This window comes from Garra rufa, chromosome 1 (genome assembly GCF_049309525.1).
Source record: "Garra rufa chromosome 1, GarRuf1.0, whole genome shotgun sequence".
Taxonomy (NCBI): domain Eukaryota; kingdom Metazoa; phylum Chordata; class Actinopteri; order Cypriniformes; family Cyprinidae; genus Garra; species Garra rufa.
In genome coordinates, this window is record NC_133361.1 from 13,954,968 (window position 1) to 14,182,467 (window position 227,500).

A 227,500-nucleotide genomic window follows, 5' to 3' on the forward strand; every position below is an offset into this window, starting at 1 on the left:
GGAAAATTAACGAATATAAACGAATAATGTCCGAAGAAGATGTCCCCTCCAGGTCACCGTACAAACGAGTCATTCGGGCTTAGAGCGATGTTTGCTGCCGCTCCAGTCCAGTGCGTTACATGACTGCCCCCTACTGATCATGTCTTTCCTATGTCATTGTATTTTCCGTGTTCCCTTTGGAATACACCGGCGTCACGCGAGACCACTTTACTTCCCGCGCGCATTTTAAATGGCCAGATCTGTATCATATCAATCACAAGTGCAGTATGGAGTACCTCAAGGCTCAGTACTAGGGCCATTACTTTTTACACTTTACATGTTACCATTGGGAGATATCATCAGGAAACATGGTGTTAGCTTTCACTGTTATGCTGATGATACACAGCTCTATATTTCTTCACGGCCCGGCGAAACATACCAATTTGAAAAACTAACAGAATGCATAGTTGAAATAAAAAAATGGATGGCAAGAATTTTTTTACTGCTAAATTCTGAAAAAACAGAGGTGTTAATTATTGGACCTAAAACCTCCGCATGTAATAACCTAAAACACAGTCTAATACTCAATGACTGCTCTGTCAATTCGTCGTCATCAGTCAGGAACCTAGGTGTGCTATTCAATAGCAATCTTTCCTTCGAAAGCCACATTTCTAGCATTTGCAAAACCGCATTTTTTCATCAAAAAATATATCGAAATTACGACCTTGATGTCAAATGCAGAAACGTTAATCCATGCATTCATGACCTCAAGGATAGATTATTGTAATGCTTTATTGGGTGGTTGTTCTGCACACTTAATAAACAAACTCCAGCTGGTCCAAAATGCAGCAGCTAGAGTTCTTACTAGAACCAGAAAGTATGACCATATGATCCCGGTTCTGTCAACACTGCACTGGCTCCCTATTAAACATCGTATAGATTTTAAAATCTTGCTAATTACTTATAAAGCCCTGAATGGTTTAGCTCCTCAGTACTTGAGCGAGCTCTTATCATATTATAGTCCCTCACGTCCACTGCGTTCTCAAAATTCCGGCAATTTGATAATACCTAGAATATCAAAATCAACTGCGGCCGGCAGATCTTTTTCACATTTAGCGCCCAAACTCTGGAACAATCTACCTAACACTGTTCGGGAGGCAGACACACTCTGTCAGTTTAAATCTAGATTAAAGACCCATCTCTTTAACCTGGCCTACACTTGATACATTTCATAATCCAAATCTGTTAAAGGATTGTTAGGCTGCATTATTTAGGTCAACTGGAACCAGGGACACTTCCTATAACACCTGATGTACTTGTTGCATCAGAAGAAGAATGGCATCTACGCTAATATTAGTATCTTTCCTTCTTATTCCGAGGTCACCGTAGCCACCTGTATCCAGATCAGACGGTCACTGCAGTCTCCCGGATCTAGTCCGTGCCCATCAGCACCCAGAGATATCCTCTACAGCCCTGAATGTCAGCAGAGACCACATCAACTAGATGAGCCCCAGAGACAGATCATCAGTGAAGACCTCATCACCTAGACGGCCATCGACGCAAGACAGCGAAAACCAGATGAGTCCTCTCCAATCTGATTTTGTGGCAACTTGGAACTCTTGCATCTACATTAATATTAGTCTGTTTCTTATTCCCAGGTCACCAGAGCTACCAGATCCAGTCCGTATCCAGATCAGATGGTCACTGCAGTCCCCCGGATCCAGTCCAAACCAAGAGCAGATGGTGGATCAACACCTACAGCCGAATGTCAGCGGATACCGTGTCAACTAGATGAGCCCCAGAGACAGATCATCAAGAAAGAACTCCTACCCTAAACAGCCACCGGCACAAGGCCATGGGAACCAGATGAGTCCTCCCCAATTTGACTTTGTTGCAATATGGAACTCTTGCATTATTATTGACATTTTACTTTATTATTTTAATACTATAAGGTTGCTTTGACACAAATTGTATTGTAAAAAGCGCTGTATAAATAACCTTGACTTGACTTGACTTGACTTGACAAACATCGTTTTTTAAACATCGTTGATTGGCCATAGTGTTCACATGCTGAACAGATATGACTGTGATTGGCTGACGTGATGATAACGTAAACACTATGGCCAATCAGTGGTGTTTAAAAATCGTCTCAACAGCGCTCAGATGTGAGCGGGAAATGGACTTTTTTTAATATTTCAGTACCGAAAGTACCAAACAACTTTTTTGACAACTCTAGTAATCGCTTTTGTACACGGTTATGATTAAAGCTCCATATGTTTTGTTTTCCAGACGTAGCAAGCTTGCTCAGTAGCTCACGAAATTGGACTTAGGATGTGAAATCCTTGGGTACAAATCCCGTGAAAAACATGACTCACGATGAAAGAGCTGAAAGATGAGAGATCGAAAAGCTAAAACGGCACGCTTGTGATTGCATGTTTACATCACATTCGCTTTTGTTCATACTATCGGGTTTAGGTGTAGTGCAGATGGTACGTTATTTTAAAACGTCCAAGTTATAGCGCCAGTCAGTGGACATTTCAAGTCAGAACTGCAGTCACACGTACAAAACCAATGTCACATAAAACGTACCATATGTACGTTCATCTGTTCTGGGAAAAAAACAACAACACTATTTTAGTGCCACTCAGTGGACATTTTACATCAAGTATGTCACAAAACGTACAAGGCGATATATTCGTGTCTTGCGGAAAAGTTTCCACAGGTATGTTTATGTCATGAGATCAGGTTGCATAAAGCTATACAATAGCTCTCAGAAATGAAGAAAAACTCAAAGGCTGAAAAGCTTTTCATGTGAATCACTCCTCTCTGGTTAAACGTTTATGTGGTTGTGCTTTCTTTAGATTAGCACCTTTCAAGTGTTTTTTTTTTTTGTTTGTTTTTTTACCACAACAGATAAAAACTATCACAGAAGAATGACGCAACAGGGCTGTTATGGGGGTGGACGCAGACAAGAGGAACCCTACGCTCATCATCCTCATAAGAGGAGGAAGAGAAACGGAGGAGGGAGAGTGCGTGGGTTGATGTGTGGGCATGAGCTGGATCCTAATCAGCTTTCCAGGGATCTCTTGCTCTCTATCTATCTATTTCTCTTTCTATACCTCTCAGTCTCCCCCTCAGCTCGCTCTCTCTCTTTATGTCTCTTTCTGTTTCTTTTTTTCCATCTCAGTGGCACCTGCCCATTCATGTGGGCTACACTCCCTATGACTCATTCATAAGCACTGGCTCAGTCTCTTAACAAGTTCCCACTTTCCTCTGCCTACCCGGCAACTGCTAAAATCACCTCACATCATGCTCCCTATGCAGCCATTACCATTCATCATAGTGAATGTAAAAGAGGGTTGGGGATAACATGGCAGGAAGCATTAGCATGCTCTGGCTGGGGAAAACGCACAAATGATTGGTAAGGTTTGAAAGTTGCAGACTTATCTGAATGTCTGTCAGCATTTTATCTGATTGCAAGTGTCCTCAAATGTAAGAGGATACTCTTTATGTGACATCAGAGCGAACGCAGAAAGGAAGAGATAAGACAAAGGTTGCTCCTCCTTTAGTTATCAATCTTTCCTTGTAAAATTACCTACAAGAAATAAAATATATGCAATATATTAATGGGTTTAGACCTAATTTGTAGGAAGAAAAAAATAGCTCTGATAATTTGGTATTGGTGGTACATAATGAAAATATTTGAATTATTATAAGAATTATATTTACTTCTATATATTCATGATTTACATGATTAATTACAATTTGTATCTATATATTCAGAAATAACTATATATTGGGATTTAATAACCATATAAAATCTGTACATATAAATGTAAATTGTTCATATATATAAGTAAATCTGAATATATAGTTATAAGACTGAATATATAGAATAAATCAGAATATATAGCCTAGTTATAAGGCTGAATATATAGAAGTAAATCAGAATATATAGCCTAGTTATAAGGCTGAATATATAGAAGTAAATCAAAATATATAGTTATAAATCTGAATATATAGTTATAAGTATGAACATATAAAGTAAATCAGAATGTATAGTTATAAGGCTGAATATATAGAAGTAAATCTAAATATAGTTATAAATCTGAAGATATAGAAGTAAATCTAAATATAGTTATAAATCTGAATATATAGAAGTAAATCAGAATATATAGTTATAAGGCTGAATATATAGAAGTTAATCAAAATATATAGTTATAAGTCTGAACATATAGAAGTAAATCAGAATATATAGAATAAATCAGAATATATAGTTAAAAGGCTAAATGTATAGAAGTAAATCAAAATATATAGTTATAAATCGGAATATATAGAAGTAAATCAGAATATATAGTTATAAGGCTGAATATATAGAAGTAAATCAAAATATATAGTTAAAAGGCTGAATATATAGAAGTAAATCAAAATATATAGTTAAAAGGCTGAATATATAGAAGTAAATCAAAATATATAGTTATAAATCTAAATATATAGAAGTAAATCAGAATATATAGTTATAAGGCTGAATATATAGAAGTAAATCAAAATATATAGTTAAAAGGCTGAATATATAGAAGTAAATCAAAATATATAGTTATAAATCTAAATATATAGAAGTAAATCAGAATATATAGTTATAAGGCTGAATATATAGAATAAATAAGAATATATAGTTAAAAGTCTGAAAATATAAAGTAAATCAGAATATATAGTTATAAGGCTGAATATATAGAATAAATCAGAATATAAAGTTAAAAGGCTAAATATATAAAATAAATCGGAATATATAGTTATAAGTCTGAACATATAGAAGTAAATCAGAATATATAGTAATAAGTCTAAATATATAAATGTAATACTCAGATTTACTTCTGTATATTCTTGATTTAGATTTCTTGATTACAATTTGTATCTATATATTCAGACTTATAACTATATTGGGACTTATATAACACTTATATAATCAGATTTCTAAATATATATTCTGATTTACTTCTGTATGTTAAGACTTATCATTATATATTCTGTTTTACTTCTATACAGTCACAATTTACATTTATATATTCAGATTTTAGATAATTATTTCCTGTTTGGCCCTTCATAGTCATAGACAATTAGGTCTTTTTAGATTAAAAACATATTTTGATGCATTAGTGCATTATACATTATAATAATATAATTGTTATATGTATATAGGTAGCAAAGCTCTTATAATTTGGTTTTATAAAGATAAATTAATATTATACACACGTACACACACACACACACACACACACACACACACACACACACACACACATGTATATACACAGTGGAGAAACAAATTAGATATGCAATAGATCTCAGCTGTAATTTTTATTTCCTGGGAACTGGATAATGTTTGACACATACTTTCCGATGCCTCTGAAGTCTGATACGTCAAAAAGTCCAGTAACCAGTTTTTAACATTTTCAGCACGGCTTAATTGGAGAGGAGAGCCTGAGTGACCTTCCGATAAAAGTGTGTCTTATCCAGTCTGAGTCACCGGTGTCTCCCACGCATTTTATCTCTCGCTCTCTTACCCTCGCAGAAGGGAATGGGGCGATTGAAATGTTGATGCTGTGCTTTCGCGAAGTACCATTCTGTCTGCTGATGGGATGGGGTGGGGAGCGAGTTACATTTCATCTCCATTAATTTGTGCATTGCTGGTGACTCACTGGCCATCTCTGCTTAATGGATTGCACAGGATATTGTGTTTCACGAAGCAGAGATATTTCAGACACCATTTGTTCCTGCGACTTCGACTCTCGCAGCCGTTCTAGGCACAGTTGACGCTTTCATTTTAGGAATAAATGAACTACGTGCCGATAAGTCTGCGAGGGCCGCCCAGACAGTTTGCTCTTAGCAGACCACTAGGAAATGATAGCGTTAGGTGATGCTTTCCACTGAAACCATATGTGCTGTCACTATGATGATGAGAAGCGCATCATATTCTGTAGCCTCGAGCGGTGCATATGTACACCAAGCACGCTTCACAGCGTACAGTCATCCTAATGAGTGCCAAGCTTCGAAGGGTGAGCAGAGGCTTTTTCTTCTCTTAGCTTTCTTTCTGAAGTACTAAATGAGGTTTAAATTAGCTTAAAATGCAACAAATTACATGTGTGACCATGCAGAAAGTACTCTACTTAAATAAGATTTAAAGAGCTGTGGCTCTTGGGTCAGGTTTATTAGGTAGTGTACTGCGAAAAAGTTGAGAAAATCAACTTCCAGAACAAAAATGTACAGATAATTTACTCACCTCCTTGTCATCCAAGATGTTCATGTCTGTCTTTCTTTCTTCAGTCGTTAAGAAATTATGTTTCTTAAGGAAAACATTTCAGGATTTCTCTCCATATAGTGGACTTCTATGGTGCCCACAAGGTTGAACTTCCAAAATGCAGTTTAAATGCAGCTTCAAAGGGCTCTAAATGATTCCAGCCAAGGAAGAAGAGTCTTATCTAGCGAAACGATCAGTTATTTTCTAAAAGAAATTGACAAGTTATATACTTTTTAACCTCAAATGCTTGTCTTGTCTAGCTCTGTGTGAACTCTTTATATTACGGTTCAAGACAGTTAGGGTATGTTGAAAAACTTGCATCTCATTTTCTCCTCCAACTTCAAAATCGTCCTACATCGCTGCAGAAGTACCGACCCAAAAGTACAAAGTAAACATGCAAAGAGGATCAAACGCCCCTTTACAAAAAAAAAAGTAAACGATAGCGACGATTTTGAAGTTGGAGGAGAAAATGAGATGAGTTTTTCAACATACCCTAACTGTTGAACGGGAATACACAGTTCATGCAGAGCTAGACAAGACGAACATTTGAGGTTAAATAGCATATAAATTGTAATTTTTTTTTTTTTTTAAATAACCAATTGTATCACTAGATGAGACCCTTCTTCCTCAGCTAGGATCATTTAGAGCCCTTTGAAGCTGCATTTAAACTGCATTTTGGAAGTTCAAACTCGTGGGCACCATAGAAGTCCACTATAAAGAGAAATCCTGAAATATTTTCCTCAAAAAACATAATTTCTTTATGACTGAAGAAAGAAAGACATGAACATCTTGGATGACAAGGGGGTGAGTAAATTATCTGTACATTTTTGTTCTGGAAGTGAACATACTCCAAGTGAAATCAAAGGTTTCGAGCAAAATTAGGCTGAATCGACCCAGCAGGCACTGGACATCAATATAACGTCAGGTTGATGTTGAACACAGGACAGACATTGCATTTTGATTGAGAATGAAAATCAGGTTGACTTCGGTATTTGACGTCAATTTGACATTGACTTTATTGACTTTATGCGACAACGATGTAGTCAAAAATGGAAAAGTTTTTCCCTTGATTTTTTAAAAAGTTTCACATATACACCACATTTTCAAAACGATTTGCAACAATTTTGAAATCGCGCTTGCCTTTAAAATTGTCACGTACCGCATGGCGTTACCGTTTTCAAAGATTACCGTATTGGGTGTTTACACAGAAACAATAATGGTGACGTTTTCAAAAACTTGCACTTTGAAAGCGCTGCATTTTCAGTCCCCAAAACGCTGTTGTCATTTAAACGGCATGAAAGGAATAAGTTTCCCGTTTTTGGCTGAAAACATTGTTTTGTAAACGGCCCCTTAATGTTGACTTAACATTGAATTTAACATTTAACTTCTCAACACAAACTAAAAACAACAAAATATCAACGTCAGCTGACGTCAGTATTGGACATCAAATTAACATTGACAGTAAAACTTTAAATTAACATTGAGTTTTTGTCACTCAATGTTTGGTCACCCACTTCTGAAATCGCAATTACACGTTTCTCGTGTTTAAGTGCTTTGTTGCCGAAAGAACAAAAATCTTTGAGTATGGCAGATTCATTCTTGCCTATTTCTTGGGGAAATCTCATCAAAGCCAAAATGTATACCACTATCTAGATTTCCTCTAGCTAGATTGCTTTGAATCCAGAATTTTGTTCAAACAAATGCTATTTTTTGCTTTGTAAAATACATACAAGATGCATTACGTAGTTATTTTTATACCTACACTCTTAAAAATAAAGGTGCTTCAAAAGGTTCTTCACAGTGATGCCATAGAAGAACCATTTTTGGTTCCACAAAGAACCATTCAGTCAAAGGTTCTTTAAAGAACCATTTCTTTCTTACCTTTTTATAACCTGAAGAACCTTATTTGCCACAAAGAACCTTTTGTTACACAGAAAGGTTCTTCAGATGTTAAAGGTTCTTTATGGAACCATTTAAACAAAAAGGTTTTTCTATGGCATCGTGAAGCACCTTTATTTTTGATAAACCTGAGAGGGCTTCATACCCAATTTCTGACTAGAAAACTCATATTTACATTATTTCCAGAAGCAAGTCAATGCCCTTAAAGGATTAGTTCACTCCCTGATAATTTATTTACCCTTCAAGTCATCCAAGATGTATTTCTTTCTTCAGGTGAAAAGAAATTAAGTTTTTGAGGAAAACATTCAGGATTGTTCTCCATATAGTGAACTTCAATGTGGATCAGTGGGTTGAATGATCAGTTTCAATGCAGCTTCCAGGGGCTCCACATGAAGGGTCTTGTCTATTGAAACGATTGGTCATTTTCTAAAAAACCAAAAACAAAATATATTATACTTTTTACCCACAAACACTCGTCTTGCACTAGCTCTGCATCCAAGACTTCACGCAATACGTAGTCACATTGGAAAGGTCACCATGACGTAGGTGGAAGTACCGATCCAGTGTTTACATGCAAACATGCAAAGAAAGTCAAACACTCTTTTAAAAAAAAAAAAGGTAAAACAACAATGTCGGATGATTTTGAAGTTGGAGGAGAAAATGAGATGAAATTAGTAAAGAACTAATCATGCATGACCTATTGAACATGATTACATAATGCATGAATTTTTTTTTCATCATTTCGCTAGACAAGACCCTTATTCCTTGGCTGGGATCGTGTAGAGCCCTTTGAAGCTGCCTTGAAACTGCAATTTGGACCCTTAACCCATTGAAGTCCACACACTTGATGATTTTATGGAAGCCATTCCAGGACTTCAATGGGGAGCAACAGGTTGAAGGTCCAAATTGCAGTTTCAATGCAGCTTCAAAGGGCTCTACACGATCTCAGCTGAGGAATAAGGGTCTGTTCTAGTGAACCGATTGGTAATTTTCTATAAAAATTTAAATTTAGGTACTTTTTAACCACAAATTTTCATCTTACTCTAACTCTGCGATGCACGTCTACGACTTCAGGCATTATGTAATCACATTGGAAAGGTTAGTTCTTCTGGGTTAGGCGTTCCCAAATCGAGGCTTGTCGCAAACAATTTTTGTCCAAAATCTGTCTGCGGTCTTCCATGGTTTTAAAATCGGTTAAGATTTGAAAATTGTCTGTGTCCCAGATCTAAGAAGTACTTACTCACGGACACAGCCAATTTGTCTTTTTTGTGAAAGTAGGCCGTCTTTCCGTTGGTCCTGAAACAACAGTCCTATTAAATAATCAGATTTTAGAGTTGGAGCTTGAGCAACATCAAGAAACTGCATGGTAGGGTTAGCATTAATGATCTGGTTAGGAATATTTTTTGTTTGGCAAATGTCTTCCTTTACCACATTGTGATCAAACATTCTGTCTTTAATGGAGAAATTAATCTCAAAAGCTTATGCCATTGATAGGGTCATCTTCAATTCAGATGAGGAACATTCAGTACAGCACAGGGACGTGAATAAATAGGATGTGTCAGTGGTCTTTGTTTGTGTCGTCACTCAAATGATTGATAGCCGCTATCACAAGCGTCAAGGCCCTTTCCCATTCTCCCTGGTTACCCGGGGTTGCTATTGATTTAGAATCATAATGACTGTACAGCCATCTTTAATTTATTAGCTTGGCTGATATGAATATTTGATGTTCCCAAAGGGATATTTCAGCACCTACGATGGAGAACGGCAGGGTGGAACATAGACAGGTGCTGATAACGGTTTGCCGGAGCGAGCCGACAATCTCCAGATCTCGAGATGAAAAAACGAAAAGGACTCGAGCAAAGTCATAATGCATCATTCTTTATTGACTAGTTGGAAAAACAGAACATGAAAATAAACGTTTAGATTGGTTGGTCCCTCAAGGGTCAGTAGATCTAGAACAAAGAGATCCAGGTAAACAAAAACAAACATTCAGAAAGCTCGCCTCGCTCTCTCTCTCTCTTTTTTTTTTTTTTGACTGAGTAATTAGTCAAGCAGATTTTTACAGATTTTTTTTACTTTTCTAAATGGAAATTGGCACATAAATATATTTTCTCTTTCATCGAAATATAGCCAGCAATAGAAATAATCATTTTTGTCCATGGAAATATGGCAAAAAATCTCAAGTCAGCAAAGCGGAACTTCTAAAATAACAGACTCCTTAAAATACTTTACAATATTTTAGTACCAAGTCTATTTCTTTTCATTCTCAGAGTCACACGAAAAATATCTGTCTTTTGGTGCTTCATTTTCGCATCTGCTAAACAATAATTTGTCATCACATGCAAGTCTATACACAGTAATCCATCAACCAACAGGCTATATGATTGTGCACATACTGTATCACCCAAAGGTCCCGACTAGGTTTATGTCAAATCCAAGACATAGACTATTCTAGTGCCTGCACTGGGACCTCATTGTGCTTATATACAATTCTACTTTCCTTTGTACAGATTTCGATGTCCCTGACATGTTACGGATTACAGTGAATCAAAACCAAGGACCGGATTTGTAATCGCTAACATTGGTGTACATGTATTTGACAATGCGGTTTCTGTTTTTAATAACCTCTGTAAGGTAATTTGGCCTATTCAATTATGTACAAACTGGGAGATAAGAAATAAGTGCTCTACTGAGATCTGGCCATAAAACTTGCTTACTTAAAGAGACAGTTCACCCAAAAATGTAAATTCTAGCATCATTTACTCACCCTCATGTCATTTCAAACTTGTATGACTGCCTTTCATGTGTTAAACACCAAAAAAAAAAAAGAAGTTTTGTCCATACAATGGAAGTCAATGGACCCCATTGACTTTCATTGGATGGACTTTATTGGGTGAACCATCCCACACAGGAAGGCACCGTATTAATCATGTGAGATGGTCCGCACACATTACATTTAGCCAGAAACATTCAGTCGGCTAGTCTGAAGCTGTCTTTTCTCTGGCATTGTTAATCACTCTATGCACATCAGTCATTGTTCACCTAGATAATGAAAGCCTTTTATTTCTGGACAGGGTACTTCAGATGCACCCTAAATAGTACGCATAGCTTTTAGAGTACTACTCAACAGCTCAAAACAATCGCCCTAAAAGGCCACATGACAATGTGAGCCTGTGAATGCTACCCAAGGTTTTCCTTCATTACATCAAAAGCCTCCATTTCGCTCACACTTCACAAGGATAGACTTTCGAACACATTACATTTGAGAATTCGCCAAGGACAACCTTTTGTTTACATGCTTACAGGAAGATCAAACCCATAATGATCAATACAGAACGCAACCCGTACTGTGAGCTGCAACCTGGTCTCATGACGAAAATGTACATGTGGGAACTTCTTCCTACCAATAAGTACATATCACTGCAGTTTTCAACAGAAATGAACACTAGAGGTGGTAAAACAGCAAGCACTTGTAATCGTTTTCGTGAACAGTCATATCCATTTTCTGAATCTCGTAAAAACATGACTCAAAGAGCTGAAAGATGAGATCGAAAAACAAGGTAAAACAGATTGCGATTGTGTTTTTGCATCACAGTCGCTTTTGTTCATACTATAATATTACCGTTACTATCGGTACGTTATTTTAAAACGTCATGGAGCATTAGAGTTATAGAGTTGTGGCAGAAAACTAGCAAAAAATTAAATTTTTTACCTATTAGATTGTGTTTTATTAATGTGTACACTGTAAAAAGTTGTCACCAGTTTCAACTTAAAAACTTAAGTTTAGCAGCTGCCCTAAGATTTTAAGTTAAATCAACTCAAGTTATTTAAACTCACAAGGTATAATAACTCATTTTTATTGTAATAAGTTAAAATGACTTGTAGTTTTAAGCTGATTTAACTTAAAATCTTAAGGCAGCTGCTGAACTTGTTTTAAGTTGAATCTGGTGAAAACTTTTTACAGTGTATACCTAGCGCAATCTTAAATTATGAAACCTTACCATAATGCAAAAACAGTAATTATTGCACAGTACATCTGTATACCATCTACATCTGTCTTACCATAAAACGTACCATATGTACACTAAAAAAAATTTGTAAAATTTGCTGTGGTTGCCAGAATTTTACCGTAAAAAATACGGTAGCAACGTTTTCAGTTAAATTTACATTTAAAAACCGTAATTTCATTAACTGATATAATGTTAATGTACCAACCTATAGAAGTACTGAAATCTGTTTTGTACCTTTGTAGTACACTGATAACCACCAAAAGCAGGTGGTGATGAGAAAGTCACTAGATGAACCAAAGTCCATCACAAGCAGCTTTTAAATATGAACGGCAACACTTCATTTCACGGTTTTATAACTAGTTGCGTATCAGCATGCATATTACTAGAATATTAGCCAGTTATTAGTACTAATTAGGCAAATTTTAATGCCTTATTCTACATGACCTTATTCTACATCCCTAATCCTACCCAATACCTAAACCTAATAACTACCTTACTAACCATTAATAAGCAGCAAATTAGGAATTTACTGAGGGAAAAGTCGTAGTTAATACTGCATAAATTTCCCTATTCTAAAGTGTTACCATATGAACATATATAGACGGTGCCAGATGTTTTACACAAACACTAAACACCATCATGGTTACACACATTTAACTGAAATAATGCAATAAACATTAATATAACAACATTAGATGTAACATACAACCCTAAACAAACAACTATTAAGAAAAAAACTAAGAAAAAATAGTTATTTCAACAACAAAAAAAACAAAACAAAAACATCAAATTTAAAAAATGTAATGCAGGAAATTTTGGGAATGACAATTTACGGTTATTCACTGTAAATTTTTTATCACTTCAGAAAACGGTATACTACTGTAAAATTACATGCAATGTCCAGTACAGGTTTTCACCATATATACACTCTTAAAAACAAAGGTGCTTCACGATGCCATAAATGTTTCCATGAAGAATCTTTAACATCTGAAGAACTTTCTGTTTCACAAAAGGTTCTTTGTGGTAAAAGAAGGTTCTTCAGATTATAAAAAGGTAGAAAGAGATTGTTCTTTAAAAATCCTTTGACTGAATGGTTCTTTGTGGAACCAAAAATGGTTCTTCTATGGCATTACTTTGAAGAACCTTTTAAAGCACCTTTATTTTTAAGAGTGTAGTAGGGGAACTTACCGTTAACTTACCGTTAACCATTAACCATTTGTAGCATTTTTAAGTTTACAGTAATTTTTTACGTACGTTCATCTGTTCCGGGGGAAAAAACGACTCTCTTATAGCGCCACTCAGTGGACATTTCTGTTGGGAACTGCAGTGACATGTACTTATAGATAAGTATTGGTAAGTATTTCGCGTTTTACGAAAAAGTTCCCACCGGCCATGAGACCAGGTTACAAGTGAGCTGACAGACGGGAATACTAGAATCCCATTTTATTTGATAATTCGGATGAACGTGAGTGGTGGCATTTGTACCGAGATTCGACAATTTGCTTATGCTGGGCAGTGGGATTTGCTTTCAATGGCTGTGAATGAGGCAGCATGTGCAGTCGTCAACCTCTAGGGATTCTCGTCTTGGTCATTTTCACTTAAAAATAATGTGAACAAACACATGGAGCTCATTTTGTGAAATACATGCAAGAAAAGGCATGTATATAAATGTCTCAGGCCTGATTTAAACCCTTAGAGGACTGTGTTTTCTTTCCTAATTTCCAACTGTTGCTTACAGTGTTTTCATGTTTGATCTTGGTATTACCTGACAACAATTTGGCACTGTATACTCGAAAATCGTTCGGTCTGTTTCTCATTCTCACAGATATGATCAACATTACAGAACAAATGATATAATTAAAAGATGAAAAGCATAAAATTACAGTATCTCACAAAGAGGCAGTTTTAGCCATTCAGTATTTCAATGATAAAATAACGCTATTAAATGACAAGGACACTTAATAATGAATTGCAAACATGTTGGTTCAAAACAAGCTAAGACGGCTAGTGTTCTAGTGCAACTAATCCCATTTTATTTAACCCTAATTGTAAACACTGTGAAGTCAAGCCCAAAGTGTACTTTACTTTTTATGTATACGCAAGGGTCAGCGTACAGGGCATGTGATGCAAATTTTGTTATCAGATTAGAATGCACGTACTGTACACCGTCGTACCGTGTATTTTTGTACTTTGTACGCGCAGGTCGCATATGTGCATTGACTTGGTTTTGCACTAATCAGTTGTTCCACAAGGTGGCAACACTGGCCCGGGTCATTGTTTTTCAGTAGAAGATAAGTGTCATGTATCTGGTCTGTCTTCTCATCATGAACTCTTGCACACACATTCTGGACTGCAATCCCCATAAGCCACTGCACCAATCACTGCACACAGCTGCTCCTCGTTTCCCACTGAACTGATTGCTGCATACACCTGTTTATCATTTACCCACATGCATTTAAGCCACTCACACACACAGCCACCTGGCGAAGTCTTATTGTTCCATTTGGTCATAATTCTAAGCGTTTATCTCAGTGTTGGTTTATCAGTGTATGACTCTGGACTGTGTACCCCGTTGATGATTCCTGCTTCCTGCCATTGCGACCATTGCATGTCTATCGAACTGTTTCCCGGATTACCTACGTTGTTCCTGTTTTCTGGTGATTATTCTTGCCTGTCGACACTTCTCATTAAAGCCTTGCAAATGGATCCGCACGTCTCTGACTCCTCCTTGTGACAGAAGACTTCGCCAGGTGGCTGTGTGTGTGAGTGGCTTAAATGCATGTGGGTAAATGATAAACAGGTGTATGCAGCAATCAGTTCAGTGGGAAACGAGGAGCAGCTGTGTGCAGTGATTGGTGCAGTGGCTTATGGGGATTGCAGTCCAGAATGTGTGTGCAAGAGTTCATGATGAGAAGACAGACCAGATACATGACAATAAGACTTAACTTCTGGAGAAAAGTACAGCAGACGCTTAGTCTCAGCCTCAGATGTCACACAGACGTTTCAAAGTTGTCATCGGATTGGTTAAATTAAATTAACATTCAAAGCGGCCAACCTTCTGCCATCAATCTAAAGATCTGCCTACGCAAGACTCTTGACAAAGATGGAATTTTCTAGAGCGCATGTGTCGACTGCCTACGTTCATGCATGCTTTCAAATGGAGTATACTTTGAAAGGCTATGCGTTCAACTGTATGCATACAAAAAAATGAAGTATACTTTGGGCAATAAAATGGGATAGACTTATGTTTACTTAGGAACTGGACCAATTCCACGGTGTTTCAGATATGCTGTTTTTTAAATCTAGGATATGTCTACCCATACTAGGAAATTTCTACAGTTTATCCCAATTATGTTTATAGTTCATAGGATTTTTTTAATTTTAAATCTGAAAGCAGGTTGCGAATAATCAACAGTATTGAGTATTTCACAACTTTAGAAAGCAAAGCATACTAACCGAATGGAGGGCTAGCTTGTACATTTATAAACAAGTAAAAGAAAATTAAATTAATTTGGGTCATGAACAGGTATCCGGATAGGCAGCATTGCAATATAACTCATGCAATTACAAATATAATCAATCTTTAATCTAATAGCACCCAATTTCACAGTGGATTACCTAGTGCAGAGAAAATATTGGCTTTTGAAGTCAACACGTAGCTAAATGGAGCGCTTTAATAACAGACTTTGACATTTCATTTGTTTAAGACTTGGTGCGTTGAGCAACATGAGGTATGAGCCTTAATTGCCATTTATTTAACACTGAGCATGGAAGAAACATCTCTACACCACTGGTCTAGGACAGAATGACAATGATTTTAACGCCATTTAAATGACCAAAGCAAACCTGTTCCAGTTTGGAGCCAATGCCGATCAAAACTTTGGACCTGTAGTTGCCGCAAAGTGTTCTTGGACGAGAAGATGAAGGGAGCCACATGCTACACTGGACTGTGATCGGGCGATGTGTAGGTCACAGTCACTGCACTACACTCGGGCGCTTCCCTGGTCCTGCGGAGATCCGAGTACAGCCGCTCTTCGAGGGTTGCCGCTAGCTTGTCGCTCAGCTCTTCTGTGATTGTCTGTGGGCCATAGCTTGTATGTTCATCAGGAGGTTCAGGCGGTGGCAATGTTTGCCTAGAGTTCTCCCGGCCCACCAACTGCTCTCCAGCAATGTCACTCATTGGAGGGGGCTGTGATGCCTCAAGGACTTCCTTTTCGTTGATGGTTCCACTGCTCTCAGTACTGGAAGATATTCTTATCTTGTCGGGATCCACGTCAGTAGCAGTGTCCGGATCTGCAGTCTCGGGAGTACTGGTTGCACCTTCGCTGCTCTCTTCATCAGGTGCACTAATGATTCGCGGGAGCGTGCTGTGGTAGCTAGTCTCTAGAGGATAGTTGACAGTTTCCCCACGTCGGAGCGGAGTGCGGTACCGGTCAAAAGAGGATTGGAAGCGCTGGCCGGGGTCACTATACTGTTTGGAACGCTGCCACTGCTTGCGCAGATGCACGCGGGAACGATGCTTGGAGCGCAGCGGAGACTCCTGCTGATCAAACTGCGGGTCGTGCCGCAAGAACTCGTGAAAAAGTGCTTCGGTTTTCTCATCAATGCTGTAGTCGCGGCGGGAAAGTAAGGGGGGATGAGGTTGAAGGTCGCGTTGAGTGAACATCTGGCCGTAGGGGGACCACTGCATGATGCTCTCATCCTTTTCCACTCCGTCCACACCGCCACTGGCACCCGCAGGTTCCTCTTCAAGTTCTTCGTCGAAGATGTCTGTGTCGAAGCTCTCGCATACGGTACCCTTGCGACCCGAACTAAAGAATTGCCTGCGCTCCACGGCAGAGCCGTCCTTACTGCTACTGCTGCTTCCGAACAGTCGCAACTCATCAGGAGCACGCGAAGGTGCCTCTATTGAGGCATAACCGCTGTCCATTTGGAGCAACTTGCGGTTTCCTGTCTCCCCGTCACTTCCTCTTTCAGAATCGACACTATCCTGTTTGCGACCTTTCTCCGATCCCTCATCTAGAGGCAACTCTGCATCCCCCTCCATCTCATCCCCGATATCCTGCGAGGGGTACCTAGGCAGCCCTCCCATCTCTGTCTTACCCCCTAAAGAGCAAACACTGTCTGCGTCACTACGGACTGAGTCTTTGTCATTGTTGCTGCTCTGGTCAGACGAGACATACCGCTCAAGTGAAGCGCGAAGAGTCCAGATATCACGGTACAAGGTCTGAGGTTCTAAGCTCTCCTGATGGTAGCCCATTCCCAAACTCTCATCCGGGGTCTCAGTGGTGAGGCCGATCACCCCAGGACCCATCGCTCTGCTGCAGCTGGGCTCCACCATCACCTCCACCTCTAACCTGAAGGCAACACATATGAAATGAGTCAAGCTTGTTTTCTTAAATAAAGTCAGTATTTATTAAGAAAATGCCACAATGTAGCACAACATCTGTTTTATGTCAGTGTAGGTCTGTCAAATGAATAGATTATTTTTCTTTTTTTGTTGAAGCTTTGAGCCAGGATTAAAAGGATAGTTCACCCAAAAATGACAATTCTGTCATTAATTACTCACCCTCATGTCGTTCCGAACCCGTAAGACCTTTGTCCATCTTCAGAACACAAATTAAGATCCGAGAGCTTTCTGATCCTCCATAGACAGTAAGGGTCCTTTGATGTTCAAGGTCCAGAAAGGTACCAAGAACACTGACAAAATAGTCTACGTGACATCAATGGTTCAACCATAATTTTATGAAGCTACAAGAATACTTTTTGTGTGCAAAAAAAAAACAACAACATTATTTAACAATTCTTCTCCTCTACATCACCCTAGCGCCATATTGGAGTACCACAATGCATGCATGTAGAACAAACGTTTACGCACAGAGGAAAGTTATGGTTGAACCACTGATGTCTCACAGACTATTTTGTCAATGTTCTTGGTACCTCTCTAGATCTTGAACATGGAAGGACTCTTGCTGTCTATGGAGGATCAAAAAAGTATCTTAATTTGCGTTCGGGAGATGAACGAAGGTCTTACGGTTTGGAACAACATGAGGGCGGGTAATTAATGACATAATTTTCATTCATGTTTTGACATGACATGTTTTAACTTTTATATATTTGTAAATCTTTTTAAAATACCATTTTTTTGAAGATTTTTTATTTTGCCTTTATTACGATAGGACAGTGTAGGGCAGAGAGGAAGCGAAGTGAGAGGAAGCGGAATTGGGAAAGGTTCTCAAGTCAGGATTCGGACACCCGTAGCGCGCTGCCACTATATGTTGGCCCCAGAGTGGATAAATCTGAAAATGACACCCTTGCATTATGATGTGTACAGCAAATCTGTGTTTTTTGTGAAACGATGATGTCATCACCCCACGCCTATACCCTACTCAGTGTTTTGCTAAGAGGTACTAATGCAGACGCCATTGTTGTTAAACACTTTTGCAACGTTCGCAAATAAATCACTGACTTACTGCTTGTTCGCCCTCTTCTTCTTTGACTTTCAATGCTGGTTATATCAATGACTGACTTGTTGCACGCCTGTCTGTTGTTGTGGGGATATTTCCACACCCCGAAACGTGACGCTGAACAAAACAAACTGTGATTGGTTATTTGACATGTTGGTCAAACGGCCTTATGGGCTGTCAGTCTAAAGGTTTGGCTACACAAGACTAGGTTTGTATACACTCTTAAAAAAGTGCGTTTTTGTGGTTTTGCCATAGATCTCTGTGGCAGAATTACAGCGCCACATACTGGTCTGGCATGTATACTACTTCGTTTTAAGTCCGTTTCAGTGGTTTCAGGTGTATGCAGATATTTCCTGAGATGGCGCTGTGTTTACGGAATTTTTGGATTGAGGAAAAAAGGTTTGGATAGGGAAAGCTTTGGCTTTGTGTGGATGAGCCATAAAACTAAGGATAACCAGTCAACTAACTTACTAGTCTAAACTAGTTGAGTAGTTAACCACTGTGAACCATCCCTACTATATTATTTTATTAGAAAATGCCACAATATAGCACAACATCATGTTTTACGTCAGCATAGGTCTTTATTACTGTTTAAAGTTTAGAGTTGGTAAGATTTTTAAGTCTCTTATGCTAACCAAGTCTGTACTTATTTATTATTATCAATGTAGAAAATAGTTACTTTTATAGCTACTTTATATTTTCAATGGAGAAAACGACACATTACTTTCAGGATTCTAAGATGAATGGAAAGTTCAACAAAACAGCTTTTATGTAAAATAGAAATCTTTTGTTTATTTTAAATGTCTTTAATGTCAGGTTTGATTAACTTTAATGTGTCCTTACTGAATAAAAGTGACCCTAGTGTATGTCAAATATATTATGTTTGTTTTCTTTTCCATCAAAGCTTTGAGTCCAGATTCAGAGATGTTAAAACAGATGCCTCCATTAGTGCACAGATGGTTGTGACTCACTCTGTGATGGTTAATTGGAGGAGACCAGTACTGGTTGCTCTGACAGACACAGGAAAGTCAGTCGTAATAGGTAGGCAAATATAAACAAATATACTAATCTTCATAAACATGTGTCTTGTCCTTCTTGGCCCATTTTGCAAAACAAATGCAAACCAATTGCTAAAAATACCAAAAGGTGCACCTGTGATATTTAAACTCAAGGAAGCAACTTCCAAATCAAAAGCAAAGCTTTTTGCACTGTAAGCTGATGATGCCATGGTAAGGCAATGCAATCAGCCCGCTGAGATCGGTCCAGCATGGAATGGGGTCTGCTGTATGAGACGTGGTGAGGCAGATGGTTGCTATAGCGAATGCATGAGCGAGGCAATTAAAGATACCTGCCGAGGGAGGGTGGGGGTGTGGAAGGGGGGGATAGAAGACGTGGACTGGGTCTGGGGGGACAGTAGGTGACATCCTTGGTGCGAGCGATGTACTGGATGAGGTCGATGTGATGGGCGTCATGCTCCTCCTGGTCCATGCTCTCGCTGGCTGCACGCTGCCGCTGGAACTGCCTCCGCTTGGGGGAACCTGTGGGAACGATGTGAATTTTGCGTCATCAATAGTGTCACAAAGAAAATGTAAAATTGACACATTTCAGGTTTTGTTGTCAACGATTAATTAGTCCACCAAAAAAAATCCGCTGTTCTTCAGAAAAATCCTTCAGGTCCCACAAATTCTTTGGTTTTCCATCATTTTTGTGTATTTGAACCCTTTCCCACAATGACTTTATGATTTTGAGATCCATCTTTTCACCCTGAGGACAACTGAGGGACTCATATGCAACTACTACAGAAGGTTGCTCACTAATGCTCCAGAAGGAAAAACCATGCATTAAGAGCTGGAATTTGAAGATCAGGGTAAAAGGATCAGGGTAAAAAAACAAAAGGTTTCACCCCCCGGCTCTTATTGCATTGTTTTTCCATCTGGAGCATCATTGAGTGTTTGAACCTTCTGTAACAGTTGCGTATGAGTCTCTCAGTTGTCTTCAGTGTGAAAAGATGGATCTCAAAATCATACAGTCATTGTTGGAAAGGGTTCAAATACACAAAAAGTGCTGGAAAACCAAAGTATTTTTGGCACCTGAAGGATTTTCTGAAGAACAGTGGGCAGTTTAAATGTTCAGGACAAACAAGAGACTCATGAACAACTATCACTAAACAAAACAAAAAAACAAACAGCTGTGGGTCATTCAGGTAAGAACACAGTTCTTAGGAATCAAGGGGGTGTAAACTTTTGAACGGTGTCATTTTTACACATTCAGCTATTATTTTCTCATGTGGACTATGTGTAAACATATTTTATGCACAGCATATGGAACACTAAAAACATTTACAATTAACTCATCTACCAATTCTCGAATAATGGATTTCAACCTTGCTTTCTAAATGTAGCGCATTAGGTTTAATGCATTCAGAAAACATAATTAACATATTAACAATCTAACATGTATCTTATTTGTTAACCTGGGCATCGAACAGTGGAAATCCATTAGATGGAGAGCATGGCTTTTATCATGACCGTATTGTTTCATGGAATAAAAAACACTAAGCGTTTGGGGCGCTGATTTTCACTGTCTCTCATTAAAAAAAAAAAAGTTTGGAATGGAAGAGCCCTGCGTCAACCGGCCATCTGCTTGAGAGTGAGTCTTGGCACTCAGATACAGCAGCTTCGTCTTGGCTGAGAGAATATTCTATAGTCTGTTACACACACACACACACACACGCACACACACACACACACACACACACACACACACACACACACACACACACACACACACACACACACACACACACACACACACAAAAGCCGAACCATTTCTCTGCTTCGTGCTACATGAAGGCACTAAAACTCTATTAAGGTCTTCAATCATTTTTCCAAGGTAATACACAATGCAGGGGCTAAATGAAAAGCAAAGAAACATTCAATATTGCTTTGCATCCCCTAAGGCTAGGAAACTGATCGCTTCACAGGTTCATAACACTGTCTGTACTTTCCACAGCAGTGTTATCTCACTTCCTTTCATGCTGACAGACCTGAGAGGATAAATCCAGAGACATTTACAGTAATGCTTATATAATCAAGCAGCAGCACTCTTATAAATCTATTCATTCATGTTTATTAATTCATTCAGTCCCATTAGCTACACAATGCACTTTTCTCATATTTAAAACATGAGCTAGAATAATATCATACTTGCGCTGTCAGAGCACTTTTGTCACGTCAATGCGTCAGTATAATACAGAGGTGATTAGTAGAAGAAAATGAGATTGAGCAAAATTCAAACTTTTTAAAGCCTTAAAAAAAAACATGCTTTCCTCAAAATATTAAACAGTAAAAACTGTTATCAGGATTGATAATAAGACATTTGTCTTGATCAAATTAGCATATTAGAATGATTTCTGAAGGAACACGTGACATTGAAGACTGGGGTAATGACGCTGAAAATTCAGTTTTACCATTACAGGAATAAATTATGCTTTAAAATACATTCAAATAAAAACATTTATTTTAAATTATAATAGTATTTCACAACATTACTGTTTTTACTGTATTTTTGATCAAATTAATGCAGCCCTGGTGAGTATAAAAGCCTTCTTTTAAAACCCTAAAAAATACCCTTTTTTTAGCAGTATTTTATATTTAGGTAAAAAATATATTTTCGTCTTATATTATTAATATATTTTAGTCTTATATTTGCCTTCATTTCTTGGAATTGCAATTTTTACTTTTTTTATCTCACAATTGTGAGTTTGTATCTCGCAAGTCTGACTTTATTTCTCACAGTTGTGTTTAGATCACAATTCTGACTTTTATCTTGCAATTCTGACTTTATTTCTCACAATTTCAAGTTAATATCTTGCAATTCCGACTTTATTTATCGTAATTGCGTGTTTGTATCTCACAATTGGGATTTTTATACCTTGTAAGTCTGACTTATATCTTGCAATCCTGACTTTATTTCTCAAAATTGCGAATTTATATCTCACAATTCGGACTTAATTTTTACACGGTTGTGGGAATTAATCTCGCAATTCTGACTTTTTTCTCGCAATATCAAGTTCATATCTTTCAATTTTGACTTTATTTCTCGCAATTGTGAGCTTATATCTCAGAATTCTGACTTTTTTCTTGCAATCTCACAATTGCAATTTTATACCTTGTAATTCTGACTTTATTTCTTGTAATTGCAAATTTATCTTGTAATTCTGACTTTATTCGTCTTTCAATTATTAGTTTAGATCTCGCAATTCTGACTTTATTTCTCGCAATTGCAAGTTTATATCTCCCAATTTTGACTTTATTTTTTGCAATTCTGACTTTATTTCTCACATCTGCAAGTTTATATATCTCATAATTCTGACTTTTTTCTTGCAATTTCAAGTTAATATCTTGCAATTCCGACTTTATTTCTCGCAATTGCGTGTTTTTATCTCACACTTGCAATTTTATACCTTGTAATTCTGACTTATATCTTGCAATCCTGACTTTATTTCTCTAAATTTATATCTCACAATTCGGACTTAATTTTTACACGGTTGCGGGTTTATATCTCACAATTCTGACTTTTTTCTTGCAATATCAAGTTCATATCTTTCAATTTTGACTTTATTTCTCGCAATTGTGAGTTTATATCTCAGAATTCTGACTTTTTTCTTGCAATCTCACAATTGCAATTTTATACCTTGTAAGTCTGACTTTATTTCTTGCAATTGCAAATTTATCTTGTAATTCTGACTTTATTTGTCTTTCAATTACGAGTTTAGATCTCGCAATTTTGACTTTATTTCTCGCAATTGCAAGTTTATATCTCCCAATTTTGAATTTATTTTTTGCAATTGTGACTTTATTTCTCACATCTGCAAGTTTATATATCTCATAATTCTGACTTTTTTCTTGCAATTTCAAGTTAATATCTTGCAATTCCGACTTTATTTCTCACAATTGCGTGTTTTTATCTCACACTTGCAATTTTATACCTTGTAATTCTGACTTTATTTCTTGCAATTGCAAATTTATCTTGCAATTCTGACTTCATTTGTTTTTCAATTACGAGTTTATATCTCGCAATTCTGACTTTATTTCTTGCAATTGTGACTTTATTTCTCGCAGTTGCGTGTTTGTATGTACATTTGTGTTGTACATTTGTGCATTTGTACATTTGTGCTTTTATTTATTGCTGTCTACTGTGAGTCTTGTTTTTCTCCTGGAAAGCACCCTGGGCACCTTTTTGGTTGTTGTAAGGCGCTATATAAATAAATTTGATCGATTGATTGATTGATTGTATCTCACAATTGCAATTTTATACCTTGTAATTCTGACTTTATTTCTTGCAATTGCAAGTTTATATCTCCCAATTTTGACTTTATTTTTCGCAATTGTGACTTTATTTCTCGCATCTGCAAGTTTATCTCAGAATTCTGACTTTTTTCTTACAATTGCAAATTTATCTTGCAATTCTGACTTTATTTCTCGCAATTGCAAGTTTACATCTCCCAATTTTGACTTTATTTTTCACAATTGTGACTTTTTATTTCCTGCAATTCTGACTTCATATCTCGCAACTCCTACTTTATAACTCGCAATTGTGAGTTTATATCTTGCAGTTCTTACTTACTGTTGTGAATTTATATTTCACAGTTCTGAGGAAAAAGTCAGAATTGCAGGTTTGTATCACACAATTCTGAGAAAAAAAGTTGGAATTGTGAGATGTAAACTCGCAATTACTTTTTTTCATTTTTTTATTCAGTGGTAGAAACGGCTTCCATAAAATCTAATTATAAAGCACTCCTTAAAAAAAAAAAAAAACTAAATTATTTTAATCAGTGTAGTCTATAAAAATATGTAGCTGGTTTTATATTCAAAGAAAAATATTAGCTTTAAACAACAGAATATAGCAATATTCCCTTTTCATTAGCACAGCCTGTTTATTCATGATGAAATTAGCACCCTAGATTCACACCGGATGCTTTCTTTAATCTGCTGCCAGCTCTTAGATGTGTCACTGACCTCTCATGTCTAGACTTGAAGCTCTCTGGCTGCTGTCGAACTTCCACTTCTTGATCTTGAAGTAGGGACTCGCACCCTCCAGGCTGGCGTGTCGGCGGAGCTTGGTGAAGAACTGCAGCATGGGTCCCTGCGGGGCCCCTCCAGAGGAGGACAGGGCCGTAGAAGAGGCTGACGCACCCTCTCTACCGTTACCCATGATGCCTGTGCTTCTCCCGAGTCCTCCTCTGACCTCCATCTGTTTGTGTTCATGAGATTACATAAATGCGATTTACAAATGAACAATCAGATGATCCGCTGTTATGTGTTTGTGACTCAAATGAACTTTCAATTATCTGTTCGCGTGGATTGTGTGTTATGATGTGTCAGTGGGTGAGTGTATCAGTGTGTGTGACTCACTAGACACGGGCTGGACGGCTCAGGACCGGCCGCTGTGATGCTTTCACAGAACGTTGTGTCCACAGTGGAATTGAGAGCGTCGCCAGGAAGGGCAGAGCTGGGACTGAGACTCCGGCTGGTCAGGGCGGTCTGGGGCAGTGAACATACTGGTGGCTGTGCACGTGACAAACACAATAGGCGGTTATTATTTTGGCAGTAATGAGACACAAACCTGAATAAACACATCGATGCAGTCATTCCAAACTTGTCTGAATAACTTCATTGGAGCAGCATTCTAACATCACATCCTAATCATATTACAAAATATGACATTAAAAAGTGTAAACATCACTTGTTTTTCTAAATTAACTATGATTGGATATAACTGGTTATGATCAGCTGTGATTGGTTCATGCGATTAATCCCGCCTCTTATGTTCGTGCATGTTCAGTGTTTGCGAATCAGTCTGAATAAACGATATAATGACGTTAATGGAAAGACTAATTTAAAAAATTAAGTAAACAACTCGAGCTTCGATAAAACTACTTTGTTACGTCAAAATAAGATTTAAAATGGCCAGAAAACATGATCTGTGGGAAAATTCTGAAATATTATTATCATTTTAAAAAACTGTTTTTTATTTCAATACATTATAAAATATTATTTATTTCTCTGGTGACAGAGTCAATTTTTCAGCATCATTACTCCAGTCTTCAGTGTCACATGATTTTTCAGAAAACATTCTAATATTCTGATTTGCTGTTCAAGAAACATTCCTTATTATTATCAGTGCTGAAAACCGTTGTCTGCTTAATATTTGTGTAGAAACTGTGATTTAAAAAGGTCAAAAGAAGAGCATTTAAATCTCTATTCTGAGACAAAAAAGTCTGAATTGTGAGTTTGTATCACACAGTTATGAGAAAAAAAGTCAGAATGACAGATGTAAACTTGCAATTGCAAGAAAATTTGCAGTTATATCTCGTAATTCTAAGTTTATTTCTCACAATTCCTCTGAGTTTATATCAGTTCTGAGACAAAAAAGTCCGAATTGCAAGTATATCTCACAATTCTGAGTTTATTTTTATGCAATTGCTAGTTTAACATAATAGTTCTGAGAAAAATGTCAAAATTGCAAATTTATATCTTGCAATTCTGACTGTATAACTCGCTATTGCGAGTTTAAATCTCAATTCTGAGACAAAAAAGTTTGAATTGTGAGTTTGAAACTCACAATTGCGAGAAAAAAATAAGAATTGCAGATGTAAACGTGCAAATTGCAAGAAAATTTGCAATTATATCTCACAATTTTTAGCTTATTTCTCACAATTCTGAGTTTATTTCTCGCAATTGCGAGTTAATATCATAGTTATGAGAAAAATGTCAGAATTGCAAGTTTATATCTCACATTTCTGACTATGTATAGTAACTCGCAATTGCGAGTTTAAATCTTAATTCTAAGCAAAAGTTTGTATGACGCAACTATGAGAAAAAAAGTAAAAACTGCAGATGTAGACTTGCAATTGCAAGACCATTTGCAATTATATCTCAATTCTAAGTTTATTTTTTTCACAATTCTGACTATATAACTCACAATTGCGAGTTTAAATCTTAATTTTAAGACAAAAAAGCCTGAATTATCACGCAATTATGAGAAAAAAAGTCAGAATTTTAAGTTTATATCTCGGAATCCTGACTACAATTCGCAACTGTGAGTTTATATCATAGTTCTGAGAAAAAAGTAAGAATTGCAAGTTTATATCTCGCAGTTCTGACTATATGACTCGCAATTGTGAGTTTAAATCTCAATTCTGAGACAAAAAAGTCTAAATTGCCTGAAAAAAAGTTAAAATTGTGAGTTTAAATCTCAATTCTGAGACAAAAAAGTCTGAATCTTAAAAAAAGTCAAAACTGCAGACGTAAACTCCCAATTGCATTTCACAATTCTGAGTTTATTTCTCATCAATTCTGAGTTTATTTCTTGCAATTGTGAGTTTATATCACAGAAAAGTCATTGCGATTTTAAATCTCAATTCTGAGACAAAAAAGTCTGATTTGTGAGTTTGTATCACGCAATTATGAGAAAAAAGTCAAAACTGCAGATTGTAAACTCACAATTGCAAGAAAAAAGTCAGAAATTCAAGTTTATATCTCGCAATTCAGATTTTATAACTTGCAATTGCGAGTTTAAATTTCAATTCTGAGAAAAAAAGTCAGAATTGCAGATTGTAAACTCCCAATTACAAGAAAAAGTCAGAATCTCGCAATTCTGACTTTATAACGTGCAATTGCAAGTTTACATTTCAGCTCTGAGATTAGAAAAAGTATAAAATTGCAAGTTTGTATCACGCAATTATGAGAAAAAGTCAGAATTGCAGATGTAAACTCACAATAGCGAGAATATTAGTCAGAATGGCAGATGTAAGCTTGCAATTGCAAGAAAAGTCAGAATTGTAAGTTAAGATCTTGCAATTCTGACTTTATAACTTGCAATTACAAGTTTACATCTCGAAATTCTGAGAGAAAAAGTGAGTTTGTATTACGCAATTATGAAAAAAGAGTCAGAATTGCAGATGAAAACTCGCAATTGTGAAAAAACTGTTTGAAAAATTGTGAGATAAAAAGTCGCAATTACCATTTCTATTCAGTGGCGGAAATGGGCTTCCATGGTATATTGTACAGTATATACTAGGATAGTACACTATTCTGAACACAGACGATTTCTTGTCAAGGGTCACATTAATAACAGCTGGTTAGGTCCAAAAAACATGCGACTTATCGCTTGTCACTTAATCATGACATGGCTAAAGTAAAGGAGGAGTAAAAGCGAACATGTTAAAACCTTAATAGCCCCAATATCTAGATAAATCAATTGCTCCACTGCATAAACGTCTCCTTCCACCACATCACTTAACAAACTGACAATCCATCACGACCTCAGCGCTTTAACTGAACTAGAAAAATACAATCTCATGCTGCCCTTGTTATGACTGACATCATATTCTCCTATTAGCAGAGCAATGTGGCTGTCACCTGAAAAATGGAGAGGCTGGATTTAGCGACGGGGCGCGTTGTCATGGCAATACTGTTCTCTGATGACTCACACTCGTGGATGGTGAGTATCTGGAGGGCGGGTGAAGGGAAGTGGAGGTGGGTGAGCCGCGCGTTCTTCAAGTGATGGAAGTCGCCCTCCGTAAGCGTGTACCTGCGGTGAGGTGGACAAATGACACATGCCGGCTGGATTTATCACTTCATTATAGATTTACACCACCAATATATCACAGGAGTGTTTGCTGAAAATTAATTTTAGATAGTTGAAGATGAGTTAACTGTGCTAGCAGACGAATTACATGTTAAAGGTTGATTTTTATATTTTTTATACAAATATAATCATATTAAAATATAATATACAATTTTGTATTTTTTATATTTAAAACCATATTTTGTCTAGGTATCTAATAATTATCGATATTTTAAAAAAATGCTTTTTAAAATAGTTTTAAAGTACATATCAAATTAAATAAGCAATTTATGTAATTATTTTGTTTATTTTGAAAATGTTAATGTGTGTGTGTGTGTGTGTATATATATAAAATATTAATAATAATTGTTTTACTTTGAAGTACATATTTTTAGTATATATATATATATATATATATATATATATATATATATATATATTTATGTATATGTATGTAGTATTTTTAATATAAAATTTTCAAACAATATCAAACTATACATACATACACACATACATATATATATATATATATATATATATATATATATATATATATAATATTAATAATATTAATTCTTTATTACATAAACATAAACTTTTTTAATGTATAAAACTTTCAAATTATAAAAAACTATATATATATATTTATATAATTATATAAAAAATTATATATAATTCTTAAAATATACCTATAATAAAAATTAAAAATTAAAGAATAAGGAAGTACATTGCAAAGTATATATATATATATATATATATATATATATATATATATATACATATTTTATACTTTTTTAATAAAATATAAAAAAATTAAGTCATATACATATATACATATATTCTAAAAATTTTATCATTCTTAAAATAAAAATATAAAAATTTAAAATATAAATATTTAAAATTATATATATATTTTAAATAAATTATAAAAAAATTATATATAATAATGAAAAATATATATATATATATAATTTTTTAAATATAAATAAAATAATAATAAATGTTAATATTTAATTATTTTAAATTATAAATATATATATATACACACACATATATATGTAGAATTTTTATTTTAAAAATTATATATAATTTTTAAAATAGTTTTTTTTTTTTTTTTTATTTCTAAAAAATATATCAGTCTTAAAATAAAATATAAAAATATACAAATTGTATAATAAGAATAATAATAAAGCATATATATATACATATATATATATATATATATATATATATATATATAATTCTTTATTACTTTGATGTACAAGTACATCTCAAACTAAAATTTGTTTAATTTAAAATAAATATAGAAATAAATAAACAAATAAATAAACCCATTTTTTAAATATAAAATATTTAACTGATATCAAACTATAAATATATATATATATATATATATATATATACATTACTAATAATAATTACTTTGAAGTACATGTCAAATTAAATGTGTGTATTTAATTGAAATATTCATATATTTTATATAAAAAATTCATCAGTCATTCTTAACATTTCTTAGAATAAAAAGTAAAAATTAAAGAGTAATTCATTAAATGCTTTTTAAATATTTTTTGATGTAGCACATCTCAAACTAAAAAAAAAAAAAAATATATAATTATTTTTATTAATTATGCATACATTTTTAAGACCTTTCATATAAATATATATATTTTTAATATTTATTCAGTATACTTTTTAATTATTACTAGAAAAAGATGATTAAGATAATCTTTTTTTTTTCACAAATATAAATATTCCCTTATACGCTGCCTTTAATTTGACCCAAAATCTTGATGTTGACAAACAAGTTAATGCTCGTGTTATTCATCAGCAGCTCATGTGTCTGACCAGTCCAGATGTAAATGTAAAGCGCATACATAAATGCGTAATGAAAGCTGCAGTCTGCTGCGGCAGTGAGCTCTGTGAATAGGAGCGCTGTGTGCGTCTAGAGTGGGCGGCATGAGTGAGTTGGCGGCTGACCTTCGACCTTTCTCCTGTGTTTTCTTGCTGTGATCGAAGAGCGCCGCTTCGTTGAAGGAGACCCGGCGGCCGGTTGTGCCCGTGGAGAGGAAACGCTCCGTCTCCATGTCGTGGGAGCTGGCTGCCGACAGGCAATCTGACTCATCGATGCGAATCGTAATCTCTGTGCGGGGAGAGACAGATTAGACCGGAGGACGTGTTTGTTTTTCCACATGATGCCCTCAGTTGATGTATGGGAGACTGTCGATGAAACTTGACCTTGACACTTTACTTGAAGCGATATGTAAATACAGTTATTTGGGAGGCTGACATGTCACATGGAAAATAAGTTTTTTATTGCAGTTCTTACCATGCACTGGCTGGGCCTCCTCAATATAGGTGGTGGTGCTTTTCTCGGTGTCATCGCTAGCCCTGAGGCAAACAATGAACCTTCAATGCAAACACGTAACCAGTCAAATTCAAATTCATGTTCATCTCATTCCTAACATGCAGAACTGGGTCATTCTCAAATATGTGGTGACGAACATGTTCATGGACTTCACTCAAAAAGGAAGGAAATAAAATCAAGAAACCCTATATATAAGGCACCATTCTATAGTCTTAACATCTTATGAAATTATATTAAATGGCGTTATTCTATTGTTTTACATTTTTTTTTACACATAGAAGTGCCTAAAAACCCCTTAGCTGTTATAAATTCACTGTAAACCATGGCTTCTTGGGGCTTATTGCTTTTATAAAACGTTATTTCATATACGTAGTAGAGCAAATAAAGTGTAATGATATTAATAAAAACATTATTCTTCTGCCAAACAATGTAGTTCCTTTCGAAACAGTTGTGGTTGCAACAAAGTGGTTGCCGAGCAACACACAGACGTAAACAAAGGTGTATGTTTGAGTAATTTACAAAAGCTTTGAACGCGGCTCAACCAATCAGAATCAAGGACTGGAACTGTCCATTTTTATTAATGACAGTATATGATACTATATTAAATTATATGAAATGGTTTGACTGTTGTTTTGCACTTTTTTATTATTTTATTTTATAATATAATATAATATAATATAATATTATGTTATATTATTAAATAAAGTTAATTTAAAGTATTTAAATTTAGCATAAAAATCCCATCCATGTTATATTATAGTAGATCATATTACAAAGTTAGTTTGTATTAAATAATATGAAATGGTTTGACTATTGTTTTGCCTTTTTATTTTGCATTAATAAATAGTATAATCAATAATTAACATAAATAATGTTAACTTAAAGTATTTTTTATAATTGAAATGTTCCATTAAAATCTATTATATTTTATTTTATATTATATTATACAAAGTTAGTTTGTATTAAATAATAAAATGGTTTGACTATTTTTTTGTATTATATTATATTATATTACAAAGATAGATAGATTTTTTTAATTATTTTATTTAGCATTAAATTTCCCTTTTATTATTATGTTATATTATATTATATTTATTATATAATATTATTATATCAAAAATATTAATTAAAATCATTTTTTTAATAATCTAATTGTTGCATTAAAATACATTATACTACATTTATTATATAGTATTATATTATATTATATTATATAATAATTTTGCATAAAAATCCAATTCATGTCATAATACAATTTAGTATTATTATATTATATTAATTATATTATATTATATTATATCATTTTACATCATATTATGTTATATTATATTTGTCACGACCACACACAAAGGGAGGAGGTGAGTATCTTTCAAGGTATTTATTAACAAACGTGCACAGTTCAACACACGTGCAAACGGGTGAATAATGTCTCTGTGGTCAAATCTTCAAACATAACACAACAGGTGAGTTCAAGTTCATAAGGATCATAGCGTTAGCAACAGTCACTTCCCTCTGACACGATTAACGTGTTTCACAGGAGAACATCAGAGCAATCCACGGGGAGCACAGGAGAACATCAGAAGAATCCACGAGGAGCACAGGAGAGACAACAGGAGGGGGAGAAGATCCACAGAGAAGCATCCATGCAACTTCGATACCAGCCGGTGAGTGAGTGAATGAGGTAAGTATTTGAAGGGTGTGGTGATTGCTGGTGCAGGTGACGGTGATTAGAATTCTGGTGATGGTTCACGGGTGTGCTGTGGTGGTGATTGGCTGGTTGGTGGAGGATCGTGGTGATTGGGGCTGAGGGAACGTGCAGAGGGTGTGACATCACCCCCTCCTCCACGGGTGACTCCTGGCACCCAAGAACGGCGACGGGGACGACCACGACCTCTGGGAGCTGGGCGTTCGGGATGTTGGCGGTGGAATTCCTCGAGGAGAGTCGGGTCCAGGATGTCGTCACGGGGTATCCACGATCTCTCCTCGGGTCCGAACCCCTCCCAGTCCACTAGGTACTGGAGCTGGCCGTTCCGCCGCCGGGAGTCTAGGATTTCTTGGACTTGGTAGATGTTATCTCCAAGGATCTCTGGCGGGTCGGGAGGAGGAGGTGACTCCGATTCTGTGGAGGAAGGGAACAGGGGTTCAGTGTGGCGTTTGAGTAGGGAAACGTGAAACGAGGGAGCGATTCTGTAATGTGGAGGTAGGTTTAGACGGTAGGTGACAGGGTTGATTTGTGAGTGCACGGTGAAGGGCCCTATGTAGCGGGGACTCAGCTTCCTGCTGGGCAGCCGGAGGCGTATGTCTCGAGTGGACAGCCATACTTGGTCCCCGGGGAGGTAAACTGGGTTGGGTAGCCTACGACGGTTGGCGTGTTCCGTATGCCTCCGTACTGCCCGCTGGAGATGGACGTGCGCTGAGTCCCACACCCTCTCGCTCTCTCGGAACCAGTGATCTACCGCGGGCACCTCGGAGGACTCTCCAGTCCATGGAAACAGAGCTGGTTGATAACCTAGAATACATTGGAATGGGGTTAGACCAGTAGAGGTTTGACGGAGGGAATTTTGCGCATACTCAGCCCACGGTAGATACTGGCTCCAGGTGTTTTGATGTTGGGAACAGTACGTCCGAAGGTAGCGGGAGATTTCCTGTATTTTCCGTTCGGTCTGCCCGTTCGTTTGAGGGTGATATCCGGATGACAGGCTGACTGTGGTACCCAGGAGTTGGAAGAAGGCCCGCCAGACCCTGGAAATGAATTGGGGTCCCCGATCGGACACGATGTCTTCTGGGAGTCCGAAGTTCCGGAATACATTGTGGAACAGTGCTTCTGCGGTTTCTAGTGCTGTGGGGAGACCTTTGAGAGGTATTAATTTGCAAGCTTTTGAGAATCGATCGACTACCACTAAAATTGTGGTGTAACCCTGAGAGGGGGGCAGGTCTGTGGCGAAGTCAATGCCCAAGTGTGTCCAGGGTCGGCGGGGAATAGGTAATGGTTGTAATTTACCTTCAGGTAAGCGGCGTGGGGTTGTGTTAACGGCGCAGACCGAACATCCTTGGACGTACCGTTCCACTTCCCTGCTCATGTTGGGCCACCAATATTTCTGCTGGAGGAGCGAGAGGGTTCGCCTGCTGCCAGGATGTCCTGAGCCGGGGGACGTGTGCGTACTATCCAGCAGAAGGGGTCTGAGACGGCTTGGGACATAGACACGACCCGGGGGAAGCTCCGGTGGTGCAGGTTCCTCGAAGGTGGCGGCTCGTATATCTTCATCCAGCTGCCATAGTATGGGTGCGAGAAAGACAGATGGGGGTAGAATTGGATCAGGATCGTCAGAGGTAGGTTCAGGTGAGTACATACGTGATAGGGCGTCTGCTTTGGTGTTTTTGTGGCCGGGTTGGTAAGTAATGTTGAAATCGAATCGGGCAAAGAATAGTGACCAGCGAGCTTGACGGGCATTTAGTCTCTTGGCGTGCTGAATGTACTGGAGGTTCTTGTGGTCGGTTATTACGGTGAAGGGGAACTGGGCTCCTTCCAACCAGTGCCGCCACTCTTCGAGGGCGAGCTTTATTGCCAGCAGTTCGCGGTCTCCAATTCCATAATTCTGCTCGGCTGGGGTGAGTTTCTTGGAATAGTACGCACACGGATGGAGGGATCGGGGTTCATCAGACCACTGGGACAGCACAGCTCCTACGCCTACGTCCGCCGCATCAACTTCCACCACGAAGGGCCTTGAAGGGTCGGGGTGCTTGAGGATAGGAGCGGTGGTGAACATCAGCTTTAGACGGTCGAAGGCTTGCTGAGCCTCTGGAGTCCACTGTAGTACCCGGCGTCCTCCCTTTAAGAGGGAAGTGAGTGGAGCCGATAGGAGGCTATAGTTTTTTATAAAGCGTCGGTAGAAGTTAGCGAAGCCTAAGAAACGCTGAAGCTCCTTCACCGTCCTGGGCTCCGCCCACTTGGCCACTGCGTCCACCTTACCGGCTTCCATACGAACTCCCTCCGCAGTGATCACGTATCCGAGAAAGGAGATGGAGGGCTGATGGAATTCACATTTTTCTAATTTCAGATAGAGTTGGTACTCACGGAGGCGTTGGAGAACCTGGCGGACGTGGTCTTGATGTTCCTTTAGGTTACGTGAGTAAATGAGGATATCGTCAATGTAGATGATTACGAATCGATGGAGGTAGTCGCGGAAGATTTCGTTCATGAAATTCTGAAATACGGAAGGACTGTTAGCCAGGCCATAGGGCATCACCTGATATTCATAGTGACCGGTCGGGGTGATGAAGGCGGTTTTCCACTCATCTCCTTCTCGGATACGGATCAGGTTGTACGCACTGCGGAGGTCGAGTTTGGTGAAGATGTGGGCTTCCCGTAGTTCCTCCAAGGCAGCTGGCACTAGAGGAAGTGGATAGGCGAATTTCACCGTGGCGTCGTTGAGCACCCGGTAGTCAATGCAGGGTCTGAGCCCGCCATCCTTCTTGGGGACGAAGAAGAAACTGGATGCTGCTGGGGACGTGGAAGGTCTGATGAACCCCTGTTGGAGAGCCTCCTGGATGTAATTCTCCATGGCCTCCTGCTCAGGACGTGAGAGGGGGTAGATCTTCCCGTGGGGTAGTTTGGCGCCTGGCAGCAGGTCGATACTACAATCCCAGGGCCGGTGCGGTGGTAGTTGTGTGGCCCGTTCCTTGCTGAAGACATCGGTGAAAGACTGATAGACGGGGGGAATGGCGGTGGTGGATTGAGTGGCAGGGCTCTCTATGGTGGTGGCGTGCAGAGGGATAGGATGGTATGGAGACTCTGCATCCGACGAGGAAGGATGGTAGCCGTGGTTCCTGCACGTTTTGCCCCACTCCAGGACCTCTCCTGTGCTCCAATCTATGCGGGGTTGGTGCTTAATGAGCCATGGTCTGCCCAGGATGACATCCACGTTGGCTCGCGGGAGTACTAGGAGGGTTAGATGTTCACGGTGGTTGTGTTGGGAGACGAGGGTCACTTTTCTGGTCCGGTGAGATATCTTACCATCGCCCAATGGTGAGTTTTGGATTGTGGTAATTTGGTATGTGACCTCATTTTGAACGGTGGGAATTCGATATTTAGCAATGAAGTGTGATGAAACAAAATTGCCAGCCGCTCCGGAATCCACGAGCACATAGATGGGGAGAGTACGAGAGTTTACTATTAGTTCAGCGGTAATATGGGGTAAGAGAGACATGGCCGGAGTAATAGATACAGTACTCACCATTGGACGAGGCGGGCGGACTGGACAGGCACTGATGAAGTGAGAGGCTTCTCCACAATATAGGCACAGACGATTATTAATTCGTCGTTTCCTCTCCGCAGGATCCAGGCGATAGGAGTCCGTAATCATAGGTTCTTCCGCATCTCGTTGGGGTGACGGTGTTCGAAGTGGAGGGAAGCTGGGTACAGACTTTGTAGAAGGACATGCTGAGAGATGTTGAGAGATGCCTACTGCCTTCTTAATAAAGGTTTCCAGCGGTACGTTGTCATCGTAAATGACCATATGCTTGCGGATCTGGGGTTTAAGCCCCTTACGGTAGGCTGCTAGGAGAGCGATTTGGTTCCAACCACTGGTGGCCGCTAGGTAGCGGAAGCGCAGGGTGTATTCGTGAATATTGGACGCACCTTGATTCAGAGTGATCAGTTCATCGTGTACGGAAAGGGGAGTGAGCACAGCTCCAAACACGTCCTTGAAGTGGGCAACGAAAGCATTATAGGAGATTAAAGCGTCGCTCCGTGAATTCCAGAGTGCGTCTGCCCATTGAAGTGCCTGCCCAGTGAGGAGGGAAATCATAAAAGATATCTTAGAAATTTCGTTAGGAAACTGGTGTGCGTTGGCTTCGATATAGAGGGAACTTTGCAGGAGGAAACCATTGCAGCCACCCGGGTCTCCGGAATAACTCATAGGGCGAGAGAGGGGCGTGTTGGAAATCGTCGTTGGAGCAGCAGGTAGAGATTGACGAAGGACGTTTACCATATCCGAAAATGGGTCAGGGGTGTCTTCGGTGATAGTGGCGCTCGCCTCCATGAGTGACGCGGTGAGTTAATACTTTTTCGGGCTGGTATCCTGTCACGACCACACACAAAGGGAGAAGGTGAGTATCTTTCAAGGTATTTATTAACAAACGTGCACAGTTCAACACACGTGCAAACGGGTGAATAATGTCTCTGTGGTCAAATCTTCAAACATAACACAACAGGTGAGTTCAAGTTCATAAGGATCATAGCGTTAGCAACAGTCACTTCCCTCTGACACGATTAACGTGTTTCACAGGAGAACATCAGAGCAATCCACGGGGAGCACAGGAGAACATCAGAAGAATCCACGAGGAGCACAGGAGAGACAACAGGAGGGGGAGAAGATCCACAGAGAAGCATCCATGCAACTTCGATACCAGCCGGTGAGTGAGTGAATGAGGTAAGTATTTCAAGGGTGTGGTGATTGCTGGTGCAGGTGACGGTGATTAGAATTCTGGTGATGGTTCACGGGTGTGCTGTGGTGGTGATTGGCTGGTTGGTGGAGGATCGTGGTGATTGGGGCTGAGGGAACGTGCAGAGGGTGTGACAAACGAAGGGACTCATATGCAACTATTACAGAAGGTTCAAATGCTCACTGATGCTCTGGAAGGAAACATGATGTCTTAAGAGCTGAGGTCCTTTGAGGTCCTTTAAGAGCTGAGGTCCTTTGAACAGAATAAAGATGTGTATATTTTTTTTTATTTTGCCTAAATATCTTTTTTTTCATTTAGTACTATAGAGGTCCTTCTCAAAAAATTAGCATATTGTGATAAAGTTCATTATTTTCTGTAATGTACTGATAAACATTAGACTTTCATATATTTTAGGTTCATTACACACAACTGAAGTAGTTCAAGCCTTTTATTGTTTAAATATTGATGATTTTGGCATACAGCTCAAAAAATTAGCATATTTCATCCGACCAATAAAAGAAAAGTGTTTTTAATACAAAAAAAGTCAACCTTCAAATAATTATGTTCAGTTATGCACTCAATACTTGGTCGGGAATCCTTTTGCAGAAATGACTGCTTCAATGCGGCGTGGGATGGAGGCAATCAGCCTGTGGCACTGCTGAGGTGTTATGGAGGCCCAGGATGCTTTGATAGCGGCCTTAAGCTCATCCAGAGTGTTGGGTCTTGCATCTCTCAACTTTCTCTTCACAATATCCCACAGATTCTCTATGGGGTTCAGGTCAGGAGAGTTGGCAGGCCAATTGAGCACAGTAATACCATGGTCAGTAAACCATTTACCAGTGGTTTTGGCACTGTGAGCAGGTGCCAGGTCGTGCTGAAAAATGAAATCTTCATCTCTATAAAGCTTTTCAGCAGATGGAAGCATGAAGTGCTCCAAAATCTCCTGATAGCTAGCTGCATTGACTCTGCCCTTGATAAAACACAGTGGACCAACACCAGCAGCTGACATGGCACCCCAGACCATCACTGACTGTGGGTACTTGACACTGGACTTCAGGCATTTTGGCATTTCCCTCTCCCCAGTCTTCCTCCAGACTCTGGCACCTTGATTTCCGAATGACATGCAAAATTTGCTTTCATCCGAAAAAAGTACTTTTGACCACTGAGCAACAGTCCAGTGCTGCTTCTCTGTAGCCCAGGTCAGGCGCTTCTGCCGCCGTTTCTGGTTTAAAAGTGGCTTGACCTGGGGATGTTTCTACTCTAGACTCAGTCCACTGCTTCCGCAGGTCCCCCAAGGTCTGGAATCGGTCCTTCTCCACAATCTTCCTCAGGGTCCGGTCACCTCTTCTCGTTGTGCAGCGTTTTCTGCCACACTTTTTCCTTCCCACAGACTTCCCACTGAGGTGCCTTGATACAGCACTCTGGGAACAGCCTATTCGTTCAGAAATTTCTTTCTGTGTCAATGATGGCCTTCTGGACAGCAGTCAGGTCGGCAGTCTTACCCATGATTGCGGTTTTGAGTAATGAACCAGGCTGTGAGTTTTTAAAAGCCTCAGGAATCTTTTGCAGGTGTTTAGAGTTAATTAGTTGATTCAGATGATTAGGTTAATAGCTTGTTTAGAGAAACTTTTCATGATATGCTAATTTTTTGAGATAGGAATTTTGGGTTTTTATGAGCTGCATGCCAAAATCATCAATATTAAAACAATAAAAGGCTTGAACTACTTCAGTTGTGTCTAATGAATCTAAAATATATGAAAGTCTAATGTTTATCAGTACATTACAGAAAATAATGAACTGTATTACAATATGCTAATTTTTTGAGAAGGACCTGTATACAGTGGGTACGGAAAGTATTCAGACCCCCTTAAATGTTTCACTCTTTGTTATATTGCAGCCATTTACTGAAATCTTTTAAGTTCATTTTTTCCCTCATTAATGTACACACAGCACCCCATATTGACAGAAAAACACAGAATTGTTGACATTTTTGCAGATTTATTAAAAATGAAAAACTGAAATATCACATGGTCCTAAGTATTCAGACCCTTTGCTGTGAAACTCATATTTTTAACTCAGGTGCTGTCTATTTCTTCTGATCATCCTTGAGATGGTTCTACACCTTCATTTGAGTCCAGCTGTGTTTGATTATACTGATTGGACTTGATTAGGAAAACCACACACCTGTCTATATAAAACCTTACAGCTCACAGTGCATGTCAGAGCAAATGAGAATCATGAGGTCAAAGGAACTGCCTGAAGAGCTCAGAGATAGAATTGTGGCAAGGCACAGATCTGGCCAAGGTTACAAAAAATGTGGCTTCACAACAGCTCTGTGACTGTTCTTGAATGGCCCAGCCAGAGCCCTGACTTAAACCCAATTGAGCACCTCTGGAGAGACCTAAAAATGGCTGTCCACCAACGTTTACCATCCAACCTGACAGAACTGGAGAGGATCTGCAAGGAGGAATGGCAGAGGACCCCCAAATGCAGGTGTGAAAAACTTGTTGCATCTTTCCCAAAACGACTCATGGCTGTATTAGATCTAAAGGGTGCTTCTACTAAATACTGAGCAAAGGGTCTGAATACTTAGGACCATGTGATATTTCAGTTTTTCTTTTTTAATAAATCTGCAAAAATGTCAACAATTCTGTATTTTTCTGTCAATATGGGGTGCTGTGTGTACATTAATGAGGGAAAAAAATTAACTTAAATGATTTCAGCAAATGGCTGTAACATAACAAAGAGTGAAACATTTAAGGGGGTCTGAATACTTTCGGTACCCACTGTATATGTATAAACACATAAAAACAAAGACACAATAAGGTGCATAGGCGTAATTCTATGGGGGGACAGGGGGACACGTCCCCCCCAATATTCAAAGAAGGACAAATTGTCCCCCCCAATATACTGTATGATTATGCGGGCAATATCGATGTGATTGCAAATACGTCTTTCTTTCCAGCTCCGAAAATATAAAATCCCGGCCGGTCCATTTCCCAAATCCATTCGACTGGCCTTACACTATACATTAACAAAACCTGATCCATGTCATGTTTTCCCCTATACCTTTAGTAGCTCGTGCACCGCCACAGTCAGTGAGTAAGGAAAAAACAAACAGAAGAAGAGCGCGAAATCTGACAGACATTTGGCACATATCTATGAATGGTGTTTTTGGCTGACATAATCCCTTAGATAACGACCAGGTGAATTTCACTAGAATTTCGAATTGTAGAATTTGTAAATTTCGACTGTAATGTTATACAGCTTGTATGAATGGGTCTATTGACAAGCTAGCCGACAGCTAGCTAACGTTACTGTATACACGCTAGCATGTAGCCTGGCTTTAAAGCAAACTGGGATAGCGGTCAGTGACAGGCTTGTCAAATCTACTGTACCAAACCCAGTTTTTACAGCTAACGTTAGCGTTTTGAGCCACGGTCCTGTTCTCTGAATTGGGTTTATCTAGCAAGTTATTTTAGAGTCCTGCCATTTGTTCTTTCTTACTTCACCATTTTCATCCCTTGGAATTGCGTTGCTGTTATATTTCACAGTAGTGGCCAAAAATGAACAAGAGAAAGACTGCAGCAGCTGACATCCGTAATTTCTTTGGAAAGAAAAAGAAAGTACGTTTCTGGAGATTTTAGGCATTTTTAACAGAGAAGTGAGAAGTAATTAATTTAATGTTCTAAGGTACCAGACAGCATGACATTAATAGCTCTTAACCCTTGTATGGTGTTCGGGTCTGTAGGACCTTTACTCTGTCCTCCTCCTGTCAGGCCTTGCTGTTATGTGTGTGTGTGTGTGTGTGTGTGTGTGTGTGTGTGTGTGTGTGTGTGTGAAGCCATTAGGCTAATCGCAGTAGCCAAAATTCAACATCTCTTCCCGAATGTACATATCCCACAATGTATATTGTCAGCGATGAACAACGAAACGGTTAAGCTGATGAGGAAATGGTTCTGTCTTAATAGCCGCACGACTCGGGACATAATTTTCCAGCCACGTAGAGACGGAGGTCTCGGTGCCCCAAATATTGAATGGCTCTACACCGCGTCCAGAACAGGACACCTTTTAAACATGCTTAACAATGACGATACAACTGTTAGAGAATTATCACGTGAATCACTGTTTTTACATCTACAACGTCGCAAAATACCTGCTGCTTCCATAAACGAGTCCCAGTTTCTTGGATTTAAACTAAAGCAGAACGGAAAGTTGGACATCAAAGCAGCCGGATTTGGAGTGCGCTCCGACTGGCTAGATTTAAACGACCTCTGCAGCCGCATAGGAATACAGCTGTCCTGGCTGGGACCCGATGGAGAAGTAGTGGCTCTTAATGATAGCATAATCACCGATCCACTGGTTTCCACTCTGGCAATCCTCAATAAAGACAGTACTCCTCACCAGTTACAGATTAAACACGCAAGAGCTTCAATTCTTCATCTTAGACAGATCCAAAACGGACAGCACTGGACGGGTCTCAGATTACAAGGAAAACTTGCTTTACTTCAATTTGCCGACCATTCAGTGTCTCACTCTGCTTTGTCTAATAATCCATCAATTTCAGATGACATTTTGATATTCTTGATTAAAGCAAGACTACAATGTCTACCAACAAAGTACAATTTGGCAATATGGTATCCATCAAAGCATGAACCTTATTGTATATTACATCCTACACAGCAGGAAAACGAAACGGTTGCTCATATACTAAACGGCTGCTACAATTATAAAGGACTCTATGTAGCCAGACATGACCGTCTGGTTGATCTGGTTGCAAAGGACTTACAAATGGTAATCGGTGGACATGATAGTAAGATCTACAAGCATAGCACTGTACGAATTAACTGGTTTCATCATAACATATCAAACAGTGAGTACTTTACAAACATTCCAAATACTCCTGACATTGTAATTGTTAATGAGGTTATGAAATCTGTTTGTATTGTTGAGGTGGGCTGCTGTTTTGATCTGTATATGAATACTTGCTATTATTCTAAACTATTGAAATATCAACCCCTGGTAGATCTCATCCTCCAACTTGGATATACCTGTAGATTGATAATTCTGGTATTTGGAAGTTTGGGTCATGTCCATAAGAGTGTGATTAGCGGGATGCAATTAGGGGGGCTACAAAAAAAGAAGGCAAAAAAGCTTGCAAAATTCTGCTCAGTTTCAGCCATTATAGGGAGCATGAAAATATGGAGACGGAGATGTTTCCTTTATCCCTAATGTGCCGAGTATTATAAAAAAAGAAGGACCTGTACAAGTATGTGAGCCATGAATTGTAGATCTGTCACCCTGTCAAAGACTCTTCCCAGAGTATTTGGATCTTGTTTTCTTTGTAATGTCTTTTAGATCCAAATAAAAGTATTCAAATGTGTGTGTGTGTGTGTGTGTGTGTGTGTGTGTGTGTGTGTGTGTGTGTGTGTGTGTGTGTGTGTGTGTGTGTGTGTGTGTGTGTTCTTGTATAGTATATGGTTTATGAGGACACAAATGTGTATAATGACTTGGGTATTACAACGTAAACATGGTTTATGAGGACATCTGTGTCCTCATAAACCAAACGGCTAAAAAACATACTAAATGGTGTTTTTTGAACTTCAAAAAAGGCCAAAAGTTTTCTGTGATTGGTAGGTTTAGGGGTAGGGTTAGTGTAGGGGCATTGATTATACAGTTTGTACATTTGTAAAACCATTACGCCTATGGAGATTCCCTGTATGAACCACATATCTGTGTGTGTGTGTGTGTGTGTGTGCATGCATGTGAGAGAGAGGTTGTGTGTAAGTGTGAGAGAGTGTGAGTGCAAAAGTGAGTTTTGTTTCTACCCCTGCCGTTCCCGCACAAGGTTACAATTCTTAAATGTGATCTAACAAAGCTAGAGAGGAAATATTAACCATAAATGCTGTTTCTATTGCTTGTAATTGGGATGAAGTAGCCTAAATATCTGTTGAGTATTTTAACATAAATTGGTTGATTATGTTGAATTAAAAACCCCAAAATGCAGCGGGTCCACCAGACCCACGAACACTGGCTGAATAACAAAAATATGAACACCACACAAGGGTTAACTCACATTCATTGTGAGTGAATGTAACGTTATAGGGTAAGATGTGGTAACAAGCCGCCCCTTAGAACAATGTTTAATTACTGAAACAAAAAAGCAAAGTTTAGAGGAAATAAAATATGTGGATCATGGCCATTCTTATGAGAATTATGAAGGGAAAAAGATGTTTAGATTTTTAGAAAATGTGATTTTTTTTAAAGTATAGAACAAAATAAGATATTTTGAAAAATGTCTGTAACCAAACTGTTGATGGACCCCATTGACCTACTATGAAAGTCAATGGGGTCCATCAACTGTTTGGTTACAGACATTTTTCAAATTATCTTCTTTTGTGTTCAGCAGAAGAAAGAAATTCTTACAGGTTTTAAAAAACTTGAGGGTGAGTAAATGATGACAGAATTTTCATTTTTGGGTGAACTATCCCTTTAAATTCAGCTTTGTGACTTAATAGCCTGTATGCTGATGCTGTAATCATTACAGGGTGAGTATACGTTGGTTTGACGATCAGATGTAATAAAATTCCTTGTTGTGTTATACAATTACAAACATTTGGACTCTGGCTTTTTTTTTTTTTTTTATGTGTGCATGCGCAAACACAAAAAGTCCCACAGCTGTCCCCCCCCAATGTGTGATTGACAATTTCGCCCTTGATAAGGTGACCACATAGTCATCATCACCACCAAAAGAAACTGTTTGCATTAAAACACATTTTAAATGTGAGGTAAAATGTGTGTTTCCAAAAAAATCCATAAGGTGAGGATAAAAAAAAAACACAATTTTCACCACAACAGTAGTGAATGAATTCATTGACAGATGGCAAACATGTTCTAATCATTAGCAGATATGGAAATAGTGGCATTGCCTCCTGTCATAAATCAAGTTTGAATGGCTCAAGGTAGATTTTAACTTTATTCTAAACAAGACATGGGGTATCGCTGTGAAATGCAAGGAATCCTTAGTTTATTAATAATTTAGCAGCTAGCCTCAAAATGTTTTATTTCTATTAAACCTTTTAATTATCTGAGAAGTTTTATAATAAAAGTCATGGTTTCATACATCGCTTGTGATTTACATACATTTATTTAGAAAAGGCATATTGTTAAAAAAAAGTGCAGAAATCAACCAACTCATACTACAACGAGGTGACATTTGTTTCTGATGACAATTGTTTTCTGATCACATTTTCTTCAATCAGGAGCGTTTGATCGCACACAGTTTGTGTGGGGACGGATTCAATGTGACTCCGACTATTCCTTTGAGATCCAGATCATCTCCAGAGACTCCAGGTGGAGTTGTGAAGCGGTAGGTCTGAAGAAGGGAGGTGAAAAACAGGAAGAGCTCCATCCTGGCCAAACTCTCTCCAACACAAATCCTGCGTCCTGAGAGAAAGAGAGAAAGAGAGAGGGTCTAACAACGCTCGATTGCGGTAGCGGTAGCCAATCAAATCAAAGAAGGCGGGCTTTGCTGAGGACGCGAACGGCGCGAATACTGTCAAGACGCTTAGTTTTAGCGGTAAAAGAGGAATGTAAGTACCTCAACAATTAGTATTTGTTCATATTTGACAACTGTTTCACGAGAGATACGTTAAATGACCGACAGTTTATCCAGTGATGCAAACTACTTGATATTTTTGTTCAGTTATGCTGTTTTGAAGTGATTTGTGTAATTCATAATTGAATGTGAGGAGACGACAACTATTAAGGGAGCCATTTTCACTTCTGCTCAGGTTTTTGCATCGATTTACAATTTGGAGAAGTTGCGAATCAAGTTCAAATGGCTGAAGGTAGGTTTTAACTTTATTCTCAGCACAATTCTTGCTGTATGAATGTTAAATGTACCTATGGAAGGCCGTTACTCATAAGAAAAAAAATCATGCCTGGTTAATCTTAATTATGACATTTCAATACAATCTGATTTATGACTTACAGAAGTTTAAATTATAGGATAGCATTTAAATGCTGACAAACATTCAGTGTCATGACATTAATAAGTAGTAGAAAACTGCATTAAGACATAAAAAAGATAAATTATGAAATAAAGGTTGTTTTTAAAGTTATATTCCAGTCTTCTGAATAAATGTGTGCATATTTTACAAAAAAATATTATTTGCAAACAGTTGAAATGCTTTACTTCATAAATTCTAGCGCTTTATTTTTATTGTTATTTTATAAAAAGAAAAAGATCATCACTATCTAAAACGGCTTTGGTCCCCTGAATGTTCAAGGTATTATTGTGGCCTATAGCTGAAGTTTCACTGTACCTGCAGAAAAGGGCATGAAAGCATCTCTCTTGACAAACTGGCCCTTCTCATCAAGGAAGTGTTCTGGGTAAAAGCTGTTTGGTTTTTCCCATTCGCTTGGATCCTTCAAAACAGACGTCAGCAGAGGAATAACAGTGGTGCCCTAGAAAATGGAGAAATGACCAAAACTTTTAATTTTCAAGATGCACATGGTATCTTCTCTAGGCCTTATATGTACAGTATTTATTCTTCTGACTGACTTTCTTGATGAAGTATCCATTGAAGGTAACATCACAGCTGGTTTCGTGAGGTAGATTCAAAGGCACTATGTTGGCCAGTCTCTGAGTTTCATGGATCACAGCATCTGTATACGGTAATTTCTTTCTGTCTTCCACCACTGGCTGACGTCCACCAATGACTCTGTCAATCTCCTCCTGAACTCGATCTGCACACAAATGCAAAACACGTTTTATCCTTTATACACCATTGTATTCAAAAATGAGGAAAAACTCTTGGCATTGCTGTGTTTTTACCCTGTATATGAGGGTATTTGGCCATAAGCATCAAAGCCCAGCGCACAGTTGTTCCTGTCGTGTCAGTACCAGCGACAAACAGATTTATCACAGACATCATAAGATTTTCATCATGAAAGTATGAGTCCTTCTTGTTTGATTTCTGTTAAATACAATGCACAACATGCATGTTTATTCACTTTTCATAATCATTTATTGACTGAGCTAAAGAAACTCATTAAAAAAGAATGAATGTATTTAGTGAAAATGTGATGAGCAAAGAAAATTAAGTACCTCTTCGCTCTGTTTGCGGATGAGAAAGGAGTCGACAAAGCCTCTGCGGTCGTATGGATTCAGAGTCTCCAGAAGCCCACTGATCAACTTTGTGATCTGTTTTCTGTTTTTCAGAATATTGCGTACAACAATCCTTTTGTTTTGCAGGAATGGGCCCAACCACGGAAATATGTTGTAAAGCTAGAAATGGACAATCAGACACACAATAGAGACTGAATGACGGATGATCACCAGAGATGCACTTTCAAAGGTATCTGTGATACTTTATCAGATCTTTTCCTTCTTTTTTTTTCCACTTTTTACCCCACTAAATTTCGTGAAAATATATCAGCTGTTATGTTTTGATTTAATGTTCCAGTCAGAATGACCCAGTTAACTATTTACTGAATTGTTCATGTCTGAATTGAAATGAGCCGAGTACCAGGATATTATTGGACCTTGAGTGTGGGCTCAACTGATGGCACGAAATGTCAATTATTAGTGAACTAAATCTGCTGTAATATGGAGCTCATATTATGACAATACTTTTTGAATTTGAATTGTACAAATTTTAATTATTGACAAGTGTCATTTAACAAAACTGAATATTTTATGGCATTTAACAAAGTTCTGAATTCGATTTTTTTAAACCTGAATATTGAACATTTGAAATTGAACACAACTGAATTTTCAAATCGCAGATTTCGAAATAGACATGTATTTTCAGTACAGCAGATTTTTGTTCTGATTTCTAAGACTTCAAATATTCAGTTTTTAAAAATACAACTTCAAGTTTTCAAGATGAAAAAAAATTCAGAACATCAAATTCAGTGTTCAAAATTCAAAGCGCAGAAATTCAGATCGTACAGAAAGTAGGTCAGAGATTATGCTCAGGGAAGAGTAGATGATCTACAAAAAGTCGAACGAAGCATTTACTGTGACCGAGAGGGGGCATGTTTGGTTCACTTAGACTAGTTTTGCCGTGGTCACAAGATATTAACTCGTCTCGTGGGTACGTGATAATACGCCGTGGCCACAAGATATTATTTCTTGGGAAGGTCATATTAACTCGTGGGAGCGTGATAATATGTCGTGGCCACAAGATGGCAGTGTATACATAGTTATACGGCATATACCCACTTCTTTATCAGTCGGCTTTGCGTAAAACGAAACTGAAAGCAAAACGCGCACGCGCATTCAAAGGCAATTTTAATACCCGAAGTTTAGAGAGCGACTCCCCAACGCGCGCAAATTAGACTACATAACATATCTAGGCTGTTATTGTATGTGGGCTATAATAGGTTGTGTTAGTTGTCTATAGCTTTGTATCATTCTTGAGATCTCTTGACTTCAGGTTCTGAAAGTTTTGCCGACGAGGAATTTTTACTGGAAGTGCAGATTAAAGGGTGAATATAACATATTTCATTTCGGCTTACTGATAAACTATTACATTTTTATAGTTAAGGAATAAATCATTCACGCAGTTTCATTTGAAACACAATGAACAAAACATACTCATTTACCGTCACAAACTGGGGTAAATACATTAATAAAGTAAAAACTTAATTGGCATAATTGTCAGGCGTTTACAGTATTTGCAAAATATTTTAGCATATTAATACTAGCATAATTATACAGAGAGTTAATTAAAGCACTATACGAACTGATAGGGAAACATGCATATAAAACAATAAATTTATCCCAAAAATATAGCCCTAACCAGTTAATTATTATAAATTTAGGCCTATTGTATTAGCCTACTGTTTAATAATAATAATATACAAATATGAAATGTAAAGAACCGATCCGTTAACGGGCAAGCGGTGCTCCTGACCTGCACCCATGCCACTTACGTCTCTTTGCGTCAGGAGCTACCAGAGATAAAAAATATGTTATGTCCTTTAACCAGATTTTTAACAACAAATAGAACATTTGTCGGTAGTGTTGAAAACGACGATCATGTAATGGAATTCTCCTAGTATGATCAATCAAAAAAAAATACAGAGATGTGCCTGACATGAGTAGGGACTATAAATTATAAATAAAAGGACACATATAATACATTTCTGTTATGTTTTGTTTATTTTTAATGAAATCAAATGTGACCTTGTTGTTTGCAACTATAGCAATGTCTTTCACAAAACAGCACAAATCACTTCAGGCCTTTTCACACGGGACGCGGCAGCCGCGAGTGTCTACTAGTTCATTTTCAATGGGAGCTGCGCGGAGACGAAGCGCAAGTGGTGCTCCTGCACCCAAAATGCTGCGGCTTCCACGAACACGGCGCTTCGCAGCAGGCGCAGCAAAAGATATTTTTTAAAAATCTTTTTGTGAGCGGCAGCGTCCGCACGGAGACCGCGTCGCGAACACCGCCTCAACTGCACGAAACGCTTCCACTACAAGAGAAGGCAGCAGCCGCGCGGCGATTCCTGCATGTCATTATCTCCACAAAATGATCTTGTGACCACGACATATCATACTCCCACGAGTTAATATGACGTTCCCACGAGTTAATATCTTGTGACCACGGCAAAACTAGTCTAAGTGAACCAAACATGCCCCCTCTCGGTCACAGTAAATGCTTCGTTCGACTTTTTGTAGATCATCTACTCTTCCCTGAGCATAACCTCTGACCTATTTTCTGTACAATCTAAAATTTCTGCGCTTTGAATTTTGAACACTGAATTTGATGTTCCGAATTTATTTTCATCTTGAAAACTTAAAGTTGTATTTTTAAAAACTGAATATTTGAAGTCTTTGAACAAAAATCTGCTGTTTGAAAATACATGTCTATTTGAAAATCTGCGATTTGAAAATTCAGTTGTGTTCAATTTCAAATGTTCAATATTCAGGTTTAAAAAAATCGAATTCAGAACTTTGTTAATTCTCATATAACATATGAATCATAATTACCATCATAGAAGTCGATCCAGCAACCCGAACATTTTCATTTGCCCTATCGACCATTTCAGTGAATTCAGGGTCTGTGTATTCAAATCTGCTGCCGTACACGATAGATGAGATGATGTTTGACACAGCGTAGTTCACAGGTTGTGTCGTGTCGAAGGCTTTCCCTGTGAAAAGCAAACAACAAACCGTCTCTCAATGGATCTTATAAACTAAGTGCATGATTGCATGTGTGTGTCTCAGCTTGTACCTTCAAACTTATCGAACTCTCCTTTCAGATACTGAATTTCCTCGATGATTTTCTCTTCACTTCCTCTCTTGCCCATCCCAAAGTCCCGCAGATTGGTGAGAGCGAAGCGTCGCATCTCTTTCCAGTTCTCTCCATTGGAAAAGACAATCCCTGATCAACACAAAACCATCAGACCATAAGTCTGCAGCCTCACCAGCAGAAGATTACACAGTGAGTTAAACATACATTAACCTTAGCCCTTTGGAACATACAGTGAAAGAAAAAAAATATTTGATCCCTTGCTGATTTTGTACGTTTGCCCACTGACAAAGAAATGAATAACCTAATGAATAAATGAATTAACAGTGAGAGAAAGAATAACAACAACAAAAATCCAGAAAAAAACATTCCAAAAAAGTTATAAATTGATTTGCATTTTAATGAGTGAAATAAGTATTTAATCCCCTATCAATCAGCAAGATTTGTGGCTTCCAGGTGTCTTTTATACAGGTCACGAGCTGAGATTGAGAAACTCTCTTAAAGGGAGTGCTCCTAGTTTCAGTTTGTTAGCTGTAAAAAAGACAGATGTTCACAGAAGAAATCAATCAATCAGATTCCAAACTCTCCACCATGGCCAAGACCAAAAAGCTGTCCAAGGATGTCAGGGACAAGATTGTAGACCTACACACGGCTGGAATTGGCTACAAGACCATCACCAAGCAGCTTGTTGAAAAGGTGACAATTTGGTGCGATTATTCGCAAATGGAAGAAACACAAAATAACTGTCAGTCTTCCTCGGGTCAGGGGCTCCATGCAAGATCTCACCTCTTGGAGTTTCAATAATCATAAAAACAGTGAGGATTATCCCAGAACTACACAGGAGGATCTTGTCAATCATCTCAAGGCAGCTGGGACCATAGTCACCAAGAAAACAATTGGTAACACATTACGCTGTGAAGAACTGAACTCAAGAAATTACATATACAGGCCCATCTGAAGTTTGCTAATGAACAACTGAATGATTCAGGGGAGAGCTGGGTGACAGTGTTGTGGTCAGATGAGACCAAAATTGAGGTCTTTTACATCAACTCAACTCGCCGTGTTTGGAGAAGGAGGAATGCTGCCAATGACCCCAAGAACACCATCCCCAACGTCAAACATGGAGGTGGAAACATTACGCTTTGGGGATGTTTTTCTGCTAAGGGGACTGGACAACTGCACTGCATCAAAGGGACGATGGATGGGGCCATGTACCATCAAATCTTGGGTGAGAACCTCCTTCCCCTCATTGAAAATGGAAAACCTAAAACACACGGCCAAGGCAACAAAGGAGTGGCTCAAGAAGAAGCACATTAAGGTCCTGGAGTGGCCTAGCCAGTCTCTAGACCTTACTCCCATTGAAAATCTGTGAAGGGATCTGAAGGTTCGAGTTGCCAAACGTCAGCCTCAACACCTTAATGACTTGGAAAGGATATGCTAAGAGGAGTGGGACAAAAACCCTCCTGAGATGTGTGCAAACCTGGTGGCCAACTACAAGAAAGGTCTGACCTCTGTGATTGCCAGCAAGGGTTTTGCCATCAAGTACTAAGTCATGTTTTGCGAAGGGGTCAAATACTTATTTCACTCATTAAAATGCGAATCAATTTATAACTTTTTTGAAATGCATTTTTCTGGATTTTGTTGTTGTTGTTGTTGTTGTTGTTATCTCTCACTGTTTAAATAAACCTACCATTAAAACATAGACTAATAGACTAATAATTTCTTAGTCAGCGAGCAAACATACAAAATCAGCAAGGGATCAAATATTTTTTCCCCTCACTGTATACAATGTCAGTATGCATTTTTTGGCATAGTCATGAATTTGTTTATTTCAAAAAGTTTTAAAACCTACATATAATCACTTTAGACATAGCATGCATAGCAATAAACCAACAGTCGCATATTTAAATGCATTTTACTTTTTGGCTGGTTCCCACCAAATTCTGTATAGATCCTTACAATGAGCTCATATTTATGACAAATTTAATGATTTAATGAGAATTTCTTTCAGTAATTACACACATTTGACTATATTGCATTGGCCCTGAGAGGCCATGGAGATCTAAAAGCTTGTGCAACATATACAGTTTGTTCATTAATTTGGGACGTAAAAAAGAAGAATCCTACCATGCTTTGTGTTCAGTATCCTGAAACTAGGAGTAATATCTCTGTCACCGAACTCTTCTGCATGGTTCACGAGAGCTTCTTTGACAGTTTTGTATCCAACTAGGACCACTGATTTTTTGGGACCCAAAAACACTTGGAATATGTTCCCGTAGGTTTTAGACAGCTGGAGGACACAGAGAAAGAAACATCAGAAACAAATCTCAAAATGTTAGGTTACTATTACTGTTATAAAGGAACTTAAGTCAATTTCTCACCTCAAACAATGTGTCAAAAGGTCTCGCGAGGTCAAGGGACAGCAGGTTTCCCACCAGCGGCAGTGGTTTGGGTCCCGGTGGCTCTTTCCCTTCGTTCTGAGATTTGGATCCAGAGGAACGCAAATACAAAACCAGAAGCAACAGAAAAGCTCCTAGTATTGCACCTGTGCTGGGAAACTGCAGGAGTGACTCGACAACAGCCATTTTCTCTCTGAGCTTCTCAAATGAACCACCTGCACATTTATAGTTGCTACATAAGGGAGGGACCTAAACCTAAACTTTTTTAAGTCTAAGTGAAGAAAGGGTTGGTGTGGTTAGCATATATGTGACACCTTGTGGTAAATCATCAATCTTCTTCAGCATGTTAAACAGGTCAGGAACATTATTCAAGCAATAAAGACTTTGCTCCAGTATTATTGCATGCTTTTGTTCATGATACTGCTGACAGTAGTCAGCAAATAACAAGCTTGTCTGAACTATGACACAGAGATCTGCGACCTTTATTTAACTTAAACCCGCGTAACCTCTCGCCTACCGCTACCTTGTATTGCGTTCAGACGAGTAACACTCATCAAACAAAAAATGGACAAATTGTTATGAGCTCTTTTATTCGTTTTGTATACATTATAAGAACTAAATCAGACACACACAAATCATCAGTGTGTTTAGATGAGTATTAAGTAGGGATGAGCGAGTACAGCATTATCTGTATCTGTATCTGTATCTGTTAACCATATGAATTATCTGTATCTGTATCTGTACTCGGAGTGGGCGGGGCCTAACCCGGAAGTGGGTGGGATTTAACCTGGAAGTTGGTCATGTTGTCTTGAAATGGGCGGGGCTTTAACCGGTATGTTATTTTAAGCATGCAATTGATATGGGTTGATCAGAAATTGTTATATTTATTGCTGATTAGAAAACTACATGACAGCATCAGCATTGAGCTTCAGATCAGTGGTTTTGATCATGATAACAAACGAACCATATACAGAACAAGTTTTGCAACAATGAATACAACACATGCGGTTGCAATTATGAAGTAAAATGTAATGAACAAGAGTTTTCATTTCAACATAACTTTCTTTTTTTAACCTTGAGCAGTCTGATTTTTTATTTATTTGGGTTCTTTTTTTTCACACCAGGTATGTGTGTGTGTGTGTGTGTGTGTGTAGCTAATTCATGTGCAATATAGTTTTTTTTTATACCACTACTTCGAACCAGCAGAAGGTTTTAAAAAAAAGAACTCGAACGGCAGAGAGAGGGAGAGAGTGTGTGTGTGTGTGTGTGTGTGTAACTAATTAATTTGTAATACCACTACTTCCTTTTTTTATTTATTTATTTATTTATGAAATACAAAAAAGAAAGTGTCAGACACTCAAAAAAAAACTGGTCAGAGTCAACTGACGGTTTAAAAAAGATAAAAAAATTCTCCGACAGGCAGAGACACGAGTCGCTTTTACCAAGCACCACGTCTGAACAAACCCCACGGAACTCTACTGGTTAAGTAAGTACTACAAACAAACCAAAGTAAAAAACAAACCTGAAGCTGAAGAAACCCTAAACGTTAACGGAAAAAAACCCCGCAAACCTGAGTGACTGAGGGAGAGAACGAGAGAGAGAGCGCGCTGTTCTCTTCTCTTCTCAGTGTTCTGTGTGTGTGTGAGCAGAGCGGGACCGTTCACATGTCGCGCCTAAAAACGTGTGGAAAACGCTAGGCGCGCCGCTTTATTCCTTATCAACAAAGCGCTCGGGCGCTTGCGCTCCGGAAGCATCTGCCGTTTCTAAGCAACCATCAGCTGCGCTCTAGCTCCAAGCTTCGGTGCGCTTTCTGCATTCTGAAAAGTTGATTTGTTTCGCTTCCATTATGCGCGCGCAAGCCGCGCGTCTACATTTAAAATAACGAATTTGAGCCTGCAAAAGACGCTACATGTGAACGGCCCCTAAATCTGTATGTGTGTATAGGGGAGGGGCGCTGTGATTAGTCTATCACAGAACGCAGACACAGTAAACTACCCAATGAGAATTTTTATTTAATCCGAGCACAGATATTGACTCGTATTACTCGTATGATACTCGTACTCGGCAAAAGTGCTTTATCCGTGCCGGATACTCGTTTCAGCCGAGTATCCGGCTCAACTCTAGTATTAAGTTTTCTTTTTTCCTAAATTAAGTCACATCTTTAAGATGCTCTGCCTTGCATTTAACCAAACCTCACATTTAATCATATCGTTATGTGAGGATCCTGTTTGTGGACTTCAGTTCGGCCTTCAACACCATCATTCCTTCACTCCTCCACACCAAACTAAACCAACTTTCTGTTCCTAGCCCTATCTGTCAATGGATCACCAGCTTTCTGACAGATAGGCAACAGCTGGTGAGACTGGGGAAATTCACATCGAGCAGCCGCACCACCAACACTGGCGCCCCTCAAGGTTGTGTTCTCTCCCCACTGCTCTTCTCCCTCTACACCAACGACTGCACCTCTAAAGACCCCTCTGTCAAGCTCCTGAAGTTTGCAGACGACACCACGGTTATCGGCCTCATTCGGGACAGTGACGAGTCTGCCTACAGACAGGAGGTAAAAGAGCTGGCTGTCTGGTGCAGTCACAACAACCTGGAGCTGAACAAGCTTAAAACTAGAGATGATAGTGGACTTCAGGAGGAACCCCCCTGCACCTTCCTCACTCACCATCATGAACAGCACTGTGGCTACAGTGGAGACATTCAAGTTCCTGGGATGTTTCATCTCCCAGGACCTGAAGTGGGACACTCACATCAACTCGATTGTAAAAAAAGGCCTTCCTTCGCCAGCTGAAGAAGTTCAACCTACCACAGGAGTTGCTGAGACAGTTCTACTCAGCCATCATCGAGTCTGTTTTGTGCACATCAATAACTGTCTGGTTTGGCTCAGCTACAAAATCAGACATCAGAAGATTGCAGAGAATGGTTTGGTCTGCTGAGAGGATTATTGGTGCTCCCCTGCCCACCCTTCAAGAACTGTACACATCCAGAGTGAGGAAAAGAGCTCAAAAAATCACTCTGGACCCCTCACATCCGAGCCACCCCCTCTTTGAACTCTTACCATCCGGCCGGCGCTACAGAGCCCCAAATATCAGGACTACCAGACGCATGAACAGTTTTTTCCCCCAGGCAATCCACCTTTTGAACAGTTAAATGTTCCTCCCATTGTACAATAAAAATGTGTGGAATAATCTGACATCTACTGCTTCCACCCTAACACATCCATGCATTCCATCCTATCACCTATAGCACAACTTTACATACATATTTATTTGTCAATTTATTTTTTACAAATTATTATTATTATTTTCTATTTTTGGTCTATTTATGCTTACATATGTGTAATTTTTCTTATTCTCTCATTTTTTTTTGTCTGTGCGTTGTTGTCTCTGTGTACTGGAAGCTAATAACACTGAAACAAATTCCTTGTATGCGCAAGCATACTTGGCAATAAAGCTCTTTCTGATTCTGATTCTGAGAAATGTTGTGGTACATGATCGGTGGCCGGTGAAACTGGACAGAAACTGAATCTGTCTTGATTTCTTCGCAGCATATGCAAAAATAAAAATAAAAAAATAAAAAAATCAATTGCTTTAGCCTAGTCATAATGGAAAGCTCTAACATCACATTATGCAATAATATACTAAACACAATGTTTGCATTCAAATTTGTATTTGTTGCACTTCTTTATTGCACTTCTTAAAAATAAAGGTGTTTCACACTGCAAAGAATTATCTTTTTTGTCTAAGTGGTTTCATGAAAAACCTTTAAAGGGGTCATCGGGTGCAAAACTAACTTTCACATGTTGTTTGCACATTAATGTGTGTTGGTAGTTTGTGTACACAACCACCTTACAATGATAAAAAAAAAATTAATCTTTAAAAGTAATATCCCCTTTTTAAAATCAGTTCATTCTTAGCTTCTTGTCGTTGTGACAAAATACATTTACTCAGAAGAACAAGCACTCTAAAATTAGTGTAAAAGATCCCCCAAATCATACTACAATGAGGTAAGATGTTTTGTTTCTGTGTTTTCTGATTTTATTTTCTTCAATCAGGAGCGTTTGATCGCACACAGTTTGTGTGGAGATGGATTCAACGTGATTCCGACTATTCCTTTGAGATCCAGATCATCTCCAGAGACTCCAGGTGGAGTTGTGAAGCGGTAGGTCTGAAGGAGGGAGGTGAAGAACAGGAAGAGCTCCATCCTGGCCAAACTCTCTCCAAGACACATCCTGCGTCCTGAGAAAGAGAGAGAAGAACTGTTATACGGTTGAATAAAATGTTGTCTAGGCAGACAGCAATGCATGCCTGTTAGAAATTTTGTCTGAATTGAGACAGCGCTGATGAGTTACAAATGACCTGCTCTTATCATCCAATCGTGGTTGCATCTCTCTATTAGTGCTGCTGGATCTTAGCGCTGCATTTGACACAATAGACCACAACTTTCCTTTGAATAAACTTGAAACTGATGTTGGCATTAGTGGAAGTGCATTTGCATGGTTCAAATCTTACTTATCTGACCTCCATCAATTTGTGGCAGTGAATAAAGAAGTATCATATTGCTCACAAGTGGAGTATGGAGTATCTCAAGGCTCAGTACTAGGGCCATTACTTTTTACACTGCCACTGCCATTATAAAGCTTGGAAGAGCCAGGACATTTTAAATATAACTGTGACTGTATTTGTCTGAAAGAAGAAAGTCATATACACCTTGATGGTGAGTAAATGGGCTAATTTTCTTTTTTGGGTGAACTAACATTTAAGGCAATGATTGAGGAATATTAAACTACACAACTTTTGCCCAGGAGTTTGCCGCGATCTACAGTCTGGAGTAGTTGGTGTGAGCTGCTGAAAGTCAGAGCCTGGGCCTGTCATAAATCAAGGTTGGCTGATTCTGAAGGTAGGTTTTAACTTTACTCTAAACACAATTTTTGGTGTAGAGATTTTAAATGTATGGAAGGCCATTTCACATGAAATATCTTGTTTTGGTAAATCGTAATTATGACATAAAAGTCATTAAGACATAAAAAAAAAAAAACAGCATTAAGATATTTAAAAAAGTCAATTATTACATAAAAATTGTGTCGTGGGCTATATTCCAGCCTTAAGAGTAAGTGTGTGCATATTTTATTTGAAAATATTGTCTGAAATATTATTTGAAAGTAGGTCAAATGCATTGCTTGCAAGTTTTTCTTTATATAAAAAAGACCATTACTTTCAAAAATTGCTTTGCCAATGTGGACATGGTTTCAGCCTTGAGCTGAAGTTTCACTGTACCTGCAGAAAAGGGCATGAAAGCGTCCCTCTTGACAAACTGTCCCTTCTCATCAAGGAAGTGTTCTGGGTAAAAGCTGTTTGGTTTTTCCCATTCGCTTGGATCCTTCAAAACAGACGTCAGCAGAGGAATAACAGTGGTGCCCTAGAAAATGGAGAAAAGACCAAAACCTTGATTTTCAAGATGCACATCTTCTCTTAGCCTTATGCATATTTATTCTACTGGCTGACCTTCTTGATGAAGTATCCATTGAAGGTAACATCACAGCTGGTTATATGTGGTAGGTTCATGGGTACTATGTTAGCCATTCTCTGAGTTTCATGGATCACAGCATCTGTATACGGTAATTTCTTTCTGTCTTCCACCACTGGCTGACGTCCACCAATGACTCTGTCAATCTCCTCCTGAACTCGATCTGCAAATGCAAAATGTTTGTTTCTTTAGACTCCGTTAAATTCAGCATTAAAAAAACGTGTATTGTTTTATTATAACTTTTATTTTTACTGTTTTACCCTGTATATGAGGGTATTTGGCCATAAGCATCAAACCCCAGCGCAGAGTTGTTCCTGTGGTGTCAGTACCAGCGACAAACAGATCTGTCACCGATACCATAAGATTGTCCTGGTGAAAGTATGAGTCCTTCTTGCCTGATTTCTGTCAAATGCAATCAACAAAATGCATAATTATTCACCATCTTAATGTTTGACTATTTTATCGACAATGTTACATACCTCTTCACTCTGCTTGCGGATGAGAAAGGAGTCGACAAAACCTCTGCGGTCATGTGAATTCAGAGTCTCCAGAAGCCCATCAAACAACTTCGTCATCTGTTGTCTACTTTGCGCAATATTGTTCTCAAGAATCCTTACGTTTTTTATGATTGGGCCCAACCATGGAAATATGTTGTAAAGCTAGAAATGGACAATCAGAGACACAAGAAAGACTGAGAAACACATTCTCCAGAGGTGCACTTTTTCCATTTACTACATTTCACAAAAACATATTGTTCCTTATTTGAAACTGAAGAAATCGAGACCTGCTCTAAGATATTAGGTCATGACTGTCAGTTATTCGTGAACTAAATCTACTGTAAAAGGAGTAGTTTAAGCTCATTAAATGTCATTTGTGTTTCACTGATGGTTTGATATGGACTACAAATGTACCATTATAGAAGTCGATCCAGCAACGTGAACATTTTCGTTGGCCCTGTCCACCATTTCAGTGAATTCAGGGTCTGTGTATTCAAATCTGCTGCCGTACACGATAGATGAGATGATGTTTGACACAGCGTAGTTCACAGGTTGTGTCGTGTCAAAGGCTTTCCCTGTGAAGCGCAAACAACAAAACATCTCTCAATGGATCTTACCAACTATGAGCATGATTGCACATGTGTGTGTCTCAAATTTTACCTTCAAACATATCAAACTCTCCTTTCAGATGCTGAATTTCCTCAATGATTTTCTCTTCACTTCCTCTCTTGCCCATCCCAAGGTCCCGCAGGTTACTGAGAGCGAAGCGTCGCATCTCTTTCCAGTTCTCTCCGTTGGAAAAGATGATCCCTGATTGGCACAAAACCATCTTACTGTAAGTCCCAGCAACATGCTGTTTTTATAAATATGCAACATTTTTGTTTTGCAAAATGTTTAGCATTTACACCTCACACAATCATTTAGGAAGCATCCTACCATGTTTGTCGTTCATTATCCTGAAACTAGGTGCAATATCTCTGTCACCGAACTCTTCTGCATGGTTCACGAGAGCTTCTTTGATGGTTTTGTATCCGACTAAGACCACCGTTTTTTTGGGACCCAAAGACACTTGGAATATGTTCCCATAGGTTTTAGACAGCTGGAGGACACAAACACATTCACAAACAAACCTCAAAATGTTAGACTTCTATCACTATGTGTTTGAGTCAAGGTCTCACCTCAAAAAAGGTGTCAAAGGGTCTTGTGAGGTCGAGGGTCAGCAGGTTCCCAAACAGCGGCAGTGGTTTGGGTCCTGGTGGCTCTTTGCCTTTTTTCTGAGGTTTAGATTCAGAGGAAAGCAAATACAAAACCAGAAGCAACAGAAAAGCTCCCAGTATTGTACCTGTGCTGGGAAACTGCAGGAGTGACTCGACAACAGCCATTTTCTCTCTGAGCTCCTCAAATGATGCACTCGCACATTTATAGCCAGTGTAAGGGAGGGACCTAAAACTATTTTTTTTTTCTTTAAATCAGTGAGAAAAGGGTTGGTGTGGTTAGCATGTATGTGACATGCTATGATGAATCAGCAATTTTCTTCAGCATGTTTAAACATGCCAGGACCAATATTCTACCAATAATGCCATAAAAGCCAAAGTTTAGGTCCAACACAATCTTTGCACAAATATTATTGCATGCCTTCTGGTTTATATATGAACTAAATATTGTGACACTGTCTACAATTTATAGTAATCAGCTAATAATGGGCATGTCTGACTTGTGACACACAGAGAACTGCAAGTTAAAACCTGCGTAACCTCTTACCTACCGCCACCTTGTATTGTGTTCAGATGAGTAACACCAATCTTTAATTCCAACAAAAAAGTAAAAATTGTTATGAGCTTTATTATTTACTTCATACAGTCAATCCCAAAATTATTCATACCCCTGGCAAATTCAGACTTAAAATTACCTTTATTCAAAAAGCAAGTTGTTGTTTTTTTGACCGGAAATAACACAGGCTTCTCCAAAAAGATAATAAGATGATGTACAAGAGGCATCACTGTGAAAAAAAAAAAATATTTCTCAGCTTTTATTTACATTTGAACAAAAAGTGGCAAGTCCACAGTTATTCATACCCTTCTCAATAATCAATAGAAAAGCCTTTATTGGCTATTACAGCAATCAAACGCTTCAAAAATAAAGTGTTATGCTAGTTTTTAGTTCAGTGTGTATTCAGACTATTTAATTTTTAAGTTTGAAATCAGTATGATCAACTTGTTGCCTTTTGCAAAGAAAGATTAGAATCAAAATAGACCAAATCTCATAAATCACACTTGAAATATTGGTAAAATTGTAATTATTATTGATGTACCTCTGAAAATGTTTGATAAAATAGAAAAAATATATTTACAAGGAAGATGTAAGCAAAATCTTATTAGGTCAATGTAACTCTCACTGAGTTTCGTTAGTGACAAATTTGGGGAGAGGACAAATATCCCAAAACTTTCTAAAAAATACAAAAAGAGAATTAACTGCATAATCACTAGAAATATGTACCTTAGATATTATATACAAAAGTCTGACTTTGAAATGGCCCATATATTACATAATTACACACACAAATCCTGTTAGCACAAAGTTCATGAGTGCATCTCTCACCTCTGTCACACTTCAACCACTTCAGACCAGCTTTCACAGACCTGATTAGGCAATGCAATTTCGTCACAGAAACTTTTCATCCTGTCAATCAAATAAGCTCTCAAAAATGATTCACCTTCTAGGTAGAAAATACTTGCGATATCTTCTAAAACTGATGTCAAAACTTGTACAGTATGTGCAATCTAACGCTATACGTTGGTACAAATTCATCTGTCAGATAATAGAAGCGAGTCAAATTAGATGTCAATGTGGAATATGATGCATATTCTTGAAAACAGTTGATTTAAGGGAAGATAAAAAATAAAAAGGTAACTACGACTTTTTATCGCACAATTCTGACGTTTTCTTGCAAAATCTTGCAGTTATTACCTTTTTTCTGAATTCTGAGAACTGATTTAATTCACTTGGGTTTAACTTTTTATAGGCTCGTACCTAGTTTAAAAGATTAATTCTCAGCAGGCTGAGGGAAAGTTACCTCCGTTCAGTTTCACTGTTTATTTACTCTGATATATTGACGGCCATATGAGTAATGATTTTGGCAAGAGTAACGCTTCATTATTATATTAAAGAACAGTTTCAACGTAGATCAGATCAGACCGAATGTAATTAAACATCTTTTTACTGCAGTATATCAAAACATTAGTGTATTATGTTGATAGTTAATGTGATGAACTCCACCTGTTGTTCATTCATTTAAAATCACCTAAACACCAGCTGATTCATGCAGTGAGGTTCAGACATTAGTGACCTAAATATCTTTTGGGTTGACATTTGTCCTCTATTCCCATGGCTGAACCTTCACCTGTCTGAGGATGATTAGCTATTATTGCTAACGGTGTCAGGGGTTGACAGGAACACAGAGGCTGTAGCATTTTGTGTTTCGATTCTTACACACTTGTGCTGACAGGTTCAACAACGCAAACTCACGGTAATTGAATGGCATAAAATAGTGGAATTACTATAGCTGTCTTTTCAACCCATGCCCTCCCAGAAAAAAACAGTATCATTTCAGAAGGTGCTAATACGTACATTTTAGATTCAAATACAGTTGAAGTCAAAAGTTATTTTAGCAAAATAAGAGGGATCATACAAAATGCATGTTTATTTTTTATTTAGTACTGACCTGAATTAGATAGTTCACATAAAAAGACATTTTCATATAGTCCACAAGAGAAAACAATAGTAGAATTTATAAAAATGACCCATGGTTTTTCCTTCTGGAGCATCAGTGAGTGTTTGAATCTTCTGTAATAGTTGAATATGAGTCTGTCAGTTGTCCTCAGTGTGAAAAGATGCATCTCAAAATCATACAGTCATTGTTGGAAAGGGTTCAAACACACAAATACGCTGAAAAACCAAAGAATTTGTGGGACCTTAAGGATTTTTCTGAAGAACAGCAGGCAGTTTAACTGTTCAGGACAAACAAGGGACTCATGAACAACTATCACTAAACAAAAAAACCCAGCTGTGGATCATTCAGGTAACAACACAGTATTAATCAAGTGTATGTAAACTTTTGAACAGGGTGATTTGTGTAAATTCAACTATTATTTCCTCCTAAAAAATAACATGAATTTTGTATGATCCCTCTTATTTTGCCTAAATAATTAACTGTACCATTTAGGGGTAAATGTGACACAAAGATTCTTTAGCTTTTGTACCTATAGGGTACCGACCACAACTTTGTACTTTTTTACTGAGAGCGATATACTCGTAAAACTCTGCAAAATGAACTGTGGCCTCTCTTTTTTCACTGGTCTTATCAACTGATATTGTGCTTAAAAACTATTTCAAATGGACAATTAGCATATGGCATACTACCGTACTGCTTGTCTACCAACTGAATCCATGTGGTTATATCGGAATGCCACTATGTGGTTCTGAAGGAAGTCATCCTTTAATAGAGGGTTTGCAGTTACATCACGATTCGGTCAGTTACCCGAATGCGCGGCCGTATTAGCAATACTCAGATGTACACAACAGCATGGATTGCATGGTTAATACACTGAATACATTGTTCTGCTAATTTATGCTGTCTAAACCAGTTGAAAAAAAATGAGAAGGACTTAGTAAGCAGGAAAGGGTACAATATTTTGATAAACTAAAGTTAATAGGTGTTAAAGATACACACAAGCAGTATTAAGATATTAGCCTAATATTTCATCTGACCGAAAATGATAAGAACAAACATGAATGTTGTCAAAAATTCTTCCCTGGAAATTCTGGTTCCGTTTGGCCAACCACAAATGCCTTTTGCACTCTTTCTCCTTGATTTATAACTTTTGGCAATCTATAATACTCCAAATGTTTTTCCCAGTCTGACCATTTAGTACAGCCCAAAACTTGACAATAATGGACCATTTTCTCTTTATATAATCTGTTTATATAAACAGGCATTATTGCACGTAACTAGATAATATTTAACATATTTTAGCTAACTTTGCTTGATAAAGCTGCTTTAAAACAATATGTGTATTGTGTTTGACTGGCTGCCACCAACATTTTTAAAGGAATCCCAGGTATTAAGACTTGTATGGCTTAATATAACATAAATGGTGTCTCTTACTGAAATACGTTACAGGATACCCACGAAAGACTTACGTTATTTAAAAAAAATCCACATTGGTTTATACATATTATGGACTATGGGGGCCACAACTAATTCAATGATATGAATGGCTGCACTGTTGCTATTTTTACGGCAGTGCAACTCAGAAAATAACATACTGATAAGATGCCACATTGTGCGGCTTTTGGTTGTTGTTTTCAGTCGAAGGGCAACAAGAGAAGCGATGTAAGTCTTCACTGCTTTTCCTAGTGATAAGGAGAAAAGCAAAGCATGGGAAGATGCCTGTGGATGAATAAAACTGCGTCTTTGTACTCTCTCTACTTCAACCCTGATGCCTTTGAGGCTTTTAGCAGACCACAGCTACTGAAAGTGCTTACAAGCGGTATAGCCAAGCATATTACTCAGAAACTAAAATAAGTGCAAGAATCACCCAACTCTTTTGAGTTTTGTTTCTGTTTTCACTTGATATTTTCTTCAGGAGCGTCTGATCGCACACAGCTCGTGTAGCGATGGATTCAATGTCAGTCCGACTATTCCATTGAGATCCAGCTCATCTTCAGACACTCCAGGTGGAGTTGTGAAGCGGTAGGTCTGAAGAAGGGAGGTGAAGAACAGGAAGAGCTCCATCCTGGCCAAACTCTCTCCAACACAAGCCCTACGTCCTGTGTGTGTGAGAGAGATAGAAAGAAAGAGAGAGAGGTTCAAACAACACTAAAAATGTCAAAATGTTTGCAGTAACCAACCAAATCAAAGAAGGCGGGCCAAACAGTAACGACCAACAGTATAACCAGTGATGCAAACTACTGGGTTTTTTGTTCAATTAAGCTGTTTTGAAGTGATAAACACCTAGTTCTGCTATGAAACTCTAGATGACACGGACTGACGGGTTGTTACACTTACCTGATGATATCACAGAGTTATACGACTTGGCAAAACCTGATTGGTTTCTTGTTGCATATGCAGCTTGCAGCTATTGAAATGGCTGGTATCGTTCACTTGGGCATTTCGCAGCATGCTTCCTCTTTCGCAGAGTTCCTCTGAAACCCACCTTCCCCTAGCCTAGAATCTAGACGCGCCCCTAGCGGCAGCAAATTATATTTGCTTCCAAGGTCAGTCTAGTTACTCTCAATTCACTTAAAATTCCGAAAAATCCAAGATGTACCGGGCCAATCACGAGTCGAGGGGCGGGCTTAACATGATGACAACTGACCTGCGACCATAAGTTCCGTCAGACATGAATTCCTGGTTCTGTGAATTATGCGTGGAAAACTGAACAGTATTTATATAATTTTTTACTTTTGATACACAGCCACGTCCATCTGTCCTGAGCAGGAGCTCGTTACATGTGAACGCGCTGTGGTGTAGAATACGCAAACACCGGAAGCGATCTGTGGCGTGTATACGACACTCATTGTTCACACAGTGCACAGAGATTGTGGATATAGCGGCTATTCAAAATGGTAATTACTTGCGTTTATCCTGGTTGTTCAAACCCATTTAAAGCTAAAAGATTACGTTTGCTTGCGCAAACTCATCCTGGACTTTTTCACCGATTTCCCCTTCCGGTGTTTGCGTATACTACATCAGAGCAGGGTGTAATTTGGATTTGTCTGTGCATGTTTTTGTTTACTTTTAAAGGTTTAGTGCCCATCTATGTCTATTATTTGGCTGACAGACTGCACAGTGCACTGATTTTCGTTAAAAATCTCTGTCGCTCTGACTACGTCACCTGACAGACTAAGTCTCTGATTGGTTGTAGCGCTATCCTATTGCGTGGAGAGGAGTTTGAAAGACAACCGTTTATCCCACCCCTCCGGTTGAGCGCTGTCTATGGAGAGTGCCCAGACCCTACATTTATGTGGGTCTGGCTTGCCAAGCTAACCTTCCCCAGCTCCACCTGTACAGATCTGCTGCGGGTTATTTTATGCTATTTATGTCTTAAATACTCACAGCTTTGGCACTAGCAGGTTCTGTACTTGCTTGCAGCAGCAGCAGAAGCAATAATCTAACACATCTGATCGCTAAAGGAGGCTTTTACCGACCGCCCCGGAGCCATATGAGGCACTTTTTTTCATTATGGATCGATTTATTTTGGACTTTTCAGCATGGCTACCTGAGCAGTTTGCGTACTTTTTTGTTAAAGCTACGTTTAAACGAGCCGATCTGAGGCTCGCTGTAGCATCCCAAAAGCGGCCGTCCATAATACATGGCTAAAGTTAGGCGAATCCCCCACCCGCCAACGTATTGAATTTCAGTATGCGGGACTTACGTTGTGACATAATAGCCTCCGGAAAAAAAAGGCTGTAGTCCAATTGAGCTGTTTCGTTGTAGTTCTTGAAAAGGGATTTTTTTTAAAAACATATCTCCCTTTAGAGTGGACTGTGAGATTTGTAACTTTGTAGATGTTTTTTATGCCCAAACATACACACCACACACTGGCTAAAGTTCAAAAAGTGAAAAAGCATAATAGGACCCCTTTAAGGCATATATTACACTACTTTTGCCATTGTTTTTGCACTGATTTGCACAGAAGACATGGTTATGGCCTTGAGCTGAAGTTTTACTGTACCTGCAGAAAAGGGCATGAAAGCGTCCCTCTTGACAAACTGGCCCTTCTCATCAAGGAAGTGTTCTGGGTAAAAGCTGTTTGGTTTTTCCCATTCGCTTGGATCCTTCAAAACAGACGTCAGCAGAGGAATTACAGTGGTGCCCTAGAAAATGGAGAAATGACCAAAAACCTTGATTTTCAAGATGCACATTTTCTCTAGGCCTTATACATATTTATTCTACTGGCAGACCTTCTTGATGAAGTATCCATTGAAGGTAACATCACAGCTGGTTATATGTGGTAGGTTCATGGGTACTATGTTAGCCATTCTCTGAGTTTCATGGATCACAGCATCTGTATACGGTAATTTCTTTCTGTCTTCCACCATTGGCTGACGTCCACCAATGACTCTGTCAATCTCCTCCTGAACTCGATCTGCACACAAACCCAACAAGTTTGTTCCTTTGAACAACACTGAATTCACCACTGAGGAAAAACTCTTGACCATACTGTGTTTTTACCCTGTATATGAGGGTATTTGGCCATAAGCATCAAACCCCAGCGCAGAGTCGTTCCTGTGGTGTCAGTACCAGCGACAAACAGATTTCCCACCGTCACCACAAGATTCTCCTGGTGAAAGTATGAGTCCTTCTTGCCAGATTTCTGTCAAATGCAATTGGCAAAATGAATATTGATTCACCTTGATTATTGAAAATGTTGTGGGTAAAAAAAATGACATACCTCGTCGCTCTGTTTGCGGATGAGAAAGGAGTCGACAAATCCTCTGCGGTCGTCTGGATTCAGAGTCTCCTGAAGCCCATTGATCAACTTGGTCATTTGTAGTCTATTTTGCAGAATATTGTTTTGAACATTCCTTTTGTTTTTCAGAAACAGACCCAACCACGGAAATATGTTGCACAGCTAGAAATGCACATTCAGAGACATGAGAAAGTTATCAAGGTACATTTCACAAAAACATATTGTTTATATGGAACTGAAGAAATCAACACCCGTTGTGAGATGCGAAATGTCCTTGTGAACAAGCTGTTGAATTGGTTTGCAATTCCTGATTTATTTGCAAATTGCATCTGTTGTCAGAGCAATCCAGTTAACAATTTACTTAACTGCTCATGTAGATTTAAAAAAGCCAATGTCAGCAATGTTTCTAGTTCTAGTTAATATACAAGTTATAATTACTCTCACAGAAGTCGATCCACCAGCCCGAACATTTTTATTCGCCCTGTCAACCATTTCAGTGAATTCAGGGTCTGTGTATTCAAATCTGCTGCCGTACACTATAGATGAGATGATGTTTGACACAGCGTAGTTCACAGGTTGTGTCGTGTCGAAAGCTTTCCCTGTGAAAAGCAAACAACAAAACATCTCTCAATGTATCATACCAACTAAGAGCATAATTGCACATGTGTGTGTCTCAGCTTGTACCTTCAAACTTATCAAACTCTCCTTTCAGATACTGAATTTCCTCGATGATTTTCTCTTCACTTCCTCTCTTGCCCATCCCAAAGTCCCGCAGGTTGGTGAGAGCGAAGCGTCGCATCTCTTTCCAGTTCTCTCCATTGGAAAAGATGATGCCTGATCAGCACAAAACCATCTGGCAATGAGTCTCAGCAACACCTGACTAAATAGACTGACTATTTTGTGTCAGTCTGCATTGTATGGGAGATTAATTCGGTATGCATCCTAAAAGATCTAAAAGATTTTGGGACGTAAAAAAGAAGAATCCTACCATGCACATGTGTCGTTATCCTAAAACCAGGTCCAGTATCTCTGTCGCCGAACTCTTCTGCATGGTTCACGAGAGCATCTTTGACGGTTTTGTATCCGACCAAGACCACTGATCTTTTGGAACCCATAAACACTTGGAAAATGTTCCCGTACGTTTTGGAGAGCTGGAGGATGCAAATGTCAAAATGTTAGGATACTATAACTGTTTAAATGTGATTAAGTGATTAAGTTCTCACCTCAAAAAAGCTGTCAAAGGGTCGTGTGATGTCAAGGCTCAGCAGGTTCCCCACCAGCGGCAGTGGTTTGGGTCCTGGTGGCTCTTTCCCTTCTTTCTGAGATCTGGATCCAGAAGAAAGCAAATACCAAACCAGAAGCAACAGAAAAGCTCCCAGTATTGTACCTGTGCTGGGAAACTGCAGCAGCGACTCCACAAAAGCCATTTTCTCTTCCTGAGCTTTTCAACTCATGCGCTCACACATTTATAACTTCTGTGTAAGGGAGGGACCTCATGTGACCCTGAACAAATTAAAAAAAGAACATGAGAATAAAGGGTGGGTGTAGTTTCATCACCCTTTGAGTTAATCCTTAATCTCATTCAGCCTATCAAAACAAGACAGGAACAGGACAAAATATTGTGATGTTGTCAAAAAATGAGAATGCCGAACTGTGACCCACAGAGATACTGTGACGTTTATCAAACTTTAAACCTTTAAATCTTTATTTTAAAAGTGATCCATAAATGTCTACTCTAAGCCTTTTGAAGCTAAACAATACCTTAATATAATTGTGACCCTGGACCACAAACCAGTTTTAAGTAGCACAGTAATATATTTATAGCAATAGCCAAATATACATTGTATGGGTCAAAATGATTGATTTTAATGCCAAAAATCATTAGAATATTAAGATGTTCCATGAAGGTATTTTGGAAATTTCCTACCATAAATATTTCAAAAAATTTTGATTAGTAATATGCATTGCTAAGAACAACATTTGTACAACATTAAAGGCAATTTTCTCAATATTAAGATTTTTTTGCACCCTCAGATTCCAGATTTTCAAATAGCTGTATTTCAACCAAATATTGTCCTATCCTAACAAACCATACATCAACTTCAACCTGCTGTATGTTTGAGTTTTGATATCAAAATTACATTAAGGTCACATAGTCAAATGTGAGTCCATATGAGAGAAATGTTTAAATCGTCTACCAAACGAGCTTTACCACACTATTTAATTGAATGTGTTAACTGATTATCAAACAGGTTTAACTACTAACTAAACTCTTTTTTTAAAAATAACTGATAAAAAACACAAATCCTGTTAACACAAAGTGCATGAGTGCATCTCGGGAGTGACTTTAGACCTGATTAATCAATGCAAGATTTCGTCTGGTGTTATGCACTAAGTGACCTGTTTCAAGTCATATAATAATGCACAGATAGGACAGGCTGTGTGATGCTCATCCCAGACTACATTAAATACATGTTCATTTGCAACAAGAATAAAGGCCCATTCACTCCAAGGATGAAAACTTAATAATATAGTTGAATTATTTAATTATTATAACAATATGTGACCCTGGAGCACAAAACCAGTCTTAAGTCGCTGGGGTATATTTGTAGCAATAGCCAAAAATACATTGCATGGGTCAAAATTATTAATTTTTCTTTTATGCCAAAAATCATTAGGAAATTAAGTAAAGATCATGTTCCATGAAGATTTTTTTTGTAAAATTCCTATCATAAATATATCAAAATGTAGTTTTTGATTAGTAATATGCATTGTTAAGAACTTAATTTGGAGAACAGGTGATTTTCTCAATATTCAGATTTTTTTGCACCCTCAGATTCCAGATTTTCAAATAGTTGTATCTTGGCCAAATATTGTCCTATCCAAACAAACCATACATCAATAGAAATCTTATTTATTGAACTTTCATATGATGTATACATCTCAGTTTTGTAAAATTTAACCTTATGACTGGTTTTGTGGTCCAGGGGCACATATTAACTTTTCCTCAAAGTTGTGTTTATTTCTTGCAATTGGGAGATTTTTTTCTCAGAACATACAGTTAAAGTCAAAAGTTTACACACGTCTTGCAGAATCTGCAAAATGTTGACTATTTTACCACAATAAAGAGGGATCATGCACAATGCATGCTAATTTTATTTAGTACTGACCTGAATAAGATATTTCACATAGAAGACGTTTGCATATAGTACACAAGAGAAAATAAGTTGAATTTATACAAATGACCCCGTTCAAAAGTTTACATACGCTTGATTCTTAATACTGTTACTGTGTTGTTACCTGAATGAGCCACAGCTGTGTTTTTTGTTTAGTGATAGTTGTTCATGAGTCCCTTGTTTGTCTTGAACAGTTAAACTGCCTGCTGTTCTTCAGAAATATCCACAAATTCTTTGGTTTTCCAGCATTTTTGTGTATTTGAACTCTTTCCAACAATGACTGTATGATTTTTAGATCCATCTTTTCACACTGAGGACAACTGAGGGACTCATATGCAACTATTACAGAAGGTTCAAACGCAATGCATTAAGAGCCTGGAGTGAAAACTTTTGAACAGAATGGAGATGTGTGCATTTTTCTTATTTTGTCTAAATATCATATTGTTTTAATTTAGTACTGCTCTTCAGAAGTTAGAGAAGATACCTACACGTTTCCCAGAAGACAAAATAACTTCAATTTACCCTGATTTCTTATTTGTTAATATGTAAGATTAGAAGTACCATACCATACTAACCCAGATTTTAGGTTTATTAAAGCACCAAATAATGACTTCAACGAAATATTGGACTTAACAGACATTAAAAACGAATATCATTTATTTGACTGTAACTGGGATAACATTACATTCGTTTCTTACCACTGAATTAACGATGATCTTTTGTTCAGTAAACGAAAACGTCTTGGTTAACATCACGTTTTCTTCAATTAGACGTGTCAAATCTCCCTGAAATAACAATATTTATTCTCATATATATATATATATATATATATATATATATATATATATTAATTATAAGTAATTATCAATTACAGAGATCAATCAACGAATGTTAGTCAGTCAGTAAAACGAAATGACCGTTAATTTTTAAATTACGCGAGCGCGCAAGCAGATCAGAGGCGCGCAGTAAAGATATAAAGCCAGTGTTGATGATATAATTTTCAGACTATACACCTTGGCTTATTTTTAGTTATACAACTGGAATTATATTATCATTATAATTCGATTTGACCACTTTGATGTCAAACCGTTTATAATATATATATATCCTGAGACCCAAAGAAAAAAAGTGCCTCTTTTTTGTTGTTTTTTTGTGATTTCCTACATCCTTTGGGTTAAAAAAAAATTCTACAATTTAGAGTTTTTACGTTTTGTTTTTATTTTTAATTTTACAGCATGTCCACTGTAGTGGACCACAGGACCATTTTAGTTCGAAACGACAGCCAAACTCACACAACAAAACTGTACAGAATATGGCTGTAAAGGGATATTAATCCAACATTTATGTAACAAAAACAAAACAACTGAAATCAAGCATTTTCCATAACTTGCAATGAGTCTGTTACGGCGCTGTGCAGGAATTTTGGCCCACTCATCTTGGCAGAATTGTTGTAATTCAGCCACATTGGAGGGTTTTCGAGCATGGACCGCCTATTTTAAGGTCATGCTGTGGGCATCTCAATAGGATTCAGGTCAGGACTTTGACTAGGCCACTCCAAAGTCTTCATTTTGTTTTTCTTCAACCATTCAGAAGTGAATTTGCTGGTGTGCATTGTCCTTCTGCAGAACCACAGAGTGCAGCATCTTTCCTGTTCTTCCCTTTCTGTCTCTGTGTCTGTCTCAGTCTGCTCATCTGAGTCTCCTGCAATTTCTTCCTCTTCTTCAACATCTTCTTGTATGTTACATTCAAATTTATCCTCATCTGACAGCTCTAAGTCAGAGTCTCCCTCAACTATCTTATAAAAATCCTCTCTGCTTCAGTTCTGCCTCCTACAACATGCAGTCATTAATTACATTAAGATGGTCCTGATGTCCACTATAGTTGACATTTAAAAAAGGATGATATTTTGAAACATAAACAATTTAACAGCTTTGAAAGCTAAATGTATTGTTACTGACACTTTAATAAACAAATATATATGTGATAATAATAGTAAAAAACATGTAAAAAAGCTAAATTTTACATATCTCTGTCCTTCCCATAAAATGTGCTCATTTGCATGTCGGCCATTTTGGATTCAGTGTAAAAGTGGTTCCTAGCATGCCAGCCAATCAAATGACATATCACTAGAAAGCCCAGGATGTCCTCTGCACAGTACAACAGGACTTGACAGAGTAGCTCAAAAAATTCAAAGAAAATTCATGAAAACACAAGGTCCACTACAGAGGACATAAGTCAATGGGCGGGGTCTCAAGAGGATATACACATACACACACACACACACACACACACACACACACACACACACACACACACACACACACACACACACACACACATTTCAGCATTCGAATAATTAGAATCATCTGCAAAGTTTTAATTCATTTACATGGTTATGACTACTAAAAATAAAAAGTTAGCAAAGAGAAAATATTGTGCAACATTTGAGACACACTGCAGACGTTATCTAATGGTTCCGTCATACCGTTTGTTGCTGCTGTACGGAATGCATTGACATTTATCCTCATCCCATCGCTGAAGATTAACCTGTCTGAGGATGAATAGCTTTTATTGCTAACTGTGTCAGGGGTTAGAAGGAACACTCTCTATGGCTCTGGGTATTCTATAGTCTTTGGTGCTAACAGGTCTAAGAACACAAAAGCTCAAGATGACTAATGGAATTATTATATCTGTACTCATATGCTTAAAAAAGATACACACCTGTCACCAATTGGGTGACATTTTTTGGAAATATGCTAATATGCAATGCTAACACCAGTCTTACACCTTTTTATACTGTTAAGAAGTCAGTGAATACAGAAGAGAAGTTGGATTTAAGTACTAAAATGGAATATAACATGAGAAAATGTCATGGAAATAATTGAGAATTATGTGAATGTCAAAAGTTTACATACCTGTTGCAGAATCTGCAAAAAGTTAATTATTTGACCAAAATAAGATCACATGAATAAGATATTTCTCATAAAAGACATTTACATATAGTCCACAAGAGAAAATAATAGTTGAATTTATAAAAATGACCCCGTTCAAAAGTTTACACCCCCTTAAATCTTAATACTGTGTTGTTACCTGAATGATCCACAGCTGTTTTTTGTTGTTGTTGTTGTTGTTGTTGTTTGTTTACTGATAGTTGTTCATGAGACCCTTGTTTGTCCTGAACAGTTAAACTGCCTGCTGTCCTTCAGAAAAATCCTTCAGGTCCCACAAATTCATTGTTTTTTCAGCACCCTTTCCTTAAGATCGATCTTTTCACTTGAGATTTCATCTTTTCATTCTGTGCAAAAGTTTTTAATTCATTAGGGTTTATCTTTACATTTACATTAAGACATTTAGAAGACGCTTCTATCCAAAGCGACTTACAAAAGAGGACAATGGAAATTGGATGGAAATCCTTCTGAAGCATCAGTGAGCGTTTGAGCCTTCTGTAATAGTCACATACGAGTCCCTCAATTGTCCTCAGTGTGAAAAGATGCATCTCAAAATCATACAGTCATTGTTGGAAATGCTTCAAATACACATAATGCTTAAAAAGCAAAGAATTTGTGAGACCTAAAGCATTTTTTTTCTAAAGAACAGTACTTATTTAATTATTAAAAATACATATTCTTATTGTTCTCGAAAACCTCTGGTCATTATTTTCTCACTCTCTCGTTAAATTTCCTCTCTGTATGGACAACACTGGAGTTCATTGACTTTCAATGAATGAATAAAAACACTGAGACAAAATCTTCGGTTCTGTTACGCACAAGTCATTTAGTATTTTCTAAATTTGTAATAATGATAATAAAAACAATTATTCAAGTACTTCACACTCCTGAAAAGTAAACAAGAGCAGGTTCAGATTTAGTTGGTAATTATTGATGAAATCAGCCATCAGTGTGTGAACGGGACCACAGGATAATAAACACAATCTACACTACCAGTCAAAAGTTTTTGAACAGCAACATTTTTAATGTTTTTTAAAGAAGACTCTTCTGCTCAGCAATCCTGCATTTATTTGATCCAAAGTACAGCAGAAACAGTAAAATTTTGAAATATTTTTACTATTTAAAATAACTGCTTTCCATTTGATTATACATTAAAATGTAATTTATTCCTGAGATCAAACCTGAATATTTAAAGTCACATGATCCTTCAGAAATCATTCTAATAATCTGATTTGCTGCTGAAAAAACATGTAGTATTATTAGTATTATGTTAAAAACAACCGAGTAGAATTTTTTCAGGTTTCTTTGATGAATAGAAAGTTCAGAAGAACAGCAGAAAAGACTTCTTTAAAAAAAAAACTTTTGACTGGTAGTGTATATGAAAAGAAAATGACAACAAGCACAATTCCTTTGCATAAGGCAGATTTAATAAAAAAGGAAAATGGCAATACTTACATTTCTCACACGGTTAATTTAGTGATACAGTACACGAGATTACAATGTAAATTCCCTTTTTGCATTATGGTATACATTTTCACCATTTTTAAATCAACATTGTCATCATTAACATTCCCAAGTTTGCCTTCTCCATTCTCAAAATGCAATATTTCAGTTTCAAACAAGCAGTTCAGACACGACAGCCAGAGCACTGTGCAAAACAGACCGATCAACGACAAAAAAAAAAACGTAGAAAAGCCCTATTATATCTACAGTACGTCAGTGTGTTCGAATGAGCCCGTGTTTTCTTCCTTCGCTACAAAAGTACATTCAGTTCACACGAACGTGGACGGAAACGTCAGTACGGTCTAGAAGGGAAGCCATGCTGCTTTACTCTCAATCACTGCAACGATGTAAAATCATGTTGAAGAAAGACTCAATCGGAAAACCTAGCATAAATGATGTAGAAATGAGCATAGCAGCATGACCTGAGAGTCACTGAGCCTCACCAACATGAAATAGTTCCTAAAACATTCAAGAATGATTTTACACATAATTAATCTTACACTAAACCCTCTTGAATTAATATCCATGGATGTTTCTGAAGGTGCATGAGTTGGTCCACATCAGTAGTGCAAGATAACAAAACAAAACACAAGCTTGTGGGTTTTGCTCTGTGACAGAATCACTCAAGCGGATATTTAGTGTATCCAAAGACACATTCAGTTTGATGCCAATGTACAAAAAACAAAACAAAAAGTGCACTGTACGTCCTCTAGTGGTCATCTGCGAAATTGCACACTTCAAAAAAATCCTCCATAGTCACAATCCGGAGGAGGAATGCCGCACTTGCCGAAAAGTGGAAATGTGACAGGGGGAACAGCATTAAAATATCTGTGGTCTCGATTTTTTAGCAGCGGGAAAAAAATTAAAAGTGACTTATTTGGACAGACATACGAAAACGTAGTATTTGGAATGATTTACTTTTTTTTTTTTTCAAGATAAATTGATATAGCTGACTTTAAATGCCTACCTAGATAAGGGGAATAAATCTATTGTATAAATTCTATAAATGACCTAAAGCTATTCTATAAACGTTTTACATTTATATTCAGTAACATCTCTTGAAATCTGATATTTGACAACATTGCAAATCCCACAAAGCAGATTTAATATCATATTTTGGACGTCGCATATTCTGATATTTCTGGCCTTTTTGCATATTCTTAAGCGTTGAGACCACAGTAGAAAACAGGTGAGCGGAACCAAATGAAAAAAAGACTTTTATAAATAACACAGCACTCATACACAAGTGCACACACTCGCTTACAGATGATGAACAAACGTCCTTTCTAAAGTCAAAAGACTGTTTCCGACGATGTGACGAACCTCCCGTTGAAACTCAAACTGTTTGCAGACGCACACACAGACTATATAAACCCTCTACTGGGGGGGCCGGTCTCTGTGCGACACAGTGTGTGTGTTACGTACGTATGATCATGTCAGAGATGTGTATGTGAAGAGAGAGAGACACCTGAGCAATGTCCAGTGGTCTGACGGAGAGTCAGTCGGCCCAGGCTGTACCTCCTACTCATCAGGTGAAGGTTAGATCGAGGAGCTCCGCCCCTTTAGTGCTTGAGAGCGTGTCATTTCCTGCAGGCCTCGGCGCAGTGTTGGAACTGGGCGAAGCCGAGGAACACCTGCTCCAGAGAGATCTGGCTGACGCAGTAGTCCTCGATGCTGTACTTCTCTTTGGCTGTTTCTAGAACACCAAACACCTGAGACGAAAAGACAGAAATGTGTTAGTGCTGAATGATTGTAATTGTTAGAATGGTCATGGATCAGAGATCTCCATGTAAAACTGATCGTGCAGACCAAACCGTAAGTCGTAGAGACTTGAGACTTGGAGGGATGGTAGTACTCACACCACCTACAACATGACCAAGGCTCGCCTCAATTGGCCTGACGAAGACACTCATAACTCAGATTCGATCATGGGCGAAATTTTCGGGTATTTCACATTTTTTGAAAAAACTACTATTGCAAACTAGTCCTAGTTTTTCGCCCAATCAGAACCAACCAATGCAGAAAGGATCTCTGGAGAGTGAATATCAATAATTATAAAAAAAAAAAAAAAAAGTTGAACTTTCGACTCACCATCGCAAAGGGATCCCAAAACGATTGAAAGGGGCAGGGACTCTTTTAGTAAAATGCCTATAACTCCTGAAAGGCCTGAGATATCATCGCTAAACTCAGACCATTTATATAAGAGCTCAATCTGAGATCACAGGAAAAAAATTGCAGAGCTTGCCCACTTGGTGGCACTATAAGAGGGGGGAAAAACGCAACCATTTGTTCTATCAACATGAAAATCTATGTGCATGGTCTTGGTCCAAAGTGCCACAAGCGTCTACAATGACATTTTCGTATCCCAAAAACAAGTTTGAGCCGATCGGAACGAAACTCGAGAGATATTTGAAAGAAATCAGCCACTGGGGGGTGTTATTTTAGTTTTTTTTAAGGGCGTAAACGATTGTACGTCATGTGGTCTTTCGCACAAATGCACGATATTCGTATCACACGACAGAACTCCTGATACCGGACAACTTTGCCTCTAGAACTACTGCTGTCAATCAAATAATTCGTTAAATGGTTGAGATTATGTAAAAAAAAAAAATAAATAAATACTTCTGCGAACTAGTCTTAACACTGCAGGACAATTATTTTGACTCTCTAGGCCAATAATTATCAAAAAAGGTTGAAATTTACTCTTTTGGCATTTTTGCGTGCTCTTAATAGAATTTCGTCACACGTTATTCATGAACGGTTTGATTAATCAACTTGAATTCCGTAACTTTTAGCCAGAATGGTCTGAAGATGATCTGAGTCAATTCTGAAGAAAATCTGACAAACCATCGAGGACGATTTCTAGAAAGCAGGTTTTTCAAACCATTAAAAATAGCGAAAAAACTAAACCTTACGACTTTTACGTTTTGGTGTTCATTCCACTCAGCATGAGCCAAGGATGCGAGTATGCATGTGTTTTCAGACATACCTGTGCCCAGGTGAGAGTTTTGTCAGTCAGGTGATAGTGGACCATCCCCTGGTGTTCATCCTTTAGTAAACTTCCTGTAAGAGCCATCGGATTAAAGGTTATAAAACCCATCAAACTGTCCAGTGGAAATACAAAGCTGTGCATTTAAATACCTGGGAAGGTGCTTTCAATGAAGTCTTTGAAGAGCTGAAGGTCCATCTCCTCCAACTCCGTTTCCACATGGACCTTCGCCAGCAGCGTGTATCCGCTCCCAAACTTGCTCTTTAGGTGCTGCGGGCTGCCCAGGCATTTAAACTGGCCATTCACCATGACAGCCAGCCGGGTGCACAGCGCCTCACACTCCTCCATACTGGAGAGAGAGAAAGAAATATAGTTTGATCTGATACAACATTTCAGATTTATTTCTGAATTAGTGAGGTGATGTGTGGCTTACCTGTGTGAGGTTATGATGATGGCTTTGCCTGACTCTCTCGTGCGTGTAATTGCATCCCACAGCAGCCGTCTGGCCACGGGGTCCATGCCAGTGGACGGCTCATCCAGAAAGATCACGGGTGGCCCACCAATTAGAGCCATGCCTGCACTCAGCTTCCTCTTATTGCCGCCACTGTGTAGGACCCAATAGACAACTTAATATACACCGTAACAGCATATAACAAACCAGTTAGCTTCTGACATTCACAGTTTTCCTGTTGCATCTGTTTCCTTACACTTCAATAAACTAGTGCATCGTATTCACACATGCATTTATTTAAACATCAATCAATTATATCTAACATTCCAAACATGATATTAAACCATCATCTAACCACCAAACCTAATCATCCTCATATCTAACCATTATCTATATATACTTAAAATCTATCCAGCCATCATTTACAATCATGTATCATATCTACCTATCCATTCATCATATTTTACCATAACATCACATTTAACCATCCATCTACAGTACAACATTTAACCATCAAATCTCTTCATCTAACATCCATCCATCATATCTAACCTCCCATCATTCATATCTAACTATCCACAAATCATATCTAACACCCGCAACTCACACCATCCACAAATCATATCTAACCACTCATGGATCATATCTAACTATCCACAAATCATATCTAACCACTCATGGATCATATCTAACTATCTACAAATCATATCTAGCCATCCGAGAATCATATATAACCACTCATGAATCATATATAGCCACCCATGAATCACATCTAACCATCCATGGATCATATCAACAAATCATATCTAACCACTCAAAAATCATATCTAACCATCCACAAATCATATCTAAACATTCATGAATCATATCGAACCCTCCCTGAATCATATCTAAGCACCCACAAATCATATCTAACTATCCACAAATCATATCTAACTATCCACAAATCATATGTAACCACCCATGAATCATATCTAACTATCCACAAATTATACCAAACAATCCACAAATCATATCTAACCATCCAAGAATCATATATAACCGTCCATGGATCATATCAAACTACTCACAAATAATATCTAAGCCCTCATGAATCATATCAAACTATCCACAAATCATATCTAAGCACTCATGAATCATATCAAACTATCCACAAATCATATCTAAGCACTCATGAATCATATCAAACTATCCACAAATCATATCTAAGCACTCATGAATCATATCAAACTACTCACAAATCATATCTAAGCACTCATGAATCATATCAAACTATCCACAAATCATATCTAAGCACTCATGAATCATATCAAACTATCCACAAATCATATCTAAGCACTCATGAATCATATCAAACTACTCACAAATCATATCTAAGCACTCATGAATCATATCAAACTATCCACAAATCATATCTAAGCACTCATGAATCATATCAAACTACTCACAAATCATATCTAAGCACTCATGAATCATATCAAACTATCCACAAATCATATCTAAGCACTCATGAATCATATCAAACTATCCACAAATCATATCTAAGCACTCATGAATCATATCAAACTACTCACAAATCATATCTAAGCACTCATGAATCATATCAAACTATCCACAAATCATATCTAAGCACTCATGAATCATATCAAACTACTCACAAATCATATCTAAGCACTCATGAATCTATCAAACTATCCACAAATCATATCTAAGCACTCATGAATCATATCAAACTATCCACAAATCATATCTAAGCACTCATGAATCATATCAAACTATCCACAAATCATATCTAAGCACTCATGAATCATATCAAACTATCCACAAATCATATCTAAGCACTCATGAATCATATCAAACTACTCACAAATCATATCTAAGCACTCATGAATCATATCAAACTATCCACAAATCATATCTAACCACCCACGAATCATATCAAACTACTCACAAATCATATCTAAGCACTCATGAATCATATCAAACTACTCACAAATCATATCTAAGCCCTCATGAATCATATCAAACTATCCACAAATCATATCTAAGCACTCATGAATCATATCAAACTATCCACAAATCATATCTAAGCACTCATGAATCATATCAAACTACTCACAAATCATATCTAAGCACTCATGAATCATATCAAACTATCCACAAATCATATCTAACCACCCACGAATCATATCAAACTACTCACAAATCATATCTAAGCACTCATGAATCATATCAAACTACTCACAAATCATATCTAAGCCCTCATGAATCATATCAAACTATCCACAAATCATATCTAAGCCCTCATGAATCATATCAAACTATCCACAAATCATATATCACACCACATATCACACCCATGAATCAAACTCATGAATCATATCAAACTACTCACAAATCATATCTAACCTCCCATGAATCTTATCAAACTACTCACAAATCATATCTAAGCACTCATGAATCATATCAAACTATCCACAAATCATATCTAACCACCCACGAATCATATCAAACTACTCACAAATCATATCTAAGCACTCATGAATCATATCAAACTACTCACAAATCATATCTAACCTCCCATGAATCATATCAAACTATCCACAAATCATATCTAACCACCCACGAATCATATCAAACTACTCACAAATCATATCTAAGCACTCATGAATCATATCAAACTACTCACAAATCATATCTAACCTCCCATGAATCATATCAAACTACTCACAAATCATATCTAAGCACTCATGAATCATATCAAACTACTCACAAATCATATCTAAGCACTCATGAATCATATCAAACTACTCACAAATCATATCTAAGCACTCATGAATCATATCAAACTATCCACAAATCATATCTAACCACCCACGAATCATATCAAACTACTCACAAATCATATCTAAGCACTCATGAATCATATCAAACTACTCACAAATCATATCTAAGCCCTCATGAATCATATCAAACTATCCACAAATCATATCTAAGCCCTCATGAATCATATCAAACTATCCACAAATCATATATCACACCACATATCACACCCATGAATCAAACTCATGAATCATATCAAACTACTCACAAATCATATCTAACCTCCCATGAATCTTATCAAACTACTCACAAATCATATCTAAGCACTCATGAATCATATCAAACTATCCACAAATCATATCTAACCACCCACGAATCATATCAAACTACTCACAAATCATATCTAAGCACTCATGAATCATATCAAACTACTCACAAATCATATCTAACCTCCCATGAATCATATCAAACTATCCACAAATCATATCTAACCACCCACGAATCATATCAAACTACTCACAAATCATATCTAAGCACTCATGAATCATATCAAACTACTCACAAATCATATCTAACCTCCCATGAATCATATCAAACTACTCACAAATCATATCTAAGCACTCATGAATCATATCAAACTACTCACAAATCATATCTAAGCACTCATGAATCATATCAAACTACTCACAAATCATATCTAAGCACTCATGAATCATATCAAACTACTCACAAATCATATCTAAGCACTCATGAATCATATCAAACTACTCACAAATCATATCTAAGCACTCATGAATCATATCAAACTACTCACAAATCATATCTAACCTCCCATGAATCATATCAAACTACTCACAAATCATATCTAAGCACTCATGAATCATATCAAACTACTCACAAATCATATCTAAGCACTCATGAATCATATCAAACTATCCACAAATCATATCTAACCACCCACGAATCATATCAAACTACTCACAAATCATATCTAAGCACTCATGAATCATATCAAACTACTCACAAATCATATCTAACCTCCCATGAATCATATCAAACTATCCACAAATCATATCTAACCACCCACGAATCATATCAAACTACTCACAAATCATATCTAAGCACTCATGAATCATATCAAACTACTCACAAATCATATCTAACCTCCCATGAATCATATCAAACTACTCACAAATCATATCTAAGCACTCATGAATCATATCAAACTACTCACAAATCATATCTAAGCACTCATGAATCATATCAAACTACTCACAAATCATATCTAAGCACTCATGAATCATATCAAACTACTCACAAATCATATCTAAGCACTCATGAATTGTTACGATTTAAATGATAATTCTAGGGTGCAGAATGTAACATTTAGATATTTAGGTGAAATGAAGATGGCAAGAAACCAAACCTAAATCGAAAAATATAATATGATATATCATATCAAACTACTCACAAATCATATCTAACCACCCACAAATCATATCAAACTATCCACAAATCATATCTAACCACCCACAAATCATATCAAACTATCCACAAATCATATCTAAGCCCTCATGAATCATATCAAACTATCCACAAATCATATCTAACCTCCCTTGAATCATATCAAACTACTCACAAATCATATCTAAGCACTCATGAATCATATCAAACTACTCACAAATCATATCTAACCTCCCATGAATCATATCAAACTACTCACAAATCATATCTAAGCACTCATGAATCATATCAAACTACTCACAAATCATATCTAACCTCCCATGAATCATATCAAACTACTCACAAATCATATCTAAGCACTCATGAATCATATCAAACTACTCACAAATCATATCTAAGCACTCATGAATCATACCAAACTACTCACAAATCATATCTAAGCACTCATGAATCATATCAAACTACTCACAAATCATATCTAACCACCCACAAATCATATCAAACTATCCACAAATCATATCTAACCACCCACAAATCATATCAAACTATCCACAAATCATATATCACACCACATATCACACCCATGAATCAAACTCATGAATCATATCAAACTACTCACAAATCATATCTAACCTCCCATGAATCATATCAAACTACTCACAAATCATATCTAACCACCCACAAATCATATCAAACTATCCACAAATCATATCTAAGCCCTCATGAATCATATCAAACTATCCACAAATCATATATCACACCACATATCACACCCATGAATCAAACTCATGAATCATATCAAACTACTCACAAATCATATCTAACCTCCCATGAATCATATCAAACTACTCACAAATCATATCTAAGCACTCATGAATCTTATCAAACTACTCACAAATCATACCTAAGCACTCATGAATCATATCAAACTACTCACAAATCATATCTAAGCACTCATGAATCATATCAAACTACTCAAATCATATCTAAGCACTCATGAATCAGATCAAACTACTCACAAATCATATCTAACCTCCCATGAATCATATCAAACTACTCACAAATCATATCTAACCACCCACAAATCATATCAAACTATCCACAAATCATATCTAACCACCCACAAATCATATCAAACTATCCACAAATCATATATCACACCACATATCACACCCATGAATCAAACTCATGAATCATATCAAACTACTCACAAATCATATCTAACCTCCCATGAATCATATCAAACTACTCACAAATCATATCTAAGCACTCATGAATCATATCAAACTACTCACAAATCATATCTAACCACCCACAAATCATATCAAACTATCCACAAATCATATCTAAGCCCTCATGAATCATATCAAACTATCCACAAATCATATATCACACCACATATCACACCCATGAATCAAACTCATGAATCATATCAAACTACTCACAAATCATATCTAACCTCCCATGAATCATATCAAACTACTCACAAATCATATCTAAGCACTCATGAATCTTATCAAACTACTCACAAATCATACCTAAGCACTCATGAATCATATCAAACTACTCACAAATCATATCTAAGCACTCATGAATCATATCAAACTACTCACAAATCATATCTAAGCACTCATGAATCAGATCAAACTACTCACAAATCATATCTAAGCACTCATGAATTGTTACGATTTAAATGATAATTGTAGGGTGCAGAATGTAACATTTAGATAGTGATATTTAGGTGAAATGAAGGTGGCAAGAAACCAAACCTAAATCGAAAAATATAATATGATATATCATATCAAACTACTCACAAATCATATCTAACCACCCACGAATCATATCAAACTATCCACAAATCATATCTAACCACCCACAAATCATATCAAACTATCCACAAATCATATCTAACCACCCACAAATCATATCAAACTATCCACAAATCATATCTAACCACCCACAAATCATATCAAACTACTCACAAATCATATCTAACCACCCACAAATCATATCAAACTATCCACAAATCATATCTAACCACCCACAAATCATATCAAACTACTCACAAATCATATCTAAGCACTCATGAATCATATCAAACTACTCACAAATCATATCTAAGCACTCATGAATCATATCAAACTACTCACAAATCATATCTAAGCACTCATGAATCATATCAAACTACTCACAAATCATATCTAACCACCCACAAATCATATAAAACTATTCACAAATCATATCTAAGCACCCATGAATCATATCTAACTATACACAAATCATATCTCCCAATCCATGAATCATATCTATCATTCACAAATCATCCTTCCCATTCGTCATTTATATCTAACCATCCATATATCTTATTTATCAATCCATTTATCCCATCTAACATCTATATTTCATATCTAATGCTCATATAACCATAACATATAATAGGCCATCATTTCTAACCACCCATCAATCATATTTAACCATCTACAAATCTTATCTAACATCCATGAATTATATCTAACCATCCGTGAATCATATCTAAAAATTAGTCATATCTAACATCCATATATCATATTTTACCAGCCATTTATCTTATCTAACCACCCACGAACCATATATAACCATCCATGAATCATATCTACACATCCATTAAATATTTTACCATCCATTCATCAAATTACTGAACCACCTACAAATCATGTCTAACCACCCAATAAATATCTCTATCCACCCAACCATTTCTAACTCTTATCTATCCATCAAACCTAATCATCTATCATAAATAACCACTCATTTATCATATCTAACATTTATATATCATATTTAACCATCTTTTTATCATATCTGACCATTATCTATCACATATAACGCTTATCTAACCATAAATCCTAATCTTCTATTATTTCTGAACATTCATCAATCATACCTAACCATCCATATAGTATATTTATCAGTCCATTTGTCGCATATAATCATCTATACCAAGTATCATATCTAACCCTCATATAACCATCAAATCTAACCGGCCATCATTTCAAACCACCCAACCTCTGATCATCCATTCATCCATCCACTTTCTCTCAGGTCTCATTTTCATACCTGTAACTGCGGACAAGTTTGTCAGCGTGAGGTTCGAGCAGCAGCGAACGCAGGACGTTTTCTACACAGGCTGTGACATATTTCTCTGGGATGCCCCTCAGTCTGGCATACATGCTCAGGGTTTCCCGCCCCGTCATGTGATCTAGCACCGCGTCAAACTGGGGACAGTAGCCAATTCTTTGCTGCACCTGAAGTCATATTCAATACTGTGTTAAGCCATTCACTTATTCCAAATATCAGTGAAAAAACACTTTAAATGTGTCTTATATCTAAATGTTCATTTCCAGTGTTAAGGAACCGAATCTTTTATTAAAATGCCCAACCTTTTTCACATCCCGGAGGATGCTGTAGCCATCAATAAAGGCATCTCCTGAAGTTATGCTTTCATCTCCAGTCAGCATTTTGAATGTCGTAGTCTTCCCTGCTCCGTTAAATCCCAGTAAACCAAAGCACTCGCCCTTCCCAACCGCCAAAGACAAACGGTCCACCGCTAACAGCGACGGCCAACCTGTGTATACCTAGTGAAACACAACCACAGAAAAAATAGCAAAATAGCAGAAAGCTATAAAAAGCTATAAAATGACTTTGGGCCAAATTATTTCAAGTGATTTAGAGATTTCAACAGATTTTCTGCATGTTTCATACACTTTGGACAATAGATGGCGCCACTCGACTGGTTTTGTACACTCAGGGCTTTGTGGCAATGATAGAGTGGAACATGCATGTCAATACATTAAAGCATTGCAAAACACACTTTCAGCATGTTCTGAAGATGATCTGATGTAATCTTCTAGAAAACTCAACTTCGAAATGCTTTTTCGAAAATTAGCATACTGTAGATTGGAGCTTAACAATCCAATATGAACAGCGTACCTTGCTGAGCTCCTGTAGGATAAGTGGGCTGCCCACCATTGACTCAACCACCGGCTGGCACTCCAAAACCCTCTTCCTCTCCTCTGCAACGTCTCTGTCCTCGGGTTGAAGAGCTTCTTCTGCCAACAGCAAAATCTGACAAAAACACACACCCACAGCTGATTGTTAGCATGCAAATCAATAAAACGCCAGCACCATATCCTGTCTTTTCTTTCTTCTCCCACCTTTTTGCGTCTTCTACAGAGGTTGAGTAGTATGTGGATGCACCGGAGCTCAATGAAAAAGAGCAGGGCGATGAAGACGACACCCTGTACGGACATGGCCACAAGGAAACGACCCACTCCGGGCTCATCCATGGACAAGTAGTTCACTTGATATGTGATGTCTGCAGATGACCAGCAAAAATGACGATGAGAATGACAACAGTCCACATTAAGAGCACCACATAATGCGTATTGTGAAAGTATGGTGACCCATACTCGAAATTGGCCCTCTGCATTTAACCCATCCAAGTGCACACACACACAGCAGAGAGGAGTGAACAAACACACACACACACACACACACACACACTGTGAACACACACCAGAGTGTTCTTCAGCCATTGCTCCAGCGCCCGGGGAGCAACTGGGGGTTCAGTGCCTTGCTCAAGGGCACTTCAGTTATGGTATTGAAGGTGGAAAGAGCGTGTTCATTCACAATTCCCACCTTCAATTCCTGCCGGTGTGGGAATCGAACCGGCAACCTTTTGGGTTACAAGCCCAACTCTCTCACCATTAGGCCACAGCTGCCCCCAGTCATTGCTCATGATTGCACATCTAGCTGCTCCTCAGTGACGTCAGTCATGATAACAATATCAGCGGTGGGGATTGAGATTTCATTTTTGGCAATATTCAGAAGGTTAACCAACTAGCGGTGCTGGTCTTGTAGCTCCATCGAGACAACAAACACAGCAGATGATTTAATCAGCATAGACATGCACAGGCTAACATATTAGAAAGATGAAAATGTATTATCTAGGGCTTCACATTTTCATAAACCAAGTTAAACTCAGCAGGAAAGGACATTTCTTATTTTAAAGATAAGTCCACATCAAATTCACTGCAACTAAATGACAGGAGAAATATAATATTCACAATTTTTCATATCATAAATCACATTTCAATCATTTTTATATCATTTAATATCCATCCATTATATCTAAGCATCTATTTTTCATAGTCATCAATAATCCATCATATGTGACTATCTATCTATATATCATATAACCACTCATCCATCATTTTAACCATCCATTCTTCATATTTACCCATAATCCTCATATCTATCATTTTTATATCCAATCATTCATCCATCATATCTAGCAATCTGTCATATATAGCCATCCATTCCTTATAATTAACCATCAGCCATCATATCTAACAACTATCTATTATATAAGCATTTGTCCATCATATCTATCCATCCATTTTTCATAGTTAAGCATCATACATCATATCGAGCCATCCATCCATTATAGTTAACCATCTATATTATAATTAAGTAACATCCATTCATCATATATATAACATCTATCCATTATATTTAACCATCTATATCACATTTAACTATCTTTCCATCATATATAACCATCTTTACATTATTTCTAACATCCATCATATCTAATCAACAATCCATCAAATGTACCTACAAGCCATCCATCCATTATAGCTAACCATCTGTACTATATTTAACCATCTATGCATCATTTCTAAATATCCATCCATCGTATCTAAACGTCTATACATTATATAATCATCTATATCATATTTAACATCAATACATCATATCTAACATCCATCCATAATATCTAACCATCCATTCTTCATAGTTAACCATCATTTCTATCCATCCATCATATATAACCACCTATCCAATATATCTAACATCTATATCCTATTTAACTATAAATCATATCTAACCATCCGTTCTTCATAGTTAACCATCATATCTAATCAACAATCCATCAAATGTACCTACAAGCCATCCATTCATTATAGCTAACCATCTGTATCATATATAACCATCCATCTATCATATTTAACGCCGATTTCAGTATATCTAACCATCCATTCTTCATAGTTAACAATTGTACCTAACCATCCATCATATATAACCATCTTTCCATTATATCTAACCATCCATCATATCTAACATCTATCCATTATATCTAATCATCCATCATATTTAGCCATCCATACTTCATAGTTAGCCATCATATCTAACCATCCATCATATATAACCACCTTTCCATTATATCTAAGCATCTATCATATCTATCACTAGGTGAACCGAGACTGACTTCCGGCTTTGCTACTGTTCGGACGCTTTTGCTTACTGCTCCGCGCTTTGCTCCCTGCTTTTGAACTTTTCTCCGATTTTTCAAATATTTAACTTCAGCATATCAGCACAGTGCTCAGACAACACATTTTTGATACAAATATAACGAAAAAAGGAGACTTTTTGCCTCCCACTGCCAGCAGTTTACATTCCGGAGACGGGAAAACACAGCTGCCTACTTTCAACAGACAAGAAAGAAAATGCCTCTTCTGGAATCTACTTGCTGCACAAACTGCCACAGACTTCTACAAAGGATTGTGATTTTAGAAACAAAGTTACTTGCTGGACTTCCAAAACAGGCGGAACACACAGAAGATCATCATCACGGACCCCCTCAGCATACAGCCGGTGAGTCCTGTGAATCTAGTCAATATCGACAGTTTAGAAATGTAGAGGAACAAGCCAAAACTGATCGACACACAAATCGATGGCAAAAACAGGGAGCGAGACCCAAAGGCACTCGAGACATCAGACTATCAAGAGTATCTCGTATTGCTGCGGTATCATCCTCTACCCCAGATATGGCCACGACAAGGCTTGCAAAAACTGTTGTTTTACCACCCCCTATACAGCTAGAAAACAGATTTGATGCATTAATGAATGTGGGTGAGGAATCCCCAAATGTGACTGAACATATATCATGTCAGCCAACTGCTAACATTGCTATAAACAGGCGCGCAAGGTCGAGCAGACAGCGGCACTCAGCTCAGAGCGCACCCGAGCCCAGGACTCTCATAGTGGGTGACTCCATTATCAGAAATATCAGTAGCAGAACTACAACTACATGCTGCTGTCCTCAAGCAACCGTCTCTGATGTGAACAAAGAACTTCGGAACATTCTAATGAAGCACAAGACTGCAAATCGAATCATCATCCATGTGGGAAAGAACGATATTCGGAAAGAGCAGTCAGAGCTCCTAAAGAAGGATTTCGGTGAACTCATTGAAACACTTCAAAGACTTGAAATTCAGTCGTTCATCAGTGGACCACTCCCAGCAAGGGGAACTAACATGTTTTCACGGTTGCTCGGACTGAATACCTGGCTACAAAGAACCTGCAGTCTAAAAGGAGTCAACTTCATTGACAACTTCAATCTTTTTTGGGGCCATAGACAACTGTTCAAACTGGACGGCCTTCACCCAAACAAACTTGGTGCGAGAGTGCTTAAGGACAATATCTATTTTTCACTCCGGCATCCCTCAGTAGAATGTGTGAGTGTACCCAACATGAATGGCACACACACACTTGGACAAAGTGATGACAGGACATCTTATCAGCTTCAGAGTCATCATGTGGCCAACACAACCAACAAGGACACTGACAACGCCACGCAGTCACAACAAGCACTGCTTATGGACACTTTCCTGGCTGAGCCCTGCGCACAGAGCTTATCACAGACAGACTCAACACCGAAGGACGACTTTCTGGTAAACAGTCAGAGAAGCCAGGACAACAACATTTTCCAGCCACCGGAAACTCCAGAGCCAGAGCTCCATTCACCAGACACATTATCCCTCTCTCCAGCATCTCCACTTCTAAGCTTCTCACAGAAAATGGAAGAACTGGTATATGCTGGAACCAGACTCTCCCACTCTTTTGCTGCAAGCCCCCAGTTATCAACTAAAAAACGGCAGGCGCCACAACCACCAAAGCCTGTGGGCCCAGCTCACCCTCCTCCTCCTGTGAGAGCTCTCCGGCCGCTGCCACAACGCCAGGGCTCAAACCCTCCTGCATCTGCTGTGAGTGAACCAAAAACAACTGATAACAGCTCTCAGTGATATGTGACGGGTCCCCGCTACGGTAACAGCAACAATCAGGAATGTTTACAAAACAAGCGGGAACCCAGTGTGCCTGTAGCTTTCCCTATTTCTGTTTTAATATGTGATAGAAAGTCTAAGGCTCTTTCAAATCGTACAGTTCACACATCCAATCTGAGGCTTATTAGGCATCAAACTAAGATTGCTCTAGAGACAAAAAGTGATGCCATCAAGCTAGCATTTTTAAATGTTCGCTCACTAAAAAATAAATCACTTCTGATCAATGATTTTATAACCACAAACAACCTGGATTTTATGTTTTTAAATGAAACATGGTTAGAAGACAGCTCTTATGCAACGGTCCTCAATGAAGTAGCCCCTCCCAGATTTATTTTCATGAATGTCTGCAGAGCTGGCAAAAGGGGAGGTGGCGTAGCTGCCCTATTTAAAGATGTCTATGAATGCAAACAAGTGTCATTTGGTCAGTACTTGTCTTTTGAATATCTAGGGATTCTGCTGAAAGGTGCTCGCATTCTGTTTATCATTATTTACAGGCCCCCAAAATACTCTCCAGCCTTTGTTGAAGAGTTCACAGAACTGCTATCAATGATTTGTTCAGAGTTTGACTGTTTTGCTATTGCAGGGGATTTTAATGTTCACATAGACAAGGCAGAAAGCAAAACTACAAAAGAAATTATAACAGTTTTGAACACGTTTGACCTGATTCAGCATGTGCATGGGCCTACACACAATCGTGGACACACTCTTGATTTACTCATCAGTAAGGGTCTAAACATTTCATCCACTGTTATCAAGGATGTAGCACTATCTGATCACTTCTGTATTTTCTTTGATATATTGATCTCTGCTACCACTGAATCTAGATCTGTCTCTGTCAGGAAGAGATGCATTAACGATAACACTAGTGTGCTATTTATGAAGGCTATATCTTCAATGCCAAGCATTTCTGCAGACTCAGTTGATTTTCTCCTGGACTCCTTTAACTCAAAAGTTAAGAATGTCATTGATGACATCGCACCTGTGAAGGTCAGACAGATGACCGGAAGACAGAAATCACCGTGGAGAAAATCAACAGCAGTACAGATAATAAAAAGACAATGCAGAAAAGCTGAGCGGATGTGGCGGAAGACAAAACTTGAAATTCACTATAGCATCTATAAAGACAGCCTTCATGCTTTCAATGTTGAACTAGGTAAAGCTAGACAAACATTCTTCTCAAACCTTATAAACAGCAACTTAAACAACACTCGCACTCTTTTTGCTACCGTTGAGAGACTAACAAACCCCCCTAGTCAGATCCCTAGTGAACTGCTCTCTGACAGCAAGTGCGATGAGTTTGCTTCCTTCTTTTCTGAGAAGATAAATAATATCAGAAAGACAATTAGCACATCCTCAAGTTATGCAGAGGTCAGACAGATTCGACCGCAATTTCAAAAAGAAGTCATTATGTCGACTTTTGAACAAATCGATAGCAACATTTTGGAAGAAACAGTAAAGCACCTCAAATCGTCAACCTGCCACCTCGACACACTCCCTACATCTTTTTTCAAAAGTGTGCTTAGCTGTCTAGAAGCAGATCTTTTAAAAGTGGTGAACACCTCACTTCTTTCTGGGACTTTTCCAAACTCCCTGAAAACTGCAGCCGTTAAGCCCCTTCTGAAAAAGAAAAATCTTGATAACACCATATTGAGCAACTATAGACCAATTTCAAATCTTCCGTTCATAAGCAAGATTATTGAAAAGGTTGTTTTCAATCAGCTGAATCACTACATAAACTCAAATGGATACCTGGACCATTTCCAATCTGGCTTCAGACAACATCATAGCACAGAGACAGCGCTCATAAAGATAATAAATGATATTCGCCTAAATTCAGATTCTGGCAAAATATCAGTGCTGGTATTACTAGATCTCAGTGCTGCGTTCGACACTGTCGATCATAACATTCTTTTAGATAGACTGGAAAACTGGGTCGGGCTTTCTGGGATGGTTCTCAAATGGTTCAGGTCATACTTAGAAGGGAGAGGCTATTATGTGAGTATAGGAGAACATAAGTCTAAGTGGACGTCCATGACATGCGGAGTCCCACAAGGCTCAATTCTAGCGCCTCTGTTGTTCAGCCTGTATATGCTCCCACTAAGTCAAATAATGAGAAAGAACCAAATTGCATATCACAGCTATGCAGATGATACCCAGATTTACCTAGCCTTATCGCCAAATGACTACAGCCCCATTGACTCTCTCTGCCAATGCATTGATGAAATTAACAGTTGGATGTGCCAAAACTTTTTACAGTTAAACAGGGAGAAAACGGAAGTCATTGCATTTGGAAACAAAGATGAAGTTCATAAGGTAAATGCGTACCTTGACGCTAGGGGTCAAAAAACAAAAAATCAAGTCAAGAATCTGGGTGTGATTCTGGAGTCAGACCTCAGTTTCAGTAGTCATGTTAAAGCAGTAACTAAATCAGCATACTATCATCTTAAAAACATTGCAAGAATTAGATGTTTTGTTTCCCGTCAAGATTTGGAGAAACTTGTTCATGCATTTATCACTAGCAGGGTGGACTATTGTAATGGTCTCCTCACCGGCCTTCCCAAGAAGACCATTAGACAGCTGCAGCTCATACAGAACGCTGCTGCCAGGATTCTGACTAGAACCAAAAAATCAGAGCATATTACACCAGTCCTTAGGTCCTTACACTGGCTTCCAGTTATGTTTAGGATAGATTTTAAAGTACTTTTACTTGTTTATAAAGCACTCAATGGCCTAGGACCTACATACATTGCAGATATGCTCACTGAATATAAACCTAACAGACAACTCAGATCACTAGGATCGAATCAGTTAGTAATATCAAGGGTTCACACAAAACAAGGGGAATCCGCTTTTAGCTATTATGCCGCCCACTGTTGGAATCAGCTTCCAGAAGAGATCAGATGTGCTAATACATTAGCCACATTTAAATGCAGACTCAAAACTCACCTGTTCAGTTGTGCATTTATTGAATGAGCACTGTGCTACGTCCGAACAGTTTGCATTATTTTATGTATAATCATTTTACTGTAATAATTAATTTGAAATCATTTTTTTTTTTTTTTTTTTTTTCTTTTTAATCATCTTAAATGTTCTTAATTTTGTTTTTATTGTTGTGATTATTATTTTAAATTTTTATGCTATTGTGATTTTAATTCCTTTTTATGTACAGCACTTTGAATTACCATTGTGTATGAAATGTGCTATATAAATAAACTTGCCTTGCCTTGCCTTGAAACAAAAAATAATCTGGAAACACTGATAAACTGAAGCATTTAGATGTTTCACTAAGTTACTGAGAGCTTTGTTAGGATACAGTTAATAAGTAAAGCATGGAAAGCCTGTACATACAGAAAATAAAAGTAATTTAAGAAAGAATAGGAGTCAGGCAAACAGAAATAATCAAAGAAATAAAAATATAAATCAAGTAAACAAGTATGTACTGTAAGTTAAAGTAAAAGTGCAATGAAAGTATGCAAAGCAACTACATTTAGACAAAGTACACAAGTTATACAAGACATTTTTAATTGCATGTCATTATTAGAAATGCAAAATACATACAAACATATGATTTATTCATTTATTTTTTTTATTTTTGCACTGTTTTTTCATCTTTTTTTATATTTGTTTGTCATCTTTGTATGAAAATTCTTTTAATAGTAACATTTATTTATAAAGCACATTTAAAATCAGCATTACAGTGACCAAAGTGCTAAATTAGTAAATAAACAAACAAACAAATTAAATAATTAATTTTACAAAGGGAAAATATTGTTGTTTTATTTTTGCACTGTTTATATTTGTATACTTATGTACAAATACATAAATATTTACTATTTATTTTAAATTAAATTATTTAAATATTTTTATTTTTAATGTATATTTAGTGAAATAAATAAATAAAATACATTTTACAAAGGTAGAAAAAGAAAAAAAAAGAAAAAACCTGTTTAATGATATCAGATGTTTTCGCATTTGCAAATATTGTTTGTTAGTTTTTGCTTTTATATTATTATGTTAAAAATAAATAATATTTATTTTAAATAATAAAATATTTATATTTAGCAAAATAGATACATTCAAAATAAATCAAATCAAATGATCAATTAGTTAATTTTACAAAGGGACAATTTAAAAGTTAGAAAAAAACCATCTAATGGTATCAGATATGTTTTTGCATATGCAAATACTGTTTGTTTGATTTATTTTTGCACTGTTTGTATCTTTATACCTTTTTATGTTTAATATAAATAAATATTTATATTTATTTTTATATGAAATAAATAAATACTAAATATTTTTATTAAGTAATAAAATATTTATTTATATTTAGCAAAATAAATAAATTTACATAAATTAATAAATTAATAATTTTTACAAATGGAAAATTTATTTTATTTTTGCACTGTGTTTATTTTTATTTTAAATTATTATTTGTATAATTATTATTTTTATTTTTATATTTTTGTTAGATAAATAAATAAATAAACAATATTTATTTATATTTAGCTAAATAAATACATTTAAATAAATAAATAATATTTATTTAAAAATATATATATTTAGCAAAACAAAATGAATTGAAATAAATAAATACATTTTTTAAAAGGAAAGTTTTAAAAAGAAAAAAACTGATCTAATGGTATCATGTCTTTGCACATGCAAATATTGTTTGTTTGTTTATTTTTGCACCGTTCTATTTATTTATAGAAAAAATATATACATTTAAATAGTATTTTAATTTATATTTCACAACAAAAATATATGTAAATAAATAAATAAATATTTTTTAATAATATTTAAAATAATATTTCTTCTAAATAATTAAATGTTTATTTCTTAGTTAGCAAAATTAATAACTTTAAATAAACAAATAAATAAAAAAATTTCAAAGGAAATTTTACAAAGAAAAAAACTGATCTAATAGTTTCAGATGTTTTTTGCACATGCAAATATAATACTATTTTATTTTTGCCCTGTTTTTATTTGCTTACTTTCTACATAAAATATATATAAAAAATTTGTCTGTTTGTTTTTTTTTTTTTGCATACTGCGTGTTGTTTTGCACTGATTATTTTGATGTTTCCAATGCAAATTCTTTGGCAATACAAATGTTTGCCATACCAAACACTACTTGTCCCAACAATAAAGTGCACTATGAAACTGAAAGAAGTAGAAATGCAGTATAAAAGAGACTGAAGTGTAGGACTAAAGCACTGGTGCAGGAGGAAGAAACGTCAAGTGTTTATTTCAGCCAGACACTAATGACAGACGAGTGTTTGGATGTGCATGTGGAAACAACACACCCTCACTCTTAAACTTATGCAATACTGCGCTGATAAACACATGAAGTGTTCCTCTGTCCCGCTGACACCTGTCACAAACTGAATCCTTCAGTACCATCAACAGGCTGTCCGTACAGTCTAAACTTCCCCTGATCTCACCAGATTTACTGCACCTAAAACCCAAAGCAGCCAGCGCCCAGAGCTTTCATCTGAGCGCTCCAGACGTAAACAAGCCTTGAACAGGATGACAGATCCATCATCGATGCCATCCATTTTTAATAGTTAACCATCATATCTAACTATCCATCACATATAACAATCTTTCATTATATCTAACATCCATCATATCTAACCATCTATCTATTATAGCTAACCATCTATAAATAATTTCTAACCATCCATCCAATGTATCCAACATATATATATATCATAGGCTCATGATTTTCAGTGCAAGTGGTTTTACAGGGCGATTATCAAACACTCACTTTCGAGCTTGCAAAAGGCCTCGGCAAAGAAACTGGAGGTGCAGAAGGTGATGATTTCATAGTTCTGGTAGAACTCGCTGAAGGACATGCCTAAGCAGTAATTCGGGAAGATCAAGAAGATCTTATCCAGGAGGTGAGACAGGACCACCAGCTTCAGATCTGAGGGAAGACAACCACAAAAAAATGAATACACAGTCTAACAAGTATTGACATGCGAGTATGGACGCGAACACGTGCTTCTCACCAGGTATGGTCATGATGGTGACCGCGAGGAAGGTGGCCGTGCCGCTGAGGATGTTAAAGATAGTAAGGCGTGTGTAGGCAGTGGCAGCGGTGGAGAACAGAAAGCTGAGCAGGTACATGAGAGGAATCACTGCCCAACCATACAGAAGCAGCAATAGCAAAACATCGACCAGGTGGTTTTCGGCCACAAATGCTTTCACTGAAAACAATCGGAAGACCACCTAGAAAAAACAAATCACCTTCATATATCCAGGTTTTCCAAATGACAGGTGTTGAGGGGGTTTTAGCTTATTTTAAAGCATCATACAGCACCCTTGCAACTGTGCTTGGGCTTCCAGATTAAGAACCGCAGACAGAACCTAGACAGTACATTTATACTGACCAGCATGAGCAGGCATGGCAACAGGAAGTTGATGAGGTCCCACAGCAGGGCGGAGAACCAGAAGTTGGAGAGGTAGACCCCGCTGACCTGCTGCACATGCTTGGACTTCACGGATCGCTCAGACACCAGGAGCAGGGCAAAGGTGCTGGCTAATGACGCCATGCCGTACATGAGGTTTATGGCAATTGCGAAGCCTGTTTGACTCCTGTAGAGACAAAAATTAGGATGAAAGACCAACTAGGTGTTCCAAGTTAACTCCACCTAGGATTCTGGGTTTGTTTTAATGGATTTCTTCACTTTCTAATTATACACCCATGTCATCCAAGATGTTCATGTCTTTCTTTCTTCAGTCGAAAAGAAATTAAAGTTTTTGAGAAAAACATTCCATGATTTTTCTCCATATAGTGGACTTCAATGGTGGCCAATGGGTTGAAGGCCCAAAATACATTTTCAGTGCAGCTTCAAAGGGCTCTACACGATCCCAGCCAAGAAATAAGGGTCTTATCTAGCGAAATGATTGGTCATTGGTCAAAAAATAAAAATTGATATACATTAAGTAATCACATTAGAAAGATCACGCACAGTTAGTTCTTAGCCCATGTACTTTGGTTAAAAAAAGTAGGGTAGGGCCAAAAACTCTCAAAAATCAAATTTTCTCCAACTTCAAAATCGTCCGACATTGTTTCACCTTTTTTTTTGTAAAGGGCAATTGACTTTTTTTGCATGTTTGCTTTGTAAACACTGGGTTGGTACTTCTTCCTATGTCATGCATGATCTTTCCAACGTGATTATGTAATGAAGTCAAGTCAAGCTAGCGCAAGATAAACATTTGTGGTTAAAAAGTAGGGCTGCCCCCTAATAGTTGACTAACCGTTAGTCAATGAGAAGAGGCTTAGTTGACCAAAATTTTATTAGTTGCTTATTTGCAGGAAAAAAAAAATCCACTGGAAGTGGCAAAGTCACACAGTCCGTGACAGACAGATCATTAATGGCTGGGCTATGTGGTAATATAGTACATCGGACAGGACATCCAAATGCTCATCATTTATTGACATCGGATATGGCTTTTCGTTTGAAATACGCAAATAGTAGCAACTTTACATGGCCGCTCAATCTAACATTAATATCTAATGTGCACTATTGAAGATCGGGTGCAGTCACTTGCTCTTAAAATACTCCGGCATTTTTGGTAATACAGATAAAAGTAATACACTTTTGAATCTGTAAAGACTCTGTGTTTATTTGTGTGCACTCAGAATAACAACAAAACGTTGTGCTTTTGTAAAATAATTAAAGCAAACAGGATGTGCTTTCTGCCGTCTCGGTCTTTTTGAACTTGAGCGCGAAACTTCGAAACTCTGTGTATACTTGCCTTACAGACATGAAAATATATCTATAGAGAAACTTGCATACCGGCGCATCCACTATTGTGGAGATGACGAGTCAGTGTCATAAGAACAATGAAATGAAAGCACTAGTTTATCAATAAGTTATTCAAATGTTAATGCAGTCTCCTTGCTGTTTTTTCCTGACATTATTATATCTGCCGGTACGCTGAGGCAATTAAATGCTCATTATTATGATTTATATGGTTTATTAATAAACGTGCAACTAATAGTCGACTCGTATTTGAATAGCCAGTAGCAAATTCTTCAAATATGAAAATGTACTTAACAGGCTGTGAGCCAGATGCACCAGACTTTCTTTGCAAAGTTGGAATTGCCCCACTATAGTGTTCACAGCCACATTGTAGGCTACTCTCTCATGTTCAGGAAACAGTCCTCTGTAAAATGAGCTGCACAAACTAATATTTGTCCTGTTCTGGAACAGTGTTGTAAATTAACTTAACCACTGATTTCTAGTTGTGTACTCATTTGGAAGGCCAAACAACGTACTTTCACTTTCGAAATGAAACACACAGTGTCTCCACAACATTGCGGTGGCTACAACAATACTGCAGAATAAAAGTTTAGTCTTTTTCCTGGTGTTATGCAAATCTTCCCACACGTGACGTCGACATGTTGGGGTGTGTTTGAATGAGCTGTTTTAGGAAGGCGTGGCAGAGTCTTAACTTTTATAAAGAATATCTCTTTGGGTTTCAACTTTACAGATCTTACATATCCATAAAAAGTTTGTAACACTTCACTAGATAAGACCCTTATTCCTTGGCTGGGATTGTGTAGAGCACTTTGAAGCTGCATTGCATCTGCAATTTGGACCTTCAACCCATTGGCCACCATTGAAGTCCACTATATGGAGAAAAATCCCGGATCTTTTCCCTCAAAATCCTTAATTCCTTTTCAACTGAAGAAAGACATGAAATTTTGGATGACATGGGGGTGAGTAAATTATCAGGAAATTTTTATTCTGGAGTTGAACTAATCCTTTAAATTGATGTAGTGTCTTATCTTAAAATGAAAACATACAGTTCAAGAAATATTAAAAGTAATAACATACTCAGAAAGCTGGCTCTGGGCAGTCTCTGACATGTTACGGGGCATGGGGAAATTTCCAGTCTGGATGGAGGCGTCTGGTCCGGCTAGTAGCTTGAAGAGAGCATTGTCAACCAGCATGAGTGCCGTAGCGGGGGTGTGATAGCCCTGATTGTTGAAGTAGCCAATGACATCAGTTCTCTTCCTGGATCGGCTCCTGAAAGCCACGCCCACCACGCAGTGCTCGTTAAAAGCTCCACCCTCCCTTACTGCATTATAAAGCACGTACTCCGACAAATCTGATTAGAAAAATGACATGTTAGGATGTTGTTGAGACAGCTATTGCTTATTTATTTATTTGTTTGTTTATTACCTGTTATATTAGTGGCAGCTATGGCATTCTGGGAAGGCAGCTGTGCGGCGTAGATCTCAGCCAGGGCTGTAGTCAACGGCCCAGCGTGGGTGTCTACAGCTACAGGTACGCGAGTAGGGCCATACTGTTTTAGCGCTAGGCGTAGCTGGGGTGTAATTTGGCTCCCAGGAAGGGTACGAGCCACTACGAGGGCCAAGATGGTGAAAATGAGCGGCACCAGAAACTGAGCCACCATTACTTTCCAGTTGCGCCAGCTGTAGAGCGCCCTCTTTAGGAACATAGCATAGAACTGCTGCATATAGAGCCTGGCCTGAGGATGAAAATATGCAGAAAATACTTAATTATCTGTCTAAATAAATAAATGTAAAATATTTAGTAGATTTCTTTTTGACATGAAATGTGATGCTGGAGACTGGAGTAATGCTGCTGAAAATTCAGCTTTGCATCACAGGAATAAAATACATTTTAAAATATAAAAATAGTAAACAGTTTTTGATCAAATAAATGCAGCCTTGGTGGGCACAAGACTTTCAAAAAAAAAAATAAATAAACTTATTTGCCCAAACAGTATTGGCAAAACATTATTATAACATGATTTCCCCCCAACTAAATAAAAGAAAAAATAACTATAAAACTACACAAAACAAATACATGAAAACAATTAAACATAAATATATTTCTTTACTTTATGAAAAAAAAGTAAATTAATAGATACAAACCAGCTAATCCCTACTGAGAAATAGCTTAATTTAGGCTAGATCTGCACTTGCAACCCCGTTAGCCATACTGGCATCTTAATTTTTTTATTATAATGTTAAAATTACGAAATAAAAAAAATCTAATTATATATATATATATATATAATTAGATTTTTTTTAGTCATAAATAGTCATAAATATTATCATGTATATTTAGTATATCATTTCTATATTATTTCTCTAGGACCTGCAAATGCCACTGTAAGTCAGTATTTATATATATATATATATATATATATATAAATACTGACTTACAGTGGCATTTGCAGGTCCTAGAGAAATAATATAGAAATGATATACTAAATATACATGATAATATTTATGACTATGTGAATAGTGCTTGTCTAGACAAGTCATAGTCAGGATATGAAGTCAAAAGAGTCTCTATAATATTCTGAATCTTACAATATCAATCAGTAGGGTTTTTCTTCAACTGTTTTAGGTCGACTACTAAGAAAAGTAATAGCACCTAATTTCTAAAATATGTGAGAAGCACTGAAGTCACTGACCCCAGTGTTGAGTTTGATGTTAGAGCCATCCTCTGAGATCATCGTGCCACTGTCGGTGAAGTCCGTCACATCCGTCATGCCGCTGATGCTGCTGGAGTCGTCCATGGTCCAGTCATGTGACCGCCGTTCATGCTGGTACTGCAGAGCCGGAAGCTGAATGGCCTGAATATCCAGACTGGAGTCCACGAGCTTCCCGACCCTGAGAGTACGAGCACAAAGAAACGAACGCTTACATAAAAGATGACACATACATGAGGATCTGCATGAAAAAAGTTACTGGGACACAGCTGGGCGACCATTGTCGCACGTCCTACACAAAAGTGCTTATGTAAAATGTAGAAGGGTTTAAAGAAACGACAGTGAACAAGAGACAGCATTGAACCTGTCAATCTGCGCTCCGTCCTACAGATAATGGCTGTTTAAAGTAGGACACAGCTCTCCAAAACCATTACGAAAAACGTTGTGGAAAGCAAAAAGGAGCGGTGGTTAAAAAGGTTCTTGGGAAATAGCACACTAGGCACTGAGCATGTTTCAGCAGGGTGTGTTTTTAGAGCACAGGTCTGCAATTTAGTCCGGCAAAATCACACTTCTCAGTTCCCCGTAGGGTTGAGAAGTCCTCCAAATCAATTCAGTTGCTTTAGACTTTTCTGAATGAGCATTTAAAATCGGTGGCATGATTTGCAAGCCTGGAGCACAAAACCAGTCTTAAGTAGCACAGGTATATTTGTAGCTTGTAAGTTTCTTGTAATGAATGGACTGCAGCCTAGGGCACAGGTTTTCAAACCTGTCTAAAATAGGTCACCAGGATGATGGATGTAATGTAAGTTACAATGAAAATAAAATGTGCTGTCATAAAAATAAAATACAATCACTGTCTGTATATGAAAGGTATATAATGGAAAATATATCTGACTTAACTAATTAACAGATTTAAAACAGATGTCGCTGCGCAAACAAGTTCACGAAAAGGAAACCGAGAACCGAATTGACCGGATTGCTTTATTTTACAAAAGCACAAACGTTGTGTTTTTACTGTGACTGTGCAGAAATAAAAGTAATTATGTCCTAAGAGTGTGCCCATACATATGTGTTTCAAATTTGGTGAAAATATCTCATTTTGTTTTAGTTACAGACATTTTTATATATGAAAAGAGAAAAAAAATAGAGCATTTTACTACCAAATTCAAAATGGTCAACACCCAAAATGGCTGACATGGGGAAATTGGGCCATTCGACTCAGCATGATGCACCAATTTTTGGCCAAACCATTCAGAAGTTATAAGCAAAAATAGCAATTTTTCATATATCCTGACCACTAGGTGGCGCTGTGCCGAAACACTGCAGGAAGCCTCAGGTCATGCTTGTTATAACACACACCAAATTTGGTCTCAATACGCTAAACCGTTGCGGAGATATAGCCTCACATCCATTTTTGCGTGCTTTTCATAGAATTCGTTATTCGTAATTGCGTTATTCGAGAACGGTTTGACTAATCAACTTGAATTTCATAACTTTTTGCCAGCATGGTCTGAAGATGATCTGTGCCAATTTTGGTGAAAAACAGACAAACCGTCTAGGACAAGTTAGGAAAAAGTAGGTTTTACAAACTATTAAAAATAGAAAACAAAATAAACCTTAGCCAAGGATTCAGAGATTTTGATTCTGTGCCTTACGGTTCGGAAGTTCTTAGCATAAACATGAGTGAAACTTTGGACAACTGGTGGTGCTAGAGAGTTTAAGTTAGAGACTCCAAATTTCCTATGGTGACAGTTCAGACTGTACTCTATCAGAGTGCCAAATTTTTCAACTTTCCCTCAAGCATTTCTATGGGCTGGTATAGAAGAAGTGGTGGAAGAAACGGAAGAGGAAGAAGAATGCCAACAGATACAATAGGTGCCTTCACATCTTCTGTGCTTGGCCCCTAATAATACAGCTAGGAAAAAATAAAGCTCTGTGGAATTAGGTTACACAAATTAGCCACTTGCAGACCTCAAATTCATTCAAATACATAAAATTAAACAGTGTTAACCTGTTTGCACACACTTTAAGAGGAGCTTGATGCTTGTAGAACTTCTAGCAACTTTATTTAATAAAATAGGAGTAAGAAATAGGAGTAAGGAGGAGTTTTTGCTGCACAGATTTGATCAGCAGCAGATTTTATAGTTGGCTATACAGCCAACTAATTTAGAACAAAATATCTTTAGAGATTCTTCATTTTTTGTGGTGGTCCAGTGGTCAAATACCTGAGAAAAACCTCCTCCATGGTGGTAACGGATGCTCCATAGCTGGCAATGCCCAACTCGTCTCGATTCATCTCCAGCTCAGCAAACAGCAGCTCAAACCTGAGGAGAAACACCAGATCTAAACTCAAACCTGAACATGCATGAAAATCAATAACTGCTCAGACGACTTCTGCCAAATCCATTCACATTTGTTCATTTTTATTTCATTTTTCATCAGCTCAACAAAATGTCCCTCAAAATTTGTATGAAGTACCTCTAACTAGAAAAGATATTATTAATAAGCTATAGTCAAACCAAAACCTTCAACATTTCTCACATTTTGAGGAGAACTATTTCTTTTAAGACATGCTTTTAGGATGTTTTTCTCTCACTGGTGGCATTTTAGACAGTCTGTGAGGAGAAATGCATGTGTCTGATGAACAGAGCAGACTGTTGTTGAGACCTTCACTAAAAAAAACAGATCAATGGGTAAATTTAGTCCGTCTGTTGCTACGGCAGCTCACAAGAACCAGATCTAAGATATCTGGATACGTCAAACCATTTTTCATTATATTATTGTCTCTTGTAAGACTTTGTGCAATCAAGGTTATTGATATTCAAATTCCAAAAGTTTTCACCCCTCGGCGCTTATTGCATCGTTTTCTCTTTCTAGAGCATCAGTGAGTGTTTGAACCTTCTGTAATAGTTGCATATGAGTCCCTCATTTGTTCTCAGTGTGAAAAGATGGATCTCAAAATCATACAGTCATCGTTGGAAAGGGAGTTCCTAGACCTAAAGCTCTACTGGGGCACAGGCCCCCCATTACTCGTTAATTCAGTTGTTTCATGTAGTTTAATGTCTTTATTTTGGGATTATCAATGTAAATTATAACTCAAATTTGAGATTTTACTGGGGCACAGCATATTTTTACTGGGGCACGTGCCCCAGTAAAAAGGGTCTAGCAACGCCCCTGGGTTCAACCACATAAAAATGCTGGAAAACCAAAGAATTTGTGGGACCTGAAGGATTTTTCTAAAGAACAGCGGGCAGTTTAACTGTTCAGGACAAACAAGGGATTCATGAACAACTATCAGTAAACAAACTAACAAAAACACATCTGTGGATTATTTAGGTAACAACACAGTATTAAGAATTAATTGTATGTATACTTTTGAACAGGGTCATTTTTTATAAATTCAACTATTATTTTCTCTTGTGGACTACATGAAAACATCTTTCATGTGAAATATCTTATTTAGGTCAGTACTGAATAAAAAATAACATGCATTTTGTATGATCCCTCTTATTTTGGTCAAATAAACATTTGATCTCAACTGTGCATGCAGTGAATAACTGGATGACCAACTACTTTTGCCAAATGTACACTGCATGAAATCATATCCCACAATGCAGTGTACCTGACTTGACTCATTATTTAATCAGACACAAAACTAAACTAAAAATGCAAAATAAGTCTTAGTTTCTGAAATAACAGCATGCTACTTGCTGTATTAAACGTGCAACATAATTTAAGTGATACTGCTTACTACTGTTAGAAATGCACTGTATAGAAGTTTTACTATTTAAAAACAGTGCACAATACACTATATAGCAGATATGTAATGTTAGTATTGTCTTACCGGCTGGTGCTCTCTTTAGGCAGTATGTACGAGAGTTCAGCGCCTGCACTGCTCTCTAGAGTGGCATCAGGCACATACATGTGAACTAGACGGGTGATCTCTGACACGTTACAAAACGCATCTTTAACTATAACCATGTGGTAACCAGCACCTGTGGGGAAAAAAACAAAAACAAGATTAAATCAGAAAAATATTTTTCGGCACTACTAGCTAGAAGCAAAATCCTGGAGCAAAACACTACTTTTAAAGGGGTCATGAACTGAATTTTTTAAAAATGATTTTATAATGTTCTCTCAGGTCCACTTATAATTTTTTACATCCAAAAACATCAGAATTTAGCAGTAATGGGCTATGTTGTGTCCTGCTTTTGACCTTCTCCGCAGAACAACCTGTTTTTATAGGCGAGGTGCTTTCAAGTAAATGGAAGTACAGTTTTGCAAATTAAAATCTGATGTACCCTGAAAACAACATGGGTTATTTAGGTTAAAAGCGTATCAATATTCTGTACCAGTGTTGAGGCGCATTACAAGTAACGCAAGTTAGGTAATAATATTACTTTTTCCAAGTAACTAGTAAAGTAACTCATTGCTTTTTAATTGACAAGAAAATATCCGAGTTACTTTTTCAAACTAACGCCAGTCCCCCCCCCCCCTCCCCCCCTCCATTTATTGATCAAAAGCTGTCCTGTCCCCATGTTGAGAGAAATTGTGAGTAAGATGTTACTTTAGTTCTAGAATAAATGTGAATTAATACACATTGCATTTATTCATCTCACTTACTAAAAAAACAGATACAGTGTTCCTCAAAATAAATTAAAACAGTCAAATTCAACGCAGACCTGCAATAATTAAATATGTTAAATAATACAAATATCCTTTATGTATTTAATCCCATTTTATTAACCAATATCTTTGCTGCCGACCTTCGATGATCTAATTCATCCATACTAATAAGCAAAAATGACTCAAGATAATCTAACATATGTTTTCCTTTTTTTATCGCTGAAGAGTTGACATTTTTTCTTCTGCGGTCTACTGAACAGACGTGAATTTACTTTTCTCTAAGCCTGGGGCTTTTGATGTAAAAAGGCTTTTACATTTGCCAAAAATAAAACTTTATATATTAAAAACAAACAAACAAGCCCTGCCCAGATTTAAAAAGTAACGTAAAAGTAATGTAACGCATTACTTTCCATATAAAGTAACTAAGTAATGCAATTAGTTACTTTTTTAGGGAGTAACTCAATATTGTAATGCATTACTTTTAAAGGTAACTTTCCCCAACACTGTTCTGTACATATCATACTGACTAAAGACAATAGAAATATAATGTAAAATTATCCTGTGTTATGATCTTGCAGCACTCTCACCGTATTTGTTCTTGAGGAAAAGCGGCGAGCCACAACACTGAAGCTCTCCGCTAGCCATGATAGCGATCCGATCTCCCAGCAGGTCGGCCTCGTCCATGAAGTGTGTAGTGAGCAGGATGGTGCGGCCGCGCTTTTCGCCTTGCAGCAGGTCCCAGGTGGCCCGGCGGGCTGAGGGGTCCATTCCGGAGGTGGGCTCGTCCAACATCACCACCTACAGCAAAATAAATGAATGCACATGGGCTGTGTTTGCATGGGAAACCTTTACTTACTGATGGAAAATCCAACACGGAAATGACATAAAATGTAGTTTAAAGGAGTAGTTCACTTTAATCTTCAGACATAAGAAAATTATGTTTTTTGAGGAAAACATTTCAGGATTTCTCTCCATATAATGGACTTCTATGGTGCCCCCAAGTTTAACTTCCAAAATGCAGTTTAAATGCCGCTTTTATAGGGCTCTAAATGATCCCAGCAAGATGAGGCAAGATGAGCATCAGAGGATAAAAAGTATATAAAGTATATTTTTTTTAGAAAATAACAGATCATTTTGCTATATAAGACCCTTCTTTCCTCGGCTGAGATCATTTAGAGCCATTTAAAGCTGCATTTTGGAAGTTCAAACTCGGGGGCACCATAGAAGTCCATTATATGGAGAGAAATCCTGCAAAGTTTGTCAAAAAACATAATTTCCTTATGACTAACAGATCGTTTTGCTAGATAAGACCCTTCTTTCCTCGGCTGAGATCATTTAGAGCCATTTAAAGCTGCATTTTGGAAGTTCAAACTCGGGGGCACCATAGAAGTCCATTATATGGAGAGAAATCCTGCAAAGTTTGTCAAAAAACATAATTTCCTTATGACTAACAGATCGTTTTGCTAGATAAGACCCTTCTTTCCTCGGCTGAGATCATTTAGAGCCATTTAAAGCTGCATTTTGGAAGTTCAAACTCGGGGGCACCATAGAAGTCCATTATATGGAGAGAAATCCTGCAAAGTATTCCTCAAAAAACATAATTTCCTTATGACTAACAGATTGTTTTGCTAGATAAGACCCTTCTTTCCTCGGCTGTGATCATTTAGAGCCATTTAAAGCTGCATTTTAAAAGTTCAAACTCGGGGGCACCATAGAAGTCCATTATATGGAGAGAAATCCTGCAAAGTTTTCGTCAAAAAACATAATTTCCTTATGACTAACAGATCGTTTTGCTAGATAAGACCCTTCTTTCCTCGGCTGTGATCATTTAGAGCCATTTAAAGCTGCATTTTAAAAGTTCAAACTCGGGGGCACCATAGAAGTCCACTATATGGAGAGAAATCCTGAAATGTTTTCATCAAAAAACATAATTTCCTTACAACTGAAGAAAGAAAGACATGAACATCTTGGATGACAAGGGGGTGAGTACATTACCTCTAAACTTTTGTTCTGAAAGTGAACTACTCCTTTAAATAAAGCTTGTCTGACCTTTGAGTCTCCAATCAAGGCAATGCCGATGGAAAGCTTCCTCTTCATGCCTCCAGAGAGAGTTTTGGATCGCGAATGATGCTTATCCTCCAAATTCAGGATCCGAAGGATGCGGTCCACCTCACCAGGGATCTTTTCGCGAGGATAACCCTTCAGCTGAGCAGAAGAAACAAGACAACAAGATCCATCTCAATGCTGAATACAGTGCAAATCCCTTTCAATTTCTCATAATCACTTAAAAACTATTAAAAACAGGCTTATTGTGAGCTACAAGGTTTTTAATCGATGGAATATATTTTTGTTGAAGCAATTAGCACACATTATTTCAACTTATTAACCTAGTAATCATGTTTAGCAGCTGAATTTCAGGTGAAAAATTATATTATCTGAGATTCTGCAGAGAAATCAACCAGTCAGAGAATCTGAAGTAGCAAATCACACCAAAAAAAAAAAAACACACTTTATCCCATTAAGAGCTATAAATGGCATAATCATGCCTGTTTCTTAACGCTCTCAAACTACTTCAAATGTTCGAATATTTATTTGTATATGCATATTTTGCAATAAGCCTAAAATATATATTTTTTCTCTCTCTTGTTATCAATTTTAAGTGTATTGTTTATTATATTTCAATTTTTTATATATATTTTGATTCACCAAAGCATTAAAAACAACTTTTGGTACTTAGAACAAAGTAAACTTTAACTGAAGTAAATATGTAAAAACATATTTAAAAAAAATATTTTTAAAAATACTTATTTTTTGCCAAGGCAACATTATTTAGTTTAACTTGATGTATTAAAATAACTAAAACTGAAATAGAAAGAAAGAAAGAAAGAAAGAAAGAAAGAAAGAAAGAAAGAAAGAAAGAAAGAAAGAAAGAAAGAAAGAAAGAAAGAAAGAAAGAAAGAACAAATAAAAGCTTTTGAATGGTATAGTGAATATTGTTACAAAAACTTTGGATCTTTCGATTCATCAAAGAATTCTGAAAAAAAAAGTACAACTGTAAACAAAAAGTCAACTGTTTTAAATATTGATAATAATAATAATAATAATAAAATGTTTCTCGAGCAGCAAATCAACATCTTAGAATGATTTCTGAAGGATCGTGTGACACTGAAGTCTGGAGTAATGAAGCTGAAAATTTAGCTTTGATTACAGAAATAAATTACATTTAAAAATGTATTTAAATAGAAAACAGTTATTTTAAATAGTAAAAATATTTCACAATTTTATTGTATTTGCTGTACTTTAGATCAAATAAATGCAGGCTTGATGAGCAGAAGAGACTTTTTTAAAAACATTACAAATCTTACTGTTCAAAAACTTTTGACTGGTAGCAAAAGTCACTAATAATGTTGTTGAAAATCCTGTTGAAATCCACTCTATTACAAGAAAAGTTAATTTAAAATAAGACAATGTAGGACATTTGAAGAGAAAAATAGATAACATATATCATGATCACAGAGTTAGGTGTTTTATAGACGTCCTCGATCAGCATCTACCTGTGTGTAGAAGAGCAGATGCTCTCGGACGGTGAGGTTGTCGAAGAGCACATCGTGCTGCGGACACAGTCCCAGGCTGCGGCGGATCAAAGCCATATCCTGACATATGTCGTAACCATTAATATACGCACGACCACTGCTGGGTGGGAAAAGGCCTGGGAATGAAAAGAAAAAGAGAGTTCAAATGGTGTAAAGAAGTGATAAACTCTGACTGACCTCCATTATCACTGTTTACAGTTACAGCTGAATCAATGGTGTAGCTTCTAGCTATAAGAGATAACATCTAGCTTTATTTAGAAAGAAAGAATGTGTGCAATCAGAGAGTCGTATTTAAGTAATACATTTATCTATAGAAGACAATATAGATATGATTCAAATGAATCAAGTGAGTCATTTATTAAACCAGTTCATTCAAATGAACCATTCAAATGAACTGACTCGTTGAAATGACTCACATTTCCTACAGCATTTTGAGAGGGATGGTCACACTTCTTTATACATAAAACTATAGTGGTGTGAAAAAGTGTTTTTTTTATTTTTTTGCATGTTTATCACACTTTAATGTTTCAGATCATCAAACAAATTTAAATGTTAATCAAAGATAACACAAGTAAACACAACATGCAGTTTTTGAATGTTTTTTTATTATGAAGGGGAAACAAAATCCAAACCCACATGCCCCTGTGTGAAAAAGTGTTTGCCCCCTAAACTTAATAACTGGTTGGGCCACTCTTAGCAGCAACAATTGCAATCAAGTGTTTGCAGTAACTTGTCTGTTACAGCGCTGTGCAGGAATTTTGGCCCACTCATCTTGACAGAATTGTTGTATTTCAGACACACTGGAGGGTTTTCGAGCACGAACCACCTTTTTAAGGTCATGCCACAGCATCTCAACAGGATTTAGGTCAGGACTTTAACTAGGCCACTCCAAAGTCTTCATTTTGTTTTTCTTCAGCCATTCAGAGGTGGATTTGCTGGTGTGTTTTGGATCATTGTCCTGCTGCAGAACCCAAGTTCGCTTCAGCTTGAGGTCACGAACAGATGGCCGGACATTGTCCTTCAGGATTTTTTGGTAGACAGCAGAATTCATGTTTCCATTTATCACAGCAAGTCTTCCAGGTCCAGAAGCAGCAAAACAGCCCCAGACCATCACACTACCACCACCATATTTTACTGTTGGTACGATGTTAATTTTCTGAAATGCTGTGTTACTTTTACACCAGATGTAATGGGACACACACCTTCCAAAAAGTTAAACTTTTGTCTCATCAGTCCACAGAGTATTTTCCCAAAAGTCTTGCGGATCATCGAGATGTTTTCTGGCAAAACTGAGATGAGCCTTTATGTTCTTTTTGCTCAGCAGCGGTTTTCGTCTTGGAACTCTGCCATGCAGGCCATTATTGTCCAGTCTCTTTCTTATGGTGGAGTCATGAACACAGATCTTAACTGAGGCAAGATAGGCCTGCAGTTCCTTAGATGCTTTTGTGGGGTCTTTTGTGACCTCTTGGATGAGTCGTCGCTGCGTTCTTGGGGTAATTTTAGTCGGCCAGCCACTCCAGGGAAGGTTCACCACTGTTCCATGCTTTCATGTTTCATTTGTGGATAATGGCTCTCACTGTGGTTCGCTGGAGTCTCAAAGCTTTAGAAATGGCTTCATAACCTTATCCAGGCTGATAGATCTCAATTACTTTCTTTCTCATTTGTCCCTGAATTTCTTTGGATCTCAACATGATGTGTAGCTTTTGAGGATCCTTTTGTCTACTTCAGTTTGTTAGGCAGGCAGGTCCTATTTAAGTGATTTCTTGATTGCAAACAGGTGTGGCAGTAATCAGGCCTGGCTGTGGCTAGAGAAACTCAACTCAGGTGTGATAAACCACAGTTATGTTTTTCACACAGGGCCATGTGGGTTTGGATTTTGTTTTCCCTTCATAAAAACCCCTTCATTTAAAAACTGCATGTTGTGTTTACTTGTGTTATCTTTGATTCATATTTACATTTGTTTGATGATCTGAAACATTAAAAAGTGTGACAAACATGCAAAAAAAAAAAATAATAATAATCTGGAAGGGGGCCAACACTTTTTCACACTACTGTACACTGTCGTGTTTATATAACTCTCACCTGTCAGCATTGATAGCGTGGTGGTCTTGCCCGCTCCGTTGTGACCCAGCAGGACAGTGATCTGCCCTTCGAACATGTTGAGCGTTAAATCCCTCACTGCCTCCTTGGTCTTATTTCCCACTTTGAACACCTGCGACAGAAGGATCCAACAGTTTCTACAGGTGATCCATGTCTCTGTCACACTGGCCTTGCACACACAGAGTCTACCGTCTGTCCCGTATGAATCTAATTTACTTAATTGATCTAATACCTTTGCCAAACGTTTGATCTTGACCCCTGAGACCAGTCCAGCTGGCTCCTCTTCGATGTATTCACCCTTCGACACCTTCTCGGCCTCTTCCTCTTCTTCCTTTTCCTTCAGCAGGGCCACACGAGGGCTGCTGCACCAGTATGAGGGCTGAGAGCAGATGAGGAGGAGAAAAATATTAGAAAAACACAACCATAACATGAAACCACAATGGATAAATGTCCCCTGTTGGTGTTATAAACATTCACATAATGTTCTTTCTCATAAATGTAAATGAGCAAAAAGATCCGTTCACGTTAAAGACAATAATTATAAGATGATGATAACTATATTAGTGGATTCCGGTCCACGGTCAATGTTTTTATCATTCATCAGCTACAAAATAATATTCTGAAAGTGATTCCAATGATTTTGTTCGTCTTTGTCGTTATCGTTATAGTTTTGGTGTGGAGTCCTATATACACTTATAGGGATAGTTCATCCAAAAATGTAAATTCTATCATTAATTACTCACCCTCATGTCGTTCCAAACCTGTAAGACCTTCATCTTCAGAACACAAATTAAGATATTTTTGATGAAATCCTAGAGCTTTCTGATCATGCATAAACACCAACAGTACTACCATGTTCAAGGGCCAGAAAGGTAGCAAGGACATTGATAAAATTGTCCATGTGACACCATTGTTTCAACCATAATGCTATGAAGCTATGAGAATACTTTGTATGACAAATACTAACACAGAAAAGAAGAAATTATTAAATAAAGTTGTCATTTTTGTTTACTTTACACAAAAAGTATTCTTGTAGCTTTATAAAATTACGGTTGAACCACTGATGTCACATGGACTACTTTAACAATGTCCTTACTACCTTTCTGGGCCTTGAACGTGTCAGTTGGGTTGCTGTCTATGCAGGGTCAGAAAGTAAAAAAATAAATAAATGGGCAAAATAATTATGGAACACTACAAAACCAGTCGAAAGTTTTCAAACCGTATGATATTTTTAAGTTGTTTTTTTTTTAAGAAGTCTCTTCTGCTCACCAAGCCTGCATTTATTTGATCCAAAATACAGCAAAATCATTAATATTGTGAAATATTTTACTATTTAAAATCTCTTTTCTACTTGAATATATTTTAAAATTTAATTTATTCCTTTGAGTTAAATGCTGAATTTTTAGCATCATTACTCCAGTCTCATAATCCTTCAGAAATCATTCTAATATTTTGACACGTGACAAATACTGACACGGAAAAGAAGAAATTATTGAATAAAGTCGTTATTCTTGTTTTCTTTGCGCACAAAAAGTATTCTTGTAGCTTAATAAAATTACGGTTAAACCACTGATGTCACGTGGAATATTTTAATGATGTCCTTACTACCTTTCTGGGCCTTCAACATGTCCGTTGCATTGCTGTCTATGCAGGGTCAGAACGTTTTTTAAAAATAAATGGGCAAAATAATTTTGGAACCTACAATACCAGTCAAAAGTTTTTGAACAGTATAATTTATTATGTTTTTTTAAAGAAGTCTCTTCTGCTCACCAAGCCTGCATTTATTTGATCCAAAGTACTGCAAAAACAGTAAAATTGAGCAATTTTTACTATTTAAAATAACTCTTTTCTACTTAAATATATTTTAAAATGTAATTTACTCCTCCAAGTTAAATGCTGAATTTTTTGCATCATTACTCCAGTCTCATAATCCTTCAGACATCATTCTAATATTTTGACACGTGACAAATACTGACACGGAAAAGAAGAAATTATTGAATAAAGTCATTATTTCTGTTTTCTTTGCTCACAAAATGTATTCTTGTAGCTTTATAAAATTACAGTTGACCCACTGTCACATGGACTACTTCATCAATGTCCTTACTACCTTTCTGGGCCTTAAATGTGTCAGTTGCATTGCCGTCTATGCAGAGCTAGAAAGTTTTTGAAAAATAAATGGGCAAAATAATTTAGGAACCTACAATACCAGTCAAAAGTTTGTGAACAGAAATTTTTTTAAATGTTTTTTTAAAGAAATCTCTTCTTTAGACTATTTTATCAATGTCCTTACTACCTTTCTGGGTCTTGAACGTGTCAGTTGTGTTGCCGTCTATGCAGGGTCAGAAAACTATTGGATTTATCAAAAATATCTTAATTGTGTTACAAAGATAAACAAAGGTCTTACAGGTTTGGAACTACATGAGTAATTAATGACAGAATGTTCATTTTTGGGTGAACTATCTCTTTAAATTTAGAATGATTTTTAAAACTTTATCTTTATAGTTAATGTTGTCCTTAGTTCACTTGACCAATTGAGCCAGTTTCATAAATTTATGATTGTGTGGATCGGAAAAATAAACAAAAACTGGATTTTGCCAGTGAAAATTCGCTCAGCAATGCTAAATGTAGGCGCAGTTTTAGCATTTTAAGTCTGTCAGGATTCGCATTGAAATGTCTGGATTTCATAGAAATTTGTTAAAAAACAGTATTTTTTTTCACTAGTTTTACTGAAAACTGCAAATCTGCATTGCTGAAAAACATACTTAAACTTAAGCTGGTTTAAGATGTTCATTTCAGCATGTTGATCAGATAAAATAACACATCTCTTCAACAAGCTGCAAGATCTGATGTAACATTCATAATAAACTGTCAGTTAAAGTTAAACTGTAAACAACAGCAATAGTGATGCTTGCCTAATAAAGCCACTAAAAACATACTAAGTTACTAATTAACTGTAAGAAACTCCTTTAAACCCATAAATCAGTGAAAACATTTACAGATAAGCTCAAAAACCAGGTCATTCATTATGTTACACTATATGAATGAGAGCATTTGTGTATTAAGTCAAAGGTGTGACTGAGAAGACCATTGTTTCTTATCACTTTCACTCTGAAGGGGTCTTTATTGCCGCCCCGTTGATAAGCCTGTTTGCAAACACAAGCACTGACGCAGCGGGTGTCCTCATATACAGTCGTGGCCAAAAGTTTTGAGAATGACACAAATATTAGTTTTCACAAAGTTTGCTGCTAAACTGCTTTTAGATCTTTGTTTCAGTCGTTTCTGTGATGTACTGAAATATAATTACAAGCACTTCATACGTTTCAAAGGCTTTTGTCGACAATTACATGACATTTATGCAAAGAGTCAGTATTTGCAGTGTTGGCCCTTCTTTTTCAGGACCTCTGCAATTCGACTGGGCATGCTCTCAATCAACTTCTGGGCCAAATCCTGACTGATAGCAACCCATTCTTTCATAATCACTTCTTGGAGTTTGTCAGAATTAGTGGGTTTTTGTTTGTCCACCCGCCTCTTGAGGATTGACCACAAGTTTTAAGATCTGGGGAGTTTCCAGGCCATGGACCCAAAATTTCTACGTTTTGGTCCCCGAGCCACTTAGTTATCACTTTTGCCTTATGGCACGGTGCTCCATCGTGCTGGAAAATGCATTGATCTTCACCAAACTGTTGTTGGATTGTTGGAAGAAGTTGCTGTTGGAGGGTGTTTTGGTACCATTCTTTATTCATGGCTGTGTTTTTGGGCAAAATTGTGAGTGAGCCCACTCCCTTGGATGAGAAGCAACCCCACACATGAATGGTCTCAGGATGCTTTACTGTTTGCATGACACAGGACTGATTGGTAACGCTCACCTTTTCTTCTCCGGACAAGCCTTTTTCTAGATGCCCCAAACAATCGGAAAGAGGCTTCATCGGAGAATATGACTTTGCCCCAGTCCTCAGCAGTCCATTCGCCATACTTTTTGCAGAAGATCTATCTGTCCCTGATGTTTTTTTTGGAGAGAAGTGGCTTCTTTGCTGTCCTTCTTGACACCAGGCCATCTTCCAAAAGTCTTGGCCTCACTGTGCGTACAGATGCACTCACACCTGCCTGCTGCCATTCCTGAGCAAGCTCTGCACTGGTGGCACTCCGATCCCGCAGCTGAATCCTCTTTAGGAGACCATCCTGGCGCTTGCTGGACTTTCTTGGATGCCCTGAAGCCTTCTTAACAATGCAGTGGAAAGTTTTTTTTTTTTCGGGATTAAGTTAATTTTCATGGCAAAGAAGGACTATGCAATTCATCTGATCACTCTTCATAACATTCTAGAGTATATGCAAATTGCTATTATAAAAACTTAAGCAGCAACTTTTCCCATTTCCAATATTTATGTAATTCTCAACTTTTGGCCACGACTGTACAATAGCTCTGTGTAAATCACGCCACTGTTCTTCGTTCCTTCCCTTCCTTCTTCACGCCCTACAGAAAATCCTGTATGTCGGAAGATAAGGCTGCGTATGCACTTCCTGGCCGTCTTGATGACATAAGCATGGTTTTCCTGCTGAGACCAAATGCTTCCCGTCTTTAAGGAGGCTGTCGGTCTAGAAAAGACACTCAAGTTCTCACTCTCTTGCACTTGGGTAAACCTACTTTGACCAGTTTCGCAAGAACACATGTGATGCGCACGAGGAAGTTTTAGGATTGAGGAAACAATTGCTCAAAATAAACACTGTCATGGTCAAAAACATTGAGGAGAGCCATACTTTTAAAGGCTTGATTCACAAAACATTGTGTTATTTCCTAAGAATAAAGCTAAGAATATTTTGCACTGCAAAAAACTTTAAAGCAAAACTCATAAAAACAATGTTCTTAAAAATCACCGTAATTAACTTTTAAAGTCGGAATAACCTTCAAATTCTCTTAAAGTCTCAAAAGGAAGATGTTTAACAAACGTGTTGGGTTGTTTCAAATATTTAGCACTAAAACAATGTTAGTGACATACATTATGATTACTAGCCATGTGCATGAGTTGAAAGTGGTTATATAAACAATGATCAGATTTACATTTAAAAAAAATTATTGCATGCTATTTTTGTCTTTATAAATCCTGATTTTCTGACACAGAAAATCGTTTATCTGGTCGTTTATTTGAAACCTATATATTGTCAATTAAATTACTTATATAATTAAATTAATTCATTTTGTGTCTTTGTTGTTTGTTTAAAGGCTGAAAATATTTTTTTTAATATTTCATTAATAGTTAATTAAATTATTTTAATAGTTTATTCAATTGTTTATATAATGAATATTGTAATAAAAATTCAATAAAAGAAAACATTAATTAACGTATACATTGTCATTATTTTATTATTTAAATAATAATTCATTAAATTAATGAATTACATTATTCATTCATTCATTTTGTGCCTTTGTTGTTTGTTTAAAGGCTGAAAACATGCATATTTTATCTGGTTGTTTGTTTGAAAATAAAAGAAAATATTCACACAAGTATATATTGTCATTTGTTATATTTAACTACAAATTTACATAATTATATAATTAATTAAATTAATATGCTAAAAATATGTAAATTTTATCTGGTTGTTTGTTTGAAATAAAAAGAAAATATAAACAAAAGTATATATTCTCTTTATGATAATATTTCATTAATAATTAAATAGATTAATTATATAAATAATTTAATTCATTTTGTGTCTTTGTTGTTCGTTTAAAGGCTGAAAATACAGACATTTTATCTGGTTGTTTGTTTGAAAATAAAAGAAAATATTCACAAATGCATATATTGTCATTATTTTAATATTTAACTAATAATTAATTATATAATTAATTACATAAATTAATTTTGTTTCTTTGTCATATATTTAAAGGCTGAAAATATGTAGTTTTACTTGATTGTTTATTTGAAAATAAAAGAAAACATTTATGAACGTACACAGTGTCATTATTTTAATACTTAATTAATAACTAATTAAATTAATTACATAATTAAATAAATGTATTAATTTTGTGCATGAAGTCTGAAACCATGTATGTTTTTATCTGGTTGCTTGTTTGAAAATGAAAGAAAATTTGCAAAGTATATAATGTCATAATTTTAATATTTAATTAATAATATTTTAATTAATTTATTTTATGTCTTTGTTGTTTGTTTAAAGGCTGAAAATATGCACATTTTATCTGGTTGTTTGTTTGAAAATAAGAAAATATTCACAAACATATATTGTTGTTATTTTAATATCTAATTATTAATTAAATTATTATAGAATTAATTTTATTAATTCATTCTGTGTCTTTGTTGTTTGTTTAAAGGCTGAAAATGTACATTTTATCTGGTTGTTTGCTTGAAAATAAAAAAAATTATTCATATATACTGTCATTGTTTTAATATTTAATTAACAATTTAATTATTCATGTTTTCTCATTATAATAACGAGAATTTGGAGAGAAATATATTAAAGTCTAAATTTTGCTTCAGGTAAAAGAGGCAACAAATACTACAATTCTATAATAATTTCATATTCAAGTAGTATTTATTTTTTAAATTTATGTTATTTTTAAAGAATTAAAATAATTTAATTATTCATTTTTTCTCATTATAATAATGAGAATTTGGAGAGAAATATATTAAAGTCTAAATTTTGCTTCAGGTACAAGAGGCAACAAATACTACAATTATATACAAATAATTTCATATTCAAGTAGTATTTATTTTTAAAATTTATGTTATTTTTAAAGAATTAAAATAATTTAATTATTCATGTTTTCTCATTATATTAATGAGAATTTGGAGAGAAATAAATTAAAGTCTAAATTTTGCTTCAGGTACAAGAGGCAACAAATACTACAATTATTAGCTTAATAAATAATTTAATATTTAAGTAGTATTTATTTTAAAGATTCATTTCATTTTTTTAACATTTAAAACAACATTTAGTTATGCATTTTTCTCATTATACTAATGATAAATAATGAAGAAATATATTAAAGACTCAAATTTGAAAAAATAAATAAATAAATACTACAATTATTTATAAATAAGTAGTATTTATTTTTAAGATTTACTTTATTTTTGTAAAGAATTAAAGAATTAAAATAATTTAATAATTTATGTTTTCTCATTATATTAATGAGAATTTGGGGAGAAATATATTTCAGTCTAAATTTTGCTTCAGGTAAAGGGGCAACAAATACAAATAAAACCAAATAAATGTAAAAATAAATTAAAATAATACAATTCTAATGTCATTTGTTTAAAGATTGAAATTAATAAGAAAATATTCACAAACGTATATACACTGTCATTATTTTAATATTTAATTAATAATTAATTAAATAATTAATTTAATTCATTAATTTCTGTCTGTCGTTTGTTTAAAGTTTCGATAACCAAATTTTTCGTCCATACAATGGAAGTCAATGGAAACCGAAACTTTTGAGTTACAAACATTCTTCAAAATATCTGCATTTGTTTTCAGCAGAGGAAATAAGATTTCCACAAAAGACCGAATTTTTCTTTTCGGATGGACTATCCCTTTAAGAAACAGCCTAACTTCTTCATGAATTCGAACCCATCTTATAGTGGCCAAAAATATGGCTAGAGACGTACCAGGACGAAGAAGTACCACGGACGAGGCACTCCATATTCTCCCGGAAACACAGCCTCCACGTACCAGGCCACCAGACCGTACAGCAGAGAGTCCAGCAGCAACAAACCCAGCACTTGAGCCAGAGAGAAGTCATCGTCCACCGTCACCGGATCGAACATGTTATGCCACTGGATGCCCGTCCCTGAGGACGACACAGGACATGAGCGTCAGTTTTAGTTGTGAGAACAGAACAACAGCAGTGTCTGCTTCAGTCGGACCCCTCACCTTTGCCCTCAAACATGCCGATCAGCTGGGCTCCCATAGCCATGGCCACGTTGGAGATGAGACAGGCGGACACTTTCTGTGCGTGTGACAGCAGGTCATAGCGAGGCCACAGGAAGATGTACGGCAGGTAGCTCAGGAAGTAGATGAAGCCGCCCGCTGCTGCCGCCACGTTCGCTACGGGAGAGAAAGACATTGAATTCTTTCATTTGCTCTTTTTCATCAAGTCATTTTGCACTGCAAAATCAAAATAGAAAAAATTTAAAAATATATAGATATTTTAGATGTTTTGCATCATGTTATTGGTTTTATAAAAATTAAAGTCACTTCTAAAGGATATGAACATGTGTTTTTAAATAATGTTCAGCTATTCCCAATGGTGATTCTCTAAGTAAAATTGTAAATAATATAAATAATATAACTATTGTTATTTATAAATACTTTAATATTTATTTTTATGTTTTATTTTACTTTTTAACATTATATTAATGACAATTTGTTAATGATAATTTGAGATTGTGCCTCTGGAAAAACAGTACTTGTACAAATTAAAAGAATAAAATAAGAAATAAACACTGAGATGTATACATGCTTTTGCATTTTCCATAACTTACTATGGTTATTTTCTAATTAATAATTGTAATAATTTATAATTTATCATCATTTATATGATTTATTAATTTATTTAAATGAAGGCAACAAATATTTGAATTAATATTTAATAAAAAAATCATAATAAAATTGGTAATTGTATAAGTTATATAAAATACACAGTGAAAAAAATTCTTTATATTGATTCTCTAAATAAACATATTGTTATATAATAATTTATGCTGATTTAAATAAAAAAGCAACAATAAATACAACCTTAATTTAAAAATATTTTAATATGTAAATAATATTTATTTATTAATTTATTTTAGGTGAAGGCAACAAAAAATACTATCATTATTTTAGGACACTTTAATATTGAAATAATATTTATATTCATGTTCTGTTTTTATATATAAAAATAAAATAACATTTCATTATTTTGTAATATTATTTTCATATAGAATTCTAATAAAATAAGTAAGAAATGACAAATTATTCTCTATCATGATTCTCTAAATAAAAATCCTGATATGTAATAATTTACGATAATTTAAATACATGTTTCTTAATTATTTTATTTCTTTATTTGTAAAGGCAACAAAACCAGTACTACCGTTATTTAAGGATATTTTAATATTGAAATTATATTGAAGCATATATAACATCTAATTTTTATGTTTCGTGTTTTGTATATAAAAATAAAATAACATTTCATTATTTTATCATATTTTATTTTAAAAAAGTCTAATGAAATAGGTTTTCAGGTTTTCATTTTCAGCACTTGGCTAAATGCTAACAGCTATAAATACACAACAGAACGCTTATCCCGATGGGGTGTTTATAGTGGCTGGTGATTTTAATCATGATAACTTGGAAGACTGTGCTTCCAAGGGGGGAACATTCCTAAAGCTTTTAGAGCATTGCCCCTCCCTCAGGACCTGGATGAATATACAGTCGTGGCCAAAAGTTTGGAGAATGACATAAATATTGGAAATTGGAAAAGTTGCTGCTTAAGTTTTTATAATAGCAATTTGCATATACTCCAGAATGTTACGAAGAGTGATCAGATGAATTGCATAGTCCTTATTTGCCATGAAAATGAAATTAATCCCCAAAAAAACTTTCCTCTGCATTGTTAAGAAGGCTTCAGGACATCCAAGAAAGTCCAGCAAGCGCCAGAATCGTCTCCTAAAGAGGATTCAGCTGCGGGATCGGAGTGCCACCAGTGCAGAGCTTGCTCAGGAATGGCAGCAGGCAGGTGTGAGCGCATCTGGACGCACAGTGAGGCCAAGACTTTTGGAAGATGGCCTGGTGTCAAGAAGGGCAACAAAGAAGCCACTTCTCTCCAAAAAAACATCAGGGACAGATTGATCTTCTGCAAAAAGTATGGTGAATGGACTGCTGAGGACTGGGGCAAAGTCATATTCTCCAATGAAGCCTCTTTCCGATTGTTTGGGGCATCTGGAAAAAGGCTTGTCCGGAGAAGAAAAGGTGAGCGCTACCATCAGTCCTGTGTCATGCCAACAGTAAAGCATCCTGAGACCATTCATGTGTGGGGTTGCTTCTCATCCAAGGGAGTGGGCTCACTCACAATTTTGCCCAAAAGCACAGCCATGAATAAAGAATGGTACCAAAACACCCTCCAACAGCAACTTCTTCCAACAATCCAACAACAGTTTGGTGAAGAACAATGCATTTTCCAGCACGATGGAGCACCGTGCCATGAGGCAAAAGTGATAACTAAGTGGCTCGGGGACCAAAACGTTGACATTTTGGGTCCATGGCCTGGAAACTCCCCAGATCTTAATCCCATTGAGAACTTGTGGTCAATCCTCAAGAGGCGGGTGGACAAACAAAAACCCACTAATTCTGACAAACTCCAAGAAGTGATTATGAAAGAATGGGTTGCTATCAGTCAGGATTTGGCCCAGAAGTTGATTGAGAGCATGCCCAGTCGAATTGCAGAGGTCCTGAAAAAGAAGGGCCAACACTGCAAATACTGACTCTTTGCATAAATGTCATGTAATTGTCGACAAAAGCCTTTGAAACGTATGAAGTGCTTGTAATTATATTTCAGTACATCACAGAAACAACTGAAACAAAGACCTAAAAGCAGTTTAGCAGCAAACTTTGTGAAAACTAATATTTGTGTCATTCTCAAAACTTTTGGCCACGACTGTACATCTACTGTGCTCTTCTATATCAGATGCTGTGTGGAAGTTGTAACTACTGGTAAACGCATCCGTGTCTACCCAAACAGGAAGCCATGGATGACAAAGGAGGTTCAACTTCTTTTGAAAGATCGTAATGTGGCATTCAAGTCTGGTAACAAAGAACTGTACAGTGCTTCTAGATGTAACCTCAAGAAAGGGAAAAAAAAATAGCCAGAGCTGCCTATAAACAGAAGATAGAGGATCACTTTGACGCAAAGAACTCATCACGCATGTGGCAGGGTCTGCATCATATAACAAACTGCGGGGGAAGTAGAGAACATATGACAGCGAGTAGTCTCACACTGACTGAGGAACTGAACTGTTTTTTTGCCCAATTTGAGAGGAAATCAGACAACGCAGTTTCACTACAGCTGGAGCCTGTTGACCACTGCTCATCTTCCAGACTCATCAGGTTAGGCAGGTTTTGAAAACAACAAATGCAAGAAAGGCGGCTGGACCGGATGAAATCACAGGTAGGTCCTCCGGGTCCTCCGGGACTGTGCACATCAGCTTGAAGATGTTTTTACAGACATTTTTAATCTTTCACTGGCACATACTGTTGTTCCAACCTGCCTCAAAACGGCCACTATTATTCCAATACCTAAGCAGTCCAGTATCACTTCTCTAAATGATTACAGGCCAATAGCACTAACTCCGATTATATCTAAATGCTTTGAAAGACTCATCCTGGGATATATTAAATCTGTCCTCCCCCCTACATTTGACCCACATCAATATGCATACAGGCAAAATAGATCCACAGAGAATGCCGTTAATACAGCACTTCATATTGCATTGGAACATCTGGAACAGAAGGATGCTCTTTGTGGACTATAGTTCTGCCTTTAATACTATCATCCCTAGCAGGTTAGTCATAAAGATGCGGGATGTGGGTCTCAGCAACCAAATACTGTATGTTGGTGGACCAGGAACCGGTCACAGAATGTGAGATTAATTTCGCATACCTCCACAAGTCTGACTCTTAGTACTGGAGCACCGCAGGGATGTGTGTTGAGCCCTTTGTTATACTCTCTCTATACACACGATTGTACAGCAGCACACCCCACGAATGCAATTATTAAGTTTGCAGATGACACAACACTTGTGGGGCTCATCTCACAGGGCAATGAAGCTGCCTATAGAGATGATGTGTTCAGGCTGGTTGAGTGGTGCTCTGACAACAGTTTGTCTCTTAACATCAAGAAGACAAAGGAGTTGGTTATAGACTTCAGGCGACATCAAGAAGAACTCCAGGCCTTGGTAATAAAGGGAGAGGAGGTGGAAAGAGTTTCTGGGCATCCATGTCAGCGAGGACCTTAAGTGGACAGTCAACACTAATGCTCTGGTCAAAAAGGCCCAACAGAGACTTTACTTTCTATGAACTCTGAGGAAGGCCCATCTCTCTGCCAGACTGTTGAAATCATTCTACCACTCTACAGTACAAAGTATATTAACATACTGTATTACAGCATGGTATGGGAATTGTTCTGTGACCGATAGAGCTGCACTTCAAAGGGTTATTAAAATCCCCCAAAAGATTATTGGACTTCCACCGCCTCACCTTAAGGACATATAGAGGCTTCGCTGTCATTGCAGAGCCTGTACCATCATCAAGGACAATACCCATCCTTTTCAAAACCTCTTTGCACTGCTCCGATCTGGGAGACGTTATAGGGTTTTAAAAACTCGCACCTCCAGATATAGGAACAGTTTTTTTTCCAACAGTAATACGTGAACTGAATTCCTATCTTTAGGGTTGCCTTCTACAGATTCTTATCATTTTGAAAGGATGGACTGAGCACATTAATGAAATGCACAAGTCACTTTAATATTGGTGTTTTTGAATGTATGTGAATATAGTTACCTTCTTATGAGTGAGATGCAATTTCGTTGTATGTTAACATGCAATGTCAATAAAGGGATATTGATTGATTGATTGATTGATAACATTTAAATATTTATTTTTCTCATTATATTAATGAGAATTTGTGAAGAAATATATTAAAGTAAAAAAAAATAAAAAAAAAAAAAAAGTACAATTATATTGTTATTTATTTATACCATACTGGAATAAAACAATAAAGACGCTTCTCTGGAAGCCAGTTATAAAATAATAAATCATTTTTGGGACACTGTGACCTGGACACTTTTGTCGCATTCAGCCTCTCCAGCATAAGATTCAGTGTGAGATTAAAGACGGATGTGTGAAATGAATCCATGAGTCCATTATGAGGCTCCAGAATCAAACCCCTACTCTCACTCACTCACGGCCTTGAGCTACACTCCCCACGACCCTCAAAAAGACACAAAAGAGCGGATGAGAGAGAGGCGATATGAGAAAAGAGCAGTGGAAAGAGTGGCAGCACCGCTCAACAAATGGAAGGAAATGACACACAGGGCTATTTTTTGTATTTACATCTCAAAAGGACGCAGAGATGCGGAGAACCTCTTCACACTCTACAATATGTCATTTGGGCTTTAAATGGGCCGGACCGAGAGAGCAGGACGTGTTGATTAAAGTCCATTTTCAGCCTTTCTAAACCTGAGAGGACAAGTCTCTATGGGCTTTTGAATAAAGGAGGTCACTGAACCGCACTGACTCCATTTCAGACCTTAAGAAAAACAGCCGATCCTGTTCTGAATCACATATATCAACAAGAAATTGTAAATGGTATAATGAATGAAATTAATAAAATGTACAGGTCATACTTCACACCTTTAAAACAAAACCAAACATTGTATATTGCTTAAAGAAATGCAAAAATTAGTTTTTGCATAGTTTTGCACCTGTAATGCAAAAAAAGAGATGAAATCGTAATGAAATTGTTGATATTTTGTATACATTATGATAGTATTTGTCATACTGGTTTTACTTAAAAATAAAAAGAAGTACTTATAAATAAATAAAATGAAAATAAAGAATAAAACATTATGGTAGTATTCGTCATACTGGTTTTACTTTAAGATAAAATAAATAAAAAAAATACTTATAAATAAATAAAATGAAAATAAAGATTAAATACATTGATTTATTTAATCAACAAAAAAATGATTATTAAAAACAAACAAACAAAAAATCTAATATAATAAATGAATTTTCAAGAATATTAATAATATGATAGTATTTGTTGTACTGGATTCAATTTAAAATAAAATAAATAAAAATACTTATATAAATAAAATGAAAAAAGATTAAAATTCATTTATTTATTTAAAAAAATAAAAATACATTATTAAAAATAAATGAACAAAAATCTAATCTAATAAATTAATTATAAAGACTAAAATTTACAAATTTACAAAATTTACATTTACATTCAAATTTACATTCTACAAAGGAAAGGAAAGGAAAGGAAAGGAAAGGAAAGGAAAGGAAAGGAAAGGAAAGGAAAGGAAAGGAAAGGAAAGGAAAGGAAAGGAAAATTGTGCATCTGTAATGCAAAAAAGTTAATTGTTGATTTTTTTATACATTATGGTAGTATTTGTTGTACTGTTTTTAATTTAAAATAAAATAAATAAAATAATAAATACTTATGAATAAATTAAATAAAAATAAAGAATAAAACACATTTATAAAAAAAAATAAACAAAAACACATTTTTTAAAAATCTAACATAATAAATCAATTATAAAGACTATAATCTACACTGAACTGGTTCTATCAGCATTAACATTGGCCTTGACAAAACAAGCTAACATTTCTCTTTAAAGCAGAGAGTTTTTGCTTAGTTTTGCATCTGTAAATGCAAAAAAATGTTAATTGTTGATTTTTTAATGAATTATGGTAGTATTTGGTTTTAATTTAAAATAAAAGAAATTTAAAATGAAATACTTATAGATAAATAAAATGAAAATAAAGAATAAAATACATTTATTTATGCATAATTATTATAATAGATTTTTGTTTTGCATCTATAATGCAAAAAAAAGTGAATTGTTGATTTTTATTTACATTATGGTAGTGTTTGTTGTACTGGTTATAAAATAAAATAAATACTCATAAATAAATAAGATGAAAATAAATAATAAAATACATTTATTTAAAAAAAAAAAATCTAAGATATTAAATGAATTTAAAAAAATATATTTTAAACTGAACAGGTACATTTACCATTAACAATTGCCTTTAAAGCAAATTTCTCTTTAAAGCAGAGAGTCAGCTCATTTTTTTTTTTTTATTACACTGGACAACATATAATATTATATTTTCTGCTCGAGGCAGCAATACAGACATGCAGTGCCTCATTTCCACCTACACATAATGCTATGTGTCACAATTTAATGCCAGAGCGGCTGGAAATGTTTTCAAAACTGCCCTTTAAAAGGATTCTCGCTCATGTTTTTTTATTAATGCATCAGCATGTTTGGGCCTTTTTAATGCTATTTACTTAACAAATCCTCTAATGCAAAATAGAAAACATTAAACGTGTCGTGCCAGGTTTGAAAATGCAAAAATGCGAACTAGACTGGACAGAGCATGGACCATTCTGGCTTTTAGAAAGCTAACATGGCACAAAAATACCTAAATAAATAAATCAATTCAATCATTTTCTCACTCAGTATTTTTGTCTTGTTTTCCAGTTCAAATATTGACACTTTTTTTTTGTTGAAAAAAGCTATCAACAAATAAAATAAAAAAAATTATATTTTTTTACTCAGTATTTTTTTAATATTTAAATAATTTTCTTAAGATTCTAAGACTAATTTTCTAAAAGAAAATCAATAAATAAAATAAAATAAAAAAAATAATTGTATTACTTGCCATTTTTTTTATTTTCTACAAATATCTACACATAAAATAAAATAGCATAATTTTCTTCAGATTTTCTTCTAATTTTCTGAAAAAAGTATCAATAAATAAAAGAAAATAAATTGTTTAGTATTTTTGTCTTGTTTTCCACTACAAATATCTACACATAAAATAAAATAGTTTCTTACTTAATATTTTTGTCTTGTTTTCCAGGTACAAATATAAACATATTAAATAATAAAATAAATTAAAAATAAAACAATTTTCTTTAGATACTTTTTCGGGGAAAAAAGTATCAATAAATAAAATAATAAAATAAAATAATTTTCTTACTTAGCATTTTTGTTTTGTTTTTCAGTACAAATGTCTACAAATAAATAAATAAATAAATAAACAAACTAAATAAAATAATTTTCTTACTTGGTATTTTTGTCTTGTTTTAATGAAATGAAATGAAATTTAAAATAAAATAATTTTCGTCAGATACTAAGTCTAATTTTCTGAAAAAAGTATTCATAAAATAAAATAAAGAATCAGTAATACTCAGTATTTCTGTCTTGTTTGCTAGTACAAATATCTACACATTCATAAATCAAGATTAATTTATTAATTTAAGATGCAAAATAACGTCAAATACTAAGTCTAATTTTCTGACAAATATTTGTCCTTAGTTTAAGCATTTTTTTTTTCCAGAAAACTTGCTTCTCAAGTAAACTGTTAGATATTTGCATTGGAAAACTAAAAAATATTAAATAAAAAATGATTTTTGCATATTTTTTGCAACATGTGGTTGAGTAAATAATGACTGGGTTACAGCTTTAACTCAAAATCAAATCAGTGCATTTTCCAGAATCAGTCATTTATGAACACAATACTGAAATGAAACACCATTGCTCATTTGATTTCCTATTCTTTGTCCCATCAAGATGAAGAGTACAAGCGTGATGAATCCGCTCCTAAAGCAGGTATGAACATCAACACATCTTATTATTAGCTCACCTGAGGGCCAATCAAACCCAGACACGACTTCTGCCATCACTCGCTAAAAGCATTTCTAGCATCAAAAAGGGTCAATAACTGCAACCTGAACATTTTCCACAGCTGGTTACCAGCTTTAACACACAGTTTGCGGTAATTGGAGGTTTTTGTTTGGCAGAGAAAAGAAAAAAAAGTGCAGGTTATGGACAAAGGAGCACTGATTTCTGAGTTTAAACGCAGCTCATTTGCCAAAAATACAGCAGGTATCTCCGGTTTTGTACCTTTGTTTCTTTTGTCACCTCTGCTTTCTGTCCATTTATCTTGTATTATCTCCATTCTTTTATTGTGAGGCTTTGTTTCTTACTAAAATAAAGCTGCTTGATTGAAGCGCTATGTACAGTTTATACAGTATACATCCTATAAATGCACACTATCAGAATTTTCGAAAAAAAAAAAAAAAAAGTATAAAATAATTCTCTTACTAGTACAAATATTGACACATTTTTCAATTTTAAATTCTGAAAAAAAAAACCTATCAATAAATATATTAAAATAATAAATTTGTATTCCAATACAAATATCTATACATTGTTTTGTTTTTTTAATTCTGAAATAAAATAATTTTCTACACATAAAAAATAAATAAATAAAAATAAAATAAATGATAAATAATTGACTTAGTATTTTCTTTTGTTTTCCAGTACAAATATCTATACACAAATAAAATGTAATGTATACATTTTTATTTTAAATAAAATTAGACTTAGTTTCTGAGGAAAATATTTAATTTAATTTATTACAAAATAAAATTAAATAAATAAATAATAATAAAAAAAAATCTGTAAAAACAGTATCAATAAATAAAATAATTTTCTTTCTTAGTATTTTTGTCTAGTTTTCCAGTACAAATATATACACATAATAAAATAACATAATAAAAAAACTATAAAATCAATTAAAATAATTTTCTTATTTAGTGTTTTGTCTTGTTTTCCAGTACAAATATCTACACATAAATAAAATTTAATTTTATTAATTTTTAATTTAAATTAGACTTAGTATCTGAAGAAAAATATTTTAATTTCAATATTCTTATTTTAATATTTAATTTCATGTATTTAAATTTATTTAATTAAAAAAAGAAAAGAAAATAATTTTCTTACTTAGTATTTTTGTCTAGTTTTTCCGGTACAAATATCTACACATAAAATAACGAAATAAAGTAAAATAAAATATTTTTCTTACTTAGTATTTTTGTCTTGTTTTCTAGTACAAATATATACACAAAATAAAATAAAATGAAATAATTTTCTGAAAAAAGTATCAATAAATAACAAAATAAAATGTATAAAAAGTAGTGCAGGTTATGGACAAAGGAGCACTGATTTCTGAGTTTAAACGCAGCTCATTTGCCAAAATACAGCAGGTATGTCTGGTTTTGTGCCTTTGTTTCTTTTGTCACCTCTGCTTTCTGTCCATTTATCTTGTATTATCTGCATTCTTTTATTATAAGACTTTGTTTCTGAAATAAAGCCGCTTGAATGAAGCGCTATGTACAGTATATACAGTAAACATGCTATAAATGACAATACAGTGTAATGACTATTACGTTCTGGGATGAAAAGATAAATTGACAGATTAGAGATGAAGAGGTCACCTCTGGAGAAGAAGGCGCTGATCATGAAGCTGAAGCTGATGGTGGAGATGGCAAACGCCAGCAGGAAAAAAAACACCAGCGTGGGGTCGCTGTGGGTCAACACCGCTCCGTTAGGACTCACCTGACACAGAAACAACACAAACGTTAACTAATACGTTTCAAATTCTGTATTTCATGATACTGATTTCTGAGAGAATCTATTCATAGTTTATTGCACATTTATTTATTTATGTGAAAACATTTACCTTTTGGCTTCAGAGAATTGTGATACTACTACTACTACTGCTTTCATGATTAATGTTATTAATGATCATTTATTATGTATGAATTAAATAATCCATTATATAACTTAATATTAATTATTTTTACTTTCACTTATTATTATTATTATTATTATTACTATTATGATTATTGTTCACTATAAGTTATTCACTAATTATTTAATTCAGTATAGATTAACTAATATGCCTAATTATTAATTATTACTTTCACTTATTACTGTTATTATTATTATTATTTGTTATTAATAAATTATTATTTAATTATTATGTATTAATTAACTAATTATATAACTTATTTATTATTATTACTTTTACTTATTATTATTAAAATTATTGTTCATTATTTGTTATGAATTGATTATTATTTATGTATTAATTATATGTATTAACTTATCATTAATTTCTATTAACTTCACTTATTATGAGTATTAGTATTATTACTACTACTTCTACTTTTATAATTAATGTTCATTATTTGTTATTCATTATTATGTAAGAATTAATTATTATATAACTTATTAGTAATTATAATTACTTATTATTATTATTATTATTATTTGTTATTAATAACATATTATGTAATTAAGTATTAATTAACTAATTATATAACTTATTATCATTTCCTCCTACTTATTATTTTTTATTATTAAGATTGTTCATTATTTGTTATTAATTAATTATTCTTTAATTATTATGTATTAACTAATATACCTTATTATTAATTATTACTTTTTAATAATAAAGTAATACTTACTTTTTAATTATTCTGTACTATATAGTTTATTAGTTATTATTGCTTTCACTTGTTCATTATTTGTTATTAATTAATTATTATTCAATTATTATGTCTTAATTAACTAATATACCTTAATTAATTATTAATTACTTTCACTTATTATTATTCATTATTTATTAATTAATTATTATTCAATTATGTATTAATTAATTATATAACTTATCATTAATTGTTATTATTTTCACTTATTATTACTATTATTTGTTATTAATAAAGTATTATTTAATTATGTATTAAATAACTAATTATATAAACTAGTAATTATTATAAATTTCACTTATTATTATTATTATTATTATTACTACTACTATTATGATTATTCTTCATTATGTTATTAATTATTTTTATTATTATGTATTCATTAATTAATTATATAACTTATTAATAATTATTATTACTTTCACTTATTATTATTTGTTAATTAATTATTATTATGCATAAATTAATCAATTATATAACATTATTAATTATTATTACTTTCTATTATTACTATTAAATATTATTATTGTTATTATTTTTCTTTATTTACATTATATATATTTAAATACATTATTAAAACATTAATAAGTGTATGGGTTAGTGTACAAAAATTATTACAATTTATATATAATATCTTAAATACCTCTTTTTTGCTACTGTGGAAAAATGTGGGGGGTTTTTTGGCTTTATTATAACAAAATTATAATAAACTTTCTTATAATTTATAATTTTTTACATGCAAATTAACAGTTACATTTAGTTTTATATTTAACCATTATTGTTTTTTTATTTATAAGCAGTAGTATACATACCATATTTAATTGTATATGTTAACGTTTACTGAGAAAAAGGAGACCTCATTTGCAATTTGAAAATAATACTTTTAAAAATACCTTTTTTTAATTAAAGCAAAACTCTAAATGCATACTGCATCTTTATGTAAATGTTATCATGCAAACAAACATATCATTCAGTATCTATACCATCTGTATCTGTGGAAAAATGTAAATGCAAACACCATATTAAAATGCTCCGCTGCATTGATTTTTGTGCACCGAGTGTAACTTGTTTTGAATAAAACCTGGTTCTCATTTCTCAAGTGAGGTAAACAAAACACTTTCAAAGAGATGCAAACAGTATGTGGTATTTCTAGTAGCACAAGGAACTAGATAACACAAAGCAGTGTGTCTGTGTTTACCTTGATGCAGATAAGCAGAGTAACAAAGAAGACGGAGATAGAGAGGAAGAGGAAAAACATGAGGAACCAGGCGCTCCAGTGCAACCAGTTGCTGAGCCCCATCATGCGCATGTACTCCTGCAAAACACACAAACGGCTGCAGTCAAGCTTTATTACATCAAACTGCATCAGAATCCATGTTCATGCCCCTCTTCCAGTACCTTGAGTTTCCTCTCCTTCTCCTGCACCACAGAGCGGACGATATTCAGAGAGGTGTAGGTGAAACTGAGCACGAGCAGCAGCGGCAGCTGGTTCTGGATGGCCAGGATGAAGACGTCGTAGATGAACGCCGGGAAAGGGAAGCGGGCCAGCTGCACTTGGGCTCGCTTGAAGAGGGCCGCCGCGGCCGTGCTGTTGTAAGCCTTCATGATGGCCCTGTCCACCGCGTGCTGCACCTGCAGGAAGCCCTCGCGGTAATATCCTGTTTAGAGACAACAGAGACATACTCTACTCATTAGATACAATCAATCAAACTGAGGTTTTAATGGACTCTGATGAACTGAGAAGATTTATATTAAAGGAGTATTATGGCTTGAGCTGAATCGACAGCATGTGTGGTTTAATGTTGGATACCACAAATATTCATTTCCATTTGTCCTGTCGCTTCTTTAAAAAGCAGAAGTCTGGCTTCCAGTGAGGTTAATGCAATGTAAGTGGCAATTCTAACATTAAAATATTCATTGTTTCAATAGTAAAGTGACAAGCAATATGTGACCCTGGACCACAAAACCAGTCATAAGGTTAAATTTGACAAAACTGAGATTTATATATCATATGAAAGCTCAATAAATAAGTTTTCTATTGATGTATGGTTTGTTAGGATAGGACAATATTTGGCCGAGATACATCTATTTGAAATCAGAAATCTGAGGATGCAAAAAAATCTAAAAGACTGAGAAAATCACCTTTAAAGTTGTCCAAATTAGGTTCTTAACAATGCATATTACAAATCAAAAATTACATTTTGATATGTTTACAGTAAGAATTTTACAAAAAATCTTCATGGAACATGAACTTTACTTAATTTCTCAATGATTTTTGGCATAAAAGAAAAATCAAAAATTTTGACCCATGCAATGTATTTTTGGCTATTGCTACAAACATACCCCAGCGACTTAAGACTGGTTTTGTGGTCCGGGGTCATTAGATGGCCATTTTCCAGTTCATATGAATCTTAAGGGTCTTAATAAAAAGTCTGTAATATACTTTGGTTAAAAATTCTCAATAGTAGTGTAAAAAAAACACTCTTTTACCTTGTCAAAATCAGCTCTGCAAAATATCAGCTCATTTTATTGCATGGGCCCTTTAAATGCAAATGAGCTCTGCTCGCCCCGCCCCTCTCTGCTGTGGGATTATGAGCTGTAATGTTTACTTTAACCACATTTAGCAGTGTTTAGCTACCTTTAGCTGTGTTTATCTGTGAAACTTGCCAACAAGCACATTATTAAGAAAGGCCATTTGCAAAGATGCATAAAAAACCCTTATATTCACTTCGGCTGTGGGTGAAGCTGCATCAACGAATGATTCGCACGAGCATAGACGCATATGTAGATCGGTATCGGCACTTTCCTTTTAAAACCAAAAGTAACATTAATCCTCTGCGTCTTCAGCAGCTCAGATGTCAGGAGTAAATGACCACTGCTTTGTTCATCAATACATCCAACAACAGAACACCTCAATCGCTCAATTAGAGTCTTCCTCTGCACCTGAGTCACACAATGGCGATTGCATTCAGACAGTTTCAGCTCGGTGAGGGCGGGTCTAAGTTAAGACGCTCATCTCAATCAACTGTGTTTCGTCACAACGTCAAGAAGCTGAGAATGAACTGATTTTAAAAAGATTTAAAAAACACCACTGGGTGGATTTTTATCATTGTCGGGTGGTTGTGTACACAAACTACCAACACACATTAATGTTCAAACAACATGTAAAAGTTAATTTGGCACCTGATGACCCCTTTAATGGACTCTGATGAAAATACAAATAATGTTTTAAAAAAATATATGAATGCAAAAACTTTTATAAAAACTTTATTTCATATTTTTTATTCCTCAAAAGAACTGGAAAGTTAGATTGGCTTATTGAAACCTTAATCTTTAGTCATTTTAGACCAAAAAAAAAATTACATTTTGCTTTTTATAATTTTTTTGGTAACACTTTACAATAAGGTTCATTAGTTAAACATTAGTTAATGTACTAACTAACATGAACTAACCATGAGCAATACATTTATTACTGTATTTACTAATCTTCATTAACGTTAGTTAATGAAAATACAGTTGCTCATTGTTTGTTCATGTTAGTTCACACTGCATTAACTAATGGTAACAAGATTTTAATACCATATTAGTAAATGTTGAAATTAACATTAACAAAGATTAATAAATGCTGTATAAGTGCAGTTCATTATTAGTTCATGTTAACTAATGTGGTTAACTAATGTTAACTAAAGAACCTTATTGTAAAGTGTTAAAAATTTTTTAATTCATGTATGAAAATTGGAAATAAAAATAATGAATGGGAATTATGAAAACTACAGAGCATTTTTTTTACAGTCTACACAAAAAAGCCAAGTTTGAGGCAGTGAGGCACTTACAATGAAAATGAATAATTTAAATGCAAAAAAACGTACCTTTTTTATTTATTATTATTGATAGTGTTATTGTTATTGTTGTTATTATTATTGCATTTAGAAACAACTAAATGCACAGTAACAGTATTAAGAATCAAGCATATGTAAACTTAAATGGGGTCATTTTTATAATTTCAACTATTAATTTCTCTTATGGACTATATGTAAACATCTTTTATGTTGAATATCTTATCCAGGTCAATACTAAGTGAAATATAACACGCACTTTGTATGATCCCTCTTATTTTGGTCAAATAATTAACATTTTGAAGATTCTGCAAGGGGGTGTAAACTTTTGACCTCACCTGTATGTGAACAAAACTAAAAAAAGGAAGTAAACTTAAAAGGCAAAATGATCTTTAAAAAAAATAGTCACAATATGGCCAATTATCCACAAATCCCACAGCAATGATGAGGTTTAAACTTGAAAACACCTCTAATATTTCTTTTAGCTTCAGGTAGTTACAATTTCTCAAAGCTTAACCATTCACAGAAAATTCCTTGCCGCTCCATATGGCTTTGCAAACTATAATGACCCTTGAAGATCAAAACTCTCGCTGTGCATGTCTTTCACACTTGCACTATAAAGCAACTCAATGCAGATGAAAGGAGGACGCTGAAGCGTGAAAAGCCATGCAGCGCTCATGATTAATAACACACGCTGCTGGCGTTTTGAAGCCGCTGGCAGAGCTGGAGGCCATCAGGCGAAGGGAATGCTAACTAATCCAAATCACTTCCTAATCAATCGCTAGCACCATCACGGGAAAACTTCACGTACAGGAAGAGATCATTAAGGAAGCAGAGGAGATAGAACAAGCCGGTTTATCTCATCTGCTGATGGTAACTGACAGCTGGCGTTAACAAGGAAATCGATCAAAAACGAAGACGTTACCAGCTTCAATTTTGCACAGTGTTTAAGCCGTTTAAACAAGCATTGATGATGGATTTGTTTCTTACAAAGACGCAGGTTTTTTTTTCACAAGATATTAATTGATGCACTGAAGTTGTGTGGTGTTTTTATCAGCTGTTTGGACTCTCATTCTGACGGCACCCATTCACTGCAGGATTGGTGAGCAAGTGATGTAATGCTATATTTCTCTAAATCTGATTAAGAAACAAACTCATATACAGTCAAGCCTGAATTTATTAATAAATTATAAGTTGGTTTTATTCAACCATTTTTTGACTGGAAATAACACAGATGTCTCCCAGAAGATAAGAAGACGATGTACAGGAGGCATCATTGTGGAAAAAAAAAAATATTATTCATCTTTTATTTACATTTGAACAAAAAGTGGCATGTCCAAAAGTATTCATACCCTTCTCAATAATCAATAGAAAAGCCTTTATTGGCTATTACAGCAATCAAACACTTCCTATAATTGCTGACCAGCTTTTTGCATGTCTCCACTGGTATTTTTGCCCATTCATCTTTAGCGATGAGCTCTCCTTGCCATCACCCTGATCTTTAGCTCCCTCCACAGATTCTCAATTGGATTGAAGTCAGTACTCTGGCTGGGCCACTGCAAAACGTTAATGTTTTTGTCTGCTAACCATTTCTTCACCACTTTTGCTGTGTGTTTTGGGCTGTTGTCGTGCTGAAATGTCCACTGGTGCCAAGTTTCTCTGCAGACTGCCTGATGTTGTTGTTGAGAATTTTGATGTATTGCTCTTTTTTCATGGTGCCGTTTACTGTGATTAGGTTCCCTGGTCCACCGGCTGAAAAACACCCCCAAAACATTAGGTTTCCACCACCATGTTTGACAGTGGGGATGGTGTTCTTAGGGTTGAAGGCTTCTCCTTTTTTACGCCAAATGAAGGATACATCATTGTGGCCAAACAATTCAATTTTTGTTTCATCTGACCATAAAACAGAAGACCAGAAGTCTTCTTCTTTTTCCAGATGAGCATTTGCAAAGGCCAAGCGGGCTTTTGTGTGCCTTATCTGGAGAAGTGGTGTCCTCCTTGGTCTGCGTCTGTGGAGCCCAGCAGTGGGCAGTGTCTGTTGGACTTGAGATGTTGCCACCAGCAGAGCCCAGATTCATCAGGATGGCCTTGGTGGTGATCCTTGGATTCTTTTTTACCTCTCTCACTATCCTCCTGGCCAGCACAGACGTCACTTTTGACTTCCGACCACGTCCTCTGAGATTTGTCACAGTGCAGAACGTCATGTATTTTTTAATAATACTTTGCACTGTAGACACTACAACTTCAAAACATTTAGATATGGTCTTATAGCCCTTTCCTGACTTGTGAGCAGCCATAATACGCAGCCGCAGGTCCTCAGTGAGCTCCTTTGTCTTAGCCATGACTGTCCACAAACCAACAGCAGAGAGCTTCTGTTTTCACCTGTTGAGTTGATTAAAACAGCTGTTCCCAGTGAATCAGGGTAATTAGGATGCTTTAGAACAGCTTGGACTATTTGGAATGGTATAGAACTTTGGATTTTCCCATAGACTGTGACAGTTTGCAAAGGGTATGAATAATTGTGGACATGACACTTTTTGTTCAAATGTAAATAAAAGATGAGTAATATTTTTTTTCCACAATGATCATCTTATTATCTTTTGGGAGAAGCCTGTGTCATTTTCGGACAAAAAAATTAGCTGGTTAAATAAAACAAACTTTAAGTCAGAATTTGCCAGGGGTATGAATAATTTCGGGCTTGACTGTACATGTAGGTTGGCCTGGAATTCATGGCCTGTAATTTGCTTATGCTGGGTAGTATTTCCCACAATGCATTGGTGCGGACTGACCTGGCGTGCCTCCGCGTGGCTCGTGTTGTTCTCTGGGGCCGGGAAGCTGGAACAGCGGGAACAGACTAAGCGTGTGCCAGTCCATATCATTGTTGGGGTTGAACTCACTCTTCTCACGCGCCGGAGCATTTCTTGGGCTATATGTAAAGCGCAGATGATAGCTGACCTGAAACATACGAGATCAACGGTTGTTTAGTAAATGGTCTTTGTAAAATGTGACTTAACACTTCATGTAATTATTAGAGGGTCAAATCTTCAAAGTAACATGAGTGTCTTGATTACTGGAACAATAAAAATGTAATTATTGTGGGGTTTGAAACTACAACTTTACGTTTACAACAATACAAACAGACAGACAGACATTTAATTGTGATTATATATCACTAACTATATAAAAAATAAACATTATTCAAGACACACTCATATTTGACATATTTTTAAATCTCACATTTAATAAGTACATGATATTTAATGTGAGATTTAAAAACAACAAAAAATTTTTTAAAATGAAATAATAATTATAATTATAATAATAATAGTAATGGTTACAAATGTGTCCCAAAATTGTGATTATATATGACAAAGACTATATAATAATAATAATAATAATAATAATAATAATAATAATAATAATAATAATTACAATCTTTATTAAATAAAAACAATACACAATTGCTAACTGTAAAACGAAGAAATCAAGCCTTATAATAATAAGAAATATTTCTGTTGTAATATTTCATAGCAAAATAAAGAAAACTTATGTTAAAATTATGTAAAACGTAATAATAATAATAATAACAACAACAACAACTATTAAATATATTATTGTTATTAAATATTAATACTGGATATAAATTATTAAATTAGACAAAGTAATTTAATTGAAAAGTTCATATGTAATAATAACTATTACATTTATTATTATTATTTGTTATTAAATATTAATACTGGACATTACATTTTAAATATTAGACAAACTTATTTCACTAAAAAGTAAAGAAATTGTGTTCAATAATTTAAAAAACTAAATAAGAAATATTTAAATTGTAAAAATTTTACTGTAAAACAATTTTTTGTAATATTTACTGTAAAATAAAGAAATTTAGTTTATAACAATAATAATAATAATAATATGATGATGATGATAATAATTTAATATGCAATTATAATAATTAATAACAACAACTATTAAATATATTATTGTTATTAAATATTAATATTGGATATAAATGATAAAATATCAGACAAACTAATTTCATTGAAAAGTTAATATGTAATAATAATATTAATAATAACTATTACATTTATTATTGTTGTCATTAAATATTAATATTGCACTTATTAACATTACATTTAAAATATAAGAAACTCATTTCACTTAAAAGTAAATAAAATTCAATGATTAAAAAAACTAAATATGAAATATTTAAACTGTAAAATTTTTACTGTAAAAAAATTATTCTGTTGTAATATTTACTATAAAACAAAGAAATTTAGTTTGATAATATTAATACCATTGTAATAATTTGATATGCAATAATACTAATAATAATAACTATTGTATACATTACCATTGTTATTAAATAAAATACTAGAACAATATTTCATTGTAAAATAATCAAGTGTATAATAATTATAAAAACAAAAAAACAAAAAATAAATTTCACTTGTAATATTTCACTGTAAAATAAAGACATTTTGGTAATAATAATAATAATAGCTAAATAAATATTTCTATTGCAATATTACATAGTAAACATTAGACCATTTTACTATGAAAATACTGAATATTTAAAAGTACTAAGCATATAATCATAATGACAATTTTTTTTACAGAATATATATTAAAATAATTCTGTTGTAATATTTAACTGTAAAATAAAAAAGTAAATAATAATGAATTATTTTTTAGAATAAATGTAATACATTGTTGTTGTTGTTGTTGTGGTTATTATTATTTTAGTAGTATTTATCATTATAAATCAATAATAAATTGTGCAACCAACCTAATGGTTTTTGTCCACTGAAAAGATAAATCTCTAATGTCTCATCATGTGAATGACTGACAGACAACTTGACACGAATGGACTGAACGCACAGCCTTGTATTCATCTGAATAAAATTCAATTCAGCATCGACAGTAAATGTGATATTTATATTTGACAAAATAAATCAGCCATCTAAAGAAATGCAGCTACTGGAAATTTGAGGCAACAATGTGACATTTATGGCAAATTTTTGGCATAAGGAAAACAGGTTTTTCTGTAAGTCATTCAGAAAACTATTCTTACGTTAACCGTTCAAAAAACATACATTTTATGAAGAATTGACATAGAAATGCAGGACCTGCACCAGAGTGATAAACTCATTGAACCCTGGCGTGAGCGAGGACTGAGAGCTTTCATCATGAGAGATGATGATTCACTCGTGTCCTCATGAGAAGAAACCAGACCGGCCCTCATCTCTCCATTAGCACATGGAGAAACCTCAGCAAGTGCATCTCAGAGCGGCTCAGACGGCTTCAGCCTGAACATTCAGTGCTTCATAAACACACGAGCAGGCAGCGGAGACATGAAACCAATATGGTTTGAGGGTATTTGCTGCTAAAGCACTAATGGTCTGATTCCTCCTGCTAGATTCAACTGCACTCTTGACTTCAGTGGAAAACAGGTTATTTTGTCCTCAAATGTTCACAAAAGAACATTTCCTTCAGGAACACTGGCTTTAAGTAATGGTTAGCATCACGAAACGGCACGTAAACGGGCAACTCTCACTAAAACTGACAAGAATCCATTTTATTTCACACCAAAATCAAAAGAAAAGTGATTTTGCATGAGCAAATCTAAGCTTATTTTTAGGATAGTTATCATTTTTGTTAGTTATTTCTCCCCGATTCTCATTATTGTAATAAAAAAGAGAGCAAGAGAAAGAGAGAATGATGCAAATAAAATGTAATTCGCCTTTTAATAACTCTAAAAACAGAAATAAAGTGATTTTCATTACTGTGTAAGTACTATAGTTAATAAATACCGTGGATTTTATTGCATTGTGTTTAAACCGCATTGCAAAACTAGCTTTATAAAAAATTTTTTACAAAAAACGTTTTACAAAAATTTTCTTTATACAAAATATAACTAATTTAGGAATAATATTCCTAATTATTATTATTATTATTATTATTATTATTATTTAATATTTTAACCTATAATTAAATGTTATAAATTAATTAAAATTAATAATTGCATTTTATTAATAATAATAATAATAACAATAATAATATACCGTTTAACTTTTTTTTAATGATTTAAACTGTTGAGCATGCAGTTTTACAGGTTAAAATAGCATTATTACTATTTTTAGAGTAGTAGTAGTATTACTAAATAGAAATATTATCCAAAAATGGTATAGTAAAATAAAGAAATCAAATGTTTAATAATAATTATTATTACTAAACAATAATGTTAAACAATATAAGAAATATTTCTGTCATTGCAATTCACTATAAAAAAAATCTAGTATTTAATAGTAATATTATTATAATATTAAGGATTTATTTTGTGACTGTATTACTAATATTAGTAAATAGCATGGGATTTATTGCAATTTAAATATGAGAGGACAATGTATTTAATATAAAATAAATTATTAGCTTTATTTTCTTTGTGAAAAATCATTTAACTTCATAACATTAGTCATAATAATTTAATATATTTAATTTATAATTAAAATACTTATATAAATAATAATAACAACAACAACAATAATAATACTTATTATTATAAGGTTAATTATTACAATCATTTTATTTGTGATTTTTTTTCTTAACAATACTAGTAACAATAATTTCAAATATTTAACTTATAATTAAAACACCTCTATACATTTACATAATAATAATAATAATAATAATAATATTATTATAAGTAAATTATTAGCTTAAATTAATTTAAATTAATTATTTTAAATTAATAATGCTGGTAATAATAATTTCATTTATTCATTTCTAAGTAAAATACCTACATACTACTACTACTACTACTACTCATCATTTATTATTATACTTATTATTATTATTATTAGCATAATTTTCTTTGTGAAAAAAATATTTTACTTAACAATACTAGTAATAATAATTTCATATATTTAATTAACCATCAAAATACCTACATAAATAACCATAATAAAAACATATTTATTATTAGTATTATTTATTATATTTATTTTTATTATTATTATTATTATTATTATAAAAAGCAAATTATTAGCTAACTTTTTGTGAAAAATAATTTTACTTAATACAAGTAGTAATAATTTAATATATTTAATTTATAATTTAAATACCAATATAAATAATAATAATAATAATAATAATAATAATAATAATAATAATAATAGTAAATTATTAGCTTAATTTTCTTTGTAAAAAGTAATTTAAATTAATAATACTGGTAATAATAATTTTAGATATTAATTTATAAGTAAAATACGAATACACTTAAAAATAATAATAATAATCTATAACTATTATTATGTAAAGTAAATTATTCGAGTAATTTTCTTTGTGAAAAACAAGTGTACTTAAAACTAGTAATAATTTAAATATAATATATTTATATTTATAATAATTTTAAATATTTAATTTATAAATTAAAATACGTTCATAAATAATAATAATAACTAAAGGCTAGTAAAAACTAGTAATAATAATAATAATTTATTACATTCAACTCAATTAAATTAAACATTAATTTACGTAATTAAAATACCTATATAAATACTACTACTACTACTAATAATAATAATACAACTGAACAAAACATTACTAAATAAAACAATATAACATAATAACAATATCTTTATGCTATATTGTTTTATTTAATAATGCAGTAAAATACAGTAACCTTACTTTACAAAACTCTACATAACGATTTGAACTGTTCATCATGCAGTTGATCAGGTTGATCTGGGCTAATAGCAGGATGTAAACAAGAAGTTGTTGATTGGGAAAGCTAATTTATTAACACACAAGTCAGTCTGGTCCGTGGCGTCTCACCTGCAGAGGAAGCGGCTCATCGTCGTGTGTGAATTGGTGCTCAAACACAATGGCTGCCAAGATCTTTCCAGACTCTGGGTCATTTTTCACAAACTCCTCAAACTGCTCCTCTGTTTCAAAGCCTTGCACTGGAAAACAAGAACAAGACACATGCTTAATGCCACACTAGTTACTATAGCTCATACTTAAACACACCAGACAGGAAGAAAACACCTAAAAACAAACATTTGAGCACCATGACAGCAAAACAAAGATTTCTCAGAAAAATGTAAATTGTTTATAATTTTCTATGTTCATACTGTTACATGCGATCAATTCAGTGAGCAGAAAGTTTAAGGTTTAAACTGATAAAAATAGACGAATCGATGAGAAACGCAACCCTTTAAGCAATCATATGAAACCAGGTGACCTTCAAAGCAGCTGTGTGGACATTGGCTCACTGTTTGACCTTTAAATAATTGATTTTAGGATTTGTCAGCCTACTGGAAACATATGTTAATGATATCACCATCGCTTTTTTTCCAAGAGAAAATAATGTTAAAAGGAAAAGCTAATGAGACACTAGGCAAAACTGGGAATTCAGCCAGGTCACGACTGGGATTTACCAACTAAATCCAATTAAACACACACACACACACACACACACACACACACACAACCGGCATGCTTTAGACTCCAACAATATCTGAACAAAAATGAAAAGTCGGCTATACTGTTAACAAAAAAAAGGAATGTGTTCAAGAAGCATGTAATTCTTTGGATTCTTTGGTACTTTTTATTGTTGCTTTATCGTTCTTTATTTACAAAAACACATCACATGAGGGTGAAAAAATAATGAAATTTTTCATATCTGGGTCAAATGTCTATCTAACATGTAAGCAGCTGGTCTCACATGACTGTTTGTTAGTTACAGTATCTCTCTTACAGCATCTTTCTTTGTGAAAACATGAGGCGTCGGTTGAGCCGGTTAAACCGGCTCAGAGAGAGCAACACCTGTCTCCTGTAAGGTTTGCAGGGGTCTGTCCCGTCCTGAACTGATCTCACCGCACCTGGAGGATCAACAAGCAAATCCAACATTCCTTTAAAACGAAGCACAACCAGGAAGCATCTGTGCTATATGTGTCAGTGTAAACACAACAGAGAGTTAATAACAATAAATAAGCAATAAAGCCACTTTTGAAGTCCTGCTGAAACTGATTATTGTCTATGGTTGAAATAAAGAACCAGCTCTAGTTCTGAAACATTTGAGTTTTTCAACACTACTATTAAAAAAAAAAAAAAAAAAAAAAAATTTGATAACAGTGTCCTTATTGTTAACAACCAAAAAAGTGAGCACACCCCTCACTTTTCAGCAACCACTTTAGAAAATCTTCTCAAGGGACAAAACTATAGAAATGAAACTTGGATATATTTTACAGTAGTCAATGTGTAGCTTGTATAGCTGTATAGATTTACTATGCTCTGAAAATAACTCAACATACAGCCATTTATTGTCAAAATAGCTGGCAACAAAAGTGAGTACACTCTAACAGCAGTATGTTTTTTAACCATGCAAAGCTAGTTTTAAGAGGTTTTCACCGATCGTCAGTGGCCGTTCTGCACTCATGAACCCGCATGAGAGCAGTCTCACCTTGGCCATTTCTTCTGCTGGCTCTGATGTCTCTAAACTAATTAAACATGAGATATTCGTTTTGGGTGAATCTAATGGGCAGTCTTTGGTCTCACTAATCTATTATTTGTTCCAGAGCAAACAGTTTTGGTAAAATCTCATCATTCAATGCTGTATATCAGATGGCTGTCTTTGTACTTTGGACTGAAATGAATTTTATACTAAATAATAGTAGTATTTAAAGGTGTTTAGTATTGAGGAACAGTGTGTGATCGTGATGTTGAATTTAGTTGTATTGTTCCGCCATTAGATGGCGACAAGAGAATGTTTTACGCGTCAGCAGTAAGGACTTTTATATTGAAAAATAAAACGGAAATTACTTTCAGTTTCAACATCAGCTTAATGCAGCTAACAAACGCACTGAGCAGCTCTCCAGTAGGGGTTCGATCTTCAACTGGCTGGCAAGCTGAGATTTGAATCCATGGTGGAAGGAAGTAGTTCTGCACAAAAGAGGGTTTTTAAAGACACTCTGTTGATGTTTCCTATGCATTTAAAGACTCGTCAAACTGTTGTATAAACGCAATATCACACCTGTAGACTTGAGATATGGGTGTATACTGGCAAACTGTGCTTACCTACGCCTGAATCACAGCAGTGCTGATATACAGCCATATCTCACACCTACTTGTGTGATATTACTCATATATATAAAGAGGTGGCTGTCTGGTGCAGTATAAACAACCTGGAGCACAACACGCTCAAAACTGTAGAGATGTTCGTGGACTTTAGGAGAAACTCTAACTCTCCCCCCACTCACCATCATGGATAGCACTGTAACAACAGTGGGTATGTTCAGGTTCCTGGGGACCACAGTCTCTCAGGACTTGAAGTGGGACACTCACATTGACTCAACAGTTTTACTCTGCCATTATCGAATCCATCCTCTGCACTTCAGTAACATCTAGTAATTTTGCTACCAATTTTGACCTCAGAAAACTACGTCAGCTAGTCCAGACTGCTGAGCGAATCACTATTACAACCCTCTCTACTCTCCAAAAACTGTACTTATCCAGAGTGAGCAAAAGGGCTGGCAAAATCACTCTGGACCACTCACATCCAGCACACTCCCACTTTGAACTGTTACCATCTGGTACACCCAACACACACACAGAAGTAGAGTGAGATCAGATGTCTGATATTTTTTAAATTTTCTGTTATCCATAGAGCATAGTAAATTCATAAAACTAAGCATGTTTCCTCAGAATGCCTTGTTCTCTGTATGTTAAAAGGTTTCAAGTGTTTGGATGCTCAATTAAGGTTCCTCAATGTTTTGTCATGATGTAGACAATGTTTGGTGTGAACTGTATGTGTGGGCCTGTTTTTTTACAAAATTCACATTCAAACCAAAATAGCCAACTTCCTGTTCCTGTCTGTCTTGATGAGAACAATACATGTACCAAGTTTGGTGACTGTAGGAAAAACTAACCCCCTTCCACTTTTGTCAGAAAGGTGCTAAAGAGTGCCTCCTTCATGCCCATTTATGAGCTTTTGCCAGTGTCTATCATTAATGCTGATGTGTCGAGTTTTTGGAATTTTAAACAAGTTAAGAGCCTCAAAAACACCTGAAAAGAATATTAAAAGTTTGACACGTTGCCATGGCAACAAATCCCTTAGCAGTTTTACATCAGTTGTGATTTGTCATTATTATCTGTTGAAGCAAATCAGATAAAAATAAGCATGTAATTTCAAAGCATTTTTAAAAGAGACACACTCCCTGTTTTCAGTTGGTGACGTTACAACTTTGACTCCTAATAGTCACATTCATGTGATCGGCATCATACAATGGAAAAACTCATGAAGTTTGATCAAAATCAGATAAAGGATGCAAATTTTACTAGGCACTTCCTGTTTCTCATTTTTCACCATAATTTTGTCACCTAGTCACGGCCAAACTGTTTGAGATATCAAAAATCCCTTCACAATTTAGCATGCCCAATGTCTTGAGATCATGTTGACCGAGTTTGGTGGTGATCGGATGGAGAACCTACAAGTATATCAAATTTCACAGCATGCGTTTTTCACAAATCTTAGAATAACCAACTTCCTGTTGGGAGGAGCTAATGACATGTAGTGCGAAAATTGTTCAGATCGATGAGTTCTATACGTGATAAGAGTTTCATATGTGTAAGTGCAAGCATGTGTAATATATAGCCCTCCAAATTTCAGGGGGTGCTTTAGATTCATTTTGCTCACAAACAAATGACCTATTTTTATTAAATGAAATAGTCCAAATCAGTCAAAATGATCCATCTGACATGGTCAAATGACTCAATGAATCAAAATGTCTACTGCATTATCAATAATCAACTTATTAACTCGGGGGGAGTTGGAGAATGAGCCTATTTCCAAAAAAGTGGAGTGTTCCTTTAATTTATCCTCAAGCCATTGCTTTTTTTTTTTTTTTGCACAAAAAAGAAATACAACACCAAGGACATACTGATGCATATTAAGTGCCGGAGAAGGCAAAAAGCCAGTATGGCTTATCTAAAGCCTCCACCAAAGAAAGATAAAACTTAGCCAAAGAATGCAAAACACAATATAATACAACTCATACAACAAACAAAAAATATGTCACGATAATACTAGTGATAAAACAACAAGCATTTCACAGTAAAATGAAAATACACTGAAAAATATAGAATCAACTAATTGCACAAGCTAGTTCATCAGCAAACCTCTTAAAACTCTTTTAAAGCTCTCTATTGAGGTGCATTGTCTCGCCACATGAGAAAATCTATTCCATATCTGCGTACCTTTAAATCTTATTGAAAATTGGCCTCCACATGTGGTGAAATTTGGAGGATGGAGATCCATTACCTGCCTAGTATTATGGGCATGAACAGCTGAGTTAGCTTTAAAGTATAACGTGAATTGGCCAGGAATCTTTCCTTCCGATAAAAATTATTTGTACATGAAAACACATATTTGGAAGATGTTAATGTCAAAAATTGATAAAATCTGCAATTTCTTAAATAGCGAAGCTGAAGATGTGTGTGAATCTGAACGAGCTGCTATCCTGACAAACCGCTTCTGGAGAATTAGAATTCTATGTAGCTTTGTTGGAAATGTGCTCCCCCACACCATGTTAGAATATGACAAATAGGGATAAATTAAGCTATAATATAGGGTACGGAGACATTTTGTAGTAACAAGATGGCTAATCCGTATTATACCAATTGATTTATTAATTTTGCCACAAACAAAGTCTATGTGTCCTCTCCAACTCAAACCTTCATCAATAATAACTCCTAAAAATGTTGTTGTTGTTAACTGAAGCATCTCAGTAGGCCCAATTTTAATTCGCGCTAGTTCTTTATGGTATGTTTTTTTGCCACTGAAAATAACAAAATTTCATTTCTTAATATTTAAAGATAATTTATTTAACTTGAACCAAGCAGTGTAGGCAACTAGGCCAATATTTGCATTGCTCATTAACGTACTAAAATGTGAATGTGAAAGAACAAGGGTTGTATCATCCGCAAATATGATGGGGGAAAGCACATCCGAAACACTAAACATATCATTTATATAAATGAGGAACAACAGTGGTCCAAGAATAGACCCCTGTGGGACCCCGCATTGTAGTTTAGCTTTATTGGAAAAATAACCCTTAAAAGAAACAAACTGTGATCTATTTGAAATATAACTTGATAACCATTTATAAGTGATATCTTGGAAACCATATTTGTATAATTTAGCAAGGAGGATATTGAGATTTATTGTATCAAATGCTTTTGAAAAATCCAAAAAAATACTGCAGGTGAACTCATTATTTTCAAGTGCAGAAATAACCTTATCAATAAGATGAAGTAGAGCCATATAAGCTGAATGATTTTTTCGAAAGCCATACTGGTGGTTCTAAAGAATCATATTAGAATCTAGATGAGAAATTATCCTTTTATGTATGATTTTTTTCTAATATTTTAGAGAAACATGGCAAAATAGAAATGGGTCTATAATTAGTAAAACAACAAGGATCATCAGCTTTAAACAAGGGAATGACTTTAGCAACTTTGAACTCATCTGGCACAACTCCTGTTTCCAGAGACAAAGACATAATATGAGAAAGTGGTTGCAGAATGGATTGCTTCACCTGTTTGACAAGGTATGCTGAAATATTGTCATGGCCCGCTGCGGTAGGTTTTAACTGATCAATGATGTCACTTACTTCATGGCCATCAATAGGTTTAAATGAAGACATAACAGGAAATGACCGATGGATAAAATCCAAAGGATTTCCATCACTATCTGGAATTAAATTGGCTAATTTCGGACCAATACTGACAAAAAAATTATTAAAATGTTCAGCCATTTCCTTTGGATTACTTAAATAGTCGTCACCATTCTGAAAAACAGAGGGTAAATCATTAGTAGCTTTCATCATGTCCATCTAGAAATGAACTGCTACTTAAAGCTCTGTAATTTCAGATAAATGATGTGTTTGCCTGAAAGCTCCTCATCTCAACTATCCCACAAGCCTTGGCTCGAAATGTCAAAATCAGTGACTTTCATTACATCAGCCCCGCAGCAGACTCTTTCAAAGCAGGATATTCAGTTAGCGAGTCATTTGTGAATATTACACAGCACTTTAACACCATCAAGCTGTTCATTTTACAGTCAAAGTTGAGGCATCAGATTATGGATCTCCTCGCTCAGAGCGACATGAGGAAGCAAACAGGGTTCGGCATGAGTCACATGACCACGACGCTGCCCAAATAGTCATTTATTACGTGACTCACCACCTGCATATTTCCCTGCAGGCTTTTATGACAGCTCATAAACACAAGCATCAGGACAATTCAAGGGTCGGACAGAGGCTATTTATGTTGGGGAAAGAGGCCATGAGGTTTTCAGTAGGGTCATGATGCTATTTATTCACAAAACCTCAATATACCCTTTTTATTTCTTTTTTTTTTTTTGACAGTGTAGGTAAAATACAACAAAAAATAAAGATCTATAACAAAATAAAATAAATATTTTATGCATGTTATATAATAGCTTTCTGGTTTTTGCCATTTTTGGACAAAAATAAATACGTTTTCTTTTTCCAACTTTTCCTTGTAGTCAGTTTGTTTCATGTTTATTTCATTTTTGACAGTATAAGTTGAAAAAAATCTATTTTTCTGCTATTATAATTTTTGTTGCATATATTTGCCGCTTTTTAATTTTTATAATTTCTTGACAGTATAAATAAAATACAAAATCAGAGCAGATTTTCCATGCAGCCAGCTTAATGCATGCATTATATTTGCAGTATATCTTTCTTTTTGTTATTTTTGACAAAAAAAAAAAAAATGTAATTAAATTAAATAAATAAATAAAATAACAAAAATTAAAATAAATTTCCTTGCTATTAGCGGATCTTCCATGCAGCCAATTTAATGCATACATTATATTTGCGGTACACATTTTTCTTTTTGTCATTTTTGACAATATTAATAAAAAATAACATAAAAGATAAAATTAGCAGATTTTCTGAAAATAAAATAATAAAAATCTAAATAAAATTCCCTGCTATTAGCAGACTTTTCATGAATCCAATTTAATGCATACCTTATATTTGCTATAAATATATATATATATATATATATATAGGTCATTATTATTTGGTCATTATTGACAATTTTAATTAAAAATAAAGAATACTAATTCTAATATATAAAATAAAACAAATTTACCTGCTTTTATCAGATTCTCAATGCAGCCGATTTAATGCATTTGTTATATCTGCGGTAGGCTACATAATTTTCTTTTTGTTATTTTTGACAATATTAATAAAAAAATAACAAAAAATAAAATACAATAAAAAATAAAATTCCCTGCTATTAGCAGACTTTCCATGCATCCAATTTGATGCATACGTTATATTTGCTGTATATATTTTTGTCATTATTGACAATTTTAATTTAAAATATAATACTAATATAATAAAATATAATATAAAAAAAAAAATATATATATATATAATAAAAAAAATTAAATAAATGTACCTGCTTTTATCAGATTCTCAATGTAGCCGATTTAATGCATATGTTATATCTGCGGTACATGATTTTCTTTTTGTCATTTTTGACAATATTAAAAAAAATAATAATAAATAAAATGTAAAAAAATGTAATAATAAAAATTTTAATAAAATTGCTATTAGCAGATTTTCCATGCAGACAATTTAATGCATAAGTTATATTTGCAGTATATATTTTTCTTTATGTCATTTTTGACAATATTAATAAACAAAATAACATAAAAAATAAACTATAACAAAAAATAAAATTTCCTGCTATTAGCAGACTTTATATATATATATAATTTTATTTTTGTCATTTTTGGCAATATTTAAAAAAAATATATTAAAACAATTAAATAAAAATGTAAAAAATGTAATAATAAAAATTTAAATAAAATTGCTATTAATTAGCAGAATTTCCATGCAGCCAATTAAATGCATGCATTACATTTGCTGTAAATAATTGTCTTTTTGTCATTGTTGACAATAATAATTAAAAAATAAAACATAATAAAAATAAAATAAATTATTTGCTTCGTCATGTTTCCATATTTTTCTGTCAAGTCAGTTTTGTTTCTTTTTATTTTGCTATTTTTAGAGACCATACAGAGACATGTGATAATGAGATCAGCCAATTATGCAAGCCAAACCAGACGTGCTAACCACTAGACCACAGCTCTGATGTGTCAGCTGTGTTCCTCAACACATTTCAATACTTTTAGCCCAAAAGCTCTCACCGCTTCTGATGCAGCCGGACAGACTCTGCTGCACGTCGTCGGTGATCTGCCGCACCACGCTGGCGTTTGAGGGCACGTAGGCCAGCTGCAGGCCCTGGTAGCACAGAGAGAGCGGCAGCTCGTTCAGAGGGAAGTTGTAGTAGTGCGTTGCATTAGGGTAGTTGATGAAGGACACCTTCTGCCGCAGGACGATCAGGATAGCTGAGAAGAGCAGCGGCAGAGCGATCTCCACCAGTGTGACCAGAATCTGACGCTTCTGCACATCGAGAGAAAGACGAAGTCAGTGAGTGGAAAAGAAGATGAGTGGACTGATGGAAGGGTAGTCGGAGATGCATGTATTAATGATGGATTATTATGAATAGGATAATGGTTATCTGTGGAGTAATAAAAACTTGAACAATATTTTGAATGCAATGTATGCTGCTTTGGATAAACGTGCCTGGCAAATGCATTGAATTAATTTAAATTAAATTAAATTATTAAACTTAATTTAATTTTCTTTGATTTTGTTTTTATGTTAACAACAAAATATTTTTATTCAAATAAAATATATGTATTTTTTTATCACAAAATTGCAAGTTAAATTAAAATGAAAACTGAAAATATACAATTTTACTCTAAATCGCAAAAAACTACAAAAACACAAAAATAAAATAAAACTAAAATAATCAGTAAAGTGACTGCTGCACTTTTTTGTTAATTAAAATAAAGCTAAAATAAAGCTAAAATACAAATCAATTAAAGCTAAATAAATAATAATAATAATAAATAAAAAAATTACAATCACTAAACTGAAAAGATAAAAATAAGAGGCAATTTAAAACCACATAACATTAGTAAAACATTAAATTAAAATGAATGGAAATATTAAAACAAAATTTTAAAAATAGATTTTAATATTTTTATTTTAAATAAAATAAAATTATTTTTGTTCATTAAAACAAAGCTGAAATAAAAAATAAAATATTAGATGAAGAACTATTAAAATATAACATTTTACTCTAAATCACAAAACTACAAAAACACAAAAATAAAATAAAACTAAAATTATTCTGGAATTGACGATTTTACAATTAAGTGATTGCTGGATTTTTAGGAATAAACTTCCATAGTTTAGACTTTTGTTATTTGTTTGCTTATTAAAATAAAGCTAAAATAAAGCTGAAATACAAATCAATTAAAGCTATTTAAAAATAATAATAATAAAAATAATAATAAAACTACAACTACTAAACGGAAAATATAAAAATAAAAAGGCAATTTAAAACCATATAACATTACTAAAACATAAAATCAGAGAAAAGATTTTTATTAGAAAGTTTTTATATTTTTATTTTAAATAAATAAAAAAAAACATTGGTTCATTAAAATAAAGCTGTAATTAAAAAATACATTTTTAAATTTTAGATGAAAATCAAAAATAACATCACTAAAACTGAAATAAATAAATTAAAGCTAAATAAAAAAAAAATAATAAATGAAAATGAAAATATAAAAATAAAAGACAATTTAAAATCACATAACATTATAAAACATCAAATAAAATTAGAAAAACATTAATCTAAATGAAAATGTAAATATAAAATCTTACTCTAAATTCACAAAAACTATAATCCTTATCATTAAAATGAATTATTAATGTGGTAAAACTAATAAGTTTACAATGAACCGATTGCTGCATTTTTATGAATAAACTTCCATAATTTTGATTTTTACAATAAAACAAAATATTTTTATTTATATAAAAAATAAAATAATAATATTTTTGTTAATTAAAATAAAGCTGAAATAAAAACCTTTAAAAACTTACAAATAGGAAATAATAAAAATAAATGTAAAACTTTTAGGAATAACAACACTAAAACTGACACAAACAAATTAAAGCTAAATAAAAAATTTATGAAAAAAAAACAAATAAAAATATTATGAATAGGCCATTTAAAATGACAGCTTTACTAAAAAAAAAACAAGGAAATATTAAAACAAAATAAATAAAAAAAATCACATAATTTACAAAATCTAAAAAATGAAATTATGCAAACTACAAAAACACAAAAATAAAATAAAAAAACTAAATAAAATAGTTAAAATTTTTTTCACAGAAAAAATTATTATTTTTGTGGTGAAATTCATAATTTTACAATACTACGCCACAGCTCTGAAATGTTATTTTTAAATGTATACTAAAAATAAACTTCCATAATTTAGCTTGCCAAAATATTTCATTTATATTAAAATAAAATTAAACCGTAACATTTATGAAAACACTTATAACAACATAAAACAAAAATTGCCACAAAAAAATATACATATTTTTTCTTTTTCTTTTTTTTGCATAGATTTGCTGTTTATATATTTTTATTGTTTGTTGCATAGATTTTCTGTATTTATTTATTTTTTTTACATTTTTGGCAGTATTACAACTAACATTTAAAATAAATGTAAAATTATTTTAAATAAAAAATGCTACTTAAAAATATAATTAACATATAAATCAATAAATACTAAAATTATTGTGTTGCCACAAAATTAAAAAATTATTAAAAAGTAAAATATATATATATATATATATATATATATATATATATATATATATATATATATATATAACAAATGAATTTTTTGTTGTTGTAGCCAATTTTTTGCATAGATTTGCTGTATAAATATAAATATTTTTGTTAATTAAAATAAAGCTAAATAAAAAATAAATGAAAAAACTAATAAAAAGATTATGAATAGGCCATTTAAAATGACAGCTTTACTAAAACAAAAAAGGAAATATTAAAACAAAATAAAATAAATAAAAAACAAAACAAAAAAACACATAATTTACAAAATCTTCAATAAAAAAATGACCTCTGAAATAAAAAAAATAGTTGTGTTGCGCAAACAATATTATATATATATATATATATATATAAAAACACACACAAATTCATTTTTTTGTTGTAGCCATTTTGTTGCATAGATTTCCTGTTTTTTTTTTGTTTGTTTTTTTGGCAGTTAAAACTAAACATTAAACATTGACATTAAAACTAACATTTCTAAATAAAAAGTGAAAATGCAAAGTGAAATGTAATCAACATATAAACAGATTTTTTAAAAGATTTTTTCGACTTGATGGTTGCACCACCTTGATACTAAAATAAAACAACGTTATCACCTTCAATGTACAAGCTTCCTGTTTGTATTAACAGGTGAACTACTCATATTCACATCGCAAATCTAGTGTCAACAAGCCAATGTGTGAGCAACTATGATCCCACAATGCACCTGAGGGCTTAATCTAGATCGATGGAGAACTTCAGACCTCTGATCTGGGTCAGAAAGGCAGCGGTGTGTGCCACAACGAGGCATGAACGGCCCAGTCTTTACGCCTCCGCTGGGCTTGGGTTTCCTAGCAACAGCTGGAGCCCAATAGAGTGCAAACAGCCCTCTATCAGAAGGGAATTGGGACGCTTCCCGCAGCACTCGATCCGGCTCATTCGACTGCTTAGAAAGCTCACGTCTGATAGACTTCACCTGCACACCAGCAACACAAGACGGCAAGTGTGCAGAGCAAAGGTCTGGCATAATAAGAGGCAAAAACACATGCAAAGCGGCATTAGACAGAGCTTCTGTTGTTTTGCGTTTATAAAAGAGAGTCTCATATCTAATCTAAATAAGGGAGAAGTCATTCAATACAGCCATGGTAAATCACTACAGCGAATGAGGTCAAAGAGGTAATCATTAAATTTGACTCCACGCCTTTGTTTTGCTTGAGCTTGAGCTTGAGCTCTTTTATCCGCTGCAAACTAGTTGACACATTTCCTTATTTCCTTAGGATGGTAAATGAGATTTGATTCTGTGTCTTGCTGTTTGAGGGCAAGATTGATAATTATTTGAACTCAAATATAGATTTGAGTCATTCCAAAGGGCTTTTCACACTTTGAATAGTTAACCTAGAGTCCTTTTTAATCATAATCCGGTGTTATCTTGTTTCATATTTCACATTGTTCTTACTCAGGTATTTAGGTTTCACATTACATTTGTAAATCCTGGGGTTTATAATCTTGTTTGAGCATTTACAAGATTAACTAGATCAACAAAGACTAACTTTAGGTTGGCTTTAGAAAGCCATAGCTTGAAAGTTTAAAGCAGCTGTAAAAGCTTAAAGTTTTGACATTTATATAGATGATTAGCATGTTGCTAACAAGTTTCTAGCATTATTAGCAAGTTGCTAACTTGTTTGTAGCATGATTAGCACATTTACATGTCATTTGCATGACTGACAAGTTACTAACATGTTTCTAACATGATTTGCAAGTTATTAGCATGCTATTAGCATGTTTCTAACATGATTAGCAAGTTATTAGCATGCTATTAGCATGATTGGCAGGTTTCTAGCATGTCATTAACATGTTTCTAACATAATTAGCAAGTTATTGACATGTTATTAACATGATTAGCATGCTGCTAGCATGTTTCTAACACATTAGCAAGTTGCTAACATGTTTGTAGCATGATTAGCACATTATTTACATGTCATTTGCATGACTGACAAGTTACTAACATGTTTCTAGCATGATTAGCAAGTTATTAGCATGCTATTAGCATGATTAGCCAGTTGCTAGCATGTTTCTAGCATGCCAATAGCATGTTTCTAACATCATTAACAAGTTATTAGCATGCGATTAGCAGGTTTCTAACACGTCATTAGCATGTTTCTAACATAATTAGCATGTTATTAGCATGTTGCTAGCATGTTTCCAACACATTAGCAAGTTGCTAACATGTTTGTAGCATGATTAGCACATTATTTACATGTCATTTGCATGACTGACAAGTTACTAACATGTTTCTAAAATGATTAGCAAGTTATTAGCATGCTATTAACATGATTGGCAGGTTTCTAGCATAATTAGCAAGTTATTGACATGTTATTAGCATGTTATTAGCATGATTAGCATGCTGCTAGCATGTTTCTAACACATTATCAAGTTGTTAACATGTTTGTAGCATGATTAGCACATTATTTACATGTCATTTGCATGACTGACAAGTTACTAACATGTTTCTAACATGATTAGCAAGTTATTATCATGCTATTAGCATGATTAGCCAGTTGCTAGCATGTTTCTAGCATGCCAATAGCATGTTTCTAACATCATTAACAAGTTATTAGCATGCGATTAGCATGATTAGCAGGTTTCTAACACGTCATTAGCATGTTTCTAACATAATTAGCATGTTATTAGCATGTTGCTAGCATGTTTCCAACACATTAGCAAGTTGCTAACATGATTCTAGCATGATTAACATATTATTTACATGTCATTAGCTTGACTGAGAAGTTACCAACATGTTTCTAGCCTGATTAGCTAGTTGTTAACATGTTGCTAACATGTTTCTAACATAGTTAATGTTACTTGCATTATTAGCATGTCATTAGCAAGTTGTTAACATGTTTTTAACATGTCATTAGCATGTTTTTAACATGATTAGCATGCTATTAGCATAATTAGCAAGTTGCTAACATGATTCTAGCATGTTATTAGCATGTTTCTAACACAATTAGCAAGATATTAGCATGGTATTAGCATGATTAGCAAGATATTAACATGATTAGCAAGTTGATCGCATGTTTCTAGCTTGATTAGAAAGATAAAAAGTCATTAGCATGTTATTAGCATGTTACTAGCATGATTAACAAGTTGCTAGCATGTTTCTAGCATGGTTAGTACATTATTTACATGTCATTAGCATGACTGACAAGTTACTAACATGTTTCTAACATGATTAGCAAGATAATAATAAGTCATTAGCATGTTATTAGCATGTTACTAGCATTATTAACAAGTTGCTAGCATGTTTCTAGCATGGTTAGTACATTATATACATGTCATTAGCATGACTGACAAGTTACTAACATGTTTCTAACATGATTAGCAAGTTATTAGCATGCTATTTGTATGATTAGCCAGTTGCTAGCATGTTTCTAACATGCCATTAACATGTTTCTAACATCATTAACAAGTTATTAGCATGCAATTAGCATGATTAGCAGGTTTCTAGCATGTCATTAACATGTTTTTAATGTTTCTAACATAATTAACATGTTATTAACATGTTGCTAGCATGTTTCCAACACATTAGCAAGTTGCTAACATGATTCCAGCATGATTAACACATTATTTACATGTCATTACCATGACTGACAAGTTACTAACATGTTTCTAGCCTGATTAGCATGTTGCTAGCATAATTGACATGTTACTTGCATTATTAGCAAGTCATTAGCATGTTTCTAACATGATTAGCAAGTTACTAGCATGTCATTAGCATGTTTCTAATATGATTAGCAAGTTACTAGCAAGTCATTAGCATGTTTCTAACATGATTAGCAAGTTACTAGCATGTCGTTAGCATGTTTCTAATATGATTTGCAAGTTGCTAGCATGTTTCTAGCATTATTAGCAAGTTGCTAGCATGACATTAACATAACTGACAAGTTACTAGCATGTTTCTAGCATGATTAGCAAGCTACTAACAGGTTGCTAGCATGATTAACATGTTACTAGCATGACTGTAGTTGCTAGGCTAGGCTAGATAGTTAAATAGATTAGAAATTTTAGATAGAATGGAGGTTTGAATGGATTAGAAATAGTTGATAGAAGTGAAGCTTCATTTAGGATTCTGGCAGTTTACATTTGAATTTTGACAGTTGGAGTTTGAATAGTGTTGGCTCATTTGAATATCCCCTCAATGTAAGTCTATGGGATTTTTATGATCTCTAATCTTCAGTTTTATGAAAACTATAAGTCTGAAGTGAGATCAGTCTGAAGAGCTGGCCTGAGTTTGGTGGTTCTAGCTTGAAAGCTCTAGGAGAAGTAGCGTTAGAAATGTAGTCTAAGATGTATAATAATAAAAAGCTCAAGCCAGTCTAATTAACATTAAGCAGATGAACAAAACATGCTCTGGTTGTTTTAATTCTTCTTAAACATGCTCAAAACACTGATGTCTGTGACAGTAGGAAACATGAATGATTAATGGGGCTAGTCTGAAGGAAGTGACATATTTGACATTTCAGCATTGCATTTTTTCCACAAACGGCAGCAGAATTTGTGGGCTTTATAACCGAGTGTTAACTTATGATTTCTGAAGGTTTTACGAGGGAATTTAAGACCTTTCTGAGACCTGGTAAAGAAAATTAAAGGAATAAATCCAAGGGAAGACAACAAGTCAATACGAACACAATAAGTAAGAGTCAGGCTAAAATGTTCTCCTTAGCAAACATCTCAAGATTTTTTGAGAAGCACAATGACATGAGATAAGACGACCTGTTTTTTTTTTTTGTAAGAAAACAATAAAAAAGTAAATAAATTAAATTAAATTAAACAAAATAAAGTGAGTTTATGTACACTACCAGTCAACATTTTTAATGTTTTCTAAAGAAGTCTCTTCTGCTCACCAAGCCTGCATTTATTTGCTCCAAAGTAGGCCTACAGCAAAAACTGTAAAATTGTAAAATATTTTTACTATTTAATATAACTGCGTTCTATTTGATTATATTTTAAAATGTAATTTATTCCTGTGATTTCAAAGCTGAATTTTTAGCATCACCACTCCAGTCTTCAGTGTCACATGATCCTTCAGAAATCATTATTATTATTATTCTGTTGGAAACAGCTGAGTAGTATTTTTTTTTTTAGGTTTCTTTGAACAATAGAGAGTTCAGAAGAACAGCATTTATCTGAAATAGAAATCTTTTGTAACATTATAAATGTCTTTAACATCACTTTCGATCAATTTAAAGCATCCTTGCTGAATAAAAGTATTAATTTATATCATTTATTTCCCCCCTAAAAGTATAGTGTATAGTGTTACAAAGGTTTTTTATTTCAGATAAATGATCTTTGGATCTTTCTATTCATTAAAAAAAATCCTGAAAAAAAAAAATGTACTCATCCGTTTTAAATATTTATAATAATAATAATAATGGCAATACTAAATGTTTCTTGAACAGCAAATCAGCATATTAGAATGATTTCTGAAGGATCAAGCAATGGTGCTGAAAATTCAGCTTTGCATCACAGGAATAAATTACATTTTAAAATATATTCACATAGAAGCTGGTTATTTAAAATTGTAATATTTTTTCACAATTTAACTGTATTTTTAGCCAATTAAATGCAGCCCTAGTAGACACAAGACTTCTTTTAAGAATAAATTGCATTTTAAAATATATTCAAATAGAAAGCAGTTATATTAAATAGTACAAATATTTCACAATATTACTGCCTTTTCTGCATTTTTTGATTAAAGTGTTATGAAATCTTTTTACTTTTTCCCAAATTCCATTTTACTTTTTTCAAAATTCCATTTCTTTCCGTTTTACTTTTTCTAGACTCTGTTTTAAAGTTTAAAATATTTTTTTTTAATCAAAAAGCATGTAAATTTAACTAAAACCATGAAATGTACTGTACAAAATTTAACAGCGATTTATTAATACTTTAACAAAAATGTTATTTTTAAGTGCCTATGAAAAAATAAAATTCAGTGTTTTCCATTTATTTTCTGAATTCCATTTTAACGCTTTCATTAAATTTTAAGAATCAAAAGCATCTCTGAGTAATTGATATTATAAAAAGCTAATTTGTTATTAATTTATTTTGTTCTCTTTTTAAGAAATACTGTGTTGTGCATTTACATTTTTCTAATAAATAAATACTATATTATGGAAGTTTTGGTTTTTCTTATTTTTGGGGGAATAAAATGTTGCATAAAATCAAGATAACTATACATGAACAAATCCCTCGGTAAAAACCTTCAGGATTTAGACAGGAATACAAGCGTAAATTTTGGTGTGTCCATGTGCTACTGAAGTGGAGATTTATGGCTCAGTGTAGAAAAAAAAAATATTTCAAGAAAACAGCCTTAAAAAATATGTATTGTAATTGAAATCTATTGACACAAATAGGGCCCTAGTTTATGATTAAAAGGATGATTTAAGGATGCTTAGATATTTGTATTAGAAAAGACAAAAATACTGTTTTTCGCAGTGCATGCAGTATTATTGCTATAAACACTATGCATAACCATGCAAAAGTTTGGGGTAGATTTTCTTTTGTAATGTTTATGAAAGAAGTCTCACACAGGCTGCATTTAATTGGCTAAAAATACAGAATGAAATGTTAAATTGTGAAAAATGATTACAATTTTAAATAACCAGTTTCCATGTGAATATACTTTAAAATGTAATTTATTCCTGGGATGCATTCTGTCAATTTTCAGCATCATTACTGCAGTGTCTTCAGTGACACATGATCCTTCAGAAACCATTCTGATCAACTGATTTGACGCTCAAGAAACATTTCTGACTATTATCAGTGTTGAAACAATTGAGCGCTTAATGTTTTTGTAGAAACCGTAGTAGATATTTGTTCAGGATTCTTTGATGAATAAAAAGTTCAAAAGAACAGCATTTACTGAAACATTATAAATGCCTTTGGTAACACTTTTGATATATCCTATCTTTTTGCGGCTTAATATTTACAGACATGAGTCCAAGTTGTGTTTTAAGTGTACTGACCTAATTTTGATATATTCATGCAAAATTTGGCAAATTCTGTGACATTCGGCGTTATACAGTATATTTTATTTTTATGACTAGATTCTGTGATTCCATGAACTTTTTCTGCATCGCAGAAATAAAAAAACTGGGGAAAATATTGTTTTTTTTTTGCAGTGCATGCAGTATTATTGCTATAAATACTACAGTATGCATCACCATTCAAAAGTTTGGGGTAGATTATTTATGTTTCTAAAAGAACTCTTTTACGCTCACTAGGGCTGCATTTAATTGGCTAAAAATACAGGAAAAACAGTTAAATTGTGAGAAAATATTACAATTTAAATTAACCAGTTTCTATGTGAATATACTATAAAATGTAATTTATTCCTGTGATGCAAAGCTGAATTTTCAGCACCATTACTGCAGTGTCTTCAGTGTCACATGATCCTTCAGAAACCATTCTGATCAACTGATTTGACGCTCAAGAAACATTTCTGATTATTATCAGTGTTGAAAACAATTGAGCGCTTAATGTTTTTGTAGACATTGTGGTACATATTTGTTCAGGGTTCTTTGATGAATAATAAATTCAAAAGAACAGCCTTCTTTAGTGACAATTCTGATACATTTTATTCTTACTGACCCCAGTTTGTCAGTGCCTTAAAGCCCTCATAATGGGACATTTGTCTAGAATCATGACAAAACTGAGCTTGCAACCATCAACAACCATCAATCCTTAAATATAACATGCACTCTTAAAAATAAAAGTGTTTCACAATGCCATAGAAGAACCTTTTTTCTCGAAATGGTTTCATAAAGAACCTTAAACATCTGAAGAACCTTTCTGTTTCACAAACGGTTCTTTGTGGCAAAAAGAAGGTTCTTCAGATGATAAAAAGGCAAGAAAGAGATGGTTCTTTAAAGAATCTTTGACTGAATGGTTCTTTGTGGAACCAAAAATGGCTCTTCTACGGCATCGCTGTGAAGAACCTTTTAAAGCACCTTTATTTTTTTAAGACTGTACATAAAACTTTAAACATTACAACTATAAGCCAAAATACTCACTTGCTGAATATAGTTCTTCCATAGAAGCAATCTAAACTGCTGCCCCACGGCCATTTTCAGATTCACAGAGCTTCACAACCTGGACGAAAAGAAAGTGAACGTCGGGTCACTGCACAAAATCTTTAGAGAAACTTATCAGAGCTACTCCAGGAATTTCACATCAATTCTAAGTTTGTAAACAAGAGCGTTTCGCAACTCCGTCCTGAGACGACAGAGAGCAACTATAAGACTCGAGTTTCCCATAAGAAACAAGAAGTTCAAAGAAATATTTCACTTTTGATTGCACAATGTGATCAGACTACTGTAAGTAACCTAAAGGTTTTTTGTTTTTCTGAAACTTACTTGAGGCGAGACACTGCAGGTGAATAACATTATGTGCATGTTCTAATATTAGAATATGTTTTACTTTTTTTTTACAACTGCAAGTTTATATCTATAAATTCAGATTTGTTTTTTTTAAATATGGATTGTAATTGAAATCTATTGACACAAATAGATAAACTGTTATAAAAGAGACACCTAACAGTGTCTTCTGGGTGTTTTCTTTCCACGCGTCTGAAAAACACTTTATGAAAATGCAAAAAGCCCAAAATCTCAAACTTGACAGGCGCATGAAAAAACAGCGTTTTAACCCTTACACCGCAAAAAATGCTTTTCTTACTTAGATTTTTTGTCTTGTTTCCAGCCAAAATATCTAAAATTTTGATCATTTTTAGATATTTTGGCTGGAAACAAGTCAAAAATATCAGAAGAATAACAACGTTGTAAACGGTAAAACTGTTTGAACTACAAACCAATGTGTTCATAATTAAGATAATACATCAAAATAATATTGTAAGACACTAGTTTGCAATATCTAGCAGCAAAACAAGCTGTTTTGTACATGTAAAAATAGCTAGAGCTCACTTAATTTTGACTTGTTTTTACTGAAAACAAGACAATATTTACTCGTCTAGAAAATCCTTCTCGATTTAAGAATTTTTAAGATATTTTGGATGAAAACAAGTCAAAAACATCTAAGTAAGAAAAGCATTTTTTTTGTAACCTAAAGTTGTTCCAAGTTTCTTTCAGCGAAAAGTTGGTAACGAAACATTTGATAGTATGTTAATAATAAATAACTAAATATTTAAAAATGACTGTAAAATATTCAAATGCTTTTTAAAACACTTATTCATCATTTCGTCTTCTAACATGTATAAAAATATATAGCTATTAAGATAATACATCAAAATAATATTGTAAGACACTAGTTTGCAATATCCAGCAGCAACACAAGCCGTTTTGTACAGGTAAAAATAGCTAGAACTCACTTAATTTGGACTTGCTTTTATAATATTTTCTCGTCTAGAAAATCCTTCTCGATTTAAGAATTTTTAGATATTTTGGCTGGAAGCAAGTCAAAAATACAAGTAAGAAAAGCATTTTTTGCAGTGTAACCTAAAGCTGTTCCAAGTTTCTTTCAGTGAAAAGTTAAAACTGTAAAATATTCAAACGCTTTTTAAAACATTTATTTACTTATTCATCATTTCGTCTTCTAACATGTATAAAAATATATAGTTATTCACATATAAGTATTGTTATTTTATGCATTTCGGTTATTGTATTTTATTGCTTTATGGCTTATTTTTCAACGCTGATATCGGCCGTTTTCTGTGAATGTGCGCGACTTCCGGTTCATTAGCTGTTGTATGGAAATAGCCAGAAACAAGTCAAAAATATCTACGTAAGAAAAGCTTTTCTGCAGTGCAACCTAAAGCTGTTCCAAGTTTCTTTCAGCGAAAAGTTGGTAACGAAACAGTTGACGCTAGCCATAGACTTCCAAAGTATGAAAGTCAATGGCTACCGTCAACTATTTGGTTCAAACATTCTTCAGCAAAATCAAGAAACCATGTCAAACAGGCCAAATTAACCACAAATGAAAGGAAACAAGTCGTCTTGCATTCCAACATTCAGATTAAAACATAAGTAGTCCACTAATGTAAGCTATTATTGTGAATTATGAGCTTTCCTCAAACACACTTCTTGGTATTTAGGCTAGGTGACTATTTGGCACCTGTCATCGTTGCAACACAATAATAAATGTATGTCATTATCAAATGGTTAATATTACTGACGTGGCAGTGACATAATATCGATGACAGAGCTTTTGAAGCCTGTTTGTCAGTTAGAGCCTCGTTAGTTGCTATTCTAACATTGTCTGCGTTTATTTATGTCGTGTTTGCATTGAAATCAAAGCCGTTTTCTATCAAACGTGCATTTTGTGTTTTTGTCCGTCGCGCGGACCCGTTTCCTTTAGCTTGAACATTGCAAACATCTTCTGACTGAGTCCAAAACGTGTTTATTAGCCTAATTCCGACAGCAAAACACAAAGAAAAGGCGCACACGCACACGCAGGCGCATCAACACACAACACAGCTCACCTTTCAGTCGTCTATCAGTCCCGCATAGCGCTCGAACAGCGTCTCTTTCAGTCGAAAAGCATTGGATATGTGTTCGCGATCAGCTTGGCTCGGATACGGACGCGTTCCGTCGGGAATTATCACTCATAAGGGCGATAATAATGTGGACGATGATGGTGATGACATTGCAGCGCAGCGGCCGTGCGGTGCGGACACAACAAATGCGGTCACGTGACCTCCTCCAGCTGGGCGGCTGCTTGCGGTCATGTGACCGACGCGTCTGCTTGCTTGCGTTGCGTCTGACAGATGCCAGCACGTCACCTTCGCGTTAAACAGTTGAACATTAAAATTAACAGAAAAATGCGTTTTATTGTTTTTAATGATTTGCAAATCTCATAGTTATTTCGTTTTAAAATATTTAATACATTCCTTTTAGTAGCTATTATTTTTAATATGTATCATCGTTTTCCGGTTACTACCGGATCTGCATATTGCTTTTGTGCGTTAATAATAAATAAGTAAAAAATACTGAAAAATATACGCTTAAATGCTTTTCAAAACATTTATTTACTTATTCATTTCGTCTTCTAATATGTATTAAAATATATAGTTATTTACATATAACTACTGTTATTTTATGCATTTCTATTAACAGTTGAAAATTAAAATTAACAGAAAAATGCGTTTTATTGTCTTTAATGATTTGCGAATGTCATCCCGGACGAGCCCCCATTTGTTACGCCCCATGGCTCAAAAGGACGTAACAAAGACAGGGACACACACAAAAGTGCCAAAAATATACGAAATTTATTAACAAAAGAGAACTATACAGAAAAAATGATGTAACATGAGATTGTCAGGAATCAGTGGTGTAAAGTTAGGTGAATGCATGAAGTGTGATGGACTGTAGTAATGTGGGATGCAAAAGTATAAACAGAAAACAAACGGAGCAAAGTCCAAAATGCAGCCGCGCCCGCAGTCAATTTTCATAAGGCCCTTTTTAAGAGAAGAGACCGGAAACCAACAGCAGGTGTCCTCGATAAGCACGCCCACCACAAGCTCCTTTGGAAGGCGGCACAATTCCAGTTCAACTCAGGGATGACGCACATAGGTCGTCACAGTCATAATTATTTCTAGTTTTAAAGTATTTAATAAACTCCTTTTAGTATTATTTTTAATATGTATCATCGTTTCCCGGTTACTTTCTGCATGTTGCTTTTGTACGTTAATAATAAATAAATAAATGTTTAAAAATGGCTGGAAAATATTCAAAAGCTTTTTAAAACGTTTATTTACTTATTCATTTCGTCTTCTAACATTTATTAAAATATGTAGTTTTTTACATCTAACTGTTATTTTATGCATTTCTATTAACAGTTGAAAAAAAAAAATATATATATATATATATATATATATATATATATATATATATATGTATATAAGCAAACCATGCATCATATTATCAACCTATAAAATATGCATTTGTTTATGTATTTTCATTGTGACTTTACCAGACTTTTTAAAGCCATGCAACAAATATACTAATCTTATCATTAGGAATTTATAACATATTTGCATATTCTAATATTATATTATGTTTTACTTTTTTAAATCAAAATTTTTTATATTGCGTCTTTGCTAGTTTACATGTTTTTAACCATGCAAATTTTGTATCACATTATTCATGCAATGCATTTTTTCCTCGCAACTGCAAATTTTTATCTCACAATTCAGATTTTTTTTTCTTACAATTTAGCAATTCTGATTTTTTATTCGTAATTGCGAACTTTGCTCTATTCTGCCTATTCGTGCACTAAACTCGCAATTGTCAGTTATAAAGTCAGAGTTGCAAAATATTAACTTGGAACAATAAGAAAAAAAGTAAAAACGTCAATTATTTTTTCCTTACAATTATGAATTTATAAAAATGTTTATATCAACTTGCAACTGTGAGTTATAAAGTCAGAGTTGCAAAATATAAACTTAAACTCAAAATTACAAGATTTTTTCCTCGCAGTTGTAAAATTATAACTTTATAACTATTATTAATATAGCCTAATAATATAATTATATATAATATAATAATTATAACTTGCAATTGTAAGTTATAAGGTTATAATTGCGAAATACAAACTTCCTCATAATTGCAAATTTATTTCACAATTCTGACTTTTTCCTACAATTTCAAGTTTATATTTTGCAATTTTTTATTCATAATTGCGAATTTACATTGTGCTTTTCTGCCTTCTTTTCTTTGAATTGAGAAATATAAACTCACAATTGAGAGTTATAAAGGTCAGAATTGCAAAATATAAACTCGGAATCATAAGAAAAAAGTCAAAACTGTGAAAAATAAATTCACAAATGAGAGGGAAAAAAAATCCAAATTCCACGTTTTTTTTTCCCTTGCAACTGCAAATTTATATCTCACAATTACGACTTTTCTCTTACAATTTCAAATTTATATTTTGCAATTCTGATTTTTTATTTGTAATTGTGAATTTACATTGCACTATTCTGACTTTAGAGATAAGCTTGCAATTGAGAGGAAGTTTGCATTTTGCAATTCTGACCTTATAATTTATAATTGCAAGTTTATTTTTTTATAAATTCACAATTGTGAGGAAAAAATCTTGTAATTTTAACATTTTTTCCTCTCAATTGTGAATTTATTTTTCACTTTCTTACAATTTCAAGTTTCTATTTTGCAACTCTGACTTTATAACTCACAATTGCAAGTTTATATCTCAATTCTGAGAAAAGTCATCAGAATAGTGCAAAGTAAGTTCGCAATTTTGAATAAAAAAAATAAAGATTTTGCACTATTCTGACTTCTTTTCTCAGAATTGAGATAGAAACTCGAAATTGTAAATCAGTTTTTTTTTTTTCATACTGTGCCTGCTAGTTAAATTTTTTTTTTAACCATGCAAATTTTTGATCACATTATTTATTCATGTGCAACAGACACAAAAACTACTTTTTTGGTTTATTGTGATCCACAACTCAGTAACTGTTGACTAACACCATCTAATCTTTCAATGAAACCACAGTTTAACAACTGTTTGACCAGCAACATGTTGACGAGGTTATTAAACCACAGTGATAGTGTGATATTTAGTGATAGCAAATCACAATGGTGTAAAACATTCAGTGAAAGACATACTTGCAAGCCACAAGTTCCCAACGGCATGCAAAAGAAACACAACGGACATGCACGAATGTACCTACTGCATTGTTTTATTGTGGTTTTCAGAATAGAACAAACACACGTCTGTTTTCAAGTTCACGTGGCCTTTCACAGCTTCACACATTTATATATTTACACTTATAAACAAGGAATTATTTTACAGTTGCAATCCTTAGTGATGTTCGACATACAGTACCAACAAGACCTGCACAAAAGTTAATAACTTAATGCTTTTAGTGTCGTAACCTCAAACAGATGAACACGGTCCAACACTCACAAATATATATACGTATGGTTGATTGTTCAAGCATATATGAAGAGAAAATATGGAGAGGCATCATTTCGCTTTCCAGCATTGGGTCATAAAAAAGTGCTCGGTATCTCGAGAGGTCATTACGGAAAAAGCACGTCAAACGATCACATTCAGCGGTTGTTGCATTGGAGCCGTCATAAAAATGTGACAAATTCATACAGATTTACTGTACATTTATAGGTTTCTATAGAAGCTCATTTACACCATTGGATTAAAAAAAAATAATAATAATTAATTAAATTAATTAAAATTAATTAAATTTAATTAAAAGTTTTTTCTCACTATTCTGACTTTATTTCTTGGGATTGTGAGTTATAAACACAACATTATTGTGAGTTATAATGTCCGAAATGTAAGATAATAAATATACTGACTTTTTGTTTCACGCAATAGTGAGTTAAAATCTTGATATTCTGACTTCTTTATCAGAATTGTGAGAAATAAATTTGCAATTGCAAATTAGGTGGGAAAAAAACAACAACAAAAAAACATGAATTTAACTTTTTTTTTTAATCTTTTCTCGGAAATGAGAGATAAATTTAAAATAGAAGTCAGAATAACAATGTAAATTTGCAGTTAGAAACAAAAATAAATCAGAATTGCAAAATATAAACTCGAAATTGTAAGAGATAAAAAAAAGTCTGAATTGTGACTGTAAATAAATTTGTGATTGCAAAAAATATTAATAATAATAATACTTTTTTTCCCCCCCCTTGCAATTGCAAATATATTTTTCACAATTCTGACTTTATAACTTATATTATTAAGTTTATATTTTGCAATTAAAATTTTATTCGTAATTGTGAATTTACGTCACACTATTCTGGCTCCTTTTCTCAAAATTGAAAGATAAACTCACAATTGAGTTATAAAAATGAAATGTAAACTCTGAATCATAAGAAAAAAAGTCAAAATTGTGAAAAATATATTTGCAATTGCAAGGGGGAAAAAAGGTCAAAATTCGTAGTTAGTTTTCCCCTCACAATCACAAATTTATCTCACAATTTTTTTTTTCTCCCCCAAATTTTCCAATTTCGATTTTTTTTTTTTTACTCGTGAATTTACATTGCACTGTTCTGACGACTTTCCTCAGAATTGAGAGATAAAGAGTCAGAGTTGTGATATATAAACTTAGAATAGTGAGAATAAGTCAAAATTCCATTGTTTTCCCCTTACAATTTCAAATTTATCTCTCAGAATTCAGACTGTCGTCTTATTTTTGGAATTTAGATTTTTTATTTGTTGTTTGTTGCGAATTTACATTGCGCTATTTTGACTTCTTTTCTCAGAACTGAGAGCTATAAACTCACAATTGTGAGTTACAAAGGTCAGAATTGCAAAATATAAAATTGTAATAGTAAGAAAAGTCAAAACTGTGGAAAAAATAAACTGGCAATTGCAAGGAAGAAAGTCTAAATTCCCCCCAAAAATTCATACAATTGCGAGTTTATATTTAGAAACTGACTTTAAAATTTGTTTTCGCACAGTTGCAGATTTACATCATGGTTTTCTGACATCTTTTCTCAGAACTGAGCGATATCAACTAGCAATTGTCAGTTATGAAGTCAGAATTGTAAGAAATTCGCAGAAGCAAAGAAAAAAAGTCCGAACTCAAATTGAGTTCTCGCAATTGCAAATTTACCTCAATTCTGACTTATTTTTCTTACAATCATGCAATTCAGATTTTTTTCCTTGCAATCGCAAATTTATATTGTGCTACTCTGACTTCTTTTCTCAGAATTGAGCGAAATCAACTAGCAAATGTCATAAAGTCAAAATCTTGAGAAATCTTTTTTGCAAAAGCAAGGAAAAAAGCAACTTCAAAAAAACTTTATGCAATTGCGAATTTACATCTCAATTCAAACTGAATTTTTTTCTTAAATCTTGCAACTCTGATTTTTTTTCCTGTGCAATTGCAAATTTATATTCTGTTATTCTGACTTATTTTCTCAGAATTGCGAGATATTGATTTTTTTTTTGAGTTTACATCACACAATTTTCAACGACTTAAATGGTTTTAATATAAACTCGCAATTTTGCTCAAAATTCAGACATGTCCTTACAGTTGGGGGTTTATATCTCGCAATGTTAAAAAAAAAAAAAAAAAAAAAAACTGAATTGCGCGATGTAAAGTTGCAGTTTTTTTAAACTCAGTGTTGGAAATGAGCTTCCATAGGGTTCACAGGTCAAAACATCAGTGGTATCAAGCAGAAAAACAGTATAAAAGTAGCTAATGCAAGAACTTTGGCAGAAGATCTGTGGCGAACGCAAAGCAATGCGCAAATACAAAACACTGGAGTCGTTCAATCCAGTTCCAGATAAATAGATACGTGCCGAGAAACATCCGCGTAAACAAACCAGTTTTGTCCGGACAGTGCCTTTACCAGCATGAAACTCAACGGACTGAGTGGATTTTTTTTTTGTTCTCCGTAGCTGCGTGTAACTTCTTTAAAAAACATTTGATAAACTATAAAAGTCCTTTTCTGTAAACAGTCTGGATATTAAATACGAAGACGTAACAAGACTTCAACAACAGCGGCAGTTCCAGTGATTTGAACACATCTGAGGCATTAATCCCGTTGCTTGTCAACAGCAACAATCAGACGAAGACGCTCCAGTCATCGGGAGCCAAAGTGAAATGCATTATGGGAAGGGAAAAACATGACCTTTGTTCTTCTAATCGTATTTAAAGCTCAGAAAAGGACGTTTCAGCTCCTTTATCTCACTCTGGCTCTTCGGAGATAAAGACCGTCAGCACTAGCGAACCAAAGTGCGCCTGGCAGGGACGGCCAGGAAGTGATGCGTTAAGTGGCTGCAGCTTCCTGTCAATCAATCACAGGCTAAGAAAGGCCACGTTGGCAGCGTCCTCGTCGCGCTCCGCCTCTCCTCCGCTGTGCGCCGCCGTGTTTTTTCTCTTCACCTGTCGGCGAGTCCTTTGCGTGGGCGGCAGCACGAGTTGGAAACCGCCGGGATTTTGCGGAGAGACCAGAGAGGATGAGACGGACGGACTGGGAACGCTTTGGATGGAGGAGTAGCCCGAGCTGCGGCGGTCTGTGCAAAAGATGCTCGAGGAGAAGGAGGAGGAGGAGGAGGATAGGTGGCGTTTCCAGGGTCTGGCGCTTCCGCTTGTCGCCTCCTCCTCGGTGGGCTCTTCACAAAAGCTGTCATCATCGCTGGAAAGAGCGCAACAATGTGTTTGTCTGTCAGCACACTCCAGCGCTGGCTCCATCTGCACCTCCATAGCCGATACTGTGAGAGAAAGAGAGTTGGTTAGTCATTAAACGGCCTCTTTAAACTTTACTGAGTGGGACTGAAGAGGCGGACAATTCAAATGTCATGTAGCTTAACAGACATTTATAGTTTTGCTCACATTGTGTTTTCTTTTCGCCCATGATGCACGAAATAAAATATAATAAATATACTATAATAATAATAATAATAAAAAAAAAAAAAAAATCTAAAAGTCTGAACTTCAACAAGACTGCAATGATTCACAAAGCTGCGTAAAATTCATCCATACAAGCTGTGTGCTTCATTTAAGTTTTATGAAGCTAAAATTTGTGAGGAACGGACTCATGCAGATTATGATGGTTGCTTTTAATACTTGATCTCATTTTAAAAATTATTATTGTTATTTCTTATAAATAACTGTAATATTTAATCAAAATTCATTTCATTTTTTAAAAAATGTTAAATCATTATATTTTGTTTAGCAATAACAGGGTTTCTGCAGATATGAACAAGTGAAATTTAAGACTTTTTAAGACCTTTTTAATACCACCTTATATGAAATTTAAGACCGAAACCTGTAATGGAAATATATATTATATTACATGCATACATGTAATATTTAATGTGTTTAATGTAAAAAGTAAACACAATTTCATGGCTGTCATAAATTAAATTTATTACTACGATATACTGTGAACTTTTCATATCAGCAGATACTATTCCACACAAAATATCCCCATAAAAGTACCACTAGAAATATCTGACGTAAAAAAAAAATTCTGAAGCAATATTTTCATCAGTGCTCTATTAGCTTTTAAATCTTAAATCTGCATATTTGATTTACCTTTATAAATGCCTTTTTTTTTTTTTTTACTTTTGAAATGTATGCATTACCTTTGAAATGTATTTTATGAATTTATCAATAAATTCTAAATGGCTGTTAGCAGTGAGATTACATAATTTACACTGCAAAATTAAAAGTGAGATTAATGTTTTAAATACATTTATTGATTTATAAATATATAAATTAGAAATGTTGGGTGTGGAGGCATACTTTTAAACACACTAAACTACCAGCAGGTGGCGGTAAGTCACTTCATGAGCGAGTTATTTCAACTGATTCGATCAAAACGCTGAATCATAGCAGAAAGTTGCTAGGAGAATGCTTCTGCTAATGTTGCATATTGTCTAATATGTAAGTAACTACTTGACTAACTACTTTTTTATTGAGCTAAAATTAATGTAACATTTGTAATTGTGAGAATTTTCAGCAAAAAGCTCACTTGGTATATTACTGAACTATATCATGTTATAAATAAACTATACATTTGAAATTTTTTACCTCAGTGTGTTTCTTTAGAGTGCTGTTACATTCATTTGTTTTAAAGTATGTCACAAATAGACCAGAAATACACTATCCATTATCAATTTCTGTTTACGTTGAATGTATTAAAATAGGAATCTTTCTTGCCTTTCGATGCTTCGCTAGTTGTTTTTGTCACTTCAGTTTTAATCAGGCTGTTTGTTCGGTCGGGCAAGTAACGTAAAAAAAAAAAACATTTTAAAAGTATTTCGAAGGCTGGCTGTCAGCTAGCTCGACCTATATTTCTTATTATTATTGATAACATTATATACAGAAAAAGGTCGTTTGACCTGTATTCTGCTACTGCGATTCTGTCTGAAGACGCAGTAACTTCCACAGAGGGAGAAAAAAATCTAGTTGTTAGCAACTGGCCTTAGCCAAGCCTTATATTCAGTTTTTTCAAGCTAAGTATCGCTAAACTTGCACTTCCCCAAAGCTAAAAAGTTAAATCCATTTTACTTCCGCGGTACAATCCGAGAGACTCGCGACAATAACAGAAAGCTGATTGGCTATTGCATGCTGGTCTCATTTGTAGTTTAAATACAGCAAATTATATTTGGAATTGTGAAATAAAGAACTACAACACCACGGAAACAACAAAAAGAGAATTTAAATGAGCTTTAGAGGTAGCGTTACATGGACATCGGAAAAATAAGACCTATGTGAAATTATTTAAGACCTAGAACAGCGAATTTAAGACTTTTTAAGGCCTAAAATTTTGATTTTTAAATTTTAGACTTAAGACTTTTTAAGACCCCGCGGAAACCCTGAATAATTTAATAATAAATATTTTATTTTACAATGAATACAATTGTTTTAATTTCTAAAACATTTTACAATAAATTAAATATTAACAATGCTATTAATTTGTTTTGCAGTTCATTTAAAGTGTTACAACACCCCCCTGTTTCAGGGGTGCTTTTTCACACCTCTGGTTTAAAAAACGTTCTGAAATGGGGGGGTGTTCACTGGGGATAAGGGGTGGGGTACAGTGTGGAGACGACAAGGCGGAGACCGCATTAAAGTGGGAGTGACAATAAGTGAATAAATTCAGCTAATTTGCACACTGACAATGTAAACACGCTCGCCGCTACAGCGGTTCTAAGAGCAGTGTGGAAGTGGAGGACTTCTACCCACCAGAATCCCCACACTTAGATGCAAGTGATGACAGTGCAGGTCCACTGCCTTTGTTTGAACCTTTGGACCCTCACGCACATACACAAGAACTAGGGCTGGGCGATTTTTTCGATTAATTCGAATTTACGTTTTAAGACGATGTAATTTTTTATTAAATCGAGGTATCACGATATATAGATAGATATATATATTAGATAGATAGATAGATAGATAGATAGATATAGATAGATAGATAGATAGATAGATAGATAGATAGATAGATAGATAGATAGATAGATAGATAGATAGATAGATAGATAGATAGATAGATAGATAGATAGATAGATAGATAGATATATTTTTTTTTTACAATGAATACAATTGATTTCAATTACTAAAAATATTTCACAATGAATGAAATATTAATGCTGTTAATGAATGAATTTAATTCATTTAATAATTTTAGTCGAAATAGTAATTTGTTTTGCAATTAATTTAACAATGAATAAAATTATGATTTTTTTTACAATGAACAATGCTATTAAAAGAACGTAATTTAATAATTAAATAAAGTAACGTTTTTATTAATATAACAATGAATAAAATAACCATGAATGTTTTTTAACAATGAATATCAAATGTTTCAATAATTTCTAAAAATATTTTACAATGAATAAAATACGAATGCTATTAATGAATGAATTTAATTTAATTCATTTTAATAATTTTAATTAAATGAGTAATTTGTTTTGCAATTAATTTAACAAATAAAATTATGTATATTATGTAAAATGTTTTTTACAATGAATACAATTGTTTTAATTTCTAAAAATATTTTACAATGAATGAATATTAAATGCAACTCATTTAATTAAATAACAATTGATTTAATTTTAATTTAAAAGTACTTTGTTTTGCAATGAAAAATTATTATGAATGCTTTTTTACAATGAATATAAATGTTTCAATAATTTCTAAAAATATTTTACAATGAATGAAATATTAATGCTATTGATGAATGAATTGAATTAATTTAATCATTTTAAATTGAAATAGTAATCTGTTTTGCAATTAATGTAACAGTGAAAAAAGTATGTATGTTTGTTTAAAAAAAAAAAAAGTTAAGTCAACAATAAATTAAGAGTTTCAATAATTAAAAGCATTTTTTATATTTCTAACAATGATATTATAAAAAAATTAATTTAGTAATAAAGACATCAAAAAAATATTTTTTTTAAATTAATGAAATTCGCAACAGCACTTTTTAGCAGGGAAAAAACATGTTTCACAGATAAAAGGAAACATAGGATTAGTACAACATTAGGGTAATTTCTAGGTAAACTAGTCGTCTAAAAACTATATCCTCCTTATTTTTCTAATTTTGTGTGTCTGGCTTCCGGTTTCGTCTATGTCCTGAAATTTTCAGTTGTACAAAACAGCTTGTTTTGCTGCTTAATATTGCAAATTGTTATGTCTTAATATATTACTTTACTGTATTATCTTAATTATGAAAACACTGGTTTGTAGTGCAAACAGTTTTAGCGTTTACTGCACGCTGTTATTCTTCTCATTATTTCTCTATAGCTGATAATGAACTGGAAGTCTCACCCATAGGCTTACTTCTGCGTTTAACAATATGGTGGATAATATACATGCATATTTTTAAATAAAAACAGAACTATAACTGAAGTGGTTGCTTAAAGTCCACGCATCACGAATCTCAAGCTGATGAAATCAAGATGTCGTGACACATACGTGACTCATGCATCAATACCAATTGGTTTTGTCTAATTGTTTTAGTGCAAGATGATTCAGAATATGATGTAGCTGATATATGAGCCATTTCCCCTCCCCACTCACTTTCTCCGTCCTTCTCGCCCTCGCTCTCCCGGTCGCCCTCGTAGCCGGAGCAGGAAGTGTCCAGGCTCCAGTCCAGGATGTCTCCCAGCAGCATCTCCTCCTGAGTGGACAGCTCTGCTGTGGGCGTGGCCAGGAAGCTGCCCCGGTGCGCCTGCATGCTGTCCTCTCGCCTCCTGATTTTGAGTCAAAAAACAATGCATTGAAATCATCACCATCAACATTTAACAAACCGTTTTCTTAAAGATGCAGAAAAAGCACAAATTCTGTGGTTTTTCAGCACTTTTGTGTATTTGAACCCTTTCCAACAATGACTGGATGATTTTGAGATCCATCTTTTCACACTGAGGACAACTGAGGGACTCATATGCAACTATTACAGAAGGTTCAAACACTCACTGATGCTCTAGAAGGAAAAACTATGCATTAAGATCTGGGGGTGAAAACTTTTGAACAGAATGAAGATGTGTGCAGTTTTCTTATTTTGCCTAAACATCATATATTTTTTCATTTAGTACTGCCTTTCAGAAGCTATGGAAGATACTTAGATGTTTCCTGGAAGACTAAATATATGAAATTTAGCCTGATCTTCAAATTCCAAAAGTTTTCAACCCTGGCTCTTAATGCATAGTTTTTCCTTCTGGAGCATCAGTGAGAGTTTGAACCTTCTGTAATAGTTGCATATGAGTCCTTCAGTTGTCCTCAGTGTGAAAAGATGGATCTTAAAATCATACATTCATTGTTAGAAAGGGTTTAAATACACAAAAATGTTGAAACAACAAATTTGTGGGACCTGAAGGATTTTTCTGAAGAACAGCAGGCAGTTTAACTGTTCAAGACAAACAAGGGACTCATGAACAACTATCACTAAACAAAAAAACACAGCTGTGGATCATTCAGATAACAACACAGTATTAAGAATCAAGTTGAGAAAAAATTCAACTTATTTTCTCTTGTATATGTAAATGTCTCATGTGAAATATCTTATTCAGGTCAGTACTAAATAAAACAATAACAAGCATTTTGTATGATCTCTCTTATTTTGCCAAAATAATTAACATTATGCAGATTCTGCAAGGTGTATGTAAACTTTTGACTTCAACCAAGTATAAATCTAAATTGCAAATGTATTGCAATTAATTAAATATAACTAAATTGATAAATATTGTAACTAGCATTAAATATGATATATTGAAACTTATAACCAAGTACAATGAAAGAATGAAGCTAAAAAATGAACTAAAAATACAGAAACACTTATTTTTAAATGATCAGGATCTGTCTGGTTATATTTCTATTTTTATACGAGATGCATATTTTTTCCTAATATTTTTCAGGGTCCCAGCACATCTTTAAAAAAAAAAATACATGTATAAATAGTGTACACTATTTTTTGGTTTCAATCTTTATTGGCTATCAGTATTGCAGATTTTAGAGTTAGAGCGCCCCCTAGAACCTGAAATGATCTAAAGATTGAGAAAATTGGCTTTAAAGTTGTCCAAATGAAGTTCTTAGCAGTGCATACTAATTTAAAATTATGTTTTAATATATTTACGGTAGGAAATCTGCAAAATATCTTCATGGAACATGATCTTTACTTAATATCCTAAGGATTTTTGGCATAAAAGAAAAATTGATCATTTTGACCCACACAATGTATTTTTGGCTATTGCTACAAATATACCTGTGCTACTTCAGACTGGTTTTGTGGTCCTGCAGTGTTTCCCCTACCATTATCTTAGGGGGGCGCCCCGCCCCCACAACGGCACCCCCCGCCCCCCTTGAATGTCAAGTTCATTTTATTTTTGATATAGCGTCAGATCACAATAGAAGTCATTAAGGTTATCTTTCCTATAGAACAGGGCTATACATTGTTCTTTTATTAAACAAACTAAATTGCCTTGTGTTATTTATCTTATTTACACGAAGGCATGTCATTTCTGTCTTTACATGATCGCGTGTTTACAATGTCTCATCTGCGAAAACACAGACGGGATCGCGGACTCCATTCATAAAAACCGAATCTATTATAGCGCGAAATGCCACGTAAATTCGTCGATTTTTGGATTAATAAATCAAAAGTTGGTCTGTTACTTCATTCAAATCGCGATATGGACTAGTGTCTGTGAAAACTGAAATGCAAAAAGACCGTTTCAATATGAATCCTGCATGCTCCGTTTGCCTCTGTATGTAAGAATGGTGGAGACGCGCTTTTACTACACGCATATACTGAAGCACACGTGACGCTCCCGCTAATTTTGGGCATTTGCATCTCGCATGAACAGATAAACTCAATATCCAAAGCTGCTGTGAGTGTCACTTTTACCGTTTCATTTGAGAAAACTAGCATCATAACATGCTGTACACACAGAAACTTCAAGGCAACCTGTCAAAATAAAAGTAACAGTATAATGTAGTTGTTTATATATTCCTATTTAAATAATTGACATGAAACAATATATATGATAAAAATAAATATAACAAGATTAACCACTTAATTGTAGAAAAAATACTACAATTATTATTTAAATGTTAAATTATTATTATTTATTGATTTTAACAGTAAACCTCTGTTTGTTTGCCAAAAATTAAAAGGGTTTATTTTTCATTTGATTAAAAATAAATAAATGTTTATACTTTTAATTTGATTATGAGAAAAAATAATACACACAAGAATTAAAAAAAAAAAAAAGCAAAAGTTGGTAGAGCCCTATTGTTCAAAATGTTAAAACAGAGAGTTTTGGACTTATTTTTCCACTGAATAAGTCTATAATAATGTTTTCGTTATTTCACAAAGTAGGGTAAAGTACCGGGGAAAAAAAAGTAACGTTGGCTACCGGCACCCAACCCCCTAAGCCCCCCCCCCCCCCCCCCCCCAACACTGGAAACCTAGGGGAAACACTGTCCTGCATCTCTAGACAGGATATAAGCATATGCATGTATTGTCAGTTCACACCTTTTGCTGTTGCTGGCTGGAGAGGACAGGAAGGCGTGCATCTCTGTGAGCTGACTGCTAGCGCTGGGCGCCTCCACCTGCGGCTCCACCTCTGGGACCTCCAGCACCTGACAGAGCTCCTTAAAGCTCAACACCTGTGACAGAAACACACATCACATCACATATAATTCACTGGATGTGCTAGACTTAAAGGGAAACTCATAGAAGATGACAACACTCACCGCTTCTCTGCTGATCTGCTGGTACGCGTCGTCCTCAAACCTCTGCTTGACTCCGGTCAGAGACACGTGTCTGTAGTCTTTGGGCACATCTTGACCGAAACTGTGGATGGAAAGAAAGAGTCAGTGAGAATAAAGACAAGATTTGTGCATTTGTTGCATGTGATGCTGTAGGATGCATCCTGAATGAGATCTTTGGTAATACCACAGAAAATTATGCAACAATATTTGTTTGGATAGATTGTAGTCACGACTCAAAGGCAATTATCAGTCACTGGTGAACATGTCACAATGGCAACAGAAATATTTTCTGACTAGCAAATGTATTCCTTGAAATTTTTGCAGTGTGCAACAGGCTTTAAAGAGACCAAGAAACCAAAATTATAGCATTTATGCATTTGACAGACTATAATTAATATGTTACCCTGGACAAAAAAAAATATTTTGTAAATTTCCTACCATAAATATTTCAAAACGTAATAGGCATGGCTAAGAACTTCATTTGGACAACTTTAAAAGATGATTTTCTCAATATTTAGATTTTTTTTGCACCCTCAGATTGCAGATTTTCAAATAGTTGTATCTCAACGAAATATTGTTATATCCTAACAAACTATACATCAATGGAAAGCTTATTTATTCAGCTTTTTCAGGTGTTGTATAAATGTCAATTTCATAAAATTTTCAAAAAAAAAAAAAAGGACCCTTATGACTGGTTTTGTGGTCCAGGGTCACAAAAAACAAATACTGCATTTATGCTAATAAATAATGAAAAATACAACTATTATAAAAACCAATAACAATAATAGATTCATAACTACATTAATAATGATTTAAAAAATAAGTAAACAACTTAAAATGAAATGTCAAATATTTGAAATAATTACATAAAGTAATAAGATTGCAAATATTCTAATATTAAAACAAAATATAGAAATAATAGAAAACCGTACATAAACAACTAATAATAAAAATATGAAATTACATAAATGAAAGATAATATTTTATAACTAATGTAAACAACAATATTAATAAAAATATAAATATTAAAACAAATGACTGAAATTATAGCCAATATTAAATATTGTAATCTATTTAACAAATATTATACTATAATTTATTATATAAACATTCTATTTTCAATAACTCAAAGAACAATGAATAATATATACGTAAATGCTAAATATTATAACTAATATAAAATGTTAACAAACATTAATATAAATAATAAAAAAAAGAGTAAATATTGTATAATTGATACAAAGACATGCATTAAATTAATAATGATTGCAAAAATTATAAACAAAGCAATTTGTAGAATTAGATTAGATTTAAATACAAATATTTGTAATCATTATTAGTTTAAGTTATTTTAGTTATTAATTACAATTTATTATTTTTTTTCTTAATATTACTCATTTTATTAGTTATATTTGTCATTCAGATCTGGAAGGTCATATTAATAAAAATAAAAAAAATTGTTATTTATTATTATTATTATTAAATACTGTCTTTTTCTACATTCGCAGTCTCACAAATGTCAAATTATGGTGGTTTGCGCACTTGGAAGCATTTACAGACCGAAATGTACAGTGGTGGCCAAAAGATGAGAATGACACAAATATTAGTTTTCACAAAGTTTGCTGCTAAACTGCTTTTAGATCTTTGTTTCAGTTGTTTCTGTGATGTACTGAAATATAATTACAAGCACTTCATACGTTTCAAAGGCTTTTATCGACAATTACATGACATTTATGCAAAGAGTCAGTATTTGCAGTGTTGGCCCTTCTTTTTCAGGACCTCTGCAATTCGACTGGGCATGCTCTCAATCAACTTCTGGGCCAAATCCTGACTGATAGCAACCCATTCTTTCATAATCACTTCTTGGAGTTTGTCAGAATTAGTGGGTTTTTGTTTGTCCACCCGCCTCTTGAGGATTGACCACAAGTTTTAAGATCTGGGGAGTTTCCAGGCCATGGACCCAAAAGTGCAAATTTTCAGCTGATTTTAGTCAGATTATTTTAAATATCGACCAATGTTTTTATGCAGTAAACACATAGAGTTGTAAATGTGAAAGAAGTTAATGTGCTTTCTAAAAATCTTAACAATTATTAATAAATATAATACATTATATGCTTGATTTATCCCTTTTAATGGTATAAAGGCTGAAATGCCATTGTATAAGATTTTTTGTATCTGTTGTATAAGAACAGATTTTTTGTACCTGTATCTGAATTATAAATCACGTAATTTTATGGCTTAATATGTTACTGTACATCGTCCAACCACACTCATGTTCATTTTACTTGTGCAGCTCTTAAAAAAAGGTCATAAATTGCCTTAAATGGATATTTAAAAATTCTGCAGATACACTGTAAATAGTGAAATAAAATTTGTATGACCAGTTACCAAGCAATGCTTAATTTTGTTCAGTCTGTGGAGTAAAAAGGTTGCTTTAGCAATTAAAGAAAAAACACGGTCAGGTCAAAGTGTCTGAATAATTGTTGGTCCCAAATTTTTATCAGTTCTACTGGTTGTCCACTGTATGAAGAAGTTCTGGGTATAATAAGTTACAGTTTACTATATTTTTCTATCCTCACTTATATATAAAAAAAAAAAAAAAAAAAAAAGTATATCTGGTGTCTGAATAATTTTTGGTTTGACTGTATTTTCATACAACAAAAGTAGTACAAATAAATGCAGGGCCATGAGTGTCACAACCAAACCTAATGCAGTGAATGTGACACGTTTTATTAAGACTGTAGAGGGCAGTTCAAAGCAGGTCAGTGCAGAGTGATAGCAGTGAACTCGCTCAGCATTCATCTCCACTGAGAGAGCAGACAGCTCAATCTCACTGGCATCCTCAGCCAAACTACATTAACTCGGGCTGCACGCCTCAGGACCCCACTGAGCTCAATATCAATGTGACACCGGCTCATTATCACAGCTTCTTCAACTCAACTAAGATCACTCAGAGAGAAACCGCTGTAACTCGTCTCGTCCCGTGAAATCTGAAGAGCTATGTATAAAAGTCTGAAACAATATAGATGAGATAGAGTTTTCTCAGAGAAAATGCAAAAGGCCAATGAAAACGCTCCAATTTTTTCCGCCATTGCCATTTTCTCTGAAAATAAGACCTTGTTTTGGCAAAAGCCATTGTCCTCGAATGTGCGCTTAATGGAGAAAACAATCCCAGAATGCACTACGACAAGCTCAATGAAAACACTCACTGAAAATGGCAGGAAGAAATAGGAAATGTCAAAATAAATGTATTTCATCAGGAACTGAAAAGTGCTGATAAAAAATAGCTTTGCTTTGGTAAAATGCACCATTTCACCTGATATTCATGTACACAGCGTTTTTCTTTTGCTAATTACAAAATAACATTGTTAGTTTAGCAATAATGATGACAAAAACTATAATAAACAACAGCAATAATTAATGAACCAAAAATAATCATCAATTATTATGTTTTTGCAATGTTGAGTTTAGTTTAGCGATAATAAATATTATAATAAATAATGTAAACACTAATACTTCATAAACTAATAACTATAATAATAACCAATGATAACACACAAAATAACTAAACTATTAATACAAAAGTAATAAAAATTGACTCAAAATTAATATGTAAAATTTATATACTATTACGGTTTCTGCTAATATTTTGAATTTGATTTTATTTAAAAGTAGTAATAACATAATGATTTTATAAATAATAAATTGATCCCAAACATAATATACTAATCAAATTGTAATGATTATAAATATTACAATATAAAAACAAATAATATTAGTTAATATTTAAATATTTGTAACAATTATTAATATTTAATCATATAATATACATTTAATATTATAGTTACAATACTTGTTATTGTATCATTGTTTTCTTGCTGTTTATTATTTGTCATATTAGTTATATTTTATGAATTTAGTTCTGAAATTTCACAAATAATTCACATAAAAATATTTTCAGTTTTCACTAATTTAACTAAGTATATAGTATTAATTATAGTATGGAAGCCCCACTGAATAAAAAAACAAACAAACGAGAAAAAAAAAAAAAGTAACTGACTTATTACCTCAGAATTGCATGATATAAAGTCAAAAATCACAATTCTGACGTTTTTCTTACAATTGTGTAATAAAAACTGGCAATTGAGTTAAAGTCAGAATTGCGAATTTATATCTCGCAACTGTGACTTTTTCTCAAAATTGCGAGAAAGTCACAATTGCAAGTTTTTATCTCGCAATTCTGACTTTATTTCTCACAATTGTGAGTTTATATCGCAATTCTGACTTTATAACTGGCAATTGTATGTTTATATCTCATAATTCTGGCTATAACATGCAATTGCAATAAATATCTCAAAATTCTGACTATATAACACGCAATTACAAATTAATCTCACAATTCTGACTTTATTTCTCGCAATTGTGAGCTTATATCGCAGTTCTGGCTTTATAACTGGCAATTGCATGTTTATTAGGGCAGGGTAAAAAAATATCGATTCTCCGATTTTAATTGATCTTCAGTTTAACGCAACGATATCGATTCGGGAAATCCCTGAATCGATTCTTAATGCACGTGCTTCACGTAAGAGGATATGAATATTCACCTCTCGTCCTGAAGGTGTCACTAGTGTTCCTGCTGAGAGAGTTTTCTCAACTGCTGGTGTAGGGCTGGACGATTAATCGAAAAGTAATCGAAATCGACATTCAGAACCTATAATCGATCAAATTTTTCCAGGTCAATTATTTCAATTACTTTCCCTTTAAAAACACTACTGCGTGTGGAGTCACGTGACCCCGCTCCGTTACGTTGCGTTATTCCGCCGACATGTCGATGGAGAGCTTAAGCAGTATTTATACAGTAAAAAGTATTTACAGGATATACAGTAATTTTATTTAGAAGAGATACTGCTTATTTTCTACTTTTAATATTTATTATTTTATAAATAATTTATTTTGTTTCCAAAAGTGCAAGTTATTTATTTTCACTAATTAAAAAAAAAAATGTGACTTTTCATTTTAAGCAATGTGTGCTTTAATTTTAGTTGTTCAACACTGATGTTCAATAAATAATCATAGATAGTAGATAGATAGTGTGTGCACCCTTCATTCAAAAATCTCTCACTTGTAATATGTGCGCATATTTACTGTACAAAACTTGTCAGTGAACTATGAGGGCAAAAAACTAAATATTATTTAAATATAATTAAATATAATTTTATTAATGAATAAAATAATCGTTCATTAATCGTAATCGGGTTAAAATGTTCAATTAATCAAGATTTTGATTTTAGGCCAAATCACCCAGCCCTATGCTGGTGATCTAATCACAGCGCAAAGGAGCTATCAGAACATGTTGATCAGCTGCTTTTTTTTTTTTTTTGCAGAAAAATCTGGTGATCAAAAATGATTAGGCTGTAGTTAAGAACTGTTAGTTTTATGGACAGTTAGAATGTTTTGTATAAGCAGATAAGGGCTTTATAATGGGTCTGTTTTGAACGTTTTGAATTTAGAAAAATGTTTTATTTCTTAAACATGTTTGAAGTTCTTAATAGATTTCACTGTTGCACATTTACAGTCTTTTTATTTTTTTAACAGTAATGTGCATTTTGCAGTTTGTTTACATGGTGTACAATGGATGCACATATTTATGACTTCTTGTTACAGTGTTCATTTAAAATAAAAGTTGTTTAAAATAAACAACTGTGTGCACCCTATTATTAATGTAGATGTGTATTTCAGTAATAAACTTAAGTAGGAGAGTTTCAATTACCAGCATTTATATCAAAATATGGATCCCATGTCTGCAAAACTAACATTTTAAATGAAATATTGATAGCTAATCGATATCGAATCGAAATCGGAATCGAATCCATAAAAATAAGAATCGAATCGCCGGATTGGTCACAATACCCAGCCCTAATGTTTATGTATCATAATTCTGACTTTATAACACGCAATTGCAAATTAATATCTCACAATTCAGAGAAAAAGTCAGAATTTTACTCTTCCTCCATATCTGATCTTTACTGCTTTCGCCCACTCTTTTGTTACTGACTAAGAAACAGAAAAAACAAAAAGGGGAAAGAAATTTGTATTTTATTCACTTTCCATCCAAGTGACAATGTTTGTTTAAAAAGGTGCTTTATTTATTTTTATTTTTCATTTGACCAATGTTTCAAGCAGATATTATCTTTATTTTCTGATTTATTTGTTTAGTTTATTATTCTGTTTATTACATTATTTTTATTTTATTTGTAATTAATCCAGAGAGAAAGAAATTTGTTAAATGTCATGTGCTTTACTTTTCTGCTGTGTTGAAACAAGTACTATATTGTCTTTTATTGAATAACTCTCTGAATAAAACTATCAATAAAAAGAGTTGAGACTAAAAAAAAGTCAGAATTGTGAGATAAAGTTGCAATTACTTTTTTTTTTTTATTGAGTACAGGAAACAGGCTTATAACTATAGAACCGGTTATATAGTTTTCATTTTTTCACTTTGACTTCAACTTAACAAGGGAGATTTGAAAAATGAGAACCTTTTTATATTCTATTTAACATTTTTTTTTTTTTTATGGCTTTAGGTTTAGTTAACGATAACAGGTTCCTCTTCAGCTAGGATGCTGCCTATTCTTCATGAGAAGAGTGGGACTAAGGTTTAATCTCCCCAGAGCAACAAAAGCTAGACTTCTCAAACCCAGAGGAGCTGCTAATTGTGCGGCTCAAAGGGCAGAAGTGACCATCTCGTAACCACCTCGTTAACACAACGAGCGCTTGACTGCACATCACTGCCTCCATGGAAACTGACCAGCCACGATAAACCACAACTGAGCCAAGCTGTGAAAACCATTGCTTTTCCCAGACTCAGAATAAACATGAAACTTCCTTTGCATGAATTAATGTGATGGATAACGACCGACGCAGACACTCACCACTTCACATAGAGCGATAAAGCACAGGAAACCAGGTCGTGCTTGGAGAAACCGGTGTTTTCCTCCAGCTGGACGGGCCACACGGGAACTGTTGAGAAACATTTGTTAGAAAATCTTGCATTAGGCTTAAGGTAGTCAAATATCTTGCTCTGGTTCTATAGGCGTGTGGTCGGTGGGATGGCGGCGGTACCGTAGTTGTGCAGCGCTCTGGTGAGCAGCAGGACGGCGCTGGCGAGTCGGGCCGGTCCCGGGACGGTGAGGGGCGAGCAGAGCAGAGAGAGTTCACAGATGTAGCTGAAGAGGTGAGAACTGCGGCGCTCCACGGGCAGCAGCGACTGCAGCACCTTCCCATAATCCAACACTGTGGGGGTCTGAAACACATCATTAACATGTTAATCAGTTAGTCAGTGTTAATCCACTGGGAATCCCGTTGGTGTCCACCCAAATGGTTTTGTTAAGTAATCTCTTGTATTTTAGAATGCATGCTCTACGCTGCCGAGAGTTTCACGCTATAGTAAAAACGAAACCAAAAGTAAAGTGTTTACGCTCATTCAAAAGCAACTTAAATACCCTGCGCTTAGAGAGCGACTCCCCAATGCGCGCAAATTAGGCTACATAAAATATCTAGGCTGTTATAGTATGTGGGCTATAAGTTGTGTAGTTGTGAAGATAGCTCTGTATCATGATAGAAAAATTTGGTGAAAATGTCAGTATTTTATTGAGACTTGAGATTAAATAAACTGCTCAAGTAGAGTAGATCTTGTAGTATTAATTTTCACATGCAGCTACACATTGTCGGTTAAAAACATAAAGTGGCTGGTAAAAACATTTAGTGGCTGGTAGATTTTGAAATCCAGCAGCCACACTGGCCGGTGGACAAAAAAAGTTAATTTCCATCCCTGGTTGCACCCCTAATAAATATTTCATGCAATATTAGTCATATGGTGCAAATCAGTTATCAGAAGGGTAAACAGAAGTATTAGCTGCAAAGAAAAATAAGTAAATCATTTAATGTCTAAAATAAAGCCTAAAAATAGAGTGAAATAATGCATCTGTATGTTGGAAATATTCATATAAAATATCATTTTAAAAAAAGAACAACCCATTTAATATTAGAAATATTTGTAAGATATATAGAAAATAATGTTTTACTTTTAATAAACCTTTAATAAACACAATTTAGATTTGTATGTATAATGTAGGATTTATAATAAAAATTTTATTATATAAAACTCAAAAAGTAATGGAAATATGAATACAAATTGTAATATGAAATATAATCTCATATAATAATTTATCTTTTAAATTAGGGCTGGGCGATATGGCCTAAAAATAATATCCCAGATTTTTTTTTTTTTCACAAATCCGATTTACGATTTAAATCGAAAAAAATCGAAAGAATCGCCCAGCCCTAGTTATTTATTTATTTATTTATATAAATAAATAAATAAATAACTAGGGCTGGGCGATTCTTTCGATTTTTTTTTTATTTTATTTAAATCGTATATATATATATATATATATATATATATATATATATATATATATATATGATTTATAATACTATATTTTAGTATATAATACTAAATATATAATATTATACATTTTATCTATAACTAATTAAAACCTACCCTTTTATTATTAGAAATAAGAACACTTCTATAAAAAAAAAAAAAAACTAAACTTAAAACAGAAAAAAAAAAAACTTATATTAAAAATGAAAAAATTTTGGGGAAAAAAAGAAATGTATTATTTTTGTGGTGAAATTTATAATTTTACAGCACTAGGCCACAGTTCTGAAATATTATTTTTAAATGTATATTAAATGTATACATTTTATATATTATATTTAAGATTCACAAAAACATTTTAGTAAATACTCTAAAAATAGAGTAAAATTATCAATTTGCAAAAAAATTAAAAAAAAAAAAATAGATCAAGGATATTAATGAAAATTAAATTATAAATAATTGTTTTAATCATTTTATAGTTTGTTATATTTTAGTATGTTATATTTTTAGTATAAAATTATTAATTTTATCTAAGAATCATAGAAATACTACAATAATACATACTAATATATAATATCTGGACGTTTCTATAATATTTGTATATTCCTAAATAAAATATTTGAATATACAAATGATTTCAAAGAAGTAAATGCACAATTTGTTATATACCTTTAAGACAATATCACACACTTCTATTTTAGAGCTAGCCAAAACGTTCAATATAAATAGACAAATATTTCATAAATACTGGGTAAAACAATTTTTTTTTTATTAGACTTCTTGTTAGTACTGAATGATTTTTTTCTTTTCATAAACACATAACTTAAAATGCCTAAAATGCCTTAAGCGGCTCTCTCAGGCTCAATCCCAATTCTACCCCTTAGCCCTACACTTAGCCCTACCCCTCCGTTTGGCGCGTTCACGTGAAGGGGTAGGGGTGTCTCATTTCTCTTTTGGTTGGAGGGGTAGGGGTAAGGGGAAGGGCCAGATAGCCCTCCAAACGAAGATTTTTCAGGACCTCACTTCAAACGAAGGGCTAAGAGAAATTTCCAACATGGCTGCTCACTCGAGCAAGCAGACTCGTAAATATAAGTAAATTTTGCCTTTAATAAGGATTTTCATGACAATGTTTCATTATATGTATATTATCTTCAATCTTGTGTTTGTGTTTATGGTGTTGTTTTGTAAATAAACGTTTGCAAAAAAATCGCTAAAGTTTGCTAGCAGATAGCACTGATCGCACGATATTACAAAACATATTTTTATGTCATTTACACTTGACTGCACGTTAGAAACATGAAAGACCAGTGGCACGGCAATTTGCAACGGTGGTGTAGTGAAGGGTGTACGCAGGTAACAGTATACACACTTCCACTTTTTAAATCCCCTCTGATGCGCATTATTCAGTAGTGTCCTGCATTCGCCAAAATCATGGCAGTCCACCACATCCAGTCATGTGAATAAATGTAAATATTCGCTAAAAACACCCAATAAAGGCAGTGATGATGCAGTCAGGAGCGTGGAGCCGGCTTGCTTTGAAATGTATTTGATTGCGCCTAATGCTCCTGCGCCCGCTCACCGCACCAGTTATTTAAATCAGTACATAATAATAATAATAACGATACCTTACAAATAAAAAGAAGCTGATTTTTACGATCAGAAATTTCTTAAACCAGTGAACCCCTGTAAACATTTTAGTCCAAGGATCCAGAAAACGAATGCGTTCAAATAGAAAGTTCAAAACGAAATTCACAAATGAAGCATATATACTTCTCCAGGCACCACTACACTGATTAGCAATTTGCCGCGCATGTGATAATGCGTTGTTTGTTTTGCTTACGGCCACATGTGAATGAACGGTGCGTACACCGTACATTTTTACTTTTTGCAACATGACAACATTTTGACATCTTGGAATGAGTGATAAACATCTGCGCATGTCCTATGACGTAACATTAGGAACTAGCGACAACCTATGATGATGTATAACAGTGTTGTAGTGGTGTCCCATTTCTTAGGGGAAATATTTTAGCCCTTCCCCTTTACACTTTGTTTCAAGGGACAAGGGGAAGGGGCGAGGGGTAGGCGAAGGGGAAGAAAATAGAATTGGGATTGGGCCTCAGTTTTGGCACTGTACTCTAAACTTCAGTCACAAGGCTATGTTTATCTGAGCTGGCAAGCATATAGTGAGGTTTTTGAGTTGGTGTGAAAGCATATATGTTCTTGTGCCACTGACCTGTATCTTCCCGTCCAGCACAGAGATGACCTCCCCCATCATGCGCACCAGGTCCTCATACTGATAGGTGTTGTCTGTGAGCCACACGGCCTCGCGGATGGTCAAGATCTCTTTGCTGATGTATCTGAGGGGTCAGACGAGTCAAAATGAGCTCAGCTGAGCACAGGAACACTAATAACAGAGGCTCTTTGTGGTGTGTGGCGCTCACCGTGTGCAGATCACCATGCAGGCGATGCCCAGCAGCTGCAGCTGGGCCTTGGGCACCGAACGCAGGCTCAGATAGCGGTCCACACAGCTGATGGTCACGTGCAGCACCTGACTGGAGAAGTCCTTCATGGTGGTCACCTCCACCAGCCAGTCTACCAGAATATACCTGAACAAATAAAGAGGAAATGAGGGTCAAACTTGAAGATGCTTTGTGTAATATTATTCTGAAAGCGCCTCCTGCTGGAAGAGAAACACATGAGTTGTAATGTGAACTGATGGATCCACAAGACAATATGTTATAAAAATGTAAACAACTTAAACAAAGGCAGTAAAATATATGTATATGTTATTTAAGTAATATAATATTTGATTGATAACAATTGGTTAAATTAATATAATTGATTTATTCTTTGAAACTTTAATATTAATTTCTAGTAAAAATATTAATATTTAAAACTAGTTCAGTGTTAAATAAATATTTTGAAATTGTATTTTTGTTATTTTATTTCTCTGAAAAGCAATGCAAAATAGTAAAAAGCAAATTTTTACTATTTAATTATTGTAATGGTGAAAAAATTGGCAAAATAAATGGAAAAAAAAAATGCGAAACACCGCGTTCGGTATTCGGCCTTCGGCCAAGCATTTCATTATTATTCGGCTTCGGCCAAGAATTTCATTTCGGTGCATCCCTAGTAATTTTGTTATGTGCTTTCATCATTTTTATTAGTTTTTTAAAAATACTTCTACAGCTTGTTTCGTTCTATTTTTATTAGAATTTTTTAATATTCTATATACATCAAGTATAGTAAGTTTTAGTAATTTTGCTGTGCGTTTATTTTATTTTGTTGTTTCTATATTTGTTTCTAATTTTGTTACAAGCTTTCACCATTTTTACTTCAACATTTCTTTATACACTGTTATAGTACTTAACTTAGCTATTTTGTAGTACACTAGTAATTTTGTTGTGCCTTTGTAATTTTTTATTAGTTTTAATATTTCTATAGCTTTAAGTTATAGTAATTGTTACGTGCTTTCATTTTTTATATAAATAATTCTACGTACAACATGGTTTATTAACTTGATTTAAGCTTTACATTTTTAAAAGCCTTTAGTTTTGTGGTAAGTTTAGTAATTCTGTTACGCATTTTCATGATTTTTACCATTCATTTAAATACTTCTAATACACCGTTATAGTATTTATTAGTAACTTGAATTAAGCTTTGAATTTCAGTTATTTTGTAGTAAGTTTTAGTAATAGCTATTAGTAATGTGTTTTAATTTTTTAATAAAGATTGAAATATTTGTAATTTTGTTGTCTTTTTTTATATATTTTATAAAAATATTTCTTTACCTTTAAGTTTTACTAATGTTGTTAAGTGCTTTCATATAATTTAATTACTTTCTATAACTAAGAGTTAATAATTTGTTACATGCTTGTCATTTTTATTAGTTTTTGGTATACTTCTATTATTCTTTTTATATTTCTATTGCTTTCACGTGTCTTCATTTTTATTGAAATATTTCTATAGCCAAGTTTCACTAATTTTGTTACATGCTTTTGTCATTTTATTTTTCCACATTGCATTAGGTTAATATTATTACTGCTACGTGCGTTTATAATTGTATTACTTTTTATATTTCTATAGCTTAAGTTTTAGTCATTTTATTATTTTTTTTACATGTTTCAATACCTTATTTAACATTTACATTGTTTTTTTTTTTTTTTTAGATATTTTAATATTGATTATATTTTAGTATTATTTTATCATTTTTATTTAAAGTTTCATTAATTTTGTTACATGCTTTTTTATCATTGTATTAGTTTTTATATTTCTATAGCTTTTAAGTTTTAGTAATTGTCCTTTTTATTTGTTTTTAATACTTTATTTTATTTTTATTTAACATTTACTTTATGGATTTTTATTTATTTGAATATTTATTGATTTATTTTAATATTATTAATAGTTATTATTACATGTTAGTATTATTATGTGTGTTTTTATTATATTTCTACATTGATTTAAGATTTATTAATAAGTTTTAGCATTATTGTTGCATGTTTGTCATATTTATATTTATATAGATCCAAGTTTATTTGTTCTTTTACTGTTCTATTTTTTCCCCTAATATTTCTATATAGCTTTAAGTTTCAATAATTGTTCAGTAATTTTCATTTTTATTAGTTTTAAAAAATATTTCTATATTTTTTTAGTTTAGCTTCACCAATTTAGAAAATTACTTTGGTTTTTTTTTTTTTTTTAAACGCAAGTTTTTCAATGATTTTATTTCAATTACCAAATGTGATCTTAATTAGTTTTAATAAACACTTAACTCAATACCAAGTCAAAATAAACAGCCAGTGTTATATAGTAATAATCATAATAGAAATGCATTTTTTAAATATATTTAAAACTAGAAATACGCATTTTTAAATAATAATAATTAAAAAAAAATTCAAGCCTAGAAATCACAACTTTAAAAAGTTTATATAACGAGGATTTCCATGACAGTGTGAACCCTGCAGGACTATTTTAAGGCAGGAGGTCATCTGAAGTGTTGTACCTCTTAGTGGTGATGTCCTGTCCCTGCAGGTTTTGTGGGTATCTCAGGGGCGACGGTCCAGAATTGAAGAACTGAGCCACAAGTTCAGCACAGGCCCGCGGCTCCAGACCCAGAGGGTTTGTGGTACCACACGACTTCGCAAACGCCAGCTGGAAGATCAAAACAGACAAGTTAAACAAACACAAACCCAGAATGTTTGTGTGTGTTTAATACAGCATCACAAATGCACAGACTTTTGCATAAACAGCATCGCTCTTCATCTGAAGCCCCCATACAAGCCTATTTACACACGTCAAAGTGCCATTCAATCTGGCACAGCTGCTGATTATTACAAATAAATGTCAACAACGGCAGAGAAAAGCTCCAGATTTGATGACAATATTATGACGCAGCTTTCCCAGGCCGTGCACTTCCATTATGAGCACGCTCAGAGCACAGACATCGGGAGAATGGAAGTATAATGGAGACGGATGATTGGTAATGACCAAACACACTCCCCCTACGGACGTCACGTTCAGACAAGCAAAGGTCAAAACATCAAAATAAAGTCTAAGTAAATATTTACAAACTATATTATTATTATTATTAAAAATAAATATAAAAAAATAAAACAAGTAATTGTTTTCATTTTCAATAATAATGAAATCCTGAACACAAGTCTAAAACTAAATCAGTTCTTCAAAATATAAATGTTTTAGCATATTTAAATAATGAATGTATAAAAATATTTCTTTTAAATATTTCTATATTTTTTAATTTTTTGGTCAAAAGAAGTTAAATGCTGAACCTAACATAAAAACATAAAATATATTTTAGCATATATTTACATAATGTATAGGCTATATATTAAAAATATTTTTAAAAAGTAAACAATTGTTTTCATTCTTAATGAAAGTGAAATGTGTCTATGTAATTTTCAAGTAATTCTGGTCAGCAAAAGACAAAAATATATTTTAAATACACATTTACAAAATAAATGTATATTATTATAATAATAATAATAATGTTTACACATTTATAAAAATAAATAAATAAAACAAATAACAGTCTCCATGTGTAACAGGATATTCAAATAAATAAGTACAATTCCACAATACGACTAAAAAGGTATATTAAAAAGTAAACTAGGTCAATTTTGTAATGCAATTCCTCATGCACATTATCATTTGGTCCAGTTACCTGAGCTTCCCAGCATCCTTTAGCAGCGTAGTCTCTGAGCGTGCGCATGCATTGCAGATACCTGCCGGGATCGGCCGCCTGCAGACAGAACATCAAACCAGCCATCAGCATCAATATCAGAGACTAGGACAGGACTGAGCATGATCACGAGTCCCAAAGAAACTTACAGACGTCCCGCGGTTCATTTCCCACAACAGATACGAGCTCTGCACGCTCCCGCACCGCGCAGACTCCTTCAGCATGGCCACAGCCTCGCCACGCTTCTCCTCATCCTGATCAACACACACAGGAATGTTATTAGGAGAGAACCAGTGAAGAGCTTTTATCATTAACATTAAGTGCTTTCTGTGTGGGACCTTTCATCTTTGAGAAGCAAACCCATCAGAGAACACACAAAATGAGCAGCATGACCAGTATTTTTTGGGATGTTGGAAATGAGTAATGCTATTTTGTCTGCTCTTGACTTTGTGAACAATCAATTCAGTGATGTCACAAATGAGATTCCATCCTTGAAGATTAGATTGCTTTTACGCAATCTTTCCCCGATCAGAACTACATTACAGGAAACACTCACATCAAACAGCTGAAGGACTCTAGCCAGACAGTACTGTAACGTTCCTCTCCGGCCCTACAAACACAAGAAAACACCAAACAAACAAACATTAGAATAATGTAATGATATGGTAACAAATCTGGCAAATGTAACAAATATAAGTACACGTTTCCCATCAATTTTGTAGTACAAAAAAAAAAAAAAAAAACGACCTAATCCTTGATTAAATATTTAAAAATATAAATCTAAAAATGCAAGTAAAAAAATATAAATTTAAACTAAATGAACATGAAAATGAATTTAAAGACGTCTAACCAAGGCTGCATTTATTTGATAAAAAAAAAAAAAAAAAAAAAAAAAAAAAAACAGTAATACGGTGAAATATTATTACAATTTAAAATAACTGTTTTCTATTTGAATATATTGTCAAATGTAATTTATTCATATGACGCAAAGCTGAATTTTCAGCATTTTTGTTATTGTTGCTCAATTATTAACAACGGTTTCTTTTATTATTAATGCTATAAATATTTAAAACTTTCTGTAATTTAAAACTTATAAAGCTAAAAACTTTTTGTTGCTTCAATTAATGAAAATATGTGACCGGTGCTGGCAAAATGAGATCGAATATGCACCGTCTAATTTTGAGCTACAGGCAAAGAGTGTTAAAAATGTCAGTTTTGGTCAAATTAGAGGTCACTTCATGCATTTTCTCTGATCTGATATCCATCCAATCGTTAAAAGACCAGGTGTAAAAAATTTTAAAAGGTGTAAAAAATTTTACACCTCCCAAAATGTTAAAATAACAAATGTGAGAGAGCGTTTTATAGGCTACATTCATTTTTTCACATTTTGTTTTGTTGCAGCATTATGTTAAACAGCTTTAAAATAGTTTTTCCCCACATCAGTTTACACTCCATACACCATAATAATGACAAAGCAAAAGCCAGATTTTTGCAAATTTTACAAATTAATAATAAAAAAAAAAAAACACTGAAATAAGTACATTGCATAAGTATTCATACCCTTAACTCAGTACATAGTTGAAGCACCTTTACAGCCTCAAGTCTTTTTGGGTATGATGTGACAAGCTTTGCACATCTGCATTTGGCAAATATCTGCCATTCTTTGCCTCACCTTTTCACCTCTCATGCTCTGTCAGCTTGGATGGGGGCTGCCAGACATTTTCTAGAGTCCTAGTTGTTCCAATCATCTTCCATTATGGATAATGCTTCTGTGAACCTTCAATGCAGCATATTTTTTTCTGAACTCATCTCTAGATCATTGCCTTAATGAAAGTCTGTCACTGAGCTCTACAGGCAGTTATCTTGACCTCAGGACTTGGTTTTTGCTCTGATATGCATTTTCAGCTGTTAGACCTTTTCTGAGAGGTGTGTGCCTTTCTAAATCATACTCATTCAAATGAACTTACCACAGTTTACCTCCACTCGAAGCGTAGTAACATCTAGAAGCAATATGAATGCTCCTGAGCTAAATTTCGAGTGTCCCAGAAAAGGGTATGAATACTTATGCAACAGGATCTTTTCAGTTTTTTATTTCTAATAAATTTGCAAAGTTGTTACAAACCTGTTTTGTGCTTTGTCATTATGGTGTATGAGATGTAGATTGATGTGGGGGGAAAAAAAGTAATTTAAAGCAGTTTAACATAAGGCACTGTATATGGCATGTTATAGTCAGATATGACAGCACTAATGCAAGAAACATTGCCGCGGATGAGTAGCTGAGTATCTCTTAAGCAAGATGACAAACTGCTACAAATGAAACTGAAAGTAAGTCGCAGATGCTCAATCATCATTAAAAAGTAGTGAAGCGAACTACAGTATGTGTGTCTATATCTGTATATGTGATACACAGGGCACATATGTTAAAATAAATATATAAAAAGGCTCATTTAGCCCATTGGCTTGAAAAACATCTGCACTCAGAATCAGCCATGAAGAATCAAGATCGGCACATTACTAAAAATAAATTGGGTGCTCCTATATTTTTTGGTGCTCCTAACTTTTTGAAGTTGGGAGTACCAGTGCTACCAAGTAAAAAAGTTAATTAATAGGCGAACTACATCTGTGTGTCTATATCTGTATATGTGATACACAGGGCACATATGTTTCAGGATTGTTTGAGGAATAATAAAAGTTCAAAAGAAAAGCCTTTATTTGAAATGGAAATCTTTTGTAACATTAGAAACGTGCATATTTATACAATTCTCATTCAAAAGGAGATGTTGATAAGTAAATTAATAAATAGATGGCACGCAAAATAATTCTTGAACAACTTTTAGTAGTGGCAATGAATGCTGGGATATTCAGGAATTACTCACCAGATTGGTCTCACACTCGGCTTCGAGTCGATCGTACACCACAGCTTTACAGCAGCCGCCAGACATGGACCACGGCGGCCGGATGAACAGCCAGATGAACGGGTCGGCCAGTGGGGACCTGAGGCTCTCGGCCAGGCTGAAGTACCGGGACGCCATGCGGCCGCACAGGTCGGCACGTCCCTCCTCACTGAGCGAGGCTGCAGGACATTCACACATCATTACAGCCTTGATCAGTCGGTCAGACAATTCAATCAATCAAATCAGACCCTTAATCAATCAAGCATTAATCAATCAATCTACACTGGGAATGAGAGCAGAAACTTACGTCCTTCATTGTACAAATACGCAATTCCTAGTTTCACAGCAGCTTCAAAGTTCCCTTTCTCCGCAGCTCTAGAAAAGACGACAATTAATGAGAAAAAATGTAATAAAAATTACATTTAAAATAAAAAAAAGACAATAAAAACAGCTTGTACTAATCTGTTTTGAAAGTGGATACTGTGAAAATATGGATATCAAACAGGCACTAGCAAGCACAATTTAGATAAAACTATGGAAAAAGCAATAATTATTCTATTTTATTACTTTTACTAAATAAAAAAAATATTAAAATAAAACAATAAAAACACACATCTGACCTTAAATTGTAGTCTTAATTTAAAGATTTATTTTAAATCATTTAATTTTTATTCTTTTTTTTTTTTTTTGCATCTATTGCAATTATTTTATAACTATTTTCAAGTTAATTACTTGCCTTGCCTAATCATTTTATTTTAAAGCACAACTGTGAAATTATATTAATTAGTGCGCTCACATCTATTAATCGCATCCAAAAAAATAAAAATAAATAAATTGTCAGGCAATACATGTGCGTACGGTGTATATTTATATAATTTAAATTTTTACATTACAAATAAATGTACATATTTATTACCATTAATAACTTTTAAAACAAAACTTGGATGCGATTAATCAATTTGACATTAATATTAATATAAAGCTTTAGTCTTAATTTGTTCATTTTAAAACGTTAAACCACAAATTATATTTTGGATGCAAGTAATCGATTCAAAACTAGTATACATTCAATTTAAAACATTATACCACAATATATATATATATATATATATATATATATATATATATATATATATATATATAGGATGCGATTAATCAATTTGACCCTAATATTAAATATATATCTATGACTTTAAGTAACTTTAAACCACTAAACTTATATTTTGGATGCAATTAATCGCATCAAAAAAAATAACTAATTTACATTTATGACCGTCTTATTTTGCTCATTTTGAAATGTTAAACCATAACCATGTGATTAACTTGCGATTAATCAATTTGACACTAATAATATATACGATGGTTTTAATTTTGGTCATTTTAAAACATTAAACCAACAAACTTATTTTGACAGAAGTAATCTAATTTTGAAACACGCAGCTCATTTTTAAAAATTTAAATCACAGCCTTTGCAATGTAATAAACCAGACTAAGAAATATCGCGATTCCGTTTAATTTTGATGAATAACCCAACTTTACTAACAGTAATAGAAAACCTGGAAATATTATTGAATTTCAAAAATGTGTTTTCCATGTGTGCCTTATCATTATCAAATAATAGCTCATTTTGAGTCGCTTGTTTTAGTCTGAATCAGAATTCATATTAAGCTTCTCATCTGCATTCACAAATTACTGAAAACATGGAAAGTTAGTAAATGTTATACCTCTCAAAGAGCCAAACGCTATCAGGGGCCGGCCAGCGTTCTTTGAAACTCACTCGTGCCCAGACGCTCGAGTTACTATCGATAATGTCACGAAGATGAGAATGAACCTGTGGGATCACATGACGTTCACCATTAGAAAACCACTTTTTTGTTAATTTTTTGATAAATTTTTTATGTGTGCATCCGGCTGGACTGACAGCTCTGACGGCGAGGAGATCCTCAGCGGAGAGGCATTGGAGGACACAGAGGAGCAGCTCTTCAGGAAGAGACAGCAGCGTGACGGCAGACGCACGCTTTCGGACCCGCTTCCGGACAGGCAGAGAGAAACATTTGGCACATCGACAGTGGAGCACTGGAGACCAGGAAGAAGAAACTCACAATTAAGACAATCACATTGCATCCAAAATGCAATAAAGAAACCAGGATTTGATTTCAAATCAGCATGTGGCCAAACACAAACTGCAATTTTGCAAACGTTTGTTTCATCACAGTTTTACTGGCCCTTTGAGATTATCCATATTAAAAAACTGTCTGAATGACCCATAGACAAAATTATTCACATTCCTCAGCATTAAACTGCATTTTATATGACATACAGTTGAAGTCAAAAGTTTACATACTCCTTGCAGAATCTCCAAAATGTTAATTATTTTACCAAAATAAAAGGGATTGTACAAAATGCATGCATTTGATCCACAACCGTGTTTATTTTTTGTTTAGTGATAGTTGTTCATGAGTCCCTTCAGTCTGTCCTGAACAGTTAAACTGCCTGATGTTGTTCAGAAAAATCTTCAGGCACACAAATTCTTTGGTTTTTCAGCATTTTTGTGTATTTGAACCCTTTCCAACAACGACTGTATGATTTTGAGATCCATCTTTTCACACTGAGGACAACTGAGGGACTCATATGCAGCTATTACAGAAGGTTCAAACACTCACTGATGCTTCAGAAGGAAAAAAAAAAACATGCATTGAGAGCTGAGGGTGAAAACTTTTGAACATAACAGGGGTGTGCATTTTTCTTATTTTGCCTAAATATCATATTGTTTCCATTTAGTACTGCTCTTCAGAAACTACAGAAGATGTTTGTGTTTCCCAGAAGTCAAAAAAGTTACATTTAACCCAATCTTCAAATTGAAAAAAAGTTTTCTCCCCAGCTCTTAATGCGTAATTTTTCCTTCTGAAGCATCAGTGAGCGTTTGAACCTTTTTAAATAGTTGCATATGATTCCCTCAGATTTCCTCAGTGTGAAAAGATGTATCTCAAAATCATATAGTCATTGTTGGAAAAGGGTTCAATCACTCAAAAATCCTGAAAAACCAACAAATTAGTGGAACCTGAAGGATTTTTCTGAAGAACAGCAGGCAGTTTAACTGTTCAGGACAAACAGGGGACTCATGAACAACTATCACTAAATATAAAAATATATATTCAGGTAACAAAACAGTATTAAGAATTAAGCGTATGTAAACTTTTAAACAGGGTCATTTTTATAAATTCAACTATTATTTTCAGATGTGGACTGTAAACGTCTTTTATGTGAAATATCTTATTCAGGTCAGTATTAAATTTAAAAAAAACATGCATTTTGTACGATCCCTCTTATTTGGGTAAAATAATTTTAAAAATTGCAGATTCTGCAAGGTGTATGTAAACTTTTGACTTCAACTGTATCTCAATTACTGGTCTGTCCACTAGATATTGAAATTGGAAATTAAATATAAATAAATACATACAAATCTTAATCGGCTGAGCGCTGCAGAAAGTGCTTTAGTAGTACTATGGTATAAAGATGGCAATACCATGGTAACGTTACTTAGATATACACTATAGTGCCAATAGACTACTATAATCATAAACCATGATATTTGCATGTTATATCAATGTACTTTAAAAAAAATAAAATATCCTGGTGATACCATGGTACAAGCCCAATAAGACATGGTATTACCATGATACTAGGAAGGTAGCATTGCAAGGCGTTGCATTGCAAAATAGGTCACGAAGAGAGCTTATTCACATCTTTTTTTCAATCCAAACTGGTTTAAATTCTTAAAAGCGTACTGATATTAATAGAAGACGCTTATTTTGTATAAAAACGATTAGTTTCGTTGCTTTCCAATGGAAGTTTTGACATGCTCACAACCAGTAGCCAGTTTTCCCTCCTTATTGACAAAACAGTCGTGGGACAGAGGATAACTGACCTCTCCTCAGGAGATGTTACGTTAATATTTACTCAAACAACTTCATCAACACTTATGATTAATAAAATATTCATATTTATGTAACTTAATTTAAGTTTATTTCAATTATAAACCGGTTAACGGGTCAGTAAAGTTTGATAACGTTAGCTAGCTGCTTAATAAACCTCAGCTTTGATTATGATCAAGTAAAAACATAAATGAATAATATTATCGATGAAATGTGTAATTATAACCTTACTAGGGTTAGTTAACTGAAAGTTGATCATTTAAAGTGATAGAAGTAGTTACTTACCGCCCGCTTTCATTTCAAGGAAGGATCTGAGATGTCCTCTTACAGCAATAATGCTTCACAGTGAACTGAAATTAATACTTAAACTATTAATAACTAGTTCCTAAATGAATATAATCAGTTTTCCTGATTAACCTACTCAATTACTGTTAGCTAATAGTGTACAGTTTAAAACACAACTCTCCTCTGACTCAACCATGCAACTTTCATCGAGCCCCTCCCCCAAGTGCGTAGCCACGCCTGCGCGGACAGTTTAAACATCAACTCTGGGCGCTCATTGGCCACGAAACGGATACGCCCACCTCACCCGCTGCTACGCTCTGATTGGCCGTCGTGCAAAGCTCGAAGCGCCATTGGTCAGTTCTTCTGCGCGGATGAAAGGCGGCGATGTATTGGCTGAAAAGATGCTATTTCGAATTACGCGCTTACAGTGCTATGGAAGCGGACTGGCTGAGGGCTCGCTCGGTGCATTCTGGGAGATGTAGTAGGTAGCATAACATTAGCTAGGCCTAAATAAATCAGAGAAAATGTATCATTTATTTTTCATACGTGACCCTGGACTACAGTTTGTTAAGATAGAACAGTAATTGGCTGAGATACAACTATTTGAAAATCTAATCCGAGGGTGGAAAAAAATAATGAGAAAATCGCCTATAAAGTTGTCCAGATGAAGTTCTTAGCAATGCATGTTACTAATCAAAAATGACGTCTGGATATATTCACAAAATATCTTCATGGAACATGATTTTTACTGTATCACATCACAATAATCCACAAGTAATCCACTCCAGTCCATCAGTTAACATACTGAGAAGCAAAAAGATGCATGTTAAAGTCCCCCTGAAATCAAAATTTAAGTTTTTTGGCTTTTAGTATGAATATATTAGCCTTAAGGTGATCTATAAGCTAATGTGCTGCAAAACAAAGACAAAATTCGCGTTTACAAGATATGGGCATTCAAAACTTACAGTCTCGTCACTTCCGCCAATATGAATCAAGGATTTGGATGATATCACCGTGCACTTCAGTTTCTCATCAAACGTTCTGTCCAATCAAATGCTCTCTAGAGTCCGTAGTGTCCCGCCCCCTACACAGAGACGCGGAGCAGATCATAAGCGTTCATATGTGCGGTCCAGTGTTGCCAGACGTACGATAATTATCGTATTTGTACCATAATTTTGACCTCTGTACGATGTACGATCAATAATACCACAATGTACGATAATTTTAGAATTTTGTGACACCATGGTCGTTTTAATTATAGAGCTTCTATTCTCAAAGATCTAGCTGTGTGGATCCTACGTCTACCTGCATGATTGTGAGGAGACATGAACGTGGCGTTACGCATGTCTTTCATCCGTTCTTACGTCTTCTCAACCAATATCATCGTGGAGAATGGCTCTCTCTCAGGAGCACAAGTTAACGTTCCTGTCGCACTTAGGTCAGTTGTTTCAAAACTGAGGTTGTTAGTTTAACAATAAAGTATAGAAAATGAGTGCTGAAAAGGATAAATAGTTGTAACATCTAGATTAATAGCTTCATTTTGAACGTTTGACTCGGGTAAGATAGTTGAGTGCTGAAAAGGATAAATAGCTGTAACATCTAGATAAATATCTTTATTTTGAACGTTTGACTCAAATACGATAATTTTCTCCCAAATACGATAATTTTGAGCTTCTGGTACGATACTTGGACATTTCCAATCTGGCAACACTGGTGCGGTCGGCATGTTTTAAACTACACAGCCTCAGCATGATAATGATCACCATTTCGTTTTAGCAAGTTTCATATTGAATTTGTGGGGTAATTTATTAGTCTGTGGCTGTCATAAGCTACAAATGCGCTTTACCGAGCTCAACAGCTCTTGCCCGAGCAGATATAAATGGAACGCTATTGGCTATTCAAAATAAGTGGGCGGGGCTGGGCGATATGTTTTTGTTTCAGTTAAAAGTACGTCACCACATAGAATAACGCTGCGTGTTTCAAGGCACTTCAGTGGACCTTTAATAAGAAAGAAATCTGTCATTTAGACGTTTTTTACCTTCAAACCACTGATTCTGGCCAAAATATGAGTTGTCTATCTGAATCAGGAGAGAAATATGCACAGATCAAGCACTGTTTACATGCCAAAACAGTTCGAAACTAATATTTTCGGTGGGTTTTGATGTAAAAGGACAACAGGTGGACTTTTTTATAAATTGAGATTTATACATCTAAAAGTTGCATAAATAAGCTTTCATGTACAACTGTTTGAAAATCTGAAATCTGAGGGTGCAAAAAATAAAATAAAATAATATATATATATATAAATATATATATATATATATTCACTAAATATCTTCATGGAACATTATCTTTTCTTTATATTGTAATGATTTTTTGGCATGAAAGAAAAATCGATAAATTTAACCCATAAAATTACACTTTTTAGCCAAAACAGTAATGTATTTATCACATAATAAATCATGAAATCTACTTTTTTTATTTAAAAATCGTGGTTATGCTGTTTTAATTTATTAAAAATTATTTAAAAGAAAAACAATTTATTTGTAACATACAGTTGTGTATTTACTGATGACAAACTTTCCACACCAGCAAAAGACAAATAGCCAAATATATATCATATTTAATTCAATTGGTTTCTGTCTTTTTATGAAAAACAAACCAAATGAATAAATAAATGAAGATGAGATACTGGCTATAGTTTAAATTATCTTATTATGTGAGAAAAAAGAGACACAACTAGCACAGCTACACTACCAGTCAAAAGTATTTGAACAGTAAGATTTCTTCTGCTCACCAAGCCTGCATTTATTTGATCCAAAGTACAGCAAAAAGAGTCAAATTCAAATATTTTTACTATTTAAAATAACTGCTTTCTATTTGAATATATTTTAAAATCTAATTTATTCCCATGCATGATCAAAGCTGAATTTTCAGCATAATTACTCCAGTCTTCAGTGTCACATGATGCTATGCTGATTTGCTATTCAAGAAACATTTATTATTATTATCATCAATATTTAAAACAGTTGAGTACATTTTTCCAGGATTCTTTGATGAATAGAAATATCCAAGGACCAGCATTTATATGAAATAAAAAGCTTTTGTAATATTATACACTTTAACATTCAAAAGCTTGGAAAGGTTTCGGAAAGAAATGATAGAAATTAATACTTCTATTAAGCAAGGATGCTTTAAATTGATCAAAGGTGATGATAAAGACATTTATAATGTTACAAAAGATTTCTATTTCAGATAAATGCTGTTCTTCTGAAAAAAAAACCTGAAAAATCTACTCAGCTGTTTTCAACATAATAAAAATAATAACATTTTCTGAGGAGCAAATTGAAATATTAGAATGATTTCTGAAGTATCATCTGACTGGAGTAATGATGCTAACAATTCAGCTTTAAAATCACAAGAATGAATACATTTTAAAATATATTCAAATATAAAGCAGTTTTTTTAAATAGTAAAAATAGTTCAAAATTGGACTGTTTTTGCAGTACTTTGGATCATATTAATGCAGGCTTAGTGAGCAGAAGATACTGTGTGATATGATATGTGAGAATTGAATTGCTTAGGTCAACATTCAGTACAATTTACAAAAAAATATTGACAGTAAAATTCTGCAAATAGATAACCAGAATCAAGTATTGCAGGGAATATGGAGTGCAATAAATCTCTCAAGTCTTTTTATTCCACTTGAAGGTTGAAGATATCACACAAAAGAAGAGTAAGACCTCTGACACAACGTCTTCTATTTCATAAAGGCGCTGTCTTTCTCTGTTGATCATATGTCCAGCGTTTGGGCGGCACTGTGTCCCTAAATGTCAGACGTTTGGCTCTGTCAGCCTGTTATCTGCTCTGAACACAGGATTCAAGCGGATGTCAGGTCATAATGAGACTTTGTCATAAATGAGGGTTTTGTATTCATGCTAACCATCGCAAAGTGCTGACGATTGGCTTTCATCAAGCCTGTCACATCTGACAGAGCCTGACAGAGTGATTATTAATGGCTTTCACCGCAGACAAAGAGAAGAGGGCAAAACGCCACACGTGTAATAGAACGATTATTCATTCGAGTCATAATTCATGTCAGTTTTGTTCGGTTAGATATGATGAGTTTCTCGATATTAAAGGAAGATTTCCTCGTAAATTTACATTGTCTTAAAGTTTACTCACCCTCGGGTCATTCAAGAAGAAGACGAGTTTGTTTCTTCATAAGACCAGATTTGGAGACATGTATAATGCTATTGCATTACAGATACACTCTAAAAAATAAAGGTGCTTCACGATGCCATAGAAGAACCCTTTTTGTTTAAATGGACCTTTAACATCTGAAGAACCTTTCTGTTTCACAAAATGTTCTGTGTGGCAAAAGAAGGTTCTTCAGATGATAAGAAGATAAAAGAAATGGTTCTTTAAAGAATCTTTAAATGAACGGTTCTTTGTGGAACCAAAAATGGTTCTTTTATGGCATCGCTGTGAAGAACCTTTTAAAGCACCTTTATTTTTAAGAGTGTACTCACTAATGAATCCTCTGTAGTGAATGGGTGCCATCAGAATGAGAGTCCAAACAGCTGATAAAAACATCTCAATAATTCACAAGTGATCAACACGACTATTGCGAAGTGAAGGCGTGAGTGTTCGTAAGAAACAAATACCATTAAGACGTTTGAGTTAATAATTCATAATAACACTGACAAAAAGTCCATCTGTTGTCCCTTTACATCAAAATCCACCCAAAAATTAGTTTACAACTGTTTAGATACAACAGATAGACGACTCATATTTTGGCCTAAGTGGTTTAAAGTAAAAAAAAAAACGTCTAAATGATGGATTTATTTCTTTCAAACATGCATCTTTTTGCTTCTCAATATGTTAAATAATGGATTAGAATGGATTACTTGTGGATTACTGTGATATTTTTATCTGCTGTTTGGACTCTCATTCTGACGGCACCCATTCACTCCATTGGTGAGCAAGTGATGTAATGCTACATTTCTCCAAATCTGTTCTCATGAACAAAAAACCTCAACTTAACTTGTTGTATAAATCTCAATTTATATTAAAAAAAGTCCATCTGTTGTCCTTTTACATCAAAACACACCCAAATATTTGTTTAAAACTGTTTTGGCATCTAAACAGTGCTTGATCTGTGCATATTTCTCTCCTGATTCAGATAGATGACTCATATTTTGGCCAGAATCAGTGGTTTAAAGTTAAAAAAAAATGTATAAATGATGGATTTATTTCTTACAAACATGCATCTTTTTGCTTCTCAATATGTTAAATAATGGATTACTTGTGGATTATTGTGATGTTTTTATCTGCTGTTTGGACTCTCATTCTGACGGCACCCATTCACTCCATTGGTGAGCAAGTGATGTAATGCTACATTTCTCCAAATCTGTTCTCATGAACAAAAAACCTCAACTTAACTTGTTGTATAAATCTCAATTTATATTAAAAAAAGTCCATCTGTTGTCCTTTTACATCAAAACACACCCAAATATTTGTTTAAAACTGTTTTGGCATCTAAACAGTGCTTGATCTGTGCATATTTCTCTCCTGATTCAGATAGATGACTCATATTTTGGCCAGAATCAGTGGTTTAAAGTTAAAAAAAAATGTATAAATGATGGATTTATTTCTTACAAACATGCATCTTTTTGCTTCTCAATATGTTAAATAATGGATTACTTGTGGATTATTGTGATGTTTTTATCTGCTGTTTGGACTCTCATTCTGACGGCACCCATTCACTCCATTGGTGAGCAAGTGATGTAATGCTACATTTCTCCAAATCTGTTCTCATGAACAAAAAACCTCAACTTAACTTGTTGTATAAATCTCAATTTATATTAAAAAAAAAGTCCATCTGTTGTCCTTTTACATCAAAACACACCCAAATATTTGTTTAAAACTGTTTTGGCATCTAAACAGTGCTTGATCTGTGCATATTTCTCTCCTGATTCAGATAGATGACTCATATTTTGGCCAGAATCAGTGGTTTAAAGTAAAAAAAAATGTCTAAATGATGGATTTCTTATAAACAGGCATCTTTTTGCTACTCAATGTTAACAATGTTAACTGATTAGTGGATTATGGTGATGTTTCTATCAGCTGTTTGGACTCTCATTCTGACGGCACCCATTCACTCCAGAGCATCCATTGGTGAGCAAGTGATATAATGCTACATTTCTCCAAATCTCATGAACAAACTTGGATGGGGTGAGTATTTCTTTTATTTATGATACTAATAAGACTTAGGGTAAATGCAAGACTGTTTGAAGTGCATACATTATGACATTGGTACAAACTGCTGGTTTCGTCTGGCCAGAGGAGAACTGGTCCCCTGACTGAGCCTGGTTTCTCCCAAGGTTTTTTTTTCTCCATTTCTGTCACCTGTGGAGTTTTGGTTCCTTGCCGCTGTCGCCTCTGGCTTGCTTAGTTGGGGACACTTTCCAGCGATATCATATACTATTGTGATTTCCGGATTTCTAATTGATTGTTTACAATAATGCGTTACTTACACACTATTGTGCTGTTTAAATACTGTGCAGTGCTTTGACACAATCCGTATTGTTAAAAGCGCTATATAAATAAAGGTGACTTGACTTGACTTGACATTATATACAAGTCATATAAAAAGCGTTCGTTTTGTTAAAGAAAGCAGCTCGGATGCATTTGACCCGGCTCATGTAATCAAATAAAGCGACTATGTGTAGTAGAGATGCGCGGATGGGCTCAATCGTCACCCGAATCCGCAGCTTCAAATAAATTATCCGCCCGCCACCCACCCGCACCTATATTTTTCTCTGATTTAGATAACCGCACCCGACCCGCACCCGATCGTCATATTACACTTATTGTAATTCTTAGTTTTGCATGATGATATGATAAATTGATGGTTCATGTTAACAGCAGATTGATTCAGCTGATCTGCAAATCGCTGCACACTTATACGTTTATCACTCATGATTTTAAGCCAAATCCATGCAGAAAAGAATAACGTTAACTGACATCTGGATGCGACTCTCCGCAATCTCTGACGAAATCGGTCGGGTTTTCTCTCTATTAGAGCCGCTCTGAGCTTAGTATTTGAACGCATGCTTGGACTGAAGTTTACAGGGGTTCACCAGTTTAAGAAAGGTCTGAGCATAAAAATCTGCTTCTTTTCATTTTTAAGGTATTGTTTTCATTATAATCTACTGATTCAAATAAGTAATCAATAATAATTATAGCCTACCACTGCGCGTCTAGCCTGACATGCTTTCGCGTAAGAATGAACAGGCAGCATGGACGCATCAGGCAAAATCGTCAAATATATTTCAAAAGAAGCCGGCGCCACGGTCCTGACCACATCACTGTCTTTACTGGGTGTTTTTAGGGAATATTTCAATTTATTAACATGCGACTGAATTAGCTATTCATGTGTTGGACTGTCATGATTTTGGCTAATGCAGGACACTTCTGAATGATGCGCATCAGAGACGTGGGTAAACGCAAAGCGACCAATGCACTACACCGCTGCATTACCGTGCTCAATAGCATTAGCACAGGCATAACTCCCTTCAAACTTTATATGGAATGTCAACGTTTCTGTCACCAAAAACTTAGAACAGGCAAACACACACACGCACACAAATGAAATAGTCTCTGCCTGATGAAAAACATATTTAAAACACGTTCAAGTTTTAGAAAATGTAGTTAATATTTGCATCATTATTGATTTATCTCATCCACCCGCGACCCACCCGCAAATAATCAGAATGCATTTTTTTATTACCCGACCCACCCGACCCGCGGATTATCCGCAGCGCCCGCGGATATAACCGCCATCCGCGCATCACTAATGTGTAGAGCCAGAGGTGCTTTAGATGCTCATTGAGAATTACATTACAGGCAGCAACAAGTAAATGAATACAAACAACGCTAAACAACTGCATTTAACTGCAGAGAAAGCGTATGAAAATTATGATCCTGAACCACAAAACCAGACTTAAGGAGCATGGGTATATTCGTAGCAATAGCCAAAAATACATTGGATGAGTCAAAATTATGCCAAAAATCATTAGGATATTAAGTAAAGATCATGTTATATGAAAATATTTTGTACATTTTCTACCGTGAATATATCAAAACTTCATTTTTCATTAGAAATATGCATTGCTAAGAACTTCATTTGGACAACTTTAAAGGCGATTTTCTCAATATTTAGATTTTTTTTTTTTTTTTTTTTTTTTTTTGCACCCTCAGATTTGAGATTTTCAAACAGTTGTATTTGAAAGCTTACTTATGCAACTTTCGGATGATGTATAAATCTCAGTTTCAAAAAACTGACCATGGTTTTACGTAATAATATTACTTTTTCCAAGTAACTAGTAAAGTAACACATTACTTTTTATTTGACAAGAAAATATCTGGGTTACTTTTTCAAATAAGAAACGCTACTTTTTTACCCCATTTATTAAAAGCTCTCCTGTCCCCATGTTGAGAGAACTTGTGAGTAAGATGTTACTTTAATTCTAGAATAAATGTGAAACATGCATTAATTCATCTCACTCGCTAAAAAAAAACAGATACAGTATTCCTCAAAATGAATAAAACCAACACAAACCTGCAATAATTAAATTTGTTAAATAATACAAATATCCTTTATGTATTTAATCCCATTTTATTAACCGATGTCTTTGCTGCAGACCTTCGATGATCCAATTCATCCATACTAATAAGCAAAAATGACTCAAGATAACATTTGTTTTCCTTTTTTTTTTTATCGCTGAAGAGTTGACATTTTTTTCTTCTGCGGTCTACTGTTCTCTAAGCCTGAGGCTTTTGGTGTAAAAAGGCTTTTACATTTGCCAACTTTTTATGTTAAAAAACAAGCAAGCCCTGCTCAGATTTAAAAAGTAACGCAAAAGTAAGGTAACGCATTACTTTCCATAATAAGTAACTAAGTAACTCAATATTGTAATGCATTTATTTTAAAAGTAACTTTCCCCAACACTAGGTTTGTACCTTTATGTGATATGATATTCATGTTTACTGTATTTTTCTCTCCTTGTAATTTGTTTTTTGCACAATTAAGCATTTGACTTTACTTAAAGCTCACCTGAATGAATGTCTGAAGGTTTTGGAACGGGTGCAGAGTTAACAGCCTCAGCTGACTGCGTAAATTGCTCTAGTACAAGGCAGCAAGATAATTGAGAAAAACGCTTGCCATTTTAAGAAACAGAACTATGCCTAGCAAATGACCAGCATTGAAACGGAGTGTACGCACCTGTTGAAGAATGAAAGAGTCCAAATGAGGACCCTGTGTGTGTTTCCATGGCTACTCGAAATAATATTATAGTTGGAAATGGACGTGTAGCGGATTGTGGCTCTCAGCGGTGGATTCTGCCGGCTTCCAGTTGATCGCCATCGCCAGTGTTTATTGGCTCTTGTTTGTGGATTCGGTGGAGGGTAACGTAAAATAAACATGGAATAATACAGCAGCACACTTAAAATTATTCATACGCGTCAATCACACAGGAATATTGTACTCGGTAATCTTTAGGAAAATAAATAACCTTGTGTTGTAATTAGTTAAACAGACTTAACGAAATATGCTCTGGGCAACACCAGACACTTAAACCTTAATAAATAAAACTTGGAATATTTAAACAATGATGAGGAAATGGAAACCGAATGGACATTATCATGTTAGCTTACATGAGGACGTCAACTTAAAAGGTATTTTAATAATCAATCGTCCATATTAGCGGCACTGAATGTAAACAAGGCCACTGAACCGAACGAAACTCGCACATTTAGCTCATTATTTCTGCTGAAAATGGTCAATTATTGTTATGTTTTGGCCTGTATACTAATCGGTTGGACCAGGACAAACATTTGGAGTAGCTATAGACTGGCAAAGGTTAAAACAAATCAAGGAGAAGAGTGAAGAGGAACAAAAGGCAGGGCAGGAATCTTGACTACATTTGTGTTTGTTCTTATCATTTTTGGTCAGGTAGGTGAAATATTAAGCTAATATCTTAATTAATACTGCTTGTTCGTATCTTTACCATCTATTAACTTTAGTTTGATAAAATATTGCACCCTTTCCTGCTTACTAAGTCCTTCTCTATATAATTCAGCAGCTTCCACACGTTTTTCCTGTGGTTTAGACAGCATAATTTAGCAGAACAATGTATTTGTAGTACATTAACCATGCAATCCATGCTGTTGTTTACATCTGAGTATCACTAATATGGCTGCGCCTCCGGGTAACTGACCAAATCTTGACGGAAATGCAAATCCTCTATACACAAACCAACTAAACATCACAAAATCCATTATCTACACTGCTACTAGCTACTAGCTGCGTTTCCATTATCCCTTAAACTGCGCAAAATGAAATTGCGCATTGAAAATACGCCTAATGGAAACACAGAAATTGCGCAAAAACTCCCATATACTGCAAAAAAGTTTTTACGCTCGCATGAGGTGGTTTTTCAGGCAATTCGAAAAAGGAATATTGCGCAAAACAGCAATGGAAATGGGTTTTTCGCATTTACAGGTCACATTCGATTAAATATAGCCAAAATCCCCAATCCCCAAAATCCGTTGCCATGACTTATTGTGAGAAGAAAAACATTGGTTAATAAAAACACAGTCGTTTCGCAATACTTTTTAATCGACATTTATAAAATATCGCAAAAGTTTGCGCAAATCTGTAATGGAAACGCAATAGATAGATAGATAGATATGTTTTGATAAGCAATTAAAACAATATTCCCCCCAAAACATGTTTTGTTAGAAAATATTTTATTTAAAATTGTGACCAAAACAATAACAAATTATTTAAAATGATCCCGTGTATACAGGGTTGCCAGGTTTTTACAACAAAACCCACATTTCGAGGGGGGTCCTCTGTTAAAAATTGCATCGCGGGGCGTTTTTTGTCAGGGTTCCTCCAGTAAATTCAAATTCCAGGGTCTAAATGACATTATTGGGGTTGCTTCAACCCGCGGACATCAAATCAACCTGCAGCAACAGTGTTAAAGTAGCCCAATTCCATGGGAAAATCACGAACTTGGCAACACTGCATTTATACTTATTTTTAAATAATACTTATATATTTATAAAATTCTAACTTATCCACCTTACTTGTGCTGCAAGAGTGGGCATTTTTTAGGTCTAGCTTCAGGTCTCATCCGTGTCCAGCTATTTTTAGCTGTACAAAACAGCTTGTTTTGCAGCTTGATATTGCAGATTGGTGTGACTTACCATTTATTTTAATGTATTATCTTAATTATGAACACACACTGGTTTGTAGTGCAAACAGGTTTACTGTTTACTGCATGATAATTATTATTAGGGGTTCAAGCAAATGTAGCAAATGGCCAAGGATCAGCAATCTCCACATTAAACTGATCGTGCAGACCAAACTGTAAGTCGTAGACATTTGAAACTTGTAGGGATGGTAGTACTCACACTGTCTACAACGTCGCCATGGCTCGCCCCAATCGGCCTGACGGGGCGCTACAGGGATCAAAAGTTCAAAATCGCTCAAAGCTCCTACACCAACGCCATTCTTGACTCACGCTGGACAAAACGCACGCAGATTTGCAATCAGAACCAAAGCAGTATAAAAAGATTCTCTGTAGAGTGAATATCAATAATTATGCAAAAAAAAACTTTGAACTTTCGATCCTCCGTCGCAAAGGGACGGCAAAATGTTCGAAAGGGGCAGGGCTGCCTTTACTAAAACAGCTATAACTTTTGAACCAAACTTACAACGCGTATGTAAGAGCAGAATCTGAATAAGGTCACATGAAAAAAGCTGTGGGGCTGGGCCACTTGGTGGCACTATAAGAGGGAGAAAAAAAAACATTCAAATGGCTATAACTACGCAACTGTTTGTCCTATCGACGTGGAAATTGGTACACACGGTCTTCTTCCAAAGTGTCACCAGTGTCTATAAGGACATTTGCGTATCTCAAAAAATGTGAATTTGAATTTTTAGACAAACTTAACGGAGGTCGATCGGAACGAAACTCTGTGGGCCTGATATCGCATTTTTTAAGGGCATAAATGATTGAATATCGCACTGTTTTTCAGACATACTGTAAGCACAATATCATACAATAGACCTCCTCTTTCTGAATGACTTTGCCTCTAGAACAGGGGTTTTCAAAGTGTGGGGCGCGCCTCCCCAGGGGGGCGCCAGAGCATGTCAGGGGAGGCGCGGGGAAAAAAATATTATATATTAAAAATATAATTATTGAGTTTGATAAAGTTTTTTTGTTATATTTAAATGTTTTTAATTAAACAAAGCTAAAAAAAAAAATACATAAAAAATAAAAAATAAACATTTTTCACCCAGAAGGCCTTAGCTGTGAATTCGCTTCTGTTAGGCAAGTTTTTTTTTTTTTTTTTTTTTTTTTTTGAAAACCCCTGCTCTAGAACCACTGCTGTCAATCAAACTGTTTGTTAAATGATTGAAAACTATTCCTAGGTTTTTTTCGCTCAATCTGGGAAAAAAAAAAACACTGCAGTACAATTCTCTGGACTCTCTAGGACTAGGTCAAGAATTAACAACAACAACAACAACAACAACAAAAATGTTGAAATTTACCCTTTGGGAAGCTCTAGCGGGGTTGTTTAGAAAAGAGGCCTGTTTAAATATATAACCAAAAGCCTATAAAGCCTAAACAAAAACTCATAAATTCACAAAACCTAGTGAGCACATGTGACTGGTGATTCTAGAAGCATGCAAAGTTTTAGGGAGATCGGACCAGAGCTGTTGCTATGACAGTCATAAACATAAAAAAAAAAAACATATTTCTATGGTAAATTACCAGGATTTGCCATTGATTCAGGTGGTTACAGGCTTGCTAAATAATATGTAATGTCCTTTATCTTTTATAACACACTAAATATGACATTTTGAAGCAAGCAGGCTGAAATAGTGTTTTCTTACAGTACATTTCTAATAGCTTGCAAAGCTCAATTGTGATGGTCATTTTACAGTTTACATTAATGCAAGATACAGCGCCCCTTGTGGTAATGTTGAGAATGTGCTTGCAATCATTTGCAATGCATTGATCAATGTACCTGCATGGAGTACATCTCTGAGTCGTCCTTTTCAATAAAAAATATAAATGTCGGAAAATCTGGAAAACCTTGTGACATCTTTCTATCAATATGCATGTGCATGCATTTCCATCAGCATATTTATGAAAGATTTTATGCCTATTTGCTTATTCATAATAGAATGTTTTATTTTTCTAATCAGAGCAGAGATTTTAATAATCATGCATTGATCCAGCTGGTTATTTTAGGCCGCACTGACCCGTATTAGTCCAAATATTTGTCTTGGTGAATCAGGAAATGGATCATCCTTATTTGTTTTGACATTCCTGGCGTGCAGTTTTCGCCGTGTGAGCTGAATCTGAGGATAATTGAAGAACCCCAAGCAGGCGGTTTTCCAGGAAACTCTGGCTGCTTAATTGGTGGATAAATGCTGGGGAACATCTGGTAGAGTTCACCCTGCCATCTGATGCTACAGTCAATTTAGCGCCTCCATTTACCCTGCTCAAGTTCTCCTCGCAGGGATAATTCACCGCTTTCTTTCCCACCCCTCTCGGAAAAAGACTGTTTGATGGAACAAAATGGGACGTCTAAAAGCCATGCAGGGATTTTTAAGACGCTGTAATTTCATTTGCTGAGAGAGATTATATTAAAATGCAGTTTTCCTCCCTGTGCTGTCACTGTGGGTTCAGGGACAGAGATGTTAAGTGTTCAGGTGATAAAAACAGAGAGACACAGCTGTCAAAACACACATTTCTGCATTTTTAGCATAATCAGTAATGAAATTATCGCATGCACTTCACCCATCCAGCTTTGGGAAGAGGATCATTACTATTTTTAGTGATGGTTGTGGAAACAAAATCCATAGACTGATGCTGAAGAGGGATCCAAATATGTATTTGTAATGTATATATTTTTAAATATTATTTTTAATTTATTTACATATTTCTATGATGCATATAAGAGTTAGGAAAACTAAAATAAAATGCTAAATAAATATAAAAATAAACAAATACATCAAATAAAATGATAAAGGAGAAAATTGTTTTAAAATATAAAAAAAACGATCGAATAAAAACATGCAAACAAAGAAAAAACAGGAGATGGACTAAATAAAAATACAAATACAGTCTCTGTAGTTTTGAAGTTCATATCTCACAATTCTGACTTTTTTCAGAATTGTGAGTTATAAAGTTCAAATATGATGAAAACAGACTGATTTTTTTCTCATAATTGCGATTTTATATCTTACAATTCTGACTTTATAGCTAGAGAATTTTGAGAAAAGGTTAGAATTGCGAGATATAAACCCATAAATTGTTATACATATCTTGTAGCGCCAATTTAGTAACTTGCTTGTTGTAATATCAATACTGTGAGACATAAACCGGCAATTGCAAGAAAAAAGTCAGAATTATGAGATATAAACTCACAAACTGTTTATATCTCATAATTCTGACTTTATAATATTGTGAGATTCAAATTCACAAATGTGAGAAGAAATTCAGAATTACAGGTTTATATCCTGCAATTCCAACTTTACATCAAGCAATTCTGAGAAAAAAGTCAAAATTGCGAGATATAAACTTGCAAATGCAAGAAAAAAGTAAATTGCGAGATACAAACTCAAAGTCAAAATTGCAGGTTTATATTCTACAATTGCGACATCTGACAATTTAGAGAAACAAGTCCGAATTGCGAGTTTATATCTTGAAATTCTTAGGGAAAAAAAGTCAGAATTGCGAGATATAAACTCGGAAAGTTTGAAGAAAAGCAGTTTTGAGAAAAAAAAAGTAATAATTGTGAGATATAAACTTCAAAAATTACTGGTTTATATCCTGCAACTTTACATCAAGCAATTCTGAGAAAAAAGTCAGAATTGCGAGTTTATATCTTCGCAATTTTCTTGCATATGCAAGTGTTATCTTGCAATTTCAACTTTTTCCAGTATTGCGAGATATAAACTTGCAATTGCAAGAAAAAAGAATTGCGAGATACAAACTCGCAAACGCAAAAGTAAAAATTGTAGGTTTATATCCTACAATTGTGACTTTGTATCTTACAAAATTTGAAGAAAAAAGTAAGAATTACAGGTTTATATCCTGCAATTCCAACTTTACGTCAAGCAATTCTGAGAAAAAAGTCAAAATTGCGAGATATAAACTTGCAAATGCAAAAAAAAAAAGTCAGAACTGCAAGATATACACAGATTTAAAATCCTGCAATTCCAACTTTACAACAAGCAATTTGGAGAGAAAAAAAGTCAGAATTGCGAGTTTTTATCTTCTGAGGAAAACAGTCAAAATTGCGAGATATAAACTCGCAATTTGCGACTTTATACAGTATCTTACAATATTGAAAAAAGTTGCCAGATATAAATTTGCAAATGTGAGAAAAAAGTAAAAATTGAGGATTTATATTTTACAATTGTGGCTTTACATCTAGCAATTCTGAAAAAAAATCAAAATTGCGAGATACAAACTTGCAAATGCGAGAAAAAAGTCAGAATTGCGAGTTTATATCTTGTAATTCAGAGGAAAATTTTCAAAATTGCGAGAATAGACTTGCAAATGCAATAAAAAAAGAAACTCGCAAAAGTGAGAAAAACGTCAGAATTGCTGGTTCATGTCCTACAATTGCGACTTTACATTTTGCAATTTTGAGTAAAAAAAAGTTGAAATTGTGAGATACAAACTCGCAAACGCAAGAAAAAGGTCAAAATTGCAAGATACAAACTCGTGAATGCAAGAAAATGTCAGAATTGCGAGATACAAACTCATAAAATTCGAAGAAAAAGTCATGATAACGGGATTACTGCAATTCCAACTTTACCTAAAGCAATTCTGAGAAAAAACATTGAAATTGCGAGATATAAACTTGCATATTGTTAATATCTTGCAAGTCTGACTTAATATCTCACAATTCTGAGAAAAAAAGTCAAAATTCCAAGAAAAAGTCAAAATTGTGAGATACAAACTTGCAAACGTGAGAAAAACGTCAGAATTGAGGGTTTATATCCTGCAATTCCGACTTTATATCGCAATTCTGAGGAAAAAAATTTAATTTGCTAGATACAAACTTGCAAATGTGAGAATAAAGTCAGAATTGTGAGTTTATATCTTGTAATTCTGAGAAAAAAAAGTAACAATTGCAAGTTACAAACTCACAAATATAAGAAAAAAGTCAGAATTGCCAGATGCAAACGTGAGAAAAAAGTCAGAATTGAGTGTTTATATCCTGCAATTCCGACTTTACATTGCAGTTCTGAGGGAAAAAAGTTACAATTGCGAGATACAAATTCAAATGCAAGAAAAAAATAGAGTTAATATCTTGTAATTCTGAGGGGAAAAGTCAGAATTGTGAGATATAAACTCGCAAAATTTTAAGAAAAAAGTCAGAATTGCAAAGAAAAATGACGCAATTACTTTTTTGGCTGAAACGGCCTTCCATATATTTTACTGCCACTCGGAGCAAAAAATCAAGAATCTTGAGGTCAAAATTGCGGATTTATATCCTACAATTGTGACTTTACATCTCACAATTCTAAGGAAAAAAATCTAAATTGCCAGATACAAACTCACAAATGTGAGCAAAATGTCAGAATTGCAAGCTTATATCTTGTAATTCAAAGGAAAAAAAGTCAAAATTGTGAGAAACTCGCAAAAGTGAGAAAAAAGTCAGAATTGCTGGTTCATGTCCTACAATTGCGCTATAGCAATTCTGAGGGAAAAAAGTTGAAATTGCGAGATACAAACTCATAAAATTAGAAGAAAAAGTCATAATTACAGGTTTATATCCTGCAATTACAAATGTAAGCAATTCTGAGAATAAAAAACATTGAAATTGCGAGATATAAACTTGAATATCATTGTCGCAACTGCGACTCAAAAAATTGAAACTGAGATATAAACTTGCAAATGTGAGAAAAAAGTGAGAATTTCAGGTTTATACTTTCTAACTTTACACAAAAAAGTCAAAATTTTGAGATACAAACTCGCAAATGTGAGAAAAAGAGTCAGAGTTGTGAGATACAAACTCAAAATTGCAGGTTTATATCCTACAATTTACACTTTATATCTTGTAATTCTGAAAAAAGGTCAGAATTGTGAGATACAAACTCGCAAAATTCGAAGAAAAAAGTCAGAAAAAAATCGCAATTACTGTACCTTTTTGGCTGAAAAGGCCTTTACTTACTTCCATACTGCTACTCGGAGCAGAAAATCAAGAATCTTGAGGGAATACAATAAAAAGGTTTTTTAGAAAAAGAAACGGAAAGCCAAAAGCTTTGCCTTTTATCACTTCTCAATTAACAACTTGGAGTTCACTGAAACGTGACCTATTTTTTAAAGCCGCCCGCTTTTCTCAGCGCTGGGAGAGGAAGCAGGCGTGCTGAAGTCGCGCTGAATCCGCGCGCATGAGAGGCGGCAGGAAAGGGAGCTGCTGTAATTGATCGGAGAGTTCAGCGGGAGCGGGACAGGTCAGCGCCGGCCGCCTCTAAACTCAAGACTGGGTGGAACGGGGAGGAAAAGCTTCACTGCCAGGATTCCTGTAATCTAGCCTGACCATCACACGCCCAGAGTCGCCTCCTGTGGCCTTTTCCCCTTTTCCCTAAATCAACCTGTTTCCTGCTCAAACATTCTCACGCTAGCCGGAGTTTAGAGTTAAGGGCACGGCCGTTTCACACGACACGCTACTACCTGCGGTCTGGTAAGTGCTCGAGTCTATTTGGGAAGTGGAAAGAAAAGACATGAGGGTCGTAAATTGATTTCTCACACAAAGAAGAAGTGCAGAGTAAGAACAGCACTGTCCATCCTGAAGAAAAGATGTTTGTAATGTCTGATCAAAACGTAGATAATTCGCTTATATCATGCAATCTGCACTTCTGGAATTTCCCTAAACAGACAGGATGAGATTAGAGAATTGAGAAATGATATGATATATATATACATGCATACATAATAATTATAAATGAGTGACCTAAATGGATTGTAAAACACCCAAGTCATTAAATTTGTAATCAGTGCTACAAATAAAAATATAATATATTCATTGTTAGAAAGGAGGGGAAAACATAAACCAGCCTTATGTGATTTTCAGATCTGTTTTAAGCTGGTTTAGTTGTTATTGTATCAAGGTTGGTCTTGATACCACAATAAATATATTAAATTAATAACTATATTTAATAAATGATCAAATAATTCTCAAAATATGTACATAAATACGTGCAATTCGTGAGAAACTAATTTTTAATTTGTCAGAAGTCATAGTGAAATATTTATATATATTACATTATGTATAAATGTCATTTTTGACCAGAAATAAATCTAAACATCTTTAATGTTTATGCTTTAATATTTGAGAATGACAGTAACTTATTCAGAAATGTTGTTTTATAATAATTTTTTTAATGATTTTAATAATGATTTTTGAAGACTACATTATATATATATATTATATATATATATATATATATATATATATATATATTATATATATATATATAATTAATTTATAATATAAATATGTAAAGAATAAAAATACAATAATTGGTCGGAAATCATATTAAAATATTTGTATATGCAACATTACATACATGTCTTTAATGTAATTAAAAAAAATAGTAAATATATATCTATTTTAAAAAATTACAGTATAACTATATATATATATATATATATATATATATGAATTTTTAATCAATATTAAATATATTTTTAAAAATGTTTATAAAAATTACAGTAATTTAATTTAAACATTTGTATATGCATATGTATATGCATTATATACAAATGTATTCAATGTAATTTTTAAGCAATAGTAAATATATATTTATTAAAAAATTACAGTAATTTAGTTATAAATAATGTTGTTTTTATAATGTAATTTTGAAAAAAAAGATCAGTTTCCATTAAAAAAATCTAATCATCATTTTTGAAGGATCATGTGACACTGAAGACTAGATTATATATATATATATATATAATATATATATTAAATATATTATGTTTTTATATTTTTAAAAATGTATAAAAAAATTACAAAAATGACAGTAAATTACTTTATAAATACTGTTGTATTATAATGTTGTTTTTGTCTGACACTGAAGACTTAATTATTTTATATATATATATATATATATATATATATATATATATATATATATATATATATATATATATATATACATACAGTTGCAATCGAAATTATTCAAGCCCCTTGACATGCAAGACATTTTGTTCCAGATAATTTGTTTTTCTAAAAACAAATCTACAAAGGCATTAGTACACTATTAGATAAAGTATTTTAATACACATTTGAGTAATTCTGAGAACATAAATTGATAAATAATAATGAAAAAAAATCAAATTGGCTCTAAACGTTCATGTTCAAAATGATTCAACCCCCAAAAGTAAAATTTGGTGCAGAATCTTTTATTATTTAAAACCACCAATAAACGCTGTTTGAAAGTATTTAGAAGCATTGATCACCTCTCTGCTGCAATCTTGGACCATTCCTCGGCTGAAAAAGCTTTTAGATCACGGATAATCTTTGGTTTTCACTTTGCCACTGCTTTCTTCAAATTCAACCAAATATTTTCAATGAGAATTAAATCTGGAGACTGACCAGGCAACTCAAGAACATTCTATGTCTGATCCCTGAACCAAGCTTAAGTAGATTTGGATGTTTACTTTGGGATGACTGTCCTGCAGTAAAGTCCATTGATCATCATCTTCGGTTTTTGCACCAAAGGCATCACAATTCTTGTTAAAATGGCCTGATACTTCAAGGAATCCACGGTTTCCTTCATACAGTCATGTTTTCCACTTCATGCTACTGTAAAACAACCCCATAATTGGATCAGCTCACATCCATGTTTGACCATGGAGATAGTGTTCTTCTGCTCATTAGTTTTCCCTTTTTTGCACCAGACATGGGTCCAAAAAGTTCTAGTTCTAGTTTGGTCACATCACTCCATAAAACATTCTTCCAGAACTCCACAGGTCTATCCAAATAAATTTTAGCATATTCAAGCTGACCTTTTTGTTCTTCTTGATCAAGAATGGTATTCGCCAAGATGCCCCAACATGAAAGCCATGCTTGTCTTATGTTCATCTTCTACTCTGGAATGAAATATTTTCCTCCTTTCATCGGGTCATCTCGCAAGTCTTTGGCTGTTCATTGCAGGTTTTTCTCAGTTGCTCTGATCAAACATTTTATGAAATTGTGCATTTTTGGTTCAACACCCTCAAAGGTTTTCTGGTACAACACACTTTAAACTAAGGAATAAGGCTTTTAGTGTCTTAGAAATCTTCACGTACCCTTAGTCTTTCTAATACAATAAAACTATTTCTTCTCTATAGATTTTGTGAAAGCTCTGTTGACTTTACCATATTTGCCACTCCACTTCAGCACATGCATGGGATAAATGTATAGATGTGTAACATCTCAAGCTGATTCAGTTTTTTTTAATAGTTTCTAAAGGCTTAATTGTGTTTTAGGATAATTTTGTTCCCTACCACAAAAATAAATGACTTAAAACGGCAATGTTGAATAGGGGTTGAATAATTATGACAGCTGTGTTACTAAAAAAATCCTAGAACTCAAAACGCATTACATTATATATTGACATTGTCACTTTTAATATGCCAGTACACTGTTGTAGATGCAATTTTTATAAAGTCCTGAAACTTCAGACAAGCTTTTATTTGTAAAGTACTGCAGTCTCTGGGGGGGGGGGGGGGAATGATTTTAGAATGATTTCTGAAGGATCATGTGACTGAAGAGTGATGATGCAGAAAATTCCGCATTGCATCACAGCAATAAATCACATTTTCAAAATATTCAAATAGAAAACAGTTATTTGTTATAATATTTCACAATATTACTGTTTTTGCTGTGTTTTTGATCAAATAAATGCAGCCTTGATATAACACACTTCTTTCAAAAAATATATACCAGGAGCAAAATAAATAAAATTTCAGATTACTGGTTAGTAAAGTGTCTCAAAACACATGTAACCCAGCACGAGTGCATTATGTGCCCAGTAGATGGTGTCTCTGGCTGAAGTGCATCAGCTGACCGGAGGGATTAATCAGTACGTGCTTTTGGATTTACAGATTGAGATTGTTTTTCCATTGGCCGTGGCTGTGACATCCAAATCAGTTATCTCAGATTTAACACGTCTCGTCTGAGATGCCTGCAGAGACCCAGGAATTCCCGGCTGTTGATTAGCGTTAAACTCGACAGCAACGTGATTAGGATGGTAAAACATCATCATCTGGGGGAAAAAAGGAAAAATGTCAGCTTCAGTCATTTACACTTGTAAAAGCATCAAAGCGTCAGCATTATTTCCTTGCGGCAAAGCGAACACCAACAGCCACAGAAAATAACGTTCAAAGCTCAAATTTAATTACGATTTTTTTTTAAACCTCCTGTTCATGAGCACAAATGCAGAGAGAGAGCAGCAAGCCTTAAAGAGAAAAGCCCTGTGACTCACTCACTTGTGAGTCTGTCTGTGTGTCTCTCTCTCTGAAGATATTTATAGCTCTGCCCGCTGGGGCCGGAGTTCCTTATAGATCTGCGAGAATCGAAAGCTGGAGGGTAAACGCATAACATTTTTCCACACAAACCCACCTGGGTTGAACAAAGGCATATTGCTTCTATATTTCTTGGAATGTAATTGTTATTTCCTAAAGTCCCCATGAAATCAAAATTGAAGTTTTATGGCTTTTAGTATGAATGTGTTAGCCTTAAGGTTATCTATAAGCTAGTATGCTTCAAAACAATGACAAAATGTGAATGATAAAAGCATTCAAAACTTAGTCTTGAACTTACAATATGGATTGATGATTTTGATGACATCACCCTGCACTTCAGCTTCTCATCAAATTTTCTGTCCAATCAAATGCTCTCTAGAATCTGAAGAGTCCCGCCCCCTACACTATAAAAACACGCTGAGGCTACAGCTGAAATCAGTCATTTGTTCACAGAGTTAGTATTTTCTGCGGCTGTTGTATGCTGCAAAATGAGGCTTTACAAGCTCAACGGCTCTGGCCCAAGCTGTGATATAAATAAAAACGCTATTGGCTGTTTAAAAAAGGGGCGGCACTGCATGATACGTCCTGCCCTGTCTTCCTGTTTCAGTTGAAATTACGTCAACACAGAATAACACTGCGTGTTTCAAAGCACTTCAGTAGACCTATAAAATAAATCTGTTACTTGCTACCCAGTTAACAAAAATTAAAGGATTGTTTTGCTAATCAAGTAATGAGATCGCTATTTCGGAATGTTCTTTGAACGTTCGAAACATCCAGTTTTTTAAATGTTTTAAAAACCATTTCTTTCTTGGTTATGCGAACATTCCATTTTAGAATGTTCTTCCTAACATCGTAGGAACGTTACTTTGGAATGTTCTGTAACAAGTAGCAACAATTAAAAAAAAAAGAATGTTTAACTGTAACATTTCGAAAAACGTTCCATAAATGCTTTAAGAACATTTTTGTACTAACGCTTAAAGAACATTTTTCTCAATATTTTGATATTTTTGCTAAAAAATTGTTTAAAAAGTCGGAAGGACAGGAAGAACGTCATAAAAATGTTAAAATCTAGTCATCATTTACTCACCTTCAAGGTGTTTCCAACTTTTATGAGTTTCTTTCTTCTGTTGAACACAAAAAAAAGATATTTTGAAAATCTGGAATCTGAGTGTGCAAAAATATCGCCTTTAAAGTTGTCCAAATGCGTATTACTCATCAAAAATTAAGTTTTGATATATTTATATTTAAAAAATGACACAGGAAGAATATTATTAATGTTTAAAATCGCAAGTCAGACTAAAACATAAAAAAAAAAAACGTTGAATGAATCATGTATAATTTTTTTGTGCTAACATTTTGAGAACATTATTAAAAACTGATTTGAAATAAAGAACGTCAAAACTAAATCTAAAAATCTAGTCATTATTTACTCACCTTCAAGGTGTTTCCAACTTTTATGAGTTTCTTTCTTCTGTTGAACACAAAAAAAAGATATTTTGAAAATCTGGAATCTGAGTGTGCAAAAATATCGCCTTTAAAGTTGTCCAAATGCGTATTACTCATCAAAAATTAAGTTTTGATATATTTATATTTAAAAAAATGACACAGGAAGAATATTATTAATGTTTAAAATCGCATGTCAGACTAAAACATAAAAAAAAAAACGTTGAATGAATCATGTATAATTTTTTTGTGCTAACATTTTGAGAACATTATTAAAAACTGATTTGAAATAAAGAATGTCAAAACTAAATCTAAAAATCTAGTCATTATTTACTCACCTTCAAGGTGTTTCCAACTTGCATAAGTTTCTTTCTTCTGTTGAACACAAAAACAAATATTTTGAAGCACGTTGGTAACCAACAGTTGATGGTAGCCATTGACATCCATAGTATTTTTCAATACTATGGAAATCAATGGCTACTATCAAATGTTCGTTTATATATATATATATATATATATATATATATATATATATATTAGGGCCGGGACTCGATTAAAAAATTTAATCTAATTAATTAGAGGCTTTGTAATTAATTAATCGAAATTAATCGCATTTTAATCGCATATAAATATTTGACCTGAGAACAGTGAGAAGTAAGATTTTTACATGGATTTTTAGTATACCATTGAATAATGACTGAATACATAAGCTTAAGCAACAAAATATTGTTTATTTTTGTTCAACCAAGTCCAACAGACCAGTGCAATATTGCCATTAAGTGTAGCGAGAGGCACGTTCTTTAACGAGTCTTTCATGCCGAGAACTCTGCTCTTGTGTTTGCTTAATTATGCATTTAAACGTTAATGACCAAACCTATCATTATAAATGTTGCTGCACATGGAATATAACGCGGATAACATTTAAAAAATATTTTTTATCAGGTTACACACTGATTATTTATCACTCAAACCCCTTTCTCTACCTGTCCGTTGGTCGCGCATATCCTCCATGTTTGTAGTTTTTTAACACTTTTTATGCGTGTTTGTAGTTCTAATCGAATCCTCGTTCACGGCGCAGTGTGTTGCGGGCAATATTAGCCGTTAAGAGTGTGCATTGATCGTTAAGTAGTAGACCATCCGGGAATCTTTGGAATACTTTTTTAAACATACTACGATTTGGGACATACAATACTATTTAGGACGGACCAGCTTGTCTGAACGCTAGTTGGTGCTCCAGTATAATCGGTCCGCCGAATCTCATCCAGTGAGAAACGTTCCGCGGTGCAAAACTAAGTGCGATTAAAATGCGTTAAAAATTTTTAACGCGTTATTTTTGTGTAATTAATTAATCTAAATTAACGCGTTAAAGTCCCGGCCCTAATATATATATATATATATATATATATATATATATATAAACTGTAATGTAATGTATATGTGATCCTGGACCACAAAACACTCATAAGGGTCAATTTTTTTAAATTAATATTTTATACATCATCTGAAATAATAAATAAGCTTTACATTGATGTTTGGTTTGTTAGGATAGGACAATATTTGGCCGAGATACAACAATTTGAAGTGCATATTACTAATCAAAAATTACGTTTTTATATATTTACGATAGGAAATTTCTAAAATATCTTCCTGGAACATGATCTTTACTTAATATCCTAATGATTTTGGCATAAAAGAAAAATCTATAATTTTGACCCATACAATGTATTTTTGGCTATTGCTACAAATATAGCCGTGCTATTTAAGACTGGTTTTGAGGTCCAGGGTCACATATATATTGTATAACTGAGATATTAGCACTTACCTAAATGTTTAATATCAAAAACTAAGCCAGAAAATTTCATACAGGGTCTCGAACAAAAAACGTATAGCTATATCGGTAAATCAATGAATCGTTTGAAGCATTCAAACAAACCAATTCACAAAAAAAAAAAAACTTTCTAATGCTACATACAAGAGAAAAATTGCCTACTTTCATGTTACTCAAAAATTTAGTTATAATAAGTTAGTAGCGTCTGCTACTTACAGTTGAGGTCAAAAGTTTACACCCCCTTTCAGAATCTGCAAAATGTTTATTATTTTACCAAAATAAGAGGGATCATCAACTATTACAGAAGGTTCAAATGCTCACTGATGCTCCAGAACACTATGCATTAAGAGCTGGGGGGTGAAAACTTTTTGATTTAGAAGATCAGGGTAAATTTAACTTATTTTGTCTTCTGGGAAACATGTAACTATCTTCTGTAGCCTCTAAAGGGCAGTACTAAATGAAAAAAATATATGATATTTTGGCAAAATAAGAAAAATATACACATCTCCATTCTGTTCAAAAGTTTTCACCCCTGTTTCCTTCTGAAGCATCAGTGAGCGTTTGAACCTTCTGTAATAGTTGCATATGAGTCCCTCAGTTGTCCTCAGTGTGAAAAGATAGATCTCAAAATCACACAGTCATTGTTGGAAAGAGTTCAACCACACAAATATGTTTGAAAACCAAAGAATTTGTGGGACCAGAAGGATTTTTCTCAATCTGAAGAACGTAAAATGACAAGATAAACTATTTCACATAACAGTTCTTTAATACAACTTTTTTTTATATGAATATAAATGTAAAAATATAAATAACTACTATTTACATCACATAGTTCGACACAGAATACAGATTTTGGCATTTGCTGCCTCCAGCTTAAAGAGAAAAAGCATTCTGGAGAATGTAAGGACGGCGAAAACACGCTCTCAGAAGAACTAGAGAGGTAGATTTAACTCTTTCTCATTCCGTAATATGAAACAGCAGAACAGCGATTCGTTCACAACACCTTTGCCACATCGGAGCAAGTTTAAAGAACAAAACTGCATGGATTGCATTGAGTACGTCAGGGGTTCACATGTGGATTTATGTACAGCAAGAGACTGTGAGGTGATAAACGAAGCCAAGTACATATATGGGTCCAGTATTGTGCATTCCAAGGCGTGACATTCCTCTCACGTCTTTTCAATGAAATTGCACAATGCGTTCACCCTCTATAAATCTCCCTCCTTCCAGCTCTCGTAAACAGGCCGAACGAAAATCTGAAATCTGGAGGAAATCATGCGAGCAACTACTTGCAGATATGCATGGAAACAATCACACAGGAAGGCCAACAAACATTGGATTACATAATGAAAAAAGAAACATGTTGATGTGTTTATTTACTCTTGACCGTCTTTCCGGAAATCAAAACAAGCATCTTTGCAAAAAAAATATCTAAAAATCCTTTACTTTTAATGATAAAAGATCATTCAAGGTGATTCTTTTCAAAGAATATACTTTTATATTTACCATCTTTATGCATGAAACGATATAAATGTAAGAAATATAGAATATAAGTACATTCTTTGAAAAGACATCTCAGTTTCTAAGCATGATTAGATAGCCATTGCATTTCTTGTTTTGGGTGGTGGTGCGGGGGGAGCAGCACCATGTTTTCCTGATGACTCAGATCTGAACGTCTGATCTTGATTTGCTTATGTAAACAGCTATCTTGGATTACTGGCTTTCCATGATACAATCAGTCGCTCCATTAGGGTCGGTCACTGATATCCCAACTCGACTCATCTGGTCCCTTTTTCCCCACTCAAACATCAGCTTCATCCCTGATTTAACAGTAACCTGATTCTAAGTCTGCGTTGTTTGTTAAGAGCTTTGTGAAAAGTGTTTAAAATGCAGTCGGAAAACTCTAGGTGCCCTCCCCTTGCTGTGGAAAACACAAGAAGGCAATCTGTTTCCGTAAAGGGACAAAAACCACATTCTGGCGTGAAGCAATTAAAAACGCTAAAGGAGGCACAGGCAGCTTTACAGCACGTACATCAGTTGACAAAAAGGCACTGTGTTTATCCACAGCCATGTGGTCGGACGTCAGTGTTCGAAATCAATTCCACCTGGACGTGCCCCAAGCGCTTCAAAAAATGTGTTCTTACTTACAAAAACCATAATCGCATGTCCGTTTAATCTCGTTAATATCTCAGAAATGTTTCTCCCAGACAGCAACAAGATTAAATGAAGGTCAAATGGAGAACAAGAACATCGGAGACAACAACTGAGAAATCCATTAAACCTCCTAAGCTATAAAAAAGCAGTAAAAGTCTAGTAAGGCGAGCTTAGCACATATGCTAACAGCTAAACGTTTCTAAAACAGCCTTTTCAAGTACTCAAGGTTGTTAATCCTGTCTCTTTTCGCCACTCCTAAACAATCTCGATCGATAAGCTTTCAGCGAAAGGAAAAGGGTGTTAACCTCTGAAGTGATATGGATTTTTGTCCAGCTCCAAATTTTAGGCTTCTCCCAGTCTCAAAAAGGAAAATTCTGTCATCGTTTCCTCACGACTTCCTTTCAGCTGTGGAACATGAAAGAAGATATTTTGAAAAATGTGACCCTGGACCACAAAACCAGTCAGAGGCGTCAATTTGAGCTTTCCAGTCCAACTCTATTCATATTTGGTTGGAATGACAGTATTTAATAATATTGAGAAAATCACCTTTAAAGCTGTTCAAATGAAGTTCTTAGCTACGCATATTACTAATCAAAAATTAAGCTTTGCGGTAAATTTACATACAAAATATTTTCATGGGACATGATCTTCACTTAACATCTTAATGATTTTTGGCATTAAAGATTGGTTTTGTAGTCCAGGTTCACAAAATGCTTGTGTTTTGGACCCCGCTGAGTTTCAAAATACATTATTTTGCCCTCCTCAGAAGAAAGTCAGTCACACGGTTTCGGAGCGACACAAGGATGACAGAGTTTTCATTTTTAGATGACCTGTGCCTTTAATTCATTATCTGTTACCCACCCACAGTATCCATAACAAAACGTGCCAAATGCTTCCCAGATCAAGGCAGTGTAAATAAGCAGTATTCCCATTGTGAAAACGGATGTAAGCTCCAGCCTTTGTGGGCTCTGACCAGGTCAAGCTGACGACATATTAATGCGTGTTGTTTTTGGGGGCGAGGAGAGCGTGCTAAAATAGCTGAGTTAGAGTTTTAAACCTGGCACTGGAAGGGGAAAAGACGGACGGAGGGGTAAAAACACAGCTACTGTACCATGCAAAGTCTTATCGCTTGCTCAAGGCACTGAAACAAGAATAAAACATCTACTGGCACTTGATTCTCGTGTACCCTCGTGGCATCTTTTTTTTCTTTTCTTCCCCCCCTAGTAATCCTGCTCATCTGTTAGACAGGAAATTAAATTTCTTTTCAGGCCGTCTCAGAACAAAAGGCCCTTCGGTTTGTGTCAGTGTTCTTTATAAAATTCCTCTGCGGTTCCTCCTTGAAGAGTCCTGGATACACACATGCACACACACACACACACAACTCCCTCAACATACTGTACACTGTGTAAAACTCCCAATAAATCAAGGGTCTTTGCGTCCTTCAAATCAGGCGCTGCACCCCTGTCCTAAATCATTAGCGGCTACGATTGACGGCGGGCTGACAGCGAAAGAGGCTGAGCAGGTGTCTTGTCTCTCTAGTCCATCCAGCACGCGCACACACGCACACATTCTCGACCTCTCCAGTCCGTGCTTTCTTCCTATCCTGATCCGCAGCTG

The 227,500-nt window shown here is 34.7% G+C and overlaps 7 protein-coding genes across 7 annotated transcripts in view; all 7 read right to left on the reverse strand.

Moving 5' to 3' along the window:
- Positions 1-10,037: 10,037 nt before the first annotated feature.
- Positions 10,038-30,413, reverse strand: cbarpb (CACN subunit beta associated regulatory protein b). Its single transcript, XM_073836217.1, has 6 exons — positions 30,264-30,413; positions 28,079-28,250; positions 25,070-25,222; positions 24,674-24,908; positions 20,002-20,191; positions 10,038-17,543 (listed from the first exon to the last, which is right to left on the reverse strand). Exons 1-6 carry the CDS (start codon positions 30,368-30,370, stop codon positions 16,124-16,126), a joined length of 2,277 nt encoding a protein of 758 aa, XP_073692318.1. The 5' UTR covers positions 30,371-30,413; the 3' UTR covers positions 10,038-16,123.
- Positions 30,414-44,223: 13,810 nt separating this feature from the next.
- On the reverse strand, positions 44,224-51,984 carry LOC141331255 (cytochrome P450 2K1-like). Its single transcript, XM_073836250.1, has 9 exons — positions 51,743-51,984; positions 51,489-51,651; positions 49,344-49,493; positions 49,100-49,260; positions 46,208-46,387; positions 45,935-46,076; positions 45,662-45,846; positions 45,423-45,564; positions 44,224-44,541 (listed from the first exon to the last, which is right to left on the reverse strand). The coding sequence occupies exons 1-9, from the start codon at positions 51,944-51,946 to the stop codon at positions 44,354-44,356; spliced, it is 1,515 nt and encodes a 504-aa protein (XP_073692351.1). The 5' UTR covers positions 51,947-51,984; the 3' UTR covers positions 44,224-44,353.
- A 3,470-nt stretch (positions 51,985-55,454) lies between these two features.
- On the reverse strand, positions 55,455-59,171 carry LOC141331284 (cytochrome P450 2K1-like). The gene is made up of 9 exons (XM_073836296.1): positions 58,968-59,171; positions 58,726-58,888; positions 58,450-58,599; positions 58,204-58,364; positions 57,772-57,951; positions 57,553-57,694; positions 57,271-57,455; positions 57,043-57,184; positions 55,455-56,004 (listed from the first exon to the last, which is right to left on the reverse strand). The coding sequence occupies exons 1-9, from the start codon at positions 59,169-59,171 to the stop codon at positions 55,817-55,819; spliced, it is 1,515 nt and encodes a 504-aa protein (XP_073692397.1). The 3' UTR covers positions 55,455-55,816.
- A 2,310-nt stretch (positions 59,172-61,481) lies between these two features.
- On the reverse strand, positions 61,482-67,707 carry LOC141331264 (cytochrome P450 2K1-like). The gene is made up of 9 exons (XM_073836263.1): positions 67,487-67,707; positions 67,252-67,414; positions 66,948-67,097; positions 66,702-66,862; positions 66,246-66,425; positions 66,026-66,167; positions 65,755-65,939; positions 65,526-65,667; positions 61,482-63,618 (listed from the first exon to the last, which is right to left on the reverse strand). The coding sequence occupies exons 1-9, from the start codon at positions 67,688-67,690 to the stop codon at positions 63,431-63,433; spliced, it is 1,515 nt and encodes a 504-aa protein (XP_073692364.1). The 5' UTR covers positions 67,691-67,707; the 3' UTR covers positions 61,482-63,430.
- Positions 67,708-73,792: 6,085 nt separating this feature from the next.
- Positions 73,793-163,021, reverse strand: abca3b (ATP-binding cassette, sub-family A (ABC1), member 3b). The gene is made up of 31 exons (XM_073836343.1): positions 162,839-163,021; positions 160,419-160,497; positions 149,801-150,056; positions 141,388-141,515; positions 136,335-136,500; positions 131,108-131,367; positions 130,908-131,024; positions 128,654-128,774; positions 118,465-118,638; positions 118,200-118,381; positions 110,813-110,959; positions 110,563-110,692; positions 108,442-108,596; positions 106,937-107,092; positions 105,475-105,685; positions 104,106-104,256; positions 102,487-102,585; positions 100,244-100,442; positions 98,977-99,286; positions 98,629-98,902; positions 96,172-96,376; positions 95,791-96,010; positions 95,547-95,705; positions 85,808-85,968; positions 85,584-85,718; positions 85,034-85,228; positions 84,711-84,898; positions 77,313-77,483; positions 77,032-77,228; positions 76,880-76,953; positions 73,793-75,602 (listed from the first exon to the last, which is right to left on the reverse strand). Exons 2-31 carry the CDS (start codon positions 160,470-160,472, stop codon positions 75,471-75,473), a joined length of 5,127 nt encoding a protein of 1,708 aa, XP_073692444.1. The 5' UTR covers positions 160,473-160,497; positions 162,839-163,021; the 3' UTR covers positions 73,793-75,470.
- Positions 163,022-168,762: 5,741 nt separating this feature from the next.
- On the reverse strand, positions 168,763-198,851 carry ccnf (cyclin F). Its single transcript, XM_073836239.1, has 17 exons — positions 198,839-198,851; positions 196,540-196,694; positions 196,343-196,449; positions 194,926-194,993; positions 194,601-194,797; positions 192,281-192,334; positions 191,874-191,978; positions 191,707-191,784; positions 190,528-190,676; positions 187,967-188,131; positions 187,759-187,882; positions 184,202-184,382; positions 184,012-184,099; positions 177,062-177,161; positions 176,841-176,974; positions 173,888-174,060; positions 168,763-169,566 (listed from the first exon to the last, which is right to left on the reverse strand). The coding sequence occupies exons 1-17, from the start codon at positions 198,849-198,851 to the stop codon at positions 169,151-169,153; spliced, it is 2,307 nt and encodes a 768-aa protein (XP_073692340.1). The 3' UTR covers positions 168,763-169,150.
- Positions 198,852-224,471: 25,620 nt separating this feature from the next.
- The window catches only part of LOC141331308 (transmembrane protein 100), a 3,987-nt gene continuing 958 nt past the window's right edge, over positions 224,472-227,500 (reverse strand). The window contains exon 1 of the mRNA XM_073836332.1: positions 224,472-227,500. This exon is cut by the window's right edge and continues 958 nt beyond it. The gene's annotated coding sequence lies outside the window, so the exon portion shown is untranslated.

Excerpts from the sequence above, each read along its gene's own strand:
- cbarpb (XM_073836217.1), bottom strand. The coding sequence starts at position 30,370 with ATGGAGACGGAGCGTTTCCTCTCCACGGGCACAACCGGCCGCCGGGTC. Across the intron at positions 20,192-24,673 it reads TTCAAGTCTAGACATGAGAG|GTTCCCCCAAGCGGAGGCAG; the intron begins GTCAGTGACACA and ends TCGTTCCCACAG. Across the intron at positions 17,544-20,001 it reads CCCCCACCCTCCCTCGGCAG|GTTAGAGGTGGAGGTGATGG; the intron begins GTATCTTTAATT and ends TGTTGCCTTCAG.
- LOC141331255 (XM_073836250.1), bottom strand. The coding sequence starts at position 51,946 with ATGGCTGTTGTCGAGTCACTCCTGCAGTTTCCCAGCACAGGTGCAATA. Across the intron at positions 49,261-49,343 it reads AGAGTTCGATAAGTTTGAAG|GGAAAGCCTTCGACACGACA; the intron begins GTACAAGCTGAG and ends TGCTTTTCACAG. Across the intron at positions 46,077-46,207 it reads TCCGCAAACAGAGCGAAGAG|AAATCAAACAAGAAGGACTC; the intron begins GTACTTAATTTT and ends TGTATTTAACAG.
- LOC141331284 (XM_073836296.1), bottom strand. The coding sequence starts at position 59,171 with ATGGCTGTTGTCGAGTCACTCCTGCAGTTTCCCAGCACAGGTACAATA. Across the intron at positions 57,952-58,203 it reads CTGGATCGACTTCTATAATG|CTTTACAACATATTTCCATG; the intron begins GTACATTTGTAG and ends GTCCATTTCTAG. Across the intron at positions 57,695-57,771 it reads TCCGCAAGCAGAGTGAAGAG|AAATCAGGCAAGAAGGACTC; the intron begins GTATGTAACATT and ends TGCATTTGACAG.
- LOC141331264 (XM_073836263.1), bottom strand. The coding sequence starts at position 67,690 with ATGGCTTTTGTGGAGTCGCTGCTGCAGTTTCCCAGCACAGGTACAATA. Across the intron at positions 67,415-67,486 it reads CCTTTGACAGCTTTTTTGAG|CTCTCCAAAACGTACGGGAA; the intron begins GTGAGAACTTAA and ends TGCATCCTCCAG. Across the intron at positions 67,098-67,251 it reads GATAACGACACATGTGCATG|GCATCATCTTTTCCAATGGA; the intron begins GTAGGATTCTTC and ends TGTGCTGATCAG.
- abca3b (XM_073836343.1), bottom strand. The coding sequence starts at position 160,472 with ATGGCCGTGGGGCAGCAGTTTAGATTGCTTCTATGGAAGAACTATATT. Across the intron at positions 131,025-131,107 it reads AGAAGGAGAGGAAACTCAAG|GAGTACATGCGCATGATGGG; the intron begins GTACTGGAAGAG and ends TGTGTTTTGCAG. Across the intron at positions 96,011-96,171 it reads TGCCATGCCTGCTCATGCTG|GTGGTCTTCCGATTGTTTTC; the intron begins GTCAGTATAAAT and ends TGTTTTTTCTAG.
- ccnf (XM_073836239.1), bottom strand. Across the intron at positions 190,677-191,706 it reads AAGGATGCTGGGAAGCTCAG|CTGGCGTTTGCGAAGTCGTG; the intron begins GTAACTGGACCA and ends TTGATCTTCCAG. Across the intron at positions 176,975-177,061 it reads AGCAGATCAGCAGAGAAGCG|GTGTTGAGCTTTAAGGAGCT; the intron begins GTGAGTGTTGTC and ends TTTCTGTCACAG.